This window comes from Xenopus laevis, chromosome 1L, assembly GCF_017654675.1.
Source record: "Xenopus laevis strain J_2021 chromosome 1L, Xenopus_laevis_v10.1, whole genome shotgun sequence".
NCBI lineage: Eukaryota > Metazoa > Chordata > Amphibia > Anura > Pipidae > Xenopus > Xenopus laevis.
Window position 1 is genome coordinate 181,491,743 of NC_054371.1, and position 288,358 is coordinate 181,780,100.

At 37.7% G+C, this 288,358-nt stretch overlaps 3 protein-coding genes across 8 annotated transcripts; all 3 read right to left on the bottom strand.

The window, feature by feature from the left end:
• Positions 1 to 613: 613 nt before the first annotated feature.
• Positions 614 to 119,600, bottom strand: adamts19.L (ADAM metallopeptidase with thrombospondin type 1 motif 19 L homeolog). The gene is made up of 23 exons (XM_018264121.2): positions 118,987 to 119,600; positions 111,822 to 112,453; positions 100,490 to 100,652; positions 93,843 to 94,015; positions 92,752 to 92,835; positions 92,413 to 92,570; positions 79,260 to 79,303; positions 60,321 to 60,426; positions 45,736 to 45,876; positions 44,031 to 44,181; positions 35,666 to 35,767; positions 29,523 to 29,653; positions 29,121 to 29,293; positions 20,092 to 20,219; positions 19,614 to 19,734; positions 18,167 to 18,247; positions 16,412 to 16,569; positions 14,942 to 15,095; positions 11,859 to 11,994; positions 11,554 to 11,758; positions 9,065 to 9,217; positions 3,743 to 3,920; positions 614 to 1,882 (listed from the first exon to the last, which is right to left on the bottom strand). The coding sequence occupies exons 1-23, from the start codon at positions 119,072 to 119,074 to the stop codon at positions 1,731 to 1,733; spliced, it is 3,612 nt and encodes a 1,203-aa protein (XP_018119610.1). The 5' UTR covers positions 119,075 to 119,600; the 3' UTR covers positions 614 to 1,730.
• A 79,924-nt stretch (positions 119,601 to 199,524) lies between these two features.
• On the bottom strand, positions 199,525 to 216,462 carry isoc1.L (isochorismatase domain containing 1 L homeolog). Of its 6 annotated transcripts, XM_041582221.1 has the most exons (7): positions 211,836 to 212,016; positions 210,797 to 211,141; positions 206,427 to 206,546; positions 206,141 to 206,344; positions 204,981 to 205,097; positions 203,128 to 203,289; positions 199,525 to 199,663 (listed from the first exon to the last, which is right to left on the bottom strand). In XM_041582221.1, the coding sequence occupies exons 1-6, from the start codon at positions 211,869 to 211,871 to the stop codon at positions 203,143 to 203,145; spliced, it is 969 nt and encodes a 322-aa protein (XP_041438155.1). In that variant the 5' UTR covers positions 211,872 to 212,016; the 3' UTR covers positions 199,525 to 199,663; positions 203,128 to 203,142.
• A 13,645-nt stretch (positions 216,463 to 230,107) lies between these two features.
• Positions 230,108 to 255,985, bottom strand: slc27a6.L (solute carrier family 27 member 6 L homeolog). Its single transcript, NM_001096974.1, is given in 10 exon segments — positions 230,108 to 231,191; positions 232,459 to 232,589; positions 237,646 to 237,743; positions 243,006 to 243,204; positions 243,336 to 243,426; positions 246,121 to 246,315; positions 246,574 to 246,698; positions 250,308 to 250,466; positions 252,247 to 252,456; positions 255,192 to 255,985. Coding segments are annotated over 10 exon segments (1,866 nt in total). The 5' UTR covers positions 255,673 to 255,985; the 3' UTR covers positions 230,108 to 231,014.
• Positions 255,986 to 288,358: the final 32,373 nt, after the last annotated feature.

Genomic DNA, 288,358 nt, shown 5'->3' on the forward strand with positions numbered 1-288,358 from the left:
GTGCAGAGCTTATACTCTGATATTTCAGCAAATAACTACTGTATATCATTTAGCCCTTTGGTATCATTAGTCTTATCTGCTGGGACAGCTCTGTTTAGACATATGACAAACCTAATTTACTGTGTAATGTTATATATTTCAATATGATTCCAATTTATTTCGCGATCTTAACAAATTAACCTTTGTTTGAAATACATAGAAATTTGGAGACCATAGTTGATACCATATGAGTTTCTCAATTTCCATGACATTGTTTGACTCAACCTGCCTTGTTAGGGCATTGTTTCTCAACACGGTCCTCAATATACATCTGTATAATTACTACTGATGAGTGAAATTTTTCGGCAGGCATGGGTTCATGTTTCGCCATCGGCCAAATTAATTTGTGAAACCCCAGCAACATTTTAATAACAGAAATAAACACCCAAGTAAAACGCTGCTCAAGAAAAGCAGCAAAAAAAAAAAAAAACTGTATATTGCACAAAAAATTGCACATTGGGGTTAATTTATAAACACTGGGCAAATTTGCTCCCAGGCAGTAACCCATGGCAACCAATCAGATAATTGCTTTTAGTGTTCAACCTGCAGCTGACTGAAAAAAGCTAATCACGGATTGGTTGCAGTTTATAAATGAGCCCCATTGACTTTAATTTGTTTTGCAAATTTTTCATCAATTTCGCAAATTGTTTGGTGAAGAGGGACAGATTCACTTATCAATGTTAATTACTCAAATTTGCTCTATAGCAATATATTTAATCTCAAGAAGACTTATAAGCACATCTGAAGCACTGCCTATGAAGTCTGGCATGCCAACCCTGTATTAGGGTTGAGCCATCCATCAAAATATATATATAGTAATGTATCAAGACTGATTTCTTATGGAACTAGACTTATCTCATAACTTGCCACAGTTGTTTAAATTAAGTAATTGTCTAGGAAACAACATTTGAAAACAACGTAAAAAAAAATGTCCTAATTATCTTGGCCTATCCTTTTTTTTACAACATTCCCAGTAGAATTCAACACAGATACCTATAATATGCATTTTGCATCTACAGTAATCATATTATTTAAAAAAAAAAGTTTCTTACTGAGCTGCTCAGTCTTACTTATAAAATGACACAGTATTGGCTTTTGAGTTCATAAAGGATCGTTTAAAACAGAATAGTGCATTTTTGGGGCACAAGTGCTTTTGAATCAAAACTAGCACAGTATTTCGAAAATGACTGTCATCTTCTTCAATTTCAGCTTTAAAATGAGTAAGATGAAAATAGAAAAGTTATTCCCTCTATTAATTTTTTATCACTATATAATATACTGAAACAATCAGTGAACAGCACCAAAAGCTTTGTGTCTTGTCAATGTCATCTGTTTAATTCACTATGAGCCAATAATTTACAAGTTCATTGTAACTTTTCTAGAGCCAAGTAAAAATCCAGCCTATAAGTGTACTGGCCAGTAGCATTTCAGCCTAAATAAATAGAGATGGCTGGATTACCAAGTAAACTTCTGTTACCAGTTTAAACAGAAACGTGCACTTTACTATACATAATGTGAGTGTTGTGTGCATAACTATTTTAATGCTGAGGACCCAAAATAAATAAATTTGATTAAATTATATGACATCTGAAAATATTTTGGTTGTCATAACTAGCATTTGTGTGTGTTTGTGAATTCATTTTTTTTAAATAAGTATATTGAACAACACTGAAAACATATTCAGATGAAGGTCAACTTCTCTGTTGCATCTTTTGAGCATAGAAGTCCCTGCATGTTTCACAACAGCGTTGGTACCATCTCATATCCTGACAGAGGTTTTTCTCACGAATAACTTTACAATATACTGGCCATTGGTCCTGAAGACATTTGAAGGTTAAAGCAGCTGTGAAATTACAAGAGAAAATGTGTGTTAATTTCAAGAAGAATCATACGAGAGGCAAAATGCTGATTAGAAACCTAAGGAGCAGATTTATCAAAACATGAGTTTAAAGTTTAATAAAAACTCACTCACGTTCTATTCATTCTTATGGGATTTTAAGAACCATATTTATCAAATGGTCACCTTTAACTTTCACCCATTGATAAATACAATTATAAAAATCACATTGAAATGAATAGAACAAGAGTGAGATTTTATTTATTAAGCTCAAAACTCACATTTTGATAAATCTGCCCCTAAGTGATTTTTTGGGAAACACAGAGGAGGTTATTTATCAAAGGTCGAATTTCAAAGTTAAATGAATTTTTTAAAAGGGAGTTTATTTATGAAAAAACTTGAAATCTAATATTCGATTGAATAGTCCTAACCGAAAATTCAAATAAGATTTGAATCAAATTCTGAAAAAAAAACTTGAATGTCAGGAAAGCAATTAACATATTCAAATAGTTCAACGGACCTCTGCTATTGAATTGTAAATTAACTTGGCAGGTTTTAGGTGGTGAATATTTGAATTAGAAGTGTTTCCAGGGTCGAATTTATATTTGAGTTGGAGACTTTTAAATTTGAATTTGTGAGCTTTGAATTTACCATTCGAACCTTAATAAATATGAACATGTACCATACTGTATTGTCTGGTATAGCCAATCACTACAAGAGATTTCATGCTCATACTATAGGAATAATTTTAACATCTCATAATTGCTATCATCTTGCTGTCCATGTGACCCTAGCCTTAAAACCTCATTAGAACTTAATCTTTAATTCCTACATAGTAAACAATCTTTAAATACTCAAAGGGATACTGTCATTGGAATTTTTTTTTTCTCAAAAAGCATCAGTTAATATTGCTGCTCCAGCAGAATTCTGCACTGAAAACAGTTTCTCAAAACAGCAAATAGATTTTTTATATTTAATGTTGAAATCTGGCATGGAGCTAGACATATTGTCAGTTTCTCAGGAGCCCGCAGTCATGTAAATTGTGCTTTGATAAACTTCAGTCACTCTTTACTGCTGTACTGCAAGTTGGAGTGATATCACCCTTCTCCCTTTCCCCGCCCAGCATCCTAACAACAGGACAATGGGAAGGTAACCAGATAGCAGCTCCCTAACACAAGATAACAGCTCCCTGATAGATCTAAGAACAACACTCAATAGAAAAATCTAGGTCCCACTGCAACACATTCAGTTACATTGAGTAGGATAAACAACAGCCTGCCAGAAAGCAGTTCCATCCTAAAGTGCTGGCTCTTTCTGAAAGCACATGACCAGGCAAAATGACCTGAGATGGCTGCCTACACACCAATATTACAACTTAACAGAAAATACACTTGCTGGTTCAGGAATTAAATTTTATATTGTAGAGTGAATTATTTGCAGTGTAACAGTGTAATTTAGAAATAAAAACTACATCATAAAAATCATGACAGAATCCCTTTAACATTTTCAATCACATGCTAGGTCTGACCCTTTTTTTCCCCTCAAATAGTCATTTGACTTTTGATGATACAGAGGTACATCTACTCATTGCCAACTACAATCACATGAACAAAAGGCACATGTTCTATGGGGTTTTCTTTGACATAACAAGTCATATTCTACTTTGAAATGTAGCAAATTCAGGCTGACGTTAAATATATGAACACTATAAACTGCTGTCTAAGGCAAGACAGTTTAAGCAACACGCAAATTTGCCACAATAGGTAATCAAGTAAAACTGATTGTAGAATATATATGTCGTTTTAGACATAAGACCGCAATTACAAAGATCAAAATTATACTTAATGTATATTTTAGAATACATACCAAGTCTAGGTGAGGTTATTGTATTTACATTTACTTTCTCATTGCAGGCATGTTGATGGCACGGTCTGTAAGCTGCTGGTTTCTCAGATGAGAAGCATTCATTTCCATGCCTTCCGGTGATTTTGTGCATACACTGAATTACTCTTGATTGCATTCCTTTCCCACATGTCACAGAACACTAAGTGCAATAATTAAATGCAAGTTAGATTTTCACTAAAACTTAACAAATAAAGTGCTTTAGTTAATACTGTGCTAATGCCCATCCAAAGATTTAAAATTGAAAGAATCACAACGTAGAATTGGTATACCTATCTAGAACAATATTGGCTGATGCTTTCTGTGTATATTTTAAATTAGTGGGATTATATGTTATATGTTGGTTGTTTTAATTTTTTCATTAAAATAAGAAAAAGAATGTTCCTAAAACCATCCTAAAATAAAAGGCAATTCTAATGCAAATGTTCTCTTATGGTCTAATTTGTTTTTTATACTCTGCTCTGTGAAATGGATTTGAACTACATAGTATCCCAGCATTTGTGAATAAAATGGATTATTCCAATATTAGTAAGGATTAAATAATGCTGGCACAGTCTACTGAACACAGCCCAATAAGCAAAGGACATTACCAGCACCTATACCTCTTAAGGTATTGTATCTCATTGGATATTTTGCATTGGTCATTTATTGATTAGATCAGGTTTAGTTACACACACAAAAAGAGTGCTATTACCCTGGTTTAGGATATGAGCAAGATATCTCATTATTCCCCTGTGCAATTTATCATGGATATTTTTTTTTAATATAAAATGCATGGACAGAATGCTGCAAGCCTTATTAAAACTTCAGTATATTCCTCTTATATAACAGCCTATTTGTCTTTCAGTTTGACTCTTATTACATTGACCCTGCATCTATTAAATCGTTTTAAAGATCTCTGGTCTGTTAAACCTTATTTTCAGGTTTAAGAAAAATTACAATTTCTATGCAGCAGTGAATTCCCTCCTGGAAAATTAATTAGGAGAGCATAGGGCTTATTTACTAACATAGAGGTCATATAGTAAAAGAGATAGCACATGTCTTGATCCAGTAAACCATTTTAGCCAATTAAAAAGCATTATTTATGTTCTTATATTAGTCTGTAAATAACAGCAGTATTTTACATTTCCATATTTCCAGCAGACCAAACCTAAACTTGGCATAAAGAATTATTACTCATAATATTCATTTCTTTTACTGCCAAACATATACACTGGAAGTAGCATATTATCTCAAGGCCAATAGCTGAGAAAGGTGTTACAGCTAATTCCAGCTGGCTAGGAAGAGAATAAGATATTCTTAAATGAAGAGAGGGATTGAAGATGCAAGATCTGTTTAAGCAAGTCTATATTTACAATATGTATTTGGCCAATGTATTTGATTAATAATCTATAGGAGATGGCCTTCCCATAATACAGACCTTGCTGGATAACTATTTTCAAATAACAGGTCTCATATCTGTACCACCTTCTACAATATAATCTAATGTGTTACAGTTAACAGATTTCTTTAGAGAGATTTTCTCCCTTGATGTTTACTGAGCTACAGTAAGGCCCAAAAATCTTTGGGCAGAAACAACTTTTTTCTAATTTTGGTTCTGTACATTACCACAATGAATTTTAAATGAAACAACTCAGATGCAGTTGAACTGCAGAATTTCAGCTTTAATTCAGTGGGTTGAACAAAAAGATTGTATAAAAATGTGAGGAACTAAAGCCTTTTTTCAACACAATCACTTCAGAGGCTCAAAGGTTATTGGACACATTAAAAAACTGAAAATAATATGTTAATTTCTAATAATTGGTTACCCACAGCATCCAACTCATAAATAGACCCACTCATATATATATATATATATATATATATATATATATATATATATATATATAAACACACACACATAGGGAAGTACATTCTATGTTTTTGAAATGTCTCTTTTCTTTCTCTTTCTTAGTGGATCAAGTGTGTTTATTTTTAAATTGTACCAGAGTAGATAACCATAGCAACTAATCAGATCAATGATTTTGTCATTTTCTAATGTTGTTGCTCATGGTAACTGTGCTGTGAAGTGTATGTGTATGTAGTAGCTATTTTACCACTTGGTAATTTATAGTAGTATAACATCACAGTACAACTGCAGTTAGCTCTTTAAATTAAACTCTTTTTTTTTTTTTTTGAAAAGACTATTGTTTATTGATACAGTGGTTTTATGGAGTAAAAAGGTCCTAGGTCATTCAAATGGCATTTAAATCAGGAGTTATTAAAACATGTCATTCTAACTTCCCTTTCCCTAAATTGATCAGTCAGACTTGAAAGGATATCAGCCCTTAAACGTCCTTTAGTTCCATTTAATGCAGCGCAAATAATGCTCTTGTGAGTGAAAGAGATGTGGAGCTCTAATGGAAAAAATAAACACAACATTCCAAGGTACTGATGTTCACTTGGCTGTGCATGGTCTGATGCAGTTAGTTCAAGAAAATCCAAGTACATGTATAATTTAAACACTGTGAGATGCCCTGATGGCTTTTACATGCTGCACTTTTTTAAGTTGTCAAAACACAAAAATAACTAGTGCCTGTGAACAGTTAGCTGGAGGTGGACACGTCAACACTTGCATGTTACCTAATTTTTGTGGCCTTATTAAATGGAACTCTACATACATTTTATAATAGCATGTCACAGTCAACACTTCATTTCAAGGCTTTACTAAATACATACATGACGTTACTTACTAAATTACGTAAGTGGGTATACAAAGGAAGATTAAATAGTTAGCATGACCCAACATGTCATCTCTTTACTGTAGTACACATTAAAGAATGAATTGTGCATAATATTTTATGGATTTCGGGCTAAGATGGTCCTGTCTTAAAGAAGTAGGGTTACATTCTCAACTAAAATTAAATTGAGATTTTAGGGCCTACCCTTTACAGTCCACCATATGGTCAGGGCCCTCTTTAACTTAACAAAAGAATAGCGAGATGTACAAATATCATTGTAGCAATCATATTTCACAATCATATTTCATATCTCCACAAATATTATGAACAGCAAATACTTCTCCTGACATTCTTACAGGCATGTAATTGTCTGCCACCTGCTCTGACCACTAGCTAGTTGTACAGACTTGCCATGTGTACCTTATGTAAAGCTAATTTGGGCTAAGCAGACCAAAAGTAGTTAATGTCCAGCTAGTAATAGGACTCAGCACTTCAGGTCAGGGCCTTCACTAAGTAGAAGATTCCAATAAGGGGGTAGCACAACTACAAGTCTCAGGCAACTGTGCATACAAATAGAAAATGATTGGACACCAGGAAGTTTTTATGGTGAAACAAAAGAAGGGTTGGTATAAGAACAATATGCCCAGGTTTACTCAGATATATAGGTATAGGTAGATGTAACATCACATTCTATATATCGCTAGAATAGGTTGGATGACACAGCTGAGGAATGTGACTCCCATAAGGCATTGTAGTCAAGCAGTACATCAATTCCTTCATGCAGATATACCTTGCAGTAGTCCTGATCCAACCCAGTGGAGTGCTCAGGGAGAAGGAGTCAAAGCCTGACGCCCTATCCACTGTGGTCTCTTCACTAAAGGCAATCTAGGAGCCTTGAGAAGCTACTCCCTGCTTCAGATCCTTGATGGAGCACAAAGCTGCTCTTGCTATCTAAGCTCTCTATCTTACTCTCCTAGAGAGTCTATAACAGATATAACCTATTCTAGCTTACCTCGTTCACGGGGTTCCCTGGTCCCCGACTTAAACACTAAAGGTGCTGTCCCTTTAGGGCAATGATGTACCCAGGCTCAATGGGAAGATACAGTAGGTAAGGACACCAGCAGCCAAAGAGGAAGATCCACCCCTTTCCACACACTATATTGAAGTGTGGTAGAAAGTGATCATTGCACCTCTTGGCCAATAACACTGATATTGCAAATATAACTATATACATGGGCTTTTGCCTAGCAACTAGGGAAAAAGAGGAAGGGTAGGGATTTAAAGCTATAGGGCATGTTAATCCTATAGGTCCCTACACTTATTTAAATTTTGTCATCATTTAGTTTATGTATTTAATCTTTTCATGTTTCTCAGTAATGTTTCTGGCTTGTATCTAGTCAATAATAGCTGTTATCAAGGTTACATGCGCCTTAAGCTCCTTCCAGGTTAATCTTGACATGTCTTTGAATGTACAGGTTATTGTGAATGGTTATAAGGTAGACAAATGTGTAATGAAGCTCTAAAACTCAATGGAAATCTTTCAGTCTTTGTTATATTATTACGCTGGAAAAAGTATGTGTAACTGCTTCTTCAGTTACCTATTACCAAAAAGGGGCAAATAATATAATAATACTAAAGTCAACCTGCTAAAATTTGGTTCACTGAAATATTTAATATAGTTATTGGAAATTTTAAGGGCTTGCCGAACCTGCAGCTTGAACAAACGAGGCTGCATTCAGATTTGTAAAACAGCTGTTCCCATTGCAAAGCAACTGTTTGGATGCTAAAATCATCATTTAGCAGGGTTAAAATGACCACTTTTGAATATTGCATTCTTTGTTATCCGTCATCAATCTAAAAAACAACTAGATTTCAAAGGGTTAAAATCTGAAAGTCCTTCTAGTAATATATATATATATATATATATATATATATATATATATATATATATATATATATATATATATATCTATCTATCTATCTATCTATCTATCTATCTATCTATCTATCTATCTATCTATCTATATATATATATATATATATATATATATATATTGGCTTGTATTTAACTGCCATAGGTACATGCATCAAAGTTGCAAAACAAGGGGCACTATTATTCTTCTGGAATTTTTTTAAATACTCTCAGTTTGCTTAACTATATTTTTGGAGTGTTTTCAAAATATTTTTGGAGAAATGTGTTTCACCTTCTGATTGATATGCCACCAGACCAGGGTAATGATCTTAGTAGCAGAATCCCTTCTTTATTTATTAAATTGTTTTTTTTATATAGGCACTAATTTAATTATTATTTCAATTTAATATTTTTAATGCTTTAAGAAGGTGCAAAGAGCTGTGTCTTTCTGGATGATCAAAACTCTTGGGTCATCAATTGCACTGTGGGAAAAAAACAAGTCTCTCTGCACCTGTTTTTTGCACTTTGCACATTTCCCATGATAAATGGCCCCTTTCATCTTTAAAGAACATTTTTTTTAAATGGAAGGGATAAAGAAAGAAGAGAGGAGATAGTTAACATATGTGCTTTTTTTTAATCTAATCATTGTTTCACCTTAGACCAGTCCCCTGTTCTCCATATGTAGCATCTGGAATAATCTTCACAATCTTCCATCTCCTTAGGTCTTGTCGATAAAAGGCACTTCTTTCGAGGATTGGTACATCTTATAGTTCGGTGTCGTACCCCTTTGCCACATTTCAGTGAGCACTGAAATGAAAAAACTGGCATCAAGGAATTTTTTTAAAAAGTATTTTCAAATAAACTGAAAAACTTTAATTATACGCTATATATATTATACATGTCATTATTATTATTTAGGGATGCACCGAATCCACTATTTTGGATTCGGCCGAACCCCCTAATCCTTCTTGAAAGATTCGGCCGAATGCCAAACTGAATCCGAATCCTAATTTCCATATGCAAATTAGGGGTGTGAAGGGGAAAATATGTTTTACTTCCTTGTTTTTTGCAAACTAGGATTCGGTTTCGGTTCAGCCTGGCAGAAGGATTCGGCCGAATCCGAATCCTGCTGAAAAAAGCCGAATCCTGGCCTAATCCCGAACCGAATCCTGGATTCGGTGCATCCCTATTATTATTATTTATTATTATTAACATGTATTTATATAGCGCCAACATATTGCTTAGCACTGTAAAGTAAATGTGATTATACAACTAAATCACATGAAATATATACATAGAAAATATGGAGTTACAAACATCACAATCAATACCGGTACAAAAGGCGAGGAAGGCCCTATGCAAAAGAGCATTCACTCTAAAGGGAAGGGAGTAATACACAAGGTGTGGGAGTGGGCAAGATCTAAGTGGGTGAGAAATGTGGTAATGTATGTGGTGTTGCATTTGTTAGTTAAGAAGAGTGAGGGTAGGCTTCTCGAAAGAAGTGCGTTTTAAGAGATTTCTTGAAAGCAGAAAAGTTGAGAGGACAGACCGTGGGAGAGAGTTCCAGAGGAGGGGTGCAGAGGAGGGGTGCAGCCCTTGCAAAGTCTTGAATGCGAGCATGTGAGGAGGTAATGAGAGAAGAGTTGAGTAGCAGGTCAGTAGAAGAGCATAGTAAGCAGTTGGGTGAGTATATAGAGATGAGTTCAGAGATGTAGGGTGGGGCAGAGTTATGAAGTGCTTTGAATGTCAGGGTCATTTTCCAAAATACAGGTATGGGACCTGCTATCCAAAATTCTCTGGACCTGGGGTGTTCTGGAAAATGGATCTTTCAGTAATTTGGATATTCATACCTTAAGTCTAATAAAAAAAAATCATGTAAACTTTAAAAACCCAATAGATTGTTTTTTGCTTACAATAAGGATTAATTATATCTTAGTTTGGAAAAAGTACAAGGTACTGTTTTATTACTACAGGGAAAAACAACATTTTTAAAAATTTGGATTGTTTGGATAAAATGAAAGTCTATGGGAGATGGCTTTTCCCTAATTCAGAGCTTTCTGGATAATGGGTTTCAAGATAACTGATCCCAAACCTGTACTACAGTGAGACAGCAGAAATTTAAATTTGCATACTCATCACTGACTCTTTTATAAAAAATGAAAGCATCAGACTGTCATTATAATAGAAATAACAGCTTACATTTCAAGGTATATTTCTGTACTGAATCCTATAGTTGGCAGGGCCAGGACGTTGAAATTAATTTACGCTATAATAGCTAAAATGTTTTATATTGGCTTTGTGTAAAGGAATTATACAATATCTGAGCTATGTGAGGAAAATGGTAATGAAATAAGCCAATTAACCTCCATAAAATGCAAAATGACAGTAAGGGGCCGATTCACTAAGCTCGAGTGTAGGATTCGAATGAAAAATACTTCGAATTTCGAAGTATTTTTTTGGTACTTCGACCATTGAATTGGTTAAATTCGTTCGAATTCGAACGAAATCGAACGAATCGAACGAAAAATCGTTCGACTATTCGACCATTCGATAGTCGAAGTACTTGCCCTTTAAAAAAAACTTCGACCCCCTACTTCGGCAGGTAAAACCTACCGAAGTCAATGTTAGCCTATGGGGAAGGTCCCCATAGGTTTGCTAATCTTTTTTTGATCGAAGGATTTTCCTTCGATCGTTGAATTAAAATCGTTCGAATCGTTCGATTCGAACGATTTAATCGTTCGATCGAACGAAAAATCCTTCGATCGATCGATCGCAGGATTAGCGCTAAATCCTTCGACTTCGATATTCGAAGTCGAAGGATTTCAATTCGAGGGTCGAATTTCGAAGTATTTTTAACTTCGAAATTCGACCCTTAGTGAATCTGCCCCTAAATATTCATTCACTCTTTTTTGCTTCCATTGGAATAATCAAGACACATACATGAAGATGTCGTGGCCCTTTAATTTACAGTAAAAATAGTAGTACAAACAAATGAAACACTGATTTCTAGGAGTTAGATAAGTCATGCTAAGAATAGTTAAGTGAATGAGTGCAATAATAAAGCCGTTGCTTATTCTAATCAAGCAAGACTAATAGGAAATGGAAACAAATCTACCACTACTACTGCATGTGTGCTACTATACCTCAGACCACACTCCGGCCTCCCATACTGTCATACAGTCCTGGCCTTCACAGCGCTGAGAAGAAGCAGGTTTAGGTCCAGCGCAATCCCTTTCCTGGACTGTAATTAGTGTTCCATTCCGAAGTTGCTTTGTGCATGTAGTCTGTCTGCTTTGAGTTCCTTTCCCACATGTCTTGGAACATTGAGTCCAATCTGTCATCATCCATCTGATAAAATAATATAAAATAATTAACTGTTTGGCAACAAAATAAATTCTAATTATACAGAAGGCAGACAAAATATGAAATATAAAATATTACGTTTTACCTTGTTTGGCAAGGCTGCTCATTGCACTTCCGTATCTGTGGGTCTGGTTTGGTCAAGTCTTTACAATATTTATTGTGCACGTTTGTTATATTTTTATTCATGATTTTTGTACAAGTTACAGTTGTTTTTCTTTCCCCTGTTCAGGAAAACAATTTTAAAAAACATGCAAATAATAATAATATTGATAGTGATAACATGAAGAGATTGTTTCAGATGAGTATATGTGGGCTCATTTAATAAGGCAGTGATCCCCAACCAGTAGCTCGTGAGCAACATTTTGCTCCCCAACCCCTTGGATGTTGCTCCCAGTGGCCTCAAAGCAGGTGCTTATTTTTGAAATCCAGGCTTGGCGGCAAGTTTTGGTTGCATAAAAATTAGGTGTTCTGTCAAACAGAGCCTCCTGTAGGCTGCCAGTCCACATAGCGGCTACCAAGTAGCCAATCACAGTCCTTATTTGGCACCACCCAGGAACATTTTTCGTGCTTGTGTTGCCCCCCAACTCTTTTTACATCTGAATGTGACGGGCAGTGATGGGCAAATTTATTCGCCAGGCGCGAATTCGCTGCGAATTTGCGTGTTTTGCCACCAGCGAATAAATTCGAGAAACGCCCGCGAAAATCCGCGTCAAAAATTTGCCGGCGTCAAATTTTTTTTTTAGAAAAAACGGACGCCGGCGTCAAAAACGGGCGCCGGCGTCAAAAACGAGACGCAGTTTCGCGAATTTTTCGCCGTTTCGCTTAGAATTCTGCTGGAGCAGCACTATTAACAGATTCATTTTGAAAAAACATTTTTTTCCCATGACAGTATCCCTTTAAGGACCCCTGTAATAAGATAATAATAAGGTAATTCTGAAAATGAAACATATCGATCCTGAAAAACACCATATTGACATATTCGCATTTTACACGATCACATAAATCTTCTTAAAATATTGTAATACGGTACTTCAGGACTGTTCATTATTTTGTCAACGTGCATTTATTGGATTTATCCCTGAATTTTAAATAATCGGTTAACTGTACACTCAGAGGTCACCATCAGTGAATCTTACAATGTTGGGTGAGTAGAGCAACCAGCCTACACATTCAAGATAGGACATGGCTTCCCATGTGTCCTGAAAAGCCTCAAAAGAAAAATATTTGTGTTTCTATAATCTGTATGACAGGTGGCAAAGGAATTTTTTCATGAGTCAACATGTTATATATACTTGTACTTCCTGGCCATTGGTATGAAGGAATAAAATAAGTGTCACAGAGAAGAAAATAATGTATACTCTGCCCTTTTGGTGCCCAGTTCAATTGATTATACATGTCTTTTTTTTTAATGATTCAGAGAGTTGTAGTCCAACAGCAAATGTAATTGTAAAAGTTGTATATTTATCAAACTGTACTAGGAACAATAATATTGTTTTATTGTTACAATTACATAATTTCTGCATAAAGGGGGAATATTAATAATCAGTAGGGCATGTGTCTGTCGACAAAAATCCGCTTAATTCCTTAAAAGCTAAAATTCTGCTAAATAAATGTGCTAGAGTGACTCTGTTTAAGAAGTAAAAACTTTAAAATGCATATAAATAGTTAATTAGACAGTAAACAAGAAACAGAACAATGTTCTAGGGCCACACTGTTTCCAGTTGATTGCTTAAATCAGAGGTGTCCAAACTTTTTGCAATGAGGGCCAGATTTGGTGACATGAAAATGTGTGGAGGCCAGCCATTCAGCCTGACATTCTTTGACCCATAACGAAAATGCAAATTAACTATTTTAGAACATTTTTATTGTAAATGGCATACTACTTGTCATTTCTTCACACAGAACAGAAGAAACCAAAATCCTGATTTGATCTTTAGAACATCCCACATCTAACTGGTAATGGTGTTTATAGATATTAGAAGACTCCCGGGTTGCTGGCCGGTGGATCATTTCCAGACTGAACAAATCTGGCTTAACCCCAAACGGTTTTGATTACCGTTCTTTGTAAACAAGAGATATGTGACCAAGGCTACCAAGCTTGTAGAAGTAGAAATGCTAGCAGCGATGGGAGAACCCAGATAAGGGTGCAAGGCTTATAGCCACATCTATTATAGAAAAAGGAAAGTGCACAATGTTTCAGGGTAGTAACCCTTCCTGAAAAAAGGTACAAGTGACTGTTTCCAACAAGCATTTGTATACATATACTTTCACAATCATGCCCATAATAGGTTCAGTTAAAAGATAATTATTCCCAAGTGTTCCATATACGGTAACTGCATAAATAAGAGCATGATAGCACAGTCCACCACAATTGTCCACATTGGCACCTGTATTGAGTGTTTCTAAAACAATGTTTATAAACCTGTAATCCATGTTTATAAACCTGTAATAATTACAGTGTTCAATCATTATAACAGCCTGAGTAGCAAAAGCCTAATTTTCATCTCTTACCATTACTTTATTCAGTCAATGGAAGATAAAAACCTAAACTCGCGGGCCGCATATCTTTGTGTAGTTTTTTACCCAGAAGGTGTCTGGGTTCTCAAGGCAAACAAATTGTATGTGGCACCATGTGTTCTACCCTGTGCAGTGTTGCTGCAAGAAAGGGGGTCAGCATTTTAGAATACAATATATTGTAGGCAAATCAGGCCACCCCACATACGTATATGTTTAGAAATAGACCAGAGGGGCTTTAGAGTGCAAAATGAGTTTCCTACTGTTGTGGTCTGCCTTAAATGATTACAACAGACTTTAGTCAACAACATGGTGCAAATAAGTAGCAACCATTGTCATATGAACATATGAACAGTGGCAGAACTACTGGGGGAGCAGAGGGTGCAATTGGGCCAGGGCCCGCACCTCCTTAGGGCCCCCAAGCAGCTCGCACACTGCTGATTTCCGGCCGCATCGGCCGATTTCGGGGCAGATAATCTGGTATGGAGGGGGGCGGTGGCCTGGCTGCATGTCCCGCACCAGGGCCCGCCCCCCTCCAGTTATATTACTGCATATGAACAGCTGAGCTGTGATGTTGTAAACTTCTAGAGCCAGGTTAATGAAGACATTTGGCCATCTTGAACAGATATCTTACAGTTAAAATGTACATTTTACCTCCTCCACAAACTGCATCACAGTCCTCCCAACCAGAATGTGTCCACATATACAGAGGTTCATTTGCTCTAGCAATGCGATTGTCTGGAACAGATTCTAGCGGTATTGTGTATTCATAATGAAGACCATAATTCTGGTCATGAAATAGCAGCACCTGTTAAATACAGAACACAGGAATCCAAATGCATTCAAAAAGCAGAGTTTAGATCAGGAAAGGAAGTGGAAAATTGGACCAAATTGCAACACACAGAATTCCAAAGCATGGAAAGTATGCTGGCAGTTGCGGAGGTCATTTTTCTTGCAGGGAAAATTTGAATACTACTGTGTGTATTTGTTGTGCATTTTATTTGGAAGCTGGATTTTTTTTATTAACTTGAAGTGTAATTTGGCTTTTAGAACCCTGTCATTTCTAGGAAAACATAATTTAATTTCTCAGTAAAGTTGCAAGTTAACAGGTGGCTGTTAAAAGAAGAATTCTAAAACACAGGCACTTAAACACAGAACATTTAAAAGTAGACTCAGTTTATAGGCAAACAGTATTTTACCATATGCACCACATATTTTGGATATTTAGCACAGTTCACCAAAGCCCAGGTATTTCTCAAATAAAAGTCTGCACACTGTACATTTTTTCTTTGTTATATGTCCCTTCTACAGTAAAGGACACAAAAAATATATGTACATTTAGGGTACAGTATCTCATGCCCTGCTCTTCCTGTAAAAAATTAATTATATGTTTGATTGCTACCTCTGAGAAATTCCTTATATGTTTGATTGCTACCTCTGAGAAATTCCTTAGCTGTTGATAGTGTACTGTATGTGTTATTTCTGAGGTAATCATGGAGTGGATGTGCCATAGAGCCATGCAGATTTGTCCTTTTAGCTTCATAGGGAGGCAGGCTTATGTTAGAAGTCTGCAAACATTTTCTGAACTTATAAAAGGGTATTCCCCATACTCCCCCATGTGGCAATGACCACAAGCTGTGATTCCCTCAAAGACAAAGTCATGAACCTTGATTCCTATTTTGTAACTCATGCACAGTGGTATAAATGGTTAATACAATAATAAGTGTAGTTCCAAAGTACTTCTCTCAGTTCTGGGGGTGGGGGTGGAGGCACTCTGTTGAAATAGCCATAACACTTTCATAGAGTCCTATTTCAACATATTATCCTTATTTCCTTTTTCTTTGCAATGACAGGACAGTACTTTTTGCTTGATGATCACTAAGCTAGCATACATTTATGTTGGTCTCAAAACAAGGCTGTTCTAATGTTTAAAGATTTTAAGTAGCCTTAATAATGGTGCTTCAAACTAGAAATGGACCTATATCCAGAAAATCCCAGGTCCCAAGCATTTCATATAATAGATCTTATGCTGTATAATGATTTTGGACAAGATGGAGGTTGCATATCTGTTTACAAATGCTGTCTTAGAAAATATATATATGAAGAGGTAACAAAAGGCACTACCAGTAGATGCAGGGGAGATGTTGTTGGTCCCTTTGCAGAGATCTTTTCCCAGAGACCTCTTCGAATGTAATGCACAGTAGTACCAGCCAAGTGGAATGTTCCTGGGTCCTCAATCTTCCAGTCATCATTGAACGAGTGTTTACTAGCATCCCTAAGTGCTGTACAAAAATACAATATCAGTTATTTCCAATACTGTATATAAACATTTCTACTATAATGACTTATCTTTCAGTTATTAATGCTGTTGAATGCTGGTTCAAGTTGATTGTTGGTAGTACATGTTCCTAGTTGTCAGTGATAGTAAGACTCTTTTATAATATACTCCAGGGGTATAAGACAGATCAGGTTTAGTGAGCAATGAAAGTGGCATGTTGCACATTAAATCCTGGAAGATTATAGCACACTGGTTAAAACAGTATAACAAAGAATTGACATCTGTCTTGGGAGTGTTATGATTTGTTTAGGGGTAAAGACTAAAGCCATGCTCTCCAAAAGACTGCATGAATGATGGGCTGCAGGAGAAGTCTAGTTTTGGAACCAGCAATAATTAAGCATAACAAGAGTTCATAAATGGTTACCTAATATGTATCCCTGAGAAGCTATCAGATTAAAGTACCGCATGTTTAATTAACAGGTTTCCCAGACTCTCCCCCTGCAAGAATTCCAAGGCCTACCCCATGATCAGCAAATTAGTGCCAGTATAATAACATAATAAGTTATAATAATCCTTAAAAGATGATGCCATGAAAGTGTGACATCAACTTGTTTTAGTGCAGAGAGGAGATTCAGGTTTAGCATGTTTAGATTTTAACAAGCACTTGACAATTTTCTAAATATGTGATTTAGGCCTCATTTGCAAAAATGTTTTTTTCCCACAATTAGGGTTGCCACCTTTTCTGGAAAATAATACCGGCCTTCCTATATATTTATATTTTTTCCCTATTAATAACATTGGGATCAACCAACCAAAATACCGGCCAGGTGGCAACCCCACCCACAATACAGTGTTTATTTCAGAATGACACCATAATCGAGACACCCACTAAGTAGCACCCTCTGCAATCACAATGCAGTGTGCCAATAAAAGTGCCTGCTTTTCATGTATTGTGCTCAAATTTGCAATAAACAGTTTCAGCGTTGGGATAGCATTTCTTCTGGCTCCGGAATGCACATGGTATCATTAAAGGAATTAAAACACTAAAAAATTAAAATGTTTGAAACTAATTCAAATTTAATGTACGGTTACATGTAACACAAGTTATATAGTAGAATGCAGTGGGTTTAGATTCACGTGTAAGAACTGATCCCATTGTATTCTACACAGCTATTATCGGATTTTTAACATGTGCCATTTAGTCCTACTTCAGCCACACAGCAGCTTAATTGTATAATATATAATATATAGCCGTGTTTCTGAAGCAAACACATTATATAATCATGTTTTGCCTAACTGCTAGTTACTATTCTTCTAATGACCTTGACTCAAACATCTAGAGGAACCCTGCAATTAATCAGGCACAGACTAGCGATAGTTCCAGGGTTCCCTATTGTACATGCTTGTAGCTGCTTGAAATTCACCACAATGGGCATTAATGGGCACGTTGGCATTCACAGTAAGTTTCTAAGAGCATGTACAGTATGGGTGCAAGCACATTTGAAAACATTGTCAATGCATGCTCAGTTCTGCATCTATTCTAACACTTTGCACTTTGTACTTGTATTTGTAAATGAGCCCCTTTAATTTGTTTTTCTTACCTAGATAACTATGAGCTGGCATTTCTTCTACAACTTTAATTCTTCGTGCTCCAGTAGGTATAACCAAAGCTTCCACATAACCTACAAAAACATATTATACATTTATGGTGTTCATATTATACATTTATGGTGTAAGTCCAAATGCAAAGTTGGCAAAACTACTGTATGAATTATACTGAAGTGCAAAACAAACAAAAAAAAGAAATAGTAGTAGTAGTTCAGTTTTAAAGGGTTATGTTTTTTTTTCTCCTTAGATTCATCTAATGGAAATTATAATGAATGAATGAAAAGTTTTCCTCCAGGCTTCTATGAATGTATTACTGGCTTGGTTTAATATTTTAGTCTTATTGAAGCTGCTATTGTCCTGTAGAATTGGTGAGTGCAAACTCCTTATTATCACCCTTAGATCTCTTATTGTGTAACAATCCTCTTACTAAATGCCAGCCCAAAGTTGTTTGGCATTTAGGGACATTGTCAGCTGTGTATGACTGAAAATGAAACATTCTCAATTGCCAAGAAAACACTAGGGGTAAGACTTATTCATGGCAAAAAACAAGGGAGTAAGTGGTGCAAAAAGCCTCAATTAATGAAAAGTGAGGGCACCATACCGAATATATTCATAAGTTTAATGAAAAGAAAGTAAAGATAAAGGGTGGATGGTGTTAGGTCTCTTTCATGTCCTAATAAATGATTTTCAAAGTTTTATCATTTTTGATCTCACACCCCATTTTCAATTTTTAGCTTTAAGACATGTTCAGTTATGATGTAAATGAAAACTGACTTTTTAATCATAGTATTCCAGAAAAAAAATAAAAGATATACTATTTCCTGTGGAAAAAATAAGTACGATCCTGGTTCTAATACCTGGTATTTTATTGATAATTGTGTTATATTATACAGCGTCAGCTTGTGACACAAAGCTGGGACTAAAAAGCTCTTTGCCTTTCTTAATATAGCTCCGGAATTAAGGGTAAATGCAACTGGTCTTAGTACTCAGTCATACTGTTTGCTGGGTGGACAAATGATTTTAAACGCACAACAGATTTAGAATTGTAAATCATCCAAGAAATCATCCAAACCCCTCTTAAAAGCATTAACAGAATCAGCCATCATAGAATCAAGTGTGATGCAAACACCTAATTCTTTGTAACAATTATTTATGGAGGCTGAAACTGCTTGCTGCCAATCAGTCTCCTTCTTCTGGATTTTAGTGAGCATATGGGATGATGTGAGTGTGTTAGTCTTTGAGCGCACAAGCCTGTGTCTGACCGCATGTATGAGTGTGGTCTGAACCATTTTCTTTGCAACCTATTTGCACAAACATTTGCAATTTTTATACTATATTATATTTATTGTTATACCTGCTCTGGTATTTCCTCCACAGTCCTATTTTCTGGACATGTCTAAGCTTGTACCAAGCAAAAAAAAAATGGAGCTGACATCTTACCTGCCCCTTTGGTGTGATTGAAATCACCCTTAATTACTTTGCATGATTTCCCATTCCCATTGCATACGCCACAGTGATCTTCTCTTGAAAGTGATCCTAATATTCCATCACAGCCAACTTTCTGTTTTAAAATAATGTGATATTAGATGAATATTCTTAAGTGTCAAAATACCTACATTGATGCACACAGGGAAATGAACCCCCCAAATGAGAAGTAAAAATTCAAAAATATATATAATTGAATGCTCATTGCGTCAATTCCACAACATTGCAGTCCACTCTTGAACTGCAATATTTTTCATTCATTATTTGCACCATTATCATAGTACCCACCCAAACAGTGCAGGAGATAGAGTTACTGTGACCCTGTATTACAGGAAGAAATTGTTGAAACTTAAAAAAACAGTTACATTTTGTTTACATTTTGTTGCAATATTGCTATGCAGAACATAAAAGTACATTGGTTCCCATACGGTACCTGACATCTCCCATTTGAGCAAATGTCCAAACCATTCTGACCACAAGAAGTTCCATCCAGTACTTTCTCTGCAACAAGTATAGGCTGGTCCTTTCCAAGAGCAGAACAGAAAAGAGCACAAGGCTTTTCTAGATAAAGGGAAGCGCAATACAAAATTAATCGAGTATCACGTTTTTTTTCTAGAGGAATTTCTATAGTCATGATACAAATTGACATGGAAAAAGAAAAACTATCATTGAAAATGAAATGTATGGTTTTTAAATCCTTTTGCAACTAATGCTTTCTGGATTCCATTGACTCTTTTATAACAATTTATGCATTACAAAATGACATATATGCAAATACTTGTTTATTAAAGAAAATGTAAAGCTAATTTCACAGGGGTTAGGCACTCACCAGTAAAATAAATTGATAAATATTTTCCCTGGGCCAGTGCTCCTGTTTGGAAAAAAATGTACTGGCCTGTGGAAAAAACAAAGCATTGCACTGGAATGTACCTGTGCAAGCAGGCACCATTTATTAAATGTATTATTTACCAAACCTTGCATTTTTCTTTTCAGGCTTTTTCTGGCAAAACTTGAATTTTTTGAGGAAAAAATTTTTTGGAAATACCGATACGATTAAATCTAGTTCATTTATTAATAAATAAGGCAAAACCGGGCATGGGAGTTTGGTCGAGCTTTATTTATTTGGACAATGAGATAAATTCGGATTTTAGTAAATAACCTGTAGGGGCCGATTCACTAACTTCGAGTGAAGGATTCGAAGGTAAAAAACTTTGAATTTCGAAGTTTTTTTGGGCTACTTCGACCATCGAATGGGCTACTTCGACCTTCGACTGCGACTTCGAATCGAAGGATTCGAAGTAAAAATCATTCGACTATTCGACCATTCGATAGTCAAAGTACTGTCTCTATAAAAAAACTTCAACCCCCTAGTTCGCCATCTAAAAGCTACCGAAGTCAATGTTAGCCTATGGGGAAGGTCCCCATAGGCTTGGCTAACTTTTTTTGATCGAAGGATATTCCTTCGATCGTTGGATTAAAATCCTTCAAATCGTTCGATTCTAAGGATTTTATCGTTCGATCGAAGGAATTATCCTTCGATCGAACTATCTGCGCTAAATCCTTCGACTTCGATATTCGAAGGATTTTAATTCCAAGTCGAATATCGAGGGTTAATTAACCCTCGATATTCGACCCTTAGTGAATCGGCCCCGTAATGTTAGGATGAAAAGCATTCAGTGTGCCTATTTACGCAGGAACACCACCTCAAAAAACATTACTTGGACCCAAAATTGTACTTTGCACATTGTACTTGCACTTAAAAATGAACCCTATAGCCAGTGATATAACTAAGACTGACGGGGCCCGGGTACAGGACGTGTAGCCAGGCCCCCCTGGTTCAGATGCAACTTTCGCACATGCATGAGGCTCTGGCAGGCCCCCCGGTTCCACAACTGTTACAGCCTCTATGTTATCTATACTAAAGAAAGTTTATTGGCAGGGCCAGAACTAGGGGTAGGCAGTAGAGACACATGCCTACGGCACAACTATGTGTGGGGGGCTGAGCACCCTCCTCTTCTGACTGCTAACCCTTAGTCCCTCTTCCCCCTCTTCTCCATTGCAGCTAGTTACCATGTGCTCTCACCACAACCCACCCCCAGCCATTTTATTAATGAAATTCACACAAAGCATAAGCCTGACACTTTGTAAGATTGTATCTTTAGATTTTGTAGGGAACAAGTTTGCATAGAATTCTATAACTTAAATAGTGGTCTGCCAATAAAAACATCGAGATAGACTAAAAATACAGATGATTTAACATACATGTGTTTATGGACTTTAAAGGTTCAAACAAAATGGGGAGAACCTTGTTCTGGCAGATCTGAAAAAGTACAATAACAGAGAGTTTTTGTTTATGTAGGCAATGACTCATGTAAAGAGATTTAAAGTCAGTGTATAAAGTAATCTGAGATAGTTACCATTACATCTACATGTTCATAAAATGAAGGGCACCAATGGCGACTGTTATCTTTATTCTACTATTGACAAATACATTTCAGAGGGGAAAAACCTATATGAAATATATATATATCATATGAATATGTGAAATAACCCAAATTACTATAATATTCTTGGCTGCCTATTTTCTTCTTACAGTATGTAACTAGTAGATATCATAACCCATACAAATTGTTATTATGCAAGTAACACAACATTAAAAAAAATTACAAATGAATTACATAATTAAAATCGGTATGTTTTATAAAACACCACTATTGCAAATTAACAACAACAATTTGGCTCACTTTTTCTTAAATAGTAGTGCAGCCCTCAAACAACTATGTGGTAGTCATTATAGCATATAACCGACTCCATTTATACATAAGGATAAGTAGGCATACAATTGGCTTCCTTTTTAAAGAGATGAAAAAAATCAGCAGTTATTCATACATATTAAATTGTGCTTCTTTATTAATAAATAAGGTCACATTGTGGATTCTAGTTTGGTAGGACCTTTTTATTTAAAAAATCAGAATAAATTGGATTTTGATAAATAAACCCCCTAGGTGTCATTTTTTTTTAACTCTTTATTTAACATAGAGTTTTCATTTTCATCTTTACAACATCCAGTCAATGACATTGTGCACATCGTGTCAACATATTGTTTCACTTTATACAGAAAAATAAGGGAGCATGGTATCTTTTATAAAAAAAGAGGTCATGTGCACCTATGGTTTACCTATCTCCAACAAAGGGGAGGCCCTTCTAAGTAGTCATCAACGTTATCAGCATTCTGTAGATGTATGTAGAGAGGAAAAGGAGAACAGAAAAAGTAGGTGGAGGAAAAGGGAGAGTAGAAGAAGAAAGAGAGGAGGAAAATAAAGGAACATAATAAAGACATTAGAACTGTCTGAGCTCTGGGGTATTTTGAAAAGAAAAGGGTTCCCTATCTGGGCCTAGGTGTCAATTTTGAGCCGCCATGGAGTGCAGTACTTGGAAAAGCACATACATGTAAGGGATACACTTGTCTCTACACACTTGTCTCTGTTCACCAAACCCTTGGATGTGGCTGCCAATGGCCTCAAAGCAGGTGCTTATTTTTAAATTCCTGGTTTTGGTCAAGTTTTGGTTGCATAAAAACACAGTGCACTGCCAAACAGAGCCTCCTGTAGGCCGCCAGTCCATATAGGGTCTACCAAATTGCCAACCACAGCCATAATCTGGCATCCCCAGGAACATTTTGAATGGTGCTCCGCAACTCTTTTTACATTTGAATGTGGCTCACAGGTAAAGAAAAGCTTTGGGACCCCCGGCCTAGAAGTTCACTGATCAGTAGGGATGAGAGAAATATTTCACCTCATTTTGCCATGAAAAAACAACCATAAACTCTTATGCATAGTAAAAAAAAAGTCACGCAGTGCTGTGCGAAAAAAATCCATAGACTTTAATGTGTTTTTTGTGACTTTTGCCGTTTCTGGTGAAGCGAAATGAGTCAGATTCACCCATCACTACTGATCATCCTCATCAGCATTTGAGGTTTAATTTTTCCTTTGGCAAATCCTTGTATCCCTGGACAAGTCTTTGTTTGCTGTAAAGTGCTTTGTGTCCCATGGGAGAAAAGTGCTAATAAATTATTGCTTTCTAACTGTGATTCCTGCAAAAGTAGCTGTAAATTGTTTTTTTCTGGAGAAATAAGCTTTCAGTTATTTAGGTAAGTTTTGTTGTTGCCTATACGTGTGCCAACTTTTTACCTTTAAGTACAATTCAAGTTTAGATTCTGCCTCTGAATGCCAGGTCATAGAATGTGTTCTTGTGAATGCAAGAAAAATTTCCAGAGGTGATACCCAGTACAGGCTTGGCATCTAGAATATGCCTGCTGGGCAACATAACTGTAGTTTTATTAATACCAGTTAAAATTCACACTCATTGCTGCTATTGCATTTTAAAAATAAGTTGCAAGGCTAATTGTGGTCATTGCCTTTTCTGTTGTAAATAGTAATGCTAACAGGCTGAGCTGCTAAAGCCAAATGAGGTAGTAATCACTTCCCAGCATCGCCATGAGTGTGGGAAAAGGATCTAAAGCTATTAATGTGTTTGAAACATATTTTACTGTATGTGTTTCAAGCCATTAAACAAAAACCTGAAAGTAACATTTTTTTTCCACATTTTCATATGTAAAGATGGAAAAATGAACCTTTGGAAATCTTTACATTTTATTACTGGCTGTACTATAACTTTTATAGCTTGTGTTTAAACGGCCATTTAAAATCTAAGAAGCAAAATCCATTTCATTTAGTGGGGTTTATTCCTTCCTCTTGTATTATTCCTAATATATGCTTATACAATAATTAAGAAAACAAAAAAAGTTCTATAAATTACAGGTATGAGATCCATTATCCAAATTGCGGATAGCCATCTCCCATAGACTTGTATCATTTTATCCAAATAATGCAACATTTTTAAATAATTTCCTTTTTCTCTGTAGTAATAAAACAGTACTTGGTCCAAATTAAGATACAATGAATCCTTATCAGAAGCAAAAGCAGACTATTTGGTTTATTTAATGCCAACATGATTTTCTAGTAGAGATAAAGTATGAAGATATAATTATAGAAAGATCTGTTATCTGAAACCCCCCACATCCCAAGCATTCTGGATAATAGGTCCCATACCTGTATCAGATATTTCCAGGAACATGTTGACATATGAATTCTCAGTGTTTGTCTCTCCATTTAAAGAGGTGGTTCACCTTTAAGTTAACTTTTAGTATGTTATATAATGGCTCTTTCTAAGCACCTTTTCAATTGGCTTTAATTTTTTTTATTGTTTTGTAGCTTTTGAATTATTTGCCTTCTTCTTCTCACTCAGTCCAGCTTTAAAAAGGGGGTCACTGACCCCATCTAAAACAAATACTCTGTAAGGCTACAAATTTATTATTGCAACTTTTTAATTACTCCTCCCTCTATTTTGGCCCTCTCTTATTCATATACCAGTCTGTTATTCAAATCAAAGCATGGTTGGTAGGGAATTTTGGACCATAGCAACTAGACTGCTAAAATTGCAAAATAAACGAGTAAATAACTAAAAACCTCACAAATAATATAAATTAAGAAAATTGTAAATTGTCTCATAATATCACTCTCTACATCATATTGAATGTTAATCTGAAAGTGAACAACCCCTTTAATTCCCCATGTTCACACAAAAGTGTGCCTAAGGGCAAGGTCACATTGGGTGTTTTTACATTGTGTTTTTAAAAATGCTTGTCGTGCGTAAATATACAAATAAAACAACACATGCATGGAAAAGTATGTTTTTCAGCCTGTAGTTTTCTTTTTCCAACATGCATTTCTTTATGGATGCGCAATCCATCTCGCAAGAGTTTGGCCTCCATATTGAAAATAAGCAGCGTATTTCAGCAAAGTGTATTTCCAAACCTGCAGATCCCATAGAGTTCAAACATATGGGGGCAAATTAACTAAGATTCGTAGTTGCGCCAGGCGCAACTTCGCTGCGCTTCGCCGCACTTTGCCAGGCGTAGTTTCGCCAGCGCTCCGCAAATTCCTAAAATCCGAAGTTGCGCACAGGGGTAGCCTAAGGTTGCGAAGTTGCGCAAGCGTTGATTCGCTAAGTGAAGCGAAGTTACGCTAGCGAAGGTTAATTTGCATACGGTGCCAAATTCAAATTTCAATGGAGGAATACGTACAATTACTACAAATGCCTGGGAAACCTTAAAAACATCAAATAAAATTTTTTTTTTGCCCTACACATGTGCCCACTGTATAGTTAAGTTGCCATGAGTTAAGAAATGTAGGGGGGAAGGAGGGGAGCCCCAAAAAAATTCTCGATCTTTTTCAGCCTATCACCCATAATATAGAAAACACGCCAGCGTTTTTTGGGACTTAGAAAAAATTTTAACTTTTTTGGAAGCAATCCCTATCTACTCTATTGCGCTTCGCCTGGTCTGAGGTGGCAAAGGAAGTCTAGCGTAAAAGGTAGCGTTCAGTACACTGCGCGCATTAGTGAATTTGCATAGTTACGTCCGTAGCGAAAATTCGCCAGGCGTAAGGGTGCAAAGTAACACTAGCGAATCTACGCCAGCGTTCGTTAGTGAATTTGCGAAGTAACGAAAATGCCCAACGCTAGCGAATTGACGCTAGCGTTCGGTGCTTCGGTGCTTAGTGAATTTGCCCCTTGGAGTTTCTTTGGCATATTGGTGAAAAACGCAGATACCAGCATTGCATGGCAGATGTTGGCTCACAAACCCCCCCCCCCCCGTGGGAATTGCTATAGTGCGTATTCCATTATTTTTAGTAGGGCTTCATTTTGTGTGTATTTATACTCAAATAAATGGTTTTAAAAATGCAACTTGAAAATTCCTGTGTGATCTCACCCTTACCATCTCTGTAAAAGTCTGTTATGGGGGCTGTCATGATACAGGCCTGTAAGATTTAATAATACAGGCCACGGTATCATGAAAAAACATTTCTGCTAATACCAAAATCAGATATGAAACAGGTCTCTCTTCACTAAGGTCTGGAATCAGCCATGTGTAAAGGGGTCACAGCCTGTGATGCCCTGCTCCAAACCCTGGCTGATAACAGCCATTCATTTGTGTGGGAGAGAAAGCTCGTGGAGAAGGACTTAGGGGAAAATTTACTAAGGGTGAAGTGGTCGAACCAGCGAAAATTTGCCAGAAATACCATCCGCAGGGACATCGCTAATTCACTACCAGGTGTAGAGGACAATTCACTACCGAAAGAGTACACCGCTAACAAAGTTTTGATATTTCAGTGGCATCATATCCTGTAAGTCAAAAAGTTATAACAATTAAAAAAAACTCTGGTGTTTTTATATTGTGGAATTGTGTTTAAAAGTTGTAACTGTTAAATATTTTTTTTTTAAACCATTTGAGGGACATTCCACATTTGTTTTAGGGTGTGCTCATGCCTAGGATTATAGAGGATCTCTTTTGTTTGAACATTTTTAATAACAATGTTAGCGAAAGTTCGATATGAAATGCTCTCACTGATGAATTTATGCTAGCGAAACTTCGCCAGCGTTCAGCTGACTAAACGTAACTCCGCATTTTCATGAATTATCATATGTAACTCAAACACATTTATCATAATAGAACCAATACCTTTTATACCAATGCTATAAAAAACTGGTTATGAGTGCAACATTAGCTTTCAATTGAGTCCAAATGTGATTAAGTTTGGCCCTTGGTTTATCAGATGGGAATATCTGGGCAAGGGCATGTAAGACACAAGGTATAGAAGACTTCCTCTTAAACAGTTGAAGTTCATTGCTTTGACTCCTTCATAACAGGTAGACAGTGGCACAATGTCTTCTGCTCACCTCTCCCTAACAAATACAGCTGCCCCTTCCTCTATCACTGCCAGAATGGCCACCGTATTTCCTGTTCCTGTTTGCATTATTCCTTTTCAGTACCAACAACTTTCACAGTTCAATTTAGGAAGCTCTGCCACCTAGTGGCCAAACTAATTATACATTAACTATTTAACAATTCACATTTTGCCTTCTTACAGGCAGGTCACACATTATTGATGTTTGGTATCTAGGAAATCAGTGTGGGAAGCTACAACCAATGAATATGATATCATTTCTCCACCGTGCTCCTGTTAGGAGTTATGGATATTATATTCTTGGTCCAGTTCCTACGCACAGGAGATCATAAAAAATGCAATCTGTGTCCTGCTAGTCTATGTTTTTTCCCTTTTCTTTTATAAATTGCTTGTATTTCGTAACATCTTTTTGGTAATTTGCACTATTACACCTTTTATAATATTAAATATATAATTTAACAAGTTTGTCTTTGATGCTCTAAAAGTGTATAACTTAGCTCTCTGCATGCTGAAAGGAAATCCTAGTGTGTGTGTGTGTGTGTGCGCACACTAGTTAACCCTTTAGTGGTTGTGGAATCATGTGTGTATGTTGTATAACAAATGAAGGTGCATCTCAGGTCCTGAGATTGGTGGCAGCAAGTGCTTTGTATGAGTTTTGTGGATGGTGGTTGGGGTTTGGGGTGCTTTTGTGTTAGTCTAACCAGTGTGCAAGGTGAGTGAGAGACTGAGTTAGTGACCCATATTAATTTAAAATGTACTTACGGTGAAACCTTAATTTTAAGTACCCCAATTTTAAGTTTCCCTGCATATTTATAATACATTTCAATGGGTGCATTTCCCTGATTTTAAGTAATGTTTTCCTGGATTTTGCATCAAAATTTTGTCCTGATGTTCCCAAAAACTGCTTTTTTTTCCTCTATGAATGTTATTATTTGTGAAATAAAGAGGTTTAAAATAGTAACGAGATGTATATTTTGCCATGTTTCTGCCTTTACATGGTCAATTCCAATTAGTTAACACAGTAAATATTGTATCACAAAGTAAAACAGACTCCTGTGCTTATATCCTTTCAGTACTTGAAGAAAAAGTTATTTTAACACAATTCCCTGATTTTAAATTTTCCTGGATATTAAATATTTTTTTCCTGGTCCCCTAAAAAACTTAAAATTGGGGTTCTACTGTATGTGTCATTTACCCAGGTCATGATATATCTAGCAGTGGAAAGTTTAAATCAACTGGACTTGCTGAGACATTTTCAATATGTTTCACCAGTGCCTACCTATCTAAACTCACCTGAGTGGTAGGGAATTCACTTAAGAGTAAAAGTAAAATCCCAAATATATATTTCTGTAAAGGACTGTAATATAGTTAATTTGGAATAGTGTCCATAGTACACTAACTAAATACTAATAATGGCTTTATTTCTTATTACCAAGTTGTCCTCAGGATCCATCTTTTTTTCCTTCCACTGAGCTAGGGGTTGCTATGGTTAAATGGTTAAACAAATTTGTGCAGTGTTGATTAAGGAGTGTTATTGGTAATGTATTGTTGTATTGTAATAAACTGAGCAAACAGTGCTTTGTGTTTCTGAACAAGAAATCCAGACCCTTGAGCACATCAAGAAACTGCCTGGAAAGGTCTTTAAAGTTCTTACCTTCATTTATTATTGATTGCCATTGGTGTTTATTCTTCTGATATGAAGATCTAAAGCTGAAAGTTTGACACTGCCAGTCCCTAAAATCAGGTGTATTACCAGGACATTCCGGATTTTCACAAATTCTGTGTTGTATCTTGGGATCATTGCATTGTCTTCCTTCATTGCCTTGACTAAAAAGCAAGATGGAAAATTGTTAAAAAATTGCTGAAAGAAGCACATTAATTGCTTATCAGAACAATGCCAAATGAATGTATTCATTAGGGTAGAAAAATAATTGATAAAGATGGAAAACGTAGGGGGTTTAGCATTAGGTTGAAAAGAAGGAGAAGGGTGTCAAGAAGGAAAACTAAAACACACTGTCGTTTTGTGATAATTATTGTAACCCTAAACCAGTGTTACCTTTGGCATTTTCGCTGTCTGCTGCTGATTCCTGTTCTACATGTTCTGCTGCAGGTTCCCCAGGAGCTCCATTCACCAGATAAGTGTTCGGCCGACGATGCTATACTGGTACATTCTCCAGCAGTACACCACTGTATAAAATAGAAACATGTCAGCATTTGTATAGAAGGGCTAATTAAAATGATTGTACAGCATGTCTGTCTATTACAGAAGCAATGTGTATTCTTAGGCTGGCCACAAAGGTTGTCCCCTTTGGATGTAAATGTTTCCCAGCTGTAACTAAAGGCTGCAAATAATTAATGAACCCTAAATCTCACCCACCCCATTTGGGTACATAAGGCAGCCAGGCTGGCAGAATTGTATTGTTTCCTGGTATTTATGTAGACATATTTACGCAATGCATTGCAGAGATACAATAATATATCATTCACTGCCCAAGTTGAGCTTACAAGCTATGGTCCCAATCACATTCATAAAAAGAAAGGTCAGTTTAACCAGGAGCCAGTTAACGTGCCTGTATGTTTTTGGAGTGTGAGAAGAAACCCACACAGACCCTGGGAGAACATACAAACTCCTTGTAAAAAATGCATAAGCTGGAACTGAACTCAGAACCTCAGCACTGCAAGGTAGAAGGGATTTTCCATGAGCCACCGTACTCCCGCACAATGTTATCATAACTTATAAAATATACAAAATATAAATTACATGTATGCTATATCCTTTTATGTTTAAGCAATTCTGTCTAGGGTCTCAAAGCTTAAGCCATACTTTTGTATCCTCATTACTAGCACTTTTTAGGGGGCAACTATCATAAATGTTTGTTTTCCACACCTGTGGTCCAACCTAACACAGACCACATTCTGGTAATGAACACTATACCCACTACACTGGGAGGGAACTCTTAGAGCTGGTGGCCAAGTTGGCACACATACTGTATGTGCATAATAAGCGAGTGCCCCCGCACACTCATTATTATGTATACATTGAATTTACGATTGTTAATCTATTCCCTGATTCAAAATGCATAATGAGCAAGCTGGGGCACTTACTTATTATGCCTCAACATGACCACCTGCACAGTTAACTTCCCTTTTTTAGAATGATTAAATAAAACAGACTAGAAAAAACAACCAATCAACACATATATTACATGAAATGTGTTGTTCATGTTTAAAGTAACTTTTAGTATGATAGAGAATGTTATTCTGAGACAGTTTGCAACTTGACTTCATTTATTATTATTTGTCTTTTTTTGTTCAGCAGCAATCTGGTTGCTAGGGTCCAAACTAACCTAAAACTTTGGTTTTAATGAGAGACTAGAATATCTAAAGGAGGAGAACTTCATAGAAAACTAATAAAAAGTGCCAGTAATATTAAAACTATTGCCTCAAGTCATTAGGCAATAGTTTGGCTACCAAGGACAGTGACCCCCATATGAAAGCTGGAAAGAGGCTGAAGAAGAAAGCAAATAATTAAAAATCAATACAAATTAAAATATGAAGAATAATTTTAAGGTTTCTAAGAACTGGCAATTCTATAACATACTAAAAATTACCTTAAAGGTGAACTACCCCTTTAACAAAATGATGAAATGAATGTAATTGTAACTTGTAGTATTAAGGTTTGCTTTCACTTAGAACTCAGGAACTAGTCCAAACCAAGAAAACAGTTCCAGACCTCTATTACTCTTCTACTTTTACAGACGGCATTAAACATTTAGTCAGGTTTAGTTCTCCTGTCATTTACCAAACTTAGATTCATCTGTCAGATTGCCAGATGGTGAAGCTCAATTAAACACTCCAGAGAATGAGTTTTTGTATGTGGCCTTTATACCACTCTAACTGATGACTGACACTGAACATTATGATGTTAGGCTTGAGTATAGCTGTCCACCCATAAAAACTCCATATTCCAGACATATCATTTTTGTGCTGACATTTGTGTCAGAGATTATTTGGAACTTGGAAATGATTATTCCATAATGAGGATATGCAGTTTTAGTAGTGTTTAGAAGTGTGTGGAAATTTCTGGCCATACAGTGTATTAGTTGTGACCACACTTAATTATTAAGATGACAGAGCATATACTACAGTGGTTAAAACAAAGGTTGTCAAAACTGAAGCTCAAGCTCAGCCCCCCATTAACTCATGAAATGAGTAAAGATATAGGAAAATATTGGTGGATCAGTAATTAAGTCATAGTTTCTACAGCATCTCGGATTTATTTGAACTTCAGGCATATAGATGGATCAAACAAAATAAAGCAAAAATGCTGCATAAACTTTCCACACCCAGGCAGAAACCATAGCTGGTCCCTTAAATTGTAGACAAGTCAGCTATGATTTACAAAGTATAATATTAAGATAGATGGGCTTTGTTTTCTGGCTCACAACAGCCAGTTAGCTTTTCTACATAAAGTTAACTACTTTTTTGTCGGACAGGGACAAAAAAATTGACTTATACAAATACAAAAGATTTACCAAGATCTTTCACTCAAGTGTAGCAAAACAGCATTTCTACAAGTAGGTAAAACACATAAGGGGTTATGTAATAAAATGTACAAAGTCTGCTACAAATCTATTGCCCTAAAACATCTGATCAGCAGACAGTATTTACTAGTCAACTGCTGAAAAGCAAACATCTTATTGGTTGGTATGGGTTACTGCACCTGGAAAAACTTTGGAATTATGGAATTACATAACACTGTGTATCTGCTTCCAAACGAGGATGCACGGAGACTTCTGAAAACTATAGTTTCATGTGATCAGATGTGGCTTGAAGTGCTTGTCTGCTTGTATGGAACAAAATACTTGGATGGTGAAGATTAAAGGGTCTATGTGGAGTAAATGGAACATTAGCGGAAAAGTTTCCATTTACTCAAATTTGAAGCAACTTCTTGGATGTGTGTCAATTACTGAAGAGAATCATGAAGAAACATGAAATAAAATGAGAACTGAAATATTTTAACTTTTTAATAATGCTCTTTTTTTAATGTACTCTTATATAGTTTTTATTCCTTCCTGCAGTGGTGCCTGCCAGTGGTCCAAAACCTTCCCAAATATATGTCCTTATTGTGACGGATCTGTGGGCAACTGTACTGAAATCCAGCTGATTTCTTTATGACCAGCTCTTCAAGAGGTCTTGGCCACACAGACCTCACTCAAGACAATAGGAGTCAGATAATTTATCGGGTCTGAGCACACCTACCTGGGAAAAATAGGTACTTGCTGGGAGGTGGGGCTAGCTGGGGAATGAATAGAGCAACAGAAAGATTTGGTGGAGGAGATTGTGAGAGAGAGACATGGACTCATGTACTTCAGTGGGACTCTGCCTGTGGGCATGCTACTATTTCTTACTTGTCACAGGACATTTGATACTCCTGAATTGTTTTGAGCTTTCAATGTATGATTTGTTGCTGGTGTATTATTGGTTTCCTGGCACACACGTTCCTTTCCTGGCATACACTGGTCACACCTTAATGGTCACACATATTACAACTATTCATTTCAGATGGTCACAGAGCATACCATTTCATTCCAAGGAACAGTATCTGCAGTATTTCAGCCCAATAAAAGTGGCATTGATGCTTCAAATGTACACACCACTCTATTACTCCTCCTCAGACTTGATGCCAGACTGCCAATGATGTGACGGCTTTTTGTAGCAGAAATAAATAGAATTGAAGTGATGCCTTTAGCCAATAACTGAATGGAGTAAAATGCAAGCTTTAGAGACACGTCCATTCTTTGGGTATGAAGACCCGAAGTGCAAGTAAAATGCATAATGGTGCATTCATATTTCTTCAAAATGTTTCATATCATTTATAAAATAATTTATGGGGTAATACAGGAATTTTCATTTACAACAAGGCTAAAGGCAATACACTGTTTTACAAAAAAAAAACTATTCTAACATAGCACAGTAACATATGTACAAACTGCATAAAAGTCATGTGCATGTTAAAAAAAAATGTAAAAAGCGGATGCGTGGATTTCCCTGGATAAACGTCTGTGTCCAGAACATCTGTTATTCTCATATCTATGCCAGTGTGCCTGCTTTAAACTTTCTTAGACTTGTACCTAGTAGTATATCTGTTATATTTAAATTTTCATCATTGTCATACATACAACGTTAACTTTAATTTTGGTGTTAATTTGCAAGCCTAAAAGTGTTTTTGAAGCAAAACATGTTGTCTTTGGTCAGCTTAATATAGGGTAAGTAGAAAATACCATTCATTGCTACAGATAAACCACCTATGTATAGAGACACTCCTGCACCTTAGTATTCTTGTTGGTAATTATTGTATATCTTAGTTGAGTGATAGGAATATTTAATATTAATTCATTGGTGACAACTTGATACCTGTAGACCTGGGTTATAAGTTGCGATAAAAGAACAGAAATACAGGAAAAGGAAAGAACAATTTGCATCAGCCTCATCAGCTAAGTTCAAGAATACACATATACTGTATGTTTACTGCAAAACAACCAATGCTGCGCAACAGCTGCATCATAATTTAGGTGCACACTACACTGCAATTTGGCATTAATAAAAATGTGCAATTATTTTACCATTACCTAGGAGAAAACTGATACACTTCTAGAAATTCATACACCTCAGCAAGTAAAAGCTTTAATATATTTCTAATCAATGAAGAGAGCTTAGCGTGTCCCCTGTGGATTAAACATGCTTTGACATAAATATAAAAATGTAAAATATATACAGATCACTGTATCTTTCTAAACAGTTATAGCACGCCCAATGTTGTAAGTTGTGGTAAAAACAAATTATTGGTATAACAGTATGAATTAACTCATATCCCTTTACTTGTACAATATTTTATATTTGCTGTCTTGATCTTGCCTGGACTTGAAAGTAGTCTTATGCTTGCCACAACAATATTTTGCATAGCTATCAATCAATGAAACATAATTTCACAACATATTTTGCAAATAATTAAAAAGCTCAAAGAGATATACAGTATGCAGAGTTTCCAAAATAAAGTCTATTTTATTCTATGGAAATATAGCCTATTATTATGTTATCATCAAGCAGTTGTAGAGCAAAGCAAAAAATATATATTAATTTATGCCCTGGGAATGCATTGGGTAACAGCATATTTAATTACATAAATGCATTTCTACAGAATGTAACAAAATGTTTTTTAAGAGATTTAAGTACCTATTGTAATTTTGTTTTGTTCTGCAGTGCTCATCTGTGAGAGACCAGTTTTGTCGTCAATAAGCATTAAACAACACCACAAATGTATGTGTCAGCAACAGCTTGTGCAATGATTTTTTTTTGCCTTCAAAAATGAAACTGCGTAATAAACAAAGAAATGCAAATGTGCATCTTGACTCTCCCACCTATGTGTCTCAGAATGACAAGGTAGGGGTGGGTAGGGGATGGGAGGATGCCCACTTGACTCCCCCCGTCTACCCCTCACTAAAACAGTGCTGTCTAATGCAGTAAAGGAAGCAGCATGCAAACTGCAAAAAATATCCTTGTTTTGCACTTTGCATGCTGCATTCAGGTTCACAAATGACCCTTTTATCTAAATAACAGTAAGGGGCACATTTAATAAGCTTGAGTGAAGGATTAGAATAAAAAATACTTTGAATTTCAAAGGGTTTTTTTGGCTACTTCGACCATCGAATTGGCTACTTCGACTACAACTTCGACTCGAACGATTCGAGCTAAAAATCTTTCGACTATTCGACCATTCGATAGTCGAATTACTGTCTCTGTAAAAAAAACTTCAACCACCTACTTCGCCACCTAAAACCTACCGAGGTATAATGTTAGCCTATGGGGAAGGTCCCCATAGGCTTTCCTTGCAATTTGGGATCGAAGTAAAATCGTTCGATCGATTAATTAAAATCCTTCGAATCGTTAGATTTGAAGGATTTATTAGTTCGATCAAACGATTTTTCCTTTGATTGTTCAATCGAACTACTCGCGGTAAATCCTTCGACTTCGATATTCGAAGTCGAAGGATTTAACTTCGATGGTCGAATATGGAGGGTTAATTAACCCTCCATATTCGACCCATAGTTAATGTGCCCCTAAAAGTGTATAGGAATAAAAGAATGCAAAAGATGATAATTAAGTGGATGAAGAAGTATAAGAAAAATATGAATTTACCTTTTCTAGTCCGCATCTTGTTCCATCCATTGGTGGATCCAAGTTTGTTTTACATTCTTTTTCACCATCCAGTTTACACCACAGCCCTGTACAAACAACATGCTAAAAAATATATTAAAAATAGAAGACTAATAAAAAAAATGTCTTACAGGTATGATACATTTATTCTGAGAATGCTTACAATCAGAAATACATAAAGCCAGCGCATCTCTATTTAATATTGACATGTAAATAGCGACAATATAGTAAAAAACAACTGAAGACGGCAACCATAGTAAATCCTGCTTTCATAACATGGATTTTGGTAAAGAAGAAACCAAGAAACCAAATATATATTCACCAAATATATATTCACCATTACACACCATTTGTTTAACTACAATTTGCACATAAATTAAATGAATACATAAACACATTTTGATTAACTGCTAGTTTTTTCCATTTTAAAATATATAATTGGGTAGATTCAAGACATGGTATTGCTAGCTATTTAAAAATTGACACTGCTTCCATGGGCCAAGAACCTGAACCACTAGAAAACCAGAAAACTGGGTGATGTGAAACTAGATTTATATCCTTATTATATCCTTTATTATTCATGCTGTACAAAATCACCAAAACCACTAGCCGCATAGCATCCAGATAGCAGTGTACATGTAAAACTATAAAAAATGTGGGTGGGTTTAGTTTTACTATGCAGAAACTTAGTTTTTTTAGTTCAAGGAATCAGAATGCACCAACAAAATATGGATTACAATTATTCTTAAATCAGGGAAAATTTATAAGGAAAAACATACTCTAACAGCTACAACAAATATGCCCCATGAGATGAATTAATCCAGACATTTCTTGCTCTAAATGCTACATCTTACTCTTCCAAGAACTTCTGAGGACTGGTACTTTTGCTTTCAGACATTGTAAGAATGCAATGAAGAGATGGCTCATAAAGACTAGCTAGCGGTACATATGCAAAGCAGACCAGCGCACACCATGTAGCACAGACCTTTTATACCATGTGCTTTTACACCACAGCTGCACATAAAAGAGAAATGTGGAACGAGAATGCCACCCAAGAGACACATACTGTATATACATTATCTAAGAAAAGGTAAAGCAATCCTTGCCAAATTGCACACACACACACACACATATATCATACACATATACAAACACATGATCAAAAATAATACTTTTTTGTTTCTCTATAACTCATTTTTACTTTGACAGCAAATATTCAGCTATTATTTGTTACTAAATGATTATTTGTTATTAATTATTAACAGCCCCCCTTCTCTGACATCTGTGAGTACCATGTTACCCAATATTAAATAATTCTTATTTTATAGGAAATCAAGCAGCCCAACTGGATAACTTGTAGACTAGAGCTAGTCAACCACTGTCTGGATACATATCACAGCAAAACACATTTAGGAACTTAGTCAAATTGAAAAGACAAGAGTATACAATAAAGATATCCAACCTACAGGCATCTAACAATGCTAAAGTACAAATCCCACAACAGTCTAACAATCAACGTTGTAGTTAAAATACAGCTGCTATTTGTTCATACAAAGGTGCTGATTGTAAAGTTACACAAAACTGAAGAAAATGAGAGAAAAAGTAGAAATTACTGTTGTAGAATTATAAGAAGTGCTAGGCAGTCATGGCTGATGCAAGACAAGAGCAGGAACAGTAGTTGTAACTTCTTGGCTGCCCTTTAACTAGCATATCATGTCCATTCAGATGTTATATGTTGGAATGATATGCACTGCAGATGGAGTCCTTTAGCTTGTTGGCCAGGAAAAAATATTTTAGGACAAAGTAACTTCTTGGCAAATGTGCAGCAAGAGAAAACGTTAACCATTTACCCAGAGTTTTAATTTGTATTATTTACTTACAAGACACAAACACACGCATAAATATGACCTCGAAGGTTGCCTTTCTTGCAACCTTAATGGTAAAGTAAAACAAAATACTTTGGTGTTTCCCCTTGTCACTGTATCAACACATGAGCGTTTCAATAGTCAAATGGTCAGAAATCCTGCAATGAGCAATTCCCATTGCTAAACATGTTTTTTTTGGTGAGGAACCACCCACTGGGGCTTATTGCACCGGCGAAGTAACCCATGGCAACAAATTAAAAAATCTTTAATTGTTCTGGCTGCATTGGGCTAATAAAACAAATCACTAATTGCAGGAAGTCAGAGAACTGCCAGGAGGGCCCTTACTTTGCAGCCCTGGTGGGCCTCCAATGCTCCAATCTGACCCTGGATTCTAAACAGTATTTTCAACAACTTGCAAAGCTAGCTAAGCAAACTTCTGTACATTAAAAACCCAGACAGTAATATTTGGCAAAATATTAGGGGGGCCTTCATCCTGCCTCCTGTTCCAAAGTTTTCCTAAAGTCCATCTATTAACATAGGGTAGCCTTTGAGCTACTGCCCCATCTAAGGTATCTCCAGGGTCCTTACAGCTGCATGCATCAATAGATGCAGCACATTTGTGCTTTAAGTGCATAACTGCATCAAGCATATCTCCTCCTAGCGAGCACAATTATGCTGGAATTATGGAGAAAATGCAGAAACTTGCACTCGAAATTGCACTTTGCACATTGCACTTGTGGTAGTAAAGACCCCTATTATGTTTTCATTAAAAACATAATTTTGAGAAACAAATCACACTTTGCAAATTAACTGTTTTTAAGGTAGAAAACAAAATAACCACATCAAGGTAAACACTATTGACATTTAGAAAACCATCAAGGATCAGTATCAGAATAAACCATAGGTAATGATTGCAATAGTCAAATTATTTGCATTTAAATATATTTTCGTTGATCTTAAACCATTTTATCACTGCTCCAGAATAACTATAGTCCTTTAATAACTGAGGGCTGCCAAAACCGATGCAATAGAATTTACAGTATCTAGAATAAGGCAATAAATCTTTTGCATAAAACAATAAACAAAGGGAATACATACAAAGATATCCAAGAAACTAAACACTGTTAAAAGCCAAATCCCACACTCAGCCAAATCTTTACTTTATTCCAAATGTTCAATCTGTGGGACAACGAGTTTGGATATTATTATTCTTATGTGGGATTATATTACATACTTTCAGCTGTATCCATGCCTGTTTAGTAAACAGTGTGGTAAAAATGTGATTTTCTTAATGAACTAGCGATTTAGTCCCATTAAACAAACGGAACAGCTAAAATTACATAGTCTATGTATCTAAATATTTAACCATCCCTTTTTAACATTTTAAAAAGTAGTATTTAGATTGTTGCTCTATCCAGAGTGAAATATCTTCATAATAAAAATATATAAAGTGGTTTGACTTTATGTAAAAGATCTGATCAGTGAAAAGTAAAAAATAATACTTTAGAACTTTAATAATATAATGGAAATTTAAAAAAGATCTAACTAGTTTGATGAATTTGAGTTCATTATTTTAAGGCCTGAGACAACAGCAATGATACCTGAAATTAGCAAAGCAGTTTTAGGGGTCCATTTATTAAACCTCAATTTTTTTCTGGTCAAGGTTTTTAAGGGGGAAAACTGAAATTTGTCGAGGAAAAAAAATAGAATTTTTAGAGATTAATTATACCCTAAAGCTGCTAAAAAACAAATCTGAAAATACACCATCTCAAACTTGTCGGGTTCATGTAGAAGTCAATGGCAGATGTCTCTGAAGTTGTTTCTTGAAATCATGATTTTAGCTGGATAATCTGAAAAAGTCAGGGATTTCATCCTATAATCCGAAAAAGTCATGTTTTTGTAGTGAAAATTCTATAAAATCGAGTTTTCATAGCATCGATCCTCTCTATTCTGTTACTCTCTATTTTGTTACAACGTTTTGTAGCTGCAATTTTCAAATCATGATTCAAATCATGGAAGGTCAACTTTTTTTTTTTCATGAAAACATTTGATAAATTTGAGTTTTATTAAATCAGCCCCTACATATGTAGAGCAGGAATTTGAGATGGAATATCCTTTAAAATGAGAATGAGAGGAAGCACTTGAACTGGAGAAAGCTTTAAGCTTATAAAGCCCAGGAAAAACAAGTATAATTAATTTCCTATTCATTGTTAGGGAGGAGGTTGGTGAATGAGAACTCATATTTAGTTTTGCTAAGGCCAAGCTACAAATGTCAGCATACTGGGATATGTGGAGGCCTATTTATTAAGGTCAAATTTTAGTGGTTTTAGAGGTTTATGAAACCACGACTAAAATCACTTTCTCTAAAACCACAAATGTCATGAACTGGAATCAAAAATCTGAAATGAAAAAGCATGAACAGGAAAAGTCGGAACTTTTTCGTATTATTGCATAAAAATGAAAGTCAAAAATAACTCTAAAACCACAAATCAAAGAAAAATCTTCCAGTTGTAAAAGGGACATCTGCCATTGACTTTTACATAATTTCGACAGGTATTAGCTATAGTATTTTTGCATTCGGAATTGTTGCAGTTTTGTCTCATAATAAGTCCCAAAAAAGTTGCTTTTTCAAAATTGTCTCAACTTTTTCGGGTCAGGCTTTTTGACGCCAAAAATCTGAAAAAGTTCTGGCTTAATAACTCGGCCCCATAGAGACAGATTGGTTGTCCTGGCATTTCTAATATGGCATTAGATACTTGCCTTTTTGCGTGTTAGCAATTATATTTCTAGTTTCAGTAACAGGTGTCCAATAAAAACATATATTGGTAAAACAATGGTGTATACTAGGATAGTAAAAGGAGTAGCCTCTTGCTGAGTGTATGCGCCATGTTTGCAACTAATAAGATTTCCGTTTTTAACTTTGTTACTGATAAAACCTTTATGTTAACGACTACGTTGAGATGGCATCCCTTTCACTATACTGAAAACTATGTTTACTAACCAGAACTTTAATTCATTCCTATCAAAAATTTATTTTTAGGTTGGTAAATGCCACCGTCATTGCAAACCTAGGTATTATACAAATCCCAAGTAAGGTTCTTATTTTTCTATATATAAACTGCACTTTTGGAAGACTTGACTTCTGTGTTTCTAGATTCCTTCCCTTATGAATTTCAGCATCCTCAATTTAAAGTCAGTCTGAAAACTGGGCAGTGCCAGAACTATAGAAAAGAATGCATTACATACACTAAAGTTAGGCATAACTAATTGCATGTTTTAAAACCCAGTTGATCAAAGCCATAACATGAAGCAATGGATGGCCTTCAACCTTGTGCTAGTGTAAATGCAAGCAGAAGGATTTCCTAATGAAACAGTACTATTGACCATACATAAATGTTTTGGTTTTTTTTAAAGTTGTTTTTAAACTCTGCAGATCTCATCTCAGATATCTATTTAAAAAAAGTTTCATGACAGTCAGGAAAGTGTTAACATAGACACATTTATAAAAACAAGCTAAGTGTGTCCGTTGCGCTGAGTGTTTTTAATTGCTTTATCAAACACGCTTTTAATGGTGATATAGAACTCAGCGGCAGCACTAAGCTCTAACACCCATCAATATCAATATCAACAATGTGTTTGCAATGCTTCCACATGGATAATAACTACAAATAGCATCTTTTAAGTATTATTACAGATTGTGAAAATTATACTTTATGAATCTGACCATCAATTTGTTACAACTAATATAGCCACAAAAGTAAACTGTAAACATAAATTAAGATATCAGAATTCAAGAATTTTGTATTTTTTGAGGGATGCTAACACTGTTTAAAACACCTTGGAATGTAATCCCCAGACCTAGATATTTTAACATGTTTTTTCTTCCAAAACGCAGGATTTTTAGCAGTATAGTACAATACAAACCTACAGGCCCTACACAATTAAACGCAATGGAAGTTGGGTTGCCCCAAACAAAAACAGACAGATGGCTAATGTCAAAAATGATGCATAATGGGAAAAAAGTGTAATGTATTACATGAAATGCAAATACATTTTTTAAATGGGTTAAATAGGATTCTACCTTCATCAAGGTTATAAAAAAAATCAGAAACTAGTCCTATTCAGACAAAACCAAATTTACATGCATTACCTAATACATAGGAGAAGTTTAATCGCATGGCCAGCTGATTTTCCCAGGGCTGATATTCGGGCAGAGAGAGCGTAAGGGTGTTAGACTATGAGGGAAAATGTCATAAGTGAAAGAGCAAAGTAATTACTTGGTATTACAATGCCCAGCAAATGTTTACCAGTACTTATGTCAGCCACTGGCTCTCAGTGGTATTCTGGGAGCTGCTCACTCTTACGTAAGTTAAATAATTTTATTTCTCAAGTTGTGGCTTCTACTTTTTAATTGACCAGAAGTATTATTTTCTATAACTGTAACCCCAAAGAATTAAAAAGAATTAGAATTTCTGAGCTTTGGATTTCTCCCCCCCCCTTCTTTAGTGTACTTTTCATCTACTATCATATTAAGTTCCAGCTGGTTCTGACAACATTTAAACTCATTTTCAAGTTGGAACCATAAACCTTTGTTGAAGAGCATCCAAATCTCAAGGCAGCACACATTTACAATACCATACCAGGATTTACTTTTGAGTTTCTCGATATTAGTCTCTTTTTTTATCTCTTCCAGCTGTCAGTTGTGTTCATAGAAAGCGTGATAGTCGGCTGCTTGTCCCTCACTGCTTATAAAAGTGCTGTTCTTTAAAGCATGCCAGACCACTGTCATCAGCATAGAATTAAGAAAACATTTTGTTTGGACTTGGTAGTGATTCAAATATAGAAACAACATTTTTAATGCTTTGTGACATTGAGACTGTGAAATTCTCCAGAACCCTAGCAGTGCGCATTGTATGTAAGCTAAAAGTTCAAAATTCTCTTTTGTGTAACCTTATGAACCCAGGACAACCAATTACTTTTACAAATGTGTGTAGGTTTGTACGTTACCATATGCTTTGTCAGAAATTCTGTATCTTGAAACTTGATGAATATGTTGTGCAGGTAAGGATATCATATAAGTCTATTGGGAGTTTTACTTATGTTGTTTCATAGTGTATATACTCTAGGGCTTTGGAAATTCATGGGGCTTTGTCAGATGGAAACATGTACTAATGCATATTAAAATATAGGCATGATTTAATGCTTGTAAGAATACATTTGTTAAAACCATGGGTGTAATTTATCAGGGTGGATGGCACCAAATTATTGCACAAGCAAACCACAGTTGTTTTTTCTTATATACTTGAGTGCTATTCTCTCTGTAGCCAGTGTAAGTAGAATATTTTACTGTCCCTTTTCATGCATAATAGTCAGACTGGGACTGACTGAACATGTTCAGTAATCCAGATCTACTTATCAAAAAATAGACAAAATAAGCGTTGCTAAAAGTTCAGTCAAAAACTCTTCTCTTATATGTAGTCATGGTAGTTATGGTAAGTGCCTCTTTAGATCCAATAAGATCACACTGCTTAAAACATTTTTCTCTCTTTTAATTTTCTTATGTAATTGTCATTCCCACAACCTTTATACAAATCGCTTTACATTGCACCCTTTAATTGTTTTCCAGCAAATTCTAAATCACTTGTGCTTTGGATGGGGCAAAAAGACTGTGAATAAGGTATCCCTGTATACTAGAGGAAGGGCGGTCCCTGATGGAATGGTTGAGTTGTGCTGTCAATCCCTTGCTAAAATAGGCTGCTATCTGCTTGTTTCCCTGTCTATATATCAGACAGTCCCAAGTTAAGGTAAAACAAACAGGGAATAATCACATAATGAAATTAAGCAAGTAGACAGTTTTCTGGTGAGGCCAAAATAGTTAGTAGTAGATTACGTGGTTGGATTCTTGTGTCTAGAATGGAATTTTTTCTTACCAGGGTTTGAACTGTTAATCTATATATTGTGCTGGCAGTTGAAAAGTTAACAAATTGCAAAACTAACCTGCCAGGGATTTAAAATGGTATAGCAAATATGGATAGTTGTAAGTATGTTTACTATGTGTTCATCTAACCACCCAGTTGCCATATGTAAATAAAAGAGTAGAATGATCACTCTATTGTTCCTTCTAAAACAAATATGAATATATTTGGGTCAGATATCTTGATAGACAACTGTTCACACTTATAGATGTACATGTTTTGCCTGTTTAAAGACATAATATGACAACATTCCATTGAAAGTTGCTACTGTACAGATACATCTGGCCCAGTATATTTAATTACTGTGTAAAACAACAAATATTGTTTACATGTAAACTATATTTTACAATATGTACTTAACCATTACTCTTTTAAACAAGCAAGACATATGCACGACATATAAACAGTACAAGCCAGTTATAAGAATAGTTTTACTAAACCATGTCTCAATGATTAGCAAGCATTCTTTAAGCAGCCTTAGAAGGAGTATTTTACTATGTACAGTACCTGCATTTCTTCACAAAATGAAGCTGCTGATCCAAAGAGAATCTGACATTGTTCGTCTGCTGTATACGTCATCCCTGGCACTTTGGAGGGAATAATCACAGAACTAAGGCTTTGGGGGTTTGTCTGCAGCAAGCAGTTACTGGCTTTTGACCTGGTAACAAACAGGGTTTTAAAACGTGGAGAAAGAAAAGTGGTTTTGAATAATTTCTTATAAACATGAATTTTACTGTAAACATAAAAAGAGATTAAAGATAATGAGATTTTAACTCAGTTTTTTTCCTTTGAGAGAAAATGGTCTGTTAGCAATTAAACCTTTGCAGTATAGCAAGGCCTCTATCTACTCTCTTTTTTTTTCAATATTTAGAATGTTAAAATTAGTATATATTTGTGTATTTCTGGGCACAGAAATAACATTTTTATTATCACCTATGCATGACACATGACAATTAGAATGCACATTATGAATAGTATGCACCATAAGCTAGATGTTAATCTTACTAATAGTACATGTAACAATGAGAAATGTAAAATGTGACAAAATGTTGGCCAGCAGGCATAGGTGGGGTGTCCAAGATTGGGCTAATGTTTATGAATCATAATCATTTAGGTGGTACCGCTGCTACACAGTAGGTAGATAATATTAATGGTCAGTAGGAATATTAATGGAAATATCTGTATGTGTGGTCACTTGAAGTGAAACATTCAGTAAACTATAAATATATAATTAGGATAATATATGGTCACCTAATACATTATCAGCTAGAAGAAACATTAAAATGTTCAGGATATACCAGTGTATGTCTCAGACAGCAGCATCTTTCATTATGCTTCATTGGTGTATAATCAAAAATATAAGCCTCTTCTATTGACCTTATTATTGGGTTCTCAAATCATATAGTAATAAATCAGATATTAAGTATAAAATACTCTGCTTTCTAGATGGAACTGAGCAATTCTTAAAATGCAGAAACATTTTGTGAATCGTTGTATTCATTTCAGCTCAGAAAGTGATATGTTTGGGCCTTTCAGCAACTATTTTGAATTGACCCTATTACTCAATTATTGTTTCTTGTGTTGTACCTACTGTCAACAGTTGTAAACCAGTCCTATTGGATTACAATAAGATGATCAGGACTAAACCTGATTGACCAATGAATTTCATAGGTGAGTGGGACACCTTCAACACACAGCACCCTAATTCCCTGGGAATTTCACCCAAGTGACATATGAGTAGTAAAACTGCATATAATCCTGTGTTTCAATCTATGGGCTACAGTAGATGAACAGATTTCAAAGGAAACTATTGATGCATGAATCATTTCAATAATAAATCTTTACAGTGCTCTTGCTGTTTATTCCTCTTTGTAAATAAAAAAAGCAAAGTAGAAAACTGTCCAGTTAGTTTGATACACCCATTTGTTTTACATGTAGTTTATTGGTCTCAGCAAAATATTTGTGTTACTAATATAAACAGTGATTATCTGTTAATTAACATCTGCTCTGTATAGTTAAATACAGTTACAAAAGCTTATTTGAGATATACAGGATGATATACATTAAACAATCTGGACTCAGTAATATGACTTAATGAAAATCAAGTGCTGTGAAATAAATACATTTGTCTTACATTGAATGTACTGCATCTGCTTTTGATATTTTTCCAGTCAATGAAACAGCATCATTAACAAACATTGTAGAAAAATACCTGAGGAACCTTTCAAGATCTTCTTTGCTACATCTGGACCACGAGACATCACCAAGATTTTGTCCTTTAATCCATTCACCAGACATAATATGTAGACCATCTGCACAAGATGGATGGTCGTTGTCATGATTGATTCCCATGCTGGTTTATGTACATGGAAGGAAAAAGGCAACCAAAAGAATAAATTAACAATGCTATTTTATTTCTTGTTTTTTATTTGAATTATGTAAAACTGTAGTTAATGGACTTATAGTTACTAAATGCTGTGATACTAATATCAACATCACACATCATCGTTAACATACTGCATTCTTCTTTAATATAACTGTATGTATGGTTTAAAAAATATAAATGTCTCTTGATTATTTGTTCTTATAAGAATTAACATTAGAATACGCTGAACGGGTTTTAATCATATTCATCCTGACAATTCCTTCCACATTGTTATATACAGTAACCAACGATTTAATTTCTGTAAACTTTTGGTAAACATCTGGCTTGGTGTGTACCTTTGCAGATTAGGGACCAGATGCTACCAAGAAGGTGTAGGATAAAAAACAACTAACCATTAGATCTAATGGAATGGATTTCTGCATTTTATAGGAAAATTGATACATACAGTATAATTGCAGCTTACAGGATGTTCTGTTTGACAGCATACTTGTTATTTATGCAACCAAAACTTGGCAATAAATCATAAAATCAAAAATAAGCACCTACTTTGAAGCCACTGTGAGCAACTTTGCCTATTGTGTAAAGTGTAACCTCTGCCCTAAGAGCAGAATCATTTCCTTTGGCCCAGGGGTCTTACAAGTATTCCTTTGTCTATAAAAGGGAAGTGTTAACATAGTTTCCCTACTTGGATCTCCCCCTAAAATCAGGGGGGTGGAGATTGTGGAGGCAAGAGGAGGAATCGGTAAAGGAGGAGAACAGTCTGGCTACTCTGCAGAACCAGTCAAGGCTAGTTTAAAAGTATAGTTCTGTGCTCCACCAAGAAGGGACAATATGGGGTTATTAATTCCTAGGCAACACATCTTTTTGGACTGAAGTGAAAAGGGACTCAGCTCTTTAACTTGTATGGTATACAATTTTAGAAATTATAATACATTTAAGTGAAGAAATTTAATTATGTTAATACATTCTAAAAGGTTCCTTTCAAAGATTTAATTTTATTTTTGATTAATCAATTTTTCTCACTTATTATCACAAGAGTTATTTTACCAAAGAAACGTTATATCACTCCTATTATTTAAGAGTGCTTGAGTTATCATGACATTCCTAACTCTAAACCAAAAAATTCAAGCAATAAATAATAAATTCCTGAGAATAAATAAATGCGAGAAACATTTCTCAAGCAAAAAATTAGCAAGTTAAAATTAAAAATAATTTTAAAATTTTTACTAAATTAAATGTAATGTTCTCCCACGTTCTGCACCATACCATTAACAGTCCACCACAGATTTCTGAGAATGAGTGTGATAAATTAAAAGCAATTCCCATAAATGAGCTACACATATCCTTACGAATGCCTGAACTGGAAAAATGTGAACTGGAAAAAGACCCTGATAGCAAAAGTAAATTGTAATCATGGAATCCATTGTCTGGGGAATAAAAATACACTGGTTTAGGGCAATAAAAGAGAATGGTTTAAAGTAAGGTGTGGGTAGGTGGTGCGGAAAAGAAGAAATACAGAGTGTTTTACTATTTATTTTGGCACTATAAACAGTTTTAAGATGATTAAAACATTTCCCTTGACAGGGAGTCAATCTGATGGGCCCCTCCCAACAACACCAAGCTCCAAGGCTACCCTGGTATCGTCAAAGCTGGAATTTGACATTTTGGGAATTACTAAATGGTGATTTCAGTTGACAACCAAATGGAGAAATAGTAAGTGTTAGTGTTACTGAATATTATCTTTAGAATCAAGCATATTTTTGACATGGGAGGACATAGCAAGAAACATGTACAGTCCTTTATTAAAAAAAAAAAAAAAAGAAAAAAAAGATTTTTTTTGTTCACTTAAGTTAATTAAATGTAAACCTAAAGCTTAGTGATATAAAACATGACTTAGTGGAATATATATTTACACTAGAAACATTGAAGGCAAATTAATCTCTAGCTCACTCTCCCTGAGGACATGAATATGATCCAGCAGGGAATTAGAAGGGTACTTCATTCCTTAATTAAAGTCTACCCACTTTCTCAATTCCCAGGGTTGGGACGGTCACATTTGGTAAATGCTTCTGAGGAAGTAGGCCAACATATTGTGCTCTAAAAATCCTCCTTCATGGAAGCCTTTGAATCATGGGACTTCAATTCCAAGAAGTCCCAGAATGTTGTTCTGTGAGCTGTAGTTCATAAAGTTTGTGCTGCTGTACATACCTGCATTTTAACCAGACTAAAAATGCTCTCTTTTAATTTTTTTTTTTTTACACAAGGGCGTTTCAAAATGACAAATGGGTCAGGGCCAGCTTGTGGAATATTGGAATGAACTCCTAATGTGCTTTAAGTCTTAGTTGTCTTTTTTATTTATTACTGCATGCATGTTCAAAGGGTGGGAACATAAGCTAGTTGTTAGAGATGTGTAAAATGTTCATAGACATTTGGCAACATTTACCAATATTCATATAAGCTTCGAAAACATAAAAACGAATAAAGAAATTTGGAAAATGACAGAATACAACTGGTCTTTTCATCCCATATCTGAACTGAAAAAGTATATTTGACTGAAACCTATATTTATAAGAGCGAAAGTAATTTTGAGACATAAAAAGGACAGGAACTACTGCATCCAACTCAGCTTCCTTTCATCGCCTTATAAGTATGCAAGAAAACCAACCAATCACATGTGGGTATTCTGATCCTGGGACATTATGGGGCAGATTTACATAGGGTCGAATATCGAGAGTTAATTAACCCTCGATATTCGACTGCCGAATGTAATTCCTTCGACTTCGAATATCGAAGTTGAAGGATTTAGCGCATTTCCTATGATCGAACGATCGAAGGAATAATCGTTCGATCGAACGATTCGAAGGATTTTAATCCATCGATCGAAGGATTTTCCTTCGATCAGAAAATTGTTAGGAAGCCTATGGGGACCTTCCCCATAGGCTAACATTAGCCTCGGTAGGTTTTAGGTGGCGAAGTAGGGGGTCGAAGTATTTTTTTAAAGAGACAGTACTTTGACTATCGAATGGTCGAATAGTCGAGCGATTTTTAGTTCGAAATCGTTCGATTTGAAGTTGTAGTCGAAGGTCGAAGTAGTCTATTCGATGATCGAAGTAGCCAAATTCGACCATTCATTTCTTCTATTCCTTCACTCAAGCTACGTAAATGGGCCCCTAAGAGTATGGCAGAATACCTTTCTCAGCTCAGCCCTGAGGAAGTGTTTTAGTAAGGGAAACTCTAAAATTTATGCAAAGACCGGACACAAGAGATTTTTTACCATATAGAACATTTATGGAATAATGCAGAGGCGTTTCATGAGTAAGACAATGGGTGTAGCAAAACCGAGGATAAGTGGTATAATATAGGTTACACAGTAAACAGTGGTTAAAACATCTACAAATGTTGGAGCTAGAATTTGTGAAGGATTAGTCTCACTACTCAGAAACACCCCCTTGTAACAGATCTCCTCCAATGGAAGCCTCTCAGGAATAACACTAGCCTGAGCCCCTTTCAAAACCAGAGTTACAGACCCAAAAACACTGATAAAACAAAAAGCAAGCAGAATTCCAAGGGGGGACCTTCTGTACCCCTAGTGGTTACATCAAAGGAGCTGCAACCAATACACCAATAAGGTGAAAGTTTGCTAAACATATCCCTGAACCTTCCTTTACTCTCATACAAGCATTCCTCAAGCCATAAACAATTTACTGAGTGAAGATCCCTGGAAGCCCCAAAAGACAGTGTTACAATATGTCAACCCTGAAGACACAAATAATGTCAGACTTGTGCCCACATATAGAGCACAAATCGGGTACAGATAACACATCCCCAAATGGAACACAATGTCCTGCCGCCATTAGAAATCACGGGGCCCCGTACAAACAAATGTTTAGGGTCTCCTTGGTTCCAGCCCAACCCAGCCCCCAAGCCCCACCCCAGATCCACACCATAGTTAAAAGACCCAGGCCCGGATGGGGATGTGCTGGAGATACAATCATTTTTTTAATTTCCTGTGCGACAATCCCCATTGCTCCTGTCCAGATGATGAAAATTTGTACGAATAAAGGGGAGGGGACAGGGGCGACAAACGGCAGTGGGCCTAGGGGCCCCCACTATGTAAATCTGGCCCTGAAAAGACCACACCAACATCATCGCTAAAAATGGTAAACCCACCACACACAAGTTATAAAAAGCCATTGATGGTCAGAGCTCCCCTATGAGTTAAAAAAAAAATTGGCGCCAGGGACCCCATAAAAGTTTTTTTTTAAACCCATTGGCGCGAGGGCCCCCATAAAAGTTTTTTAAAAATCATTGGTGGTCAGGGCCCCCCATAAGTTAAAAAAAAATGTAGCCACCAGTGCCCCCTTAGATGTTAGAAAAAATATTGGGGCCCCAGAGAATATTTAAAAAAAAACATTGGTGGCAGGGGTCTACAGAGTATTAAAATAATACCTTGGTGCCTAGGGGTTTAAAAAATTTTTTAAAAAAACACACATTGGTATTCAGTAGAGCCGAACTTGTGGCTTTGGGTCTTTTTGTGGCTTCAGGACTTCAAGTTCGGATCTTTTCGTGACTTCGGGTCTTTTCACCGCTTTGGCACTTCAACTTCGGCTCTTTTTGTGGCTTCAAGTCTTCATGTTCGGCTCTTTTCGTAACTTTGGGTCTTTTCGCAGCTTCAGGACTTCAAGTTAGGCTATTTTCGTGACTACGGGTGTTTTCACAAGCTTTGGGACTTCAGCAGCTCGGGACTTCTGCTCTTCAGGACTTTAGCGGTTCAGGACTTCAGAAGAGGCAGCACGCTTCGGCGCTGTCAAGGGGGGCCAGCACAGCCGGGCCCCCCTTTAGGCCCGGGCCCAGTACAGGAGTCCCCCGTGTCCCTCTGATGGTGGCCCTGTCTGCCACTCATTCAATGTGGCTTACCTAATTATGTGTCTGAAACAGTGATGGGCACAGATTTACATTGAACAGAAAAACAGAATGTAGGGGTGAATTTCAGCAGTGCCACAGTATTAATAACTTCAGGGTACCTACTGTATACTAATGGAGATCTTTAAATCAAAGAAGGACAGAAAAGTAGGTATACTGTAAATTCATGGAAAGTTTGACACACTACACAGTGAACTGTACAGGCTGCATATATGCAAGGTACTTCCCCCCTATAGACATTTCAAAGGGCCTCAATTGACCGCAGCACATATCCCTACTGAATGTTCAAACTGCACATTTGGTACCCAAGTGCTTAAATCAGGACAAGAGATCTTTATCTTAACCTTATTCAATTTTCTGTTATCTATGTTTTATTACAGATATCCATGTCAGACTCCATCCTTTGATGTAAACCACATCCTATGTTGCCTCTGTGTGTATATCTTCAGTCTCTGTTTAGAAGATTGTAACATCATGAATATGCCTTATGAAGAGATGCCATTTTTATTTTTTCTCTAAAGCTTCCATTCTTTTATATATGAGCTAGCCAACAAATGGTATCACAATACCACAAAAATATTCTTTTTTTATCCACACTACTACTACTTCTCAGTGGAGCCTAATGCAACTCCTATGAGGAGTGTGATGACAGAAACTGCTATCCACTATGTTCACTTTGTTCAGGCATCCCTGGTCCCCAACTTTTCTAAGGATGCTGATCTCCTTAGTGTCCCAAGCTTGATACAGCACATTCACCCCTTATTATATGTATATTGCATATGTTCTTAATTATTTAGACTGTCAGTGGACCACTGTGCTAGTCTGCTTATAATAATACATTTGTTAAGGCAGCTTATGTCTACTTCAAAGACCCTTGGAAAATACTGAGAAAAGTTTCTAATATTGCTGTTAATGTAGAGTAGTTAATATAGGAGCATTTTCAATATTTCCCACACATTTGTTGTAGACATCTGCATTAACTATTTAGCATTTTTAATTTCATATTTTTTATTTTGTTCTCTCACTTATACATGTTCTCATTGCAAGCAGGTATTCCAATATAATACTTTTTCCTCATTGTGGAAATCCTTAAAGTGTGCTGCTTTTCTGATAAAAAAAAATCAAACAAAATATACATATTTTTGTTTGCTTGTTTTCGCTGAGGGAAAAAAAACTGATTTACTCTTTTTTTTTACCAAATCTTTTCTTTTATAGCTAAAAATCATGTTTTTTTTCCGATTGCTCTAAACCATGAAAAATGTGTGATTTTTTTTCAAGGGCATATTTACTAGAACTTTTAATGAAAATAAAATTGACCAAACTCCCTTCCACAAAATGAACGTATTTATCAATAATTTTTCTGAAAAAAAATGGGAACAACAAAACACAACAAAATTGAGCATCAATTCGTAATATAAGATTGATATTCTGAAAACTCAATTTTATTGCATTTTCCCTGAGAAAACTCGACTTTTTCAGATTATCAGACGAAAACCCAGACTATTGGATTATCCAGAGCAGATCATTTTACCTGCAATCAGACTGAGCTTCTGATGAAGTGGCAGGACGCCACGAAATGCGTTAAGCGGGCAGCCAGGGTTCACTGCTGCTGTAATTTGTTTTTATATGTATACCAAATAAAATTAAATTTTTTAATACTTTTACTGGCCTCCAAGGTGCTCCGCTGTTTTTTCTTTTCCCTGCAATCAGACTGGTTGTTTTGTTTTTGATTGTGTGTTTATATGGCCCAATTTATTAAACTGCAACTTTTTGGGGGGCATTTTGACGCCAAAAATCGGAAAAAGTTGTGGTGAAAAAAAACATGACTTTTCTGGTATTTATTATGAGTAGGGATGGGCGAATTTTTTCGCCTCGTTTCGCCGAAAAAATGACGCCCATAGACTCGTATGGCAGCGTGCGTAAAAAAAAAGACGCGCGTCAAAACAGTTTCGCCGCGCGACAAATTTTTGGCGAAGCGAAACGGGTCAAATTCGCCCATCCCTGATTATGAGACAAAACTGCGGCAATTCCAAATCCGAAAATGCTCAGGCTAAAACCTGTCTAAATCATGTAGATGTAAATGGCAGATGTCCCTTTTACAACTGAAAGATCTTTATTTGATTCACTGGGTGTTTTTGATGCTGGCTTTGTGCGACAATATGAAAAAGTTGTAGTTATTGTACGACAAGTCAAAAAAGTCACGGGTTTTCAAGACTTTTCTACAACTTTTCCCATTCATGCTTTTTCAGTTCGGATCTTTTTATAAATTACTTACATAAGTGGAAATGACTTTATTTGTGATTTCAGAAGTTCTAAAATCATTAGAATTTGACCTTCAATAAATAGGTGTAACGCAAGGTTTTCCCAAACCCAGAACAAACCCCAAGTTCTGGTCTCGGCTCAATCTTCTGCCTGTAGCAGCCGCCTTTGGGTTCAGGAGCCTTCCGCTATTCAGATGACGGCAGGTTGTATTGTGGGAGAACCTAGAAGAGAGTTCTGAGCGAGCAAGGGAACCGAGTGTAGTAATGTAGAATGGAAAACAAGGAACGCAGTCAAAACCAGGCCGGTTGGTAACATATACGTCAATACGGTACAGATGCAGGAGACATAGGGATTGTTGGGGTCACAGGCCAGATCAAACACATAGAATCACAGTACAAAATCAGAATCGGAAAGAGTCAAAAACCAAGCAATAATCAGGACAGGCAGCAATCAAGACAGGCAGGATCAGTAATAGTAGAAACACACCCAGGAACTTTAAGAAAATACCTTTTACGTTGGGCAATGAAACTGCACAAAGAGCCCTTTAAATATTTGAATTTCGCACTGTTGATGATGTCACAGTCGGCACTTTCCAGAAAAAATCCGGAAATAGCCGAGCGCGCAACCTGGAAGTTGCACAATTCAAGGGTATTGTGTAACTAGTTTCTTAAAACATATAAACTGATTTCATGCCTAATATGAATGTAACATGTACATTTACATATTTGTTAATGTTACACCCCAGGGGTTTCTAGTTCTATGTTATCTCTGATTATCTCTGATTATGATTTTTCTGCTGATGTTAAACACTGGAAAAGTTTATGCTTTGATGCTAAACATACTCTTAGCTGTGAGCTAAAACAATCTTACTGCTTGAAATATTTTCAAGCTTTTTTTGTTTTCAGTTTTCACTGTGCTTGTTTTCTTCTAAGAAAGAGACTTGGTTTATCATTATGAGATGCCTAATTTTCAGGAGTCAGCTAAGATTAAGAAATAATGTCCGATTTCTGTCTGTCTGAGTTAGCTACTGTAAGTTGCTGTCATTTAGTTCTGAGAATGCTGCATGGGAAATAGATATATTCTCTGCTCTAAGCTTGCATATTGTTTTAATCAGAGAGAACTGATATTCATCCTCTCACACTGTAGGATATTTTAATATTTTACTTTTGGGCCCTATGACAGTGGCTGTTTTAAAACCTTTTCTGGGTGTTATTAAGGGATTCTGTCACGGGAAGACATGTTTTTTTTGTTTGTTTTTTTAAAGCATCATGGCTGCTCCAGCAGACTTCTGCACTGAAATCAGTTTTTCAAAAGAGCAAACAGATTTTCTTATATTTAATTTTGAAATCTGATATGGGACTAGACATGTTGTTAGTTTCCCAGGTGCCTCCAGTCATGTGACTTGTGCTCTGATAAACTTCAGCCACTCTGTACTGCTGCACTGCAAATTAGAGTATCTCCCTCCTCCCTTTACAGGTAGAGTGAATTATTTGCAGTGTAAACAGCGTAATTTAGAAATAAAAACTATGCCATAAAAATCATAACAGAATTCCATTAACTTTCTATGTCCATGATGGTCCTTTGTTCTTTTAAAGTATACTGTTTCTAATTCCTTGTGTTTCTTGTTTTGTTCTTCTATTACAATCATGGTCATGGGGCTGGAAATGTATGTTTTCCCCAATCTGTTTATGTGTTATTTCTTGAGTATGCTCCTGTTATACTAAATGGCTGTCAGGAACCTATCAGCTCCTAGCGGAGAAGTCCAGACCAAGGAGGAAGCCCAGGGGTTAAAGTTCAAGTTTGCGGTATCCAAAAGGGGTCAGGCATAAGCGTAGTCAAGTTCAGGCAAGTGTTCAACAAGGCAGGCAGTCAGAATCAGGGTCAAGCCAAGGATCACAAAGCCAGGAAAAATTAATTCAGGAATTTAGGAAACCCAGGAATAAGATTCAGAAATTCCTATAATCGGGCATCAAACCCATGACCTGGAAGTCCTTTTATTTTCAAAGTTTGCACTGGGCGCATGACATCATCACAAAGGTGTAAGCCCACGTGGGTCATGGGCACCGCCATTTTGGAGATGGCGCCGGAGATGGGAGTGCCATTGTGTGCTCCTGACAATGACTAAAAATATTCTGGCACATTTTAAGACAAAAATATTAGGACATCTAAAATGACATGTACTTAAATGAGCAGAGCAGAGGCTGTTTCAGCTGTAAAGGAAGGACCATCTTCATATTAATACTTTTAATTTGGGAATAAAATGTTGGACCGGTAAGTGCCCGGGCAAGTGGTTATATAGTTTACCTGCTGTTGATGCAAGTTTAGAAGCAATATTCCCAGATATATGCTACCAAACAGACCATTGTTCTGCTTTTTTCCTGTCTGGAAAATGTCTGTACGTGAGTTAAAATTCCAAGGCACTGTAGAACTTCTTACACAATCCATAATAGAGAAAAAAAAAACAAAGTTGCTACTGAAATCTTGCTACTGTTTCACTATTGATTTAACTCGCCTTTACTGGGGCTCTGCAAACATGTCATGACCTTTTATTCAGCACCCACCAAGACATTCAACATAACCGGCAATGGTTTGCCTGATCTCATTGATAAAACAGGTGAAGCTCAGGGAGCTAATGTTTCTGCTGGGGTTTCATAAAGACTGAGAAGGTTAATACTGCCACATAGTGCTGATAAGATAAAGTGTTAGGAGTTTGGTTTATTGCTCTTTTACACTTCCATTTATTGGCATATATTAGGGTTCATTCACTTATCTAGACGCACTGACGCAGTGAGCAAAGTGCAATTTTCCTCCACAATGTAGCATTTCTTCCCAGAATTCCAGCATCATTGAGGGCGCAAACATGTGGAATTCTCTTGATTAAATTTCACCTGCTACAAATGTGCAAGTGCAAGTTGCCCACTTCACTTGCAGATCTAATTGATTATTTTGATATGCAGAGTATGCAGTATTACATGGGCATAAAAGTAGATTAATAATAAAATTAATTAATTTACTTCCTTTGGTAGTAAATTGCACCAATGTAGGTACCCAAAGCAACCAATTCGATCTTTGTTTCCATTTTATAACTTGCAGCAGGTTGTTTAAATCTGAATTGCTGATTGGTTGCTATCAGTAACTGCTCTCATGTTAGAAAATGAACCCTAAAATGCAATAAACCAGATCACTGACAGTGCCTGCAAATACATGAACAATTAGTGAAGGGTTCTGTAACTGAGACCTCCTTTATGTATTATTTTTCTCATTAATTCCCAACTGCTATATGCACACTTCAACCTTGGTCATAAACTGAAAAACATTTATGAACAAAACTTTAGCACATGCTGCATGAGAATGTTATGTTTTAATGGTCCTTTTAAATTCATTCTGACAAAAGGCCGCAGGCAAATAAACTCCTCGCTAGTTCTGCACATGGTTGTCAAGTCAACTAATAATATTTTTATCTTATAAAACCTTTCTAGGAATGCTGCTGCCAGAAACGTCTGTGATCATCTTGCACAGAGATGGTGCCAATTGTAATGGATTTTTAAAGATGAACTCTTCACATTCTGCTTGTACATTTCTGCCAAAACAAGTTTCAGTGCACTGGTCCATGCAATTCAAGTTATGTGAATTATTTATCAGCGCATATCAGTAAACACAGCTATTAATAAGATGTATCAAACTTTTAATTTAGCTGTAAACTATAAATAAATACCAAGACAAGGCTTTGGGCCCAAGCTGAGATTGTTTCAGCATATTTTACTAGATTAAATATGAAATTATTTGGTTAAATAAGCAACCAAAGTTTATATATTTTAATACAGTTTTTGAGTTTTTATTCTCTGTTCACAAAAAGTAATTGTTACATTTAAATTGATCCATCATATGTTTATTTAAATATGATTTTTTTTTACCATATCAATATATAGCTAGTCTAGTTAAATGTATTTTAATACAAAAACATTTTCCGCGTAGACCCTATGTGCATTTATTTGATATCTTTATTGCACATGGGGGGTCTGCATAACACCTGGAGGTGCTTGACCGTTGCAAACCTTGGCAGGCTGTATGAGTCAGTTGTCACTGATAGTAATCTCCCTTCATCAGAACAGATGCACTAACATTGTAAGTGATGACTGTGAGCAGAAATCTACTTATCTATCAACTCAAATCTATTGAAGTCAATTGTTCTGCTGAAGATAAGCTGTGATAAGAGTTGACTCATCCAGAATACTTGGCTTTCAGGTGCTTTAAGGTAGGCATACATTAATTAACCCTTCAAGGTAACCAGTACTGTATGATTGGCCCTACACAGGGATGGCAAAATTATTTGATGTGTTCAGACCACAACTTGAGCCAAACTGTATTCCATTCACAGTCAAGCACAAATATCTGCACCTCTGTTATTGGACTTTTATTGCTTGTTTTTTTGCAATATATATATATATATATATATATATATATATATATATATATATATATATATATATATATATATATATATATATATATATATATAAAAATACAAAAAAAGCTGTGATATGAGTTGACTCCAGAATTCTTGGTGTTCAGGTGCCTTAGAGTGATACTGACACTAAAAAACGACTTTTTAAAATATGAAAGTATATTAAAGTTACCAATAGGTCATGTTGTTTTTTTTGCTTATTGGTTTGTTTTTATAAGTAATTGTTAGTTGTAAACCTGACTGTTTTGCCAACCTGACTGTCTCATCTCAGCCTGTCAGTTAAAGTTTCCAATACTAACGGACTCCTGCTGCACAAATATGGCAGCCCCCTCATACAGGAACATGGGGCATCAGACCGGTAATGTAAAAGCATTGTGCAAATACTTTGTTATAAATAGCTTTCAAAGGCAATATTATGATAGAAGTAAAAAAGAGTTTCATTTCTGGTGTCAGTATCTCTTTAAGGTAGACATACACTAATTAACCCTTCAAGGTAACCAGTACTGTATGATTGTGTTCAGACCACAACGTGAGCCAAACTGTATTCCATTCACAGTCAGGCACAAATATCTGCACTTCTGGAATGGGGTGTATTTATTAACATTGGAGTTGAGCATCACCAGTGATGTTGCCCATAACAACCAATCAGAAATTAGATTTGAACAGTCACATACAAGTTAGAAACCAAAAGCAAATAACTGATTGGTTGCTATGCGCAACATCACCGGTGATGTTTGTCTCCAATGTTAATAAATATACCCATAACGGTTTGATATGGGTTACTGCCAAGCACAAATTTCCCAACTGTTAATAAGGTCGTCCCATAGCCTACAGTTTACATTATGTTCCATATTGCATGATCTTCTGTAGATATATAATTGTCGGACAAAAGCCACTTGTGTATGCTTTCTGGGAGGCACAGAAATAATCATAAGTAAATGTAAGGGTTTAGAAAAGCGTATTTGTGACCATATCTTTGACCATGTACTATATCTGAAAATCCTGAGAATATAATTTTAAAAAATGTCTAGAAGCAGAGTGTGCACAAGTGAAGTTCTTGTAAGGAACCCAGAAAGAAATGACAGTTGAGGAGACAGTTGATCTGATTGTTGTTTCCTGTGTATAATGAACTGTAACTAAAGGAGCACAATTTGCAGCAGATCACAGACACGTTGAGAAGAGTACTGTTGCTGCTGCTGATCTCGAAAGGTAGAAGGGAATTTTGACATGACAATGTGACTAAAGATCAGAAGTCTTTACCCTGAATAACTTCCCCTCTATCTTTGTAATCTGGAGTATGTTTTGAACTGTTGCCAATTTTCAGATGTATGAAAGGTACACACTCTGGAATGAGTTCTAAATATAACGTTTCCAGCCTCACTTTTCCAAATTCTCCTCTAAAGTTCAAGCTGTCTCATAATTTACAAAGCAACATACCAACACATTTACAATAAAATAGCCTTTAAATCTGAGATCATTTCACTACTAGCTGCAGAGCAATATTCTCCTCTGAGCTTGGTAATGTTAAATTACAGTAGCAGCTTTTCTCCTCTTGCTTTACAAAAACAACCACGGATTTTTTGTAAAAAAAATCATGTGTAGACTACAGATAGATGCATAACAATCATAACATACATAACAATCTGAAAACCCACAGCCTTTGGATATTGTCAAATTTGACCAATAATATAGATGGCCAGACTGCACTGAACTTCACATTTGGCATTAGAAAACCAAATTTTCTATCCAGACAGGGTTTTTGTGATCTGATGGGTTATGGAAAAACCATTTACTTCTAAGATTTGGCTACAAAAACAATATGTTATTGAAGTGTTCTGTAATCTTCCACTGACAAACAACCATATTATACATACACTGTTGATAAATTAGGGTGATAGCTAATTAGCTGCTGCTAGCATGAGGAGAATAATTATTATCTGCTTCTGATGTACATGATATTAACATGAATCACATGTAAGTGCATTGCCAGGTAGTATTTGATATTTGGCATTATACTAATTGTATCAGGAACCTCAAAGTGTCCACAAGAGGGATATTAGGACAATTTTAGCGCCTAGCAAATTGTTAATGTCACAGAATATTCAGCATATAAGCAAAATAAATGTTTCTCTGAATAGTTTTCCCGAACACAACTAACTGAGAAATAAAATGTGAGCAATTTTTGCATATTCCCTGCATGAAATTAGTTTCCATGCAGAGAATAGCATTTGCTAGGGCCAGTGTTTAGCATATCAAAAATTCTATCACCACTTCCAACTACCAGTACTTTTGGTAATTGGTAAAATTGATTAAAAAACTGTAAAAATGCATGCAATCATGTTCATGGGTCTTATTCAAAACAAGTGGATCGTTAAAACAAGATTAAAATAATTCAGCTCATTAATAGTATAATGGCATACCAGCATTCTAACATTTTAAAATAGAAGTCAAATGTAATTGAGTTAAATAAGAGATGTGATTACTTTTCCCATAGGAGGGTACAGGTGGTAAAGGACATCTGAGACTAGAAGAAACGAAATCTCACCATTCACATTGCAAGGGTTTCTTGTATGCAAACAAGGGGCATGGTAATCATTGCTCCTCTGCAATGATTTTTTTGACATTCCTGTTCCAGTTAAGTCATTGTGTTCTCATCAGGTTAACTACTTTTGATGAAAGTTTTTAAAATACTGTTTGAGTTCAATAAAAATGAATGTACATCTACACCTTCCATTAATACAGTAATCTCCAGTTAACTTACTTGTGACCCATCTCATGCGCAATAGTAAATGCAAGATTTAAGCCATTGTCTTCAGCAATAATGCACTTCCGTTTATCACTGCACATTCCATTTAAATATGCAATACCTGCAAAGCAAAACAGTTGAAGTTATTTATCTTGTTTTAGGTTATAGTTGAGTGTTAATTCTGCTAAAAAAACATTTCAGGTATATGTATTTTATCCAGCAGAAACATGACATATGGTAGACATTTCAATAGCATACTTTAAGCCACACTATCATAATACACATTTGCCCAATTCATGATCTATTTATTTATATATCTTTGTAGGGGTCAAAGTGTATTATCCATTCTAAAACACAATTGCCCTGGGGCTCTCTGTTATCGTTAGCTGTAGGAGAGCCACTCTACACTGTATGGGTATAGGATCTGTTATCCGGAAACCAGAATGGCAATCTCCCATAGACTCCATTATAATCAAATAATTTACATTATTTTAAATGATTTTCTTTTTAAATGAAACACAAGTATTTTGTGTTTGATCCCAAATAAGATATAATGAATTATTTTGGAGGTAAAACCATCCTATTTGGTTTATATAATGTTTAAAATATTTTTTAGCAGACTTAAGGTATGAAGATCCAAATTACAGAAAGATCCCTTCTCCACAAAACCCCAGGTCCCAAGCAGTCTGGATAACAGGTCCCATACCTGTATATATGCATGTGCTTCCTGTTAATCATGTTCTTAGTTTACTGTGTATTAATACATAAAGACAAAGTACTACTAGCTTATAATAAATTCAGTGTTCATTTATCCCTTACATATAGTGATGGTGATAGGATGTGGAAATAAAAATCAATTACTTTTTAAGACTCAAAAGAAAAGTCCTAACAGACATCCAACATGCACTCTGGGCTCGCAAGTCGTGACAGATCTTTTGAGTCCTAGAAAGTCAATGGGGGTGATTTATCAACACTGGGTAAATTTGCCCATGGGCAGTAACCCATGGCAACCAATTAAATTGCTGCATTCATTGTTCTACTTGCAGCTGGCTTTAAAAAGCTAATCACTGATTGGTTGCTATAGGTAACTGCCCATGGGCAAATTTGCCCAGTATTGATAAATGAGCCCCAGTGACTGTTTATTATTTGTTCCATTGTTATTCTACTCCTTAACATATGTACAGTATGTGCTAAATATTTCCTTAAAAGGCCCCTTCTGAATAGCTGCAGGACCATTTCAGTTGGAGGATCACTAATATCCATCTCATATAAAAGCACGATAGGGGAAATCTATTAAAAATAAGTGCTGTACTAGGCATAAAAATAGCTGTAGAATTGCATCAATTAAAGCACCATACGCTACCGCACTCACTGTGCATGTTTTCACATCAAGGTGCTACAAGCAATGCCCTCAAGAAGAACCTGGATCAAAATGTACATTATTCCTTGAACAGAATAAATATTTGCCTCTCTGAAATCAGGCAGAACACTTTTGTGATGGATTGTGCCAAAAATAGTGCATTGGAGGTAAAAACATTGTGATTTGCAGCAATTTGGGTTCCTTTGAGAAAAGAATACTTCGATTTTTCATGGCCAGTTCATAATATATAAATATAGTAATGTCTCTTTATGAGGCTGAACAGAACCTCTCTGAGCAAGTTTTTGAGGAACTTAAATATTTTTTCTTTTATGGCTTTTACCTTCTGACCCCAGAGTCTACATCAAACAACAAACTGATTGCATTCTAAATCAGAACGTAACTGCATAATATATATATGAAGTCAGGCCTGTAATTAAATCAAACCCATAAATTATACTGTCTGCAACATCCACACATGTCCGATGTCACAGTATATTTTGAAGCAGATGAAGAAAAACTGAATTCCAGCAAAGGAAACAGTTGGATGGAAAGCTTTAAAAGTCAATTAAGCCTTAAGCCAATATAAGGGATCATTTAGAAAATCAGTGCTATACGCAAAGTGCAACATTCGGAGTAATGCCAGCATCATTGTAGGAGCTCCACTAAATACTTTAAAGTGAAAGCAGTTGCATAAGGATGCCCTTCCATCCTTCAGTGAGGCAGGCTATATACAGTCTGCATTTTCCATGGCTTTCAATCAACACTACCTAACATTCTATACACATCCTTCCTTTTAATGAGATGGCTAAAAGAAAAAGAAAATTACACAAATATAACTGGTCCAATTGCAAGCATTGAAGGTATATGAAATCACCACCTTTCAAATATAAAGAAACTACATAAAATCTCGAATTTGTATGTTTATTGTCTCTTTATTGCATTCTAAACTAAAACTGTACGTATTGACAAATACAGGTATGGGACCTGTTATCCAGAATGCTCGGGACCTGGGGTTTTCCGGATAACGGATCTTTCCGTAATTTGGGTCTTCATTCCTTAAGTTTACTAGAAACTCATTTAAACATGAAATAAACCCAATAGGCTGGTTTTGCTTCCAATAAGGAATAATTATATCTTAGTTGGGATCAAGTACAAGCTACTGTTTTATTATTATAGAGAAAAAGGAAATCATTTTTTAAAATTTGGATTATTTGGATAAATTGGAGTCTATGGGAGACAGCCATTCCGTAATCTGGAGCTTTCTGGATATTGGGTTTCCGGATAAGGGATCCTATACCTGTACTTTAAAAAGTTTTAGGATACTTTCTACTTGAAATAAAGTTTTTTGGAATAAAATTAAAACGGGTGTCGAAATCCTTTATCCAAAAACTCATTATCCAGAAAGCTCCAATTTTTGTTTTTTTGTTTTTAAATGATTTTTATCTGTAATAATAAAATAGTGCATTGTACTTGATCCTAACTAAGCAGCATGAATCCATATTAGTGGCAAAATCTTACTGAGTTTAATTGATTGTTTAAACGATTTAGCAGTTTTAAGGTATGGTGATCCAAATTATGGAAAACCCCAGGACCCAAACATTTTGAATGATAGATCCTATACCTTTAACTGGACTGTGATATAATGTGAGATCATGCCTTCTCAAACCTTTGGCCTTTTAAAAATATCAAAGAATTCCTCCTCTGTAAAACAGTAATAACAGTTAAAGCTGTTTCGCACTTAACATTCTAATCTGGTTTACAGTGCTTATCCTGAAGTAATGGCTATTTGAGTGAATTTGTTTTTTTCTTTATTGCACTGATAGACTCTATGTAAATATGCTATGATTTATTAACAAATATTAACATATCCATGCCTTATGTTTATTTCCTCTTTGTTTAAACTTAATTTCATATGTTATAATTTATTGCTAGCAGTAAAATGTACACATCAAATGAAACATTGCTTCTGTATAAAACATTATAAATTACTAATAGAAAGCAAGAGGAAAGACTCAGCTCAAGACCAGAGAATGCTTTTATGACCTTATCCAGCAGAGCTTTCCATCTAAGTTTAAGTTATATACTATGGTTATCAGAAGACAATTAGGGGCAGATTTATCAAGGGTCGAAGTTAATTTGAGGGAATTTTCGAAGTAAAAAAATTCAAAGTAATTTTTTGGATACTTCGACCATCGAATAGGATACTACGACTTCGAATTTACTTCGAATTCGATTTGAAGTAAAATCGTTCGAATATTCAATCATTCGATAATCAAAGTACTGTCGCTTTAAAAAAACTTCGACTTCAATACTTCGCCAAATTAAACCTGCCGAAGTGCTATGTTAGCCTATGGGGACCTTCTACAGCATTTTTCTAAGTTTTTTGAAGTCAAAGTAAAATCGTTCAATCGTACCATAAAATCTTTTGAATTATTTGATTCAAAGTATTTAATCGTTCGATTGATTTTACTTCGACAGCAGAATACACAAATTCGATGAAAAAAGTTTGAATTCGATATTCGAATTCGAAGTATTTTAATTCGATGGTCGAATTTCAAAGTATTTTTTACTTCGAAATTCGACCCTTGATAAATCTGCCCCTTAATCTGTCATTATATTTTCTTATTGTTGAATGACAACGAGAACATACAAACTCCATGCAGACAGTGCCAAAGTTAGACTAAAATTCCATACCACTGCTCTACGTCATCCATTTTGCCACTCTTCCACCAAATAACATCATATCTCAAAAGGGAAAAAACAACGTAACTGATGCACAACGTTGAAGATGTCTGTATATATACTAAGCCAGTATATGCTACACAGAATTTAAAAACAAAATTAATTTGAAAGCATGAAATACTAAATTCATGATTGGAGCATTAAACAGAGACCCACTGGTATATACTTTTTATAAGTATATACCAGAGGGTCTAATCACAGGATTGGCATGAGATCGCTTACAAATTATAGGAAAGCGATCTCCCATAAGGTTCATTTTAAGTAAATAATTCTCTTTTTAAATTACAGGTATGTTTGGGACCTGGGGTTTTCCGGAAAATGGATCTTTCCATAAGTTGGATCTTCATGCCCTAAGTCTACTAGGATATCATGTAAACATTAAGTAAATCCAATAGGTTGATTTTGCTTCCAATAAGGATTAATTATATCTTAACTTGGATCAAGTACAAGGTAATATCTTATTATCACAGAGAAAAAGGAAATCATTTTAAAAAATTTGGATAAAATTGAGTCTATGGGAGACAGCCTTTCCATAATTTGGAGCTTTCTGGATAACGGATTTTATATCTGTAATTCCCTTTTCTCTATAACAATAAAGCAGTACCATGTACTTGATCCTGTCTAAGTTGCATGAATCCATATTGGTGGCAAACAAATCCTGTTAGGTTTATTTAATATTTAAATGTTTTTTAGTAGCTATGTCATTAATTCTTGACCCAACAAGTGTATTCTTTTTAAGTTGTAATATTGGTGTATAGCAGCCATCTTAGGTCATTTTGCCTGGCCATATGCTTTCAGAAAGGGCCAGTGCTACCCTATGAAACTGCTTTTTGACAGACTATTGTTTCTCCTAATCAATGTAATTGAAGGAGTTGCAGTGGGACTTGAATTTTTACTATTGAGTGCTGTTCTTAGATCTACCAGGAAGCTGTTATCTTGTGTCAGGGAGCTGTTATCCTGTTACATTCACATTGTTCTGCTGATGGACTGCTGGGGAGGAAAGGGAGGTGGGTGACATCACTCCAACTTGCAGTGCAGCCGTAAAGAGTGACTGAAGTTTATCAGAGCACAAGTCACATGACTGGGGGCACCTGGGAAACTGACAATATGTCTAGCCCTATGTCAGATTTCTAAATTACATTTTTAAAAAAAAATCTGTTTGCTCTTTTGAAAAACTGATTTCAGTGCAGAAGTCTGCTGGAGCAGCACTGTTAACTGATGCATTTTGAAAAAATATGTTTTCCCATGATATTATCCTTTTGAGAATCTTAATAGGTAGAAACATAATATACTTCCAATGTAACAAAGGAATGAAGAATTATTTGAATAGATATATCAAGCAGTCATCTAAATTTTCTTAGTTAATGATACAACCTGGCTCCAATAAAGCAGATGTTCTTGCTTAGCCATTACGGATTTAGTTGAAATAAAGAATGCCTTTTAGTATATTACAAGCAACATCCTGTAGGTTTATTAAAGTGGGAAAGCCCTTAAGGTTAAAGCTTATGGAAGCAAAGTGGAACAATTCCTCTTTTGTTCTTCTCCTAAACATATGCCCAGCGCAATACAAATTACAGCTTATATTTGCATGTTTCTGACATTGGTTTGTTGTAGAAAAGGAGAATTCTATAACAGACATAACAGCTTTAAAAAGACAGCTGCATACCACTGCCACACAGAAAAAAAATAAAATGAAAAAATGAACACAAACATTTGGAAAATCAAGTATCACTCTTATTCTACTAAAACCATTCTAAAAATATATTTTTGCAAATGTACCATAATGTTTTTGGAGAATGAGTTGCAACTTAGCATTTTAAATATTATTTTGGTATGCAAATTCTTGAGAAAAAAGTAAGTGAATGGGGTCTTTTTGTTTATCAGATTAGACAAATTACTCCAAATGCCTCAGCAGAATATCCCCTCTTCACTTGCCAATAAACAATTTATAGGTACTTTTTATCTCAATTGCCTTTTCCAAACCTTTTCTAAACATGCTTTATCTTTCTTTGTATAAATATACTTATAATATGATCCACAACCCTCTATAAATTCTAATCTTCTCTTGTTTATATGTAAGCTTTTATCAACACTTTTCAGAGCGGGGAGTCTTTTCTGTGTATTTTCACTACAAACTGATCTCATAAAAAATAACTAGGATTTGACAAGATCATAACCGAAAAAAGTGCAAGAGTAAAGGTGGGCATAAACGGGCAGATTTTGTTGTGTGAAACGACTGATTTTAGCACCATCCGATAATATCTTATCGTTGCCACTGTTGTGGTGCAAGCGATTGTATAGTTCCAAATGGAAGATCATTCACAGAGCGCTGACTGAATCGTTGTGTATGGTCAGTTTAAGTTCTGCTGATGACAAATTTTTTCCTTGTACATCAAAGATAGAAGAGTTAACTACCCAGAGAAGTCTCTTCAGTAGAATGATGCTTGATACAGACACCGAGCTTGGATAACCAACAAGAAGGGGTGGGAAAATGTAATTTCAATGGGAACTATTTTGCACAGCAAAATAAATGAATAGAAAACTGTTTAGATTTCTCTTCTGACCAATTTTGTAATTAATTTTCAATTCTATGCCTTATTTGGCATTGAGTGAATGAATCAATACTAATGGAAAAACTCCAAGGTAGGGGTAGATTTATAAAAGATCAAATGGTGAATCCTGCACTTGATCATTGCTGTAATTTAACAACACATTTTTGTATCTGCATGACTGAACTGGAAGGCTTATACAGTTCAGTCATAATCATACTTTATCTTTGTCCAAAGCCTTATGGAATTCAGCATCCCCAAAAAGAATGATAATTAAAACCAATGAAGCCCTTAGTAGGCTATGGGCAATGTTTGGAATTTTATACTATTTATTCTATTCATCAATGGTTATTATATATTTATTATGATCAATATCAATAATGACCAATAATGGTCAATATCAAAAAGGAATTGGATTATTTAGGAAATAAATCATTCTGAATCGGATTCAATTAGATTGTTAAAAGGTTTGAAAAATATAAGGAGAATTAGTAAATATGATAAGTGGTAGAGTTATCAAAAAATCAAGAAATTTGCCAATAATTTGTGAAACGTAAAAAATTTGCCGAAATGCACTGATGACAGATGAGAAGATTAGTCAATCCACAATTAATCTACCCTAGTGCAAGCAATTAATCTCTTCTTAATGCTTCAACACTGACAATAAAGTGAATTGCTGGTGGGAAAACATACAAGTTGCTTCAGCTTTCCAAAGTCACCTGAAGTTTCCTCTCAAAGTACAGAGGAGATTAGTCGCACCCACTCTAGAGAAGATCAAATGCGGGGTGACTAATCTCCTTACCAGTGTAAATTGTCAATTCTGTGTCTCACTCTGTATTGCTAATGTTTCAATATCTTCAGTGTATTATTTGTTGCATTAATTATTCAAGCAGAAAACCTAGAAATTCAAGAAAGTTTTTCTCTGAAACCTTAAAGGGATACTGTCCCTGAAATCTGTTTTTAAAAGAGCAAACAGATTTGTTTTATATTTAATTTTAAAGTTTGGCATGGGGCTAGACATGCTTCAAGTTTCCCAACTGCCCCCAGCCATGTGTGCTTTGATAAACTCCAATCACTTTTTACTGCTTCACTCCTAGTTGGAGTGATATCACCCACCTCCCTTATCCCCCCCCCAGTAGCCTATAAACAGAACAAAGGGAAGGTAACCAGATAGCAGCTCACCAGTTCCCTGAAACCTCTGCTGAAGAACGCAGCTGCCTGAACTGTTAGGAGCTTCATGGTCTAATAGCACTGCTGGTACTGTCATGAATTTTAGCAAGTGGGTGAACAAGCGCAATACTGCCTCCCAATAATTTAGCATGGCTTTAGGCATTTCTCTGCCAGCTAAAACACACTGCGAAAAAACGGCCCCATATGACATTTGTCTTAATTAGTTTATACAGTAAAGGATATATAGATATATACACACAGTATGCACTTGTAAATAATGGTACATTAATGTCTATGAACAATAACTTCAGATAATAATTACATTATACAATGAGGAGAAGAAGTGGCACCCAAAATACATTAAATACAATCAGAAGCAGCGGGAACTATAGACCCATATACAGTAATTAGAGTGAGAGGAAGTGGGAACTTTAGCTCAAATACAATCAGACTCAATGATTTCGGACACCTCAGACCCCCTTACCCTTCCAAAAAGTAGGTTTCCTGATGGCTGGAAAAGATTCCAGCATTGTAGAGATCAAAACGATTTAGAAACTGTTGCATTGCTTAAAGTTTGCTATTACAAAGCAAGGTCTTATTGACATTGGGGTACATTGGGGTGCATTTGGGGTTTATTGACAGTACATTGAGAAGGAGAAACAATAGCTTATCTCAGTTCTATTGTATAGTGCTGGCTTCTTCTGAAAGCTCAAAATCAGGCACAATGCACTGAGAAGGCTGGCTACACACCAATATTACAGCTAAAATACATTTGTTGGTTCAAGAATAAAATTTTGAGTGGTATAGTGAAAAATTTGAAATATAGATAGTGTAATTTAAAAATAAAATGTAAACCATAAAAACTATGACAGAATTCAGTTATTTTCAACATTAGCTGAATGAGTAGAGCTTAGCTTTCACTGAAATAGCTAAGATTTCTGTAATTTCTCGCACTAAACAAGTATATGAAGACAGTTGTACTTCATGTCAATGTTGGAACCTACGAATGTTAAAGAAGCTGATAAAATGAATTACCAGTCCACTGAGAAGCCTTTATTGATGAGCTGCTCAAAGGCTGCTGCTTAAATAAGGGAGCAGTTTGCTTGTTTAAAGGTAGCTCCGAACAAGTGTTTTAAGTGTTTGTTGTCCCTTTAAGAATGCAAAGCAAAGCTCATGGGTTTAAATGAATCTCAGGACCTACATTTTTATGCTTCCAAAATATTTTGTCAGGAAAACACCAGTGAGAAGAAAATTTGATAAATGGCAAAAATCATGATCTGCAGGAGAGCTGCTTTTCCAATCAAGATTAAGCTAAGAAAAAAATCTCCATAAATGATAAATCTAACACTTAGTATTTTCAACATGATGCTGGAAATATTACTTATATGAATTAATGCAAATGGATACTCGTAAGTTCATAAAATGCTATGTCCTCATGCTTTTCTGCTGATTTAGGAAACCTAAAGATTAATCACACATACATATAATCTTATTGAGCTTTTAAGATAAGTCCTTTTGTCATCACAAAACATTAATTCAGAGCAATATAATTTAGTAAGCAAGTGAAGTCTCTGTTAGATGTAGAAAATGAAAGCAGATGGTGAATGTTTCCTAGAACAATCAGGTAAGAAGAGTAAAACTCCTATGTATGAATTATACATAGGAGTTTTACTCTTCTTACCTGATTGTTCTAGGAAACATTCACCATCTGCTTACATCTGCTTCAGGAAAGTACTAATTGGTAGTTGCGTCATAGTTAAGGCTTTCATGACATAACTAGCTGCCCAGACAGCTGATTGGACATAAGTTACTGGTCTTTGTCTTTCTATTGTTTACACTGAGTACAAACTGGGGGTTAAGGGTTGCTTCTGTGGTTCAATTGTGATTTGGAGTGAGTGATTGGGAACCTGGACAAGGCTCTGACCTTATTATGCGTTTTTTGTTAAATACATTATGAAGTGCAATAAATGTGTTTACATTGAAGGGAGTTGTATTTATCTGTGTGTTCATTTTTCCAAATGTAGATATTTTTGGAGATATTTATTATAATTTGAATTATAATGTGTGATTATAAGAACAGTGTCTGCAATCCATCTTAATACTGTGTCACATTAACAAGAACCAGAAAGCCTTAAACCATCAGTAGCACTGAAAACCTTGCACTTTCTCTAAAAAACAAAATTGTAATTACATAGTGAAGTACTGTGGCTGTATATGAATTAATGGAAATTATGTACATTGCTGAATATGTTACATTTAGTTGTGAAAGGATTTATCTATTATTTTATCATTAATAATAGATTTAGTTTGCATTATAGCATTAAGTTATTTCTACTATTTTAGGCTATCATTTTCTTAGAGGAAGCTTCACTAGAGGCATCATCTACCTTTTTGGTTAACAGTTCTTTAATTTATCTTTGATGGCGATCAACACATCAAGTCTGCCTTTAGGATATGACAGATTCATTTTAGTTTTCATATGGGAAGTCTACTCAAGGAGCCGAGATCTCACACATCAAGGTTGTAAGTAGCCATGGAGTGTTTAGTACTGCAAAATACTCAACTGTTCAGTGCAAAGATTGTAACTTGGTCTTTCCATCATTTATGAATGCAATGCAGTCTTTATTCAAGTACTCTGTGCTCCATATAAAGTGAATTTACTTAGCTTAATAAAAAAAAGAGAGCACACAAGGGAAAACCAATGCATTTCATGAAGCTCAACACTGCTACATCCGGGAATTGATTAAGTGGGGTGGAGCCAGGGTCAGACTGGGGCAGCGGAACACAGGGAAAAAACCTGGTAGGCCCTGCCCTCGTGGGCCCCAACTGGCCCAGACCTGCTCCCCGATCTGCCGGCCCCCCATAAAAAACAATGTGTACTGCCGCACGTCTGCTTTCGATCATGCACGCCGCACGGCAGCATTCGCACATGCAGGTGTAGGGTCTGGAAGTTTAGAACCCCAGTGCTCCAGTCCAACCCTGGGTGGAGCAATACGAAACACATTGGAAGCCAGGAACAGTCAGCGTCATCTCAAATGATACTTTTAACACTTGTTCTTTTATCCATTTTACGAGAAAACTGTTTTATCTATTTATACATCATTAAAAGCTTTAATGCACAATTGTATCTTTTACAGTTTTTTCCCAGGTTGAATGGGTTGCCATCACTGAAATGCTCAGAGATTAGATTGTCTTTAAAAAAGAGATCCTTAACTTTGTGTTTGTGAGTATATAGGTGGGAGGGTGAGCACTGTGATGCCTACCTGATACATTTCTTGCTGCTAACTAGTAACAGGATTTTGAAACCTTGTAATTATACCATTGGTGATACACTATGATAATTTTCCCTTGTGTGCTCTATTTCTTTTTTAAGCACTTCTGGGTTGGTGTGTATGAAGCCTAGGATTCTACACTACTGAGAACTGCCTTCTTTTGGATTGGAGTTCAGCGCAAAACCTGTATTTTTTTTATCAGTACTCAAAAGTTACTCTGCACTTTGGAGTCTCCAGACAAAAGCATCTCCTCTGGAGAGCAACCATATGGTGACCTGTTTTGTGGTGTGCAAATTACCCCAGAAAAATATTTTACATACTGATGTCCTGACGTTCAGCATAATCTGTTATACCACATCAAGGAAAAGAAGGGAACCACAGTTATAAAATATGCTACAGTATTTTATGATACAACGGGCAAACAGTGACATGACATACATCAGTATTATTTTGGCCATTATACAAACTCTTGGAAAAATTAAATCCTTAGAAGAATGATACAAGGCTTTGCCCCTTGTTTGCAGCTACTATATTTATTGTGTCTGTCCATTAGCAGAATGAGCCACATGAATTCTGTTGAAGAAAAAAAATATTTTGCCATGCAAATTATATGTAAGGAAATGTATTTTGTGCATTTTAACTAGTGTACACATGATTTGATAAACTGAAGCATTTTAGTCCAGTTGACTGCAGTACTTTGTGCTTTTTCTATTTATTTTTTATGTGCAGAGGCTGCTTTTCTATGAAGGAGTTCTCCTTCTATAAATGTTGAACTATGCCTAGGACACAATTATGGATATTTACTTAAAGGAGAAGTAAAGTCAAAAATCAAATAAAGCTCTAACTGCTGACCATGAAATAAAAGTATCCTTACCAGTAAGCATTCCCTCATTCGTTTTTCTACTAAGGTTTGTGCTGTCATCGTTTTTGAAAAAAGCTCAAAGCTGTATATGGAAGCATTCCCTGGCTGCAATCTAAAAACGAGTCCTATTAGGGCACACGCATGCGCAATCATTCACAGCAGTGCCCTGCACATGCGCATGAGTATATTGTGGCTTTCCTTTGAAGAGCTGACGTTGCAGGCACGTGATTTAGCCTTTCCTCATTCCTGACCTCTGCCCCCGCCTGCTTTCACTCAACCGCCAATCACGATGCTTCTTCCCTGTTGAAGCTTACATGCTCCTGCGCTCACTCCGGTTTTAATTTACAGCTTGGCAGTGAGCACAGGAGCTAAGCAACGGAGGTCAGCTAAATATTCCCAGCGTTTTGGTCTGTCTGACAGAGGTCTGTCTAAATACATGTCTAATAAAAGGAAAACAGCGCAAATTAAAAAGAAGCCTTTATTTTAACTTTGTTTTAATGCCTCCTTGTTTAGAGGCTGTCGGTCTGAAATGAGGCGCATGCGCAGTACAGTAGAGGCGGAAGTGAGGTGCCGAATGGAAAATGGCGGCGCCAAAGTTTGAACGGTGGAGAAACTAACGAACAAGGGTACACAAAGCCACTACTAAATAGACACTTTTTAATATGGCGTTTCAGGAGGGGGGCTGCTGGTAAACAGAAAGAAATAGGTATCGTTTTTTAACTTTACTTCTCCTTTAATGAAACCTGTAGCTGAATTAACTATGGAAGCATGACAGTTTAACATAAATCCACTTTATAAGTTCACTGTCTTACTGAACTCATAAGATGTACCATAATAACCTATATTATTATAGCACTTTTCTCCTTGTTGTATATCTGCCAATTTGCCTTAAACAGATGTGCAGCAACCATTACAAATTAATTTTGAGCAACGGCACTCTAATTACCGCAAGATAACACTTTGGAATAGCTTCTGTATTCCTGGGGGAACTGATTTATAATTACTGACAAGTTTGAATTTTTTTAGTCTCCATTTATGTATAAAATCCAAAATACTTGGATAAATACAGTTCAGAGTGAGCTTTGATCATTTAGCTTTGCTGCGTTATATGTTATATGTTTTTTTTACAAAGATGTCAAATATGTAGGAGTTTTGAATACTGTGGCTCCTGAAAATTAATATTCAAAAGCATGAGAAGTGACTGGTTTAAGGTCAAACACCATCTTCTCTTGTTTTTAAGTGTCACAGGGATATCTACATGTCAAGATTTCAGAAAACATCTTACTCTAAGAATCAAGGCTTTCAGTGTGCGCCCTTTGCTGTGCTAGAATATAATACAATGCCAATATCATTTTGACATTCTCTGTGTAAGTTAACAAATAATGTTATTAATACCATAGTGGTCCAGTGTTATCCAAAATATACCAGGACATATACCAGTTACTGTATGTGACCTATCTTCAATAAATTCATTGTGTTAATAAATAAATAATACCTCTAACTAAATAAACATTAATCCATGTATACATGCCTTTAAGATGTGACTAAAATCTGCATCTAGTGGGGCAATTTATGTTTTTGCACCGCAATTTGTGGAATCGATTTTTCAAAAGCACATTTCTTAATACTCATAACTTCACCTGAAGAAGATACTACTGTACTTAATTTTCAGTTTACCATTGTTTATAATGGGTATATAACATAGCACAGTAACAGTAATTTAGGAGAAAAAAAGGCACATTGATTTCAACCTTTTTGTGAAAGTGAAATCCGGCTAGCTGTTAGTTGATCCAGAGGAAGTGCCACGTATGGCAAACCCAACCCCCAGGGGAGTGACTGGATTCCTGTCTAGGTGTGCTCTTCTGCCTAGATCACCTTTGGCTTTGGGCCTGGCCCTCAGCTACTCAGTACCACCAGGATTACTACACGAGAATCCAGCAGTTCCCACAGGGGCAAACAAGGCCACCTAATGTATAATCAGGGAAGGAGCCGGTAAGGAAGGAGCTGGACGAAGTCAGGCAGTTTGTGTCACAACCAGGTAACAGGAGCAGAAACATGAGGCAAACTCAAGGTCAGGAACAAGCCAGAGTTAGAATCAGAAAATCACACAGTGGAGAGGAACAGGTATCAGGAGTCAAAGCTACACCAATTGCAGGGAACAGAGCACCTAGGACCAAGCACACTTGACCTATAACAGGCAGTGAGTCAGTGCAGAACAGGAGGCTTTATAAGCTAAACACCTGTAGCCAGATTAGTAACATCACCATGCCTACCATGGAATACAAGGAGACCTATAACAGTGAACCAGGACCTTAGCTGTTAGCTCATATAGAGCAGAGATAATGCAGACAGCATGAAAACACCGGGTTACTGGTTCAACTCCAGGCGGGATGTTACAGGAAGGCAAAAAAATCCATCCAAAGACTTATCAATTATTGTAAGAGGGGAAAAATCATCCTTGATTATCCAAAATGCTTGGGACCTGGGGTTTTCGGATACAATACCATTCTGTAATTTGCATCACCATACCACATACTAAAAAATATATAAACATTAAATAAACCCAACAGAATTGTTTTGTCAACAATGTAGTAATGCATTCTATGTGAGTGCAATTTGGAGGTTCTGGGTAATAAATCCTATACCTGTACTGGTAAGAAACAAAATAACGCCTTTCTAAAGACAATGAAAATACAGCGTATAAGCCAAACAAAGACATTGAAGTGCACTTTTTGTTTTATAGTGATCTCATCTAAAAAGAGCATAGATACTTTACAATTAAATGCTTAAAATGAAACAGATTTCATTCTCACTTAATTCAAGATTATGATACAGCTGGAAGAAGTTAATCAAACGACTGATTGGAAACAATCTCATAATTATTCACATAATTACACAGTGATGTCATATTACGATGCTTTATCATTGGGAATGACATCTCTCTTGGATCTGGGATTTTTATTACTGCATAACGTCTTATCTAACCCAACACAAGGACTGTACAGTAAATCATTAAATAAAGTTCAGTATAAAAGCTACAGAACCCCACTTTATTACCCCATGAAGAGAGTATTGTAAGCTTTACACATTAATCATCAGCATCTGCCCTAAGAGTTCTTATCATTCTAATCAACTATAAAATGTAGAAATGTAAAAAAAATGAAACGCAGGTAGTACTAAGCTATGTACAGTTAACTAATAAGTAATCTAATAATTTCTCCTGAGGAATTTTAAAAAGTCTTCTTGTACTCTTGCCACTCATAGGCCGTAATGTTTTATAGTGCAGAATAAAATCACATGGAGAACAGTGTAAAATGTTTATGTTCTTCAATGTAATATTTTCCCAAGCCAAGATTCTTTGTAACTGCTTCATCCTGCACATTTTTGTCTAAGATCCCACAGGTTTGGTATAATTTCCAAAAACCTGTATTATTTTTTGCTTCATTTTTTTTTTTTGGATTCTGTACTACATTAGGGTTCATTTACAAGTGCAGCCACACAAAAAAGGACCCAATCATGTGCACTGATGCCATTCATTAAAGGTGCTTGAGCTGGTATTTTTACGATTACTGAACTGAAGGAGCAGTTTGGAAGAATGTTAAAACATTTTCAAGAATACTCCAAGTCCAGTTGCTTTAGACTTATCTCCACTAGATACTCCCTTATCCCATCCCAGAAAAAAAGGTATAAACCACCCATTTGAGGGATTATCTCCATTAGATACTCCCTTATCCCATCCCAGAAAAAAAGGTATAAACCACCCATTTGAGGGCTTTTTCTCTGAAATTTGACCCTGTTTTCCTTTTTTTCTTGGATGTCTGTCTTAACATAACTACATGTTTGTGGGAGGGTGTTAATGATCCAAGTTTGATCAACTTTTGAGCCTGCTTACATAAAAAGAAATTGACATTCCCTAGGATTTTACGAGCTCAATTGTCAATAATATGTTCTTCAATAAAAAGCCAAGTATAACCTAATATATTGCTTTGTTTTGTAAATATTTTTTACACATAGAAGGTAAACAAAAAGAACTTTGTGATATGTGGTACATGGTAGAAACAGCACTGATAAAGGTTAGAAAAACAAAGCCATTTGGAAAGAGCCTTGTTTAATGATCATTAAGATCAGAACCAGAGGAAAGGGCAGCAAAGCATGGCACTTGATAAAGTTTGTAATGTTTATGCAGATTAGCTAAGTTCAAATATATATATTTATATATGTGGTACATTCATATATAGTACAGTATATATAATATACAGTATATATGGTGCATGGTAGTAACATAACAGAGATAGAATATTTAGGTTATTAGTATGAATATGTGTATCACCCCATATATAATAATCTGTGTATGTGTTATTTTGCAGAATATTCTCTAGAGGAAGAATATAAAATACTTAAGAATGGAATTTCTATTCATGTTGTGTTTTAGTGCATATTAAACTAATCTATGTGGTTGCTGTCTGCCATATGTTCGGTAAAGACATTCAATCTGAGCACAACATTTTAGTGAGGCACATATGTTCTGCACCTGTGTGCTCTCCGTGGAAGATGAAAAGACATGACTGTAACATTTTAGCAGCGTGTACTATAAATAATTAAAAGAAGTGCAGGTGCTTTCGGTGAAGATGGGATGTGATAAAGACAAAAGCAGACATAGCCTGAAGGTTACATTTTGAAATACAGGTACAGAAGCTATTATCCAGAATCCTGTTATCTAGAATGCTCTGAAATAGCAAAATTCCATGGACATATTAAAACAGTTTTATTGGGTTCTATAGTGTTCAAATGTGTTTGGTAACCGTTAGGTACAGTATTAGTTCTATGGATAGATAAACTCTATAGAAGACACCACACCTCAAGCATTCCAAATAATAACAACAAAGCTATTTTTTACTTAATTCAATTTGAACCACATTTTAGCATCCAAAATGCCAGAAGTTTCACTTCAGTTACTTTTATTCATTAATATAATTGTCGCTCAGTGATCCTCTCTATTTTCAGTCAAGAATCCCTGAGTTAGCAATTTCTTGAACAAGCAATTTCAGTCGACCATCTGATATTGTGTTTGCGGTACCATAAACCACGGGACGGCAAAATGTTTGGAATTGCCCCAGGTGCCATTCTTATTAGGGGTCAATATTCTCTACATTCATCAGTTTATTCAAATTAATCAATATGTATTCTGCTTTCTGTCTACTACATTCTGTTCTCGAAAGTACTAGTGATCCATTAGGAGAATTGTTTATCAGCGTTTCCCATTTATGATTAAAATTTGGTTTATGTTTAGGGTTTTGATGTGATTATTTATTAAACTGTATAACACTTAGGTATTCCCTTTTGTGTTCTTTATTTTTTTTTGGTGTACCACAGTTGATTCATGCCGAATCTCATATGATGGGTGTTGGGACCACTGTATTTTTAGGGCCTGCAGCCTTCCACATTGACAGCATTGGGCTTTTTGTTAAGTAGGATGAACAATGGTTTAAGAGTCAGACACAGAGAACAGATAGGGATAAATAATAATTGCTTTTAATTGCAACTTCGATTAGAAATAACTTGAGAACCAATGTAAATAATATTTAAATAAATAAATATATATATAAAGTTTTCTCAGCAATAGACACACTCCAGGACTTCATAATGCAATTAAAGTAACGAAAAATGTAGTGTCAATTTTGCTTTACTTTCACCAAATGATGGAGTCCTATGGAAACTTTACCTATGATGTATGAGACAGCACCCAGGCATGTGCTGATTGTATAATGGAGTGCACCATTACATTATAATTTAACATTTGCAAAACATTTTGCTGAGGCAGAAAAATATGCTTAGGGGATAGGGATGGGCGAATTTGACCCATTTTGTTTCGCCAAAAATTCGCCACCAGCGAAATGTTGCCAACGCCCATTAAAGTCTATGGGCATCGAAATTTTTTTGTCGCGCAGCAAAATAATTTTTGACACACGTCTTTTTTTTATTTGACGCACAACACCATACAAGTCAATGGGCGTCATCGCCCATCCGTAGGGGCATATTTATTATGTAACCAAATTTGCCAAAAAAAAATGGTGTAAAAAGCTGTGCAAAATAAATGACCATTTACACCATGCAAATGCATAATTTGCAGCCATTATTTTACATTGTTTCTGGCGGAAGTCACTCTAAGAAAAAACAAGTAATAGCGTTTTTTACACTGCGAAGATGTGTGGTGTATTATCCTGCTGTTGTTTACACAGCATAATAAATATGCCTCTAAGGACTTGGTGCAATGATAGGTGCACATTTGTTGTTAAGTAATTTCATAATTTAAGTAATTTTTGCTGCAGTTTCACGAATTTATTCGCCGGCAGCGAATCGCGGGAATTTGCCACAAATTCGCGCCTGGCGAATAAATTCGCCCATCACTAGTCACAAAGAGAGTTAACTGTATCTCTACTGGTTTATGAGAAAATATTGGGAATGAGAAACCTACTTTGTATGAAATTATTTTATTTGGTCGGGTAACAATCAAGCTACCGGTAATAGCTTTTCTTTTTAGTGTGTATGAGTCGACCCTGAGCAATGGTGGTGTCTTTTATCTTGTACTGCTCTTATTTGCACTTATGCTTGCATCTAGTGTGAAGTAAGGGGAGTATTAAACACATTAGACAAGGTCCTGGTGTTTTTAATCTTCCAAACACAAGTAAATGTAAAACTCCAGCCTGAGTTTGCTACCTAGTGTGCACAGCAAGTCTGCTTTATTGCATTAATAACAAAAACTACCAACATAAACTTGAAAAGCTATGTTTCAAAGGCGCCTGTTGCATCCAATAACATTCTGACACCCTCTTAACTATTAGCAGGTTGTCTCCAATTTCAGTAACGTATGCACCTTTATTACCGACTTTAAACTGCTTAAAACTCTGTATCATCCATTTAAAATATAATCAATTGCACTCAGCAAAAAATCATATTCCCTTTCGTATAGCAACATAAATATTTTTTCACAGTACTTACCCACAGTATCACATGGTTCATCTTTATGGACACAGAAATCCGTTCTAAAAGAAAAAAAAAGTTTGAAAAGCAACTTTTACCAGGCTTGTAATCATTACATGACCAATTTGCAATGATTTGACATGCTTGAGTAAGTAAATACAAGAATTCTTTATTTAAAATACTGTTACAGCAAAAGTGTGGATTAGTAGGTACAGAAAGCATTTCATTCATAGTAAAAGACTGGAATACAGGAATAAGCAATTCTTTTTCTCCTGATAAAGTCTTGTGGTAAAAAAAATGTGCAAATCGGCACTAGAATGTCATTGTGTGTTTTGTTTTGCCAGTAAAAAAATTTAATTTTTTTAGTACAGGAAAAAAAGCCATTTCATTCCAATGCATTTTGTGCAAGAAAAAAACACCTATTGACTCAAATGCATTTGGCACTAGAAGAACCACAAGGATTATGTCTATTGACACCAATGTATCCTGCAAGGAAAAAAAATGCATCAAAACACACCCACTGATTCAATGCATTTCATGAAATTTCAATAAAATTTCACCTTTGGCTAAGCAAAATGGATAAGTTTTGATCATCACTAGTAGAATGCGCACTAAACCTTTTCAGTAGTGATGGGTGAATAAATTCGGCTGGCGCAAATTTGCGGCACTCGAAAAATTTTGGACGTCAAAACCACTGCGTGTCAAGACTATTCGGACGCCCATTGACTTTGATGCGCCAACATCAAAATTGAGTTTCACAAATTTTTCGCCGGTTCGCAAATTTCGCAAATTTTTCGGGGAAGAGAAACGGGAGAGATTCGCCCCTCACTTTCAGTTAGGAGGACTAGTTTAGTATTTGGTTACAACATTTCTGGTTGTAATAATTTATCATTGATATTATGCTAGACTATTCAACTGTACATTCATACCTCTGGTCTGCCTCTATTATTAGGAATAGTAAATAAATTTTCTAAAATGTTAAGGTAAATATTAGTGGTATATAATGCATTGTGTCACTGTGATAGACACTTATCAAGGTGCATGTCAACAAAATGCAATGCAAAATGCTGTGGCTTATTGAACCTTTATATATCAGGCTGCTCCCGAAACCAGTTGACAGAATGGTTTCTTACACTGGTTGTGAATAGCTGATGTGCTGTGTAACTACATTCTGAGGCTTGACATGAATCATAGTTTAAGAAGGATTTAATAATGTTAACTGAACATCATGGATTTTACAAAAGTAAAGGATCAGACAGAAAACAAGTCCCAACTGGGCAGGCTGCAAGTAAACAGTCCATCCGTCCGGTCTGTAATACGAGCAAAAATCCAATAAAAGTAACGGAGTCAGGGACTCAAAAGCAGAGTAGAACAAGGATTGTCTTATTGGAGAGGAACAGGACAGGATAAAGCAGGAGGGCTAATAATCCAGCACAGGATGTTGGAGTAGACATGTTTAAATAAGCCATGAATTTAGGGGGAGGGACTGTCATGAGTCCTATAGCCTCTGGCCATTCCTTTAGCTTGGGTACTAACAACAGGCTCCCCTTGGGTACTCCTTCCTTCCCAGCAGTCCCTTGTGGCTCCCAGAATACACAAGCCAATAGCCCAGCCCAAGCTTGACGAGGCTTGAAGGGCTTCAGGGAATGGAAGTAAGGCCCTTTCAGACCATCTTCATATATTATTGCACTTTTGATGAACTGACTGTACTGATATTCTTCAAGCAGATAAATGTTTATATGTAAGCAGTTGGGTTGGGTCCTAGCCCTTTAAAAGCTGGTTAAACAAGGACACCCTTCTCAGTAAAAAATTAAATATAACAAAACATTAAACCACTGTAAATTACAGTTTAAAAATCCAATTGTGTAGGATCAGGTCCAGTTTGTATCCAGCTGCAAACTTCCTTTTCACTCCAATTCCCATGCAGCAGAGCAGGAATCTGGACCTGGCCTAATACTGTATAGCACAGCTGGACTGAGAGATCATAAAGTTACCAGTGTGACTATCTTAAGTCCAACAAAGGCATAACAACTCTTAGACAAAGTTTTGTTCAACATTCCAGGAACCAGAACCGATAGCAAAATCCATTCAGTTCCACTGTATGAACAAAACTTTTTTTTTACCCTGTCTTTGAAATGTGGTCTGAATGTGGTGAGAATGGACAACTTTAATCCACCAAAAAAGGGAAAGGACAATAAAAAGTGGAAGGAAGCAGCCCACTAAATTTGCCCTTTAGCTGAACTGAAAGAGCACATAAAAATAATGCTTTCCTCTGCTCTATGTAGAATTAATTATATAATGTTACATATTTTTCTCATACAATTGTTTTGTACCAATGTCAGGAGAACATTCATTTGATCATGGGAAAATAGACCACTAGTGCAGTAGCAATGTGAAATTGTGGCCTGATGCTACGTTGTTTGCCTGCAATGCAGGGTTTTCTCCATTAATTACAGATGGCAATGTGGCTGTTGAAATTGTGCTGGCTGGGTTTTAAAGATCTAGTGATCTGAGATGTGTTTTACCATCTTTTGGTACCATTTCTGGAGTTATAAAGTAAAACCTATGTAGAAATTAATCAACTAATGACGTTTGTTTCAAACATTTGGGGTTACAAATTACAATAGAAAAATAATGATTTTGCCAAAACTCTCCCTAAACTTTGCTCTTTTTATGATTCCTATCTTGGGCTACCACCTACTATTTTTGCAGTTTAAATGAAAGCAAAGCAGGTTATGGTGGTTTTACATGTCCCTAAATAACTTTTTTCATACTCCTGACACACACACACAAGTATTACAATGAGGAAGAAATATTGACACAAACTGAAAACGTGTGATGTGTCTCTGCCGAGCTTGCCAAATCACTCTGACAATTTTGACAAAAAGCAGATACCCAAGTTTTTCCGAAACCATAAACTAAAGAATCTCAAATAAATAAAAGCCATCTTAATTCATTCAGGCCTCTACATATTTTGTGTTTCTAATATTCTGTTTAGTTGTATCATATTTAATCTTAGTTTTGATACAGCTGAAATAATTACACACAGTGCTTTATACAGAAAGATCAAGACACTTTAAGGGTTATTTACTAAAACTGGAATGTATCTTATATTTTTATTAAACCAAGCTCAACCAAACTCCCAACCACACTTTTATCTCATTTATCTATAAAATAAAAAAAAAGTTGGGTAGAGCAAAAACAAAAAAAATACAAACTTTAAAAAGTCGGGTAGGGAAAAAACAAAAAAATACAGATTTTTCGGATTGGATGCCCGAATTTCTCAACTTCTTTGGGTTATTCTACATGACCTTGGCATGTTTAAGATGGCGGTTTTTTGGATTCTAACTTTTTGCAGCTTCGTGGTATAATGCTGTATATATCGAAAAAGTCATTTTTTTCCCTTCTAATTCAAGATTTAGTAAATAACCCCCTGTGTGTTCTAAATCTGAGTTTACTAGTTTGGTTTCTGAGGTAAAAGAAGATTGAGTGACTCTGAAAAAAATGTTCTTGAGTTGCAGAAAATGCAAAAAACACATAAGCATCATTATTATGCATTCCTTGCTTTCTACATCAGCCAATCAGATTGGAGCCCTCCCCGTCTATCAAAGGAGCTATCCAAGCACTGCGTTTGGGAGCAATTAGCAACATGGGAGCCTTCCACATTATTGAATGGCAAGGGCTTGCCCTGCAAACATCTGTCTCTATAGTAAGTTTACACTCATTAGCCACACTTTTAGTATAGCCAGACTATGTGTTCCTTGGAAGCTCCGTCCCTGGCCTCCTCTTGTAAATCACGGTTTTGTCAAAGTATGGGAATCACACGCTGTAGGCAGAATAACTGCATTTAGGATTTATTAAGTATCCACACAACATGTTTCGGGCACCAAGGCCCTTTCTCAAGTGTAACAAACAGTGTTAAAACAACAACTTTATAATACCAAAGAGTAGCACTGCCCACCAATTAAGTTAATTAACCCATTAAATCCTGGTTCCCTGCAAACAGAAGTCTTGTGTGCTGGTGAATTTCTCTCTCTTAGCCTTTTTTATGAACAGTTATAGCATAGTGAAGGCTGTGGCTTAAAGGAACTTCTCCAACAAGGTATTAATAACATGTATTTTTAGAGTGCCAACATATTGAGCAGAACTGTATAGGACAAAGTATATGCTATTGCAGAGCTAAAAATGCCTTAAAGGAGAAGGAAATGCTTGGTGCACTTGGGGTTGCCAAATGTTAGGCACCCCCAAGTGATTGTATTTACTTACCTGTAACCCCGGTGCTCCTATCAGCAGAAAGATGCACAGGCCCGGGGTTATACCGGTGAGCACCACGGAGCGATCATCTTCCGTCTTCCTCTTTCTTCACGCGGCTGAGCGTACGCAGTAGAATGAAAAGCCAAACTTTAACTAAAAAGTCGGCTATTACATTCAACTGAGCATGCATCTGCCCTGGGAAATTTAAAGAAAGAAGAACCCGGGAGAGGATCGCGCCGTGGTGCTCACTGGTATAACCCCGGGCCGTTGCAGTTTTCTGCTGATAGGAGCACTGGCCCGGGGTTTCAGGTAAGTAACTACAATCACTTGAGGGTGCCTAAAATTTGGCACGCCCAAGTGCAAGATGCCTTTCCTTCTCCTTTAACTACTATGCAGTTTTGCTCTCCCAATGCATTTGGCATAATTATTGAGAATTTTTTAGAATTCTCTTGCTGTTAGGCAAATTTTCAGTAAATTAGAACGCCGGGTTAAAAAGAAGCAGACATCCACAGTTGCGCCAGCCTTCAATTATATATCAGTGCAAGGGGGGAGGGGTGTCCGCCACATTTAAAGCAATTATCCTATATACAAAAGAGGACTTCGGCGCTGCTGGGCTCAAAGCGGTGTTTTTCCCTTGCGGATTGGATGCAGTTTTTATCCCGGGGATGATCTGACGGATATTTGTGAGCGTTCCACACCACGGACGATATCCACACAAGGGCAAGTATAGGAAACCTTTTGCTGGCATACTGAACTGGGGTTCTGCATATATAGCCTTTAGGCTACTACATTGGATACAGCGTTTGCTACAGCTAACTCCTTACTTACCCTGCATTTAACCTCGGCTCAAGGGGCTTCCCCTGAGGGACTTGCAAGGGGAGCCAGCCCCTACCCTGCTTGGGATATAGTTCTTATACAGAGAAGAAGGGACATTTTGGCACACATGCCCTTAATGTGGTTTCTGCCGGAGTTCACATCTAATACGCTTTACCAAACTATCTATACTGCTCCAACCACATTTTTTTACCTACGCAAGGTTTTTCAACCAGTATAAAAAATAGTGATCACTAATTAACATCAGGGTATTCCCCGTTTTTTGTTTCCAGCAGCGCTGTTGGTTTTTTTTTTTTTTTTTTTTTTTTTTTTTTAAATATGTTTTAATTTGTTTCACTAGCATGGTTATTAATAAATATTGCTTTTTACTGTAATACATTGTGTCTAATTTTCCACAGTGCAACGGGATAGGGGGATAAGTCCTCTTTTGTATATAGGAAAATTTTCAGTAAATCAAAACAGCCCAGTTATGATCTTCACTATTCATCACTAATGTGTTATCTGTTGCTAGCTAGAAGAACCTGCAAAGATCCATTTATTTTTTTCATTAATTGTGATGGTTGTAAACATCATTGTCATTTTTATACTTTTCCTCTGCATTCATTTTCTTTTTTTGTTTACAGGCATTCATAAAAATAATATTCCTTAAATTCACGAATACTATGAATGAAATAACTAATTTTCATGTTGGCTAACAAAGTACTTATCAAGTATAGCTTTTTAAAGACAAAAGTGTTACCACGGTAGCCATTTCATTAGGTCACATTTAACCTGTATATATGCATATACAGTATGTATATTTATATATGGGATCGGCGAGGTGACTAGATGCCAAGACACGCACACCACTTCTCACCATGAAAATGGCATTCAGCAATCCTCCAGGACCCTGACTTGTGTACACAGACATAAGAAGTATTTGGGGCAAATTGGGGCAAATTTACTTATGGTCGAATATCGAGGGTTAATTAACCCTAGATATTCAACTGCCGAATTGAAATCCTTCTACTTCGAATATCGAAGTCGAAGGATTTAGCGCAATCGATTTGAAGGATTTTAATCCATCAATCGAACGATTTTTCTTCGACCTAAAAAAGATAGCAAAGCCTATGGGGACCTTCCCCATAGGCTAACATTGACTTCGGTAGCTTTTAGGTGGCGAACTAGGGGGTCGAAGTTTTTTTTTAAAGAGACAGTACTTCGACTATCGAATGATCAAATAGTCGGACGACTTTTAGTTTGAATCGGTCGATTCAAAGTCGAAGTCGTAGTCAAAGGTCGAAGTAGCCCATTTGATGGTCGAAGTAGCCAAAAAAAACCTATTTTTTTATTCTATTCCTTCACTCGAACTAAGTAAATGGGCCCCTGAATATGTCATTGAAAATGTTCAAAATACTTAGATAAAATAACTACCAGATTTACAGATATATAATATATATATATATATCTTTAGTAGCAGTATTATATTAATAGGGATCTCTGGTACATAAAGGGTTAGTAAACCAAGGCTAAATATGAAATTCAAAACCCTTTGCTATACTGAACTTCCCCTTAAAAGTGTTCAAAATACCTTACTAAAATAACCAAATTTTCACATGAAAGATTTATACATATATACTTTTTCTGACAGAATAGAGGATAGAGGAATTTTAACATGACTAGGCAGATCTCACTGTCAGCAACACATTAAAGGAGCTTTAAATATGTATTTTAAGAAGCTATGATTATTTCAAACTTGGAAAGCTATACAAATAAAATATACTAAAAGTATATGGGTCACTTATAATGCATATTATGCTATTAAATCTTTAGTGGTGTCATATACTCAATAAGTCTGTGCCCTAAAGCTTTCTTAAATGTTATATTAAAACATTTTGATGTTGCAGCTTGATATGTTACCGCATTGTTAAATTGAAATATTCAATAATGACTTTGAAAGAATGTGTATTTATTATATTGCCAGTTTATCTTACTTGTCATTTGAAGAAGGAGCCTTCAGCTCTCACATTATGAGTCCAAACATTATTAAATTATTTTGCACCTCCAGCTATATATTTCAATAACTCAGCACAGGGTAAGTCAGAGGAATATGGCTGCAGGTTTTAATCAATTATCCAGTTAGCGTAACATACCATGACAAGCTTATGTTCAGCTTTCCCCTCATCACTTTGCAAGTCTGAACTTCAATTACATGCTCAGTCACTTATCTGCAATTAGTGTCCCTTAACAGATCAGCATTGACCACACTATCAGTGTTAACTTTTGTCCCCCTGCAGGTTATTCTGTTGTATCTCGTACTATATACTGTATACAGTACCAGCTTAGAAACTAACCTTTTAAATAGGGATGCACTATTTTGGATTCGGCCGAACCCCCGAATCCTTTTTGAAAGATTTGGCCGAATACCGAACCGAACCCTAATTTGCATTTGCATATGCAAATTAGGGGTAGGAAGGGGAAAAATTTTTACTTCCTTGTTTTGTGACAAAAAGTCATGCGATTTCCCTCCCCGCCCCCTAATTTGCATGTGCAAATTATGATTCGGATTCGGTTCGCCAGAGCAGAAGGATTCGGCCGAATCCAAATCCTGTTGAAAAAGTCCGAATCCCGAACAGAATCCTGGATTCGGTGCATCCCTTCTTTTAAGCACTGTTTACTGCCAGATCTAAGAAAAAGAAACATTTCTTTTATAATTGCTATGGGTCTAAAAAGCCTTATTTATCATTAGGAGTCCAAAACCTAACCTAGCTACCAATATTGCTGGCATTAATATCCTTACCCTACCAAACAGCATTTAGAGCCAATTTTGAAAAAGCCAGTCTTGAACCCTGTCTCTAGATTTAACTGCTGTGTTTCGCTGTTGCCCATTGGTGTGCACTACTATATTAGCTGCACTGCAAGTCATTATGTGGCCAGTGCTGCAGATATCAGCCAAAAGTGCTTGGGGTATACACATATCAGCCAAGTACAAGTATTTAATCAGTTATCTGGAACCCAATATTCAGAAAGCTCAGAATCACGAAATGGCCATCTTCCATAGAGATCATTTTAATAAATACATTTTTTTTTATAAATCATTTCCTTTTTCCTGTAATACTAAAACAGTACCTTGTACTTGATGCCAGCTAAAATATAATTAATCCTTGTTGAGCCTAATGGGTGTATTTAATGTTGAAATGATTTTTTAGTAGACGTAAGGCATGAAGAGCCAAATTACAGAAAGATCTCTTATCTGTGAAAAAGCAGATCCTGAGCATTCTGAATAACAGGTCCTATACATGTATCTCAATTTACACAGTTATTCATAGTAGAGCAAATATGGTAGCGTGCATCAGAGGGGAAACAATCCAGTGTATGCAGTCTGGGAAAGGCGTCAGTCCTGTGTCGCTTGTGCCAATGGAAGCTAGTGCTTCTTCAAACCAGACTGTAGGCAGGGCCAGCCAGTCACAGATACCCTTAAATAACACATGTGTAATATACAAAAGTGTGATTGAGTAAAGTCTTTTGAGGACAACCGTTTCTTAAAAGATATTGCTTACAGTGGTCCAGAAATTGTTATTTTGCCTTCTACTTGTTTTAAAATGTTAAATTAACCTATAAATAGGCAAAATAATGCAGAGAAAGTACAAACCAAATGAAAAGCAGTTATGTAACATCTGGGTTGTGTTGTGATAATGTAACATTAATTCTATTATTAAAGTTTTCAGAAGTGCAGACTGGCAACTAACTCCCAGTCAGATTTCACTGGGTGTCAATTTGCATGTACATGAATGTTTAGGCTGAACAGCCTGACTCACATGAATCTTACAAATTCAAATTCTGTGAAACAACACTTCACAAGGAAGCTTAGGAGAAGACAGCAAGAAAAAGTGAAAAAATGTTCCAAAAAATTTAGTGTAGTATATTTTTATATATATATATTCGCCACCTCTCTGTGTGAACACCCATCGAATTTGTGCCGGCATCAAAAAACGGACGCCAACGTCAAAAACGAGATGCCGGTGTCAAAAACGAGACACCGGCATCAAAAACAAGACTCCGGTGCTGTTTCACAAATGTTTTGCGAATTTCGTGGGAAATTCGCAAATTTTTCGGCGAAGTGAAACTCCCCAAATTCGCCCATCAGGTTCAATTGCGTATTTTTGGTGCGATGTGTTTGGAGTCCAATGGACCATGGTTAATAGGCTTGAGAAGCAGTTTGCAGTTTTACAGGATACAAGAAAACGCTTTACTGCTGTCACAAGGTAGTAGCATGCACAGTATATTCAGAGCTCCTCTCTGTCTCCCAGTTTACCATGAGCTGTATACTCAATTGAATCTGGAAGGGACTCATAACTGCCAATCTGCTTGGTTTTATGTGAGTGTAATTTTAAACTTATGTGATATTCATTAAAACGTTTTTACACTATATGAAGCGCATTTTCCCTAGCAAATCCGGACTGGGATCTGCATTAAGCATTGTGAGAATTATCAAAAAGGCATATAACCATTTAAAACGTTTGTAAGTACCCATCTTCCCTTGGTGGTGGATCACTTAAAATTAAGAGAACGTGTAATCATGGTCTGCTGAATGGAGTGGGTTTCACGTGAGACTGAATATTATAGGTGGTGAATATATATAGTGAATAAAGTACCCCCTCTTGTAAAATATAAGGATATTATAAGTTACCGAGGAGTTTCATGACCCTATAAAAACACGAGGCTGAAGGCCGAGTGTTTTTATACAGGTCATGGAACTCCGAGGTAACTTATAATATCCTCATATTTTACAACTGGGGGTACTTTATTTATTATAATACACAAATTTTAGTGAGTCATGTGACAGAAATGACATCACTACTCACCGTTTATAACTGATGACATCACTACTCACCGTTTATAAGGATATAATTTACAAGATATTCATGGCTTTTGTGTATTATATAAAAATAAACTACACTATATTTTGTAACATTTTTTTCACCTTTTCTTGCTGTCTTCTCCTGAGCTTCCTTGTGAAGCAATGTTTCGCAGAATTTGGATTTGTAAGATTTATACCGGTTGGATAACGGAATAGAAACGGCTACAGGACCAAACTTTCTCTTTTTTTCAGTCACGTGAATCTTAGTCATTTATAAACTAATATATTCTGTATAAATGGAATAAAAAATCTCAATGAAATGGGTCATTTGAGCTGCATCTCTTATGACAGCAGATGCAGTATATATTGTGAATCCGTTTTTATGCAATATATAATTTACTAGACATTAAGCCCGTTAAATTAACGGGCGCTAGAACATATTTAGAAAATTCGCCAGAGACGGTCCGTGGGGCACATGTGCAGTAGCGCCAGAGATGGTCCTTGGGGCACATGCGCAGTAGCGCAATCCCACGGACACAGGGACTGGACGCAGAGACACTTCAACTTTATTATATAGGATTATATAGGATATAGGATAGACATTAAGCCCGTTAAATTAACGGGCGCTAGAACATATGTAGAAAATTAGCCAGAGACAGTCCGTGGGGCACATGCACAGTAGCGCCAGAGATGGTCCGTGGGGCACATGCGCAGTAGTGCAATCCAACGGACACAGGGACTGGACGCAGAGACACTTCAACTTTATTATATAGGATAGGATATGTATGTAATATTCATGTAAAATTATACATGTGGGGGGGGTGTCTGAAAAACCTAGAAGGATTTTTAAAAAACACTTCATCTCTGTCTGCTTATAACCCAGCAACATACTGAGGCAACAACTGGTTCATCCAACAGACCCCTGCCCAGAGCACAAGAAGAAGCATTGTGTATGCAGTGCAGTGCGGAGTGTTCTGATTTGTATGTGGGAGAGACCAAACAACAGTTACACCAGCGTATAACGAATCTCAGAAGAGCCAGCTCCTCTGGTCAGGATTTAGTTGTGTACCTACATTTTTAGGAAAAGGGACTCACATTTGAAAATTGCCAAATCCAGATTCTAGACCGGGAGAACGACTGGTTCAAAAGAGGTGTTAAGGAAGCCATATATGTAAAAACTGAAGGCCCCTGGCTGCCACATCTATTGTCTGTCACATATAATGCTGTTTTGCCACCTCTCTCTGGAAGGGTTAATAACACCTCAAAGCTACAATCATGCTAATACAATCAACACCTAACTTCATGACATCCCGCCTGGGTATGATAAACAGATTATGCTGATTGGAGCAACATTCCAGGGTATTTATTCCAGAAAGATATTTTTACAAGTCATTCTGAATTGAGAAAGCCAGTCGAATGACTGGTGAACCGCCTTCAAGAAAAACACAGCAAGTCCAGTTGATTCGACTGCCGAATGTAAATCCTTCGACTTTGAATATCAAAGGCGAAGGATTTACCGCAATTAGTTCGATCGAACGATTAAATCTTTCAAATCGAACGATTTAAAAGATTTTAATCAATCGATGGAACGATTTTTCTACAACCAAAAAAACCTTAGAAAGCCTATGGGGACCTTCCCCATAAGCTAACATTGCACCTCGGTAGGTTTTAGGTGGCGAAGTAGGGGGTCGAAGTTTTTTTTAAAGAGACAGTACTTCGACTATCGAATGGTCGAATATTCGAACGATTTTTAGTTCGAATCATTCAATTCGAAGTCATAGTCGAAGGTCGAAGTAGCCAATTCGATGGTCGAAGTAGCGAAAAAAAACATTCGAAATTCAAAGTTTTTTTTATATCTATTCCTTCACTCGAGCTAATTAAATGGGCCCCTTACTGTATTTCTACAGATAATTCACATATTTCATCTCATCCACTGTATAACAGGCACAAAGTGATTCTCTTGCATTGTATTTCTGGCCTATGTGGTAGTTTTTATGAACAAATCCAATCTCTTGCATTGTATTTCAGGTATGTTTGGGAAGCATTTATTATATAGCTGCTGTACTATGCTGTTAAAGGGTAATAATGTACAGAACTCATTTTCTTCTGTACTCCCACTTGACCCTCATGAATGCAGAGCTGTAAGACACAGGATAACACTGTATTCATGGGCCAAATGAGGCACTTTCATTTGTGTAGAACAGGAGGCACAACGTTTTTTTTTTAATTGAGTATTGAGCCCATCTTTAGCACTTTGCACCCTGTCCTGCATGCAGTAAACTACCCCTATAGTTTCTGTAACACTTTGTTATATGTTTCTGAGAGTTTTGCATTTATACAGACAGTATATCACTCTTCTGAGATGTTCTAATTGTTCTCAAAATGAGTGCTGATTAAAGCCATAAGCAAATGTCTCACCACAGACTCACAGCAGAGTATCTGTCACATCTGATACAAATTTTCTGACAATTAAATCTGGGCTATTTAATTTTAGGTTAATATATATATATTAAACAGAACAGAATTGCCATGTTAAATCTGGGTAATATGATTTAAATTAGTTGATAGAATGATTTGTTCTTTTGGGAACAAACATCAGATGTCAAAGAGTCTTTAAAAATTGAACATGTTCCACATACTTGAAACTGCAGTACAAAAAAATTAAAAAAAAAAAGTACATCATGCAATATGAACTAGAGATGAACCCCTGAATCCTTCATGAAAGGTTCGGCCAAATACTGAATCCTAATTTGCATATGCAAATTTATTCTTATTCAGTTCGGCCAGACAAGAGAATTCATACAAATCCTACTAAAAAAGGCCAAATCCTGACCGAATCCCGAACCAAATCATGGATTCAGTGCATCCTTAAAATAAACCTAACAAGAATGTATGTATGTATGATCTTTGATTTGTCATAGCTAAATATTGTTGGTTTTAAATAATGAAAATATTTAGATGAATATATTTGAAAATATTTATTAAAATCCACAGAGAATATAGTGCTTTATTATGATAATTGAATTATTATTAACACAGGGCTTCATTTTCTCATGTGATAGTGTGAGGAGTGTTGTTTTTGAGGTTGGTGGAGTGGAATAAAGTCAAAGTGGTGTGGGATGTTTGTGGAGCAGTTTGCACTTTCATGATCAGAAAAAACAAATTATGTAAAATAATTGTCTGTTGAAAAAACAGAGAGCTAGCCATGTCACGTGTGACTCAAAGTTCTCTCACAATATCTACCTTGTTATTAGAATTGCAGCATCTACTGCCGAATATTCTTCTCCCCAGCTTGTTGACATTTCCATGTGTACATCATTCTTCTTTCCAAATTCCTCAAGCTGCCATTTGCAAAAGCTCTCCAACATTTTTTCCCCATGATGCCCAATGTACATGTCTACCTGTATATAAAAAATAACAATAATCAGATGATTTTTTTCAGCTGACCTAACTTCAAGGGGCTATACACATTTTTACTATTGAGCAGAAAACCAAAGAGAATGGTAGATCTGTGGAAGCTTTTGTATACATTACTGTTCTTTTAATGTTGAAAAACATAAAAATAAAATAGTCCTTACTCACTGGGGGTTCATGCAGCAGAACCAATTTTGTAACTCGAAGATTCATTTGGACCCCAAGACTTTTGTGTTGAAAAAGGTTGTATACCTAGGTTGGAATTTTTGACATATTAATAAAAAGATTGCATTTACTTTACATTTTTGGGACTCATATGAAAAGCATTTAGATTGAGGAGAAATTCTGTGTTCATCCATCTCAGTTTTTTACATGGTTATTTCCAGAGCGACATCTGCTGGAATCTACTTGCCCCTTGAATTTTTCCCCTTTGATTTTAATGGATTATGAGAGGTCTGAAGTGATGTAGAATAACAGCATCAAATCCAGTGTTCCAGCAGTGTAAAATAAAACACACAACTTGATAATTTTGCTATTTATTTTATACAGCTTTTTACAATTTTTTTGTGATAAGTAGGCCCCTCGGTGTCAATGGGAGGTCCAACAGGAGGAGACGCCAGGCTGGGTTCAGTTGTCTCATGAGCAACAACAGTTCTGAGCTGCTCACATAGTTATTAAATTATCCCAAAATGTTAGATATAAAATGGGTATCAGGCACAATGTGGAGGTTGCCAAAGCTTTTCTTGACCTTAATTATGCTAATTAATGTCCGCATGCAGTGTATGTGCAAAAATGAATAGTTTGGCGAAAAGGGTATTGCTACTGGCCTCCTCCACCGCCAGTTACAAGTATACTGAAGAAAAAATTGAATGGCAACACCTATATCAAAAGTGGGGTGTTCCCAGGTTTATTGAAGTGCTCAAGACACACAGGTTATGTTCAAACATTTTCGGAACAAAAGCTGCCTTTCCTCACGGGGGAAAAGACTATTAGCCTGATATGATTTTTTAAGATCTCACTTGTGAGTAGAATTTGAATGAATCCATTTTTAGTGTTTTTAAAATATTCACTGTTGGCACTCTCCATTTGTTCTTTTGTAAGCTGCATGAGTCCTGTAGCCTCCCCACTGAATACACTGCAGCCTCTGCTGTATTCAGGAGGGATAGAAGGGTGAAGTGACAACAGAAAAGCCTGCAAAACAGTTGTGCATCATCAAGAATAGAAATATTAAGGCTAGTTTGTTTAATACTGATAGTTACCATGTTTAGGATGGTGAGAATAAACTTTCTAGTGGCTTCTGGTCCGTGATAAGACACCATGGCAGGATCTGCAACCACCACAGTTTCTATGTTGTATTCTTGTGCTTGTTTGTATGAGTACCTCTTTCCTCTTCCTGTATCGGATGCTTTATTATTCCTTGTCCTCCTTCTATCTGCAAAGATAAAAAAAAAATTTGTATTTTAGTACCCTTGATAAATAACTCCCACAACTAAATCCTATATGTTGTAGTTTACTGTATCTGGTTGCTGGGGTTCCATTACCCTAACAATAAGGCAGTGGCTTGAATGACTGACTGAACATAAATAGGGAGGAACTGAAAAGTTCTACAAATATTTTACTACAAACAGAAACTAGCCCAAGGATTAATCTGCACCAGATATCATGTTAAGTTTCAAGCTTGGAAAGGCAGCATTATTTAAAAGCCACGAAAATTTTAGAACAATTGTGAGTTGTCTCTCAATATGGGGGCATATTTCTTCCTGTAGAACATACTGGTCCATTAATAATTATAGAAGGATGACAACTTAAAGAAGGTTAGCTTTAAACAACAAAAGTATGTGCTCCTTATTAACTGGCATTGTGGCAGGACAAAATCAGTAATTCCATAAAACACAATGTAGCAGAACATTAGGGGGGTTATTTACTAAAGGGTAGTTTCACTAAAAAACAATTTTTCAGAAAATAATTAGAATTTTTCACGATTTTGTAATGATTGGCTCGATAAATCCAGAACAGGTGCTAAGCTCCCTGGTCTGGGATCGGCTTCCACCTGTAACAGCTAGGGATGTAGCGAACCGCCGAGTATGTGTTCGCGAACGCCGTTCGCGAACACCGGCAAAAAATGCGAACAGTTCGCGAACTTCGAACATCCGAAAATCGTTCGATTCGAACGATCGAAGGATTTTTAATCGTTCGATCGAACGATTTTCGTTCGAATCGAACGAAAATCGTTCGATTTTAGCGATCGAATGGTCGAATGGTCGAACGATTTTGACGCGAACGCCTATTGGCGAACGTCGCGCGACGTTTGCGAACTTGTGGCGGACGCGAACAGCCGATGTTCGCGCGAACAAGTTCGCCGCAGAACAGTTCGCTACATCCCTAGTAACAGCCGCCTTTGGCCTCAGGAGGAGCCCTCAGCTACTCAGATGCCACCAGGTCTTAATAAGAGAGGAGCAAAGCAAGAGTTCTGGACAGGCAAAGGGGCAAGGTTGTTTACCAAGGATTTTAGGATGGAAGGCAACTCAACTCGGAAGGAACAAACGGAATATCGTGGTCAGACAGGCCAGGTCGGTACAGGCAGAGTTCAAGCAAGGTCAGACAGGCAAGGATCAGGATTGGAGAATTCAGAGGAGTCAGGAAGGCAAGGATCAGGAATGCAGAGTTCAAAATAGTCAGGCAGACAGGCAAGGGTCAAAACCAGTTTACACAATGGGATTCACGAAGAATAAACACCCAGGAACTAATCTAGTTAGACCTAACAATGGGCAATGAGTTTTAATCCAAAACCAAGGCACGATGATGTCAACACAGGAAGTGTGCGCCACGTGCGCCATAGAGGAACCCGGCACCAGAGGGAACAAAACCAGGTGGCAGAAATCCCTACCGACCACTAGACCTGCCAGGTTAAGCGATCGTTACAGATTTATTATGCCCTGAAGCTGCTGAAAGTCCAAATCCAAAAATACTCCAGCTAAAATCTATTCAATTCATGTAAAAGGCAATGGCAGAGGTCCCTTTTAACCATTTGAAGATGTTTTTTGTGCCTTCATGATTTTTGGGTGTTTTAAGCTGGTTTGTGCTCAATCCTTTAAACTCTACAAATTAGAGGTATTTAATTCATTCTACTAGGGATGCACCGAATCAAATATTTTGGATTCGGCCGAACCCCCGATTCCTTCGTGAAAGTTTCGGCCAAATACTGCACCAAATCCGAACCCTAATATGCATATGCAAATTAGGGATGGGAAGTGGAAAGCATTTTTTACTGACAAAAAGTCACAATTTCCCGCCCCTAATTTGCATTTGGCCGGGCAGAAGGATTCGGCCAAATGGAATCTGAATCCTGCTGAAAAAGGCCGAATCCTGGATTCGGTGCATCCCTATTTTTTACATTCAGATTTTTTCATAAATAAGCAAACATTCAAGTTTGATTAAATTGTATGGTTTAATTGAGGTACAAAAAATCCCACAAGCTCGACCTTTAATAAATAACCACCTAGATATGTAATTTCACTTTAACAAGGTTCTTCTATTTTTAAATGTATACACTAAAAAAATCAATCTTGGGTTGTCAAATTTATAGGTTACATGACTTTAAGAGAATATGAATTTGAATTAATCAGGATTTTGCTAGCTGCTTTATGATGTTTCATATAAAATTTTCTGTGCAACCAGATTGAATGGCTTTTCATTCTTTCCTTTGCATCTCTACACCTCTACACTTAATATTTCTTTACCTACAGCAATAGGCTCATCCTGTTGACTGAATCTGACCATATTGGCTATGATGGAATGTTAAAAGGGATTTTTAATCGTTCAGTGAAAAACAAAATTGTGTACTTTATTTCCACCATTAACACCATTGTATGGGTGTTCTGCCCAAGCATTAGTTAGTATTTCCTGCATGATCTCATGAATCTGTTTTGCATCCAAACATTAAATATAAATAAATAAAATAAATTCACATGATCTTGAAACAACAACAGAGTGACAAAAAAGTGATCTAACTTTTAGGTTACTCTGTGGAGCCAATTTCTGTAAGCGTCTGAACGCTATCCAGAATGATTCACCATGCCTGAAATTGCTCCAGTGATAAAAAGCTTTACAAACAGCTTAGTCATTTAGTTCTACAGTTTTCTATTATAACTAGAGATGTCGCGAACTGTTCGCCGGCGAACTTGTTCGCGCGAACATCGGGTGTTCGCGCTCGCCGGAAGTTCGCGAACGTCGCGCGACGTTCGCCATTTTGGGTTCGCCATTGTTGGCGCTTTTTTTTGCCCTCTCACCCCAGACCAGCAGGTACATGGCAGCCAATCAGGAAGCTCTCCCCTGGACCACTCCCCTTCCCTATAAAAACCGAAGCCCTGCAGCGTTTTTTCACTCTGCCTGTGTGTGCTGAAGAGATAGTGTAGGGAGAGAGCTGCTGCCTGTTAGTGATTTCAGGGACAGTTGAAAGTTTGCTGGCTAGTAATCGTTTTGATACTGCTCTGTTATTGGAGGGACAGAAGTCTGCAGGGGTTTGAGGGACATTTAAGCTTAGGTAGCTTTGCTGGCTAGTAATCTACCTTCTACTGCAGTGCTCTGTATGTAGCTGCAGTGGGCAGCTGTCCTGCTTCTGATCTCATCTGCTGACTGCTGCAATAACAGTAGTCCTTGTAAGGACTGCTTTTATTTATTTTTTTGTTGTTTTACTACTACTACTACTACTACTATAAGAGCCCAGTGCTATTAGTCTAGCAGTGTTGGGGAGTGGGACTGGTGTGCTAATCTGCTGCTCCTAGTAGTTCAGCAGCACCAACTTTAATTTTTTTTTTTTAATATTCATTTTTTTTTTTATTTTACTTTTTTTATTTTACTACCGCTGTAGTAGTGTATAAGTTGACCTTTTAGGCATTATTTGCCCTGTAGGCATTATTTGCACACTGTTTTCTTCAACCCGCCATCTAGCTGTGTGACCTTGTTCACATTCTGTCTAAATATCCATAATATTACCGTCTCCAGAAAAAACACCGGAGTGACTTTTTTCAAGCAGCCATAATATATTTTACGTAATCCGTATCCACCGCTGTAGTAGTGTATACGTTGACCTTGTAGGCATTATTTGCACAGTGTTTTCTTCAACCCGCCATCTAGCTGTGTGAGCTTGTTCACATTTTGTCTAAATATTGATAATATTATCGTCTCTAGAAAAACCACTTGAGTTACTTTTTTTCAAGCAGCATTCATATATTTTACGTAATCCGTATCCACCGCTGTAGTAGTGTATACGTTGACCTTGTAGGCATTATTTGCACACTGTTTTCTTCAACCCGCCATCTAGCTGTGTGACCTTGTTCACATTCTGTCTAAATATCCATAATATTACTGTCTCCAGAAAAAACACCGGAGTGACTTTTTTCAAGCAGCCATAATATATTTTACGTAATCCGTATCCACCGCTGTAGTAGTGTATACGTTGACCTTGTAGGCATTGTTTGCCCAGTTTTTTTGGCCGCAGCCACTGAAGCACAGAGGCCAGAAAAAATATGCCATATAAATGCTGAAAATAGTAATTTTTTGCCATACGTTGACTCAACGTATATGGCAAAAAATGACTATTTTCAGCATTTATATGGCATATTTTTTCTGGCAACTGTGCTTCAGTGGCTGCGACCAAAAAAACTGGGCAAACAATGCCTACAAGGTCAACGTATGGCAAAAAATGACTATTTTCAGCATTTATATGGCATATTTTTTCTGGCAACTGTGCTTCAGTGGCTGCAACCAAAAAAACTGGGCAAACAATGTCTACAAGGTCAACGTATGGCGAAAAATGACTATTTTCAGCATTTATATGGCATATTTTTTATGGCAACTGTGCTTCAGTGGCTGCGTCCAAAAAAACTGGGCAAACAATGCCTACAAGGTCAACGTATGGCAGTTGTTTAAAGAGAACAGTAGATTACTAGCCAGCAAAGCTACCTAAGCTAAAATGTCCCTCAAATCCCTGCAGACTTCTGTCCCTCCAATACAGAGCAGTATCAAGCAGATTACTAGCCAGCAAACTTACTATCATCTGTCCCTGAAATCACTAACAGCTCTCCCCCTACACTATCTCTTCCAAGCACACACAGGCAGAATTTTCAGATACATTTTTGCCCTTGATCCCCCTCTGGCATGCCACTGTCCAGGTCGTTGCACCCTTTAAACAACTTTAAAATCATTTTTCTGGCCAGAAATGTCTTTTCTAGATGTTAAAGTTCGCCTTCCCATTGAAGTCTATGGGGTTCGCGAACCGTTCGCGAACCGCTCGCGTTTTTGCGCAAGTTCGCGAATATGTTCGCAAACTTTTTTTCCGACGTTCGCTACATCCCTAATTATAACCCCTTTATGCTAATAAAGGTTTCCCTTATGCCTAAAAGGCGTCCCTTCTGCATATCTGTCTTTGCACCTCATGAATAAAATGCAGACTAACCCAACTAGGAAATAAATTAAGAACTCCAAACGATACTTGCCAACTGCATGTCACCATCTGTGCTAAAATCTGAGTACACAAAATAAAACAATAAAAATATGCAAAGGCCCTGATAAACCACCTAAAATGGAGTATATTGTATGTAAATTAATATGTACAGTAATGTTTGTGAAATTTGGATCTGCTGTACAAGAGATACCTATAACTCTACAGAACAAAAAAAATAGAGAAAGGAGAAGTAAAGAAGATTTAATTATAATTCTTTAGTAAATAATCATAATGGGTTAATGGGTGAAGAGAAGATATACTGTTCCTTTAAAGTAAAACATATGAAGGGAGGGGGTTTTCTGTATCTCTACATGACTAAATTAAAGAGGGCTTGCTTACAAACTTAGTGGTGTGTTTACTAACATTGGTTACTATTAGCATCTAAACTTGTGCAATCTAGCATCAATGTTCATAAATTGGCTCCAAAGTGTTAAATTGAACCATTTTTTTAAAATTCTGAAAACAAAAAAGCTGAATTTTCAGCCAGCCAATAATAATTCAAAGTGGCCAGATAGTTATACCTAATTGGATAATCTGTTGGTCTGGGGTTTTTGTGGCAGAAGAGCTTTTAACTGTACTTTTATGCTAAGAGTCATGAAAATGGCCACTGCTGTTGTGGCACTGTTGAAACAGAATAATAATGAAACAGAATAGGGGTGGTTCACCTTTAAATTAGCTTTTAGTATTTTACAGAATGGCCAATTTGAAGCAACTTTTCAGTTAGTCTTCATTATTTATCTTTTACAGTTTTTTGATTATTTGTCTTCTTCTTCTGACTTTTTCCTGCATTCATATGGGGGTCACTGAAAACAAATGCTCTGTAAGGCTACAAATGTATTGTTATTGCTACTTTATATTACTCATCATCAATTCAGACCCTCTCTTATTCATATTCCAGTTTCTTAGACCCTAACAACCATATTGCTGAAATTGCAAACTGGAGAGCTGCTGAATAAAAACCTAAATAACTCTGAAACGACAATAAAAAACGTTAACCAATTGCAAATTGTCTCAGAATATCACTCTCTACATCATACTAAAAGTTAACTCAAAGGTGAACCACCCCTTTAAAGTAGCCATTCAAATAAGGAAAAGGAACATGCTTGTAACACGTAAGTACCAGAAAGGCAAGCTTGTAAAAGTATAGCATGAGTTACAAGAAGAGGATGAAGTTTAATACCACTAATATTTACTAAATGTTGAGAAACAAAAAAAACTAAAATTAAGAATCAAGATAACTGCATTATTTTAATAAGACTGTTATATTGGGGGAAGCTGTCAGTAAAAAGAAGAAAACAATAATGCACATTAGAGGGATGAGAAGGGAAATATAATATGACATTATGTAAAGTGCTTGCTTGTAGGGGAAACCAGTCATGCAGAATGTTTAAAGATTAATACCTGTAACTCCACAGTATGGCTGATGAACGGACTTTTTTCCCCAGGACTTGCTTTCTGCTGCCCTCTTTCTCCTGTAAACACGATGCGCATGGCCAGCAACTGCCATGGTTTGATTTAGCGGCTCAATGTATATTAAATCTTCATTCATTTGTATGAATCCCATCTAAGGAATATAAAGAAAATACATTTGAGAATCCTGATTTATTATTTATATTTGCTAGGCTTGATTACTGCAAAATACAGATGGAAGAAAGCATTTAGCCATAAAAAATAATGTTGACAGATCATGTTTCATACAATAGCTTGCCACATGCATTCACACCATTGAGGGAATGAAATACAGTGAGAGGGAATGAAATATTGTGATTATTAACTGGAAAAAACACAGCTTATAAAAAAATATCCCAAACTCCATTTATAGCATACAATAACCACAAATACCATATATATATATACGGTATATAGGTAGAACATAATGTAGTAGATCACGTTCTGGTAAACACTTTTCCAGCATCAATGAACTATTAGAAATGAATAGAAATCAAGAACCAGGTAATATCATTTTATACAGTTGTGGCTTCAGCAGTAATCACTATACACTAAACACTATGAGAAAAAAATATACAAGGATGTAGAACCATACACCTATTAGTAACTTGTGCTTTGTTAGTTTGCATGTTTGATTCAACAAACAGACCTTTCTCTTGTATTTCTGTACAGGAATTATAGGATCCCCCACCTAAACACAATAACATCAGGAATCCTAAAAGTTTAAATGTTTTATTTCTAAGATTTCTGTTTTTTATGGAATACCCTATAGGCTGAAGATTAACAGATGGGTTGTAAAAAAACAGCCAGGACAACAATTCAGATCCCAAGTTAAGACTTGGACTTACTTTTGTGCAGGTTTTTCTGATTACTGATCTTTTGACATTAAACAATTTTGTAGCACTTGTGATTAATAAGGTAGTACGAGGAGTGCAACTTACTACACCGTAAAACACAAATGAGTAAATACTTATTGTTAGTGTTTAATAGGTTTATTTTAAACCAACAATCAGGCCTCCTGCCTATGCTTAGACTGGATCTACTTTAAGGACATTAAATAGCTTATAAAAGCTATAAGTTTCAGAGTATACAGTTGTTCTAGTCGTTTAAGTCCCCTTGGAGGTTTAACCATTGGCCAAGCAACCCCCTTAGTTCATAATTATATTACAGATACAGGAAAATATTGATGTATTAGTCATTCAGTCATTGTTCCAAGAATACTTATGTCAACAAATAAATGTTTATTTGTTTCACCCTAACTGACCTTTAAACTGGTCTTCCATGTGTATCTAGGAGAGCAAAACGACTTTCTCCACAAATCTCACCCAAGTAAGACTCCGCTCAAGCCCCCCAGCTACTCCTCCTGGTTTCCCCAGGGAGGGGGGGGAACTTTTGAAAACATTTATATGGCCCAACATCAGGGCACCTTTTGTAAAATGTTATTTCCGGTGCCATAAGGATTTGCACTTGCATTATTAAAAGCAAAACTGACGTTATATAGTTACCCACTTTAATTATAATACAATTTATTTTTACAGGATTGATTATTGTTCTGCAATTTAGGTTGAAATTATATTATAGGCCTAAAAATCCATATGACTGGCACCTTCTATGGGGCCTGGAAACTGTTGAAGAGTTAATTCTGAGATTTGGAGAGAATGTCTGTTTGCTCCCCTATATATTCCAGGAAACCCAGACTAAAAAGTGAGATTAGTTCTTGCCATTGGCATAAGTACCATAAAGCAGCTCTGTTGTATGCTAGTTTGCTCTCCCTAGCCCCTACTGAAGTTGAACCTTTGCCACCTGAATGCGTATCTGTTGTGAGGAGCAATCAATTGAGTGAATGGGGGGCTTGAACCTATGACTGAATGGCTGATTCAGCACAATTTTTTCCCTGACCATGTTATGAGGTAAACAAATTTTAAACCTCTTTGGGTTTGAAGCAGAAAATTTTGAAAATAAGTAGATGTTCCGTACATCTGTTTACTTTGCCTGCTTATCTCTTAGTATCTCTTAGAATGGCAGTGTACTGAGCTTTTCAGATAGTAGATATTTGATCCTTACAGACCTGTGGCACAGTGGCTCTGATACTGATAAGGGCTGATTTATCAAAAGTTGAATTTACGTTTTTTCACACTCAACTCATGACTTCTGTTAGGTAGGCATAGTAGGGATAAAAGAAAGAAAGTCCTAAATCCATATCATCCAAGCGTGTTGCAATGGAAGTAACCTTTATTATTGTTATTGAACAATACACAGAATATCCAGTTTTCTCACAGAGACTGGGTCACAACCTGCAGAGAAGCTTATTGTTCCACTGTGAGGCCTGTCTTTCTCTATCAAGATAGTTATCCTTTTTCTAGTCCAGTTAGACAAGAACCTTCGTCAGGAGACACTTATCTCAGGACATGCTATCACACAGGGAGGTGCCAAACTAGGAAAAATTTGACCAGAGTTAAATATTAAGGAACCACCAAATAGGGTTTACCTTGATGTGATATGGTGACTTGCCAATTTTATGATCATATCTTTGTTACTAAAAATCCCTGTTTTTAAAAAATACATGCACTTGTATAGATACTAAATTACTAGTGAAACAGGGGACCAGGGAATGTGCATTGATTCATGTTCTCTCTTTTATATGTTTGTATGGCCAGATCAGTTGCACTTCCTTTGTCTTTGTATCTTTTACTTAGCCCTGGAGTGCTCCCCCTGGAGTTCCAGAATGGCCAGACTTCGCTGTGGTTGCAAAACCCCCACACCTGTCCCAATAATGTTGGTCTTATGCCTTTCAAAATGCTTGTTGGTCTGGGCAATCACTCTCATTTAAAAGCAGTAAGAGGGTAAGAAAGGAGTAAACCTCTAGAAATGGTGTGGCATGGGGTTGGCTCAAGCCCAGTACTTTAGTGTTGGCCTGGGCAATCACTCCCTTTGATAAGTCATAAGTGGGGGAGGAAAGAGTAAGCCTGTGAAACAATGCTTTGGTCATGGCAACCTCTCCTCTATAAATGCAAATTAGGTGTAAACCTATGAAAATTGTGACCATAGGTAAATAGTTAGGGCTACCACATGGGGGTTACCTTTTTGTTTTATAGTGGCTTTCCACTTTTATGATCATGACTTTGTAACTAAAACCCCCATTTTTTTAAATACATGCAACTGCATAGATACTAAATTGATAATGAACCAGGGAAGTGCACTAATCAATTTTCTATTTTTTGTATGTTTGTAACTAACTTGGCCAGAGAAACAGAGTGCCTGAGCTTGAGAGAAAGCAAGTAATTATTAGTTGAAGTTTCTAAACCTGACTGTTTTGCCAACCTGACTGTCCCATTTCAGCCTGTCAGTTAAAGTTTCTAATACTAACGGACTCCTGCTGCACTAATATGGCAGCCCCCCTCATACAGGAACACGGGGCATCAGACAGGTAATGTAAAAGCATCCTGAAAATACTTTATGGTAAAGTTATAAGTTGCTTTCAATATTGCAATATTATGATAGATGTAAAAAAAAGCGTTTAATTTCTGGTGTCCGTATCTCTTTAAAGGGCAATTCCCATTGATTAGCAAAACAGTAATAACACATAAAAACCACAGAAATGTGTTCAAACGTATATAACCTGCCACATTTTGTAAAATGAACATGGTAATTAGGTGGTGTGGTTACAAAAATGGGTGTGGCCAAATCTTTTTGTCCCTCTTTCTATTTCGAAAATGTTGGGAGGTATGTTGCTGAATAATAATCCATTGTGAGTAGATTGGCATTACTCATTTTAGAAATGGCCTTTATTCACAATAGTTGATGTTTAGGAAAAGGCACTCAGTCAATTACCAGGAAAGCAAAAGAGAAACAAGGATAGGACAGGACAGTAGAACACAGAACCTGCTTGGGCAAGTGACATCACATCGGCATGAAGCTGTATCAGGTGCTCGGATACATGTCTGTGTCAGGACATGCGCCACCACCATGTTTGCTCATACCCGACAGTGATGAGTCGTTTTTCGGTTTACTGCACCATATTACATCTGTGCTTCCCTGTAGTGGGGTTACAGAAAAAAGGAAGCTAATACTGAATGATTTGTTACTCGACCCATTAATTATTTGGACCACAGAAAGTGCTGACTGCAATATGTGTAGCCCATTTACAAATAACATTTGCCTAGAATTACATTTTCTTTACACTCAGTTTTATCTGATTTATTAAGAAGTCCATTATACATTTTTCATAGGGGCTGAGTGTAGGACTGGCCAGTCCACAGATAAATATATGGGGATATACTGTATGGACAAAATATCCCTGCTTTGTTAAAAGAAAAGAGGGCATTTTTTAGTAGCTTAATGCACAAGTCGTGGGTTAAATTTATCAAATATGAGTTCAAAACGTAATAAATGACACTCACCCGCATTTTATTCATTCCTATGGGATTTTTAGAACCATATTTATCAAATGGTGAGTTATTTCACACATTGATAAATACAATTCTAAATATCCCATAGGAATGAATATAACTTGGGTGAGTTTTTATGTATTCAGCTCTAAACTCACATCTTGATAAATCTACCCCTTAATGTCCTATATAAAGTATATAGCTATATTGATTGGATGAGTGCAGGGACTTCAGGGTACATGTACATCCGCAAATACAGTGATCTAAGTGCAATTTCGAGGACATTAGCCATGTTTTTATTCCTATAATTCAGTGTTTTTCCCAGAATTCATGCATCATTGTGGTCGCAAAGGGATTTATGGGTTTCCAAAGTGAAGGCCCAATATAGAAAGAATTATTCTTCAATAGTTTATTGCATTCTTGCGCTAGGCCTTTTTTTTTTATAAAGAGGAATAACAATAAATGTATTGGGGATCACTATTTGTTTTTTTCACTCACCAGTATTTCATGATTTAACCTGAAGAGTAACACTGAAATAGAACTGGTTTGATACATGTCTGGTTTATTAACTTGTCTGAAACAATCATTAAAGCAGATGGAAAAGTTACAAAAATGTATCACTCTTCTTCTACATATATCTTTTTCATTTTACTGATAATTAGTGATTTTCTGACTGTGTGGCAAATTTTACAACATGCAGATTTTCTACCGACATATGACTCTTATAAAGAACAATTTACTTAACACAATTACCACATCGCTAGAGTAGGTTAAGAATCTGCTGGTATATAATCAAACATTTGTTCCAGAACTATTAATTTCTGTCATCACATGGATATTCTGAATATGGATACATCTGTTTCTCTACAATGAGCTTCTCACCGAAATATTAGCAGCAGATTTCATTTTGCTCAATCTGTTTCTGTTGTATACCAAATGCCAGCTGTGGATTAGTTGTATAGTTGCTCTTTCTCCCTAATGTCTTGTTTTTTCATATAATACTGTTTCATCAATGCGCAGTTTGCTTTATATGTTGCCTGGGTGCAAATGAAGCCCAAAAAGATAAGTATATACCAGAAGGAGGCTCACACTCACAGGTCTTACAAAGAAATAACGGTGTTCGGGTCTGATAATATTTTCTCTGTATCAAATTTGACTACAACCTGCTCTATGTATTTCTTGCATTTAAGTGTATATATATATATATATATATATATATATATATATATATACCAGAAGGAGGTTCGCACTCACAGGTCTTACAAAAAAATAACAGTGTTTATTAGTCAAAAATAAGAACTAACGTTTCGGCTAGCACGAAACAAAAGGCTAGAGTGCAAGCCGAAACGTTAGTTCTTATTTTTGACTAATAAACACCGTTATACATATACATAGAGCAGGTTGCAGTCAAATTTGATACAGAGAAAATATTATCAGACCAGCACACTCTATACATAAAAAAGTTTACTAGTATGCATACTGTATATATATAGAGATAGAGAGAGAGAGAGAGAGAGAGAGAGAGAGATAAACCTATCATCCCAAAATTTCACTTTTTTACTTTTAATTTCAGCGTTTAGTAATAGTTTTCTGCTGCGTAAGATTCTCATTTACCATACAGTTATTGATTTCACCTGCCCTGAGTGAAAGCCTTTCTAAGCTTTTTGATCACAATCACTGTGCTGTGCTAATACTGTCAAGGAATGGGATGCCCAGAGCCGGGCCAACCCCGCCAGGCGTCCTAGGCAACCAGGCGGGCACAGCACCGGCTCAGTGTGCGCGAAACTGCGCATGTGCGAAATTACGCTCCAGCACGCATGCGCAAAGCTTGGCTACAGCGCGCATTCGCGAAATGATCTTTGCGCATGCGCAGAGGCGCATTTTCATGAAAGTTACACTCGGCAATCTGAGAGAGACGGGACCGGACACGGGGTAGGCGACAGAGCAGGTACGTGCCTGGCTCCCCCCCAGCATTGCGCCCTAGGCACGTGCCTACTCTGCCTACCCCTAGTTCCGGCCCTGGGGATGCCTATAACACAATCATTCTACTCAGTACTGACAAAATTCTGAGGACTGATGCAGGGCACACCACTGCCACCAGTGGGAAGTAGTTCAATACTCTATGGGCTGCTGAAACCATTCCCTATATACAAAGTACAGAGAAGGAGAACAATGTCTTCCGATATTATTTTTTTATGTTAGTGTGCCTTTAATGGGCTGCACATTGAGAAGTGCATACTGCATTTCATACCATGCTAATTTTACATTCCATACTACAATTTGACAAGTATTTGATGTACGGTGGTTAAAAAATGCTAAAAATGTGTATCTCCCTATCTCATGCTAAATACAGTATGCATAAGAAAAAAAAATCCAGTATCAACAAAATTAAAGTTGTACTTTATGGTTTTATCAATAAGCCTATCAACATAACCTTTCCTATATCACAGAGCTTTAGGCTTATGGCACATGGAACATTTTGTCACCTGCGATAAATCTTGGCTAGTGCAGACGACAAAACTTTTCTTATTTCCTTCCCACTGGCATAAATGCAAAATGGCAGTGGGGAACATATGTTGCACAAAGTTGCCCAAAGTTTTCGCACAAGGAAACTTTGGGCTTCTATGGACAGTAGCAGTGTCGCTTATTTTTACCCACCACGATTTGCATTTTAGCTGGTGGAAACGAAATTAAAAATGTTTCATCTCCAGTAGTAGCCAACATTTAACGTGGGTAACAAAACATCCCATGTACCAACACCCTTAGCGAAACTGTGCACATTTGCACCAGTTCATTAAAAGAGAAGGAAAGGCTAAAATGAAGTAAGCTTTCAGACTTTCTGTTTTCAGCATAAACCTCCAGGGCTAGGGCTTGAGCATGCTCAGTTTGCTCCTATCTCCCTTTTCCCCTCTCCCTCCCTGCTGTGATCTGAGCTCAGAGCTATGAGTGAGCAGGGAGAGACTCTAGCAGGAAGTGATGTCACGCCAAGCTAAAATGGCAGATGCTATCCTAAACAACAGAGAGAGCTTTTAAAGTTGTTTACTCAGGTATTGTAAAGCATTCTGCAGAATAAACATAGTCTTATAGCTTTCACTATTGTGGCTAATCTATTGGCAATCCACTGCTTCATTAGCTTGGCAACCAACCAAATTTCTTTTCTTTGTTTTTGACTGGAAAAAAGGAGTCACCGGTAACTATGGGTTATTGCCCATACTGCATTTTCGCAGTGCCACCTACTTCTCACAGTATAATGATGCATACGTAAACATTAAGAAGACTGGCGCTTAAGTGACACATTTATTGATGTGTTTGATAATTCTGCAAGCTTTACAGGAAACTATTTCAGCAAAGAGATATTATAGGAAGGAACTAAAGGGGCACATTGTTCAGGACAGATACATGGCATAAACACAAGTGTTTGAAGAGAGAGAAAATGAAAAGAGACATAATTTAATTTACACATCTCTGCTAAACAGAAATCTAATAGCAACACATTACTTGCCAGTTCCAGTTAACAATGATGTGTGAATTAACCTGTCCCACATGTGCTCGGGATCATATAATACACGTGTGCTTTTTGGAGCTTCTTTCCATAATATGCCTGATGAAGGGACCTAATAGTTGAATTGAAACATTGCACAGCTATCAGGTCACATAAACTCCAATCTGCTCTCTGTATAATTCAGCATCACATCTGGAATTATGTGAGGGTGAGTGGCAAATGATAAATAATCAGGATCCGAATGATCAGGTAAATGATCAGGAGTATTTTAGTATAATAGAGTTTGTCAAATACATTTGAATGAATACTCTAGTCTATGGGGCAGTTGTATCAAGGGTCGAATATCGAGGGTTAATTAACCCTCGATATTCGACTGCCGAATTAAAATCCTTCGACTTTGAATATCGAAGTCGAAGGATTTTGCACAATTCGTTCGATCGAACGATCTAAGGAATAATCGTTCGATCGAATGGTTAAATCATTCGAATCGAACGATTCGAAGGATTTTAATCCATCCATCGAAGGATTATCCTTCGATCAGAAAATTGTTAGCAAGACTATGGGGGCCTTCCCCATAGACTAACATTGGCCTCGGTAGGTTTTAGGTGGCGAACTAGGGGGTCGAAGAAATTTTTAAAGAGACAGTACCTCGATTATCGAATGGTCGAATAGTCGAAGGTCGTAGTCGAAGGTCGTAGTCGAAGTAGCCAAAAAAAACATTCGAAAAATTTAACTATTTTTACTCTATTCCTTCACTCGAACTTAGTGAATGGACCCCTAATAGTTTGAATGGATGGGATACACAATAAGGCACTTTTTCCAGATGTTCTTCATTCAAGCCTTCTAATATCCTGTGAATCATCTGAATCCACTGGATGACTGACAGAACAACCAGTGAACCATAGCATTGAACTACATGTGCTAGAGTGGGTTATTTACACATTGATGAAGATTTGTAAACTTACCACATTAGGGTGATGATCCACTTTTCGAGACCTTATTTCACATTATCATTTAGAATGAATCAAAAATAAAAAAAAGAGATACTCATGCAACTAAAGATAAGAAGTTTTAACGTTAAAATACAACAGAAAGTCTAACGCGTTTCATGCTTACCCAGCACTTATAGGCAACCAATTAATTTAGAATGAAGACAATTTCAGTTCTAATTAATCTAGGATAGCTTCATATTATTTTTTTTATTTACACCATGCTTTAGAGATGCATCATATAGTGAGTATGATTTATGCTGTTCTGAATCGCTCTATATAATATAACTTAGCCAAGGGTCTGCATGTACATCAGCCCTATGACCACCCACTCCCAGAACATTATCTTTCTATCCCTCTGACACTCAATTATTTACCTCTAAAGGAGGACTTTGTTTATGTTTGTCATAGTGTTCAATTCATTGCACAGTGATGTGGAATATGTAAAAAAACAGAATAATAATTTTAATCATATACAACTGACGATCAATGTGGTCTGTGTAGACACTAGTAATATGGGTATCACAACTGACTGACACAAAGTATAAATTTGTACAGACCTCAGAGATTTATGGGCAACATAACTTAACTGATGTTTTATCCACTTTACTCAGTATTATAATCTGAAATGTAGCACGGTAAAGAGTTGAGTTTTCTATCTAAAGATAGTATTAAAGACAGCCCCAGCAATTCAGGAAATTCTGACCCTAGTATAATATACAGTATGACATATTGGGATCAGCATTTGATGACATATTGGGCACTTCATTCCATAACAAAATGACACTGTGAGCAATTTAAGACACAGAAGAAGCCAATTCAAGTCATTTCTTCATCATACATCGTGACCACTGCATTTCATTGAATGGCTCAGCATATATATGGCAATAAACTGGCACTCGAGGCAATTGAAATGCAGGGTTACCCCTTGCTATTTATTTTGTGCAAATGTGCAACGTTTCTATTTCTATACTATTGACCTTGACCTATTGTGCACCAAGAGTGTGCTCAGCTTTACCTTGTTCCAATTCAGCATATATGGCCACATAATTTTATGACACAGTATAACAGTGTCAGAGTGAAGCCAAAATTAAAAAAAACAACATTGACCCCCAGTTGTTTAATGACACAATAGTCTCAGCGTTTCATGGCACATTGACAGTACTGACAGATTATGGCCCTAAGATTGTAGTAGCCAATGTGGCCCTAGCCATATTGGCCCCATCATTTATGATACAGTGGCCAGAGCATTTCATGACACATTCTTCCGCTATATAAACACAATAATCCCCTGTACTGATACCAAGCTCCAGCAGTGATCATGTGCCGATTCCTTGCTGCCTGCCCTCTACAGGTTCACTGTGCGTGTGTAATGATCTGTGATCGAAAATATAATTTGCATTTCAGATCACTAGGGATGCACCGAATCCAGTATTCGGTTCGGGATTTGGCCTTTTTCAGCAGGATTCGGATTCGGCCGAATCCTTCTGCCCGGCCGAACCGAATCGGAATCTTAATTTGCATATGCAAATTAGGGGTGGGGAGGGAAATCACGTGACTTTTTGTCACAAAACAAGGAAGTAAAAATGTTTTCCCCTTCCCACCCCTAATTTGCATATGCAAATTAGAGTTCGGATTCGGTTCGGTATTCGGCTGAATCTTTCACAAAGGATTCGGGGGTTCGGCCGAATAAAAAATAGTGGATTTGGTGCATCCCTACAGATCACACTTTATCCTCTGTTCATTTGGCAGAGAGGGCACTGGGCGTAACAATAGTGCGCTGGGGGCCCCCTCCAGAAAAATTTTCAGAGGGCCCTGTGCACATAGTTGCTCCTGTTTGCGTCTCTTTGCAACCCCAACAGATGCATGAGCGTCAATGAAAAGAAATATAAAGTGGGAAAGTGGTGGGGACGGGGACTTGAATGCTACAGAGGAAACAGACCCTGCGGCTCGGACCCCCCTTTACTCCGGGGCCCCTGTGGGGTCTGCTTCCTCTATAGTTTCGCCACTGCTGAAAGCTCTGGGAGGCAATGAGATAAAATTGACTCTACTGTGTGTAAATTAATAGGAACCTTAGCTCCACTGGGCCACGGACTGATGGGTCGGACTACTTTCATCCAGATCAAGTGGCACATGATAACATTTACTATACTATGCGTAAATGCCAGGGACTGATGTGAATGATATATATCTGTAAAGCAATGTGTAAATGTTTTGAAGCTATATAAAAACCAGATAATAAATAATAATATATAGCATGACAATTTGAGATTGTTCACATTGTAGCTGTTAGGTGTTGGAATTTGAAATCTATAGGTTATTCATATAATATTTTGTAGTTTTCAGTGGTATTGTACCTTTCATGTTAATATGTTATTCAAACAATGTCAGTTTCTATAACTTACCAGTCCACCGCACGTGCTAAAAGAGGCAAAGGACCCAGGGTGCCGGAGAACAGTACCACTGTAATAACATTCTCTATCAGTATCCTCCACAGAAGAGCCTCTCCACTCCCGGTGCCTCTGTTCAACTACAAAGCCAGGGGCCAAAAAATGGTTATCCCTTTTCAACAACAAATAAAGTTCTAATCCAAAGACTGGAATTTTCAGTCTCATCTTTCCAGGATTCTCACTTTCTTTAAGTGAAGTAAAAGAAGTGCCAGAAGAGACAATTGATGGTATAGATGCATTGGAGGATGATGTGTTGGTTGATTTTTCCTTAGAAATCCATGAAAATTGTGACAAGTGATATAATTCTTGAGGCTCAAACCTTTCACTTTCCTGTTCCTCTTCTTGACTGAGGTGGTGATCATATGTAGAGGTAGTTGAAGGAGAGGACACAGACCGTACTTCCCGAGAACTAACAGCAGCCTGGTTATATGGTGAAGAACCATGATCGTTGCTATGATTTCTGTCAGTTGAAGGAGTTCCTAACAACACTGAAGCTTTCCTTTCTTCCTCTTTTGGATCTTGGGAACCCCAAAGAGCTGGATACACAACTTCCGATTCTTCATACCACTGTGTTGTGTTCATTAAACCTTTATATAAAAACAAATGTTTTTAGTTTATAAGTTCTGAAATTTTTGTCAATTGGATCACATAAGACAAGCATTATATTTTGTTGCTTCGGTTTTGAAATACTCTAATGGGGTGCCACACAGAGTTGCTATATATTTGCAGTATAAAGCCAGATTATCCCTTTAGCTCACAGCACTATTAAAGGGAGACTTTTTGGATAAACAGATCATCAAAGGTCGGATTTCGTATTCATGTGAATTTTTTTTACACTAATAAATTCGAATATACTCACAACTCGAATGGAAGGTTATATAAGAAAAAATGTGTCTAATATTTGTTTGAATAGGAAAGATCAAAAATTAGATACATATTCATTTCATATTAGGTTCGTATTAGATTCGTATTCGAGTCGTATTCAATTTGAGTTTTCCCTCCGAAAAAACCTCAAATGACAGGAAGACTAACATCTTCAAATGGCTCAACAGACCTCTGTCATTGACTTGCACATGAACTTGGTGAACACTCGATGGTCGAGGTGTGATAAATCTTACATTCGAATATACATTCGAATAAAAGGATTAAAAGCCGAATGTGTGAATTTTGACACCAAATTTTTTTTTGAAAATTCAAATTTACTATTCAACCCTTAATATATCTTCCCCTAAATGAACATCAAACTGGGCAGTCACACAGGTTGTGCAGATAAACTCTAGTACAGATTTATTTTCACACTCTGCTTCACACAGTCCATGAGATTATTTCAGTCCCAGTATGATGATGATGATGATTATAATTATTATTATTAATGCAAGATTTCACAGTGTATTTTGGCTTAACCTTCTGCCCATGTTCTTGACAATTTCCTTTACTCAGGGACCCTTACACGGGTGTGTAGCCCAGGAAGATGAACAAATGTCAATGGTACCACACTTAATTTGCATCAAGGACCTACCTAGCCATTTGCATCTACAGTAAATCTGTGTCCCTGACTTGCGAGTACTGCTTAGATGCTAATATTTTCTCCCTCCTCAGTGGAGCCTCAGTTGCTCAGTTACCTGGCCTTCTCCTACTCTCCTCCTCTCACCAACGAAGGTGAGCTCAACAGAAACTGCCCTAATACTACCTGGATGTTGGATAATAAAACTCTTACATTGTGCTGTTCTCTGACGTATTGGTCTTCAGGCCCTTGGAGTCATAATTTCCCCTTTTCAGTAGGCAAAGTGACTTGGGCCAACTATTCACATTCTTATATGATATAGTAAGGCAATTCCTTTCTTTGTTGATCGATACTGAGGGATCCCTACTTCTAGAACCTTTATTTTTTCAAAAAATAAAAAGCTTGCCACCTTAAAGCTGGCACTCTTTATAATTGAAAAAAAAACCATGTTCATGAAGAAAAAAATCCACCTCTTGGTTTGTTGGATGCTTTGTGTGTGCAGCCATAGCCATTTATTAGGATTTTCTGCAACGGCAGCCATGAATCACATTAACCTTGTTAAATCAACCACATTTCTACAAGCAGCAATCATTAATGAATGTTAATGGGTCTTTCAGATAAAGGTTACAGGGCACCTATCACTGAAAAATTTCCTTCACTAGAGGTGTGGGCTAATAGAGCCTACACTCCAATTGGGAAAACAATGCACCTCGCGAGTGCAATCCTGCTGCCTACTGGGAGGGAGCTGCCAGTGTGGTCAGTCATGTTTGCTGACATGCATGTGTATAATGAGCAAGTGTGATGTAGGAGAGAAAGAGTGGTGGACGTACTCCACCCCAAGCTTACTCACAACCCCCACCATGGCCACCCACACCAGGTGCTCCCTCTCAGTGCAGGTGGCTTAGCACTGGAAAGTGGCATTTCTAGTGAAACAAAAAAACCTATTGTTTACACCTACCTGAATGTGGGCTCTATTAGTCCACACCTATGGTGAGGGAAACAAGTTATAGGTGCTCTTTCACTGGCTAAGATACTGAGAGGATCTCTAGAATCCCTAACATAAAGCAAAACAGAACCGCTGGTGTTTAACCTGAAGGAAATAGAAAAAGCTCCAGGAGATTGACTCCACCATTAAAATATAAAAAGTGGCAATAACTTTCTCCAAAGTGAAGTAAAACTATTTTATGCAGAACTATTATTTTACACAATACTGCACACTGTTTTAGGGAAAAAGTAGGTACTTTAGATTTTAATAGCAATATGTCTTTGAGCACTCTATACAATGTCACAAGTCACAAGTCAAAAGAAATACTTTATAGGCATAAATAAATCAGAAGTAAAAAAATTAGCAGCAGCTTGTTACAGATTGTTATACTTATGCAACAAATTAAACATATTTCACATTAGATTAGGGACTGTGCAAAAATATATTCTATTCCCAACCAATCCAGTCATTTTTTTTCATTTCTTTTCTATTTTTATTTTGTGAAAATGACCTATTTTTTACTCCACATTTTGATTATAAAACTGAAATTAAACCAGAGCCCTTATTTAAATGTTACTCAAAGGAACTAAATAATTGATGTTTTAGATTTACTTCTCAGGTGGCTTTTATACACAGGTATGGAAACTGTAATCTAGAAGCCTCAGGGCTTGGGGTTTTCCAGGTAAGGCATTTTTCCTTAATTTGGATCTCCATACCTTAAGTCTACTTAAAAATTATTTAAACATTCATTAAACCCAATTAGGATTTATTATATTTTTGTCGGTTTCAAGTACAAGGCACCATTTCATTACTACAGAGAAAGAAATCATTTTAAACATTTGAATGATTATAATGGAGCCTGTGAGTAGGTCTTTCTGTAATTCAGAGCTTTCTGGATACCAGGTTTCTTGATAACAGATCCAATACCTGCATAAACTTCCTGGCAGGAGTTTATTTGCAACTTTTTTCCCAGACTATGAAAATGTTGTGAGGGAATTAAAAGCATTTAGGTGCAACCTGCACCTGCAATGTAAGGTACAAAATGACGGACATGGTTGTGCACTTACACAGTTTTCAGTTTTAATGCTGTAAGTGGGTTTCTAGGCTCAAACAGACTCCTGTACTGATCAAGGCAGGTGTTAAGTATATGGTACTTTAGAATGTTTTACCTCATGGATGCTTTACCTCATGAATAATACAAAGCACAACACAGACACACTGGTGCTAGATGCAAGTAAAATGTTAATATGGTGGCCTTGTTTGGATGCCTAATAGCTTAATTGTCTAAACAAAGTCCATGACTGGCAGCTATTCATGAGTACCTGTGGGAATTTTGGGCCTGTAGTATAACCCCTATGTGAGAAATGCCTAAAATAGTAATACTAGCTCAAAGAAACGAGCTATGAAATGTGACATTAGCAGACGAGAGATCGTATCATGGAAATGCAAGTAGTCACAGACCATAAAAAAATCTTTTTAAAAGCTGGGGGGGAGATTACAAAAAGAGACATGGCACAGTCAAGGAGGTGCTGCACTTGGTTCAGGGTCACTATGCTTCTGCCCAGATTAAAGTGCCAAGTCACTATGGGGACAGAATGTACACTATGCATTAGGCTTCTGACTGGTGAGGAAATTCATCATTGGACCATCAGCCGTGCATTATGTCTTGAACTGCTGCAAAAGCCTTAAAGGACATTTAAAGATTACATTTTCCTACCACGTATATAAGTTGGGCATATCTTCCCCACCCAAGCCACATCATTTGCACTGCATATACCCCCTCCATTTGCCAGTGCATCACATTTTCCTAAAACAAACAGCTTTCACCCGGCGGCCATTTTCCCTTTGACACATCATCAGTCACACTGACATCTGCAAATAGGACATGTATGCTGTAAAGTTCATGCAATGCAGAATGCAGGTTTACACAGGTACAACATACTTTGATAAAAAGTTCTGCTGGGGTTGAGCACTGTAATAGTTAAGCTGAGCTCAGGAGAGGTGGTTAAGAGAAAACAATAAGATCAGACAGCTAGAGTTTCTATGGGAACCAGCAATGCTATCTCTTCATTGACTGTTAGACTGGAGGGTGTGTTTAGTAAACTGAACTAAGAAGAACTCAGCATGGCCATGAGCCAACAGCCAAAGTAAATGCCTAAGGGAGGGGCAGAGTGGGTTAGAGGAGAAGAAGTAATTCTAAGTGATTAAGGGGATGCTGCAGCCTTACTGTTAACTTTTTAACAACCAGAGTGGCAGTTATCTAAAGATTTCATAGAGGCTGTTATTTTTTTGTAGGGAGGGTGGGATTACATTTCCTTTAAAATTTTTTAAAAAAAACTTCTTTGCCACAAAAATTGTACATTTAACCCTTTCTTATCGACAACAAAAGAAATATAGAATCTATGTTGCTGGCGCGCTGCATATTTCTTGCTAGTGACACAGACTCTATGTTTCTGCAATCTATTCTAACGAATGGGGAGGGACTTTCCTCTGTGTCACTAGTGTGTCTGTGGCTGCAATATTTAAACATTTAAATGAAATGCTAATTAGAGAAGCACTTCATGTATATCTTTAATATTTTGGGGCTTTAAGTTCATCTTTAAACAACATAAAAGAAGGTTTAATGCATCATGTTGAGAACAAATGGATTTCCTGGTCATTACGATACATTTAAAGACCAAGTGGGTCTCACAAAGTAGACCATTCCAGAATCAAAGCACTACACAGTCCTGCATTCACCTGCAACTTGTACTCTCACCACACACCTGAGCCACAAGCTTTTGCCTACTACTACCTGCTATCAATCTACAACCAGGAAGTGATGTCATAGGGCGTATGAGGAAAGGAAGTGGGGCTGGAAGAAGGGAACCAATGGAACTTTGTTAAAGGAAAACTATACCCCCCAACAATGAAGGTCTCTATAAAAAGATATGGCATAAAACAGCTCATTTGTAAAACTCTGCTTCATGTAAATAAACCATTTTCACAATAATATACTTTTCTAGCAGTATGTGCCATTGGGTAATCATTAATAGAAAATTACCATTATAAAAAATAAGGGCCGCCCCCTGGAATTGTTCAATTCACTATTGACCAACACAAAATGGTGGCTCAAGGCAAGAGATGTAAAAGGGAAAGATTTGCTTAAATATATAGACCAGTTTGGTAAGATTCTTTAATATGCCACTTAATATGATGAAAACTATCTGTTGCTTAAGTGTTCATTTTGGGGGTATAGTTTTCCTTAAAGAAAAAGGAAGATCTGCCAGACCTGCCTCCAACCTACAGGTAAATCCACTAACATTTACCCCACACTGAGCTGCCACAAATCAAGTACCACACTGCACTGCCTCTGTCAATGCTGTAGTATTTGAGAAGGGGATACCTCCAGTCTGCATTCTGTATCTCAGCTTTGAATGGAACTGTTTTATGTCAGCTTTCTAACATTACAGGCACAGGAAAAGGTTTGTCACAGGGAACTTGGTAGGAAATTGGTAAGAAGCAGTGCTTTAATGTTCAGAACTGGGGTCTTAATGACACAGCAATAAACTAAAGGAACTGTATATATCTGCTGCCAATTTAGCTCGTACAACATGAAGGATACTTTTCTTTCCCTCTGAACCTGTTCCAAATTATTTATGGGGACAGGCTTTTTAAACGGTGCAACAAAAATGTTACCATTTAGCAGGACAAACATTGCAATTGAGTGTTTTTTCCCCTCCAGCAACAAGTTCTGTCAGTAACATTATATGACTCCAGCAGCAGTCTAGAGTAGTTAGTGGTATGCAGAATGCTCTCTCTATATATGTAGCATTTAAATAGTTAAGGTGGAGTCAGTTTCTGTAGATTAAGAAATATTGTATTTTAAGGCTATGGCTTAATTATGAAGATTGATCACAGTTTATACAATGTGGGCATTAAGCTGCTGCATGCAGAGCCCTCGGTAAATTTTGTATGAGTTTGCAGCTGTATGTCATTGTTTATATTTCTCCCCTGTTGTGCAGCACCATGGAAAATGCTTGGCACTTTATAAATAGCAATAATAATTCAGGTTTAGGACCTGTTTCATTAGTGATGATGTTAGACCTGACCCAAATGAGAGTACCAGATATATTGCCTTACTTTAAAATTTATAGGTGTTCTTGTTTACTCGAAACTTTCTTGTCTCTCTGAAAATAAACCTCATTTTCTTTCTTTTTTCACAGTCGGTGAAAAAACACATATAACAGCATTTGGATATTGCCTGTGCCTTGCCTCCAGCATGATTACTGTGCAGTTTTAATGAATTACTGTACATGGCATGGAACAGAATCCCTATAAATCAAATTGCCAGCTTGGTGCTTTGCAGTAATATATGATCATTATATGGGTGATTTCTCTGCTTAAGGATAACACATTGCAGGTATGTAAGTTTGCTTGAGATGTATTTCTGCTTACATGCAAAATACATATATGACAAAAAGGTGCATGCAAAAATACTGAACTTTTAGAGCATCACATCAGCTTTCAATTATGAGTAAAAACGAGTAGAACAGAACTATACATGCTATTTTATTTTTTTCCTAATTTATGAAAAGTCATAAAATCTAGTGCACATAAGAAACACAAGAGAGCAGTAGCAGTAAACGTACCTGTGCTGCTCTTACTTGACATGATGCACAAGAGCAGATAGAGTAGGCAGCAGCTGAACTTCAGTCCCATCCCTTTTCCTTGCCCCATCCACTTAATGGTCTAAACACATGGAACAGACGCTGAAAAGGTCTTAAATCTGCCAATGTGTGTTTCTTTCTTTCCTGATTGCTCTCCCCAGATTTTTTCCAGCAAAGTAAATGAATCACTGCCCAGAGAACAACTTTGCCTTTTTTTTTTCCACCGACGTCTGTGAGGATTTATTAAGGGGGGCAGCAAAGGGAAAATATAATTTTGGGTTCAAGGATTTCTTCTGCAGTGAAAGAGTTTCCTTTTTAGTGTTATATAGGTGGAAATAAATTTCCTTATGAGTACAATCAAACAAGAGCCTCTCACTAAGGGGAACTAAATAGGCTGAATTGGGAGCCAGATGAAAGTAAAGATTTCCTGAGCAGGAAGAGAGAGAGAAATAAGAAAAGCAGCTGCAAAGCAGACAAAAGAGGGAGAGAGATCAGATCAGTCTTGCAGTCACACATGCACATGCTGTACTGAATACTGCACACATTATCTTTGCCTCACACAGCTATAAGAGCAGCAGGAGGGGAGGAGAAGTTAGGCGAATGCTGTAACTTACTAGGTGGCTACACAGGCTCAGACATTCACAAAAAGGGAGGGGTGCTTTCTGATGCCCTGCCACTGAATCTGATTGGCTGCAGGAAAGGGGTAATTTGAATAGACTGCACATGAGGTTGAAGCAGGTAGACCTGCAGAGATGTGTGTAAATGTATAAAGAGCCTTGAAGTATACAGTGTTAACAGATCTGCAGAAATACATTACAAGCTGAGATGAAATTTGGGCTGCATATCAGTGCAATAGTTTCCCATAACAAAATATTTGCATCTCTGTATCTGCTATTATCCCCTTTGCATTTAAATTGTATTTTAATGTTACTTCTGAATAGTAACTGCATCTCTTGCCCTCATTCACCTCTCAATAATAAAACGTGTAAGTGACGGTCACAAAGCATAAGACTGAAAAGTCTTCCCTTTTATATAGTGTGCATGGCTGTGCTGAAATATATGCAGTGTCACATGCTGGAGTGCTAATGGACCAAAAAGTACACTCCATAGTGATCCATACACTAAAATTCGACTAGGGAGTTATTCAAATTCGATTCGAGTTTTTTTAAAGAAATTCTAATTTGATTTGCGAGATTTATCTTACACTGGCCCTTTAAGAACTCGAATTTGACTATTCCCCGCCTAAAACCTGCCAAATTGCTGTTTAAGTCAATGGGATCAATTTTAAGTTGTTTGCATCCTTCCTGACAGTTTTTTTCTGAGAAAAAAACTCGAATTGAGTTTTCAAAATTAGAATCGAATTCGATTCAAATTCAATTCGAGTTTTTGGGACGATTCTATTCATCTGGGTTTTAAAGATTCAATTTCTTTGATAAATTTCGATTGGTCAAATTTATGGGAGTTAAGGGGAGTCAAATTATATAGACCTTTGATATATGTGCCTCTATATATGTATGCCTTGTATACAAGAAAATGTAAGCAATGCTCTATGCATTTTCTTTTTTAAGGAATCCTACATAAGGAGTAAAATGTGCCACACAAAGCACAAAGATGCGCATAAAGGCACAGTTCAGTTCCATGAAATATGTCTCTTCCAAACAGCTCATTCCCTTAGGCAACGCTACCTTCCCCTAAGAACCTCTCATTGTATAAAGCAATTTCTCCCATGTAGCAGGCATATGAACAAGTCCTGTCCTCACACTGGGCCCATATACTTATACATTTGCCAGTGGTTCACTCAATGGGGAGCTTGCACACTGGAATTCACAGACAGCTCTGCATCCCAAGCACTCTCCACAGTTTGGAAGGGAACACGATATATGCAAGATAGTATAGTGCTGCCCTAGTCATTGGACCTGCAAGTGCCCCTGCATGACGTCAGCAAAAGTAACATCATGGCACATTGCGCATTATGTCACATCTGCCTCATGCCGATTAATGGACCTCCCCAACATCTGCAGCCAGATTTGGTTAAGGAGCTTCTGGCAGCAGGGGAAGTATGTTTTTTTTCTTTTAAACCTGTAGCCCTAGGCACAGGACCTAGAGTGCCTATATAGTAAATATGCTCCAAAGGATAGGGTATCTGTACAGTTGCAGCTCTAGGCCTCTCTTTCTGGCTGAGCTCAGCAGAAAAATCTTTGCTTTCCTGGACAGTCTTTTCCTTTGTGGCTGGGAATTGCATCAGGGAAACCTTTATACCCTTCTCTTGGCACACCCTGTAGACTAGGTGCCAACAGCAGGCTTTCTATGGGCCCTACTTCTTTCCATGGTGTACCCTGGTGCTCCTAGCAAGCTGTAGGTCACTTGTCCAACCTCCCAGTCCATCAGATTTCTTCCCTGCCTGTAACCAGGCCAGATGATGTTAGAGGAAACTAATAGCAGATTAGTAGTCAGCACAACTTCAACTCCCTTCTTTGGCTGGGTGCATGTCCTCCAATGGCCACTTCCCACTGGCAATACTGGCAAAAGAATTAGTCCAGCACCCACTGTTTAAGATAAAACGGCCTTTATTGGACCAAAGGCATTACAGCAACGTTTCAGACCAACTGGTCTTTTATCAAGCTAACCAACATGTGATTCAATAGTGCTACTTATACTTTCACACACCATCTAGTGGTCATTTGTGCAAACTAATTCAGATAACATGGACCAATCATTAAATAATTATTTTTCATGTGACAACATATAGCTAGAACAATACACAACACCAGTGCACAATATCAATTTGAAGCCGACCAAATGTCTAATGTGAAATTATCTGTAAGACATAAAAAGATAATAGAATACATAAAATCAGTATAAAAACAAATCAGGGCAATATTAAAATCATCGGAAAATGGGACTCAAATCATACTCTTTATTTAGGCCCCCTGGTTCCAGGGTTTCAAGCTTTCTAATCCAATATGCCTCCTTATATAATAGCTCCTTTAGCCTGTCCCCTCCCCGACGCTTAGGCTCAATGGTCTCTATAATCTGAAATTTTAACTGATTGAGCATGCTCAATAAAGTGCCCGGCCACTGTTTGATCTTTTTTTCCTGTCTTAATCGCAGATTTATGCTCATGTATCCGTTCACGGACCGTTCTCTTGGTTTGCCCCACGTATGCTAGTCCACATGGACATTTGATGACGTACACTGCATACGTGGAACCACAAGAATAACGGCCTCTTATTTTTATGGGGTTACCCTTTCTGGGGTGAAAAACATTTTCCCCTACTTGTACATTAGAGCAACAATTGCAATTAAGACAAGGATAGGATCCTACTTTCCCTCTAATTTCCATATTCTTTTGTTTACTATTTCTTCCAATATCTGAATGCACTAGCATTGAACCAAGTGACCTCCCTTTCTTATATAACTGGGGGTCTGTCAAATGCCGTTACTTGGGGTAAATTATCCTTAACTAGTGGCCAGTGTCGTCTTAAAATGTTAGCAACCTGTTTACTCAGGGTGTTATATTGTGTTACAAATGTGACATGGTTTTCCCTATTCTTTTCATTCCCTTTTAGCATCTCTGATCTTTCCTGGCTTTTTATTTCCTCTAGTTGTCTATTTAGGAGATTGTCTGGATATTCCCTCTCACGAAATTTGTTACACATTTCCGTCAATCTCTTATCTGCAATCTCACTTGAAGCTACTATTCGCTTTACTCTACTTAATTGAGATTTGGATAATGCTCTCTTTAGTTGTGGCGGATGAAAGGATCGATAGTGTAGCAATAAATTTCGGTCCGTGGATTTTACATACAAATCCGTCATTAAGCATCCACCTTGCTTATAGACCCTGGTATCTAAAAACGGGATCTCCTCCAGATGGGCATTCAGGGAAAATTTTATGAAAGGTAGGGAATTATTTATTTCCTGTACAAACCTCTCGAGAGTCCAATATGGCCCCGCCCACAACGCAAACACGTCATCTATATAACGTAACCATTTTTTACAGTGTGTTTTAAACAATTCATTACCATATACAAACTTAGTTTCGAATTGGTTCATGAAAATTGCAATGGGGGAAAGGATTGAATCCACACAGGACACAATAGGTCTCCCTGGGGGATGTTCCAAATTTTTGTGTATCTTAGGGAGGACATAGAATACTGGAGTAAGAGGACTCTGTTGCTGCAAAAACGCTGCCATGCCATCTGTTGTTTTTATTTCCAATGCTTCACTAAGCAGTGACTTAATTTTTTGTTCTATTTCAGTTATTGGATTTTTATTTAATTTATAATAAGTTGTATCATCACTAAGTTGGCGTAGTATCTCAGCAACATAGTCCTCTCTGTCCAGCAATACCAATGCCCCTCCCTTGTCAGCTGCCTTGATGATGATCTCCGGTGAATCTACTAAATTTTGTAATGCCTGATACTCATCTTTGTTCAAATTATTAGGCAATAAATGAATGTCCCCCTTCCGGTACTTTTCTTCCAATTGTTTAACTTCCCTGGAAACATGCTTAATATACGTTTCTACAAAAATGTTATCACACTTTGGCATGAATGAACTAAGGGGTTTAAGGTCTAAAGAGTCACCGCAAAAGGTATTGACCGGATTCAATGTCTCCCCTCCTAATGCATAGGAGTTGGTCCGCCTGAAAGGAGAGCAGGCAGAAGTGGAGGAAGAACTCCTTTAATCTCTTACATACATTTAACCAAAAAAAAAATCAAGCTCAGTCTTATTAAGGTTAATAGATTCTCTTTGTAGCCCTTTTGTTTACAATGCTTAATTTACCGTGAACAATAGGCAGAGGCCTCAGTTTTTAGTACAGAATATTTTAGGCAAGATATCTTCCTAAAATCCAACTTTTTGAACTTGCTTTCTCTGGCAAAGCTTTTGGAACAAGAACTGTATAATGGAGATATAATTATTATAGTGATATTCTGAGACATCATTCAGATATTTACCTCTAGTCCGGATCTAGCCTATAAAGATTATATGTGGATACATACTGTGATTGCATTTACAGTACTCCTCAATTTGTTTTGGCTCAACTTTATGAGGTATTTGCTGACGATCCTTTCGTGGTTAATCCTAGATGAAGTGATTTTCCTTTTTATTATCACCTTACATGCATCCCAGTAGAAGGGGAGATATTTAAGCAAATCTTATTTTTTCATCATTTTAATCCCACCTGGATTTTAAGAAAAGAGTAAATTTGTTCTATCTGCCCAGTGGGAATCTTCAAGGCATTTAAGATTCAAACTTGGCAGAGGTAGATATGGATACATAAACTGGAGCATGGTTTGAGTATTTTATCTATGTATACTGGATGTTTTATTGGATAAAACAGGGTTAAATAGTATGCTCTTGATTTTAATTCCAGACTTGATATGCTTCTCAAACTTTTACTCATATCTTAAGGTCCTTGAGTTTCTCTTTAGAAGCCTCTTCCAAAGTGTGAATATAGTAGCTTAGATCTATTGCCCTGATAACTTGATATATGGGCTGTGGACTGATAACTGATGTGATATTTTTTGTGTACCACTAGTGGAAGTTGCAGTTCTACTTGTTGGTTTGGTTAATATGTGTTCATTTTTTTACTGAATATGTTTTTTTAGCTTGACCTATTACTTGCTCTCTATGGTTTTGTGTTTTTTATAGATAGCATAGGTTGAAGCTCTTATAAATGAGTTGTTAAGCTTAACTAGGGATTCCTGCTTGACTTCCCCAGCGAACTCAACACTTTTGCAGTGACAAAGATTAGAATTCTTATGCCAGGTGAGAGCAGTATAGGAAAAGTGCAGAGGTCTTTCTAGCAAAAGAAAATTCAGATTCACTGCAGAGGTGGCTTCCCTGGACACATGGTGGAAATTGATGTAAGTGATCCTTTTTCTTGTGACTTTTTTATACTTTATACAAGCGAATAATATAGATAACCCTCAACATAAAAGGGCAGTGTTGCTTCTTTAATCACACACTAAGGGACATATTTATGAAAGTGTGAGATCACAGTATACTACATAAAAACTCACTTTTAACTCACTTTTAATTTATTCCTATTGGATTTCTAAGGGTATTTATCAACTCTAGCTTTCACCCATTAATACACTTTTAAAAATGCCCTAGGAATGAATAGAAAGTGGATTTTCTATACTGAGCTCTAATATCACATTTTGATAAATCTGCCCCTAAATGGCTGATTTATTGTTATTTGAAGCAGTGGATTGGGTATATTGATAAACCATGGTTGTACCCTTTATCACTAGCCCCTTTCTGCACTTTTTTTTCCTTTCTGACATTTTCCAATTTTTGCCTGATTATTCTCTTAGTTAATTTGGGAGTTCCTTGCCAGGAGTCTCTACTTTGATGCCTTCCAGAGGTTGTTAGTGTCTGCCATGTCCAATCCAGCTTCTGACGATCAGATATCACACTATGGGGCTCATTTACTAAGTTCGAGTGAAGGAATAGAATAAAAAATACTTAGAATTTCGAAGTGTTTTTTTGGCTACTTTGACCATCGAATGGGCTACGATTCAAACTAAAAATCGTTCGACTATTTGACCATTCGATAGTCGAAGTACTGTCTCTTTAAGAAAAAACTTCGACCCCCTAGTTCGCCACCTAAAAGCTACTGAAGTCAATGTTAGCCTATGGGGAAGGTCCCCATTGGCTTTCCAAGTTTTTTCTGATCGAAGGATAATCCTTCGATCGATGGATTAAAATTTAATTATTCCCTCGATCGTTCGATCGAACGAATTGCGCAAAATCCTTCGACTTCGATATTCGAAGTTGAAGGATTTTAATTCGCCAGTCGAATATCGAGGGTTAATTAACCCTTGATATTCGACCCTTAATACATCTGCCTCTGTATGTATATTTAATCTGAAAATCTTAAATTCAGACTGTGATGGGCCAAACAAATACATGAAATGGAAAAGACTGTAAATATATATATATATTCTTTATTATCTACATTCGACATGATGAGTTGCCACTGCCCAGTTGATAAAACTGGAGATCCATTATCTCTGGACAGCTGGGGTGCTTTTTGGCAGTTTAGTATAAAATGTACCATCAATCTTATTTTTGTAGTGTACATGTAGGGGTTTATTTATTAAAGTCCGAATACAAAAATGAAAAAAATGATTACTATAAAATCCAAATTTTTTGTGGAAAAAGAACTAGATTTTTTTGTGATTTATTGTACTCTGAATCTGAAAATCCAGCATCTGAGACCTGCTGAGGTTGTATATAAGTCATTGGGAGAATTCCCGAAGATATCCTGATCTTCACTGGGTTTCGTGCAGAAATCAGAAGATTTAGTGGGTTTCAAGAGTTTTTTCACGAACTGGAATTTTTCGGGAAACTGTATGGATAAATAAGGGGAAATACATGAAAAACAAATCATCTGTTGTATTAAAAAAGATGCATGGACTCATGTAGTGCTTGTTTTGCAGTTTATACCTTGTTTCATCATCTTAAATGACCTAAGGTGCAGGTGCTAAGGATAAGGCTTTCTGCTGCATTTTGCACCTTATTCCAGATTATTAAATCCTGTGCAAGTTGCTGAACACAGTAAGACCTTGTATAAAAGTCCTTCTTGAATGAGTACTAAGGAGGCAACTTTGAATGCCATAGTTCTCTAGCACTGGAGTCTAGGGCCATCCCAAATGTTTGCACATCTTATCTCCATTCTCCAAATAGTAAACAGCAGCTTACATCATGTTCAGGTGTTCTTTGATTTCCCTTTTGTATTAAAAGGTTAATAATAGATTATAGCATGAATCATTTTTCAACCAGAAGGTGATAGACACTGTAAGAACAGGGGGCTTTGATGTTGAGAGCTTTGAAGTTTTTTATCTTCAAGAACAGTGGTGCAATAATGTTGTATTAATAAATCTTCCCCAAAATTGAAGGACCGGTAGGGGATTTACGTGTTACTTTTGTTCCAGAACTTTTTCATGTGGAGATGGACTACTCGTGTTGAATTCCTCTATGTAAACCATATGTAAATCATTTCATTATTCCATTCCATTCATTTTAGAAGAAAAGCTTCAGTAGAGAGTGCTCATACTTTCTCCAATTAATATGACCCTAGGCACAGAATAAAGCTGGGTTTCTCTTTGCCCTAATAAGACATGGGATATTTTTTCTTTTGTTTGCAACACAACATATTTTGCAGCAACTCTTTTTCATGATAATAGTGTGCTTTTGCTTACTAGCCACACCAAAATATCAGCCTGCATTCGGAAATTCTAACATGACATATCATTCTTTCATCATAAAATAGTATAAACAAATTCCTTAAAGGGGTTTTTGTATGGTGCAGAGAGTGGTATACTGAGATAAAAAGCAATTTGTTTTCATTTTGTATTATTTGTGGTTTTTGAGTTATTTAGCTTTTTTTTTTTTTTTTGCTTTACTGGGGTTTTTGTGTACTTAGCAAATGGAAGGCTGCAAGTATGGACTCTGGTGCTGTCAGAGAATACACCATGTAAACCATGAGCCTAAGTGCAAGGCTGATGACTGATGGCTGCAATGTCGTTGTTTTAATGATTCTAGCTATTCCTCTGCAAATTCCAAGTCATTGTTAACTTTAATTCTGCATTTTTCAATTTTCCACCAGCTATTTTATATTTATAATGGAGTAAAGTTCTAATTATATCCTGGAAGAGTTTAATCCAGTTTGTTCAGACCGTAGTAAAGCAACACCAATAATATTTTATATTCCTACCAGAATTATTATTCTATGTTTACAACCTTTCTCAATCCCTTCATAGCAATACGCTCTCTTTGATTATATAAACTCCCTAGCTTTATTTAAAAGTGACATGTCATGTAAAGGCTGGATCTCATTTCAGTAAAACTAGACTTTATCTTAAATTTTTTATTTAGCGTTTCTAGTACAATTTCTTGAAATCTCTTCCTTAATGCTGATTAATTCATTTCCCATTCAGCAAATTTAAGTTTCCATTTTCAATAAAGTGCAATTTGGTTTATTTTCAATTACATTCCACAAGTGCACCATTAAGTTATCTGACAGAATAAAATATCTGCCCTGCATTTAGTTACTCTGTGGATTATATATTAATTTAAGAGGTGATTACTGTTTTTTGGTTCAGGCAGAAATGCCTATCCCTTATATAAGTCAAACACCCGTCTTGGGATAATTCATTTTTTTGTGGAGTTGTAGCTAAGATATACAAGACCAGTAAAAAATCTCTACTATCTCTAAAATTTCAGATACTTTGAAAAATTAAATGAAACAAAACATTACTGAATAGTTGTTTATTAATGAAAGTGATAAATTGAAATGACCATTGCACATATTATTAAATTACAGTTCTAAGTTCTTTTATGTTTTGTGAACTAAAAAAATGAATTCTATCTTCAAAACGTTTTTAAAACAGTAAACTCATAAAAACACAAAACTTGCATTTTCATCGCTACTGCTGTAGACACTTGGCTAGTTTACACTTTTTGGAAAATGGTAAACTTCCCAAAAACGGTTTGACACTTATCTAAGTGTCAAAGGTGTTGCTTATTCCTGCATCACTTCTACCGCTTTTTTTTGTTACTGCTGCTTTGCAATGTGGAGAGACTCTCTCAGTACTGTACCACTTCTCCAGCCTTATCTTGCAGTTGTTGTGTCTCCTGGCAGTTCTTCTATGTTTCTACCATTCCTAATAAGACCATGTACTTTACACTTTTTTGCATTGGCTACTGGGGTCCTGGTGCGCTATGCGAGAACATACTTTAGTGGGAAGCTGGGTGATTCCTGTTGTAGATATTTTTCCTTTTTCAGCTTATTTGTTGCTTTTTTTCATAAGAAGGTAGCTTCTTGTTGGCTGGTTCAGTTGGAAGAATTATTGACTTAAGCTTTATGTATAGTACGCTTATCTAGTTGATTTCCATAATTTTTTTTTTTTGATCCTTGCTTGAAATGTTTTTAACCCATTTGAATTTTCAATAACTGTACATAAATATGACCTTAAATGTTTTTTACTCAAGTCCTAAAACTAAATAATAAGAACCCAATAAAACAAATGAGCCAAATACAATGTACTAATATGATCCAAAATTACATATTTGTGTGTGGGAAAAGTGTACAAGCCTCTAGGATTCTTAGTTCATTTGAAGGGCAAATAGAGTCAAGTGTAATCAATAGAATGGTAATCAGGTGTAAGTATGGGATGCCATGACTTATTTCAAGAACAGAAATTTGTCTTCACTCTCACTGTCCAAATCAGTTTTTACTCTTCACTGTCCAAGTCAGATCTTAACACTACAGATTTGTGGAAGTGTCCACCAGGCTGGAAAAGGTTACACTATTTCTATAAATTTCTAAAGAATCTGGACTCCACCAGTTCACTGTCAAATAGGTCATGTATAAATAGAAGCAATTGCACTCTACTGTTACCCTCCCAAGGAGTGGTCCACCAACAAATATCAAACCGAGAGTAATGGCAGACACAGATTCGGAGAGATCAGCTGCCCAGCAACAAATCTCCTCTTCTTCGGGGCGACTAATCCCCCCCTGAACTGCCTTCCCGACGACTAGAATGTAAATCGCCAGTGGGATGGCACTCATAGTGATTTGTTTTCCGAAGTTGCCGGAATAATCTCCCGAATCTGACCTTGTGTCTCTGCCCTAAGAGATTTGAAAGAAACCCTGGCTAACATCTAAGGAACATCTAAGGAACTAGCCACTACTATTCAAAAACAATATTGCTGTCCATCTACAGTTTGCTAAAGACCAGACAATGTTCTGTAGACGGATGAGACCAAAATAGAAATTTTTGGCTTGAATGTTTTGTTTGGTGAAAGGCAAACACTGCATTCCACTTAAGAACTTCATTCCATCTATGAAACATGTTGGTGAAAGTATATGTTTCGGCCCTGCTTTGCTTGCCATCATTGATGGAACTATACATTCTGAATTGTACAAGCAAATACTTCAGTAAAATATCCGTTTATCTATCCGTGAACTGAAGCTCAAGAGAAAGTGGGCCATGAAACAAGCCAACGACCTTAAACACACAACTGAATCCACCAAAGAATGGTTAAAGTAAAAGAAAATTAAAGTTTTGGAATGGAGTAGATTCCTGACCTTAAAGGGGATGTAAAGGAGAAAAACTAAAATCCTATTTTTACTTTCTTTAATGAAAAAGAAAACTATCTCCAATATATTTGAATTAAAAAATGTGTACCGTTTTCATAAGAAACCTGACTGTATGTAGTGAAATTCTCCCTTCATTTACTTGCTCTGACTGCTAAAGATAGAAAACTACTGGTCCCTAGACGGTCCCTAACTGCTCTACAGGGAAACTGATCATACTTTTTAAACGGCAGGGGGGATGGATTTCCCAGAATTGAGCAGCTTTGTTTGTTTCCCTGTAGAACAGCCGATGACCACATAGAAATTCATATCTGCAGCAGTCAGAGCAAGTAAATGAAGGGGAATTTCACTGCCTACAGTCAGGTTTCCTTTAAAAAGTCTATTGGGGATAGGTTTCTCTTTCAGTTAATAAAGTAAAAATGTGATATTTTTTTTACCTTTACATCCCCTTTAAAGGAGAATTCAACCTGTGGGGAAAAACCCTGTACCCCCCACCCCAGGTAGAAATCCCTCCCTCCTCCCCCCATGCTAACTACCCCCCGGGAAATGCCCCATACTTCCAGCAGAGTTGCATGCATCCATCTTCCGCGTCTTCTGTAAGCTGACTGAGAGATCGGCAATTTCCGTGTAATTCCGCGCATGCGCAGTTGTTGCAAACCAGCAAACTGTTAATGCGCAGAAACTGCGTATGCGCAGAAATACCAATCTCTCAGTCAGTTTACAGAGGACGCGGAAGATGAATGCGTGCAACTCCGCTGGAAGAATCTGTGGCAAGGGGTAAGTATGGAGTATGGGGCATTTTCTACAGGGGGGTAGTGAGCCTGGGGGGGGAGAGAGGGGGGGTCTAGCTGGGGTGGGGGGTACGGGGTTTTTTCCCCACTGGTTGAATTCTCCTTTAATGTTTCCAACTCCAGCTGCAGGGACAAAGATCATGGAGACAGATTTAAACAGATAAACTGTGATTCTATTTTATTAAGCTTCTTGTGCAGTAAGTTTATGTTTATGTTTAGCATACAAAATACAGCATTTCTAGCATTATTCTATTTTAGACTTTAGTTTTCCTTTAATCCTATAGAAACATTGTGGAAAGACCTGAAGCAGGCAGTTAATTCAAGGAAACCAAACAACAGTTGAAGCTGTTCTGTAACGAGGAATGGGATGAAATTCTTCCAAGCTGATCAACAGTTCCTGTAAACATTTAGTATTGCTGCCCAAGGTGAGCACACCATTTACTGAGAGCAAGGATTCACATGCTTTTGCCACACACAAATATTTAATTTTGGCTCATTTTTCTCAATAAAAAATGAACAAGCATTCTATTGTTAACTCATTTGTGCAGTTCGTTTCTCATTATTTAGTTTTAGGACTTCAAAAGGGTTCAGAACATTTTAAACATCACTGTATTTATTTTATACACAATGATCATGGGTATAATTTTCCCAAATAGTTTTGAGTTGTTTCCACTTTTGGTCAATTGCCAATATGGTGACGATTGTTGTTAAGCATTGTTATACCTCTAACATGCGTAGGAAGCATGTTTATATTTAACTTTAGTAGTGCCCTCTCTGGAGATGGAGTAATGGCTTTTCCTGCTAAACTATACATGTTTTAAAGGAGTGTTGTCTTTCCTTTAAAATATGGGGAGGCACAATTATCAAGGGTCGAATTTTGAATTCATTTGAACTCCCATAAATGCGGAATTTATTATTAATATCGAATTTTTTGGACGAATTGAAACGACCCGAAAACTCGAATCTAACTCTTTGAGTTTTTCTCCGAAGGCTGCAAACATCTCCAAATTGATCCCTGGAGCTCTCCCATTGACTTAAACAGCCATTCGGTAGGGTTTAGGTGGCGAATAGTCAAATTTGAATTCTTAAAGGGCCACAGTCTGTTAAATTGCAAAAATGGAATTCAAATATTTTTAAAAAAACTCGAATCGAATTTGGATAACTCCCTAGTCGATTGTGAAAAAAAATAGGAAATTCAGGTTCAAATTTTCAATTCAACCCTGGATAAATCTGCCCCTAGGTGTATCTGCAGATCTTTTTTGCTTCTGCAGGTAACGAGTTGGTGTTTTGCATATTTTCTTTGTTTAGTTGCATTCACTGGTGCAATATAACTGTTACATGAGTTTTTTTTAACTCTGCACACTAGTATTACTCCAGCTGCCACCCATGATATAGTGAATAAAGTACCCCTCTTGTAAAATATAAGGATTTTACAAGATATAAGGATATTATAAGTTACCGAGGAGTTTCATGACCATATAAATAAATGACCATTTTTATACAGGTCATGGAACTCTGAGGTACAGATGCAGCCACTTTGGTTTGTCTGTTTGACACAGAATAACTAAACACAGATATCCCATTTATCTCATTTAACACAGAAAACTGTGACACAACATCCCATCTAATTAAAGCATTCACCATTGTGAACAATGGTGCTTTGGTATGCTAATGAAAAGGTTAAATGCATTAAATGAGTTAAGATAACTTTAGATAACACAGTTTCTTCAATTAACTCTGAGTCATGACGCATTTAACTCACAAATCCAAGTGGCTTCATCTGTAACTTCTAATATACTCATACTTTGCAACTGGGGGTACTTTATTTATTATAATACACACGTTTCAGGGAGTCATGTGACAGAAATGACATCACGACTCACCATTTATAACTGATGACATCAGAACTCACCGTTTATAAGGATATAATTTACAAGATATTCATAGCTTTTGTGTATTATAAAGAAATTAATAAATAGATTAACCTAACATAATTAAAAAAACAAAACAAAAAGAGTTGTAATAGATAATTCTTTCTACAGCTCAGGAAAACTAAAGGACAAAAGTGTTTCTTTTCAGGGAATATGTTCTCTTTGATCAAAGAGGAAGTGTATAAAGAGACACGGGAAGGGAGATAAAGTTTCATCTTTCCAGTCTGAGAGTTTGAGCATCTGTTGGCAGATTATGATTCAGAAAATACCTTTTTTGGGAAAATGTCTATGGTCTTGTCGTTTGATGATCCTTTTATGAAGTGTGACATTAGAAAAAAAAACAAAAAAGCACAGTAGACTGCATTCTTCATCTCATACACAGAGGTTACAGACCTTGCCAAACCAATGTCAAAGGTTAAAAGCAGGAACAACTTCCTCTAAACTTAGTAAGATGTACATTTACTTCCTACTGGCTATTCATATATCTTTTTTGAAGGTAATTGTGCACATGAAGCATGTGTGGTAAATCCAAATGTCAGGCTTTGGCAGCACATGGTAACTTAATTTCTGGCTTCTCCGCAAAGTATGATATCTCAAGTTCTCTTCACACCTCTCTAAAAATATATTCATCTGAACATCTAAAACCTTATGCTGAAACAAGAAATCAGATGTTCTGGAGTTTTCAAACACTTTGTAAAATCAGCAAGTCGCCACTTTATTGACTCCTAGAGACCTACAGTATTTTAGTACAGTGTGTTGTTTCCTGTCTGTAAAACGCTAGAGAATGGTGACCTTAGAAATCCATATGTTAGAATATGAAAGTGAGTGCCATTACTAAAAGCATTTCTAGTTCCTTATCTTTGCAGATGTTAAGAATACTAAAGCTGACAACACTGTACAATAGTTAGCAAGATAATTACAGACTTTGGGGGGTAATTTAATAAAAACAAATACAAACTTTGCACCTTTTATTACCCTGTTTATCTACATAGAGAAATCATACAATATATGACAGGGATGTGCTGTACAGGTATGGGATCCATTATCCAGAAACCCATTATCCAGAAAACTTCAAATTATAGAAAGGCTATCTCCTATACAGTTTATTCAAATAATCCAAATTTTTAAAAAGTGTTTCCTTTTTCTCTGTAGTAATAAAACATTACCTTATACTTGATCCAACCTAAGATATAATAAATCCTTATTGGAAGCAAAACCAGCCTATTGGGTTTATTTGGGGGCACATTTACTTAGCTCGAGTGAAGGAATAGAATAAAAAATACTTCGAATTTCAAAGTATTTTTTTGGCTACTTCGACCATCGAATTGGCTACTTCGACCTTTGACTACGACTTTGAATCAAACAATTCAAACTAAAAATCGTTTGACTACAAAATCTCGGAGAAATGGCTTGATGATTTTCCTTTGTATTGTGGAGGGTAACTCACCCAAACATTGTTATTTCCATGTTGTATCATTATGAATCTGTAAAGTTCTTGTGTTGATACTCGGACTCTATGATGTATGTTGATTTTATGCTTTTCAATGGCTTGTCAAATGTGCAATAAAAACTTTAAAAAAAAAAAAAATCATTTGACTACTAGTCAGTAGTACTGTCTCTTTAAAAAAAACTTCGACCACCTACTTCGCCACCTAAAACCTACCGAGCACCAATGTTAATCGATGGATTAAAATCCTTTGAATCGTTCGAACGATTTTTCCTTTGATCGTTCGATCGCAGGAAATGTGGTAAATCCTTCGACTTCGATGTTCGAAGTCGAAGGATTTTACTTCGACGGTCGAATATCGAGGGTTAATTAACCCTCGATATTCGACCCTTAGTAAATGTGCCCCTTAATGTTTACGTGATTTTCTAGTAGACAAAGTATGAAGATCCAAATTACAGAAAGATCCATTATCCAGAAAACCTCAGGTCCTGAGCATTCTGGTTAATAGGTCCCATACCTAGAGTGGTGACATTTGTTCTACACAAGTTACATTTGAAATTGCAGACTATCTACAGTACAACCCTACATTTTATTTACCCTAATGGATAATAATAGTTACTACTGATGTTAAAAATGAGCCCTGTCTACATTTCTTATTAGAACCTCAGAGAAATCTATCTGTCATTGAACATTATATTTTAATGTACTATTACTTTATTATTATTATTATTATGGACCTATTTGCCTGTATTTTGGCAAAATCTAATTATACTTGCAGTGTAAATATAATTCCAAAATGTACAGTGTTTGTCAATAGTTGGTTTCTCATAATTCTCTGGCATGTCAAAATAACATTGTTCAGGACCAGATGTTGAGTTTACAAGAGCTACACTCTCCTTTCCTTGCAGATCGTTGTCCATTTATCAGTTTTAACTCTAATATCATATTTTAATAACAGCTTCTATGCATATGAGACTTTATACATCCCTGTGCCCCTAAAGTAAATGCTGTACTTCCAGACAGATTTTCACCCTTTTACACCAAGCGTGCCTTGTATAACAGAGAGGCAACTTGGCAACCTAATTGTTCCAGTCACTTTTGTAAACAAAGCCACAACATGGTATTGCTTGGACTCTCTGTTTATATGACTCTTTATGCATGGGACTTTTGTTTATACGATTTACATTAAGATAAACATCAGAAGTTATGTTCTTTAAATACAACTTCTTTTATTGTATTCCCATGGGAGATCAGTGAAATCCTGCTTCCTTCATCTGACTTGTGTTAAACATTACAAACAGCAGTCAGGGCAAGCAGGGGTAGGCTCTTTTCAACGTTATAGTAAACCACAAATAAACATAATAGAAAAACACAAATAAAAAATAAATATCCTGAGACCTAAAAGGACACATGTAATGTAAGGCTATGCTTGTATTTTCTCACAATATGTACATGATTGTATACATATTGAAAACTGGATTCTTACAAAACAATGGGAAATATCATACAGATGCCTGTTTTAAAATGAATCTTCACCTTTAAATTAACTTTTAGAATAGCGTAGAGTGATCTGAGAAGATTTGCAATTGGTTTTCATTTTCCATTATTTGTGGTCTCTAAGTTTTTTATTCAGCAGCTCTCCAGTTTAAACATGACATTTAAGAAATTGGGTTGCTAAGGTCCAAAGCAACCATGCATTGATTTTAAAAGAGACTGGAATATCAATAGGAAAGGGTCTGACTTGAAAGATGAGTAATAAGCATCAATAACAAATTTATAGCCTTACAGAGCATTTGTTTTTGAGATGGGGTCACTAACCCCCCAATTATGGAGGCCAATTGAAAAGTTACTTAGAATTAGTCATTCTAAACATACTAAAAGTTGATTTAAAGATGAACCACTCCTTTAACTTTACTTTCCAGTGCCTTGAGTAATGGAGGTATCCTTCAGATCTAAACACACATCATCACTTTTATCAAGAGCTTTGTTTTATTGTTTATTAAACTTATCCAAATCGTTTATGTAAATAAACAACATCTTTATCCATAACAATTTTTTTTTTTTTTTTGCTTTACTGGGGTTTTTGCATAAACTTAACAAATGGCAGACTGCAAGTATGGACACTTGGACTGTCAGAGAATACACCAAATTTCTGCCTATTCACTATACCAGGTTTGTCCATCTGGAGGCTCAATATGGCCCTCTAAGTGATGTACAATATTACATGTAGAAAGTGCAAACAGGGAACATAACATTACAATAAATGGTAAATACATATAATACATAATTAAATAATTTCATACATCCCACTGGTCCAGTTTTCAATGGGAAACATCCTGAATCATGGACTGCACAAAGGTTGGAGCATGATATTATATGGGTGGAGTTTTAATTGATTTGGGGGCTGGGTTGTAATTGGTATGGTCAAAAGTGTGGCCAAATGTGTCCCAGTTTTAGAAATACAAATGTTGGGTGATATATTGTTTAAAAAAACATGTGACAATGTTGTACAGCTAGAAAATAAAAATGTAAATCTTTAGCTATAAACTGGCTGCAAACAATTACTCTACAGAGATACATATAGCATCAGGACATGGACATACATTGTGTGTATTTGATTAACTTACAGTATCCACTAGAGGGCAATACATACTTTTCAAGGCTTTAGGGCAGGGGTCCCCAACCTTTTTCACCCGTGAGCAACATTCAGATGTAAAAAGTGTTGGGGAGCAACATAAGCATGAAAGATTTTCCTGGGTGGTGCCAAATAAGGGCTGTGATTGGCTATTGGTAGCCCCTATGTGGACTGGCAGCCTACAGGAGGTTCTGGTTAGCTGTACATCTGGTTTTCATGCAACCAAAACTTGCTTCCAAGCCAGGAATTAAAAAATAAGCACCTGCTTTGAGGCCACTGAGAGCAACATCCAAGGGGTTGGGGAGCAACATGTTGCTCGCGAGCTACTGGTTGGGGATCACTGCTTTAGGGGATGCTTTATTTTTTTTTCTTACCAGATTCTGCTATAGGAGGACAGTGTTTCTGGGTTTTGTTCTGGGGCTTCAGAAAGCCAGTTCTATTATGCTAGGGGACGTGACTGATTCATTCAATAAGCAAGCAAATCCTGATAAGACTACGGGGTTTATTTACTAAACTCTGAATGCAAAACTCACGAAAAATTTGTGATTTTTTTGTTATAAAATCAGACTTTTATTAAACCCTGAGTATGGAAAAGTCTGAATCTGAAAATCCGGCATCTCAGACCTGTCGAGGTTGCATATAAGTCAATGGGAGAAGTCCCAATGATTTTTTGATGTGTGCTGGGTTTCGTGCAATACCTCAGTTTTCTGAGTTTTCGGGTGAAAATTCTGAAAAAATCATGAAATTCATGAAAATCAAATGAGAATATACAAAAAAATTGTGAAAATCTGATTTTGACCCGCCAAGCAAATTTTCGGGGAAAATGTAATAATAAATAAGAGTAAAAAAACCTAAGCGGATTTGATCGGAGTTAGTAGCAGAAAATATTGAGATACATTTGGACTTTGATATAAAAAAAACCTTACAAGTATGACATTCATTTATTTGGTTCATCCCTTTGATTCAACTCCAATCAATATAAATGATGCAGGTCAATTGATGCAATGGAGCAATGTGATAGATTTTTATTATGTATTTCTATTTTCCTTTAAATCACATTTAGGGTTTTATTTTGAGTTATCTTAATCTCAAACAATGCGGTATGGGTTTTATAATGTATTAATGGCGATAGTGAGCTGTGTATAAACAAACTCCTTTGTTCTTAAGCTGCAGCCTTTGTAAGGAACTGTCTGTGGACTAGCAAATTAACTTATCTTTTACAAATGGTGACTCTGCATACCCAGGAAATGAGAGAGGAACTGAAAGTGGATTCATTTTCTTTTTAATGAAAAAATAAAACATGCCCCAAATCATATATCTTTCATAATAGAAACCAGCTGAAGCCTATAATTCTGCATCAAGTTGCAGCTGTAGTGTACAAATCTTTTAAGAAGCACAAGCAGTAGGAAACTATGTGACATTCAATCATCTTTCACATTACATGTAATATCTCCCAAGTCTCATTGCTACAGGTGTAATGTACAATAAATGGGTTGAAAAATCAAATGAGAAAAAGCAATAATGTTTAATGTTGTTTCTTTAGGGGATGGGTTGAATTGTTGATTAAACAGGAGTAGATGTGGACTGTCTACCTAGTTACAGGCAGCCTAGATGTTTAAATTGATTTCAAATTCAACTTTTCTTGGTTGATATTTATTTTGGCAATTAGAGAAAAAAATATGTTCTCCCAACCATTTAGAAATGCACATCCATGATGGGGTATGTAACAGTGCAAGAGAAACCACTGGATATACTTTATGCTATAGCTTCATTCTTCTTAATATTTTAATGGTTGAAAACTGAGAGGCAGAGACTAGAGCATTAGTCGAACAGTAACACCAAAAACGTGTTTTAAAGTAATGAAAATATCATGTAATGTTTCCCTGCACTGGTAAAACTGATGTGTTTGCTTCAGAAACACTACTATAGTTCATATAAACAAGCTGCTGTGTAGCAATGGTGGAATTTGAAAAAGGGCTATATGGCACAGGTTAAATAGTGGATAACAGATAACACCATTATGTTCTACAGAGCTTATCTGCTATCTGCTGTGTAACCTGAGCCTTTTCTCTTTCTGAATGGATGCCCCCATTACTGTTCCTTTAACATTTTTAAGTGCCTCAGGAAGTAGTATGGAATACAGATTTTTTTTTTCCTGCCAGTAAGGAAGTGTTGGTAAATGGAAAAAAAAGATTGAACTGCTGGAAATACTGTATTCCCCAGTACACTCCTTCATAATTCATATTTTCAGTATGAGGTTTCATTATCATAATGTTTTTAAATCATTATACATAAAAAGAATTAAACACTAACCCCCATATGTAATAAAATACACTAAGGGGCAGATGTATGAAGGGTCGAATATCGAGGGTTAATTAACCCTCGATATTCGACTAGGAACTAAAATCCTTCGACTTCGAACGATTAAATCCTTCGGATCGAACGATTCGAAGGATTTTAATCCAACGATCGAAGGAATATCCTTCGATCAAAAAAACTCAGGCAAGCCTATGGGGACCTTCCCATAGGATAACATTGACTTCGGTAGCTTTTAGCTGCCGAAGTAGGGGGTCGAAGTTTTTTTTAAAGAGGCAGTACTTCGACTATCGAATGGTCGAATAGTCGAACGATTTTTAGTTCGAATCCTTCGATTCGTAGTCGTAGTCGAAGGTCGAAGTAGCCCATTCGATGGTCGAAGTAGCCCAAAAAACACTTCGAAATTCGAAGTTTTTTTACTTCGAATCCTTCACTCGAGCTTCATGAATCGGCCCCTAAGTTTGCCCATGAGCAGTAACCCATAGCACCTTGCTTTTAAACAGGTGCTGATGGTTGCTGTGGGTTACTGCTCCTGTGCAAAAGTAGTGCGTTTTATTACATAACCCCCTAAAACTGCAGTGAGCCAAAAGGTGTCATTTACAAGCCTGGAGGGGTGCAAGTGCAAGAGCACCCCCTAAGTGCTCATTTGCTAGCATTTGCTACCCCTTGGGTTGTGTGATTTAAAAAACATTGCTCCATGCAGAGAGCAGTGTCCAGAGATGCAGGTCAGCCCTGTCTTTAATGAAAAGGCCTCAATGTGGAAAATAATGCACACATTAGGCATGGGGGGCGCCTTTGTGCCCCCCCCCTGCACATTCCACATATATCTGCATAGAGGCATGCGGATATTTGCACATACCTGAACACAGTTTGTAGAGTTCAAAAAATGGCTGATTTTTGCACTTTGCACACTAATGGGGTTATCGAACCTCGAATAATTAGTAGTTTTTGGACCAAAAAAAACCCTAAATTTTTTGCGAGATTTATTAAAGTCCAAAAAAAACTCAGAAAACTGCAAATTCAACCTAATTTGTTTTCATTAGTAGGAAGGACTTGTAGGTGATATTAGCAAGAATATTAGTTGCTAAAATACACCCGTATTCTTTTGAACAAATAGGCTAAATTACTGACAGAAAAGAATGATAAATAAATAAATAAACAGATAAATAAATAGATAAATAAATGAATGAACAATAAAATACATTATTTAATTCAGTTTTGTCTACTATCTACTGTTATTTATATATGGCAAGTCTGTGACATATGCATTGAGGTTTGTTGTACCAGACAGTTCTGCAAATACATGTCTTGATTGGGAAATAACCCACTTCCTGGACAACCAGTCATTTTAATCAGTCAGTCTGCTTTTCTTGGATTCACAGTCCCAGTGTTACTAAGGATAAAGGATGATAGAGAAAGGGGCTGTGTACAAAGGGAGCTTCACTATGAAAACCAACATACAGGCCATTATAAAGTTCTTGTCTTGTGAGTCTGCTGTTAATTTAGTGAAAATAATAAATTGAACCATATTTCAGTGCTGCTGACCTATATTACTTTAACTTACTCGTGAAGCCCAGGTATGTCTCGAGTGAGGAAAGTTCCCTTTAAGATGCTAATACAGAAATGCACCATAACATGATGTTCTAGGATTGACCAGGAAATCATCCGATAAGTAAATTTATCTAATGTGCATATTTATGGCAGTTGTTGTGTTGCAAAGTCGCTGCACCTAGAGAAGGATAGACAGTGGTCTTGTTGGTGGAATGGGGAGGAGTGAAATTGGGGAGTTTGTTATGGTTGGTTTTTATTGCTGACTCCTGGGGGAAAAAGACACTTTGAAAAAAAAAATCTGTTTGGAAGCAAGCAAAAGCAATCAATTGTAGAAAACTCCAGTGAGTTCAGGATTTTTTTTCCACATTTTCTGCAGTTGTCTGACACAAGCCCAAGGTTTGATTTATAAATCCGACCCTAACTACAAACATGAGATGAGACTGCATTCACTCAGGGGCACATTTACTAAGCTCGAGTGAAGGATTTGAATATAAAAAACGTCAAATTTCGAAGTATTTTTTTGGGTACTTCGACCATCGAATAGGCTGCTACGACCTAAGACTCGAACGATTCGAATAAAAAATCGACCATTCGATAGTTGAAGCACTGTCTCTTTAAAAAAAACTTTGACTACCTACTTTGGTAGTTTAAACCTACCGAGGTACAATGTTAGCCTATGGGCACCTTCCCCATCACTTTCCTAAGCTTTTTTTGATCGAAGAAAAATCCTTCGAAACGTTCGATTTTTTACTTCGATTGATCGTTCGAAGTATTTGCGCTAGATTTAACTTTGAGGGTCGAATTTGAGGGTTAATTAACCCTCGATATTTGACCCTTGATAAATGTGCCCCCCACGAGTAAGCCTTTATTATAACATTATTATACAATATAACAGGAGACAGATGCCTTGTATATTGTGGCAATTTACTTTAATGTATATGAATAATAAAGAACTAGTCTATACTGTGGTGGACTGGTCAGGCTGGGCATGTAAAAGTTACCGAACTGGTCACCGAGATTAAAAGGGGAGAAAGAGAAAGTAGCAATATTTGTGCTGGAGGAGTTGAACCAAAAAGTACTAACACCCAAAGCATCTTTAGTTATGGCCACGTGGCCAGGAGACCTGAACAAGGTCCCCCCCCCCACAGACCAGGAAAAGGATATATAAAAAATTCATGGTGCAGGTATAGGTGAGATGGAGACTGGAGGAGTAGACTCAAGGTCCTGAGCTGGAGTGGTTGCAGGAGGAACAGACTTTTTACAGTGGGATGCGTGGATCCAGGTGTTTTTTCCGTCCAATTTCACAGAGGTGGCTGTAGTCAGTAGGACTTGGAACGGACCGTCAAATCGGGGCTCGAGTGAGGATTTACGCAGAAATTTCTTGACAAGAACCCAATCACCTGGAACTAATGAATGCGAACCTTCCACAGAAGTAGGATCTGGAATAGAGGAGAACACCTGACCATGCACTTTAGATAATTCAGTTGACAATTGACATACATATTCATTAAGAACATCAAACTGTAACTGTAAAGACTGAGGGAAATAACATCCTAGCCTAGGGGCAGATCCAAACAGGATTTCAAAAGGAGAAAGATTGGTATCCCCCCTCGGAGTGTACCTAACACTGAAAAGGGCAATAGGCAGGCTGTCAGGCCACAACATACCCGAGTCCTGAGACATTTTTAACATTTTTGTTTTGAGAGTACCATTCATACGTTCGACCTTGCCACTACTTTGGGGGTGATAAGGGGTGTGGAAATGAAGGGTGACTCCTAGTGCTGTCCATATGTCTTTAGTGACAGATGCCGTGAACGCTGGACCCTGATCGCTCTCGATCACTTCAGGAACTCCATATCGGCAAACAATCTCAGAGAGTAATTTTTTAGCGGTGGTTTTTGCAGTCATATTAGCCACGGGGAAAGCTTCTGGCCACCCTGAGAACATATCGACGACGACTAAGACATAATCAAATCTCCCGCATCTGGGCATCTGTATATGGTCTATTTGTATGCGTTGAAAAGGGTATAGGGGCTTAGCTAAATGTAAGACCGGTGGTTTCTCCATGCGTCCAGGGTTACACTTGGCGCAGATGGTGCAGGCCGCGGTGTAATTCCGGGTGAGGGTGGTGATTCCTGGAGCGAAATAAAGTTTTGAGATCAGGTTGTTCATCAGGTTCTTTGAAATGTGTGTTGGTCCATGAGCCCATTGAACTAGAGATGGATAAAGGTTCCTGGGAATACATGGCTTTTTATTGCAGGAATATAGGCCGTCTTTGCAAGTGGCGCCTTTGCTGAGCCACCCATTAATTTCATCGGGGCTGGCAGAGGCTTGACAGCCTTTTAGTTTGTCAACGCTGTCCAAGAAAGTAACTTGGAGCAAGGGTGTGGGCGAAGCAGTATCTGGTGGATCGGGCAAAGGAGTAACAGCAATGTCCTTAGCAGTGGTATCAGCTAGATGGTTACCAATAGCCTCGGGTGAAGTGAGTCTGCCATGAGCTTTTACTTTTAACACGGCAACTTTTAAAGGCAGAGTCAGCACTTCCATAAGATCGGCAACGGACGTGCCATTTTTAATAGGTGATCCGGTGGCAGTCAAATACCCTCTAGTCTTCCAAATTGTCCCAAAGTCTAAAGCCACTCCCAGAGCATATCTGGAGTCAGAGAAAATGTTTGCTCTCTTCCCTGCGGCCAATGTACATGCTGCAGTTAGGGCTTTGAGTTCCGCTTCCTGGGCTGAACACGAGGGTGGAAGAGGTCGTGCTTCAAGGACAGAGTCAGTGGTTGTGACGGCATATCCAGTATGAAATTTCCCAGAGTCATCTGAGAACCGTGATCCGTCCACAAATAACGTGATGTCCGGGTCTTCCAAGGCGGTGTCACTGACGGTAGGGAGGTGAGCTGTTTCTTGTTGCATAAGTTCGAAACAGTCGTGGGAGTCCGTGATATGGTCCTCAACCCCCCCTTGTTCAGGGATTGGTAACAGTGTTGATGGATTCAGAATGGTGCACCGCTGTAGAGTAACATTGTCAGGTAGAAGTATAGCACATTGTAGCCGCAGATGCCTGGCAGCAGACATGTGTTTTGGTTGGGTTTGCTGCAATATAGCAGAGATGTCGTGAGGTGCTAGAAGGGTACAGTCATGTCCCAAAATTAGATCAGCAGTCTTGTCCAGTAAAAGTTGAGCTGCGTATACTGCACGCATGCATGAAGGGCTGCCCTTTGCCACATTGTCGAGTTGTCCGGAGAAATATCCAATAGGCCGGACACGTTGACCGTATGATTGGGCCAGTACTCCGAGGGCATGCCCTTGACGTTCGGAGACAAACAGTTTAAAAGGTTTTTCATAGTCTGGGAGGCCCAGAGCAGGAGCCGTAGATAGAACAGACTTGAGCGTATGGAAACTTTCTTCCGCCGCTTTAGACAACGTGAAAGGGTCTGAGTTTAATGCATCGTACAGAGGCTGCATCAGGAGAGAAGCTTCAGGAATCCATGACCGACAGTAGGAGATGAGACCAAGAAAGGCATGTAATGGCTTGTGTCCCTGTGGTAGAGGGATGTCCTGAAGCGTTTTAATGCGGCCGTCTGTGATGTGTCTTGTGCCTTGGGAGATACATTGTCCCAAAAAGACCACAGTGGTTTGACACCATTGCAGTTTCTCTTTAGATGCCTTACACCCTTGGTCGGCCAGAAAGCAGAGTAGGTCGGCAGACGATTCTTCGCAAGTTGATAGGTCAGGGGCACAGAGTAGTAGGTCGTCCACATACTGCAGGAGTGTGACCTCGGGATGTGCAGATATCCAGGAGTCTAGAATGGAAGTAAGTGCAAGTGAGAAATGAGTAGGAGAGTTCTGTGCTCCCTGGGGAAGGACAGTCCAAACATACTGTTGGCGTTCATGGGTGAATGCAAAGAGGTATTGGCAGTCCTCACGCAATGGTATACTATAAAATGCATTCGTTAAATCTATCGCTGTGAAATGGGTGGCCGCCGGAGGAATGCCGGATAATATGGTGTGTGGGTTTGACACCAAAGGGGTCTCCATGACCGTGGCTTCATTGACAGCACGTAGATCTTGCACCAAGCGATACTTATCTGGTTCTCCTGCCTTGCCTTTCTTCTTGACAGGGAAGAGAGGAGTATTGCAAGGGGACGATTGCCGTTTGATAGCCCCATTATCAAGAAGTTTTTGGAGCTGTTTGGTGATGGCTTCGGACTGGGCCGGTTTGAGAGGATATTGTGGTTACTGTATATATGTTTTTATTTACTTATATACTTGATTCCTCATAACGAGAGGAAATTGTGATAGCCTTCCTGACTTGCAGTGACCATTTCCCCACCCCATTTAGAGTGATAGCCTTCAACCGCTCCCTCACCTTGTTCCATGTTTAATTGTGGATTATGGTACAGGTATGGGACCTGTTATCTAGAATGCTCTGTACCTGGGATTTTCTGGATAATGGATCTTTCCATAATTCAGATCTTCAAACCTTAAGGGACAGATTTATCAAGGTTTGAATAGTAAATTCAAATGTCAAAATTCACACATTAGAATTTTAATCCCCCTATTTAAATGTAAATTAGAATGTGAGACAGTCCTAATTCAAATATTCGCCACCTAAAACATGCCGAGTTCATGTACAAGTCATTGGCAGAGGTCCGTTGAACCATTTGAACATGTTAATAGCCTTCCTCGCTTTTTTCGGGGGAAAAAATTGATTCATACAAATCAAATATAAATCAAATATGATTCAAATTATCAGGTTGGAAACATTTGATTGAATATTAGACATTCAGTTTTTTTCCCAGTCGAATTGGGAGTATATATGAGTTTAAAAAAATTCACATGAATTCAAAATTCGACCTTTGATAAATGGGCCTCTAAGTCTAGCAGAAAATCATGTAAACATGAAATAAACCCAATAGGCTGGTGTTGCTTTCTATAAGTATTTATTGTATTTTAGTTTGGATCAAATACAAGGTACTGTTTCATTATTACAGAGAAAAAAAGGAAATTATTTTTAATAATTTGGATTATTAAGATAAAATTGAGTCTATTGGAGATGGGCTTTACGTGATTTGGAGCTTTCTGGATAGCTGGATAATGGGTCTCATGCCTGTGATTAAAGTCTCTATGCTTACCAGAAAACCTGGAACTCCCACCGTGGAAAGGTTTGTTTTAAAATAAGAGTGGCATCAAACAGTGCCCATTACTAATTTGCATTGGAACACCAACTTTTCTTATCTAGTGTACAACATTTTTATAACAGAAATACTTATTCCAGCTGCTACTGCCTTTTACTATCATGAAGAGACTAATCATAAGGACAGGGCAGAAGCCAGAGGGACACAAACCAAAAAGAATGAGACTCTAATTATTGTCATTTAATTATGCAAAAAAATAAAAATAAAAGAAATCTAAAATACTAGCAAACTGTAAAGCTCTTTTTTTACACGAAACACTAATGAAGTGTGTTCCTTTTCCTTGACAGCATAGATAAAGCAGTTTTCTTAAGCTGTCACTGGTTTAACAATATCTGACGAAGTCCATCTGCCTAAAAGGAATGGGACTGGTAGTATGGTTTGCCAGGTGGCTGAAATCTCGTAAGTATTACATCATTCTGGTTTAATGAGGCTTTGCTTCATTTACATGGATGGGGGTCAAAAATTACAGAAAATGTCAATTTTGGGGAAAAAAGAAATAATATAAAAAAATGACCCGTTAAAGGATATAACATGATGCTTTTTTAAACAGTTTTTCTAAAAGTAACCATTTCTGTGTTGTGTGACATTGATTCAGTAGCTAAAACATACAACAATAGGAAAGGGGTTCTTCCCCTTCCAAACATTTCAAGTTCATTTGGGGGAATGTAATATCTTTCGCTAGAGAAAAAAATCTGATCAAAGATACTTGCAAATGTTAGCGACTATGTTTGCTCCTAGTGATGGGCGAATTTGTCCCGTTTCGCCGAAAAATTAGTGAATTTCCAGCGGAATTCGCAAAACGATGAAAAATTTGTGAAACTAGAATTTTGACACCCGCGTCAATTTTGACGCCATCTGTAAAGTCAATGGTCATCCGAATAATGTTGATGTTTGACGGTTTTGACGCGAGCGAAATTCACCCGCAAATTCACGTCTGGCAAATTTATTTGCCCGTTACTATTTGCGTCCCTTTTTACACACCTCAACAGCTTCATTACAAAGTTTGTAACCAAATGACATTCGCAGTGTAAGTAATAAAATGTCACAATCGCAAAGTGTTTTTTTGTGGCAACGTATCTAACGAAACTCCAGAGCAGGTGTTAACACTAAACCTTTGCTTAGCAATAATGCACAATGTAATATTCGCCAGCAAATGATTTTACATTGCGAGCAGTACTATTTTAAATAATGCTTGTGACTTTTAATTACATTTTAATAGTTCACCAGAAACTTTTTCAATGCTTTTTATTTTATTTTTTTAAAAAAAGATGTGATCTATTTGGATTTTGCCAAAGCGTTTGATACTGTGCCCCACAAACGACTGCTTTCTAAACTAAGGTCTGTTGGGCTTAATGAAGTCATTTGCACATGGATAGGAAACTGGCTACAGGATAGGGTACAGAGGGTGGTTGTTAATGGGACATTCTCTACTTGGAGTGAGGTTCTTAGTGGGGTCCCCCAGGGCTCAGTATTGGGTCCACTTTTATTTAACTTGTTCATTAATGACTTAGGGGAGGGTGTTGTAAGTAATGTATCAGTGTTTGCAGATGACACAAAATTATCCAGCCCAATTAATTCCATCCAGGATGTGGCATCCTTGCAACATGATCTTGACAAACTGGCAATCTGGGCAGCTAAGTGGCAAATGAGATTCAATGTTGATAAATGTAAAGTCATGCACCTGGGATGTAAAAATATCCAAGCCACTTATACCCTTAATGGGACTGCACTAGGCAAATCCATTATGGAAAAGGACCTTGGAGTCATTGTAGATGATAAACTTGGCTGTAGCAAGCAATGCCAGTCCGCAGCATCAAGGGTAAATAAGGTCTTAATCTGTATTAAAAGTGGCATAGAGTCACGGGAGGAGGGGGTCATTCTTCCACTGTATAGAGCACTTGTAAGGCTCCATCTAGAATATGCCGTACAGTTTTGGTCTCCATCACTCAGACAGGACATTATTGTATTAGAGAGGGTACAGAGAAGGGCAACTAAGCTGGTAAAAGTTATGGAAAATCTTAGCTATGAGGAAAGACTGGCCAAATTGGGGATGTTCACGCTGGAGAAGAGGCGCTTAAGGGGTGATATGATAACTATGTATAAATATATAAGGGGATCATATAATAATCTTTCTTATGCTTTATTTACCAGTAGGTCTTTCCAGCTGACACAAGGTCACCCATTCCGATTAGAAGAAAAGAGGTTCCGCCTAAATATTCGGAAGGTGTTTTTTTTACAGTGAGAGCTGTGAAGATGTGGAGAATCCTCAACGTTTTTATCTGCCATGAATGTTATGGTTCAATTGATCCTGATCTATCCTTAACGATTTTGGAATTTCCCATTTCTGACAATAAATGGATTGACTAGGAAAGCATGTATGCATTTTTATTTGATCAACTGACTGGAAAATGTAACATTGCTCTAATTCTTCTGGGATTCATTATCTCAGTCATCTTTCATTCCTTTGGAGGTCTGGGATATGAAATCCTTGGAAGACTTATACTATATCGGTTTTAATCAATTGGATCAAGCCACATAATCCAGTTGGAAAGAATCATGAAAATGTAATCAAATGGCTGAAGATTTTGTTAAATCTTTTGATAAATTTGCCCCTGAATGTTCCAACTATATGATTTATGATGCAGTTCCTAGAAAGTAAGGGCAATCTAATGAAAGCTAGCAGAAAGCAAGCCTGTTTTGCAACAATAATGAGCATAGGGACTTGCCAGTGATATATATATTACAGGTATGGTACCTGTTATCCAGAATGCTCAGACCTGGGTTTTTATGCATAACAGATCTTTCCATAATTTGGATCTTCATACCTTGCGTCTACTACAAAATTATGTAAATTAAATTAAGCCAAAAGGCTGGTTTTGCTTCCAATAAGGATTACTTATATCTTACTTGGGATCGAGTACAAGCTACTCTTTTATTATTACAGAGAAAAAGGAAATAATTTTTATAAACATGGATAATTTGGATAAAATGGAGACTATGGGAGACAACCATTCTGTAATGTAACTGGAACGTTCTGCATAACTGGTTTCCAGATAACAGATCACATACCTGCAATAAAATGTGTTCTAAGAAAAAAAAAGTGATATTTAAAATAAAAATACAGATTTCCAAATTATCTCATCATCACTATTAAGGAATTTACTAAATGCTTGAATGGAAACCAAATGTTAGGTGCTCTGGGAGACCAGTGCATTCTTACCTTAAAGCGCGCTGGGCCCCGGTCTTCCTTGCGCATCGCATCCGACACACGCAAAATTAATTGCCAGCGGTGCGCCTGAATCCGCGCATACGCAATAGAAACACGACTTGGCACCCGCAACCATGCTGACGTCATAGTGGCCTTGAGAAAGGTCCCTGCGTGGACCGAAATGTCACATCGGCCTTACATGTGATTTTTTTTTTTTAAAGTCATCACAATTAGTTTAATGAAGTGCACAGAATAGCGTTCAATCATGTCAATAAAATAAAACAATTACTATTTTTTGTTTGTTTTGTTTTTTTTTTTTTACATCAAGTATGCTTTACGTCCTCCACAGGTATTGTGTTAAATAAAGCACCATATATACTGCCAGGCCACAGCTAGAGAGGATTCTTTACAGCATAAAATTTCTTGTGGTTTGAGTACAAGTAAACTTAATTTTGATTATAAGAAACAGAGATCGGAGGCAAACCTGCCTCTATTATAAGGTACAAAACTGGCACAGAGGACACCATATTAAACACGGTAAAAAGTTTAAATTACATGTTGGGCAAAGGGGAGTGTGGGGGGGATAGAGACTTCTTTTTGGACACATACACAAGCAATGTATCTATAATCACAGCATAACAGAAAATTAATTTTTAATAGGACCCACAACTAGAAGCTATAAGACCAGGTGGCATTAACATGTGCATGTCTAAATATTTCATTTAAATTCAAGGCTGTACATCAGCTGAGTATATTTATTGGGGGCTTCACTGAATCTTTGAGGTCATTTGCACCACAACCTTTCTGCAAAACCCAAGTGCCTAAGACATCAGTCTATTACTTACCTCCACTAAAACCTAGTAGAAAGTATTACTTACCTCCAGTTTATCCTAGTAGAAAACTCTTGTGAAGATGCCGTGCCACATTAGCATTCTGAGTTCTGTATATTCCTGGAGTTTAAATGTCTTCCCTGCTTGTACAATAGTTTCCTTACACATTCCAGTCAATTGCATGTTGATTATATTTACTGGATGGATTTATGCGTGTGTAACACAGGAAACATAGATTATGGGCAGGTAGTGATGTATATAAACAATTTCTGTAAAATGCCTCTTAACATGCCTGCACCATTATCTGTCCCAGACTATGATTTTCTGTTATCCACTCACTACTTTGCTGCAATATTCGCCATCTCAGTGCCGGTCCATTAAAATTCTTGGAGGTGGCAAATCAGCAGACTATTAATATTATTAAAAGGAAATGCCACAGCCCTTTTTATAAATCAGTGAAGTCTGCCAGATTTTTTGCATTTTTTGGCCAGTTCTTACAGTAAGCATAAAATATTCAGGAAAAAAAAAATCTTCACAGGTTGACAAATAGGTGAGGAGCTTTATTTCAGTGAATACAAGGTTGAATTGGCAATGTGCCTTTAATAAAACGTACACTTTAAGCAAAGTTTAAAAAAATCAGACTCTACTCCAGTTCTCAGTTTTATTGACTTTTATTATTTGCATATTTTATTCCTTCTATGAACACAAAGTGGAGAAATGTCGAATTAATTGAAAGTTTAGTGGCAAAAAAGTCATGATAACCCAGCTGTCATGTGTTGGAATTTGACCAGTGTAAGATCTATTGATGGATTGCAGCAAGCAGGAAATAGCTCACATGCTCACCACTCTTGTTGCTGTTGTTGTTTCCAAATCCAAAGGACATGCTTTAGAACACTTTGATGTGTTTGGAACATGTATTTATTCCCAAAAAGGGCTAGCATTTTAGTGTTAACATCTAATTATCATTTTTCTCAAGTATGTTGGACTGACTAATAATGTCACTGATGATAAAAACAAGTTTATTTATATGGTATTTCTGCTAGAAACAACTGAAAGGCATGTACAGTATACAATAAGCAATAGGTCTCATTCATTCTTCAGGTTTTTATGCAACATTGACAGATCAGATCACATACAGTCCTACAAGTCAAATGCAAAAAAAATACTTTTCTCACGATGATATCCACTTGCCGTCAGACTTTGGCTTGCACTCGTTAGAATCTGATCTGAGCAAGTTAATGGAAGTCTGCAAGGTGAATGAGCCTTTACAGTCCAATTGTATAGACTAAAACAAGCCTTACAATATGTAGTGATGGATTACATGTAATTGAATATGCCTTGCAATGTCTTGGAATGATTAGAGATTGTAAGTAATAGAGGTAGTTTCTTAAATGGACCAATAAAACAGTGGAGCTCACTTAACTGTAATAGTCTTTAATACACTGAGCTCAATAAGTAAGCACATTATAATGAATGAACGAATGATGCAGGTTGAGAGTGTTGCTCCGTTAAATAATGGTACCAGTATGGTTGTAACAGATACAGAAAAGGCAAATGTGCTAAATCATTTCTTTTCTTCAGTGTATACAATAGAAGCGTCTGAGTTCCCAGGCTCACTTCATAGCTGCACTGATGGCTCAGCTCAATCTAGTCAGTGGCTGACTCAGGATATGATCCATAAAGCTTTAATAAAAATGAATGTAAACAAGGCTCCAGGGTCTGATGGCATACACCCCCGGGGTCTGAGAAAGCTTGGTTCAGTTTTAGACCAGCCCCTATTTCTGATTTTCTCAGATTCGCTTTCATCTGGTATGGTACCTATGGATTGGAGAAAAGCTGATATCATTCCAATATTTAAAAAGGGATTACGATCTCAGCCTGGCAATTATAGGCCAGTAAATTTGACATCTGTGGTGGGCAAATTATTTGAAGGTTTGTTAAGGGATCACATTCAAAATGTTGTCCTAGTGAATGGCATTATGAGCAGCAATCAGCATGGCTTTATGAAGGATTTCATGTCAGACAAATTTGATTGCTTTTTATGATGAGGTAAGTAAGATTCTGGACAGTGGGGGGGCAGTAGATGTGATCTATTTGGATTTTGCCAAAGCGTTTGATACCATGCCCCACAAATAACTGCTTTCTAAACTAAGGTCTGTTGGACTTAATGAAGTCATTTGCACATGGATAGGAAACTGGATACAGGATCGGGTACAGAGGGTGGTTGTTAATGGTACATTCTCTACTTGGAGTAAGGTTCTTAGTGGGGTCCCTCCGGGATCGGTATTGGGTCCACTTTTATTTAACTTGTTCATTAATGACTTAAGGGGAGGGTATTGTAAGGAATGCATCAGTATTTGCAGATAACACAAAACTATCCAGGCAAATAAATTCCATCCAGGATGTGGCATCCTTGCAACAGGATCTTGACAAACTGGCAATCTGGGAAGCTAAGTGGCAAATAAGATTCAATATTGATAAATGTAAAGTATTGCACCTGGGATAAAAAATATCCAAGCCACTTATACCCTTAATGGGACTGCACTAGGCAAATCCATTATGGAAAAGGACCTTGGAGTCATTGTAGATGATAAACTTGGCTGTAGCAAGCAATGCCAGTCAGTAGCATCAAGGGCAAATAAGGTATGGAGCTGTATTAAAAGGGGCATTGATTTACGGCAGGAAGCGGTCATTCTTTCACTTTATAGAGCACTGGTAAGGCCCCATCTAGAATATGCCATACAGTTTTGGTCTCCATCACTCAAACAGGACATTATTGTATTAGAGGGGGTACAGAGAAGGGCAACTAAGCTGGTAAAGGTATGGAAAATCTTATCTATGAGGAAAGAATGGCCAAATTGGGGATGTTCATGCTGGAGAAGAGGCACTTAAGGGGTGATATGATAACTATGTATAAATACATAAGGGGATCATATAATAATCTCTCTAATGCTTTATTCACCAGTAGGTCTTTCCAGCTGAAACAAGGTCACCCATTCCGCTTAGAAGAAAAGAGGTTCCGCCTAAATATTCGAAAGGGGTTTTTTACAGTGAGAGCTGTGAAGATGTGGAATTCTCTCCCTGAATCAGTAGTACTGGCTGATACATTAGATAGCTTTAAGAAGGGGTTGGATGGCTTTTTAGCAATTGAGGTGTAGGGGACTGGTAAATTAGTTCCCCAGTATTATTTAGCAGGCAGTCCCCTAGTGTTATAGACACTTAACTGGGTCCTAAAATACAGTCAGGAGGGGGAACTGTTTCCTATTCCTGCATTAAGCTATGCCCCTTGTTGTTTCTCATAGTGACCAGTAGATGGCACTGTAGCAAAGTATAAAACCCTTTGAAGCCATGTTTTCAGTGTCCATCTTGTGCTGGCTCTAGCATGAGCAGGCAGGCAAAGCTCGAGTGGAACCTAGACAGGTCAGGTCTAGCAAGGATAGGCTACTCACCTTTATAGGTCACTCTAGGAGTGACAGATAGAAAGGATATTTAGCTCAGCAGCTTGAGGCTCCTCATCCGAGGATTGTGAGGTGCTGTGAGTATTGCCTATCCAATGTTGATGTATGATCCTGCATGTTCTCTTTTATGTACACTCCACTGAGGATTGTATATGTCCAATAAATCTGTTCAATGGTTAAGTTATAAGAACCACTGGTGCCCAATTATTTGCACCCCTGAATACAGTTACAGTTTCACTACACCCTGCTTCGACATCGATGCGAGGGCTTACCCCCTAAGATTTTAAGGTCTCATCCGGAGCACATATATAGGGAGTGGAGCTCATAGTTGAGTAAGGTGCACTAAATTTACTATAGCGCTACAGAGGGAATACAGCGTTATAGAAGATAGCTCAGAGTACAAGTTGATCCAGGGACTAGTCCGATTGACATTTTGGAGTCATGAAGGAATTTTTCCTCCCTCAAAGCAAATTGGAGAGGCTTCAGATGGTTTTTTTTGTCTTCCTCTGGATCAACTGGCAGGTTAAAAAAAATAAGTTGAAAGGTTGAACTTGATGGACGTGTGTCTTTTTTCAACCTAACTTGTTACTATGAAAGACTGAAAAGGATTGTTTGAATCAAGAATAAATTAGGTACAGCTTATTCTACTTTGAAAAATATCTAATGGCAGTAACTGCCATAAATGTGTTTCCTCATGAATGCAATATAATCAGAGTCAAAATTCCTACTTTTAAGCTCAGCACTGAGTGAAATTAAGGGGGGTAGTAGAAAGTTTCTATAACAGTTATGTCTTGGGATCGAAGGGTGTGAAAATTGCAAAAAAGATAGCTGAGCCTTGTAGAGCTGATAGCAAACACAATGCAATGAAAACAATGGCTTCTACTTTAAAGAAAACTTATTAACATACAGTATCTAGGAGAGAGATAAATAGTATATCAATTCAAGTGAATTATTTTCATTATTAGGTGTTACTGATCCTCCAAGTTATTGGTATTATAAGCTATATCTGATCTGTATCTGTACATTCTAGAAAAAGTTGAATAAAGAGTATGATGTCTTTCAAGTTTTCACTGGCTTCTGATCAGAGAAAAATGCTCAGGAAATAAAGGACTTTTACAGATTGCAATTATACAGAGACATTAAACAAACCAAAAAGCATCTGAAAAGGTCACAGCAAATTTTAATAATCAAAACGTGCAATAAAATGTATTTTAAATACTAAAGGGTAGGGTCTGGGACATTTTTGTGGGCATATAGACAGAGACAGACTTTTTTTCATCACAGCATCTATGAACCGTTGTTTCATATCCTCAGGAGGATGGGATTCACTACTTCTATTGGAAAAATGATAAATGTAGACATACAGAAGTCAGATTTACCACGGAAGAGTTCATAAGAACATCGGGAAGAAACATTTATGATCTGGGTAAACAGAAAAATATTTCAGATTTACTCTGAACTGTTTGCCTGGAAAGCATTAAGCAATGGTAAAGCAATTAATCACTGGGACTCTGATTTAACATAAGGCTGATGTTACATTATGAGAAGTAAAGATACAGATGAATGTAGGTTTATGTACATTCTGTGGCAGGATTCCTGTAAAAGCCCATGCCAAGATAATGCAGAAAATTACAAAACTGGTACATGCACATTTATTTCCATAGCTGACATCTTTCTCCACATGCAAATGTTTCTGTAACCCCATGAGACTTTGTACTGTAGATGTGGTATATATTAAAATCCCTGGAATATTTACTGACAATTTGCTATAATGTTTTTATACTTTGTGACCAAACTAAGGCCTCCAGTATGCCACAGCTAAGTGAAACACTAATTTCAAAATGGACTTTCAAAGTTAAAACTGCAGTTTATGATAGATTATTAGGTATAGGTAAATATGATTAATACCTGAGCAATTCTGACTACTTTAAAACTGAATGAGTTTTTAAAACTGTTAAAGATAATTTCATACATTATGGGGGGGTTATTTATTAAACCTCAAATTTTTCTGGTCGGGCTTTTTCGGGCAAAACGAGGGGAAAAAAACTAAAATTTTACTAGATTTATTATACCCCAATGCTGCAAAAAGCCCAAATCCAAAAATCCCCCATCTCAGACCTGCTGAGGTCCTGTATAAGTCATGGCACCCATCACAAATTGAAGTTATTGTGGTCTTCAGGCCCGGATTTGTGGAAAGGCCACCTAGGCCCGGGCCTAGGGCGGCAGGATTTTAGGGGGGCGGCATGCTGCCCAACCACACCCACATTGGTTTAAAAACACTGGGGATGTGCTGGAGATACAATAATTTTTTACATTTCCCATGTGCCAATCCCCATTGCTCCTGTCCCCCTGGAGGGGAGAGGGGCGACGAATGGCAGTGGGCCTAGGGGCGACCAATATGTAAATCCGGCCCTGGTGGTCTTCGGAGGGTTTAGCCCAAAAATCTGACTTTTTCTGGGTTTTCGGGGAAAAAAACTGAACGATTTGGAAAAAAAAGACCAAAAATTAGAGTGATTTGGGGTTTCACTTGATTTTATCGAATTTTTCCCCAATCCGATTAATTTGGGTTATCTTTTTAATAAATAAGATCAAATTGAGCATGGGAGTTTGGTCTTGGTTTTATTTTCTTTATAAAATATGAGATAAAATCAGATTTTACTAAATAACCCCCAATATATTTGAGGAACCAACCAGGTATTGAATTAGTTGCCATTGATTTTAATATCAAATGATGAAGGAAGATGGAGAAAACTGATGCACTGTATATTCTTGTCTTGGGTTTTACCCGAGTGTGAGAGAGAGGGGGCAGAGAGGGAAAGAGAGGGGGGATAGTGAGAGAAGATAAGAGAGAGAGATGGTGAGAAATGATTATACAAATAATGTGTAAAAAAAACTTGACATGGTTAACAGGGAAAGAAGTAGGGCAGTGTATACTAGCTTGTTCACAAAGTTGGTGCAGTAGACCAGTGGCTTACACAATGCAACTCTTTTAATAAGTGAGCCCCCTGGATATATTATTGAGCTGAAGCAAAGCTTGCGTAAATATGTCAAGGGAGAAATGTATGGTGCACAAAATGACACAAAATCTTGATGACAAATTTATTTTCTCTGTGGTTGTTCACACATCTACAATGCCCAAAAAACTGCCTGAAAGCACCATATTTTTGTTGTAGCATCAAGCACTGTCAGGCCCAATTCTTTTTCCTTCATATAAGTGGAGTAAATAAGGAGGGCTTATGTGCTTCATCATTTATGCACATTTATGTGTACATCATTTACGTCATGTAGAAGCACCTGCAGGTGTCTGTGGAACCCTGTACTATATACCTGCTGAAATGCATATCCCTTGTGCAAAGTATGGTGTATGCCACTGTTCAGGGTGCAATTTTTCCCTTTAGTAATCCATATCTGATGAACCCTGTGTGCTATCTGATATAATTACTTCAGAAATTGCATGAAAAAAACATATTTATCCAACTAAATAAGCCTAACTAAAAAAAAACAGTGTGAATTGGTCTAATGGTAGATGAGATACAAGATAAATATTAGGCTATGCACTTAAATTAGAGTAAAAAACATGCTTCTTATAAATTAAATGAAATTCCTTTAGGCAAACCGGAAATGGAAACAGTTTCTAAAAATTGTAGCTAGCAGGCAACAAACAGCTGTGGGAAGGTCTAATGATATCTTAGCAAGAAGTTGAATCACATAGTGGCAGGAGTCACAATCACAATTCTCTATCTGTATCTCTATAACTATAGTTTTATGCATCTTCTCAAAGACATGGTTTTAATTGGCACCATGTAATTGCTTACAATTTAGATGCTTTTCAACTTTTATTATATCATTGTGGCTAAGTTGAAAGAGAGGGAGCATCTCAGAGGGGCCCTGAAGACATGTGGGTATTCAGATTGGGCTTTTGTGAAAACCGGTAGAAAAAGAAGCAATAACACCAAGACTACTGGTGAAGGTGGAAAACAGGACAGGAGAAAGAACTTGGTCCTCCCATATGTAGGTTAATAAACTCCACATCCCTATCTGCTTTAAACCCAGCAACACACTGAGGCAGCAACTAGTTCACCCAAAAGACCCCACCCGAAGCACAAGAAGAGTAATGAAAGATATAAAGTGAAGCAAGATAAGTTATTCTGAATTGAGAAAGCCAGTTGGATGACTGGTGAAACGTCTTCAAGAAAAAACATAGCGAGTCCAGTTGATTTGACTTATTTCTATAGATATTGTGGATGTTGAATTTTATGAAATATTTTTATAGCTTTTTATGGAACAGTAATAGTGAGGGCGGATTTATTCACCAGGCGCAAATTTGCGGTGAATTCCCGTGAATCACTGCCGGTGAATCAATTTGCGAAACCGACGCAAAAATTCGCCAGCGTCAAAAAAGAAATGGCATTTTTGCCGGCGTCCAAAAAACAGACGCCGGCGTCAAAAACGAGTCGCCGTTTCGTGGATTTTTTGCCATTTTGCAGGAAATTTCCAAATTATTTGGCGAAACGCCCCAAATTCGCCCATCACTAAACAGTAACATTTTTATAATCTGTGCGAATATCATGACATAGTTATCAAGTTTATGGATTTAACATAAGTAAAAAGTAACATTTCTAGTGTACCCCATCTCCCTACCTTACATATAACCCCCTATATGTAATAAAAGGAGCTGAGCTTGCCCAGTAGCAGTAATCCATGGCAACCAATAAGATGCCAATAAGTGACCAGTAAATGCTACTTGCTGCTTGGTTGCTATGGTTTACTGCTCCTGGGCAAACTTATTGCCTTTTATTACATAACTCCTACAATATTATATATCTCTTTTGCCCAAGCATCTTGTTTCTCTTTTGCCAGGTCATTTATTTCTTTGCTAACCAATACCAATGTCAATTTATAGCTTATTTTAAAAGTCTACTCCTGACCTAACAGACGCAAGGGCCCCTCACAATCGTACAGCATACTTATTGACAGACTATACTGCTAAACACTGCAAAATATAGCAAAGAATGTATCTGTAGTTTTAAAAAAAAAGTCAAAGTGCCTTTGGCTGGTCTTAATAGAATTCCATATACAAAAAAAATCCCTTGAAGCCTATACTTTAAACCATATTGATCTTTTTTTACGAGATTTTGAAAAATGACATGGCATCTAAAACTGTAGACCTGTAATACCTTGACAAGTTGGGAATGTTTTATATTACAGCACAATAACAGCTGCTGAAAACATATCTACTCGCGGTAATGTTATTTTTCCCTGATTACCTATACACATATGGAAAACATTTACCATAAGATGATGGATATTATGGGAGATAATTTATTTCAACAAATGCTAATGTTATTTTTGCTTAGTATCCAGTCGCTAATGCACATGGATGTATGCTTCGTGGAAAAAGTCACCTAATTTAATGTCAAAGTGATAATAACATGTAGCGCGTGTTTATACATTCTGAATGTTAAGGTGAAGACACAATTCATATAGTTAAAAAAAATGAGAGGTAAGCCTCAAGATATACTATGGGTTGTCATGTGTGTGTTCCCTGCCCTTTAAAGGTGAAGTAATCTTAAATACAGATTAAACAGTCACAAATGTACATGCAAAAAATTCTGTAGAGAATTAAATATATCTGAATCTGAGACCTTGACCCTTTAGTCTATTTGCATCATGCTTCCTGTCACCAAGGACTAAAGAATTTCGATTGGTATTACTGATTAGTGACATGTACTGTATTTCTGTGTTCTCACTACAGTGAATGGAAAGTGAGCCCTGTCAATTTGTATTGTTTTGATGACTGCTAATTACTTTTGCCAATCAAAAAACATCTTATATCGACTGAAACTGCAGGCTCCTTCTTTGCCTGAATAAAGATTACAGTGAGGGAGCTAACAAAACTATATCAATTGCAAAGCAATTGCATTTCTATAGAGTTTGAGCAGTTCAAAGAAAGACAACAAACTATATGTTGTTTGTAATTCACAGCTAATGCCCTAGATATGCAATTGTTAACTATACAACAAATTAGCAGTGTTACACACAAAAAATATTTATTGGTTACGAATATTTTAAACTGAAAATTTTATAAAAAGTCCTTCCTTCCTCCACATTTTGCACCATTGGCCAAGGAGGTCTTCTCTATTTATATAAAGTTTGGGAGCATTTCTAGATGCTATAGCTTTATGTTATGTATGCATATTTTTATTTATAATCATATTATCATATTTTGAAAAATCGGAGAGAACCATTTCACATCATCTAGCTCCTACCTACCTCATATTAGGAGGGTTCAGGTTATCAAATGTAGCAGATTTAAATACTTCATCTCCAGGATTTACATGGAGGTCTCTTAGGTTCCCTTTCCTGCTGTTCTCTGTTACTTTCTAATCATATGGGTCAGAAGGGAAAGTTATTTGAAAGGTCAATTGAAGGAAAACTATGCCCCCGAACAATGTAGGTTTTTATAAAAACATATTACATAAAACAGCTTATGTAAAACCCTGCTTTGTGTAAATAAACCATTTTCATAAAAATTTACTTTTTCAGTTGTATGTGCCATTGGTTAATCCAGCTCTTCCGTCTGGCAGGAGGTACTTGTTTGAGGTGGGTATGTCAGTACCAAGGACCAGTTTCTTGGCTTCTTTCTTGATTTTCCCACTACTCTCCAGTCTTCCTCTCTTAATCCTTGTACTGGGGAAACTCCCTCCTGCCTCCCTGAACTTCCTGCTTCACTTTCTCAATCTGTCCCTCCACTCTCCCTTCTGCTGCTCCCACAACATTCCCTTCCGTCCTCCCCTCCTCTGGTGCCTCCATCCTCCCTTCCTGTTCACTTCTTCTTGCCCAAAGAGCTCCCTCTCCAACCCGGAACAAGCTTTGACAATATTGTGCCAAGCATCTGGGCACTGGCTGTGTGTGGCCCAAGGATGAACACAAGTTACAGCAAATCTTATTGCACTTTTTACTGACATGGCCCCGGGCCCCACACGGTGCACACACCTTGTTGTCACAGTTACTGGCCAGATGGCGCCTTGACCCACACCTGAAACACTGCCGCGGCTGCTCCAGGTAGAAACATGAGCCTCTCTCTTTGCATATAAAGAAGGAGTTGGGAAGATGTTTAGGGACATTGCTTTTGGGTAGAGGGACCTTCCAACAAGTAGAACAGGGCCCCATTGAATGTGCACTCTTAACCCTGCCCATGATGCAACCAAACCCCACCCACTCCCCCACAACCCACAAAACACACTGTTATTTTTGGAGGCACCTTGGCCATGGGACCCCTGGCTGCAGTACCTCTTGTACCCCCCCCCCCCGACACCAGTCCTGGGTGTATAGAAAAAATTGCCTTCTGTGGCCTTGAATTATATCATCCACTGCCTTAGGAACCTATTAGCTATTGTTGTGGCATAACTATAGTAGGGAGTTAGGTAGCATAATATTCTACTATGTACTATGAAGTTATACCATGTCTATGAAAATTTAATGACCTCAATGTAGTATATATCTGGGCAGTTTTTGTATTAATTAAAAAAAGTAATAGATCCAGGCTAAATATTTCTGTGTGTCTACTATGGCCACTACCAACATCACAATAAAAATGGCACTGCCCATAATGAGGAAGAGCTCACCTTTTTAAAGCTTTTTAAAGTGACATTGCTCTAAAACTTGATTCAGCTACTTTTGAGTTAAATAAATATTTAGATAAAGTATAACATTTTGCTGGATAAAAGTTAGTCATATATACAGTTCCGGTCCTGACTTATCTATTGGTATTTTTATATTATTAATAAAACCCCATTCACGTCTTCATAGTTTTCATGTGGTTTCTTTTTTTCCCACAATCAGCTGAAATAACATAATAGAATAATTACTCCAACAGTCTTCTTTCTTCATATAGCTATCATATATACTGATTTCAAGTCTTCATTTTACTTTAATCCAGAACTAATGATACTGGAGGTAGTGACCTGCTTGTTGAACAGAGAAAGATTTTTTTTTCCATTTGTTTTTGCTTCTGCTGTTGCCTTTTAGTTCCCCTCTCCTTTCTTTTCTGTTGCAATATTCCATTCTATTTTCTATTCTCCACTTTTCATCAATGACTCAATTCTCTTATGTTTTTTTAAAGGTTGGCCATTCACATAGAGATCCGCTCATTTGGCAATTTCGCCATACTAGCGGTTCATTCCGGATATTCCCACCTTGAGGTGGGCGATATCGGGCTGATTCAATCTTGGGCCCTAGGATCATAAAGGGTGGTTGGATCGCGGGGCCCCATCAACGAACAGAGGAGATTTTTACCCCTGCCAATAGAGATCTGCCCGACTTTCAGCCAGATATTGATTGGGGAAGCCCATCGGAGGGCCCCACACTCTGGCCAATAAGCCAGCGGTTTGTCAACAGCTTTTATTGGCCTGTGTATGGCCACCTTAAAGGAGAAGGAAAGCCCCAGGGCGCAAAACCCCTCCCCCCCTCCCCTGTGTTGCCCCCCCTCCCTCCTCCCCCCTGGCCTACCTGTCCCCCTGGGCAAATGCCCCTTACTTGTTGCTCACCCCTCTGCGCAGGTTCTGTCCACGGAGTTCACAGTCGCCATCTTCTCCCACGCGCGTCTTCTTCCTGCTCTGACCGGCGTCTTCTGGCGCATGCGCAGTAGGAACAGGTACCGGTACAGCTCTACTGCGCATGCGCCGAATGTCACGAAGTTTTCCGATTTCACTTCGTGACATTCGGCGCATGCGCAATAGAGCTGTACCGGTACCTGTTCCTACTGCGCATGCGACAGAAGACGCCGGTCAGAGCAGGAAGAAGACGCGCGTGGGAGAAGATGGCGACTGTGAACTCCGTGGACAGGACCTGCGCAGAGGGGTGAGTAACAAGTTAGGGGCATTTGCCCAGGGGGACAGGTAGGCCAGGGGGGAGGAGGGAGGGGGGCAACACAGGGGAGGGGGGGAGGGGTTTTGCGCCCTGGGGCTTTCCTTCTCCTTTAAGGCTCTCCAATTTCATTGTTCCTGGCTAAGGAGCCTCAGTTATTCATCTGGTCTTTCCCTAGGGCAGTTTGCTGGAAGCTACAGATAGTATCACTAGGACAAGAGCCTTTACTAGCCCACTTAGCACTCATTGTCTAGTGGTAGCTTGCTGCAAGTAGTCAGAAGTGGGTGGTTGGGGGGGCACTCATAGGAGACAGTTCTTGTGGCTCTGGGTTTCGAGTTTTTTATTACATATATAATTTTTTTTTAAATCATAACAATGTCTGAGAAATGTCAAGTGAGACTACTGAGACTAAAAGGGAATCCATGACTCTAGGTTTAGGTAAGATAATGAGTGCTTCAGGCAATAGGTAGTTGGGTTGTAATGAGCAGGAACATTTTAGAAAAAGAAAACAGTCTGGAATAGGATAGAGCAGGCAAAGATCTGGACAAACATAAACATAACAGGGCTGGGCAGGACTGAGTGCACATAAAGCAGAACTAGGGTACATAATGCTAGATTGTTAGAAATCTAACGTACAGTACAATGTAACTTAAAGATTATAAAGGTTAAATGTGAAGGAGGACACAAATTTCAACATCTTAATCAAATCAACAGATGGGCTATGCATTCTAGGTAACATGAAGAGCCCATATACTGTATTCTATAAACCAGATGCCCACACCACAAAACACATCTTGCACAGGCAACTAAGGGAAGGACGCCAAACTCCATAAAGACTTAAATTAAATAGACGTTTATTTAATGATCTGAAGGGGCTGGTTCACCTTAAAGGAAAACTATACCCCCCAAACAATGTCGGTCTCTATTAAAAGATACTGAGTAAAACAGCTCACGAGTAAAACCCTGCTTCATGGAAATGAACCATTATCAAATAATATACTTTTTTAGTAGTATGTGCCATTGGGTAATCATAAATAGAAAATTGCCATTTTAAAAAATAAGGGCCGCCCCCTGAGATCGTACGATTCACTGTGCACATATACAAACCACATGTAAGGTCACATGAGCCAATTAACAGACAGAGTTCTGCCTTTTGCTTCCTCACTTCTTCCTGTTACAGTTAGTGTTGTAGTATTTCTGGTCAGGTGATCTCTGAGGCAGCACAGATAGAGTCACGAAATGGTGGTTCAAGGCAAGAGATGTAAAAGGGCAATATTTATGTAAATATATATACTAGTTTGGTAAGATTCTTTAATATGTCATTCAATTTGATATAAACTATCTGTTGCTTAAGTATTCATTTTGGGGGTATAGTTTTCCTTTAAAGTTAACTTTTAGTATGTTATAGATTTGCCAATTCTAAGCCACTTTTAAATATTTATTTTTGAATGATTTGCCATCTTCTTCTGACTCTTTCCATCTTTCAAATGGGAGTCACTGACCCCATCTAAAAAAGCAAATGCTCTGTAATTCTATAAATGTATTGTTATTGCTACTTTTCATTAATTATTTTTCTACTCATGGTATCCATCGCTTAGTCTCTTACTCAAATCAATGCATGGTTACTGCGGTAATTTGGACCTATGCAACCAGATGGCTGCAAAGTGGATAATTGCAGAATAAAATGCTAAATAACTCAAAAAACACAAATAATAAAAAATAAAACCAAATGCAAATTGTCTCAAGATATCACTTTCTACATCATACTAGAAGTTAATAATCTGGCCATTGACATCAAACCTAAATGATCATGACAATACTGACTTATGTGTGGCTTGTTTGCTAGGTATTGATTTGTAGCTCACAGAGATGCAGTTTCTTTTATTGATACACCTTGATTTAATATGTAAAATATATACTATAGAAATGTATACATGGCCAGCTGCTCAGTCAGAAGTTCATCGTGAATTATAGATTTAGATAGTGATTTTAAACAAATTAATCAAAATAATGATCAAGCGCAATTATGATATTGAAACTACTCTGTCGAGGAAAAGGTTGAACAGCTGCGCTAACTTATGACATGCTTGTAATGACAGATTTTCACAGAAACATGTTTTTAAATCATGAATCTAAATTTTCCCATTCTGAAAGGAAAAAAAATCAAAAGATGAATTATATTTGCAGAAAAACTGCCAAGAATTAGCATGAGCCAATGTGTGAGCCAGAAGTTATGAGTATTTCAACTGAAGGGTCAGTCATGTTCTGCTCCGCCTATGATTATTTCTTCACGAAAAAGCTGACATAATACTCACAGATGTGAGCGTTGCTGTCGACCTCATTTGTTTCATATGAGATTTGTGTTTTTAAGCCAGCTTCTGGTTTTTTTTTTTACATGGAAAGCATACGTTTCCCATCTTTGCATCTGTAAACGCTGCATTAACTATATACGTGTATAGAAAACACTGTCTCTTTAATGGAAAAATATAAAAGTACAGTTTAAATAAGTCATGTGACATTGATGGCATCAGTTATAACCAATGTCATCACTAAGCACTGTATCTAACAGCTTCAAACTGGGGGCCTCCAGCACAGCCGAAAATCCAATCGCCACGGGCCCCGGCACTACCGCAAATCCTAATGGGGCCCCCTGCCACAACTCCAAATCACCCTCTGTTCCCCTTACCCCGCCAAAATGTACCTGCACATCATTTCTTTGTATCTACCCAATTTTTAAGGGGTGCCCACTGATGTTGGAATGTCACTCCTAAAAGGTACTTGTGTTGGAATGCCCTTCCAATAAAGAGGTCAAAATTGAGGGATCATAAACATAGCCATATATAAGCAAGGCCAAAGGAAGGTGATTTTCTGTAGGACACCACTTTAGATCATAGAAAAATATTGTGTTATATTGCATTTACCTGTTTTAATGTAAAAGTCTTGTTCTGTATAGAATTCATTGAAATCTTTCCCCAGGCACTGATTTGACATAAAAAAATACAGCAACAAAATGGCCAATGACTACAATGTATTTTGTGCAAAAAAAGTTGCTGCGTTTACGTCGACGAAGTCCATAAATATGAAGGTAGGATAAGCAGAGTTTTTCTAACTAAAAGAAAAAATGTGACTACAGAAACTATGGTGAAAATGAAATATAAAGTTAGCTTCATGTCATAGAATTAAAAAACTCTTTAAATATAATCAATTGCAAATTCTGTACCGTTTCTAAAATAAATGTTACCTTTTTACAGTTTTCCCTCTTTTATAATTGTTCTCTCTTCATGTCAATATATTGATTTAGGTTAAATACATTGGTGTGTGTGTTCTCTTTGCCTAGGCAATGTTTTACAACTAAGTAGAAGCTCCATTTTAAGTTTTTCAGGGGACCAAAATAAAATTGTGTAAAATCCAGGAAAATGTAAAATCAGGGAAATGTATTATGTATAATATATAGGTGGGACCACAAAACAACAATGTAAAATGAGGGGAAATGTAAAATCAGGGGATGTAAAATTGAGGATTCATTGTAACTATTTTTTAAGAATAACTGACTCTGACACAAAGCTAAAGTAGAAAGACAGGGTTTGAGAGGAGGAGAGTATAAAGAAACTTTATTATTCAGAAAAAGAATTGTTAACTGATTATATTTTAAGAGTTTTTCTCTCACTCTTCAACATCAAAAGTGGACCAGAGGTCTGCTTAGTTGGAAAGTAATGGTGTGGAAGGCTTGTTAACTAATACAATTTCCAGATCTTAAAGTAGTTCCAATGCAGGAAAGGTTTTTGAAAATAAAAATTATTCTAACTGTCTCACCATAGAAGTGGTGTATCAAATGACTTACCAGTGTGGTTTTCAATATTTAGGGAAGACCAGCAGTAGGTGTTTGTTTCTAAAATATTTCAGCTAATGGCAGAAAGGATAATCGTTCAGGAGGCGAAATGTGAGCCAGACCCATAAAAGTAACAAAAGTCTCTGGGGTATATTTATCAAAGAGTGAAGTTAATAGTGAAGTTCCGCCACTAGAGTGAAATTCCGCCACTTCCCATTCATTTCTATGGGGTTTTTAAAGGCGTATTTATCAAAGGGTGAAATTTCACTTCACCCATTGATATATACGCCTTTCAAAATCCCATAGAAATGAATGGAGATCTGCGGAATTTCACTCTAGTGGCGGAACTTCACTCTTTGATAAATTTACCCCTCTGTGTCAATGTGAAATAGTGGCAAAAACCGTAGGACTTGTAAGGTATGGTGGGTTTGTACCAAACAGAATTGCTATTAATGGGAAGTATACATGGCTTTTCAAAACAGGATAAAGCCTTTAGAATCAAGGGGCAAACTCAAAATAACAAAAAATACAAAGAAATTTTTCATAAAAATAGAAAAAAATGTATTGATAGGTACTGCCTATGAATATGTCCCAGAGGTAATGAAATGCATAAGGCGGAGTACCATGTTTATATGTATGAAATTTTGAATTAATGTTTTCTATTTTTATGATAAATTTCTTACGCACAGGATGTCTTTCAATATTTTTTTCAAAAATGATTTTTATGTGAGCATTAATTGTACAAGGTCAAGCCATCTCCATAATAAAAAAAAATTACACATTTTCATTGTTACAGACAGTCTTGGTACATAAAGACAGTGAAGGCAATATGGCATAAAATATTTAGTCCATATGTCATGTAAATTGTGATACCATTATTGCACAATCTTCTCTAAGTAGTCCAGGAGATGTTTAATACAATCAGTTACAACAATATGCGGTTTTTATTATTTATATAACCCTTAACCATACAAAAAAAGAAAAGAACATTGAACACTCTCTGTCTTTACGCAATTTCCAATATCATCAGCAAGATCGATCTATTTTTTTGCATAATTAGCGGACAGGGATCTCACCAGGCTCATCTTTTCCATGTCTCCATGGTGCGTAATTTGAATCACTGAAAGTGTATATGTTCAAAAAATAGACAACAACCAAGGAATTAGGGTCTCAAAATAACAGTAAGAAGTTCATGATTATTGATGGGACTTATACCTACTCAGTCTAGCAAGAAATATAAATCACCCTCTTTTCTCTCTCTGAAGACACCCCACATCTATTATAATAAGCTAATAAAATTTGAGTATACTGTAAATTTTAGTCTCTCTTCCCCTATGCTACCCACTAAGCAAGCGGGAACACATTACTACCAGACCTCACACCACATTTTTAAGTAGGTCTCAGCAGAGAGGATACACGGATACACACACAACTACCTGCTGATCCTCTACCTACTATAGTGTGAGAAATGGTACACCATTCTGCCGATATACATCTGTTCCCAATATCCTTCAAGGTGCACAATCTCGGTTGCAACTAGGGATGCACTGAATCCACGATTTGGTTTATCTTAAACCAGGATTCAGCCCTGTTTCAGCAGGATTTGGCTGAATCCTCATGCTTGGCTAAAATGAATAGGAATCCTAATTTGCATTATTATTGACAGGAAGGGAAATCAAGTAATTTTTTGTCACAAAACAAGGAAGAACATTTTTTTTGCCACTTTTTCCCTGTGCCTAATTTGCATATGCTAATTAGGATTCAGATTCGGTTCAGTATTCAGACAAATCTTTCATGAAGGATTCAGAATTCAGCCGAATCCCAAATAGTGGATTCAGTGCATCCCTGACTTACGTATGACTCAATATCGTTAATTGACCCTTTATTTTAATAAACACAATACAACATTTTGGATGAAAAAGGCCACAGCTTGTTTTTATTAAACTCACCAAGCTTAAGAAAAATTATCCACCCACAAACCCACATTATTATTATAACAAATGCATAACATGAATAAGCTGTGACATTGTAAAACAATAGCCGCTTAAGGCTGCATAACATTCAACAGTAGCTTATAATGAATTCACATTACTCTTCATAACCAACCTGTTCTCCAGCCTAAGCTCCAGCCTCCACCTTAACACTCCAGCCCCCTTTTTGGCTACCCATTAGGGGAGCCCCACGCCGCCAAATCTGCGACAACCTACACCTTATCCTCCTTAAAGGGCAGGCGGGCGGGAAACACTGCTTCCCTTGCTTCCAACAGGTAAGACTAAGTTCTCCCGCACTTTCTCCCCCTCTTATAGTCTCCCTTGCCCCTCCTTTGCTCCACCTCGCCTACAATCCCCACAATGCACCACCAAACCCTTCCTCAATTCCTATTCGTCCCTAAGTCATGCCTTATTCCGTTCCACCTGTCCCAGGGTTCCTCCATAGGCCTCTTTCTTGCAACCATGTATTTTAAAGACAGCACTTGAGTTCTCCAGGATTTCTACACTGTCCTTGACTGAAACACTTGGAGGCCCATTTATTGAAGGTTGAATTTTAGTGGTATTAGAGCTTTTTTAACCACAAATAAACTCTACAAATGTCAATCATTTATCAAATGAACTGAAAAAGCATGATGGGAAAAAGTTGAAGAAAAGTCACATAAACGTCAACTTTTTTGATTTATCGTATGATAACTATAAATTTTCATATTGTTGCACAAAAGCCAGCATCAAAAACACCTGGAAACCTCGAAAATTGCAAAGCAAAAAAAAGATCTTCCAGTTGTAAAAGGGACTTCTGCATGATTTCTACAGGTTTTAGCCAAAGTATTTTCTGATTAGGAATTGTAGCAATTTTGTCTCATAGTTAATCCTGGAAAAGTCTTTTTCTACAACTTTTTGGTGTATTTGGTGACAAAAAGCCTGACACAAAAAAGTTATTGTTTAGTAAATTGGACTCTTGATCGCATTAGGCATATAATTATCAAAATGATCTAGGTTCAGACACTCCCTCACCAGCAAGTCTTCTATTTTATTGACAGTTGCACAAAAAGCTGACTAAGCAAGATGACGGGACTTATGATAATGGACCCCAGTGTATATACACCAACAAAATGTATTGTAATTGCAAGCATTCTATAAATTCAGCTTTTGGATTCACTTCACATTTGAGTCCTGCAGCGGATCAGCTACCTGCGGGTTACCCGCAAAAAAGCAGGCACCCTACGCAACGAGGGGAGGATTTCAGGTGCCGGTATAGCCCTGGGTCACGGGTCTGTGGGTCGCAGGTCGGGTTGCGGGTCTCATCTAAATTTTTTATCTTATGTAATATTGTCTATATTTTACTCAATTTAAAGTTTTACAAAACTTGTTTCTGTCCCCGCCCACTTTTGATGGCATCACTTCCAGTTTGCAGCACCATCACTTCCTGTTTGATGGCAGTTGGCAGGTTGCAGGTCGGGATGCGGATAAGGCAGTGGAGGGTCTGGGTCGGGTAGCGTATCAAAGTGGGAAAATATGCGGGTTGCGGTTCGGGTCGCAGGCTGCAGGTTGCGGGAACGGCCGGGTCCGGGTCTTAGAAATTAGTTCCGTGCAGGACTCACTCACATTTGTCAAGGACATGTGCACTATGGACTTTGTATGAAATGGCTAAATGCAGATGCATATGGTTTGGACTATTCAAATTTTCACAATTTTCAATTGATTAATGGGGGGTTCAGTTCTGACAAAGTAACATACATTTTAGATTAATAGCTGTGATTTGTACTGTCTGGGATTACTTTTTTCAGAAGATTATATAGAGTATTAATATGCAGCTCAGCATTATACTGTCCAGCATTGCAAAGGAACAGCTTTCTTAATTCATTGATGTCTATGCAGCATACAAAAAGAATATTAAGGCATGCACACACTACTAGAGCAACTTGTTAACTGCGTTAGCAATTGAACTTACAATGCAGATCTGCACATATTAAAGTCTCTTGATAGAGATTACATTCATCCGGTTAATGATATTAATAAGTTACGATATGAAAGCAATATCATTGGCTTACAGTTTTAAATAATGCAGTTGCCAAAGTAATCACTTTGTGCAAAAACTATTATTTCCACTCGTAGAATGAACAGAGTTGTATTTTAACACAACCGGTTTAATAAGTTTTCCCTCTTTATTTTAAGAGGATCTGAGTTCATTGGTAGTTGCACCACCCTATGATATTTCCCTTCGCAAACATAATAAATGTGTAATATTTTCCATTTTCTTTACAGTTTTGAATGGGTTCACAGTTCAGAAGCCCTCAAAGGGTCCATTATAAAACATATCTGCCAACAGTGTGGGAATGTTCATTCTCTAAAATAGAAACCATGAGAAACAAACAATGGTTGCTTTATGTGTACAGTGGTTGATAAATGTGAAGAAGAAAAAACCCAAGGTTCTCCGCTGATCTTGAGCAGCAATATTGCTAGCAGGAATATGCCACCGGCACTCCAGATGTTGCAGAACTGTAAATTCCAGCATCTAATTTCTACATGTAGCTGTAGTTCATCTTATCATACTCACCAATGAAATAGAAGAGCTTGCATTACATGGTCCTTAGACCAAACAACTTCAACCATGGCATACTACTTAAGTTAATTATATAAAAAAGGAGAAGAAAAGAAAAGAACCTTGTTTTGTAACTGTATACAGTTACAAAACAAGGTTCTTTTCTTTTCTTCTCCTTTTTTATATAATTAACTTATACCTTGTGTGGCTGTAGAGTTTGAGCATTTAATTACTCATTGTAAGAGTTAACCTTTTCCTTCTAATAAAATACTACTTAAGTTAAGCCATTGTTCTCCAAAGGTGGTTCACTTTTACTTAGCACTAGTACAGATTCCTTCTAGAAACAGATCTTCATAGTGCAAAATACACTCAAGTTCATATAATATTTTCCTAGATAGCTTATTTAACCTATTTTAATGAAAATAATTCTGCTCAAGTTTTGAGAAACAAGCTAACTTGACCTTCAATGGAAAATGAGTAAGCACAGAGCAAAGTATAAATGCTCCAGCATTTATACATTACATTTTTGGCTAACTAACTATATTCGAAAAAAAAAAAAAAAAATTATTTTGCACAACCTATTTACCCAGTTTTTATTTTTACACTGAACAATTCCTTTAACTTATCTCAAACTAGACATCTCAATTCAGGTCTCATCTTGTTTGCTATTTTTCTAATGCTGTCCCTCACTACCTTACATTGAGACAAAGACAGTTCTCTTTCCTCTGTTGAACAACCAAAATATCCCAGAAATATCTATTACAGTTAACAACTTCATGATCAACCTTTCTCACTTGGGTTGGTAATTTGCCCCACCATACATATTAGTATTGGTCAATCAAGTATCAATTGACCAAACAATCATTTCTAGAATACCTCCTTTATTACCTCTTCAAGTACTTGCATTCAAGACCTGTCTAGAGCTGCAGCCCTCTCCTAATTATTGATTCATTAGATATTCTAAGTCTTGCAATCTGTACAGTACACACATTGATATTTGTCACTACTGTTCTGACTTCTGATATTTGCTCAATCATTGTGTACCTAATGCTCTCCTGTTACAAAGTAATCTTTACATTTTTATATATGCACTCTTCTTCTATTGAACAATGCTGCGGTAAATGTTGGCCCTTTACAGATAGTTAATAATAAAACTCTCATATGGATGTAAAACAATAAATCTAGAGGCCCAGTAGATATAAGTAGATACAAGAATGTGTGATGAGTTATTTCCCAAAAGTGTGAAGAATTAATCTAATATAGGGAAAGTACCTTGCTATATACTGAAAGTTCAAGCCACAACTAAGGCAGCAAGCAATCACGTATGGCCTACATATAATTACACGAAAAGACATTGCATGCCAATGGAAATATCAAAAGTGATAAAATGAAAGGGAAAATGGGGGGGGGCTGTCTGAATGTAGCTGGAAAGGGAGGCAGCTACACCATATATTTGGCCACTACTTCTTTATTAACCCAAAAACCCTTCCCAGCTACAGCCAGGTGGTCCCAGTGGTGGCCAATATAAGGGAATTTTTTGGGAGTTCAAAAGCAAGTAAGTTGTAGGTAAAACTTAGTCCCTGTGTAACATGTATAACGAATCAGTAGAATTCTTAATTAATCAGATAAAAGAGAGTGAAAGTGAGTGCAGGAGTGACCAGAATGACTTTGACGTAGTTGGCCATCTTAAATATATTGCAATATATGGACAAACAATCCCTGTTTTTTTAGTAGCTTAAGCCACAAAATGTCCCGATGCCCTTAATATATTGATAATGGGTTAAGTGCAGAGGACTCTGGTCTTTGTCCATATGAATCTTGTGGTCACAGCCTCATTGCACCCTCCATCTAATGTTTTGAAATTTAGTGGTGAGCACAACTTTCATCCTTTTAATGGCTCAATCCATATGAAAGTGTAAAAATATGTCTAGAAGCAGCAGCACCTAAAATCTGGTTCAATTAATTTAATAAAAGTGATTATGTAACTACTCCCATTATGGCAATCTGCACGTCCTCCATTAGTTACATTTTGCACATTTTGAAAGTCAAATGAGCTGCAACTATAAGTAGGAAAACCACAACAGCAAAACAGTGAGATGAGATAACACAACCATTGTTTCACATTGTAGCAACTAGAATGGCAAAACACATAGGTATAAACAGTAGACTTGACTATCATTACTATACAAGACTCATTCAGTGCATATTTTTCCATGAATTCTGTGTTCTGTTTAATGAAGTTAAAAAACAAATTTCCAACCTTCATATAACAAAGCCTAAACCATGGACATAGTGAGATTTATGTTAATTGGTAAAGCAAGTCTGACATTTGCAGATATATTCTGTAATGCCCCATAATAACCATATTCAGGCACAAGCAATTCAGCTATTTCCGTCATTCATTTAACAGCACGTTTCAGTTATATCTAAGCTTAAGATTAGTGTTTTTAAATTAACCAAAGTGGAGTCTTTGGGTGCAATTACAGGGAAGTGAGTTCTCAGACTGATTTGTATAGTTATACAAATGAGAATACGCAGCTTAGAAGAGAAATCAACAAAACAGAATCAAACATCTCCATCTGGACAACATAAAAAATGAACTGCTTTTCCAAATGGACATAATCTGCAAGCAGCTGTGCTCTGGTGTTGGGAAACAAGCACTTGGTAATACCTGAGCCAGATATTTAGATGTTAAAAATGTCTTTTTTTTTGTCTACTTCCCATCAAAGTCACGTTCTAAGATAACCTGCTTTATATACTGCTCATTGCTGGGTAATTTATACTGCTTAATATGTTTGTCCCTTTACTACCACCAGAGTTTCTCCTATTATTTTTATTATATTTATTTTTATATAGCATTACCAATTCTGCACGGGGTTGTATGATAATTACTGTGTTCCTCCCACCACAGAGTTCCAGTTAATACATTTATAGCACCATTGCCCAGGCCCAGGTCAGAAACAGACTTGTTGGGCTCTTAAAGAACCTGGAAAAGTAAAATCGCTTCACCATTTTTTAAACCCCCCTAAACAGTAATTATAATCTCTAAGTAGAGACCCCGGGCCAGTACTCCACTTCGTTAAATAATGCATCAGGCTGGGGTTTATTCTGCAGTCCCCCTTGGACATTGAACTTGTTTGAAGCTGTGTACATGCATAGTACAGGTATGGGACCTGTTATCCAGAATGCTCGGGACCTGGGGTTTTCCGGATAACGGATCTTTCTGTAATTTGGGTCTTCATGTCTTAAGTCTACTAGAAATTCATTTAAACATTAAGGGGCCGATTCACTAAGGGTCGAATATCGAAGGTTAATTAACCCTCGATATTCGACTAGGAATTAAAATCCTTCGACTCCGAATATCGAAGTCGAAGGATTTAGCGCAGATAGTTCAATCCAACGATCGAAGGATAATTCCTTCGATCGAACGATTAAATCCAACGATCGAAGGATTTAAATCCAACGATCGAAGGAATATCCTTCGATCAAAAAAAGTTAGCCAAGCCTATGGGGACCTTCCCCATAGGCTAACATTGACTTCGGTAGCTGTTAGATGGCGAACTAGGGGGTCGAAGTTTTTTTTTAAAGAGACAGTACTTCGACTATCGAATGGTCGAATAGTCGAACGATTTTTACTTCGAATCCTTCGATTCGAAGTCGTAGTCATAGTCGAAGGTCGAAGTAGCCCATTCGATGGTCGAAGTAGCCCAAAAAAACTTAGAAATTCGAAGTTTTTTAACTTCGAATCCTTCACTCGAAGTTAGTGAATCGGCCCCTAAATAAACCCAATAGGCTTGTTTCGCTTCCAATAAGGATTAATTATATCTTAGTTGGGATCAAGTTCAAGATACTGTTTTATTATTACAGAGAAAAAGGAAATCATTTTTAAAAATTTGGATTATTTGGATAAAATGGAGTCTATGGGAGACAGCCATTCCGTAATTTGGAGCTTTCTGGATATCGGGTTTCCAGATAAGGGATCCTATACCTGTACAGTGATTTTACCTTTTTACCAAATGTTCTATCATCCTTGATTCTCATTGGGGCCCCTCTATGTAAAGAAGTAGCTATCAGTACTGCCAATAACAGTATGGATGACAGTTTTGTTTTAAAGAAAGATCTGGCTACAATTTGCATCTGCCAGCTGTATTATATGATTACAGGTATGAGATCCATCATCCGAAAACTCATTATCCATAAAGCTCCAAACTATGGGAAGACCATCTCCCATAGACTCCATTTAATTAAATAAAATAAATCATTTTAATCTGTAATAATAAAAAAGTACCTTTTACTTGATCCCAAATAAGATATACATAAATAATCCTTTTTAAAGACAACAATTATGTTGGGTTTATTTAGTTAAAGGAGAAGGAAAGGCTAAAATTAAGTAATCTTTATCAGAAAGGTCTATATAAATACACCAGTAACCCCTCAAAGTAATGCTGCTCCGAGTCCTCTGTCAAAAGAAACACAGCATTTCTTTCCTTTTATTGTATACACATGGGCTTCTGTATCAGACTTCCTGTTTTCAGCATAAACCTCCAGAGCATGCTCAGTTTGCTCCTCTCCCCCTCCCCCTCCCATCCCTGCTGTAATCTGAGCTCAGAGCTGTGAGTGAGCAGGGAGAGATTCAGGCAGGAAGTGATGTCACACCAAGCTTACATGGCAGCTTCTATCCTAAACAAACAGAGACAGTGTCTAGAGCTGTTTACTCAGGTATAGTAAAGCATTCTGCAGAATAAATATAGCGTTTTAGATCAAACTTTTGTGGCTAATCTGTTGGCAATAAACTGTCTTGGAGCTTTCCTTCTCCTTTAAGGTTTGGAGATACAAATAATGAATAGATCCCTAAGGTTAGGACTCCACGGGTGATTTCCGCGCGATCTGATGCAACTGCGCAAAACCGCAGGCGGCGTGACAGTCGCATGTGACAGAAATAAGGTAAGTAATAACATTGTCGGATGAAGTCGCAGCATTGATCAGACGCGACACGACTGTCAGATGCAGACACATCTGCATCCATCAGTCGCATCACGTCGGATCAGCGCTGCGACACCATAAGACAATGTTGTTACTTACCTTATTTCTGTCGCATTCCAACGTGATGCCTATGTTTTTGCGCAGCGTGTCAGATCTTGCGTAAATCGCCCGTGGAGTCCTACCCTTATCCAAAAACAACAACCCCAAGGATCTGAGCATTCTAGATAACAAGTTCCATACCTACAGGCTGTACTACCAAAATGAACCTTTGTCTGTTCTGTACACTGAAGAAGAAAATTAAGAAAGAAATGCTGCATGCCATCAGTCAGTAGACAGAGATATTTCACATGTTTCAAGATGCAAACGACAAATCAGTGACATCAATGGTCTGTTGTTGGTAAATTGGAATTGTAAACTGCTAATGCAATTGAAGTAGAGATACAATGGGATAAAATCGTCATACTGTAACTACTGGCTGGCTTGCACTTTATATGTTTAGTTTTCCCTTTGCATAGCCTTTATTACTTGAATTTATAATAAATTACAATTACTGCACATTAATAATTCTTCCAGCTAGTGGTTAATATCAGAAGTACATTACACCCACTGACTGGGCTGAAAATGGAAACTTATATTTACATTGAATGGCCATAAATAGGACTGCTGATGGTCCTTGGCCAACCCTGAAGATTCCAGGTGATAAACAGGTGATAATGCTTTTGTTTTTTTCAGTAAGTCCAAGCTTACAGCTGGTGTATTCCATACCTTGTGCAGACATCTGTACTTACCATTTAAATGCAATGCAAAAGGTACAATTTCCACTGAAGTAGAAAGTATAAACTTTTCACTTCAGGAACATAAATATGATATTAACACCTTGAAATATATGTATAAAGTAAGCTGACCCCTTCCATCCAGCCAATAAATTCTATGTTTTCTAGTGAGACGAAAACAGTCAATTACATACCGGTAAAAAGGCAATTACATTTATATGGGCTACATTATAAAGAGGGAGGGGCATAGAACAAGTGCATAGACTTGTCCTGTACAGGGGCCGACTCAAGCTCTATTGGGGGAATGTAATATGTTTCATTAATGCTAAAAGCATTCGCAAATACTGTTGCAAATGTTAGCGACCATGCTTGCGTCCTTTTTAACAGATTACAAACCTCAACGACTTCCTCACAAAGTTTGCGACCAAATGGCTTTTGAGAACATTCGGAGTGTTTTTAATAAAATTTCTCAAATGCAAAGTGGATTTTGTGATTAAATATTTCACGAAACTCCAGAGCATATGTTAACCTTAACCTTTGCTTAGCGATGCAATATTTGTCAGCAAATGATTTTACATTGCGAGCAGTGTTAAACATTCTCAAAATTTTCATTTTAAACATCGCTTGAGATTTTTAATTACATTCCCCCTTAGGCTCAGGGCACACAGGAAGATTCGGGGAGATTAGTTGCCCGGCGACAAATCTCCGTTTCTTCGGGGTGACTAATCTCCCTAAACTGCCAACCGTCGGTTAGAATCTAAATCGCCAGCAGGATGGCACTTTGGAGCGCTTCGTTTTCCAAAGTCACCCGAAGTTTCCTCGTGGTGCAACTTCAGGCGACTTCGGAAAATGAATCGCTCCAATTGCCATCCGCCGGCAATTTACATTTCAGCCGGCGGGAAGTCAGGGGAGGCAGTTTGGGGAGTTTAGTCGCCCCGAATCTGCCTGTGTGCCCTGACCCTTATATGTATTGTTGATTAATAGCAGTTTTCCCCCTTCAGACGCATTCCTTCATTGTATTGTGGATTAATGGCAGCAGTTTTCCCCCCATTCACTTGCATTCCAGCATTAATTAATGATCTCTTTACTGAGCTGGGGCATCCTTGTAATTTGTGATTTCTTTTATGCAAATATTGATTGTAAATGTGAATGCTTTATATGTGTTTGAGTGCTATCATTGAGAGGATTACATTAATATCAAGATAAACGAATCCTTCTTCTTCTTATACTTCCATTTTATTACGTCCCCATAAAAAAAACCAAAGTAATAAGTCATTGCTGTTAGTGTATTCCAAAGTTCCAAAGGAAATGCACTAAAACTGGTTTAATGATATCAACTTTCCTAGAGCAAATACTGTGTAGTGTAATTGCATTAACAGTGTGAAACACGATCGGCAACAAGAGAAGTCATTCTTCTTATAGCAGATATGATTTGGCAAGCTCCATTGCATTGTTTTGATGCAGCCAAAGATGTAAATTGCCTCTCACAATAACTGTTCATCCATTTTCCAAACACTGAGTTAAGTGCAGGGGAAGGTAATTCAGCAAGATCTACTAATATGAAGAAATGTGATCAGATTTTTGTGCATATTGCTCAGGTTTTCTTTTCAGCGTTACAAGCTTTGTCTTTCTTAATCACTTTCTATTTCCTTTGCAAATGGATCCTGGGGGCATTGTTTGTGTCATTAGATCCATTGCTAAAGCTGGCCATAGATGTTGAGATTTTTAAAAGATCAGATCCTGATCGTGAGACCACGATCTTCTCAGAACGATCGTACGATCGTACGAATCTACCATCAACTAAAAAGACCAATTTACCAGGAAAACAAAGGGGAGCTGCCTGCTTGGCCCTGCAAACATAGATAGATTGCACTGGGACCGACAAAGATTTTTTGACCTGGCCGATCAATTTCCCGACAGATGTCGGCCGAAAAATCGTAAGGTGTACGATCGTTCGAATACCACTAACCGCACGATAATTTTGAAGGATTGGTCAGGCTTCCCTAAAATCGGTCGTTCGGCAAGAAGAATCGTCGCGTCTATGGGGAAATGTTAAGATGTTCGTCTAATGTTAAGATGTTCTTAACAATAAAATCCTATGTGTTCTAAATACTTATTGTTACTTACTTTCTTACTAATTCTATAAACTCAGAAAGAAATCGACAGCAATTGGTCTAACTCACTCTGTGGCGTTGACCAGCTGCCATAGACACCATTGTCCCATCGCTCTGTCTAACCCCCATTCTGGAGTTGACCAGCTGCAGAAGACGATAAAAAGCCAATATTTGTACACAAAGAGAAAGAGAAAGTTTGCCAGCGCTTGGTTTGCCTTTAAAAAATAATTACAAAAAATGAGGTGTTAGTACACAACTTGGCCAAAATGGTCAAGGCCTACACTGTTTGTGAGCATTATAAGTTTGTAGTGCAATTAAAATCAAGTCCCCCAGCAACCAATGTGACTGAGTAGTAAGATCATGCTGCACTAACTCAGGGGCTATAGTGAAATAACAAAGAGCTTTTAAGTCCCAGCCAATTAACATACATCTATAAGTGATTCACTATTTTAAAGGCTAAATGGCAGCCAAAGGCAATATTTGGCTACAATTTGTACACGAAACACAAAAAGAAATTGTCAGCGATCGGTCTAACTCACCCTGTGCCGTTGACCAGCTGCCGTAGACACTGTTGTATGTTTGTTGACTGGGGCTTAAAAGCTCCCAGCTTTCTCACTAGAGCTCCTGAACTAAGGGTAAGTGCACAATGGTCTTAATACTCAGTCACACTGGTTGCTGGGGGACTTGATTTTAAATGCACTACAAACTTATAATGCTCACAAACAGTGTAGGACTCACATACAATGAGGGGCCTTGACGTGGCACGTGATCTTACATATTTTGCCCAAAGCTTGATACTAACACCTCATTTTTTGTAATTATTTTTTAAAAGCAAACCGAGCACTGGCAAATGTTCTTTCTCAAATTCTATAAACTGCCGTAGCCACTAAGCGGTACAATCTATTTACAGTAACTGCCAGGTGATACAATCAGATATCCGGAGCTAAGTCTTGAGGGCAATATCATATGGGTTTTGCAATCAATGTTCCCACAAGTAGAACATCTGTATTACCTTCATATGAAGTGCAGAGGAGATCACAAAGAATGCTAAGCGACTTTCATTCAAACAGCCAACTACATTGTACAATAGATTTGTACAATTGTACAAATCTACAATTCGGCAGTTATTTTTCAAAGGTAAAATTTTAGAGTTTTCTATACCTCGAATGAACTTAACGCAAATGGTTTCTAATTAAAACAAAACTTAAATAGAAAAAACTCAAATCAGCGAGTTTGTGGTTAACAACCGAGAACTCGAATTGATCGAGTTTTCGGTGGGAAAAAAAATTGAATCACTCGAACTGTTCGAGTTTTCGGCCAAAACCCTCCGAAAAAAACTTGAACATCATGAAGGCTATTAACATCTGCAAGAGACCTTTGCCATTGACTTCTACTTGACCTTGACAGGTATCTGATTCAAGCTATTTCCAGGGTCTGGGTATTATAAATCTCAAAAAAATCAAGTTTTTTTTTTTCAACCAGAAAACTAGAATTTTGACCAAAAAAATAAACTGGAAAACTCAAATTTTTGTGAAAAACACAGACTCAATCCTTAATAAATAACCCCCTTAATATAGATATTGATTTATATATATAGTTTCAGGGGCACATTTATCAAGGGTCGAATATCGAGGGTTAATAAACCCTCAAATTCGACCCTCGAATTTAAATCCTTCGAATTCGAAAATCGAATTCGAAGTATTTAGCGCAAATCCTTCAATCGATCGATCAAAGTAAAAATCGTTACATCGAACGATAAAATCCTTCGAATATACTGATTTTAAGCGATCGATCGAAGGATTTTTCTACGATCAAAAAAAGGTTAGAAAAGTGGGGAAGGTCGCCATAGGCTAACATTGTACCTCGGTAGGTTTAAACTGGCGAAATATTTAGTCGAAGTATTTTTTAAAGAGACAGTACTTTGACTATCGAATGGTCGAATAGTCGAACGATTTATAGTTCGAATCGAAGTCGAAGGTCGTAGTAGCCTATTCAATGGTCGAAGTACCCAAAAAAATACTTCAAAATTCAGAGTTTTTTTCATTCAAATCCTTCAATCGAGCTAAGTAAATGTGCCCCTTTACCGTGAAATTTTCAAAACTTCGAAAAATTGTACGCATTGAAGTCAATGGGTGTCAAAGTAATTTTGACAAGCGTCAATTCTAAAACAATCGAATATTTATATATGAGCGACTATTTGGTCCAAATGCATTAAAGTCAATAGGCGTTCGAATAATTTTGACGTGTGACAACTTTTATGCTCACGCCTATTTTGTTGCACGCCAATTTTTTTTGGCATGGCAGATTTTTCGCTGACGAATTGTCGTGGCAGTTGCGCAAATTAATTCGCCCATCACTATACATGCCGTGTTTTGGCCCAATAAATAAACCAGCCACCAGAGAAACATCAGAGTTTTTATCGCTGATACTGATGGTAATGATAGTCCATGTATTACTTTTAGACCTTAGTATTTTATAGGATCTATTTTGTTATGTTTGGATCTTTTGGATTGTCCTGCACAGAGCCTTGTATCCAAAGTCTGTCAAACTATTTTCCATTATGATATTTTATATATATATATATATATATACACACAATATAGAAACAGGCATGTATTGCACCAAGGTGATGATTCATGACAAGTTAACAAATGCATTTCAAAGAGTATATTTGCTATGATGTTTAAACAAATAGGTAAATTATTATTTCCAATGGCCATTGTAAATATTGCAAGAAAGGAGGGTCATCAAAGTTATGGGGTGGTTGAGGTTATATAAAATAAATGTTTTAGTAATTTATGGAGCTACTAAGAAATTACAAGGAAGGATTTGGGCAAATGATCTACGTTACAGTTTAAAAAAAGTTTTTCACTTTACATGTGTGCACATGAATGTTAGTCTTATTACCTCAACAACTGTACTCGTGCCAGCTCTGATTAAAATAACTGTATACAGAGTTTGACACTAATCAGACATTACAAAAAAGAACAGCACACACTATCTAGCTGTCCAACGGCCACTGTAATAGCAGAGTAAACGATGAGATAATATCCTTCTAGTCCCATAGGATTCACAGCATAGACAAGAGAAGATGAGAAGATGGAAAGCGCCGAGAAATACAAGCAAAATATACTATGGTTACAAACGATCACTCGTTTTTTATGGAGCTGCCTTCAGCAATGGGGCCCAACTGTTAAACTCAAGGGGTTGTACATTATCCTTCTGGCTTCTTTCATCTAAGAACGCAGCAGCTGTTTCTGTCGATTGGCATCAGAAGTTTTACCCATCCCTGTTCTAAATCCATAGGTGCCTACTGCATAGTTAGAAGAAGGCAAATGTTAATCTGAAGCAGGCTCTGCTAGGAAAGCTGGCTGGCTGTTATCTAGGTCAGGATATAAATGTCTAGTTGCTGCAGAGGGGCCACATATAAAGCTCTAGAAGGCCACTTGTCTACCCCTAGAGATAAGCAAACAAATCAATTTCATGCGGCTGTGCTTACTGCCATATTACTTATTCATTTGCAAAAGGCCACTAATCTGTTCCACTCCAGGTTGTTGCCTGAAATAAATACATAGTAGCTGGAGTGTGAAGTTAAAACCAAGTCAATGTTCAATCAAAATAATAATGGCATATACAGCTCTCTTCTGTCACTTTGTCGTTTTAGTTAGTTTATCTGTGATATTAAAATCTGGACTCTGTCAATTGTTTTGTGGTCTACAGCTGCTATAGATTTACACCTACTTAGCTGGCTTCGCTATTCAAATTCGACTGCTTTTAATCTCTAAAAATGCTCAACCCTATTGCGTCAGCTAACAGGGAAAGCACTGTATAACGTGGAGGAAGGTGTTTATTGCACAGCAAGGAATGCTAGCAAGTGATCATCAGATTTAATAATGGAGGGAATTTAAGGACAACTGCATTACACCCTCAGTCTTTCTTTTCACAATTTCACTCTGAAACAACTCTTTTTTTTGCTTTATAGTCAAACATTTGTCTCCTGTAGAACTGTTGACACAAAATGTGACTCTGTCTTTAGTTTTCTGATCTAAAAATGAACCCTATGTGAGTGTGATAGATACATAAGGGTAACATTTTGAAAGTAAGGTACTTATCAATAGCCCTAAACTCTTACACCTTATACCCTTTGCCTTTTATGAGGAGGTGAGCAGGAACCTCAACTCTGGGATGGCAGTGGATTTAATCTACTACTTTGTTAAAGCATTTGATTCAGTACAACACAGAAGGTTAATGGTTAAATTAAGGAATGTTGGCCTGGAACATAGTATTTGTACCTGGATAGAGACTGGCTGAAATAAAGACTACAAAGAGTGGTGGTAAATGGAACATTTTCTAATTGGACCAGTGTTGTTAGTGGAGTACCACAGGGCTCTGTACTAGGTCCTTTGCTTTTCAACTTGTTTATTAATGACCTGGAGGTGGGCATTGAAAGTACTGTTTCTATTTTTGCAGATGATACTAAATTGTGCAGAACTATAGGTTCCATGCAGGATGCTACCACTTTGCAGAGTGATTTGTCTAAGTTGGGAAACTGGGCAGCAAACTGGAAAATGAGGTTCAATGTTGATAAATGCAGGTTATGCGCTTTGGCAAAAATAATATAAATGCAAGTTATACACTAAATGGTAAGGGGAAACCTGCGAGGGAACATGATTACACTTTACAAGTACATTAGAGGACATTATAGACATATAGCAGGGGAACTTTTTACCTATTAAGTGGATCACCGTACCATTAGACTAGAAGAAAAGAACTTTCATTTGAAGCAACGTAGGGGGTTCTTCACAGTCAGGACAGTGAGGTTGTGGAATGCACTGCCGAGTGATGTTGTGATGGCTGATTCAGTTAATGCCTTTAAAAGGGGCTTGGATGATTTCTTGGACAGACATTATATCATAGGCTATCGTGATACTAAAATTAGTATACATATATATTATATAGTTTGTGAGTGTATGAAGGGGTTGGTGTGAGTGTGTCTGTATGTGTGCTGGGTTTCATTAACCTAACTATGTAAAAATATACAGTTTGCAGTTGTGGCAGGTGTTTAAGGTTTTATTTTTTAAAGGGGAACTCCACAAAAACATAACTTAAGCTTTCTGAAAAGTAAACATAATTTCAAGCAACTTTGCAATATACATCAATTAAAAAATCTGAAAAAAAAAAGAAAAAGCTGATCTGTCTGACTACTTTGCTGAGCTGGCTGACTACTGTTACTTTGTATTAACAGCCAGCTGTTAAAAGTGCAATGCATTGTGTGTTTTGTAGTTCCTGCATGCTGTCTGTAAGCTTTGGAGAAGTTGTTACAATTTGTAACATCAGTGTTTAGTTCCTCCTTCCCTGCCTGGATTTCAAATGATGCAGAAAGAGAAGAACTGTTAAACAGCTGGATTTCAGCATAGAACATACCATTTATTCATACTTTTTGAAGAAACAGGTAACTGTGATGGGTATAATAGAGGTCTCTGAGTTATGTGGTTCTCTTTATCAAATTTTGGTTTGGAAGCCGGAGTTCCCCTTTAACCTTAACTTTATAGCCATGTCAGAGTCAACTTGCTCAGAATGCATTTATCTTTTACTTTCCCAGCATCAAGGAAAAGCTGATGTGTTGTAATGCAACTAATATCAAACAACCAATAGTTAGCCTTGAGAGGTCGATTACAGATACGATAATGAAAGGAAAAATGTGAATGACTAGTTTTACTTTATAAAAAAACTGGTGACCTGTGTCAATTTTGCACTTTAACCATATATTACACTAGTACATGAACCCTTAGAAGTGGTTGACCACATTGTTGTGGCTCTATAACACCCTTGCAACCTTTACACATTTCTTAAGTCACAACCTCTTGGTTGTTTTGTTATCTGTGGGTGACATTCTAAGTTTTTTCTAATTCTCTTGTAGAACATTGTGTCCAGAAGAAAAAGGTCATTATTGAAAGTTAAATTAGAGAAATGTAAATTTGAAAAGGACCCAATTGAATTCTTAAGATTTATACTTTCTCCTAAAGGCATTCTAAGTTCAACGGGAAGTCTGTACAACACTTTGCCAACTTCTATAGAAAATTCATTAAAGACTTGTCCTGGAACATCTTACCTAGTTTTCTTGGACCTTACAAGCTTAGACTGCTGTTGAGATTTTTAAGAACTCCTTACCACTGCTCCAATTCTGTCATCCTAATCCCACCCAGCTGTTTATTATGGAAATTGAAGCGTTGGAAACTGTTGTGGGAGCTGTTTTTGCACCTACTTACTTGAGCTAAATATGTGCTGCTTTTATAGCACTGAATAAAGTATTGCTTGTTTAACTATTAATATTCCTGGAGGCATCTGGATTTCCTATCTGGCTTGTATTTTTGTCTTAATTAACTTCCGAGGTGGAGGATGTGGTAGGATCATAAGGCCCAGCCCGGAATGTGGAACCACACTAGACAACAAGAAGTTTGTGGGATGAGTGGGATGACCTATTTTGGAAATAAAGCAACTGCTTAATTGAAAACCTTAAAAGAAGCTTTTTATTTTTCATTTGGCCAGTTTCTTCAAAAACATTTCACTCCTAAAAATGTTATTTCTTTTTGAAAGGATGGATTTGTTTTACGTACAGTATGTCTTGAAGTATTAAGTACTGTTCACAACTCTACACTGCCAGCCACCCACGCACTAGGAAAACTGTATTAGCTAATTTTGTTGGACTACACTCTATGTTAAAAGACTGTTCAAATTACATGAGCCCTTTTGCTAGATCTAAAGATTCCCACTCTTACTAAGACTATGGGTTTGCTTTTGTCTCTTTTGACTCATTCCCGTTGGGGATCTGTCTCTTTAGACTTCATTTCCAAATCACATCCTTACCAGGCTTATACTACCATTCTAGATTTTGCAGACCATCTTGCAAAAATGGCCAGTTTTTCTCCTCTCCTAGACTTCCAGCTGCTGCATCCACTGTGATTACTTTTGTTAAATTACAGTTTCAAGCACTCAGTAACAAACACAATGTGAAGTGCAACATTTGAAAGCAGATCACTATGTTTTGTTTTGTTTAAACCAAAAATATGCTTTAGTGCATATTTAGTGTTAAGTTTCCATTTTCTGGTTATCAATGTGGCTGCTGCTGTAAATATGTGAAATAATAATTTCCTCTGTTGGGAATTGACGTTTGGTGTGGGAACATTGAGAAGAGCAATCTCTGGTTTAAAGGGCATAATCCAATCCATCTTTGAATTTATAAATTCAAAAACTGAGCTCCACAATTGGTGTAACTGTGGGCATGAGTGCCTGTGGAATTACATCTTCTCCAGCAATTTTTATCGTAAACTGGGTTGATGTGGTGGATTTTGTCAGGTGTCAAGTGGCAACGGAAAAGTATCTTTCTGTTAAGTTCAATATGGTTGATCTAGTTGCTCCTTTGGGTGCTCTAAATACTGAGTCCCACTGTTGTGGTGTGAGGTTTATTTGTAGATCTTGTTCCCATCTGAGTTGGTAAAGGAGTTTTTGGAGATCACCATGTCTTTTAAAACACAATGCAGTATTTTCACCAGAATTCAATGTAATTGTGGGTGCCTATACAGTTGCATTCACAGCAGCTTGCACATTACACAGCATTTTTGTTCAAATAGCATCACATGTCTGGTGTTAATGCTATTGCCATCCTATTGACACAGATGAGTTGTCGCTATCAACCCAAACCATTAAGGGAACCCTGGAATTATGCCCATGTCCTGGCTGATGGCAATTCCAGTGTTACAATACATCAATACATGCAACTGAGCGTAATTCATCAGAGCAGGCTGAAGGGGTGCATTGGTGTTCGTTGCTGGAGCATGCATAAATGTACCGCGTTTTCTGAAAAGCTTTTATATGCAATTAATGAATAGGTGCAACTAGGGTTGCCACCCGGCCGTTATTTTACCGGCATAGCCGGTAAAACACCTGCCAGGGCCGGGGCCAGTATTACAAATTTACCGGCAATGTAGCTGCCGGTTATTTGTAATACCATTTACAAAATCCTCTGCCCGCCGATGACATTTTCGTCGGCTTTGGGCGGCGGCCCCGCCCTTTGTGACGCTACTCAACGTGGCCCCGCCCCTTTGTGGTGCTGCTCCCCATGGCCGCCCCTTTTGTGGCGCCCCTCATCGACTCCGCCCCTTTTTGTGTCACGCCCCTTTCTTTTCCGCCCCCCACCATGGCCGGTAATTTTTTTTTTTTTAAAGGTGGCAACCCTAGGTGCAATTAATCTATATCCATAATACTGAGTTGCTACCTTTAATTTTTATAGCAGAGGTCATCCATTGTCTAACATAATAATGCTTCATAGTGCTGTATGTGGATGGTAGAGAACAGTGCTTATGTGAATCATTTGTACATAGTACCTCTAATATATGTGTACCATTTAGAATCTAATGCCAAATGGTGCTTGGTGTGTACTGTTTTAATTACTCTCTCTAGTATAGAAAAACCTTGTTATATATAGAAATGGTAGAATTATTTTTTTATTTCATAACAAAGAGTAGCCAACAAAACAAAACATCTTGATACTTACCTATTGTTCAACTAACAGGCTGACCAGAAAAGTCTCTGTTTACATTACACCAGCTGGTAGGAGAGAGGGTTACTGACATCACTCCAACCTGCAGTGCAGCAGGACTGAAGTTTATTAAAGGACAAGTCACATGACTGAGGGCACCTAGGAAACGGACAACATACAGTATCTAGTCCTATATCAAATTTTTAAATTAAATATTAAAATATTAAAAAAAAATCTGCTCTTTTGAAAAACAGATTTCATGCAGGATTCTGCTGGAGCAGCACTATTAACTGAAAAACATCTTTTCCCACGGCTGAATCAATTTAAAGACCATTTTTAGAAATGACTAATATATCAACAAATATGTTTTTCCGATTTAGGTTCAGAAAAAGGTGCATGGGATAGTATAATGCAAAATACCCTTCGTTCAAAGAAGCCTGAAGCATATCACAGTCATTTTTTCAAAATAAGCAAATTCTCTCTATCTTAAAATGTAAAGAAGGGGAAGAAGGATGGAACACAATTATTTAGCATATCTGTCATTGGAGATTAATTAAATAGGCCAAATATCCAACACGTATTAAAGGCATTGTTATATTTGAAAGCAGAGTTTCTAAGTAGATACAGTATATATGCATGTTATAATAGCATTCACAGAAGAAAGAGCTCAGCTGGGTTTCAAATTAAAAATAGTTCTCATGTAAAACCAAGTGTAGACAGCAAGGCCCTCATATTTTTTATTACCATTATTGCAATATCCTGCAGATAGGGATTTACTCCATAAGTGGGATGCAGGTGTGCACGTTATACGTTTTTGCCATTCATATTATGGTTTCTGTCTTTGTCCTGAAGAATTGTATATGTTGGTCATGCCATTATTAATCACTATCTAAAACAATTTCATAGAATAGGTAACAGGTGTGGATCCAAAATGCTTTGGCATCAGCAATAAATTATTTCAAACAATGTAGAGGACTTGAAATAGTCAACATGGAACCCAGACAGAGAGGGAGTGATAACATTTAACGCTAGTTGTTGGTACAACACACAGGACTGTGTATAAACAAGTATGGATCCAGCTCACAGTAGCAAGAATACACATTTAGGGAGTGAATCTACTTTATTGTGAAAATTGTAAAACCTGGAGATGTTTTAAGTGCCGTACCTTACATCTACATTTTTTACATTTATATGATCTACTTTAAATTAACATATTTTAAGTCTTAAAGGAACAGTTCAGTGTAAAAATAAAAACTGGATAAATAGATAGGCCAAAAACGTAATGTATAAAGACGGGAGAGACGGGAGTGACTGGATGTCTAACATAACAGAACAGAACACTACTTCCTGCTTTTCAGCTCTCTAACTCTAAGTCAGCGACTTTAAGGGGGGCCACATGGGACATAACTGTTCAGTGAGTTTGCAATTGATCCTCAGCATTCAGCTCAGATTCAAAAGCAAACAGTTATGACCCATTTGGCGCCCCCCCCCTCAAGTCACTGATTGGTTACTGCCTGGTAACCAATCAGTGGAAAGCAAGAGAGCTGAAAAGCAGGAAGTAGTGTTCTGTTATGTTATGTTAGACATCCAGTCACTCCAGCCTTTATACGTTACATTTGAGACTAACTAACTATATTAGAAAATTTTTTTTATTTTAAACATATTTTATTTTTATACTAAACAATTCCTTTCACCAATTTAGGGGTCATTTACAACCCCAGGAGGCACAAATGCTGTTTAATGAGCAGTAAATGGAGCAAGAGTGCGAGAGGTGCCTGCTTCCACTCACTAACTTGCATGTGCAAATGTTGTACAAGTTAGGAGTGAGTAGGTTGAAGGTAAGGGGGCGCCTAAGTGGCACCCCCCTTTTGAATCAAGCAGAGCTTAAAACACAGACTGCACTTGATTTAAAGCATAGTTCAACTGCATCTTTTTTTTGCACACTCTGTGGGGACACATGTGTAAGGTTGGAGCAAGATCTACAGCTAAGGACTTGGTTTCCATTAGTGGCTTAGCAATCTAGTATACAGAAACATATAAGCAAACAGTGGATGACACATCTACAGTGTATGTTATTGAAATTACAGCTTTAACCACAATTTAATGACAGCATCTTTATGTAAAAAATTATATACTGTAGATCACAGACTTTATAGAACCATTTCTTTCGTAAGGATATTCATATTTGAATTGCTGCAGCTGAACACAATTTGCAGGCCAGACTTCTTTTTTTATTTGTATGGCTTTGCTGCCACCTACTGGCTTCAGTAAATCATAACTATTGTATATGGAAAACTGTTACATCAATTCTCAACATCTTTTTCCTATTTACTGTAAATAGAGAATAACTGAGATGTGTTTAGGAGGTGGCAAGAAGCTGCCCATAGTGGGGGGCTCATTGCTAATCTCATTTTTGCAACAGGCCTGGTATCTGTTATTTGTGTTCCAGAGGTGAATGGTTTGTAATTAATCAAACAAATGTGCACAGTAGCTCACTTCAGACATTTATTAGTGCAAAAATCAAAGAAATACATTGCAATTGTGAAAACAAACATATCATACCACAAGGCAGCCACTCCCTACTGACGCGTTTTGCACCATTGGAAGCTTCATCGGAGGAGGACTCACTACTATTGTGCAGCTCCCAGTGCCAGACCCATGATGATCTTATGGACTGATGCCTCAACAGCATAACAGCATAATATTTGACTCTCTTTTATAACTTAAGAGCATATTGGTGTACAGTATCGTGTAATGATAAGTCAAAAGCAACTGGACTTTCACTATGAATCCTGACTCAACTGAAGCAGGCAGGGCTGGATTTGACAAAGCGGGAGATGAAGTGCTTTAATAAAAATGTCCCCAAAACATTGATAACAGCAGCCGGCCATTATGTTTCCTGCTGGAGGCTGTGCAGGAGAGGCAGTGGCTCTCAGCTCTTTGCTATAGGATGCCAGCCAATCAGCAGCTTGATGGATGTCCCCTCGCTGCCTAAAACACGGCTTTAATTTAAACTCTGAGATTGTTATCATTTAATTCTGGACTGTATTAGGCTCACAGCAGCTGGCTGTGGGACAGGTTTTTCTTGGAAAAGAACATGGCTGAATTGCCAACAAGTTTAGCACAAAAAAAGGATAGACAGACACAGTACTAGAGAGAAATAGATGACATTTAACAGATCTAAATGTTAACAGCACCATCTAGTGATCTCACAATAATAGTTAATACATCCACAGCTTCCTCCTTGGTCACCACTAAGGCTAATGCCACATGTGGCTCATTCTCAGCTTTCATTTATCTGAGAACCACTTGCTCCTGCTCCACCAACAGAGCCCATGCAGATCTGGAATACCACCAGAATGTTTAACAACAGTTTCTTTTGGTCTGTACGGTCTTAGAAAGGTATATTTAATGTTAACCAGTCCACAAAAGATAGATAATCCCCCAAATCCTAATCATAGGGATTCACATATAACTTTCTTGACATTATGTTTACTAACGTCATAGTTTTTTCTTTTCCCCTAATCTAACTTTTTAGCACAAAAAATCATGTATTTAACTAGTCACTCTAAACCACAAAAAAATTCATATTTACTAAGGGGCATTCAGTATTTATCAAGGGTCGAATTTCGAGTTTACGGGCATTTATAAAAACTCCTATAAACTCGAAATTTGAAGAAAAAAAAAAGACCAATTTAAATATATTTTAAAAAATTTATTTTTTAAATTCGAGTGAATAGGATCGACCCGCAAACTCGAATTCAAATTGAATTCGATCCAATTAGTTTAAAAAATAAATTCAAAACTTTTTTCAAAAGTCCACCAAACTTTTCCAAATTGATACTAGAAGTTCCCCTATAGGCTGAAACACCAATTCGCCAGGTTTTAGATGGGGAATAATCGAATTTGAATTCTAAAAAGGGACAGTACATGATACATTTCGAAATTCGAATTTCAAAATTTACACTAAAATAAACTAGAATTAGAATTTAAAAATTCAGATTTTCAATTCCACCCTTGATAAAGACCACGAAAAAAGTTAAATACAAAAACTTCTCCATCTAAAAGCTTCTGAGGTCATATAGAAGACAATGGGAGCTGCAAATTGTAAAATCAATCATCCGTAATTGTTCCCCTCAAAGCCCCCCACAAAGCCACCTCCAGCCCCCACAAACCTGCATTCACCCGACCCTCCGACACTGCTAAAAGACCTTCTGAGCCGTTTCAGTGACGCCGGGGGAGGTGCGATCCTTCCATAGGCTGATTATGAATGAAAACAGGAATTCAGCCTATGGAAGGATCGCTCCGCCGCCAGCCCAGCGTCACTGAAGCAACCCGGAAGATCTGTTAGTAGTGTCAGCGGGGGGCTTTTCGGGGAACAATTACCGGTGCAGCATGCTTCTCTTGCTTTAAGAAGACGTAACTTTATTAACACTTCTGCATTAACAGACAAAGATCATGTCACATAACACTGTATCAGTATGAGATCACACACATTTACAAACTACTTAACAACTAGGATCATAGACTTGGGGTGGGCGGTGAGGTCATGAGGCAGGGACGATGATGTCACAGGGCAGTGCAGCACCTTCAAGGGGTGTGACTATGATAATTCCTAATTAGGAAAACCAGGCATGCAGTACGATATGGTTGCCAACTGTTCTGTTTGATCCGGACAGCCCTGGCTGGACCCCAAGGACTGTCTGGGTCAAAACCAGACAGGTGGGAACAGTAGTATGAGGCCACAGCTCTTTAATATAACAAAGGCTTGTCCAGTACCAGCAGAAGTGTGTACATTAGATATGTAGGTGGGCAATAAGGATGTAAATGACTTTAAATACTGTAGATTCTTATTAGCAAACCTACCGTGATCCTATATATGTTATTGACAGTACAACATAGAACTATAAATATGACCATCATTTCACTTCATTATATTACATTTATATTTAGGACACAGTGGCACAGCCTTCAAATAAATAAGAGTGCTACTGTTTTAAAGTATGCAGTGTTTAGTGTCAGTGACAGGTGAGAACAAATTAGAGAAGCGTTCTTGTCCTACTTTTTAAAGCATGGCCAGTGCCAGGGATATCTGTTATTTCAGGTTATTGTACTTTATCAATTTAAAGCAATGGCTGATTAAGGGAGAGATCTGCTAATGTTTGTATGAAATAAAAGGTCCCCTATGCAGCTGGTTTACATGGCTGAAGGAGTCTTTGTAAAGCCAATTCCTATATCATCTTTGAGATCTATGCAAGATCTTTAATAATTGTGTATTTTGTGAATGTCTATTAAATTTACCCAAAAAGTAAATCTAAACTATTTCACTAGGAAGTAAACTTATATCTCTTAATTAATTTTATAGCGTGGAATTGACTAATTCTTTTAAAGATGAAACTGCATAAAGTTGGTATTTCTGCTGTGTCCTCATTGAGTCATATGTTTCTGAGGATCCTTCAGTGATGTACTGTATGTATTTTCAACCAAAATATTATCTGGGGATGTTGTTGAATAACTAAAGGGCTGCTTGTCCCATTTCCAGATATCTATAGACTTGCATATCATTTTGTTTGTGAAGCATCCTAGGGTACACAGCATGACACTACCACTGTATGTCTGTCAAATGTTTAAGTACAAAACATCTGCAGTAACAGATTTTCAGTATAAAAAACAAATAGCCAGACTAAAATGGTAATTTAAAAAAATCTTCATGTTCCATATTGCCCCCATACATCAGCCTTAAAGGAGAAGGAAAGCTACGGAGGCATTTTTTAGCATAAAACTCAAGTATGATTTACCATACTTGAGTAAAAATCTCTAGAAGTTCTCAGTTTGTTTAGGATAGCAGCTGCAGTATTAGCTTGATGTGATGTCACTTCCTTCCTGAGCCTCTCCCTGCTCACTTATAGCTCTGGGCTCAGATTACAGCAGAGATGGTGGGGGAGGAGCAAACTGAGCGTGCTCATGCCCGGGGCAAGGAGGTTTAAGCTGAAGGCAGGTAGTCTGATACAGAAGCCCATGTGTACACAATAGAATGAAAGAAATGCAGTGTTTCTTTTGACAGAGGACTCAGAGCAGCATTACTTTGAGGGTTTACTGGAATATTTAGGTGGACCTTTCTGATAAGGCTTACTTAGTTTTAACCTTTCATTCTCCTTTAAAGGACCTTAAAGGAACAGTAACTCCAAAGAATTAAAGTGTTTTAAACAAATTAAAATATAATGTAGTGTTGCCCTGCACTGGTACATCTGGTGTGTTTGCTTCAGAAAAACTACTATAGTTTATTTAAACAAGCTGCTGTATAGTCATGGGGACAGCCATTCTATAACAGAGCTTATCTGTTGTCTGCTAAATAGCCTGTGCCTTTTCTCCATTTTCAGCTTTAATGGCTGCACAATAGCTGATTAAAACCAGTTATATCATTTTAGCAAGAGCTACAAGCTAAACGTTGAATATTTATCAAGTGTGCATCCCACATGACTGCCCATTGTATGAATGGCCTAGACCTAAGGGCTTTAACTATATACACATAATTTGCTTCATGTTTTTGGAGTTGCCCTGTGGTATTGCACATGCCTTACTACTAATTGCTGGGAGTGTATTGTGGAGGAATTGCAGGGTACTATACAGTACATAAAGTGGGTGTATACACTGGTAAAAGCTCAGACAGGGAAAGTGGCTGAAAAAACACACTTTAAAACTCCCTGAACCTAAGGGGGAGTGAGATGGTAAGCCTGTAATGGTAGACATACGTTTCCCAAACTGTTGTTTTTCACAATCTAACATTTAAAAACACCTTTTGGAATAAAAATGAATGCAGCAGTACACATTCTGAACAGAGGAAACAGTACTATAATGTTAGTTTCTATGTGTTACTTTATATCAAACTAGCTGATTTACTGCACTGATGTATAACCCAGCCAACAGGAGTTGTACAGTTCCCAGTATCCCTGCGGCACTATGTAATATTGCACTTTGTATTATAGAAAATGTTACTTCTGAAGCACAAAAGAAAACAGTACAGGGTACAGATACGGCACAACAGCTCATAAATTACACAATTGTACCATTGTTTTGCAGAGAGTGCCCTCATTGTTGAGTTACCATGCACTCCATCTGTTTGTTTACTTTTGTTTGGCACCAATATGTTTTCAGGCTACTGGAAGAACATGTTAGAAAATGAAACACAAATGCACTGGCAAATTTAGCACCCATAGTCTAAAATCAACCTCTTACTGAAATGGGTGCACTGAAATAGTAATACAGGTATGGGATACATTATCCAGAAACCCGTTATCCAGAAAGCTCAGAATTACAGGAAGGCCATCTCCATTTTATCCAAATAATCAAAATTTGAAAAAATTATTTCCCTTTTCTCTGTAATAATCAAAACAGAACCTTATACTTCATCCAAACGAAGATATAATTGGGTTTATTTAGGGAGCCCATTTACTTAGCTCGAGTGAAGGAATAGAATAAAAAAACCTACGATTTTCTAATGATTTTTTTGGCTACTTCGACCATCGAATTGGCTACTTTCGAGTACAACTTCGAATCGAACTAAAAATCGTTTGACTATTCGACCATTCGATAATCGACATACTGTCTCTTTAAAAAAAACTTCGACCCCCCTACTTCGCCACCTAAAACCTACTGAGGTGCCATGTAAGACTATGGGGAAGGTCCCCATAGGCTTTCTATCAATTTTTAGGTCGAAGAAAAATCGTTCAATCGATGGATTAAAATCCTTCGAATTGAACGATTCGAAGAATTTAATCATTCGATCGAACGATTTACATTCGGCAGTCGAATATCGAGGGTTAATTAATTTCATTCCATCATTTGGATCTTCAAGCCTTAAGTGTACAAAAAAAAAAATCATTTAAACATTAAATAAACCCAACAGGATTGTTTTGCTTCCAGTAAGGATTAGTTATATCTTAGTTGGGATTCAAGGGCTTCCGCCATGATTTTTATGGTGTCGTATTTATTTCTAAATTACACTGCAAATAATTCACTCTACCATGTAAAATTTCATTTCTAACCACACAAGTGTATTTTCTTTTAGTTGTGAAATTGTTGTGTAGACAGCTATCTCAGGTCATTTTGCCTGGTCATGTGCTCTCAGAAAGAGCCAGTGCTGCACTATGGAAATGCTTTCTGGCAGGCTGTTCTTTCTCCTACTCAATGTAAATGAATGAGTCCCAGTGGGACATCGATTTTTACTATTGAGTGTTGTTCTTATATCTACCAGGAAGCTGGTATTTTGTGTCAGGGAGCAGTTATGATTACCTTCCTATTGTTCTACTAAAGGGCTGCTGGGGGGAGGGTGATATCACTTTAACTTGCAGTACAGCAGTAAAAAGTGACTGATGTTTATCAATCAGAGCACAAGTCACATGACTGGGTGCACCTAAGAAACCGACAATATGACTAGCTCCATGTACGATTTCAAAATTGAATATAAAAAAATCTGTTTGCTCTTTTGAAATATGGATTTCAGTGAAGATGATTGCTGGAGCAGCACTATTAACTGATGTGTTAAGTACAAGGAACTGTTTTATTATTACAGAGAACAAGGAAATCATTTTTACAAATTTGGATTATTTGAATAAAATGGAGTCTATGGGAGATGGGCTTTCTGTAATCCAGGCATAAAATGTGCCTCATGGTTGTTACCTCTCATTGTTATCATTTCTGTTACACACTGACCAGGTTTATTCCAAAAATCAACATTAGAAACAAAATTGTGCTTACAGCAACAGCTCATGGAGTGATTTCCGTGCAGTGTTTGCTGTGCTTTTTAGTTTCCAACTTTTGTCTTATTCATACGTAACAGATGGTGCCAAGGGGAGGGGCTAGGATTTTTAGGTGCAGGGTGGTGATGGTTATGGGTGGGACTGTGACATCAGGGGGTGGGATAATGACAGGATGGGTGAAGATTGGCCCAATAACTTGACTATTGTGGCAGTGTCTGGTTTCAGAACACTCATACAGCTGGAAATCCTACAAGGAGGCAATTATTACTTCATAAATGTTATTAGCTTAGGGCTGTATATTTGGCTGTATAATGCATTCCCACGCAAACTGTCAAGTCTACTAATATATCCATTATCTGGTTATTGTGACCTTTAAAGCTATAATAAATTCTGCCCATGTTAAAAACGGACGAACAAGGCATAGGAACACTACTTCATGAAAATGCAAAATGAAATTAAGGTCAGCAGATAAAAGAAGCACTCCCTACAAATGCAAGATAAATCTGCATACGGCCACAGAGAATTAAATATAAATTGTTACAATCATTTGACAGATTACTGTTCTCTAATAACAATGCCAGGTTTCCATTTATTTGATTGCTCAAGCCTTTCCCTGCGTTTGGCAGATTAAAACATAACTCGAATCCAATAGCATTTGTGCTTATCAATTACTAAAACAATATATTTACAAAAAAAAAAATAATAAATGATTTCTAAAATTTTGATTTGCCAGACCCTGGGACAGTGTTACACTTTGCCTCAGTTAATGTTAAATGAGCTTGGACCCAGAGAAGGCCGCAGTGTTTCTGGATCATGTTTACACAGGTATGGGCAAGTATGGGATCCGTTATCCGGAAACCCATTATCCATAAAGCTCCAAATTATGGAAAGTCCATCTCCCATAGACTCCATTTTATCCAAATAATTAAAAACAGTTGCCTTTTTCTCTGTGATAATAAAACAGTACCTTGTACTTGATCCAAACTAAGATATAATTAATCCTTATTGGAAGCAAAACCAGCTTATTGGGTTTATTTAATGTTTAAATGATTGTCTAGTGGACTTAAGGTATGAAGATCCAAATTACAGAAAGATCTGTTATCTGGAAAACCCCAGGTCCCGAGCATTCTGGATAACCGGTCCATACCATACCTGTACTAGAATACTTGGGATCAGGGGTTTTCCGGATAAGGGGGTCTTTCTATACTTTGGCTCCCCATACCTTAAGTCTACTAGAAAATAATTTAAACATTAAATAAACCTAATAGGCAGGTTTTGCTTCCAATAAGGATTAATTACGGTATATCTTAGTTGGGATCAAGTACAAGCTACTGTTTTATTATTACAGAGAAAAAGGAAATCAATTTTAATTATATAATTAAAATGGAATCTGTTTGAGACAAACTTCCTGTAATTCAGTGCTTTCTGGATAACGGGTTATGGATTATGGAAACTAATGGATTTATACTTGGATTATGAAGCTATACAGATACTGTTCCGCATATACCGCTTCTCTCTCAAAGTAGAAGTAAAACTTAATTAAAGAAGTAGCTAGAAATGTTGTACATTATGTTTTGGGCTTCTGTATCAGCCCAAGGCAACCACAGCCCTTTAGCGGTAAAGATCTGTGTCTCCAAAGATGCCCCAGTAGCTCCCCATCTTCTTTTCTGCTGATTCATTGCACATGCTCTGTGCTGCTGTCACTTACTGAGCTTAGGGACCGACTCCCAATATACAGTACACATAGAATAGAAATGTCACAATATAAGGCTGATTAGTAATTAATACAGATAATTACTACATGGCAGCACAGAAATCAGTGCAACTAGCAGAATTTAATAATCAGCCCTGTAGCATCAGCTTGTATAACAGGCCAACCTCATTTTCTGCTTAACAATTTGCGTCGACCCCCAAGCTTAGCTTCTCAACAGCTGCTCAGAGCCCACTGAGCATGTGAGTGTCGCAGACACTTTCCAAGATGGTGACCCCCCTGTGACAAGTTTGAAGTCCTGGATCATTGCTGCTACTGACAAGCTGAAACTTTAGGCTGGTGCAATGAGTTCAGTATATAAAATATGGCATTTTTAGCCACATTCATTTTTAGGGTTTAGTTCTCCTTTAAGTGGTATTTGCTTCTTTTATCTCACGTAGTCTCTGCAAGTACTTTATCCAATATATTTAATACAGTAGAAATGTGTTAATGTAACTTTTTCTTCAAGTACTGAAAGAATATAACCACAGGAGTCTGTTTTACTTTGAGATGCAATGTTTACTGTATTAATAACAAGTATTGCAGAGTTAATGTTACACTATGGGGGGCAAGTGCAAGGCCTCTCTGTCAGTCACATACACAAGCTAAAGCAATAAGTGATTGGTGCAGGACTGTATAAGGGGCAGACTAATTGGAATTGACCATTTAAAGGCAGAACCATGGCTAAATAAACATCTGGTTAGTATTTTAAACCTCTTTATTTCACAAACAACAACATTCATATAGGAAAAAAAGCAGTTTTTGGGTACATCAGGACAAAATTTTATTGTAAAATTCAGAAAAACATTACTTTAAATCAGGGAAATGCACCCACTGAAAACGCATTATAAATTGGTAATAAAAAATGTAAAATGCGGGAAAACTCAGGGTACTTAAAATTGAGGTTTCACTGTATCTGTTTTGGGCACACTGAAACAACTTTGTAATTGGTTGTTGGGGAAACATGCCTATGATCTGAGAATATAAATATTGTCAGAGATTTTGTTCTCGCTATCTGTGAAATGTTAAATGTGTATGTCATGGTCTTCTCGAACATATGTGTTAGCTACCTGTTTATTTCAATCAAATGTTTCCTGCAACTGCTCAGCTACTATTATTCAACCATTGTATGTAGGGATGCACCGAATCCAGAATTCGGTTCAGGATTTGGCCTTTTTCAGGAGGATTTGAATTTGGCCGAATTATTCTGCCCGGCCGAACCGGATTCTAATTTGCATATGCAAATTAGAGGCGGGGAGTGTGTGACTTTTTGTCACAAAACAAGGAAGTAAAAAATGTTTTCCCCTTCCCACCCCTAATTTGGATATGCAAATTAGGGTTCGTATTCAGGCCGAATCTTTCGCGGAGGATTCGGGGGTTCGGCCGAATCCAAAATAGTGGATTCAGTGCATCCCTAATTGTATTTATTTTTTACATTAAGGGGCAGATTTACCTAGGGTCGAGTATCGAGGGTTAATTAACCCTCGATAATCGACTGCCAAATTGAAATCCTTCGACTTCGATATTCGAATTCGAAGGATTTAGCGATATTCCTACGATCAAACGAACAAAGGAATAATCGTTCGATTGATTAAATCCTTCGAAACGAACGATATTCCTTCGATCAGAAAATTGTTAGGAAGCCTATGGGGACCTTCCCCATAGGCTAACATTGGCCTCGGTAGGTTTTAATTGGCGAACTAGGGGGTCGAAGAATTTTTTAAAGAGACAGTACTTTGACTATCGAATGGTCAAATAGTCGAACGATTTTTAGTTCGAATCGTTCAATTCAAAGTCGTAGTAGTAGTCGAAGGTCGAAGTAGCCAAATCGATGGTCGAAGTAGACATATTCGACCATTCGAAAATTCAAAGTATTTTTTCTTCTATTTCTTCACTCGAGCTAAGTAAATGGGCCCCTAAGTCAGTGTCGCTATCCAAACCCCCCCCCCCACCACCACCTTTCCCCAGCAAAACAGGTGTTTTAACATTTACACTGCGGTGCTCTTCATTTGTTCCTTCTTTCTTTCACTAGCGAAACAAAAGGAGCATAATCAAAATTCAGATGATAACAGGCAGATAAATAAATATTCTAGCAGAGGCATTACAGGTACAAACTTTTTATTAAGATATACTTTATTTTTACATAAATATGAAACACATGAAAAAGAAAGTCACATTGTTGTAGCAAAGACTGGGCAATAATGGAAACATAATGTATAGAAATATAGGAGATATTTGACAAAAGACCTATGAATTTGGCAGTATTGCATTAACTCTTAAGTGACCAACCACATGTAACTAATAATAGTGCTCAGGTCACATTTCAGGCATTTTTGTCAGCTATATTTTCCAGCATGCTGTCTCCCTCTGCGTTAATGGTGAAATGTCTGAAATTAATATCAGTACTGGATTTGCTCAGTGCTTTTTGGCCTCATGAAAACCCAGCACTTCTATGTGAAAGGAGCCAGAGCTGGCACTTTTAGGCATTTCCCTTTTAAATTAACTGAAACCAGCATGAGGTTGGGGGGGGGGGGGGTCAGCATTCAGTGTTTCTTTGCTGGCTTAAAGGGGTTGTTCACCTTTGAGTTAACCTTTATTACAATGTAGAAACTGATATTCTGAGACAATTTGTAATTGGGTTTCATTTTTTATTATTTGTGGTTTTTGGTTTATTTAGCTTTTTATTCAGCAGCTCTCCAGTTTGCAATTTCAGGGCAATCTGCTTGCTAGGCTCCAGATTTATCTAGCAACCATGCTTTGATTTGAATAAAAGACTGGACTATGATTGCAAGGAGTAGTAAAAAGTAGCAATAACAAGAATTGTTGCCTTATAGAGTCAGAAGAAAAATGCACATAATTCAAATCTATAAAAAATCTATAAAAAAAATAAAAATAATGAAGACCAGTTGAAAAGTTGTTTAGAATTGGCCATTCTGTAACATACTAAAAGTTAACTGAAAGGTGAACAACCCCTTTAATACTTTTCTGAAAATCTTCTTTCAGTGGGTATAAGTGTTGTTAAATAGTAAAGTCTGGCAACTGAAGCCCTGACAAGGAAGTTAATATTCATGGGGAGGGACATGGTGAGCCAATTGGCTAGGCACACCCCAATTAATATAACCGGTAACTTGGGCCTGAACTCTCACTGGCCCAGGATACTGTCTATAAGACTACCATGCCACTTTCTTTGATCATCAAAGACAGAATAGAACGTCATAAAAGGTTCCCCTGGCCAGTGCTTTTATTATAATCACTGGGGGGAGGGGATGCCTTCCAGTGAATATACTATTCCTTGTCATTTTGCCTGGGGCACAAAGCTATACTATACTTTACGAGGCAGATTTATCAAGGGTCGAATTTCGAATTTGAATAACTTCAAAATTTAAATTCAAAAAGACCAACCGAAATTAAATTGAAGGGTTTTTTTTTGGCCAAATAGGTCCGTTGCGATGGAATAGGTCCATTTTCAATTGAATTCTAATCTTAGATTTTTCAAAGTCCACCAATTGACTCCAAATGGGTTCAAGGAGGTCCCCCATAGGCTAAAACAGCAATTCAGCAGGTTTTAGATGGCGAATGGTCCAAGTCGAGACAGTACATGATACATTTCAATTGGAATTTTCTAATGTTTTTCAAATTTGAACAATTCCCTTCGAAGTACACAAAGATTAGCTCGAAATTCGAATTTTTTAAATTCAAATTTTCATTTCAACCATTGATAAATCTGCCCCTAATGATCTACATTTCACTGGGATTTCAAATTAAGTCTGATAATCAGCTTTCACAAGCCAAAAGACGGTTGGGAACCTCATTTCAATGCTATATGTTGAAAGAATGGCATATAACTTGGTGGGCAGAAGGATGGGGACCTATTATCAGGACCCCTGATTTAACTATTACACCAGCTGTAGGCAAAGCAAACAGTGAATCCCTGATGCTGCTCCCAGACTGATACATGTATGTATGTATGTATGTATGTATGCATGTATGTATGTATGCATGTACACCTTTGTGTTGCAATTTCAGCTCTATTATAAGAAAAACTTGTGTACAGCCAGATGTCTACATATTTTTACATAGGTGTATCAAACACTGATCCTCCGTTTATGACTATGAAGATTTTCATTCATCCAGGTCATGGTATATCCAAGTAATTCTAAAACAACTGGACTTGCTGAGTAATCATTGAAGATGTTTCAGAATCACACCTCTGTGAGTTTCAGACGTCACCTCTCTGAAATGTTACAATGTGCCATTGTGATTGGATTAGTGGAAGAGTTTATATGCCCGAGAACTTCCCACATCAATTGAACTGAAGAAGCTGCTCGGATGAGTAGTGAAACGTCTTCAATGATTACTCAGCAAGTCCAGTTGTTTTAGAATTACTTATGCAAGAGATCCTCAGTTTAATTACCCTGTATCATTTTCTTAGTTTATAATCCACGTTGGCATTTAACTCATACAAGGCAAATCTGTGTCATTTAACATAACTGCAAGTTTAGGTTTTCAAATGTTTATCAATGAAGGAAGGCAAGAATCATAAAGGGCAGTTGCCCAATATGACAACAGTACTTGCTCATTATTTTTCTGTTTGAAATTTAAAAGAATAAATGTCTTATACCACATTGGAAGGGTGGCTTAAGGTCGGCTGGGAACTGGATGGCAGACACTTTGGGAATGTACAAACATTTAGTAGCTGCTGAAAAGCTGCCAGTGTGACTGGATCATTGAAGGTGAAATCTGTGAGTATAATTAAAGGCTGGCTTCAAAAGAACTGTGCGTTTCTCTTTAAATTGTATTCAAAATTAACTGAATTGAACATATTTACAAAACAGAAGTCCTCAGACTTCACATGATATATTGTCAACTAAATGTCAAACCACGCTGTGCTTGCATATAGACATGTTTATTGCAGATGCATATTTAGGATTATTGGTACATTTGCTTCTTTTGTAACTTGCAAAGAAGGAGAAGCAGACCCTGCTCTATCACTCTCACTAGAGACAATGGGGCTCATTTATAAACACTGGGAAAATTTGCACTTGTGCAGTAACCCATAGCAACCAATCCGTTATTTGCTTTTATCAGCCAGCTGCAGGTTGAACAGTAAAAGCAATCATTTGATTGGTTGCCATGTGTAACTGCCCAGTTGCAAATTTGCCCAGTGTTTATAAATGAGCTTTCAGCGACATCAAGTAAATCTTATTGAGGAGCAGGCCACTCATGAACCAATGGAATTAAGAAGAAGCTGCTTCACTATACCCAATGGGCAATGCAATTGAAAACATTCTGGAAGCTAGTGACGTGCATATGCACCCTTTCTCAAGTCAAGTCCAACTTTGCAACCTAACACAAAAGCAGCTACTTACAATGTCAACATTAGATCTTACAACTTGAGGAAAACAGGACCCTTTACCATAATGACATATCCATACAATAAAATATTTTTGGAAATAATCTTGCATCTGAGCTAAGAACACAAAGTTGTTTACCGTTAATTCTTTTCCTTACACCTTAGAAAGAAGCCCTGACTCTGGAGCACTTGCTTTGATAAGATTTTGGATTTCCTTGAATTTTGGATGGTCCTTGTCAGCTACCAACTGTAGGAGTATCGCTTCGCTTGTTGTAATTATTATTCCATTACGTGCTAAGCGCTGGAAAGAGAAGAGAATTGCCATTATTTGTTAGAAAAGTTATAAATCAGAAAACACACTTGCATAATCAAAGGTAATAAAAACAAAATCAAAATCGTATTTTTAATTGATCCACAGAACATTGCCTCCCTCTACCTTAGCATAGAAACATATGGGAGTTTCATACAGCTTTGCAGAAATACACAAGGAGCATTTACAAATGCCAAGTTCAAGTGCACTGCCCCATTAGCATGAAGTAAAGACAGGGGTCTAAGCATCATGCACCCACAAACTATAGAGTGTGTGAGTGTGTGTGAGTGTGTGTGAGTGTGTGTGTGTGAGTGTGTGTGTGTGAGTGTGTGTGTGTGTAAGTTACTGAATGCATGGTCTACATGGTCTGTAAAACTGTACTTCTGAATAATATGACTCTCAAGTGATCTTGTAGTTCTTTTGTTACAATATACCAGATGTTTGTGTCATTTGCCTGCAGTCCTGTTATTTTCTGTGCTGCAAATGTTAGCACAATGTCATTCATTCTATGAAAGAATTTAATTTGCCTTTATGCCACAATCGGTTAATGGCTTAGCTCAAATGTTTGCCAGGGGCATGGAACAACAGGTCTAATTGCAATCTAGTCCAGTTATTCAGTGCTTAAGTAAGTCTGCACACATTCAATCTTTTTACATCTAAGTTACAACAGACTAGACTGCGTTCTATGTCAGACAGTTCATCACTGCAAACATATAAAAGAAAAGTTTTTTAAACACAAGGATTTAGACAGAGACCAACTAAAAGTCATCTGGTGCCAGCTAAACAGCACTGGAAAATAACACTCCACTCATATCCCTTGGGAATCTTTGACTCTGTTAAGAAGCTAAATGACAGCTTTTCCCAATAAAGGGCAAAAAAAAATTAAGTCAAACAAATTTCATATTATTATGGCTGGGTTCTTAAATAAATCCATTAAAATCCTTATAAACAGGCTAAATAAACATATACATACATACATATAAATCTATGGCTACATAAAAAATACTGAAAGTATCTATTTGGATAATTCAGTAGCTGTGAAACTGGTCATCATGCACATTAGTCTATGCTTCAATGAAGCTTACAATCCCTTCCATATATCTAACCGCAAAAGATTCTGCCTAATCTTGAACACAAACCACATCCTAATTTGCATATTTGAAATTAAGCTTGGTTGTTAGGTTTCCGCTGATCTTTTGTGTCTATGAAACACTCATCCATGAAGTCATTAAAGTGTATTTTCTGAGCATTAAATATAAATGAAGAGTCATAATATTTTCACTAATAAGCAAAAGGCAAGTAATTAGTGAGCTAAATGGTTCCAAAGTCTCTAGGAGGGAGTGTTGCTCTGTTTAGAGGCAACAATCACAGATACAACATCTTTCAGTTAATGGACTGAAATTTTTCAAAGTGTATCCATTATCTCAATGGGGCTTTCTGGTGTCCTCTATTTTACATATTAGGTATTGTCAAATTCTAAATAAAAGTAAGACAACAAATGCAAACTTATTTTAGAAGTATCTCAGTCAATGCCAATGCTCAATCACTGTGACACTTCAGCTAGACCTAATTTATGTGCCTTTACAGTCACAGATATCAGTGGGTGGACATAATGAGTGGTCCATCTGTGGGTCTTTGTAACACTGACCAATCACTTTGCTGCAATGATGTTTTATTCTCACCTCCAAAGCAAACATTCTATCCATCATACTTCTTGAAGAGGTTGCATCAGCCACAATGTGGACTTCTACCCCTCGGCCAATCAAATCCAATGCCGTTTGCTGAATGCATACATGTGTCTGGAAGAAACATAGTTCTGAGAAATTAAATACATTAAAATCCAACAGCAGTTTATTATTATTCAAAATGCTTAGAAAGCCAGCAATGCCAATCCCCATGTCATATTCCTTCCTGAAGTGCTGGCTCCTTCTCACAGCTCAGAATTAGGTACAATGAACTGAGATGACTGTCTTCACACCAATATTACAGCTAAAAAAATACATTTGTTGGTTCAAGAATAACATTTTAAATAGTAGAGTGAATTATTTGCAATATAAACAGTGTAACTTAAAAATAGAAAGTAAACCATAAAAATCATGACAGTATCCCTTTAACCTTGCTACATGCTGTCCTTATTTACTGCTCTCTGCCATTTGCTACTGTTCTGCATTCTGTAGCCTTCTTGGCTAAACCATCCATGATCTATGCAAGGAGCAGCAAACACCCACGCTCAACATCAATTCAAAAAACAGGGCTTGTGCTGAACATACTTTTTAAACATTATCTGAATCACAAAAATATCTACAGTTTTTGTTAGTTCTTGAGCTATAGAGGGCAACAATGAGAACTGAAGCTACTGCATGTCTGGGCCTTGTGTTGTAGACAAATAGATTACCAGAGCACAGATAATCCTCCTGTATAATGGACTTCTACCTTGCACTGGTAATTACATGATCCACCACTCAGGGAGGTATCTACTTTGCTAGTGTATGAGCAAGTACACAATTGTGGTATGCTGTATCGAAGGCAAAAGGGGGCAAACCACTTTTTGCATATGGTATATAAATGAATACCGCTCACCGATGTTCCTCTGTAAACTGCAGGCGGGTGCTGGATTACCCTTGGCGTCCCACGCCACACAAGATAGGAGGAAGAAGAATCGGATTTCGATTCTTCTTCCTCCTACTTTTTGCATATGGACAGTCCCTTGATAAGATCCCCCACTGAAAAGCTTTAAATGAAATAATTCTTATTTTGCATACCACAATATTTATAGTTTAAGTATTTATTAAATGGTGATGTATATCAAAGGATCAATATTAAAAAAAAAAGGCATACATACTTCTACTCCAAAAAGCACAACACTGCGTACTCCTGGGAGTTCTGCTAATGCGGCCTCAACTTCAGGTAAAACCATAGAGAACTTGGTCTTTGGGAGGACAAGCTTCACTCCGGTAAGGTCAAGTTCCTGGACGGTACCTCCAAGACCTTTGGGATACTGTTCTGTGACAATAACTGGTATTCCTAAAATCCGTGCTCCTTGGAGCTAGAAGTAAAAAGCAAGTTTCATTAAAACAATAATTTACTCCAATTTCTCTTAGAATAATAATTTTGTCACTCAAACTTACCAGTCTTTGTCCTACACTGATTATGTCTCCAAAATACTTAATTGCAGGCCGAAATCGCTCTTGCATGTCACAGCAGAAAAACACCGTACTTGCTGGTGTAAGGTTCCCAAGGGTGGTGAGCTAAATAAATGTAAATTAGAAAGTGAAAATATAAAGAAATTCCCATATAAAATACAAATCCTAAGTGTGATTTATAAAATAAATGTTATATTAAGGTTTAAAGTTGGCCATAGACACAAAGATACAGTTGTATGAATCTTTGATTCGTACGATTTCCAGATCATGTGTGGAGTGTCCCGACATTTTTCGTGCCAAGGCGATCAGTTGTTTAGTCGATCGGACAGGTTAGAAGATTTCTGAGTGTATTGCTTATCTGGTATCAATGGCTGATTGTCACTACTATTTGTCAGACATAACTTTCGTAAGATTGCGGTCAGTGACAGAAGTTCACCCGATTTGTTCTTTTGCTACTTTATTTGATCTGAATGGTTAGCGGTAGGTCGGGAGGCTGCACTGCACAAGCGTTCGTCCAATATTAAGGCTATATCTGCACGCCTATGGCCATCTTTACTATACAGGCATACGATCCATTATCTGGAAACCTGTTTTTAGCAGCCGCAAGGTATGGTGATACACATTACTGAAAGACCCCTTATCTGGAAAGCCCCATGTTCTGAGCATCTTGATAACAGGTCCCCTGCCTTTTATTCTTGCATGATCATCCTTAGCTTCTGTTATGTTGCTGTTGGCTCAGCTGGCAGGGTAAGTTGTCTGGCCACACCTTTCATTTTGAATTCCCAGAACATTCTGGAATGGTCAGAATCCCGAACAATAAGATATAAATGGATAGATTCTCTGAAGATATAACTAGCCAATATCACCCCCAAATGGGTGCAGCTCATAGTAACAATTAAAAAGTCTCAGTTTTTGGTCTGTGACAAGTTCAGCAAATCTAGGAGAGTAAGTAGTCTTTTAAAAATTCTATCCCGCCACCCCCCAGTTTTCTATATTACAGAGCAATAACCACATGTTAGGAGGATATCTCCTGAATAAACTGAAGAAGCTGCTCGGATGAGTGGTAAAACGTCTTCAATAATTACCCTGTAAGTCCAGTTGTTTTTTTTGTTTTTTTAATTACTTATATTAGATATACCATGACCTGGATGAATGAAAATCTTCATAGTCAAGATATTTCCTGTGTTTTACAGTCGTGCTCCAAAATCAGGAGCAGTTACATATATCCTTTGGTCTCCCAGGAAACTTGTCTGACAGTTAGATTCCTAGGGGGTTTCAATTAAAATGCCAGAGCTCAACAGAGCTTCCAGGCTTTGAATTTTGATTTATACTATTTTACACTGGCCTCAAAGAAATGCATAGACCATAAAAATTTTATATAAAAAAACAGAAAGAGGAAATCAGCAGCACATGTCCATAGTTTAATAAACAAGTCCCTAATAGTCTTCTCATTTTAATACAAATCTGCATTTTATTAGTAGGAGTAAACTGCCGCATGCCTTATGGAAAGGATTAACAGGAACATCTGTAGTAACCATCTCTGTACTTAACTGTCTATCCCTTGATTGTATACAAACTGGTATTTGTATAGTATGCCTTTGTTATTGAATTTATTATTCTAAACATGATAACACAGGGGCTGAATTGTACCAGTGCAGTTATCTATAGAATCCAATCAGCTGATGGTTGGCTGATCAGCCTCCTACATATTACAAGCAATTCAAGCAAATATCTGATTGCTATGGGCAAGCATTAACCTGCGTCTAAAAATATGGCACTTTGCATCTGATTAAATGATGGGGCTTACCATTCCTTCAAAAGTCTTAATTGCTACATGGCTAGTTTCACTTTTTGCAGCTTCACTTTTCCACCTAATCCATTGTTTTCAATTTGGCGACAATATTTTCTAAGTTGGAATGATTAGTGGGGAAATACACAGACACATATATGAATCAAAAGTTTGACACCTTGTTTCTTAGCATTTCTGATGCTAACCAATATACCCTTCAAGTTCATGAAATGTAGGAATATGTATAGGTCAACTGAGAAATGTTTGTGACTTTTATTTTATTCAAAACAGTCTCGATTTATATAGAAATTGACAAAAATTTTAAGTGGCTTATACTGGTATGGCATCTGTTATCCAGAATGCTGGAGACCTGTGGTTTTCTGGATAATGCATTGTTCCATAATTTGGATCTGCATACTTAAGTCTCCTAGAAAACCATGTAAACATTAAATAAACCAAATAGGCTGGTTTTGCCTCCAATAAGGATTAATTATATCTTAGTTTGGATCAAGTACAAGGTAGTGTTTTATTATTACAGAGAAAAAGGTAATCAAGTCACGGGGGAAGGAGAGTTAACATAAGAAAACATGGCCACATCAACAGAAGATTTTAAGCAGGGCTGAAGGGTCATGAACAGGGTTAAGAGGCTTACTTGTGTTAAGAAACACAAAAACTGAACGTCTGCGGAATGGAAAAAGAGTATTTTATACTGATGAATTCAAGTCTGAAATTTTCAGATCACCACAAATGTTTTTTGTAGAGCTTTGACTGGGTAGAGAACTCACAGTTTAAAAGCATCAGTTAAGCATGGAAGAGGCATGGGAGAGCGTTATGGTTTGGGGTATATTTTCCTGGCTCTAAAGTTGGAGACCTGGATAAAGTGACTAGACTGGATCAAAGCAGCAACCACAGTATTCTTAGGTGCCTTGCCACACCCTCTGGTACAAGGCTGCTAAGCATACTTCAGAACTATTTAAGGAAAAGTTAGAAGATGAAGGAAAGAAATGAACCTCACCTTAGTTGGTCAGGGCCCTTATTAATCATATGCCTATTCCGTAACTGCAATGTCTGCATCTCAAATTTAAACCATACTTTTCCTGTATTCTGGGTATTTAAGTCCCCCAGCACTTGAATGAGATAATTACTGCTAATGACTGACACTTAGCTGTTTTAGGACTGGTAAAGGCAAGATAATGGGTAAATATGGTTGACAATGCAAATGTCCTTGCCAGCATATGTAACTGAATGATAATAAAAAGCACCCTTAATTTAGGCAAATCTTATACAGTATAACTTAAAACATCAAAAGTAAAAATATGTTTTCTTCTATGCACTAGTTATCTAGCAGCAATGCTACAAATGACCAAGTGAGCAAGAATCAGAAAAACACACAATTCCATCATTTCAGAAAGATGCCTTTAATTTTTATTTGAGTCTAGCATAACATCTGCAGCAAATCACATACTAAGGGGACATAAGAATACAATGGCCTATGCTGAAGCTCGGAAGTTTAAAATTGACTACTCTATTGTATTGTATCCATATAGAGCTTAACAGTTTGCTTCTCCAGAGGATACAGGTATATTTACAGTATGTAACATCAGATGTGTCATAGTATTCCTCTGAGCTTTCCTCCCAGCATGTTTCTAGTGCTGTCTAAACCAGCTGCTGTCTAATGATCTTGGATACAACTCTGTAAATTATATAGGGCAAACGGGAAAAGGATTGCAGCTGAAGTGATATCTATAAAATGGCAAAAGATTATTTCTTATAGTACACACACACACACACACCCATCTAGCTGTAAGGAGCCACTGAATCGATTGAAAACTTTATGCTGCTTTTTCTGAGTGAAAGTATCAATAGCATTTGTTACTGAAACCCATGAACTAGAAATATTAACAGACATCTTAAGGTTGAAAGGCTATATAATAGCACTGCCTCAAAACGAAATGAAAATTGTTGGTGTTAGATAAAAAGGTACAAAAAGGACAAGAAAACTGAACGTATAATTTTAACTGGACAAGATCCTGTCCATTATGGGGCACATGTCTATATGAATGTAGAAAGTGGGACCAGTAGCCTCTGAGCAGGTGGGTTTATATTAAGCCAGACACTATATTTGTAAAAGACAAATACAAGAGTCCTCTGCACATTTTGTGCATACTGCTACTGAAAAATGCCTTACCCTTTAAACAAAACAGGGATCCATATATTGCAATATATTGTAAAAGGTCACTTATCTACTAAGCAAGGCCAATCCACTAATACTTTCTAAAATGAACTTAACAGTTATAACATCATTTTTCTGAGGAATATGGGATTTTGACAGAGCTATCCATCTGGAGGGCAAAGATATATATATATATATATATATATATATATATATATATATATATGTTACATATATATATGTATATATATATATATATATATATATATATATATATATATATATATATATATATATATATATATATATATATATACTGTATGTAACATTTGAGTTTAAGCTAGACATTTACAGATCCTAACCTGTTGGAACAATTCAAAAATGACCACTTACCTGGATCTGCAGGGGCACCAGTCTGATCTTGCATCTTTCGCTGATTATAAAACCCTTGGGCAGGTCGATGTACTGACCCCATTCTTCAGCGAAGAGCTGCACAACAAACTTGCGATGCATGTCTATCTGATCCCCATACAGACTGAGGAACTTCTGTATCAGAACCTCATAGCCTGAGCCGTGCGGTACAGAGGATGGTCTGGCAAATACTGAGAAGCAGAAGAGAACTGGAACACTATTGCTGTTGTTGCTTCCCACAATACTGATGCAGCTGTTGCTCTGACTGACACAACTGACGTTCACCTGAGCGGTGCACACTGGCTTCTCTGCCATATTCACCAAGTGCTAGGAAACAAAAGAAAGGGAAAAAATGGGTGTTTCTAGGTTTCAGTAATTATTACAATCTCTGTTTAGAGAGCCTGGCTTGAAAATGCTGCTCCGCCTACTATCACCCGAGCGAGAGGTGGAGAGACAGAGAAATCAGAAGAGAGTGGCAAGCTAGGTGACAGCCCTTCCCCAAGCCACCTTCTCTCATTCTCTCTTCCTCCTCCTCCTCCTCCTCACTCCCTCCTGCTGCAGATTGGATAAGGAAGAAAGTGTGTGATTAGTAAGTGAGAAGCCTGTTGCCATTGGTTTGCTGCCTCAGTCATTGCTTTCTCATGTGTTGCTTCAAGGGATGAAAGGAGACAATTTGATCTTTTCACTGCCAGACCTAGTGTTTCCCACCACAAATGTGGGGTCTGCTTAGTGAGCTTAGTTTTGAATGTATCTCTATCAACCTGTAAAAATCCAATGTTTGTCTGGAAGTACATTTTATAGAATAGTTTATATGTTATATAGAACCTTTAATATGTTATAAGTAAATGTCATTTTTTTGTAATTATTTCCATTCCCGAAATGCATTTCTCTAACCTGAAATTCAGAATGATCTCAGACTATAATTTTTAACTAACCCCCCCCCCCCATTCTAATGGTAATACTGCATGATTGCTCTGATTAAGGACATTAAAAACCACATAACAACAGTTTAACCACTAACCTGCTGTGTATCATGAACTCTAAAGTGCTGCCTCATAGGGACCTGACTGACAAGATGCAAGGTTGTCTGGCAAATACGTGGGCTGGGAAATGATGAAAGAGCCCCAGCAGTCAAGGGAATAACAAGGGGTTAAACAGCAAATTGGAGCTGTGCAGGACAAAAATGTAAATAATTCAAGACAAGAAAAATATTTAAAAAAAAAATAAAGGACCAACTGCTACTTATCTTAGAATATTATTTATATAAAGATTTGGGATCCATTATCTAGAAAGCTCTAAATTATGGAAATGCCGTCTCCCATAGACTCCTTTTTATCCAAATAATCCAACTTTTTAAAAATGATTTCCTTTTTCTCTGTAATAATAAAACAGTACCTTGTACTTGATACAAACTAAAATACAAACTAAGATATAATTAATCCTTATTGGAAGCAAACCCAGCCAATTGGGTTGGTTTAATGTTTAAATGATTTTCAAGTCGACTTAAGAGACCTTAGATCATAAACTCCAAAGGGCATGCACTTGTCCCCTGTTCACCTTACCATTAAACAGTTTCCTAGATGCCTGAACTGCCTTCTAGCAACATAAATTAAATAGCCACGTGCAACCTGTTACGTATATATATCTTTGCAAAAAATGCTTAAATGGGAACTAAAGTCTAAAATAGAAGAATGTTAGAAATGCTGTATTTTCTATACTAAACATAAACTTACTGCACCAGAAGCCTAATTAAACAAATGATTTATGCTTTCAAAGTTGGCAGCAGGGGGCTGTCATCTTGTATCTTAGTTAAACATCTTTGCAAGACCAAGACCATGCACATGCTCAGTGTGGTCTGGGCTTCAGTTGGGAGGCTAAGCTTAGGGATCGTCATAAATTATCAAAATAGCACAAGTCAAATCATTTCTGCCATAGAAGCTGATACAGAAAAACTGATTAATAATCAGGATATGCAGACTAGTGATGTGCGGGTCAGGGTTACCCTGACCCGCACCCGACCCTAACCCGCCCTGCACCGACCCGCGCCGGCTGCCGGGGGTCCTTTTATAGACCTGCACCGACCCACCCCATATGACGTCATAAAAGGGGCGGGGCGAGCAGACGCGAGAGTATAAAACAGGAACCCAGAAGTCGGATGCCGGCATTTGAAGGTGGCGGGAGCGGGGAGAGCAGGCTCAACGCCCCCGCCACCCGAGTGGAGCACTGCGAGGTCGACCCACGGGTATCGGCCCGCACATTACTAATGCAGACCTGAGTCTATGTATACAAATCTCTACACAGTCGCCAGCTGCTTTACAGGGAAACAAACAAAGCTGCTTAAGGTCAGGAAAGTCCCCTGCTGTTTGAAAGTATGATTGATTCCCTGCAGAGCAGTTATGGACTATCTAAAGTTTCCTGCAATATCCAACAGACCGCAGCACACTGACACGTTGTTTCTGTGAACTTTCTTTGTGATTTATTGGCTCATTATCAGTAGACAAAATAATGCGACGTTTCGAGTCACACAGGACTCTTTATCAAGCTTGATAAAGAGTCCTGTGTGACTCGAAACGAACGAAAGTTCACAGAAACAACGTGTCAGTGTGCTGCAGTCAGTTGGATATTGCATATGATTTGAAACCCATGGCAGAGTGGGAAATTGGCTGCCAAGCACCTGGTCCCAAAAGGGAAAAGAAACGGAGGTGAGCGCTTCATTCTTGTGTGGAATATCTAAAGTTTCCTATCTGCAGCTGTCAGAGCAGGTAAATAAAGGTGGAATTTCACTGTTTATTATAAAAACGTAACACATTTTTTAAATTAAAGTATATTGGAGATTGATTTATTTTTTCATTAAAGAAAGTAAAAATGGGATTTTATTTTTTTTTCCCTTTACATCCCCTTTAAGTTTGTCAATAGTGGCATGATTTGTTGGAATGTGCCTATTAGCGTATAAGAAATAATAAAGATATTAGATGTACAGGTTTGGGACTGGTTATTTAGAATGCTAAGGGCCTGGGGTTTTCCTAATAAGGGGTATTTCTGTAATTTGGAGCTCCCTAATTTGTCTACTATAAAAGCATTAAAACATTAAATAAACCCAATAGGCTGGTTTTGCCTCCTATAAGGATTAATTATATCTTAGTTTGGATCAAGTATAAGGTACTGTATTACTATTAGAGAGAAAAAGGAAAATATTTGCATAAAACAGTCTATGGGAGATGACCTTTCCTTAATTCAGGACTTTCTGGATGATGGGTTTCCAGATAACAGATCCTATAACTGTACTGGAGAGTTCCTTTACCTGTATTAGAATAATAAAAGCAAAAAAACAGCAGGTGCCAAAAAATCAATGTGGGCACTACCTAAGTAAATAGAGTTATAGTGAAGCAAAACATTAACAAAGATGGAGGATATACTCACGGTTCATATCCATAGAAAAACAACAATAGTTGTGAGTCCCTCCAAAAAATCAGTCAAAGGTAGTAAAAAAGTACAAAAAGTTTAAAAGGACATAGTGAACAAAGGCCTAACGCGTTCCGTGCCTATTGGGGGCACTTACTCATAGGCCTTAATAAACTTTTTTACTACCTTTGACTGTATAAGAATGAACCAAGTCTGTGGCCTTGTGCCTTTATGTTGCTCATGGAACACTTTCTCAAATATCCACTTCCAACAAAATTGGAATGTGGCAGGGTTGCCAGATTTACATTTGAAAACCAGACAAAGTAGCCTAAAGCCATTTTAAAAGTAGCCCAAATATAGCCCTATTTGTACACTGAACAGTCAATATGACAACAGCATATATATATATATATAATTCTATTTGTATGGCACATGTGATTATCATATACCAGATTCAGCGGCTGTAGGGCAGACAGGTTGGGACTGATAGGCTAGAACTGCAGCAAATAGAAAAGCTAGTTGCTTTCTACACCTTTCTACTCTTATTGCATTCTGGGTATTGTAGTTTCAGATTAACCTTGGCTGTAGGCCAACATGCACTGGGATGGCATTGGCACTAGTGATGTGCGGGCCCACCCGAAGCCCGCAGGACCCGCAGGTTTACCCGCGGGTCGGGCGGGTTCGGGCCGACCCCTAGACGAAATGCGCGGGGTCGCGGGCAGGTCAAGCTCTTCTCCTGCACTCTCCGCCAGCAACCTAGTACTGCCGGCTTCCGGAATTTATAGACTTCCGCCTGCTCCGCCCCTTTTGTGACATCACAGCAGGGCGGGGCGGGTGCAGGTCTATAAATAAAGGGGAGCAGAGGGCCCGGGTTGGATGCGGGTAGGGAGCGGGCGGGTTAGGGTTGAGAAATTCTCGACCCGCACATCACTAATTGGCACACTAGGGGGCTCCAAATCCATACTTTGGCTAGTTTGTACTTTGGAAAACCACCTGGGCTTGAAATTAGTAGCCCAATTTGGCGGGAAAAAAACACCAACCTGGCAACCCTTGCGGGGCGGCGTGCCACCCCTGAAATCTTGCCACAAATCTGGGCCCGATGGCACGCAGGGAGATTTTTTGTTTCATATACAAACAAATATGATGTACTTGGGACACACTGTTGTTTAAACAGCCCGCACACCTAATCCCCAGTGCTCCGAAGGAAGCCTGCATATGATTTTGCACGCTCGCAAGGGGGCAGGCGGGTGACCCTCTGGCCTAGGGGTGGCCCAAAAAGAAATCTGGCCCAGAGTGCCATCGCCCCTAGTTATTCAACAAGTAAAGGAGCTGTTATGATACTTGGGTTTAAAGGAGAAGCCCTTAATGAACCCCCCGTGTTGATGCAGTCCTGCACTATTGTAATTTGACCGTTCGGATTCGTCACATGTAGCCCAGCCGTTAGTGGGCATATGGGGTTAAGATCTGCTCATTTGGTGACCTTGCCACAGGAGTGGATCTTATAGTGTATGGCCACCTTTAGGGACATTTGCCCGGGGAGGGGGCGCTTTATATAGAGTAGGAGTTGTTTTTATTATGGGTTTGTTTCTCCTTTAAAGGAACAAGTTCTATCATCCAACACGTGCTTTTGCTCTTTAAAGGGGTTGTAATCCCAGCAGTAACGACAGCGCCCATGGGTTGCAAGGATTGGCGCAAAACCCTGTCAATCTATTTCTCGCAACAGGTATTGGTTGCACTTGCAGCAGCAGGAAGTGAGCGCCCCCCACAGGCCACAGTTATACTAAACCCATATAACAAGGTTCCAAAACACCAATCATTATCTTCTTTCTAGAAGGAGCGCATTATTACCCCCTCGTAGCGCCGCTCAGCAACAGATTATGTAGCAGCGCCTCCTAATAACAAAAAGTGCAGTAATGTTGAAGGAGATAAAAACGCTGAGTTCTGAGTTGTGTCACGAGTAACAAGGAGGAGCTCACTCACACAATCACACACTGACTTCCTTCCACACAGGCTCGCGCGTGTTGCTATGGATCAGACAGGGGCTCCTTCCACTGGCTGCGCATCCGAACTAAGGTCTAGATTTTTCCACGGCCCCTTACATGCCTGTCTGCTCCCGCCTCCTCCCCGTCCATTTGGACAATCGTTTTCGTGTTTGTAACTTGTACCCTCCCCTCCGCTCACTTAGCCAATAGAGTTTGTGCTCGCAGCCCAGCTGTCCCCTCACTGGCTCCGTCCTGCCCTGCTGTCTTGCTGTAAGCTCGCTCCCGTTCCCTCCAACTTCCGTCTTCCTCTGTGCGTGACCGAAGCGCGTGGGAGATAGAGTTGTGTGAAACATTTGTATTGTACGATAGAGAGGGAACTCCACACAAACATTACTTAATCTTTTTGAAAAGTAAACACAATTTCAAGCAACTTTGCAATATACATCAATTAAAAAATATTTTTTTTGGTTTGGAACAGTTCCCAAAGCCTAGCCCCCTGCTCTCCTGCTGATCTGTCTGACTACTTTGCTGAGCTGGCTGACTGTTACTTTGGATCAACAGCCGTCTGTCCTTAGCCTGCATCCTCCAAACCCCACAATTCCCTGCACATGTGATTTCAATAAGGAATGGACCATCACAGTGCAATGCATTGTGGGTTATGTAGTTCCTGCATGCTGTCTGTAAGCTGGCCATAGATGCAAAGATCCGATCCTTCGAATCCTCTGACCAGGTCCGGACTGAGAATTAAAATAGGCCCTGGCATTTCAGGTACACAGAGGCCCAAACCGCCTTCACCAGCCCACTAAATACTGACTTTCTATGGGAATTTATAGCAGCCCCTGGCAACCCACAGATTGCCAGTCCGGGCCTGCCTCTGACTTCCCCATCTCCCGACCTGCCACTAACCATTCAGATCAAAGTCTTACCATTCCGACCAAATAAAGTACAAAAGAACAGTTCAGCCGATGTTCTGCCCCTGACAGCAATCGTACGAAAGTTATGTCTGACAAAAGCTACTGACCGTCTCCCTCTGAAAATCGTACGACCGGCAATACACGCAGAGATATTATCAGCAGCCAACAGAAATCTTTTAACCTGTCCGATCGACCAAACGACCGATCGGTGGATAAAAAAATGTCAGGACCCTCCACACACTATCCGAAAATCGTACAAATCCTCGGTCCTCGGACCTTTGCGTATATGGCCAGCTTTAGCTGTGGAGAAGTTGTTACAATTTGTAACATCCGTGTTTAGTCCCTCCTTCCCTGCCAGGATTTCAAATGATGCAGAAAGAGAAGAACTGTTAAAAGGGTGGTTCACCTTTTAGGTAACTTTTATTATGTTATAGAACTGTCAGTTCTAAGCAACTTTTCAATTGGTTTTCATTATTTATTTTTTATAGTTATTTGCCTTTTTCTTCTGACTCTTTGCAGCTTTCATATGGGCGTCGCTGACTCCCTTCTAAAAAACAAATGCTCTGTAAGGCTACAAAAGTTATTACTTTTTATTACTCGTCTTTCTATTCAGGCCTCTCCTACTGAATCTACAGCGAAATTGAACAGTGCAGAAAGAGAGGTGCTGAACAAACCAAATAAAGTGGATGAGGAGGAAACAGAAAAAGGGAAATGGGAAAGAGAAGTAAAAAGAGGAGTTCTTTTAGTATGTAGAGAGTGATATTCTGAGACAATTTTAGGGATGCACCGAATCCAGGATTCGGTTCGGGATTCGGCCTTTTTCAGCAGGATTCGGATTTGGCCGAATCCTTCTTCCTGGCCAAACTGAATCCAAATCTTAATTTGCATATGCAAATACATATGTATATGTATAAAGGATGGAGTAACTGGATGTGTAACATAATAGCCAGAACACTACTTCCTGCTTTTCAGCTCTCTAACTCTCAGTTAGACTTGAAGGGGGGCCACATGGTACATTTCTGTTCAGTGAGTTTGCAATTGATCCTCAGCATTCAGCTCAGATTCTAAAGCAACAGATATGACCCATGTGCCTCCCTCAAGTCACTGATTGGTTACTGCCTGGTAACCAATCAGTGTAAAGCAAGAGAGCTGCAAAGCAGGAAGTAATGTTCTGGCTGTTATGTTAGACATCCAGTCACTCCAGCGTTTATACATTACATTTCTGCCTAACTAACTATATTAGAAACGTTTAGCCTATCTATTTACCCAGTTTTAATTTTTATTTTGAACAATTCCTTTAAGGGGGGGCCACGTGGGACAACTGGTCAGTGAGTTTGCAATTGATCCTCAGCATTCAGCTCAGATTCAAAAGCCACACTTATGACCCATATGCCTGCTCCTTAAGTCACTGATTGGTTACTGCCTGTGTATTTACAGCCCCATTGAAAAGAATTCAGTACGTCTACTCCTGCGCTCCCCTGCGGCTGAACGCATGAAACTGGAACGCAGGGGAGCGCAGCTAAAAACGCTTGTCTGTAAGAGCCCTAAAAAATGTCTTATTCCTTATGTCAGAGCTCACTGCCTGGCCTCCAAGCACTTTTAACTCCTTCAGCACCATGATGATCTTTTCATACTCCATTGTAGTTACACCAGCAGCCAAATCAATGTTTCCATCAGAAAAGTTTTACCAGCAGCCTGCCCTCCAGCAGTGAACACAGTCCCTCCAGCCTCCTTCCCAGCATTACACACAGGCTTACTTACGAATATGCGTTTGGCTTTTTTTTTTTTTATGGTTCGATGTCTGTCTCAAATAGCTTTTGAAAATATTAAATAGTTTGAAGCTAAATCAGTTAAGTGAGTTGCAATTAGGGATGCACCAAATCCAGGATTTGGTTCAGGATTCATAAGTTTTTAATGGTCTTAAGTTTCTGCCACATCCAAGTGTCTGGCTGAACTAAATACAAATCCTTAAATCACCTTTTGTCATACAAACAAGTAAGTTGAACATGTTATACAGCACACTGTGCATATGGTTCTTTCCCCCTTCCTTATACAAATTTGCATATGCCAATCAGGGTTCAGATTCAGTTCAAATCTTAATACATTACATTTTCGCCTAACTAACTATATTAGAAACATTTAGCCTATCTTTTTACCCAGTTTTTATTTTTATACTGAACAATTCCTTTAAGGGGGGGCCACGTGGGACATAACTGTTCAGTGAGTTTGCAATTGATCCTCAGCATTCAGCTCAGATTCAAAAGCAAACAGTTATGACCCATGTGCCTGCCCCTCAAGTCACTGATTGGTTACTGCCTGGTAACCAATCAGTGGAAACCAAGAGAGCTGCAAAGCAGGAAGTAGTGTTCTGGTTATTATGTTAGACATCCAGTCACTCCAGCCTTTATAGATTACATTTTTGGCTAACTAACTATATTAAAAACATTTTTTATTTTGCACAGCCTATCTATTTACCCAGTTTTTTATACTGAACAATTCCTTTAATGTTTGCATGATTTTCTAATAGGCCTAAGGTATGAAGATCAAAATTACAGAAAGATCCATTATCTGGAAAACCCCAGGTCTCAACCATTCTGGATAACCGGTTTAATACCTGTATTTAAAGAGGTAGCCTTTGAGTTTATTTCTGAAGAGACTAAGGGAAGATAAGGGAATATTATATTCATGGGTCGTAACATTTACTACTGGTTCCATAAATACCAAACAAAACGAATTAACTTGCCCCGCCTATATATTATATGCAATAAATCAATTTGGTAAGAGCTTATGTTTGGGCTTATTTTGTAGCTGATACTATATTATACCTGTAACCAGATGATTATACTGTTGGTATAACCAGTGGTGTAAATAGACTTATATTACTGGGCCCCACAGCAAATTATTTTTCAGGCCCCCAAAATGTCTAGAGATTTACCTGTTTTACCAATATTTATTGAAATTGTATATGAATATGAACCCGCAGGCTATGGCCCATCGTGCACATCACTAGTGTTAATCTTTTTTTTTTTTTTATAGCTTTTTTTTATTTTTATTATGCTTTTTCTTCTGACTCTTTCCAGCTTTCAAATGGGAGTTAAACACATGCTCTGCAAGGCTACACAATTATTGTTTTGCTACTTTCTAATCAAGCCTTCTCCTATTCATAGTCCAGTCTTTTATTTAAATTAGTGCATGGTTGCTAGGGTAATTTGGAACCTAGCAACCACATTGCTGAAACTGCAAATTGAAGAGCTGCTAAATAATTCCAAAACCACAAATAATAAAAATATGAAAACCAATTGCAAATTATCACTCTCTACATAATACTAAAAGTTAACTCAAAGGTGACCAACCCCTTTAAGTATGTTTTAGAACTTCTTAACTGGCCTTAATTTTTTTTTTCTTTTTTGAATGATTTGCCACCTTCTGACTCTTTCAGCTTTCAAATGGGGTCACTGACTCCATCTAAAAAACAAATGCTCGGTAAGTCTACAATGTAATTTGTTATTGCTAATTTGTACTAGGTGTCGTTCTATTCAGGCCTTCTCCTATTTATATTCCAGTCTCTTCAAAACAATGCATGGTTGCTAGGGTAATTTGGTCCCTAGCAACCAGATTGCTGACATTGCAAACTGGAGAGCTGCTGATTAAGCTAAATTTCTCAAAAGCCACAAATAATAATAAATGAAAACCAGCTGCAAATAATAGTCTCAGAATATCACTCTCTATAGCATACTAAACGTTTATTTAAATGTGAACAACCCCTTTAATATATAGGCTCATATTTTTCTATAGGCTTAAAGAGGAACAAACATGCAAAATAGTGACCAGATGAATCAAATATGCTGTTATGTCTATCAGACCAGATGTGTCAAGAATGCACTCTATTTACCTACATTTTGATTTTCTAAATGACAAAAATGTTCAGACTGAGACATTATTGATTCTTCCATGTCCAGTTTTTGTTACATTTTTCTATGCTTATATGTTTTGTTCTTACTAAGGCACATGCTGTTCATTGAAGGCTTGTTGTATGTCTGAATCCTTAAGGGCTCTTACTGACGAGTGGTTGTAGCTGTGCTCCCCTGCGTTCTGTTTTTCTGCGTTCAGCCACAGGGGAGCGCAGGAATAGACGCATTATGTTTTTTCTAATGGGGCTGTAGGCGTGTAGGTGCCGAACACAGGTTGAGACGCAACATGCTGCATTTTTCCTGTGTTCAGCGCCTACCCACGCCAGTGTGAGTACAGCCCCATTGGGCAAAAACGTAATGCGTCTATTCCTGCGCTCCCCTGAGGCTGAACGCAGAAAAATGGAACGCAGGGGAGCACAGCTACAACTGCTCGTCAGTAAGAGCCCTTAATTGCCTCTGTTGTAGCCATATGGGATTTCATTTTGTTTCCTATTAAATTAGCCGCCCACAGTGACTTTGTTTTCCTTTACTTTATACAGTAAAGTCACTTGAGTGGTAGTTACATTAAAATAATTCTAGGTTTGGAGGTGGTGGACCAACCACTTGGCTAAAAACCATCCGATTATATTCTGCTGTTTTCCTGCATCCTTAAATATCCTTGGAAGTTAATTCCTCAGGCTGCTGATCCACAGGAAACACATGGACAGCTCTTGTTTCAGTTATCTTAACAATTGGGGATTACATCTGTTTCTTCCAAAAATCATCATGCCTGCATAGATTAGGTTTTAACTTCATCTTCAATCTGCTATTCACAAGTCACTCATCTGTTGCACCATGTTTATGCTTTGTAGAGAAATTCATTTCTTTTGGATAAACTGTACAGAAAAACAGTAATTACATTCTATTTGCAGGATAAAATCCTACCCTTTCCTAATAAGCACATATTAGTCTGCATACTATTTTCTCACCATAATTTGCCTAATCTATTTATACGAATAGTATATCCTTAGTACATCCATTTATTTTGCTTTTCCACATTCTTAATTCAATGCCTAAATAAGAACATGATAAAGCCGTCCCAAAATTGCTACAAGAGGAAACTTCAAGCGATTTTGGGAGACTGGAGCGACACATGGGTTTTACAACCAGCGATTCATATTATTGCCTATGGGAAAGCTTTTTACTGGAGAGTGCAGGAGATTAGTTGCCCAGAAAAGCAGCGATTTATCTCTAGCAATTAATCATCTGGTTTGTCACTGCCCTTAGGGCTCTTACACATGAGCGTTCTGACCTGCGCTCCCCTACGTTCCGTTTTTTGGCGTTCAGCCGCAGGGGAGCGCAGGAATAGACGCAAGTCATTATTTGAAATGGGGCTGTACTCACTCAGGCGCGTGTAGGCGCCGAACGCAGGAAAAATGCAGCATGTTGCGTCTGAACCTGCGTTCGGCGCCTACACGCGCCTGAGTGAGTACAGCCCCATTTCAAATAATGACTTGCGTCTATTCCTGCGCTCCCCTGCGGCTGAACGCCAAAAAATGGAACGCAGGGGAGCGCAGGTCAGAACGCTCATGTGTAAGAGCCCTTAGTATGACCAAGAGAGTGATATTTGCAAATGGCTTTCATTTTTTATTTGTGGTTTTTGAGTGATTTTAGCTTTTTATTCAGCAGTATGAAGCAAAACATAACAATAACAATATATTTGTAGCCTTACACAGCATTCGTTTTTGGGAGTCTGCTACCCATGTTTGGAAGCTGGAAAGAGTCAGAAGAAATAATTAAACTAAATGAAAAATAATGAAGACTAATTGAAAAGTTGCTTAGAATTAGTCATTCTATAACATTAACTTAAAGGTGAACCACCCCTTTAAAAGTAATTGTACCGTGTAGGTATTTCGATCGTAGCACAAGCATACATTTTCTATTTCTGACCTACAGGATAACTTGATGCTCAAATATCTGATGCATATTAATATATCTGTACCTCCATCACTGCGTTCTAGTCTGGCCAATTGCTTGTCACTTATTTCAGGGATAGTCAACATCTCATGAATGAATCCACCAGCATTTATGGTTTAGTAAGGGCAAAATATACCAAACTCCTCATCTGCTGGTACCCTAAGCAGCTCTGCAGTTTGGGATTTCAGTAGTTATCTGGTTGCTTCTGGCGAGTTCACCCTAGCAACAGTGGTTTGAATGAGCCTCGAATATGAATACAAGAAAAGATATAAAAGGTAGAAAAAAAAGTGCAGCCTCAGAGTAATCGTTTTTTGCCCTGTTTGAATGCTGGAAGGATACAGAAGTTAAAGGAAATAATGCAAAAGCTATAACAATCAAGACCACTTAAAAACTAGCTAAGAATAGCACAATTTAGAACATGCCTTTAAACTTTACACAAATTAATGTGAGATAAAAGTGTTAAGAGTTTAGCTTCTGTATTACGTATGTTTATTGTATATGGGTGCATCCATGACAGATTATATTATGACAGCCCCCCTCAAGATTGCTGTATTCTGGGCTGCTCTTTGCATCTTCCTTCTGAAAGAAAATCTAGCAAGTTGTGCCTCCGTGTGAACATATATACAGAATACACTTTGGCTTGGAAAATAGCTAAGTGATTCATGATAGTACGGCCTTAATAATGCCTATAGAACAGTTTTAGTTGGTTGAGCTATTGATTTTGAATCCAGGTAAGAGGGTTCAGAATATTTACACTGCTTTTAATAACAATGAATTAATCTGGGGCAATGTTTACTGTTTGTTAAGATTTTGTTACAGTTTGACACAAACCCTCTATAAAGATGTCTACTGCCTTTTCTTCTAGACCTTAATCAGAAAACAGTACCATCATGGTCAGTGCAGTTCTAACAGACCTGTATCTCACTGATTTCAATGCAGCCTTCAATGTGTTCTAGTGGTTTAGGGCTTCCCTTTGTGTTAAGTTTTTTTTTTTAGTATTATGGCTGGAAATATGAGGATTGGTACTCTGTAAGCATGGATGTAAGGGGAGACTCCCTGTGTGCCTTCCTCCATCCACAGCTCATGAATATAGCCACCTGTACATATAGAGTTAGCCGTGGCGTTTCAAAAGCAGAGACCTGCAGCAATTTGGCAAAGAAGGAAGGCCTTGTGTGCAAAATAATGGCAGATTCTACCCCTTAATTAAATGCGCCCTAGACTCTTGGGGCAGATTTATTAAATGGTGAAGTGGCCGTCACTAGTGAAAATTCGCCAGAAATCCCATCTGCAGGGACATCGGCAATTTACTAACGTAGAGGACAATTTACTAGGCGTAGAGGACAATTCTCTAGTGAGACGCTAGCACTAGCTACCAAAGTGGGCAACATCTAATAACGACGTCTATATGACCTATATGTACCCGTTCTATTCATATTGACCTAGGCATAAGAGTACTAATGAAGTTTCGCTAGGCAGAAACAAGCGTTGGCGAAAGCTCACTATGAAATGCTCACGCTGAAGGAAGTTTACTTTGTGACATCTCTTCAACAATCAAAGATTCAGCTAATAAATAATCAACTTGTTCAAGAATCTGTAATGCCCAGATTTTTTGTGCAACAATGTTTGAATACTTCATCCACTGTTAAGCAAGGGCCCAGCCATGTAACAGTTCAGTGTAACCTGTGCTGTCATTCTCTTTTTAGCTGGAAATCATGTTGCAGTTTAACAGAGCACTACAGTGTGATTAATTCACATGGTCACAGAAACTTCCTCTTGCAAAATTGCATCGAAGTACAGAGCTAATATCTTTACCAAATCCCTTAAGCTTCTTTAAACATCAGATTTGTAATCTTACCATATGGCAGCTACTCCAAGCTGTTTGTTATTCTCTTTTCTAGGTCTGCAGGACTTGTAACCATTAAATCAGGTATCTGAAACCTATTTAATATTATCAGTATTAAATAATGGGCACAAATGCACGACTTTAGCGTAAAGCAACATAGAAAGCACATGTACCTTGTTGCTGAGCAGCAGATACATAAAGGCCAAGCAGCTTGTCCTTTTACTACAAATACTTCCCAAGGTTTGAGATGAATTGGCATATGTTTCTGTGAATGTAGGGGATCCTCTTGCAGTTCACTCTAATCTGTGATTTGTAATCGAGAACTATTGCCCTGCTGCTGTTTCCAACTAGCCAGCACATTAGCATTTTATGTAAAGGTTAAACTGGTTCACTGGGTGATAGTATAGTCACTGAAAACTAGTTACAGGTGATACAAACGTAGTCAATTGTTCCCTTGGGCGTCTCTCAAAGTCATTAATACTGTATATAACAATTTTCTTTTAGACGCTAACCAAATTAGTTGGGTGGTTGGGGTGCATTTGCCCCAAACCCTCCCGCTTATTTGATCTTATTTGCAGTTTCACAATCAGATGCTTTATTTTACATAGAGTAACACACGTAATCATAAGTATGCAACCTATGATTACGTGTGAATAGTATACACACCCAGGAATGGGGAGCATATCACCTCTCTCACACAATCACCTCCGTGCTGCACGTAATTTCCGTCCCCCTTCGGATCAAATCCACAGACACAAAAGCAAGTTACGGAGCACCTGGAGTGGTGTATTAAAAATGTATAAACTTTAATAATCCATGTTAAAAAGTAGTTTCAGCATGTCCGCATACATATCATAGGATCCTGCGCTTAACGCGTTTCATGGCTTCTCGCCACTTCAGAAGTGATTGTTTGTGAAGAAGTGGCGAGAAGCCACGAAACGCGTTAAGCGCATGATCCGATGATATGTATGCGGACATGCTGAAACTACTTTTTAACATGGATTATTAAAGTTTATACATTTTTAATACACCACTCCAGGTGCTCCATAAGTTGCTTTTGTGTCTAAGTTGCGTTTACACAAAACGCGTTGGGTGTCTGTTACTAATGTGAAGTACATCGTTGATTTTTACCGCCTCTGAGAAGTCTGTGAAGTGCGCGTCCATAGTGGAATATTGGTGAATAGTGGTCACTATCTTGTAGTCGCTTCTTCATGGAAAGTACATTGGCATGCCAGCTAATAGAACAAAGCACACACATTGAGCCAAAGTTCTGGTATTAGTAGGTTAGAACTGCTAATCGTTTAGACATCAATAACAATAGAAAATGTATTTTAATTGAAAAAGTGCTCAGAGTAAGTTTTTTTACCTTTTGGGTTTAGATTCCTGATAAAACTTCTTTACATGATAAAATAGTTTATTGAAGAGTGACTTAAGGCTAACAATCCTTTCTATAACAAATCACTGTACTGGATTATATCTGCTTGATGACCTGCTCACCAGCAATAACCATGGAGCCCCTTCAGCTGACTCACTAGCCATCAAACCATGCTACTCAAAACCGGCTGTGCTTGCTCAACAGTCACAGGGATGGAAAGAAGGCAGCAGAGAGCTGTGACCAAGGTCTTGGGCTGCCAGCTTCCCTAGGCACATGCCCTGCCCCTAGTTCCTCTCCTGGTAATATTTGACTCCATATATCTAAAATATAAAATCTTTGCCTTACTTATGTTATGGAGGATTTCGTGTTGTGAAGGTCACTACACTTTTAAAGGGAAAGTAAAGCTTAACCAAAGAAGTAGCTGGAAATGTACATTATGTTTTGGGCTTCTGTACCAGCCCAAGGCAACCACAGCCCTTTAGCAGTAAAGATCTGTGTCTCCAAAGATGCCCCAGTAGCTCTCCATCTTTTCTGCTGATTCACTGCACATGCTCTGCTTTCACTTACTGAGCTTAGGGACCCACTCACAATATACAGTACACATAATATAAATGTCACAATATATGGCTGATTAGTAATTAATACAGACAATTACTACATGGCAGCACAGAATCCAGTTCAATTATCATCAGAATAATAATCAGCCCTGTATCAGCAGCTTGTATAACAGGCCAACCTCATTTTCTGATGGATAATTAGTGACGACCCCTAAGCTTAGCTTCTCAACAGCTGCTCAGAGCCCACTGAGCATGTGAGTGTTGCAGACACTTTTCAAGATGGTGACCCCCTGTGACAAGTTTGAAGTCCTGGATGATTGCAGCTATTGAGAAGCTGAAACTTTAGGCTGGTGCAATAAGTCCAGTATATAAAATATGGCATTGTTGGCCATATTAATTTTTAGGATTTAGTTCTCCTTTAAGACTGATGTTGCACTGACTCGTTTCATCGTTACTGTATTTCCAATGTTGCGTGCACTTCCACAGACGAGTAGACAGTGGTGATTAAAAAGAAAACTTTATTTTACTAACACTCCTCCTAACGCATTACGTCGTTACTGTTCTGTTATTCACAGCAAGAGCTGCCACTAGCACCTAGCATGGTTGCTTGAGTCTCCTTGAAATGATTTTCTGTTTGCTATTTTTAGTTATCCTGTGTTATACATGCAAAGGAAAAGGTTGTCAGAGTATGTTATGATACATTAGTTCAGAATAATATGTAACAATTGAAGTGTAAAGCCTTGCCAAGTAATTATGTGCAAACTGGAGAACAAGTACATTGATGAGATGAGAAATTAATCTTTAGGATTAGCTTTCAACCAATTTTGTAGTTATTGCTTTTTAATTCTGTGTAACAGTGAAGTTTGGATTTAGAAAATAAAGAATAAAAATGCAACAATATTGGTAAAGGTGCCAATACACAAGCGGGTATTTCTACGTAAAAAAATAAACTGGTTCTAACATGTTTTTTGGTAACTGGCACAGTCATCATGACATTGATCAGAGTAGAAACCAGTGAGGAACTGCTATGAAAATTCTTAGTGCCTACAGTAGCTTATAGCAATGAAGCGTAACATTAATTTTGGTGGTCTACCAGCTGCAGATTTATAAATATGATTTTTTTTTTTACACTGCATTGTGTACTTCAATAATTGTAAAATTGTAATGATTCAGCAGCAGGTAAAAAACATCCCTGTACCCCTTTGGATGTAAGCTCTGCATAAATGTTTGTATGTGCTCATAAATCTCTTTAAAATATCCATTGAAATCAAAACGTCCTAGTTGGTAAAGCTCCTTGAGCTACACAAGTTCCTTATACATGATTACAGATTATACCAGCTACCCCCCAACTCTTCAATGCTTGATAACATGTGCGACTTCTACAGGATAAACTGCAGTATTAAAAGTGGAGCATGAAGGGTTCTTGTGCTGCTTTCAGGGTAGGACTGCTGGGCTGGTGGGGCACCGGGAAAAACCCCTGTCTACTTCTTCCCTGGCTGTTAACTGCCAGCACAGATTGCAGTGCTAATCCCCCTCCCCCCCCGCGCATGTACAGTTAGGTTCATAAATCTTTGGACAGAGACAACTTTTTTTTCTAATTTTGGTTCAGCACATTACCACAATGAATTTTAAATGAAACAGCTCAGATGCAGTTGAACTGCAGACTTCCAGCAATAATTCAGTTGGTTCAACAAAAAGATTGCATAAAAATGTGAGGAAATAAAAGCCTTTTTTTAAACACAATCACTTCATTTCAGGGGCTCAAAAGTAGTTAAATTAAAAAAACTGAAAATAAAATGTTAATTTCTAATACTTTGCTGGCAATGACAGCCTGAAGTCTTGAACTCATGGACATCACCAGATTCTGGATTCCCTCCTTTTTAATGCTCTGCCAGGCCTTTACTGCAGCGGCTTTCAGTTGCTGTTTGTTTGTTTGTGGGCCTTTCTGTCCGAAATTTAGTCTTCAACAAGTGAAATGCAGCTCAATTGGGTTCAGATCAGATGACTGACTTGGCCATTCAAGAATATTCCACTTCTTTGCTTTAATAAACTCCTGGGTTGCTTTGGCTGTATGTTTTGGGTCATTGTCCATCTGTATTATAAAATGCCTGGCAGCCATGCACGCCCAAGCCATCACTCTGCCTCCGCCATGTTTTATAGATGATGTGGTATGCTTTGGATCATGAGCTGTTCCACGCCTTCTCCATACTTCTTTCTTGCCATAATTCTGGTAGAGGTTTAAATGGTTTCATCTGTCCAAAGAATGTTTTTCCAGAACTGTGCTGGCTTTTTTAGTTTTTTTTTTTAGCAAAGTCCAATCTAGCCTTTCTATTCTTGATGCTTATGAGTGGCTTGTACCTTGCAGTGCACCCTCTGTATTTACTTTCATGCGGTCTTCTCTTTATGGTAGACTTGGATATAGATACACCTGCCTCCTGGAGAGTGTTGTTCACTTGTTTGGCTGTTGTGAAGGGGTTTCTCTTCACCATGGAAATGATGCTGCGATCATCTACCACTGTTGTCTTCTATGGACATCCAGGTCTTTTTGCGTTCCTGAGTTCACCAGTGATTTCTTTCTTTCTCCGGATGTACCAAACTGTAGATTTTGCCACTCCTAATATTGTAGCAATTTCTCAGATGGTTTTTTTTCTGTTTTTGCAGCTTAAGGACGGCTTGTTTCACCTGCATGGAGAGCTCCTTTGACCGCATGTTGTCTGTTCACAGCAAAATCTTCCACATACAAGCACCTCCCCCTCAAATCAACTCCAGGGATTTTATCTGCTTCATTGATGGACATAAATAAATTGCCCAAACCTGCCCATGAAATAGCATTTGAGTCAATTGTCCAATTACTTGTGAGCCAATGAAATTAAGTGATTGTTTAAAAAAAAAAAAAAAAAGGCTTTAGTTCCTCACATTTTTATGCAATCTTTTTGTTCAACCCACTGAATTAAAGCTGAAAGTCTGCAGTTCAACTGCATCTGAGTTGTTTCATTTAAAATTCATTGTGGTAATGTACAGAACCAAAATTAGAAAAAAGTTGTCTCCGTCCAAAGATTTATGAACCTAACTATGTTACGTATGGGGGATGTTTTATAGCGCTCACGTCTGGGACACCACCAGTCCAACATTGGCTGCTTTTATACCTCTTAACCACAAGGGGATGATTTATCAACGTTCAAATTTTTACGGATATTCAAATTTGTTTGCATTTAAACTCATGCAACTCAAATTATGGTTCAATAACAAGCTAAAAAAAATGGGAATGCAAAATGTAGGCATAGAAAAGCTAACTAGTCAATGGAATTGTTGTTTATTTGTAGACCATGAATAGAATATGAATTATGCATTTGTTTTTTTCATAGTTTTATAGGCTTTATTAATAAGCAAACATTTTGAGTTTTGTAAATTTTTGTTTAGAAAAAAAACTTCACAAATTGGAATTTCAATCAAAAGGCCTCTAAATGTGGCTGAACTACTACAAGATGCACAGATGACAGATATCACAATGGTTAAAAAAAATTAATACACGTATTAATGTACTTTATATGGACGACTTTTCAACCACATTAATGGTGTTTTTTTTTTTGACTGCCTTTCTAGGCATTTCTGAGGAATGAGTATTAGATAAAAGTAGGATTCACAGATGCTGTAGCTTTAAGCTGTTAACCATGGCTATTGAAAAACCATACATTCATGAAGTTGTAGAGAAAAATGGAATAAACACGTGCCAATCACTCCTGCCTAAAAACCAGCTGTAATCTGCACAGTAGAATGTTTCTCAGTTGTGAGATATTGTTATGAGTAAAGCTGGCCATAGATGTAAAGATCTTTAAAAGATCTTTTTGTTATCATGAGACCACGATTATCTCGAAACGATCATATAAATGTACGATTTGTCCATCAACTAAAAAGACCATTTCAGGCGATATTGCCAGGAAAACTGAGGGTAGCTGCTGTCTTGGCCCTACAAACATAGATAGATTGCACTGGGAATGATTCCCACTAATTTCCCGATAATTTGACGGATTGGTCGGATTTTGCTAAAATCGGTCATTCAGCAAAGAAAAATCTTTGCGTCTATGGGGACCTTAAGGCTTTAGCTTTAAACTGGAGATAATCTATCGTCCCCAGCAAGTACATCCATCTATTCATTGTACTGGGATAGCTGCTGTTAAAGGTCACATTAAAATGGATGGAACTACTGTTAGAACTCGCACTATTGCTAAATGTCCCAGAAATCCACATGAACTTGGATAACTAGAGTTTTATCTGCCCGCTCAGGATTTTTTCATAAATGTCTTTGGTCAATGGGACATAGGATTTTTCAGAATCATCTAAGAAATAAAGTGGATCGGGCACTACTGATGGATTAAATCCTTGTTCCACAAGACGGAATTTTTGCTGTTTGAATGTTCCAGTCATCTCCATATTGTCCTACAAAAATAAATAAAAAAATATAAATAAAAGTTTCACTCATTTACCCATAAATATAATACCTTTAGTAAATGTATTTTTTAACCTGGGGGCAAATAAAGTATTGTTTCATTTCCCTCATTGCATGTCTGCTCAAACAAAATAGTTTTTATTTTATAGGTGCAATGGTATTTAAAGTGACACTGATATCTTGTGGGAAATAAGATGATCTACTACTTTAATTTGCTCCTCCTTTACTACATGTGCTGGTCCACTAGCACTGAACAAATCTGCCATCTCAACTCCAGATTGAGCCATCCTGGGAAACAAAGTAATTGTTCATATAAGGCAGGGGTCCCCAACCTTTTGAACCCGTGAGCAACATTTAGAAGTAAAAGGAGTTGGGGAGCAACACTAGCATGACAAATGTTTTGGAGTGCCATATAAGGGCTGTGATTGGCCATTTGGTAGCCTCTATTTGGACTGGCAGCCTACAGGAGACTCTGTTTGGCAGTACTTCTGGTTTTTATACAACAAAAACTTGCCTCCAAGCCTGGAATTAAAAAATAATCACCTGCTTTGAGGACACTGAGAGCAACATCCAAGGGGTTGGAGAGCAACACGTTGCTCACGCGCTACTGGTTGGGGATCACCGATATAAGGCAATGATCACATTGGGCTGTTTCTCAAACCACTCTGCTTAGTCTTCTTTGTTGTCTGCATTAAAAGGCATTGCAGGAACATGGAGTGGATTTTGGCATCACAATGGCTGTTAATGCAGACATCAGAGCAGTTTGAGGTAAGCCGTTCAGCTTTTTCTCAGCCTGCTTTGAACAGCCTACTGTGGCTTTAGCCTAATATCCAACGATATTGTATAATTAGAATATTTCTGCCAATATACAGCTAAATGAAAAAGCCAAGGAGACATGACCAAAGAAACTGTGGCCATTAGTGATGGGCTAATAAATTCACCAAGAATGGATCCGCGGTGAATTTCTGCGTTTCGCCACTGGCCAATGTGTTTGCGAGTGCATAAAAATTGCTGCGCGTCAATTATTTGCACGCCAGTTGACTAATGCATTTGGAACAAATAGTTGCGCGTATAAATAGTCACTCGAGTCAATTATTTCGACACCCATTGACCAACACATTTTGCTAATTTTTCGCTGCAGGTACAGATTCGCCCATCACTAGCGACCATATGATCGATACATATAAGCCAATGTGGACAACATATTCCTCTGGATCAAAAGGTCAAACAAGCACAACAATCTTGATAATATGGTACCTGTAGTCTTAGAAATCGAGGACGAGCATAGCCAGGTAGGTATGTCACAATTTGCTCATAAATGCCCTTAACATCTAATGTTTCCTCCGGTTTTAATATGATGGATGCCATCCCCACTTTTCCTTCATGTTCTGGAAAAAAAGTGTAAAGTAAAATATAATTAATAACAACATAAAGGAGGACATGTATAAGAGAGAGCCCTTGTTTCTTTAAACTGGCACACTGCAGTACTTATTTGTATAAATAAAGCATTTGAGTCATCAATCATTTATTTATATAGCGCTGTCAAGATACGCAGTGCTTTACTGCAGTTATAGCAAACAGGGAATAAATGGTGGATAACAGACAAGGATTACAGAGTACAATAGGGTTTACAAACTAAAAGGTTAGGGTACAATTGAGACATTAGGATTATATAAACACTTTGTCATTTTTGATACAGCAATGATTAGTTAAGGTACATCGAATAGGCCTCTTTAAACAGATGGGTCTTTAAGGAGCGCTTGAAAGTTTGGAAGGAAGGAGAAAGTCTGACAGCTTGTGGAAGAGAGTTCCAGAAAAAAGCAGAAGCCCGAGAGAAGTCTTGTAGACGAGAATGGGCAGAAGTGACCAGAGGAGAAGTGAGGCGAAGATCAGAAGCAGAGCGTAGGTTTTCGTGAAGGAGTGTATTTGGAGATTAGAGATGAAATATAGGGAGGGGTTTCATTATTAAGGGCCTTGAATGTGAGTGTAAGTAATTTGAATTTGATTCTAGAAGAGATTGGGAGCCAGTGAAGGGACATTCATATGGGAGCAGCTGATGTTGAGCGGCGAGCTAGATGAATGAGTCTAGCGGCCGCATTTAGAACAGATTGGAGTTGTGAAAGGTGACTTGTTGGAATACCTGCGAGGAGTAAGTTGCAGTAATCAAGGCGGGAGATGATGAGAGACTGAATCAGTGTTTTAGTTAATTCTGAACTGAGATAGGGTCGTTTCGAGCAATGTTGCACAGTTGAATACGGCAAGATTTTGCAAGTGTTTGAATGTGTGGTGAAAAAGACAGATGAGAGTCTAAGATGACTCCTAGGCAGCGTGCCTGTGTGGTGGAATGAAAGGTGGTGTTGTTTACGGTGAGTGATATCTGAGGGACAGGGGAAGATCTTGGAGGAAATATGATGAGTTCTGTTTTAGAAAGGTTCAGTTTCAGGTGGCGCTGTGACATCCAGGAGGAGACAGCAGAGAGACAGTCTGTGACTTGGGAAAGGACAGAATTAGAAAGATCAGGAGTAGACAAGTAGAGCTGGGTGTCATCAGCATAAAGGTGATACTGAAGTCCAAATGACTGAATGAGTTTTCCTAGTGAAGTTGTATAGAGCGAGAACAGCAGGGGGCCAAGAACAGAGCCTTGAGGAACTCCAACAGAGAGTGGGAAAGTAGTAGAAGTAGAGTTAGAGAAGGAAACTTTAAAGGAACGGTCAGACAGATAAGATGTAAACCATGAAAGAGCAGTGTCCCGAATGCCAGATGAGTGTAGAATGTCAAGGAGGAGTGTGTGGTCAACTGTGTCAAAGGCTGCAGAGAGATCTAGAAGGATTAGAATGGAATAATGACCTTTAGACTTTGCCAATAGAAGATCATTGGTTACTTTGGTGAGGGCAGTTTCAGTCGAGTGTGATGGGCGGAAGCCAGATTGCAAGGGGTCGAGGAGGGAGTTGTGAGTGAGATGCTGGATCAGGCGTTTATAAACAAGCCTTTCTAGTAATTTGGAGGCGAATGGAAGAAGGGAGACCGGTCGATAGTTAGTGGGAGAGCTGGGATCAAGGGAAGGTTTTTTGAGGATAGGAGTGATTAGTGCTTGTTTGTATAATGATGGAAAGGTACCAGTAGAGAGTGAAAGATTGAATAGGTGGGTAAGTGCAGGAGAGAGTGTATCAGAGATTCGGTGGAGAAGGCGAGAGGATATGGGGTCAAGGGAGCAGGTGGTGGGTTTTGAGCTGGCTAGAAGTTTGCTGACTTCATCTAGAGTTGCAGGGGTGAAGGTAGATGTGAGTGGACTGCACGTTGGTCTGAGATTGTTGTCGGACGGTATGCTCAGCCTAATGAGATCGATTTTTTCATTAAAGAAATTAGCAAGGTCTTGGGCAGTAACATTAATAGGTGGAGGAGGTGGAGGGGGGCATAGGAGTGAGTTAAATGTGGCAAACAGCTGCTGTGGTTTGGAGGACATAGTAGATATTAGATAAAAGAAGTATTGTTCTTTGGCTAATGATAGAGCTCGGTTATAGCAGGAGAGCATGAATTTGAAGTGGATGAAATCAGGATCAGTTCGTGACTTTCTCCACCGTCGCTCAGCTGATCTACTACATCTTCTGAGGTACCATGTTACACTAGTGTGCCAGGGTTGAGGTTTAGCTGGCCGGCTGTGACGGGTGATAGAAGGTGCAAGGGAGTCAAGTGCTGTTGAAAGGGCATCGTTGTAGAGAGAAGCTGCCATATTGGGACAGGAGAGAGTATTAATATGAGATATGGATTGTGCTGATACTGTTGATAATTGTTGTGGTTCAAAGGCATTAAGGTTTCTGTACGTGTGGGTAGAGAGAGATGGTTGTGAAGGTGCAGGTGAAAGCAGTATCTGAAAGGAGAGTAGATGATGGTCAGACAGAGGGTAGGGAGAGTTTATTAAGTTGGATGGGCAGCATGAGTGCCAGAATATAAGGTCAAGAGCATGACCCTCGATGTGGGTAGGTGAGTCGGTCCACTGAGAGAGACCAAATGAAGCTGTTAGAGAGAGAAGTTTAGAGGTGGCAGCAGAAGCAGAGTTGTCAATGGGGATGTTGAAGTCCCCTAAAATGAGAGCAGGTGTCTCACTGGAGAGAAAGTATGGAAGCCAGGTAGCAAAGTGATCCAAGAAGGTGGAGTAGGGACCTGGGGGGTATATATGACAGCAACACGCAGAGAGATTGGAGAAAACAAACGTATGCTGTGGACTTCAAAAGAAGTGAAGGAGAGAGAAGACGGTGTAGTTAGATTTTGAAACCTGCATTTGGGAGAGAGAAGAAATCCCACCCCACCGCCATGACGGCCATCCGGTCTAGGAGTGTGAGTAAGTGAGAAGCCTCCATAGCAGAGGGCAGCAGGTGAAGCAGTGTCTGAGGGTGAGAGCCATGTTTCAGTGATTGCAAGAAGGTGAAGGGATTTAGCTATAAAGAGGTCATAGACTGCTGTTAGTTTATTGCAGATTGACCGTGCATTCCAGAGGGCACATGAGAAAGGCAGGGAGGGTTTATGTGAATTAGGTTTGCAATATTAGAAGTACGTAAAGTCTGAGAGACTGGAAAAGACCTTGTTGAATGCCTGAGAGTAGGAATAAGTGAGGGTACAAATGAGTGAGTTGGACCAGGGTTTGGGGAGACGTCCCCAGCTGCAAGTAACAGTAATAATGAGAGTGAGACAAGGTGTGACCTAGATTTGACAGTGCGAGCAGTGTATTGTTTGATGGAATGAGAGGGGATAATAGATTTAACAATACAAGATAGTGTGCTTAGATTGAGAGAGGGTGATGGGAGCAGTGAAGAGGAGATTTCAATTTCAGGATAGTTTGATGGATGTTGGAGTGCAGAGGATATATGCAGAAGTATAGAGGAGAGAGAGAAAAAGAAGGCAATCAAATTAAACATAGTTAGACAGTATAATCCGGCTTATCTTGTTGATAGAAGAATTGTTGAGCAGTGATGTCCAGTGTTTGCTTCGAGATTCCAGTACAACTCCGATCCAACTGCTGTTCAACTCTGTCTAACTCTATATATTGTACTTAAACTTTCTGTACTTTAACTTGATGGACTTAAGTTTTTAAATCTGTCATGGCTCTCCTGCCATGCTCACCCCTGCTATGCTTCCCCTAGAATGAATGTCCTGATATACAGCAAGAGGGTCACATGGGTGAGGGCCAGCAATTGATTAATTAAGACAAGTTAAAGACAGAAGAATCTCTGAGTCTGGTCATCTAACAGACACCAATAGCATTAAAATGGACATACCAAACTATTCACTAAAGCAAGCAACAAATTGCTAGATAAATGTAAATTGATGCATTTTAACACCTACCCCTCAATTGAAAAATTGGCAATGGTAATACAAAGATTTGCAGCAGAGTTGGATGGTGAGATGCAGAAAGCTAGGAGCAGTAAGTTCAATTAGCAGGAATTAGACATACCCCACAATTGAATAATTGGCAATGGTAATACAAAGATTTGCAGCAGAGTTGGATGGCGAGATGCAGAAAGCTAGGAGCAGTAAGTTCAATTAGCAGGAATTAGACATACCCCACAATTGAATAATTGGCAATGGTAATACAAAGATTTGCAGCAGAGTCTATCTTCCTGGTTGACACTGACAATGTAATCCTATATTATATTTATTACTTAAGCTGGTCATATTAGCACTGATAAAGGACTTGTGCTGAACATACTTCTTGCATGTCGATAAGCTGATAATGGTTATAGAAAGTCTGTTATGAGGAAAGGTTAGTCAAGTGAGGAACGTTTTCACTGGAAAAGAGGTGCTTTAACCAAAACAAGGAACTACTATAAACTTACTTGGTGCTCCTCTGAGCACTCTTTAAATTTCTATTTTTAGTGGTTTGAGATATTAACAGTTTTATACTGCTGTGCAGGCTTCAGCTCAGCAGCTCTCTTCGAAGGCCTCCCTACCTGGATTCATTTAACTGTAGGGATGCCGACTCTGTTAAGCCAAAAGCCTGGTATTAGCAGTCAAATCTCTCAGATACTACTATGTAGAAAATTATTGTAAATTTAACCAGTGAAAAGATTCGAGGAGCAGTTTGCGGCTACCATTTTGCTTCTGTCTACATTATAATAATTGTCACCAGCTTTGCTTGCCCTTGACACTCTTCTCATTCTTTCTTGCAGCTCAGAAGGACTTGCATGCATGCACAAGTTTGGAGCATCCCTTCTGTGTCTGCATTTAAGTCTGAGTCTTTAAAACAGAGAGTTTGAGGACACTACAAGAACAACTTGTAGAAATCAGTTTGTTTCTTAGCAAGATGTTGGGAAATTTGTGAACAAGATTTGGGAGAGCTTAAGCTTTATTTTTAATGAGCCCTTTCAGGTGAAATCATTAATTTATGGAGTTTCCCTTGTCCTTTAATGTAGAAAGCTAAAGATATTCCTGAACAGATCGGTTCCTTACCTGGAATGGCCACCCCGTATATATTGGCTTCTTGGATGAAGTTCAGCATTCCAATAATGTCGGCTACTTCGGTAGTAGCAACATTTTCTCCTTTCCACCTAAAGAGATATGGAAGTTGTTGGTCTTGTTAAATGTTTTATAGAAAAAAGATGACTTCTTACATCAGTATGTTCCCCAAGAACGAGTTTTTTTAATTTCCAGGCTTCACTAAACAAAAGGCAAACGTTGGTAACTGACTGCACAAAAGCTATTTTCTTATAAACTGTATCAATCACTGGTTTTAATTAAATATTTCAGAGGCAGCTTCTGCTAGTGAAGAGCACACAATGAAAGAGGACAATCTGTTCTGCACGCTTGTTTGGTTAAAAAATGTTATATTTAAAAATATTTCAAAATTTAAATATTTAAAGGGAATCTATACATCTGAACATTGCAGGCCTCTAGAAAAAATATATTGCTTTAAACAGCCCATATGTAAAACACTGCTTTATCTAGTTAAGCCATTTTCATTACAGTACACTTTTCTATGTGTTGTATATGCCATTATATAATCTTAAATAGAAAAACCATTTTATTGAGTTCTAAGGGCCATCCCCTGACTCATACTATTTACCTGTGCTCATACTCATGCCAAGGCAACACATATATGCTAGGCTACATCAGCCAATGAATGGAAAGTGCTCTATTTTTCTACAACACTTTTTGTTTCACTTTGAGCCTTCAAATATTTCCTGTCAGAGCCCTGCATTCTTCTGCTTCTCGCTATATATCTGCATACAATACACAAGAGCCATGAATATTCTATAAAATTATATACTTATGAACTGTGCTTAGTGACATCATCGACTATAATTGGAGCTTAGTAATGTAATTTCTGTCACGACTCACTGAAACTTGCGTATTATAATAAATGAAGTACCCCCTGTTGCTGATATTAGAAGTGACCTCAGAGTTCCAGAGTTCCTTCGGCCTCACGCTTTTATATGGTCATGGAACTCCCCAGTAACTTATAATATCCTTATATTTTACAATAGGTGGCACTTTTATTCACTTTATGTCTCTCCCTACACTCCCTCCCGAGCCTTGTGCTTAGCTCAGAACAATCTTTTTACCATTCAGTTCACAAAAACAGAGTCTCGCATAAAAACTTTCTTCATGATTGCACTCTGGGTCTGGATTACTCTACCTCCTTGCATCAGGTGATGTCCCACACTAATACATTTCTCAAAACTCCTTAAATTACTTTCTAGAAAACTGATCCCCCAACCAGTGGCTCATGGACATGTTGCTCACCAACCCCTTGCATGTTTGTCAGTAGCCTCAATGCTTTTTGAATTCCAGGCTTGGAGGCAAGTTTTGACTTCATAAAATCAGATGTACTGACAAACAGCGCCTCCTGTAGATTGCCATCCACATAGCCAATCACAGCCCTTATTTGGTATCCCCCAGGAACTTTGTTCATGCTTGTGTTGCTCCCCAACTCTATTCTACATTTGAATGTGGCTCATGGATAAAAAAAGTTTGGAGCGCTAGCTAGCCTCCTCTGCAGCAATACACCCTTGACCTGTCCCCCACTTTGTCCGTCTCTTCTTGGGCAACAGTACTTTTGAAGTGTTGGCATCTCTTTAAAGGAATTGTTCAGTATAAAAACTGTCTAAATAGGCTGTGCAAAATAAAAAATGTTTCTAATATAGTTAGTTAGGCAAAAATGTAATGTATAAAGGCTGGAGTGACTGTGTGTGTAACATAATAGCCAGAACCTGCTTTTCAGCTCTTTTGGTTTACACTGACTGGTTACCCTGGTTACCAGGCAGTAACCAATCAGAGACTTCAGGGGGGGCACATGGGTCATATCTGTTGCTTTTGAATCAGAGCTGAATGCTTAGGATCAATTGCAAACTCACTGAACAGAAATGTACCATGCAGGCCCCCTTCAAGTCGCTGACTAGCTCAGAGTTATAGAGCTGAAAAGCAGGAAGTCGTTTCCAGGCTATGTTAGACATCCAGTCACTCCAGCCTTTAAACATTACATTTTTGGCTAACTAACTATTTTAGAAACATTTTTTATTTTGCACAGCCTTTCTATTTACCCAGTTTTTATTTTCACACTGAACTGTTCCATTAAGCAGTTCCACTCCACAAACGCCTGATGTTCCAGGTACTGAACTAGAATGCTATGGTTAGGTAATTTGAATAGCCTACCATTACTCAATGCATGGCCCTTTCTGGCCGTAGCAGTTTTGATGGGCTAAATAACTAGGGACAAACCAAATCCACTCTCTCCTCCACAAAGGGGTCTGCTAAATTTGGATATAGGAATTTTTAAAAGCTTAGAAAAAAGAGGCACTCGGATTAAGCCAAATACAAATCCTGAAAAAATGTTTCTGATTTAGTGCATCCTATCAATATCAAACTAAAAAATTTTAAAAAAATAAAAACATGATATAAACATGCACTCAATTGTAGTCAAAGCTTCATGATAATTGTTCACTTATTTTATAAATACATTTTTTTTTTTTTTAAATGCTTCAACCTAGCACACTTTTCCTACTGTAATTCCAACCATGCTGTGTGTGTGTTAGCAAGCTTGAAAAAAAATGTCAGCTTGGAGGACTCGCAAATCATCCAATACATTCAAAACGAAGAATAAAAATGTGAAACAGTTTTGCTAAACATCTACTATATGTTGGTAAACTTTTTTTTTTTTAAAAAAAATAAATTATAGTAACTGTTTCACGCAGTATTAAGCACGTTCAATTTCTGCAGAAGACAGCAACTTAAAAACTGCAAATATGTTAAAAGGTTAGTTCATTTTTGCAGTTATAAATGGACCTATTCAGTGCTGAATTTGGTTTTTATCAGAAGCGGCAGATACCAATCTTAAATGTGATGCGAACCTAACAATGGGTTACAGGCAAAGTCTCTTCAATGTATTGAGGAATATGCCAGTGCTATTTCAAAGCAAATGAAAGGTTGAGTCAATTTAAGGTTAAGGTCACACTGGGAGATTTAGTCGCCTTTGACTAATCGCCTCTTCTTTGGGGCGACCAATCTCCCCAAACTGCTCCTCCCTGTCTTCTGTCTGCTAGAATTCACTCTAGTAGGCGGAAGACAGGGGGAAGCAGTTCGAGGAAATTAGTCGCCCCAAAGAAGAGGAGACTAAATCCCCCAGTGTGACCTTACCCTAACAGGGGGGTCAGTTAATATAATATGCAAGCTACCAATCAACAGCTTCTCGATTTGGCCTCCCTTTGTCTCACAGTGGTCTGTCCTGGATAAATGGCAACAGCATTAATGAAACTGAATCAGAATTGCAGGTTAGGTCAATATGAGTGTTTACAATTTTTAAAACTGTCCAAATATGTTTATTTTTAGTATTGGGTAAAAATCAGGAAATGGTTTGGTTAGTAAACTGATTAGCATTGTAAGTCCATTAAAGTAATTGATTTTTATGGGGCAGGATATCATGCTTGCTTTTTATGAATGCATACTCTGTGTAATAAATCCATGCTAAAATGAGTCACAATTAAAAGTAATGTAAGCCTGCTGCCAATGACTAGTTCTTTGGCAAAATGATAAATAATGACATTCTGCTTTTGTTCCAGAACTGTGCCCAGAGAACGCCCAGCATGTTTATTAGGTATTGCCATAATGACTTTGATTATTAACGAAGATGGTTTGCGTTTATAGAATTAGCTTTTTCAGGACTAAAACACCATAAACATTGGTCAATGTAATTTGAACTACTGTATTAATGATATATTCTGTATTCTATTAATTGTATAACTTACCAAAAAAATAAATTTGCAGTAATGCCCACCCGCACGTCCAACCCCCCCCCCCCCCAAATAATGTCCCTATCCCAACAAGCACATAGTGACACAGTGTGGGAATTTAAGGGTAATCCTTCCCATCACAAAATAAAAGGGCACAGGTATGGGACCTGCTATCCAGGGACCAGGGGCGTAACTACAGAGGAAGAAGATTTCCTAATGAAGCATTTTGCTATTTAAGTTATATGTACATTCACAAACTTCAATATGTAATAAAATACACTAAATTTAAATTTGAAAACCATAGTAGCCAGTAGGATATTTGTTTTTAAATAGATGACCAGTAAATGCTAATTGACGATTGGCTGCTAGGGGTTACTACACCTCAGTGAATTACTTCCTTTCATTACATAACCCCATCAATAGAAAACACATACAGCAATTGTTGCAGTGCAGGCCTATTAAAAGACCAATAACATAAAAAAAAAAAAAAAAAAAAATGTTACCACACAACGAAAAAAAAAACAAAACACCAAGACACATTTAACTGTAAATTCACAAAGTCTTCATTAAGAAATAACTTACTGAATCTCCACTTTCGCTCCTCTTCAAAAACAGCGACGGTCCATGGTGCGGCGCTCAATTTCTCCTCCCTGCCTTTTATAGGAGATAGCCAGGGAGGAGCGCCGCGCGATGGATCGCCGCCCTGTTGCCGTTTCTGAAGAGGAGCGCAAGTGGAGAATCGGTAAGTAACTTCTTAATAAAGACTTTGCGAATTTAAAGTTACGTGTCATGGTGTTTTTTTCTATTTGGTAAGTACAAACAATTTTTTTTTTAAAACAAATGCTGTTACTGGTCCTTTTAAGGTTCGTGGCACATGGAGTGTTTTGACCTACTGCAGAGAACAGTGCACCAGCTGATGCACATGTAGCAAGGCACAACTTACACGTATATGAAGATGTTCCATTGAACCATTCTGAATAGATTGATGATTGTATAACTCCCAGCTCTATTAGTAATGTGCCACTATCCCTTTAATAACCTATACATTATGAATCTTTATTTTGAAAATGGTGTCCCTTACAGAGACCTGTGTTGTTTATTGAGACAACTCCTTTCTCAATGTTTCAGTAGTTGATGTAGGACATGGATGTTCCACAGGACTGATAGGCGGAGAAAAATACCTAAACAACATCAGTGTGTATCAGAACTTTGCCCCCCCCCCATGCCCAATGCTGGAAGGCAAGGACGTACAATTTAAAAGAAATTTGAGTGCTGCATAGCTTGTTAAAGCTATACATTTCTTATTGAAAGTGCCATTACCTCCACTGTACCTGAAACCTTTTTTCCCTATTTCAGCAGTTTCATGTCTATCCTTTGTGTAGCCACCACAGAAAGCCACCATTCTACAGAGTAACAATGAGTCACAAAGGAAATGTGCAGATCAAGCTCAGGGGTACATAATTGACAAATATACTGAATAACTTCAAAAACATAATCTATACATCAGGGTGGCATTTTTATTGGATAGATCTGACTAACATTTACTATATAAAATATACCAACACTGTCCTCTCATAGCATTACCTGAAGGTGTCGCCAATCCTGTCCCGAAAATAAAGAAAATTTTCATGATCCTGGACCATCAAATCACCGGTGTTAAAATAAACATCCCCTTTTCTGAAGACGTTGCATAACAGCTTTTTTGTTGTGTGGTTTTTATTTCCCGCATAGCCGAAGAAAGGGTTGTTTTGGTTTACCTTTGATATTAAAAGCCCGGTTTCCCCTGTAAAGTTTAAAACAAGAGCAAATGTAAAAACAATATACAAACACGGAGTTTAAAAATTAAATCGGTAAAAAAAACAAAAAAAAAAAAAAAAAACCACCACTAGAGAAAATGTAAATATTAAAGTTTACCTTTTTTAACACGTTCACACCAGCCGTGCTTATTAATAATTGGCTCATCTTTTTGAATGTCGTATTTTATCAATTCAAATGGAAACAGCAGCTGGGATAATACATAAACAACATATCATAGGTTAACCACCTATTTTTAAAATTACAAAGTAGCAAAAAAAAGCAAACAAACTAAAGTTAATTATTTTGTATTACGGTATATGCATTCATATTAACAAAAGGGAATTGTCGAATCGTGAATTTGAATTTTCCAGTTTCAAAATTCACACAATTAAATTTTAATCCACCTATTCGAATGTAAATACGAATGTGATATTTATCACACCTCAACCATGAAAACAGAATATTTGCCACCTAAAACCTGCCCAGTTCATGTACAAGTCAATGGCAGAGGTCCGTTGAACCATTTGGAGATGTTAATAGCCTTCCTGACATTCAAGGTTTTTTGTTTTTTTCTGAGAAAAACTCGATTCGTACAAATCGAATGATTCAAATTTACGCGTCAGAACCATTCGATCGAATATTAGACATTCAAATTTTTTCTTAAATAACCTCCCAGTCAATTGTGAGTATATTCACATGAATTCGAAATTCGACCTTTGATAAATGGGCCTCTGTGTTACAAGTGACTGAAATATAGCACCAATAGCAGTCATAGCAAATGGTTCTGCTCTAGGTGCTCATCTCTATTCCAATTTAGAGATGTTTAACTGTGAATATGTAAGGAAAAAAATAATTTCTACTTTATATGTAGGCAAGTAAAAAGCAATGCTCATAAGAGCATTAAAATGTCACAATCGGTATGATCTCCAAAATATATTTGCCTGCTTTAATAAATCAATGTTGCCAAGTTTTTTGCTTTGTGGTGAATTTGTTGCACTGCTTGTACCTAATTCTATTCTGTTTATATGAATCCATGTGATAAACACCTTAACAGTTGCACTGAAGGGATCAGTGGGGTATCTGTTCATTTAACCTCCATCTAGTGAAATTAGGGTTTAGTCTTCACAGCACTAAAGATTTGGGGTGCACAGCTCTAAAGCCACTGGGGCTCCCCTGCACCTTGTGTACATCAACTTTGGTCACTTTGCATTTGTTTTCATTGGTACACAATATAGACTAAAAGGGCCGTTTATCAAGGGTTGAATTTTCGAATGCATGTGTTTGTTTGTTTTTTTAAACTCACAAACTCCCATAAATTCGAAACTCATTAATAAAATGAAATTTCTCCAACTCGGACGAATTGAAACGATCCGAAAACTTGAATCGAATTTGATGAAAATTGATTCAGGTTTTTTTTGGTGAATGTCAGGAAGGCTGCAAACCTCTCCAAATTGATCCCTGGACGTCTCCCATTGAACAGGCAATTTGGTAGGTTTTAGGTGGCAAATAGTCACATTCGAATTCTTAAAGGGCCAGTGTATGATGAATCTTGAAAATAGATTGAATTTTTAAAAAAAAACTCTAATCGAATTTGGATAACCCCCTAGTCGAATTTGACAGTTTTGATCATAACATTTTTTTTTAGAATTTTCAATTTGATCTTAATAAATCTGCCCCTAAATGTGGTTGTTGCAAATATAAAATGTGTTACTTGGCAACAGCCCATGGTGCACTTTTTTTTTTTTTTTTTTTAATGTTCAATTAAGCCGTATTTCTTTCAGCAGGGTAGTGTCAGTTAGTACAGACACAAGGCAGCATTGGGTCAGATTGGTAATTTTTTTTTGTCAGTGTTCAGTGTCCAGTCTCTTGGGAGACACAGAAGATTAACTTGGGGTAATAGGGTAAAAAAAAAAAAAAAAAAAATCAGTTTTGTAAAGCGTCCAGACATTGTTTAGTGTGTTGATTCTTACTGGATATTTATCCTTCATTAAAAACATTCTCTGTTATTTTTGATTCTCAGGTTGCCAAATTAATGGTGATACAGTTTTGATAAACTGAATGTTAAAGGCTTTATGATAAAAGGCAGGACATAGACTTCAATTTCATGTACCCTGGGGCATGATCGGCAGAGATATGCTCCCAAGAGACTGAAAAGGATTTAATGTTCATTAGAAAAAAAAAAAAATCACTGAAAAGCCATCTCCCATTGACTCCGTTATAATCCAATAATTCTAATTTTTAAAAATTATATCCCTTTTTCACTGTAATAATAAAACTGCACCTTGTACTGGATCCAAACTCAGATATAATTAATCCTTATTGGAAGCAAAACCATCTTATTGGGTTTATTTAATATTTGAATTATTTTAGGAGACTAAGGGGCAGATTTATTAAAATGTGAGAGAGCTCCCCACAGACCCAAATTCACCCACGTTCTATTCATTCCTATGCCATTTTTAGAACTGTATTTACCAATAGGGGAAAGTAAGAGTTCACCATTTGATCCCATAGGACTGAACAGAAAATGGGTGAATTTTTCTGTTGTGAGTGCTAAGGGGCAGATTTATCAAAATGTGAGATTAAAGTACAGAGGTCCAAATTGGCATTTTGGATAACAGGTCCCATACTTGTATTGATAACGGAGCAAAATGAGATCCTACAATTGCTAAGTTATTATTAATGCCAACAGTATGAAAAAAATGTATACGATATGTGGAATGTATAGAAGGGAGTCCAGTGTCTCATATTCAGTATATTTATAGTGTGTTTTTAGAACTTCTGACTTGAAAAGAATCTGGACTTTTCTTGAACATCATATGAATTATGTCAAAACACTTTGTACGATTCCTCATTAACCCTTAAAAGTTCTGGTGCCTGGTATTCTAATTGTGGCATGTACTACCTTGTAAAAAATATTTGATCGCCCAACAGATCCAATTTTTCCGGTGTGATTCATAAAACAAATGTTTCCTTCAGTAGCACCATAGAGCTCACACATCTTTATATCCCCAAATCTTCTGATGAATTCTTTCCATACGTCACTACGTACACCATTTCCGACTGCCATACGGACTTTGTGATTCTTTTCCTCTTCTTTCTAAAATAAAAAAAGTTTATTGTAAAAAGCTTATTTTCAATAAAATCTGCAGCAACAAACAATTCTGCACTTAAGGAAGGTCAGTCCACATAATGATCATCTGATTATTTAAATGTTTTGTTTCGTTATGGCACAAACGGTAAAGATGGACTAGTTTAAGCAAACCGTGAAAAAAGTTGGATATTCCATTTAAAAACACTTAAAAAAACATGATAAAATATAAAGAATTTAAAGGAATATATGACCGCTTATACTCACCAAAGGCTGGTTACACAAATAACGACATAGTTCTCCAATATACTGAAAAACTGTAACATTATGTTTTTTACAGTCAATCCAAAACTGGCTTGCTGAAAATTTTTTTTTTAGGACACAAGTAGCACCTGCAAGAAACAATAAATGCTTGTTTAACCCAAGAATGCAGAATTACCTGTACATACTGCAACGCAACTTTTGTGGGAAAGCATAACTTTAAACAAAATAATGCTAAATTAGACCTGTATCTGTGTGGCACCTCTACAACATATTGCATCTCCCAGAGGATCCAGAAGCAGACTTTGATCACCCTGGTACTGCAGACCAGACCATCCAGGAAAGCCTCCACTACAAAAAAAAACTAAAAAAAACTCCAGAACAAAAAAAACTATGCATTACTCTGCAGGGGAAATTGTGGATGTAAAGTTGGGCTGATCAGTTGACCCAATTTCTAAGAAAAAGGAAAACAACGAAAACCGATTCCTGGGTCCTCTTCATTATTGGGGATAGCTAAATCATACCTTTCAAGCACAGACCTCCTCTGGGCCTGGTTCATACCATTTTCAATAGCAAGGAACTAGAGCAAGAAATATATGCTTTACCAACACATATTTTCAGGGCTTATATTCCAACTTATTCATTGTGAAGAAGCAGGAATGATCTTTTTAACAGGTGCTCGATGCCAAACCATTGAAACCCCTGGTAAAAAAAAGCTAAGTTTTATCAATTCATTCAGTTCTAGTGACTCTAGAGCTAGGAGCTGTCTTCACATTGGTGGACCTACAAGATGCCTACTTGCACATCCCCATACATCCCTGCCATTCAGCCTATGCACAGCCCTATGCCTATCAACCCAAGTTCTGGTTCCTCTCATGGTCTCACGGACCTAAGTATCATCATAATTATCCTGTACCCAGACGATTTACTGTTCAGAGTAGTCACTGTCCCCACAGCCACAAAGCACATGGAGACAGAGTACTTCCAAGCACTTGCAGCAAGGGGGCATTACAAGATGAATCCAAAAGACTACCAACTCTTTCAGCAATCTACATCAGGAGGGAATTAACTAAGAAGCAGAATAAATTCAGCAGGCAGATGATGAACCATGGGGAGTGGTCTCTTCATCAATGGGTGCTACAACAAATCATTCAACAATGGGGTCTGTCAGAGATAGACAAGCTAGCTTCACACAAGAACCACAAGAAGCCAACTTAACATTGAGCATTTCAGGTGTAAGCAATCCCTTTCTTGTCAATATTACCAAGGATTGTAGTACAGACAGCATGGACAGACAGCAGTAAGCACAGACTCACTCCATATTGATAGTATCAGCATGGCCAAAATAAATATTATGCAAATATCTTCACTATGTCAATATGCAAACCGTGGAAGCTTTCAGAAAAAAACTCATCTACTTGCACAAGACCCACTAAATCACAAGAAACTTTAATTGTTACATTTGACATCCTAGAACGTATAGCAGCTACACACGGCGCATAGGACAGGCAGAGTGTGGCGCACACAGGGATCATAGGGCAGGCACCCGCTCCTGCCCTCTTTTTATAGACCCGCGCCCACTGGCACTGACGTCACAAAAGGGATGGGGCGGGCCAGGCGGAAGTCTATAAATTCCGGCGCCGGAAGCCAGCAGTACTAAGTCTCAGGCAGGGAAAGCAGGAGAAGAGCTCGACCCGCACCGAAGATTTTGTGCAGTAGTCGGCCCGAACCCGCAGGTAAACCTCTAAATCACTACATTATAAAGCCAACACAAGGTAAGCAGGCAGACTTTCAAATGGGGGGCCACACAAAGGGGGTTACGGGCTGCCAGTTGGACACCACTCTCCTAGAGTAACACTTGAAATTAGGCATAAGTCCTATAAAGGTTTTACCTCAGATGATAATCATAGCAAGCTTTCACAACCTTCCTATTCTTTTTCTACCTGGTGATTTGATTATGATGTTCTTGGGCTTCTAAATTACAAAGTTCAGCATTTGTGTCTAGTGGCATGCACAAGGATATTTATTTTATAAATTGGTACAGAAGATCCTGGTCTTAGTTTACTTAAAGGACATGTAAAGCCTACATTTTCCTACCATGTATATAAGTTGGGCACATTCCACCAAACAAAATGGCATTATTTTTACTGCATACATGTCCTCCATTAGCCAGCGCCATCACATTTTTCTAAAACAAACAGCAGATTTCACCCGGGGGCCATTTTCCCACTGACACATCATCAGTGCATTTATATCTGCCAACAGCACATATGTGATGGAAAGTGCATGCAACTGAAGAATGCAGGCTAACACAGGCAGAATTTACTATGATGATAAGTCCTGCTTGTATTGAGCACTGTAACGGTTAAGCCAAGCTCCGGATAGAGGGTTAGGATTTAAAAATAGGAGCAGACAGCTAGAGCAGAGTTTCTATGGGAACCAGCAATGCCATCTCTTCATTGGCTGCTAGACTGGAGGGTGTGTTTAGTAATATGAGTTGAGAAGAACTCAGCATGCTCATGAGCCAACAGCCAAAGGAAATTCCCAAGGGAGGGGGCGGAGTGGGTTAGAGGAGTAGAAGGAATCCTAGGTGATTAAAGGAGAAGGAAAGCCCCAGGGCGCAAAACCCCTCCCTCCCGTGTATTGCCCCCCTCCCTCCTCCCCCCTGGCCTACCCCTCCAGCTGGGCAAATGCCCCTAACTTGTTACTCACCCCTCTGCGCAGGTCCTGTCCACGGAGTTCACAGTCGCCATCTTCTCCCACGCGCGTCTTCTTCCTTCTCTGACCGGCGTCTTCTGGCGCATGCGCAGTAGGAACAGGTACGGTACAGCTCTATTGCGCATGCGCCGAATGTCACGAAGTTTTCCGATTTCACTTCGTGACATTCGGCGCATGCGCAATAGAGCTGTACCGGTACCTGTTCCTACTGCGCATGCGCCAGAAGACGCCGGTCAGAGAAGGAAGAAGACGCGCGTGGGAGAAGATGGCGACTGTGAACTCCGTGGACAGGACCTGCGCAGAGGGGTGAGTAACAAGTTAGGGGCATTTGCCCAGCGGGAGGGGTAGGCCAGGGGGGAGGAGGGAGGGGGGGCAATACACGGGAGGGGGGGAGGGGTTTTGCGCCCTGGGGCTTTCCTTCTCCTTTAAGGGAATGCTTTAGCCTTACTGTTAACCTTTGAACAGCAGGTATTTAGAGATTTCAAAGAGGCACTTCATTGATTACATTTTTGTGTGGGGGTTTACATGTCCTTTAAAAATACCTAACGTCATGAAACCCAGGCCCACACGATATCCTTTCTCTAGAGAATGAAATATTTTCACATTAGAATTCCAAAGCTTTTTTTGTTGCTTTCTGTTTTAAGTGTTACCCAGTATATTTTTATTGCCTAACTCTACTTTTACCTGGATAATAATGAAACGGTTATGCACTTGATATATTGAGAGCAGAAAGAGGTGGGGGGGAGTTCCGGTCAGCTAGTCCATACTAAAATTGACTGTTTTCTAAACATACTGCCCAACAAACGCTATTGACAAAACTAAACTCTATAACAATATGGTAGAAAAGGAAATTGGTGCCTTGAGGAATTAAACTATTCAATCCACTCTAGCATTTAACTGGAATGTTCTGAAAGCTTGATATGACTATCATATACAACAAAATGAAGATAATGTGTTTGATCTAAACAGCAAAAATATTCAATCTGCTATGAACATAATGTTAGAAAAAGAACAGACTTTACCCAGATAAATGCATCCACCTATTCCAATGAGAGAGGCTGCACTATGGTAAAGTGGAAGGGTTATATAAACAATGTCATCTTCTCTGCCACCAAACGCCCAGATGCCAGCTGCACCTTTTAGTGTTTGTAATTGGCTAATAAGGGCAGCCTTGGGAAGACCTGCAAGTAAATAAAAAAAACTTACATGAAATACACTAGACAACATATACAGTCATACAAGATGAATTAATAATTTTTTTATCATTATCACTGAGTTAATGTGGTCAAATAGCTAGTTCACAGGTAATGGAAAGTCAGAAATTGAAATATTCTTATGGAAATCCACAGCAAACTCAACCCTAGAGACCCTGTAATGAAAAAAACCCTAACCCAAGGGAGCATATATCCTGAAAATAATGATGCCTGCCTTGTTATATGCTGGAAAAATAACCATATTTTTGAAATTAACTCATTTAGGTGGGCTTATGGAAAACAGGTACATAAACACTATCTGACCAGGCAAAAGAATATATATATATCCAATGAGTATCCGCACTCCAAGGCACACTAATGAAGCTTATCCAGCTGGGGTGCACTGTTAAAATATATGTATTTAAATTTTCAGAAGAACCAGCACTCCCATATATAAAAAATATCTGTTTTCATTTCTGTTGCATTCCAACGTTTCGGTCCCTGTTGGAACCTGTCTCAAGGAAACGTTGGAATGCAACAGAAATAAAAACAAATATTTTTGTCATGTGTGTCTGGGTGAAAAAAAAAATATATTTTTTTTGTCACTGCACCTTTCTTCACCTTCCACAAGGGACCTAAAAAGGAAGGAGGTTTGTATTTTCACCTTTAAGTAAATTGGTACATTATTGTACACTCATTGATTTTTGAATATAACAACAACCTTTTCACTTTTGTTTACTGTTTTGCTGCTTCTCCTCTTCTCTATGTTGACTTCAACATTAGCAAATAAAGGTTTGTTTTACTACTATTCAAACACATGTACAATGGTAGCTGTCAAACCTACCCTAGCAATCAAATAAAAACTGGCCACTTGCCCTTTGGACTGTGAAGTCATTACTGGCCTATGGGTGCAGTGCTTGTCAGACAACTTTTACAGCATTCCTTGAATTAGTTCAGAGCTCCAGGATTGTTTCCAAAACAGAAAAACTAGTCCTGTTCCTGCAAATGCTAAACTTGAATACTGACATGTAGTTTGAGGGACAAATGAAGATTAGGTGTTCAAGACCATGTTTTAGTTCATATCAAATAAACTATTTTTTTAAAAGATGAACTAAATGCTGGATGGTTTTCGCAAACATGCATGTTTTTAGTTATGTTGGTGACTTTCCTTATGAGAAATTTGTAGAGCAGGCACTCAAAAAGTGCTTATCTGACATAATTAATACATTTTACTTATCCAATTGCCTTGTAATAGATTGCCTTTTTTGAGTGCCTGCTCTACAAATTTCTGTTTGGACCGCTCCCCTTACTGAAAGCTCAGGGCGGTGCACCTGGAGAGTTACTTTAACTTCGTTGGACTGCTAGCTTTGGTTATTTTGACTTTAGTATGAGCAAAGAAACTATATACATCTACAGTTACACATAAAATAAAATAACCCTCAGAAAGGCAGTTCAAAATCCTTTATAATCCTCATAATATGAATGCAAGCTCTTTTACCTATCACTGTTTTAGCTTTATAGCATCTGATGCCATGTTTTTTGCCTATTGATAATTAGCAATGCACCGAATCCACTATTTCCATGCGAATCATAGGGAAGGATTAAAAGAATCACGCACACTTTGTTTGTGTGTCTCCGTGGGATTCAGTAATAATCGGAAATTTGATTTCCATCACTCATTTGTGTAAATTACTTTTTGTCCAGTGTACTCTAAACTATTACAATATTACTTTCATGTTTCACCTTTAAAGAACTATAAAAATACTACCTGTAGTCCCAGAAGTGAAAATATAAAGAGTTGCAGCTCTGATGCTGGTTACATGACGCAAGTGCTTCGGTACTGGCTCATCTGTTACAAGTTCCAGTTTGTCCATAATAGTATTTACATCTGGGATTGAAACTTCTTTCGCCATTACCCACACACTGATGTTATCTTCCTTTAAATTCGGGAGGATTTCCTCTAGTGTTTCTAGCATATCTGCAAAGATAGATAGTTAGGATATACTCTCACACGATTACACTGCAAGAGAGCTCAAGGTTGATTTAAAGGCACTGTAACATGAATTTTTTTTATATAAAAAATTAGTTTGCCCTTAACGAAAAAAACAAAAAACACCAGCACACATTTAACTTTACATTTGCAAAGACTTTATTAAGAAATATCTTACCGATACTCCGCTTGCGGCGCTCGATTTTTCCTCCCTGCCTTCTATAGGAGATAGCCAGGGAGGAGAAATCTAGTACCGACAGATGGATCGTCGCCATGTTGCCTTTTCAGAAAGAGCGCAAGCGGAGTATCGGTAAGATATTTCTTAATAAAGTCTTTGCGAATGTAAAAAAATTTCATGTTACTGTTCCTTTAAAAATAAAACCATGCATCTGCCATCCATAAACCACGGTTTGTATAGGAAAAGAGGTCCTCTCATGAGAATATACTGTATCAGAATAAACATGTTTTGCTAGAAACAGGATTTAAATGTCATTATTTTATGGGTTATGAAATATAATTTTGAAATAATTAACTGTTCCCTCTAATCCAAGAAAAAGGAGTAACCAAACAAATAAATTGCAATATAATTAGATACCAAAATATTTTTAGCCTCTTTGCATCCAAAAAACTACCAAAAAATAAAATATACATTTTTTAAAAAGGTTAGTTATCCTTCAGTCCTTAATGATGTCACTTGGGTCACACAACTTATTGAAACTTGTGAATAATCGAATTGTACTCACTGCTATAAAATATAGATATATTAATGGTGTGGTTCACGTTTAAGTTAACTTTTAGTATGTTATAGAATGACTCATTCTAAGCAACTTTTCAATTGGCCTTCATTTTTTATAGTTTTTGAATTATTTGCCTTCTTCTGAGACTTTGTAGCTTTCAAATGGGGGTCAGCTCTGTAAGGCTACAAATTTATACTTATTGCTACTTATTTTTTATTTATTCTACTTTATTACTCATCTTTCTAATCAAGCCCTCACCTAGTCATATCCCAGTGCCTTATTCAAATAGATGTCTGGTTGCTAGGGTAATTTGGACCCTAGCAACCAGATACTGAAATTGGAAAATGGAGAGTTGCTAATTAACAAAAACTACAAAAAAGAAAGAAACACACAGCAAGCAGCTGCGCTGCAAGTTTCTCTTCCCCATCAACCACTCCACCAGATGTGTGAGGGCAACATCAATATCTACACCTGTATATGGGATATACTGTTCAACAGTCACTTTTTTTTCCCTCTTCTTTTCCTACCTGTCATCACTTGGCCAGTACTAGAGAAATCAATGAAGGATGAATGTATGCAAAACAATTACATTAATAGTTACACAATTCACAAACTGATGCCTTGTGATGCTTATTAACACATGATTAGATTCCTGTTTCATATCCGTGTGAACTTAAGCACAAAAAATTTAACTGTAATAAGGGTTTTCCAGTTTTTTATACCCCATAACAGATTAGTATCTGGTGATCAACCATTTAAAAAAATATATATATTTGCTTGCTATGGGTTACAGCTTTTATTACATTACAACACAATGGTCGGTAGTACCCCAAGACTTCTCAGGGACGTGTTAATAACTGTTAGTTGAAGTACCAATGCTATAGTTCACCCACGTTGCAAACTTTAGAAAGGTCTCTGTAGAGATATTTTGGTTTAATAAATGACCTGTGAGTGCAGTGTTTATGATAAATTTGTTCACCAGGTTCCTGGTGGTATTGTTGCCCAGAATAAGCCTACAGGCTTTAGGGTTTGATAGTTCAACCTAGGTTTCCCTCCAAGAGGCATTCTAAGTGAGGGGAAGAGAACCATTGAGTGTACTAATTGGTTTCTCTTCCCATGATCTATAGAGGTGTATGCTCTGCTCACAGTGCACTGTTCATGAGGTTATAAGAATCTCTAAAATCAATAAGTAAAACACTGCAGTTTAACAGTACTCTGCCTCCAATTAAAGTGGACATGTCATTCAGACATAAAAATCTGTATAATAAAAGTCATTTTCAAATTAAACATGAAATCCAATTTTTTTTTTATTAAAGCATTCATAGCTGTTGTAAGCTCATTTAAAAATCTCAGCTGTCGATCTAATATTGCCTGCCCCTCCTCTATGCCTTAGGCATAGAGGTGGAGCAAGTAATTACTTTCACTTTCCATTCAGCACTTCCTAGATGTCACTGCTCTCACATTCCCCCATTTAATTGTGTAGCCAGGGCATGGGGATGGACATCAGGTCCCCCATTCTGGTGCACAAACAAGATTCTGAGATGATGCAAGGTTTGTCTTAATAACACTGTCCACAAAATGGCTCCTGCCTGCTTGCTGTAATGAGGACTTCCCAGACTGATGGAAACAAGATTCAAATAATTTATACAGTGTAATTAAAGTTACTTATGCGTGACTAACATGATAAAATAGGATTTGGAATATTTTTTTTGGGTGACGGGTCCCCTTTTAAGCGAGGGCTCACTCTTCATTAAAGAGAACTCAGCTGGAGCAAACATAAGGTAATGCTCATAGTTCTGAGAAAGGTACAACTCTAATTTACTATAGCTTTACAAATATATATCTATAGGTAACTGCTATGGATCATTTGACCTAGTGGTGATGTCATTATACATGAATCGCCTCCAGTCCATTGAAACAGAGCTACAGTGTACAGTTATCTAACAGCACATCTGAGGATTACAGGAGACTCTCTGCATACTTTACCTGCTCCCACAACCAGCATCTTCGCTCCACAACTGTGGAAGCAATGCAACAGCGACCTGGAGCGAACGTTGTAGTTCAGAAATGCAACCCGAAAGCCAAGCTTGGCCAAGCCAAACCATACATTCACAAAGTCTGGCTCGTTGCTCATAAGCATAGCTACCGTATCCTCCTTTTTCAGTGGTGAATACTTCATGAACACCTGAGCCACCTGATTGCTCCTTTTATCCACATCTCGGTATGTATGCACCTGTTCCTGAAATATTAGGAAGGGTTTGTTTGGCACCCGTTTGGCTTGCTGTATAAAGTTTTCGACCACGGTCACGACGCTGCCTGTCCTTTTGTACGTCTCGATCCGAAGTCCATATCGCACTACTTTCAGGAAGTATATGAGGTCAGCCCAAAAATAAGGGAAAAATCTCCTTTGTAGAAAATGCAGGGCTAACAAGCCAGCCAGAAATGCTGTGATCCAAGGGAGAGCCATGGGGAAAACAGCTGAGAAGAGTCAAGCTCAGAAGTATTAAGAGTCACACTTGAGTATTGAGAGCAGAGATGAGAAGGTGCATCACTAATCCTGTGCTCATGGGTGGAACCATGATGTTACAACACATAGGGACAAATAAGTTGATGGAACTAGGGAAACCACGAGGGCTAGCACCTGTGATACTTGTTTGTGGATGAAGAAGAAGCTGCAGTAACGGTGCCTTTGATTCCCAGCAGTCAGTGTGGGGTCGTCCTGTGTTGTACAATGCGGTGTCTCTCACTGCCCGCGGGTCTGCCACTCTGCCTGGGAAGCGCCCTGTTCCTTTTAGAAAGGGGGATGGGCAGCTTAGTGGGGAGATGGAGCGCAAGTTATACAAGAATCCAGCCCCTCCCTCCCCCCCAAAGCGCCACCTCTTTGTTTACAAGTAGAGCTTATAGAATGCGCCCGGGTCAAGCCGAGAACAAATGAAAATGTGGCCTTTAGTTGGAGAGGAAAGGTGCGTCACTAAACTCGTGCGCTCTAGGGACGGTGTAAGGCTACGCTGCATCGCTGCTGCTAATTACGACAGTGACAGGAAAATAAACGAGCTGATGCAACTGTGGGACAAATCTCCGTGTAGAGAAGTAGCGGACTCCCGCGTAAAACCGAGCGTTCTCGCCTGGTGGGCTTCCCGCCCCCTACCCAGGCGCGCGTCACCGGAAAGCTTTCTGTCATACAACGTTATAAGCCGTAACAGGGAAACCCCTCGTTTAGCCTCCCTCATGTTCCCCATCCTGACAGTGACGCAGCACGCAATCCCACTTACGGCCGCCTATCTGAATACATTCAGCATGTGAGCGTATATATGCTACAATTCAATTTGCGCGGTATAAAGGCGCCTTCACTCTGATGCCGGTCACATGTCTGCGCGTGACAGTTTCCAGTCATATTATAAAGTCACTTGTAAATGTCACAACATGTTGTTTTGCTCTCCCGCTGGTCAGGCGTCAGTCTGAAAGACTGAAAAGACAACACATAACTTCAATTATCACGTTAAATATGAAATAACAACATGAGTAAGGGGATTGGGAATTAGTATATGATATACATTTTAATGCAGATATTTGTGTATGTACCAGGCTGCCCATATTCCAGGCCTCTCATAGTTGTGGTATTTTAACACACTTGGAAAGGGGATAATGGAAAGAGCCAGAGGGCTTATCAGCATCCTACAGAACACTGGCTCAATGGGTTCTGGATGCAAAGTCCAGAACTAGGGAGTGCAAACCTTTTTAGGAGTCACTGAGGGGTAATTTAAACCAAGCACCCACATTTTACCTTTGTGTTAGTGATGTGCGGACCGACCTGATACCAGTGGGACCCATGGGTCGAGCGGTTTCAGGCCGACCTCGTGCTCGTCTTCGCGGGCGGGTGTGGGTTGAGCTCTTCTCCATCTCTCCCCGCCCGCCACCAACCAATGTCGGCTTCCGACTTTCGGGTTCGTCTTTATTAGATGCTGCGCCTGCTCGCCCTGCCCCTTTTGTGACATCTTTCGCGGCGCGGGTCTATAAAAGCTACCCGGAAGTAGGATTGCCACTCGGCCGTTTTTTTACCGTCAAGTACCTGTCAAGTACGGGCCAGTATTACAAATTTACCGGCTATGTAGGTGCCGGTAAATTTGTAATACACCTAACAAAAGCCCTTTGCCTGCCCCCAAATTCACCTTTTTTCCGGCTTCTTGTCAATTGCAGCGCCGAGGCTCTGCCCTCTTTGATGTCACGATCCGTCCTAGCGAATCATGCACCGTGGCTCCGCTCCTTTTGACGTCACGACCAACCCCCTTTGACATCACAACCCGCCCTTTTGTTCCTGCCCCCTCCACTGGCCGGTGGAACTTTTATTAAAAGGTGGCAACCCTAACCAGAAGTCGGATACCGTAGGGCGGGTTAGGGTCGGGGCGGGAAAATCCGACCCGCACATCACTACTTTGTGTCTTCAAAATAAACTTAAAGGAGAACGCAAAAATTAAAATGTAATACAAGCTTCATCATACTGAAATAAGAAACTTTCTAAATACATTTAATTAAATATTCTTTATCATTTCTGAAGTAATCAAGTTTATGTTCACTATCCCTCTCTCAGCGTCTATTTCTCTTCATTCTGTCTTCATGCAGCAGTTGGGTGTCAGATGAATGATCCAATATATCTTATAGGGGGGCTCCTTTCCTAGCAGATGTATTAGAGCTCATTTAAATAACTGATTCCAGAACAAACAAAATCTAATAAAATAACTGCCTTTTGCACAAATCCTGCATGTAGAGAGACATGATGTCTGGGTATTGTAATAGAGTGAGCTGTTTTAGACGTATATGTTGCAGCAAATACATTAAATTACACAAGTCCAGGGAACCTTAATAAAGAAAATAGAGTTGTTATAATGCCCTACACATGAGCCCACTGTATAGTTTGTGTTCCATATGTTAGAAAAAGGGGGAAACCCGGTTACCCAAAAACATTTTTTAGGACTTTTGCAGGCTATCACTCTGAAAAAAGGAAAAGATGCCAGTGTTTTTTGGGAGTTAGAAAAATTTGCCACTGAAAATTGACGAAGTCCTATGCACTCCATTGCACTTCGCCTGGTCTGAGCTGGCGAAGGCAAGTCTGGCGAAATAGGTAATGTCCAGTAGTATCCACATCTTAGTGAATTTGCAGAGTTACGTCCATTTGCCAGAGCGAAAATTCGCCTGACGTTAGAGTGCGAAGCAACGCTAGCGTCTATCTCCTTCGCTAGTGAAGTGAGGCCTGCACCCGTAAATTGGCGAAGTAACAAAATTACGTCACACTGGAATTCAATATGATCTTTTAGTCCATATCCAGACATGTTGGTATTTCTGACATGATTGCTTCTCTTAGGAAAATATACATAAGCTGTCATCATGTTTGTCATTTCTATTGCTTCTTTATGGTGAACTCCCTTTGCTGGCTATTTCATGTATTTATCCAGAGCTTCCATATGGCCATTCATAATATAACATTTGAACCTATTCTATGGCCACACCCCCTAATTACCATGTCCATTTTGCAAAATTTGACAGGTTATGAAAGTTTGAACACATTTCTGGGAGTTTTAGTGCAATGTTTTATATGTTATAACAGTTTTGTTAATGAAAGTGAATCGCCCTTTAAGATGCTAGTCTTAAGGTGGCCATACACTATAAGATCCGCTCGCTTGGCAAGGTCGCCAAACGAGCGGATCTTATCCCGAACGTTCGGCCCGGGGCCGAACGTTCGGATTACAATACTACAAATGGGCCCAATGGGTCACAGGATCGCATTAACTAGCATATGTGCTCCTGGATCGTACGAAAAATCATACTTGACCGATCGATATCGCGCCACATCTTCACAGCTCTCACTGTAAAAGAAACCCTTCCCCTTTAGGCACAACCTCCTTTCTTAGAATTCGAATGGGTGGCCTGCGGGACTGTCCCACAGAGAACGGGACAGTTGGGAGGTATGTTATCTTCTCCTCTTATAGTAGCATTGCTGATAAGCTAATGGACTTAAATCTGCACTAAACCATCACTAAAGTTTCCAACAGCTCAGAGATATTGCTTTAAGCATATTTTTGCTGTTTATCTGCAATATCATTCTTTGTATTCATCAAACACCTCTTCCTACTAGTCCATTAAAATCTACAGACTTCACTCAGAGTCTTTATATTGGAGTGTGGGGAGGTTTAGCTGCATGTCAAACTACATACCACCTCAGGGTAATATTTAGTTAGGACAGAACATATGCCGACTATTTTCTGGACTAGATGTACTAGTGCATCTGCAGCATCTGCAAGCAAGTTTATGGGGTTTTTTTAACCAATTTTTTACACCAGTTGTGATTTTTCTCCACCATCAAGTTTTTTCCCCTGACATGATTGCTTCTCTTAGGAAAACATACACCAATCCGAGGAAAACTGTCAAGATGAGGCACAATTTTGTTATCTTTCCCAGGTATCACTGGATAGACTAAGGGGAAGATTTATTGGTATCTGGATATAGCAAAAATGTGATCCTTTAACTGGAAACTCTTTATCTATAAAGCTCCAAATTACAGGAAAGCCATCTCTTATAGACGTGATTTTACTCAAATAATTTATATTTTAAAAATGATTTCCTTTACCCTTGTAATAGTAATGCATTGTACTTGTTCCTAACTAAGATATAATTAATCCTTATTGGAGACAAATTATTTTTAGTAGAGTTAAAGAAAAACTAAACCAATAAAAACACCTAACCCCTACCTTATATAGTCCTCCCTCCCTTCTCCCACCCACACAGGCAGGGGGGGGACTATGGAGGGTATGGATTTTTTTTAGCAAGGGGGTTTAGTTCTGTTGAGGCATTCTGAATAATAGGTCCTATACCTGTACATGAATATTGCTATATCTGCCCTTAGTCTTCCAAGGGATGCCAGGGAAAGGAAACAAAGGTGGCAGCACTTTTCTACTTTTTTACTTTTCTACTTTTTTCTAAAAGAACCATTGGCCCAGGCAAAAAACATAGCAATAGACTTTATTGTGGGGTCAGATGGTAAAAGGTTAAAAAAGCTTACATTTTATTTTCCATAAATGAGGAACCAAGGCCTGACACGTTTGGTGTCTACCAGGGACACTTAGTCATAAGCATAAGAACCAAGGCCTTACACGTTTCGTGTCTACCAGGGACACTTAGTCATAGGCGTCAGGCCTTGGTTCTTAATTTAATGGAAAATAAAATGTAGGCTTTTTTAACCTTTTACCATCTGACTCCGGCTTTACTACTTTGTGGGTCCAGGCTTGTGCCAGCCTCTTTTGAAGTTTTCTGGTATTTACTCCGCTTGCTGAAGGTCTGGGGCATGTGCATCCGGGCCCACTATGTATAGCAGTAAGCTCACTCAACGTATCTAAACACAGCATATACTGGTTATATATTTTTATTGTTTTTATTGTGGGGTGCCGAACTGATCCCTTTCCATTACCTTTTATAGTTATACTGCTGACCTTTCCTCAGCTACTTTTTAGGTACTAAAACCTATTGGTTTCAGTTACATTTATCATTGTGTTAAAGGTTTTTCTCTGGAAGGGATTGACTGCTTGGAACACATGTACACAGGAACATAGCAGAAAAAGTTGAAAAAGTCCATCATGGTCAACCTTAGTTTCCTAATGATCCCCATTCAAAGAATATGCTCTGTGGCTGTATGCCAGAGCAATAAATTATCTGTTTATGAGAACTTTGGGCCATGGAGTTACAGGGCTGCAGAGAGAAGGGGAGAGTAAAAGAGAATGTAAAGCATTTTGAGCTACATTTACATGTGGTGTATGATAAGATACAGCATTTTTACATTTCTTGTTAGCAAGCTTGGTTACTACAACTTAGGGTAAAACTACACAGGAGATTTAATTCAGATTTTGTGGGTCAGATCTTATCTGATCTTGCCATCCAATACCACACAACAGCATGAGCTTTGTAGGATCATATGAAATCTGACCCCCCGTAAATAGAATGTAAAGTTGGATGGTCTAGTTTGTTCGTGCAACTACATTCAAAATGGGGAGGCCCATTTATCAAAGGTCGAATCTCGAATTCATGTGAAGTTTTTTCAACTCTTAATACATTCGAATATACTCAGAATTCGACTGGGAGGTTACTTATGAAAAAATTTGAATGTCTAATATTCGATCGAGTAGTAAGTCCAACCTTACGAATTGAGTTTTCCCCTGAAAAAAAAACTACAATGTCAGGAAGGCTATTACCATTTGCAAATGGCGAAACAGATCTCTGCCATTGACTTGTACATGATCTTGGAAAATTTTAGGTGGTAGGACTGTTTCCATGGTCAAGATGTGATAAATCTCACATTCGAATTTACATTTGAATAGGGGGATTAAAATTTTAATGTGCGAATTTTGACACCAAAAAAATAAATCAATAATTCTAATTTACTATTCGACCCTTCAAAATCTGCCCCTCTGTGTATTTCAATGAAAATAAAAAGTCGGTCAGACACCATTAGATTTTATCTCGTCAGAGGAAGATGCAGCATGCAGCTTTCACATCCAACAGTCGTTTAGTGTTGAATGGAAAAATATCCATGTGGTTTACACATCCAATTTTGTATCAGTCCCATTATATTTTGACCCATGCAACTACATCTGACTTTTAGGATTCGTTTTGTCAATCCGACACATCCTTCAAAATTTCCTATGAAATTTAACCCTTAAAGGAAAACTATACCTCCAGAATGAATACTTATCCAAATGAAAGTTTATATCATATTAAGTGGCCTAATAAAGTATTTTACCAAACTGGAATATATATATATATATATATATATATATATATATATATATATATATATATATATATATATATATATATATATATATAAATATATTTTTATATTTGTAGACTTCTGCCCGCCCACCCCTTTTGTGACGTCACTGCAGGCAGGCGCGGGTCTATAAATAGAGGGCAGCAGTGGGTCCAGGCTGGGTGCGGCATGGGAAGGGCGAGTTAGGGTCGGGTACGGGTAGGGAAATTCTCGACCCGCATATCACTATTTGGAACTGCTGTCATGTTACAATTAAAGCTATCAGTGATTTGTTAAATGGACTAATCACTTGATAACTAGTACCTTTATAAATAACCCGGGTCTTCAGTTTGTGGTTCACCATCTGCAACTAAACTGCAACTGACAGGGATTGCATGAAACCCAGGAGACCGTAAATATAAAGAGAAAGGATCTCCAGGTAATATCACAGCAGGGACAAGTCTCTGTCAGTGGTGTTTATTCGTTATGGTATAGTAGATTAGTCCTACATTACATAGTAGTTAGAGATGTTCCGAGTCTTGTGCAAACACAGCTGGAAGTAGCAGTTCCATGTTGTCTATGAGCATTTTCAGCTTAGATGCCAAAACCATACTCACTTCCAGATGAGGTCTGGGGTTGGCTGCAGTGGCTTTAGCTTCTACAAATTCACCCCTGTAATTGTATACACAGATACTGTATGTAGTCCCAGGCCTGGGTGTAGTCTGGGAAAACCAACAAGTAACATGTGCTTGCATCACACCATATACTTTGTAGTCCTTTAAAAATGTAAAACGCTGCACCACCCTTATTATTGTGTATTGTGAACAGCACTAACATGTTAGAAGAACCACACACATATACAAATCCATATTCATTGCCATTCATTTAATTTAATATGCCACTTTTTTTCTTGTTTCTATCTTGTATTTGACAAATCTTTCCTTTATATTGCATTGTTTGTTTCTAGTTCTGCTGTGTTCAGCAATATTTTTGCTATTTTGTAAAATAGCCCCACTGTATGGCCCATTATAAAGTACAGACTCGTGAACTGGCCCATAAAGCTCCTAAACATAAATCTACAGGCATTTTTAACAGAAAAAAAACTGATGCCAATTTTAGTACAGACTATATTAATTCTATGTCTAAAGACATGTAGGCCTTTTAATTTTCTGAGGTTTCTTTTTGGAAACACGTCTGTATATGCTATTTTGTTCACTGATTTCTGGCCAGGAATAGTAAATTAATATTTTTGACTTGCTGTTTCAAATGCGCATGCAGACTGTTTGACTCCAGATGCATCACATCTGAGCTGCCTAAGGAAGCAAAATTCTCTATAGTTGTAGAGTCTATTTCAAGTATCACATCCCCAGCAGTACTGTGCATCTATGATGTGGTATCACACACTGTCCTGTTTTGTCAGCCTTGGGCACTACCCGGGGTAGTAGCTAGGCTGGGGGGGGGAGGGGGGGTCTATGTGGGGTATGGGCTCTTATAATAAGGGGTTTGTTTCTCCTTTAATAGGATAAGGTTAGGGGCTTCATTCATCTTCTCACCCTTAATATATAAAGACTCCCTTAATACAGTATGTAATGTTGTTCCATCCATTCCTGTAAGAATGTTAAATGATCGTTTTAAAATGCTTTAGTAGGTTAACACTGGGTGGATCAATCAGGTGTAGGTAAAAGACTCTCTTTTTGGCCTCACTGTGTCAGGTTCCTCAAACAGAGCATAGGAGCCGCCACTTCTCCTTGTCTTCATAAATCCAAATCAACCACTCTGGAGAACCAGTATCATCAAACAAGTGATCATTTATTTGGTAGCACTACATGTTTTGGATCTATCTGATCCTTTCTCATGTGAAGGATCAGATAGATCCGAACACTGGCACCTGAGGAAGGATCAGATAGATCCGAAACATGTAGTGCTACCAAATAAATGATCACTTGTTTGATAACACTGGATGGAGCAATAAGAAATGTTATGGACACAGGAAGAGGAAGTGAAGGGGGAGGGGCAGAGAGTGTGGAGAGAACAGCCAGGAATAAAGTGTACTTGTTCCCAATTAAACTGATTCTGTCATGATTGTTATGGTGCAGCTTTTATTTCTAAATTACATTGTTTACACTGGAAATAATTCACTCTTCCATTTAAAATCGTATTCCTGAATCAAGTGTATTTTTTTAGTCATAATATTTGTGTGCAGGCAGCCATCTCAGGTCATTTTGCCTGGTCACGTGCTTTCAAAAAGAGCCAGTGCTGCACTATGAAACTACTTTCTAACAGACTATTGTTTCTCTTACTCAATGTAACTCAAGGAGTCACAGTGGGACTTGGATGTAACATGACTGAGGGCACCTGGGAAACTGACAATGTCTAGCCCCATGTCATATTTCAAAATTAAATATAAATAAAATCTGCTCTTTTGAAAGCAAAAGATTTTAATGTTCTTTTCAAATGTCATTGTTACTAAAAGCATTATCTGTCTGACATTGTCTATTCTCTGCATGGATTCTCCTAAAACGAGCATCATAAGTCACCTCTCCTTCAGCCAAAAATTAATTCTTAATATACAAGGTATTGTGAATACTGGAGTCTGGGGTAGAGAAAAGATGGATTATACTACATTATTATAAGAGTCAATAGCTGTAGAATGGGATAGACACTATGTTCACTAGCAATATATTTACAAATAACTTTTTACAAACCATTTGAAATTCTAAAAATGTACAGTGTACCTTAATTAAATTTTTGTTAATATTTGAGAGGTGTTCACCCAAGTGCAAAGCCAAAGGCATTTGCCCCCCATGTTTTCATCTTAGTCAGAATATGAGAACAGGGTTTCTATTATCTTTGGCAATCAAAATCAAATTAACCCACAGGAATCAGGCATGTCAGATTATATATTCCCCGTTTACTCTGCTCATCTTTAAAAATCAAATTGATTCTTCTTATCAGAACTAGTAAGAAATAAATATTCCATTTGGCACAGTTTTGGAATTATGCTACAGGCACTTAATCAAGAGTTAGCGGAAATTCTATGTGATATCTGGTTTGAAATAACTATACTGGCTTGAGAAGCTGGTTAAACATTTTGAATTTGAAAATGTATATTTATCACTATGTGCTTCAACTATAGTTTTTAATAATAATATTATTATGTACTTAATTATGTACTTAATTGTATTATGTAATTAATTTGCAAATAAAGCAGGCTGGGAAAGTCAGCAGGAAGTGGAACAGATTTATTTTCAATAAATCAGCCCAAAACACAACTTTTTAAACCACATTCCTTCTATATTTAAAAGAGTATAATGCACAGGCACATTCTTGTTTTTCACACAATATATTTCCTTTAATGTTTTATTTTACTATAGTGTAAGAGGGGTGTTGCCATTTGTTTAAGGGAGTTACATTCCTGTACCCCTGCACACAACACTTTAATGAAGCCTGAAGTGGATGTTGTTTCAAACACAAAAACATGTCTTCATTCAGCCAAATCACAAAAACAAAACATTTTAACACTGTCAGCCAAAAAAAAATTCATGAGATGAGAAGATTAAACAGCCCAGCTTTGCAGATCACAGGACACTATCTTTGGCAAATTTTTAACTCCAGCAGAGATAAAATTGACCTCATCATCACTGGTACTGCCCTTGTACAGTAGTGGCCTTTACAAAGTACGTGACAAACGCAAATAACTGAAGAAAAGTGCCTTGTTTTTTGCAATTTTCCTACCATGTTCCACATTTTTCTCTTAGGTGGGGAGTTTTGTGCAGAATGAACAACAACCTGCACTTCCCCCATGAATATAGCACAGACTGTATTTGGCAGTGGTGTATTCATAAGGGACGGGAGGGGGAGGCATATAGGCGTCCCCTACCCCTCCAATCTGCACATCATTCAGACCACTGGTGAGGGCAAGGTAAAGTAGAGCCCTGTACTTACCACATAAAATAAGGTCAGGGCTGCCAAGCTCCTGCCAACACTGCGCTCTGCACCTTGTGCAGTTTGATTGATCCAGTAAAAGATGCAGAGAACAACTATGCCTTGAACCCAAACGCTGGTGGAGGAATGCAATGCAGCAGGGTAGTGGAGGGGGCACAGCAGTGCAGGGACATTGAAGGTACAGCGCAGATCGATTCTGGAGCACATAAATGTGGAAGATTGATTTGTGATGTCTCTTCTTAGAAAAAAAAATTCAGGGTCTTCAAAATAGAAGATTACCGCAAAGTTTACAATATCTGCCTTCTCTCTTCTAGTTCCTGGGGTCTGATCCTAATTCAGGCAACCTCTTTTGTACAGGCTACAAGTACACGTAGGAGAGCTTGTAACACTACCATGTGCTATTACTGCCATTGTGTACCTGATCATATCCCCAATATCAACTATATCATGCCCCTTCTTCTTCCAGGCCATATTTATTGCTTCAAGGTTTTGACACAAGATTCATATAGAATGGTTTGGGAATAGATGAGAATTATCTGGCAAAATGTTTCAGCAGAGTTAATGAAGCAGTGGAAAGTTGTGTTATAGAAATAGAATTATAACGTTTTCCTCTTAACATTTCTATTAGAGAATGGAAAGAAAAAATGAGAAAGCTTTTTCTATAAGAGAAACACTGCATGCTGACATATGATATAGACAGCTCTCACTGTGGGCGCTTTCACTAAGACCTTAGAAATTGGATTACTGGCAAATGGCCAATAACCAGTTTCTTTGCCAACAATAGACAAAGATCCACTGTCCATTCAGTGTTTGTAAGAAAGCTTCAATGCATTCAGTATGGGCAGAGCTATGCATGTTAAATAGCTGCTTTATGAAAGGAGGTTAAAATGTTGTGTTATAGTGGGTCTTTTTCTTAAATGTTGTAAAACCAGAGGAATACAATTTGTTTGGTGAAACAGGCTGAAGAATCAGAGGTGTATTAATAGTTTATGAAAGGTGTTAACGTGGAAAGGTTTGTATGTAAGAGTTTCAATATTCAAACTTCAAATGATTAATTCTTTTATAGCTGGTTAGGGATTCTGTAGGGACAGACTACACAATGGCACAAAAGCTGTTCCAAATAAATTAAAACTTTATTGATACACTATTAAAATATAAAGTTACAGTGTGACTGTGCCAGAAGGTTTGTCTCTGAATGAGTAGCGCTGATGTAGGGTGTTGTTTTCTCTGGAAAAAAGGCGCTTGTGAGGGTATATGATTTTGCAAGTACATTAGAAGACATTGTAGACAAATAGCAGGGGACCTTTTCACCCATAAAGTGGATCACCGTACCAGAGGCCACCTCTTCAGACTAGAAGAAAAGAACTTTCATTTGAAGCAACTTAGGTGGTTCTTCACAGTGAGGTTGTGGAATGCACTGCCGGATGATGTTGTGATGGCTGATTTAGTTAATGCCTTTAAGAATGGCTTGGATGATTTCTTGGACAGACATAATATCAAAGGCTATTGTGATACTAAACTCTATAGTTAGTATAGATATGGTTATATATAATTTATGTGAAAGTATGGAGGGGTGTGTGTATGGATGCTGGGTTTTCATTTAGAGGGATTGAACTTGATGGACTTTGTCTTTTTTCAACCCGGTTTAACTATGTAACTATGATGTGACAAATACACAGGTGAACCCCCCTTATATGTTCTCTTTATTCAGAGAATCCCTGTTTATGTTTTGTTTATTGCTTCAGACATTTAAAAATGGAAATTTAATTGTTATGTGTAATATTTCCTTGGTAAATTGCCCCAAAAATACAAATGAAGAGCACAAAGGATTGTTAACACACAAGAGCTACAGGGAAGATTGAAATAGCTGACAGACTTAACCACGTGGCTCTGGTAAGCAAGTAATGCCTAGTACAAAGTAATGGGAGGAAAGGGTGATTGTTCCCCTTTACAAAGCACTGGTAAGGCTCCATCTAGTATATGCTGGGCAGTTATGGCTTCCAGTCTTCAAACAGAATATTACTGAATTGGAATGGCTAATGTTTGGAAAATTGATAGTGCTTTATTCCGAGCTGTCCTAGATTGCAAGAAATCAGTTGCCCTAGATTGCTTCTTACCTGACAATAAGTAATAGCTTTACACCATAGCCAGCAATATCAACATACATTGTTTCTTAATATAACATTCAAAAATAAGAAATTAAATATGTGTACCTTAGGGGTCAGTAAATTGTAGACACAGAGCCATTCTACCAACAAAGCCTGTGTAGGGGACTGGTAAATTTGCCACCCGTTATTATTTAACAGGCAGTCCCCCAGTGTTATAGACTACTATAACTATAACAGATAGGCTATTTAGCTGAGCAGCCTCAAGCTCCACCGCAGAGTGTAAATGGGATTAAGATTCCTAGTACCAATTGCCCAGAAGTAGGGACTAAGTTTACAAATTTAGGGATGATAGTAGTTCCCCTGGGTATCACTTAGGATAAAGGCTGAAAGCTGGGTGTACCTTCGCAATTGCTGCTTATGCTCTCTTTCCTGCGGAGATTTATGCTGACCATTGGTACGTGAGTACATGCCTATCCACTGTTGTTCCATGTTCCTGCTCATCTTTATGTAAACTCCTTTGTGGATTATGCTCTCTAATAAATACGTTATCTGTTTAAATTATAAGAACCACTGGTGCCCAATTATTATGCACAGCATTCAATTACAGTTGTACAACACCCTGCCTCCACACTGTTGTGCAGCTAAACCCCTGAGAATTAAGGTCTCATCATTATTGGGGTTAAGCTCATAGTTAGAGAAATGGTGCCACTCAGCTTACTATAGCGTTACACCTGAACTGCACATAAAATAAAGAGAATAAGGGACTTGACTGAAGCAAAGAAATGTCCTGGTCCCCTACCAAAGCACAAGTTACACAGAGCCTTTTTGCTTATGGGACAGTGGTGTAACTAGACACTAGTGGGCCTGGGTGCAGGATAAATGTGCCTCCAAGTTAGAAATTTAAAATTGAGCACCTGCTTTGAGGCCATTATGAGCAACAGCCAAGGGGGTGGTGAGCAACATGTTGGGTTGGGGATCACTGCCCTAGAGTAAGTGTATGTTAGAGAGGAATCAATGTATTTTACTATTTCTTGTGATGCATAGTGCATGCCTACTTGTTTTGAGTTAACTTAGCACAGAATGAAATATGAAGCTGCATTGATATGGTTCCATTTTTAGAAAAGCACAAACAAGCACACAAGAAAGTACTGGTAGGGAAAGCAGTAACATAAATTGGACCAGTTAAACATATAGTACCTGTCCCACTGCCTTTGTTCCAAAAGAAGCTAATACAGGTATGTGATATGTTATCCAGAATACCCATTATCCAGAAAGCTCCACATTACGGAAAAAGGCCATCTCCCATAAACATAAAATCATCCAAAAAATAATTTCCTTTTATTTCTGTAGGAGGCAAAACTAGCCTATTTGGTTTATTTACATGATTTTCTAGTAGACTTAACGTATGAAGAGCCACATTATGGAAAGATCTGTTATCCAAGCATTCTGGATAACAAGTTTCCTACCTGTATATTGAAAGTAGTGAAGGCTGTGGATACAGGCAGGGGAGTAACTACAGAGGAAGCAGACCCAGCGGTTGTAGGGGGGCCCAAGCGTGTAGCAGGGCTAGTGAGGCCCTAATTAATGAGCACATTTAATATATCTTGATATAATAGGCCAATTTATCAATATTTTGTTGCCCTAAATTGAATTTGCTATAGGGCCCAGTAACATGTAGTTACTCTACAGGATACAGGCAAAGCACTAACCTAATGGATTCCTGCATTCAGTGTAGGGCTGGGATAAAGATCCTATCATGTATGTGGAGACCATAGGTGCGATCTTATTGCTTATAATTATGTATTTTATTTGCTACTTCATTGTTTTCTTTTATGGGGTAAATGGAATGACCAAGGTACAGGTATAGCATTTATTATTCAGAATGCTTGGGACCTGGGTTTTTTTCCAAGGAAAGCCATACCTAAAAGGGATGGTTCACCTTTAGGTTAACCTTCAATATGTTATACTAGGAACTATTCACAGCAACTTTGAAACTGGTTCTCATTATTTATTTTTTTATAGCTGTTTTTATTATTTGCTTTTTCCCAGCTTTTAAATGTGGGTCACTGACACCAGTAGCCAAGAATTATTGCTATCTGAGGCTACACTTTTCTACAATTTTATTGATGCGTGTTATTACTTATCTTTCTATTCAGGCGCTCTCTTATTCACATTCCCAACTCTCGCCTTAATCATTGCCTTGTTGCTAGGGTAAATAAGACCCCACTAGATAAGGACAACGATACTAAGCAAATCATGTAATTTAGTGCAGCTACTCATTGTAATGTTTTCAGAAGGGAACAACAATCATAGAAATAATATACTCACTCCCATGTAGCTTAAAGAGGTAAAATACATCAAAAATCAACTGGGCTATATGCATATGCATTGGAGTAGGGATATCTATTCTAGGCCAGTATTGCCTGGGGGGATTCTAACCCCACTGATTCTCCTAAATTGGGGCACAGAGCTCCCCATGCTCACTAACCCTGCATGCCTTATACCCCTAGGGTTTGCTATAACAGGGCTGAATATCAATAACTATTCTTCATTCAAGCTAAGCACATTGAGATCTCAATTCTTTGAAAAAATAAAACAGAGACCTCCTGGTAAGTTACTAAACTGACAAGAAAATACTTTACCCCAGTCTAAGGAAACGGGTTCTCTTTCCAACCATAAATTAGGACCACACGTAGCTGAATAAAACTTTAGGGGACTGCCTGAAATAAAGGGTAACCAAACCTTCCATTGTATGCAAATGTTTTCTAAAATTATTTTATCAATAGAAAAAGTCACACAAAAAATGGTAATGTCATGTTTGGGGAAGATTTTTATTGGGCCTTTCTGTGCCATGGATTATTAAATTGCTATTGACAAAATGTTGCCACCTAATGGTAAAAGAAGTGTACTCCATTTTAATAAGAGCTGCACCATGCTTGCATTTCTACATAATACTGCAGAAAACATTTTTATTTGCATACAACTTTTATAAGCAAGTAATATGCTGGCATCCCCAGGGCCAACAGGGGTTCAATGTGGTTTAGAAAGAAATCTCTTTAGCTATCATTGATGCATGGATGCTAGGGTCCATTTAACCTTGGCAACTAGCCTGTAGTTTTAATGCAATACTAGCCATTAAAAGGTACTTGAATGTCGCTCATGGACTGGTCTCTCTGACGAATATCTGGCTAAAAATGTGGCAGATATCTATGAAGTCCTCATTCAATGGTCTGTTTTGGTCCAGTGTGTAAGTGGCCAAAACAGAACAAGATCTGCTTATATGGCAACCTTTGCAAAGGAGATGTAGAATCGGTTGGATAGTAAACATGGTCGGCCCTTGCATGGCTGCCTTTAGAGTTCAATTCAACAAAACAGGAGTGCACCTATCCCAGGCCGCCTCCACCCCACCAAAAAATCTTCAGAGATGCCTGGTGCACATAGCAATAGCAACCCATCCCCCGTAACCTACATCTTACCCGCTCATGTCCTAACTTTTAGGTAGAAGAGAAGCTGGGGAGTGGAGTCACAAGTGGGACAGGAGGCCGCTACTATAGGTTTTACAGTTATAGAGGAAGCAGACCCCACGGTCCAGGCCCCCCGCAAACACTTGGTCTGTTTCCTCTATAGTTAGGCCACTGTAACAAAGGTTGGAAAAAACTTTAATTTTTTATTACTATTAAAAAATGTCTTACCATACAAGTCCATAGAAAATCCCTCCAACTTTTTCACAAAGATTGCACAACGATATTTATCTATATTTATATAGATTGTTATACCTCAGTAAGGATCGCTCTCTCAACCTTCAAGAAAAAAAACTCAGATTGTACCCGTTAGAACACTAGAATATTTGTGTTGCCCTCCACTTTGTGTCTATCTGTTATCCACCTGCTGAGACTGTAAGCTCTACAGGGCAGGACCTCCATCCTACTGTCTCTCTTACACAAATGGCACTTGAGCTCTGGATAGTTGTACATATTTATTGTATGAATTATGTTACTTGTCCTCCCTGTGTGTGCTTTTATATATTGTATGATTGTACAGAGCTGCTTATCCTTACATTGCTTTAATACATACCTAGTTTTAAATGCTCTGGTTTAGTATTGTTATCTCTAGGCCCCAGTGTCATTGTGGGACATCACAGTGAAATGTCTGCCATCTATACAATATATACATTTTTTATAACAGGTGGTCATTTTTTTTACCATGATTGTAGAAAGCGGTTGTTCGCCTTCCAACATTTTTTCAGTTCAGGTGGTTTCAGATTGTTCACCAGAAATAAAGACTTTTTCTCAGTTACTTTCTATTTGTGACTGTTCCGCTACTAATGAAGTGTAAAGCAAGGTCACATGTTGCATTTTTAAAAACATACAGCCAAGTGTAAATACGCACAAAATGAAGCTCTATTGAAAATAATATAATACGCACTATAGCAATTCCCACAGGGCACTTGCAAGCCAGCATCCACCACAAGACCACCACAAGGCAGAAAAGCCAATACGCCAAGGAAATGCCATATTATTGAACTCTATAGGAGTATAGGATCTGCAGGTTTAGAAATACACTTTGCTGAAATACGCTGCATATTTTTAACATGCCGACCAAACTCTCGCAAGCTGGATTTCATATATATGTATTTACAGCATTGTATGCTGGTGACATAATTACTTTGCGTATTGATGAGCAGTATGGCTACATTCTGCATGTAAATTATTTTCCACTTGGCTTTTGGGCATGTTGGAAAAAGACAACTACAGGCTGAAAAATGCATATTACCATGTGTGTGTGGTTTCATTGGCGTATTTATGTTTTTAAAAACGCAACATAAAAACACCACATGTGACCTTGCCCTAAAATGTTGTTCTTCACTGTCTTACATTTTGCTAAAGCAACTCTGAAAGGTGGGTTCACCTACTCTGTAACTATTTTAAATTGATTATCTTTGTCCCTGTTGAGTTGAGATTCATTAAAGGGCACCTGTTGTGTAAAAATGTTATCCCCAACCAAAGGTGCGGGCTCATGAATACAAGAAGGGAGGTGGAATTGATCCCCAAGGATGAAGCCCTAATTAGAAAACCAAAAGGTAAGCCTAAATCCCAAAGAATGCCCTTTATAAATCAGTTTGACACAAATTCTAGGACTTTCAGAAACATCATTCTAAAACACTGGAAATTTTTAATTACAGCTCCCAAACATTGGCATTTGTTTGGGGCACCTCCTTTATTCTCCTATAGAAGCAGTAGAAATATAGGTGAACTCATAAAGAAAAAACCTATTGCACAGAAAGGAGTTTGTACGAGTAGTGGCACTTTCCGCTGTAGAAATTGTGGCCACTGCAGTGCCATTATCCCTGGGTCTTTTATGAGCATAAATCTATAATCCGCACCTACCATCCATTTCATATGAGTTCACAGAATTATGGCATGAAAGTGGAGGGAAAAACTTTATTGGCTAAACATTTTTATTCCCATAACCATCAGCTCTCACAACATCATGCACTTCTCAGTAATCCGTGGCACTGATGGCGGAGCCCACTCCGGCGCGGCGTCTCAATGCTGGTCGCAAGATCTCACGAGATTTCGGCAACTCGCCTGAAGTTTCTATCAGGAAAGACAATGGACTCACGTTCTGAGCGCTGACTGAATGATTTCAAAGGACGCCTTATGTATTATGAAAGCGGCTTTATTACAGCATCCAGTGCTTTACATGCAGTGGGTGTGCAGATGAATCCTACGCGTTTCGTGCCTCTATACCAGGCACTTCCTCAGGGTACAAGGTGCATCATGTGTGAGGGAATTTAAATAGTCTTGCAAATCCATTCAATCAATCAACCATTTAAAGGTAGTGCATGTGAAAAGTGAATATTCAAAGAATTTTAAAAATGTTACATACAAAATAATTAACTACAGTGTACTAACAATACAATTCGTATATAGAATACAGTCCATAAAGTGCAAGTGCTATATAATATACTATTATGTCATATTATTTTTATATTGTTACCAATTGCTTTTAAAAAAAGGACCATTTAAAATAAAATAACTATAAATTACATATACTCGAGGATTGTGTATATACACATGCACTTTACCTTTAAATGGTTGATTGATTGAATGGATTTGCAAGACTATTTAAATTCCCTCACACATGATGCACCTTGTACACTGAGGAAGTGCCTGGTATAGAGGCACGAAACGCGTAGGATTCGCCTTCACACCCACTGTATGTAAAGCACTGGACGCTGTAATAAAGCCGCATTCATAATATATAAGGCGTCCTTTGAAATCATTCAGTCAGCGCTCAGAACGTGAGTACATTGTCTTTCCTCACATCATGGCAGATATTAGAAAAAGTTTTTCCCAAACCTGGCATGGATAAAAAGAAAACACTACTGCAGAGAGAGTGTTATTGGATATGGTTTTTACAATCCCGTCACCCGAAAGTGTTAAATGAAGAATTTAATATGACTTGTTTTTTGTAATTTTTATCCTTAACTAATTCGTAACCACTTCTTTCTTTTAGATAAGCAGCTTGCCGTGATATGCTTCAGGGAAAGATTACCTTCTCCATGCGTGTAGGGTAAGATAGAAGTTCAATTCATTTGTGAGTTTAAAATACTGTTTTGTAGCAATTTGCATTGTTATTAATGTATCTTTTGAACTTTGATACTTTGAAATCTATTTAGTTGTCTGCAAAGTTTACTTGATGATACATTTTGATACATTCTGTAATAGAAATGGAAATGTTTTATTTTCACTATACAATCAATTTTTGCAATTGATTTATACAATCTATTTTTTATAATCAAATATGATTAAGTGTTATCACGCCCACTTATTATGCTTAATTGTTATACCTTTAAATTTCATGTGCACTGATATCTGGTATGCTTGACAAAGGGGTTACGTCCCGAAACGTTGCATCCCGCAATAAACTAGCAAGGGTTTTCCCTGCCAGCATTACCCAAGTTGTGCCGGTGAATAACTTCTCTTCTATGCGGGCTAATAGAGCCTGCATTCCGGTTGGGGATAACAGTAGTTTTTAAAAAAAAAATTATAATAATATTCCACAGATGCTGCTGATAAATGTGGCAACTAATGTAACAAATTGTAACAGTTCAGAATTTACAACCTGGATCACTGAGCTGCCAAAGACAGGAACATTACATTTTAAACTTTCATTTTGGAAAAACGGTAAAAAAATAAAGATGGAAAGCAACTGAAAAAACCCCTTTAAAAAAGCTGTGAATATATAAGGAGGTCATTTTACAGGTATAGAATCTAATGCTGGTTGGGTTTTCTGGATAAGGGATCCTTCCATACTTTAGATCTCCATATATGTCTGCCTAAGATCATTTAAACATTAAATAAACCCAATAGGATTGTTGTGCCACCAATATGGATTCATGCCGCTTAGTTTTCATCAAGTACAAGGTACTGTTTTATTATTACAGAGAAAAAAGGAAACATTTGGAATCTGGATAAAGGGTTTCCAAATAATGGATCCCATACCTGTATTATATTTCATAATCCAGCCTCAATCAGTCTCTAGTTATAGGTCTGTTTAATTTCTTACTTGGTATTTTATATGAAGTATTTTGTGTATATGGTACTTTCAGAATAAATATGTTCACCAACTGTGCTCCTCTCACAGAATACAGTGGAGATACTTCACAGCTGAGGTACATATTCACAGCCTCTAGTTTAACATAATATGCAGGGTCATATTTGTGTAATATGATTTCATTTAAAAACAGATAATCTGTCACACTCTGCACCCGTTTCCATTTTAGCTGTAGACTAGTTGGCGCCTTTTGTCAATCTTTCCTTATTTCAAGTAAAGTGTTAAAAACACATCTGTCTTTTATGGAACAATCTAGCTTTCTGTAAAATGTGTCATTTGTGGAAGAAAATGTATTAAATATCAATCAAATTAGGATTTCCCCAATTATTCCACAAATTCTTGACAGTCAAGAAAGCGTTTTAATGAATTGCCACATACCAGTATCTGTTCATCTTTCTGTTCATCTAAATGTGCTTTAAGCTGCTCTAATAGGGTGTTAAAGCTCAGTAGCAGCATCTTCCATCTGAATCATTAATCCCCTCTGCAAATTACAAATGGAGTTTGAAGTTTCAAACATTTTTCAGGGCTGGAATGTATTGTACAACCACAGAAAATAAATTCTTAAATTGGAAATGCTCAGTATTTTTTTTAATACTGTTACTTTGCAATAAAAAAACATAAGATGATCAAATTTTAAATGGCCCACTTAGTATAGCTAAAAGATCTATTATCTGAAATGCTTGGGACTTGGGGTTTTCCAGATATGGGGTATTTCTGTAACCATATCTTAAAGGAGAACTAAACCCCCCCGCAGTGTTAAGTCCCTACTGGCCCCCTCCGTTGCCATCACGGGGGGCTCAGTTCTCCTTTAAGTCTAATGAAACATTCAAACAAAACATATCAATGATGTTTTGCCAATCATACAAGGTAGTGTTTTATTATTACAGAGAAAAGGGACTTTTTAGAAATTAAAACATTGGAATTATTTGTTTACAATGTTGATGGTCTGAACTCAGGCAGCCTATATAAGAGAGTGGAACTTCCTTTTTGGACTGGTAACCTTTAAAAGGCAGGACAAACTTTAGAAGCCAGCCCAGGTGAATACTGCACCTTGATAGGAACTAGGTAAGAGACAGGAGGCATCTTAAGGGTCTGTCTAAGAGGTGCGAGACAGTTAAGGTAGTTAGCAAGGGTAGAGGTGATGTATGATTGTTAGGGAACAATAGTGTTCATATGTAGGTTTGTAGAAACCTGCAGATACTGCAAGTGAGGCAGTGTGAGAAGTGTGTGCACTAAAATTAGGGTTGCAACCTGGCTCATATTTCAGTGGCCTAGCCATAAAATACCAGCCAAGGCCAGGGCCGATATTACAAATATACTGGCAATGTACTTACTGGTAAAACTCTAATAAATAGCGATCCACCAAACTAAGCCTCTGATCTGCTCTGGACCCCCTCTGCCAGCTCCTCTCTAACCCACAGACACCTGCCATACTCACCAAAGTCCTCTGTGATCTGGCTGGTAATGGCATAACGCCATTATGTTATGTTATGACTTCACCTCTTATACCTTTCACCTCTAACCCTTGATCTACCAATAATAGTAGGCTCAAAGGAAAATTAGCATCTAAGGAGATACCCTGGTTCCTAATATTTTCAAATAACTGCACTCAATAACAGAAAATGTCCTCTGACATCTACCTGCCTGTACAACTACCGAATATTTCTCCCGCACCCCCAGAGATCAGTTCATCAAGTTCTCAACACTTGCCTGACCACAACTAAAAGGTGTGTGTTTGTGCCTGTTATTAATGGTAGATCTGGGGTTGGAGGTCAGAATTTTGGGGACGGCATGCCTTCCAACCACACCCGCATTGGTTCAGATGCAGTGTGGATTTGCAGGAGATACAATTGTTTTTAATATTTTCTGTTCACCAATCCCCAGTACTCAGGACTCGATGCTGAAATTTTGCACATGTCCACAAAGGAAGAGAGGAGACACGAGGTATGCAGATGGGGGGGGGGACACTGGCATGCGGTTTATTATGCAAGAACATATGTATACTGATGTAATTGTTTGCTGAGATATTGTGGGGAATTTGCACAATTAAAATGTTTGATGTGAGGTTCTGTGCATGTATTTTTCTTTTTTAAGTGGACCCATGCATGTAATTTATAGCAATAACCCATACAAACAATTGATTTGTGAATAAATGTTCTCAAAGTGAAAAATGTTGTCTTTGGGAACACTTTGGCCCTCGTGTGATAGTAAGATAGCGATTGCAAATTGTATAGTTTGCGCAGTGTATATAATAAAATTTCGCAATCGCAAAACATTTTTTGCGACAAAATATTTAACGAAACGCCATTGCAGGTTTCGAAGGATTCGCAATGCAATAAAAGCCTAACGAAGAATACTACATTGCGACATGTAAATTTTTATTCGAAAGTTTTGCAAATTCTATTAAATTTCATACTTAGACTTATACCTTCCTGAACGGGTTTTTAATTTCACTTTGTTTTTGGTGACAAACATTTTTTAACTATAATAATAAAAGTTATGTTTTATTTTGGAACTGAGTGGATAGTGCAGTATACCGGTAACTCTTTCCTTCTGAACAATGGGATATATTGCCACTTTATAGAGAGTCTCCCCTTTATAACAGTAACCCACACCATGTTTGAGTGTAGAGGTAATTCTGGCACCTGAGCTATTACCTATGTAGTAAGGTGGGCTAGTACTTATGGTAAAATATACAACTTTTTTTTTTTTTTGCTTTAAACCCACCCTCACTTTTTTGCATATTTTACTGTTCATGCCAAAATCTTTGTCTGCCTCTCTTTGTGTTATCAAGTCTTCTACATGTGCATTTATGGCCCCAACTATGCTATTAAACTAGCAGTTCTGCTGTTATGGGAGGATGTAATTTGGATGGCTCCACCCACATACCCCCAAATGTGTGTTCTCTCAGGAACTTCAGGTTTGTCTTGTTGCTCTACAAGTGTATGTAAGTGGTTCCCATTTTAACACATTTGTGATGATTCTACTGACTGCTCCAGTTGGGTTTGCAATAGGCCATAGGTAATAGCTCAATGATCTCACAAGGAGGAACCCATCTGGAGGGCCATATTCTGAATCATTTCATAGAAATAGTAATTTCTGCTAAAGACATAATAACCAACCTAATCATCTTAAGGAGTGCAGCTATCCCACTGAAGACTACCACATGAAAACTTCACCCTTCGATTAATATGTTCCCAAAAGTACCCAAAAGTACCCAAAGGGAGCGTAACGCCAGAAGCCTAGGAATTTGCAGGACTCCTTGACTTGTTGACTGTGCTACATGCAGATTACATTTTAGGCTGCTAGGAGCGGGCTTAACAATAATATCCAATGGGAAGAATGTTCTTACATTTTGCAGAAGTTGATGAAAAATAAAAATATTGGTTTCTTTTTCGAATTATTTTTGTTCTTTACCAAAAAGGAATTCTTTATGTGGCAGTATTATAGGAAGCTGGGACAAAAACATTTTTATTTTAAAAATATTTGTATGTTTGTAAAAAGCCTCCATAGTAGGGTTTACTTAGTTGTTGTGTTTAGTATATAATCATCTCTATAAAATTAGCAGCCACAAGGGAGCAGCATTGAATCACACATTATACAACTGAGCCACTATATTCCATAACATTTTTTTATAGTGCATAGCTGATGAGCTGCAATTGACAAAGGACACTGCTAATACTTGCTATGGTCTCCAAAATAAACATTTTTAAACAAAAAGAATATTCAACAAAAATAACCAAAAACTTATTATTAGTGCTAGTGCTAACTAAACTCTATAAGGACTCTCTCTAATTTTGTGTAAATAATTTTTAGATTATGAAAAATATTAAGCAGGACCAACTTTACCTCTTTAATTGGTCATCAGTTGTATTTTGTATGTAATCTATACAGTCGATATATGTGCTCTTCTATTGTACAGCAATACTGTGTGTTGCCACTTTAGGCTGTGGGCACACGGGCTGGATGCTTCACTGCTCTCAGCCTGTGTATTTTTGCAGGCCGAGAGAAGTGGATCTGCCTTATGGGACAACTTCATTGATTTGAATTGCTTCTGCTTGTACACGTTCACATGCAGCGGAGGCCAGATGTTTTCTGCCAGACCTCTGCACCTCTAAGCTGCGCGTGAGTCGATCTGCTTCTCTCAGCCTGCAAAAATACACAGGCTGAGAGCAGCAGCATCTTCAGCCTGTGTGCCCACAGCCTAATAAATATATGATGTTAATGGCAACAATAGACAATGCTTGGCATTAGAGACATTTTAATACACTGGCCCCAGCGTAAAGATCCCATTGGTGGGCTCTCACAGGCACTTGTCAGCAAATCTGTTGTAGAACTGACCCTACCCTACTTAATAAACACATTTCTATAGCTAAAACACAATATATATATATACATATATATATATATATATATATATATATATATATATATATATATATACTCGTATTCCAAGGAATGATGCACTCCAGGACTTCATAATGAGATCAAGCAAAGTGAAGTTTTATTTGTCAACGTTTCGGTCCAGTCTGGACCTTTCTCAAGTCCAGACTGGACCGAAACGTTGACAAATAAAACGTCACTTTGCTTGATCTCATTATGAAGTCTTGGAGTGCGTCATTCCTTGGAATACGAGTATCTACACTATATATGACAGCACCCAGGCAGTAAAACTCTGCTGGATTGGAGTGCACCATATATATATATATATATATATATATATATATATATATATATATATATATATATATATATATATATATATATATATATATATATATATATATATATATATATATATATATATTAGGCTTGTCTGCTATAAAGGTGTGATAAAGAATAACTTGACCGAATAGATCATTATTATTGACATTTGTTATTATTACATATTATATATTTATATTTATTATATATTTATATATCATGTTATTATATTTATGCAACAGCTATGTGTTATACAACACTTTACATACTGTAGATTATTCATCATTCACATTAGTCCATGCCCCTGTGATGCTTACATTACACAACATAAACACAGAGGAGTCAATTAATCTACAAGTATGTTCTGAAGTGTGGGGACAAAATACAAACTCATTGACTACCTTAAAGGAATTGTTCAGTGTAAAAATAAAAACTGGGTAAATAGATAGGCTGTGCAAAATAAAAAAACGTTTCTAATATAGTTAGTTAGCCAAAAATGTAATGTATAAAGGCTGGAGTGATTTGATGCATAACATGTCAATCAGATCACTACTTCCTGCTTTTCAGCTCTCTTGGTTTACACTGACTGGTTACCCTGGCTACCAGGCAGTAACCAATCAGAGACTTGAGGGGGGGCCACATGGGTCATATCTGTTGCTTTTGAATCTGAGCTGAATGCTGAGGATCAATTGCAAACTCACTGAACAGAAATGTACCATGTGGCCCCCCTTCAAGTCGCTGACTAGCTCAGAGTTATAGAGCTGAAAAGCAGGAAGTTGGATTCTGGCTGTTTTATTAGACATCTGTTCCCTCCAGCCTTTATACATTACATTTTTGGCTAACTAACTATATTAGAAACATTTTTTATTTTGCACAGCCTATCTATTTACCCAGTTTTTATTTTCACACTGAACTGTTCCTTTAAGACTACCTGCAGGGACCACATTCAGCTGTCTCTGAATTACTGTCCTAGTCTTCTGGTTACCTGTTCTGCATATGCCTCTTTGGACTGTAAGTAACCCTGCGGATCATTTGTCTCTGACAACTAAACTTTTCGTGTTCTGTTTTACTGCAAGAACCTCCTGGCATCCTTTATGTATCATTACTCTGGCTGTGGGAGACAAAGACCATGGGGTATAGCAACCACCACTAGGAGGCAGGTATCTGGACATTAACCCTGTCGGTCTGATATAGCCCACTCTTAATGCAGCCCCTCTAGATAAAGTTAAACAACAGTTTCAAAGGGACATCCCTTATTTAGAAGTTACATGGGAAAAGAAGCTTTCTGGCAAGTCCGAGACTTGACTATTTCTATGAGAGATCATTTTATACACGTTAAATTCCTGAACACAGTGTACCTCACTCCATGCTGGCTGGCAAATCTATACACCTTAACCTCAGACTCTTGTCCCAAATGTGAGTCTGAAGTGGGATCCTTCTTTCATGTATTCTAGGACTGCATATATGTATATATATACACAAAAGTTAACGGGAGAGGTGTTGAAAACCATGGCTGAAAGCAACCCCTTCCTACCATCCGCTCCTCATTTTCTGTCTTCTTGTTATAGTCAAGATACAATTACAGGTCAGAGCCACAGGCTATGGAAAAGACAAATAACAGAACCCAGTGCAATATTAATATTCAGTGCATTCACCAAAATGTTACAGCACTAATCTGCGTGTGTCTTAAATCATAGAAAGTCTATGCAGAGATATTTCCTGTGTTCTAAAGTGCTACAGTGATTTCTACAAAGTGCTATCTCCAAAATAAAATTAGAATTAAATCAAACAAGGTGCTTGTAGTGCTTGCTTCAAAAGGTAAAATGAGTTAAAATGAGGCGCAATGGTGTTTTCTTCAATCACTTAAACTCAGTTTCTCCACTCTAGTGGGATTGGCAATTTACAAGATTCCTGATTTCAAAACAGCATATCAATATCAACTGCAACTGGAAATCCACTGCTTTCCCTGCTATACATTTATGGAACCGCCGATTAATGACTCCTTGACTAGTGAGAAATTAACCTGTATAGCAAGAGGAGGCCCTAAACATATTGATGCCGTTTGGGGTACTTGAATGACAACACAGATAATAATTCTGTCATTACTGTATTAATGTACTCTGTGATATGCATTGAGACACCCCTATCTAAGACTCTGTATAGAGGAGAATTACTTAAACAGGGGATGTTACTACTGTGAATATTCACAGTAGCGAGACCCCCTGTTTAAGTAATTCTCCACTATACGGAATTGATGAGATTAAAGATACCCTAAATGTCATATTCAGTAGCTTACCCTATGGAATGAATAAATGAAATCAAGCACTTCCTTTAGACATGTACTGTATATGTTTTCTACATCTCTCTCTGTTGGACCACTTTTACTTTCTTGTGCAAACTACCCCAGTTCTCAAAGATTGGAAGGATGCCCTCTGTCTACTACAGTTTTCAGTGGTCAGTGGAGTTTTTGATCTGGACTTTTACTGAGTTGACAATGGATGGAATTGCAACTGTAGCTGAAGGTCTGCTGCAATTTGACTGGGAACTGATCAAGGTTCTTTCACGCTAACTCAAACAATCCTTTGCTTCAAACTTTCTCTCTTGTGTTCATGTCTACATGTCTACAGAGATTTGCCTTTGTGCTATGGGCTTTCTTAAAATTTCTGTTTTGCTTTTCTTTCTTTTGTCCATGTTCATTGTATTGCACAGTGAACACCAACAATTCAAACTGGATGAATGTGTATTTGTTTTATTGCAGGCACCTGAAACCTATCACAGGTAAGCTTACTTACATATTTAAGGATAATTTGTTTCTTACAACTTGTCCAGTCCAATTTGGATTACCATGGCATTATTATTTAAAAAAATGTTCTAGCAGAACTGGTGCATGGCCCCATGGATAAACAGAATATTGGGAAGGCAGATAAAATGCAGACATGTAAACTCTCCCTAATGTTTTGGTAGTCTCCCGGTTTTGGCCTTTACTGACCTCCTGGAAGGAAAATATGGGGCACTGAAATATTTGTATTGCTAAAGTGAGCAGTTGGGTAATTTACTAAGAAAGATTTTTATTGTAAAACCTCTAAACATGCCCATGCCCAATGTTTTGCATACTGTGCTCCCAGTGTCACAAATCTCCCTGATTTTTTTTCTCTAGGACATCTCTGAAATTTTCAGGCACCCATTCTTATCAGCACTATGACATATGGGTTGTGCTTTCAATTCCATATCAAACACACATTGTATTACAGGGGGTTTAAACGTGTCTTGGATTTGAAACACTGAGGTGCATTCAGCTTTCCTAGAACAGCAATTAAATAAAATGAGTCAAATAAAAACCCTGTTTATAGTATGGATTTCCACATAATAGTTTAAATGTGGGTATTTTGAAGAATTTACTAGACATTACATAGAACTACAGATGTTCTAGTAGTGACATGTACAGTATATGCCTATTTTTCTTTTGTGACTTGTAGATGTACAGAGATTATATCAATCAATTCAAAGGAATTCTGTCATGATTGTTATATTTAGATTTTTATTTGCACCGTTTACATTGCAAATAATTCACTCTACCATCTAAAATTCTTGAACCAACAAATGTATTTTCTTTTGCTGTAATATTGGTGTGGTGACAGCCATCTCAGTGCATTGTGCCCGATTGTGAGCTTTTGAGAAGAAGCCAGCACTTCAGGATGGAACTGATTTGAGATTCTCCCCTTCTCATTATACTTCAATATGAGCCAAGTTGTGCTCCTAGTGATAGAAGCAGAGTTGTTTCTGCTTGGGCGCTATTCTCATGAGTACCACACAGTCATGAGACATTACACATTTAGCAATGCAAATTAATCCTACAGCAGAGGTGTCAAGTAGCTGCTATCATGTTGTTCTGTTGATAGGCTGCTCAAGTGCTGCTTGGCAGGGGGGGAGGCAGTGGGTGATATCACATTATTTGCAGTGCAGCAGTAAAGAGTGACTGAAGTTTATCAGAACACAAGTCACATGGTTAGGTGCACCTGGGAAATGATAAAATCATGTCTAGCCCCATGCCAAATTTCAAAATTAAATATAAAAAATATTTTGAAAATCAGTTTGCTCTTTTTCAGTGCAGAATTCTGCTGGAGCAGCACTATTATCTGAAGCGTTTTGGGAAAAAAAACGTGTTTTCCTGAAACAGATTTGCAGATTCTTCTGTTTATATATAGTCACACAATTTTTGGGATATAGTACTACGGGCAACCCAATGCAATGGTGAAGCGAAATTCAACCATCAGTACCCAGATCAATTATTTTTTTATAACTTCAGTTTTATTTGCAATATTTGAAAAGAGAGATGGTCATGCAATGACATTTATGACAGCATAGTGAAATGTTTTCTCACACGCAGGTGACATCACAAAATGAATAATACAATTGCAGATAAAATCAACCACAAATAGATAAACAAGTCAGCTATCAGTACAAGTATAGAAAATAAATGAGAAAGGAAAAGAAAAAGAATACACAATGTGTTAGCAAAAAACTCGAGATGCTATCAAGATTGGTTATAGGTGTCCATGAACGTGTACCATTCTCCCCAAATATCATAATGCGACTCCAAAGAATTATCTCTCTCTGCCGCCCCCCTTTCCATGCTACCCCTGGTGTTGATTTGATTCAAGCATTCCTGTAGAGTTGGTGTTGTAGCAGTCTTCCAGTATTTAGCTATGAGGGTGGTAGCGGTATTGAAAACATGAAACAGCACTTTTTTAGTGGTTTTGGCAACGCGCATAGGATAAATTTGCAGCAGGGCCACTTCAGGAGCCATAGGGAGTTGTTGTTGGAGTAGTTGAGAAATCACCTGAAAGATACGTCGCCAAAAGGTGGAGATTATGCGGCAGTCCCACCACATGTGGAGCAAAGTTCCCTCCTGCCCGCACCCTCTCCAGCAGTGCTTGGGGTAAGTAGGTATAATCCTAGCCAGCTTAACCGGGGATAGATGCCACCTATAGAGCAGCTTGATGTGGGCCTCTCTATGATTGGTACATTTAGTTGCACCTTGGGGGGCAGCGAGTACATTCCACCATTGCTGTATAGTATAAGTTTTCTGAAGATCCTGCTCCCATTTAATCATATATGGCAACTTACTGTTCAGGTCTTGGGCCACCACTTGTTTATAACACATTGAGATAAGTCGTCTCCCATTCCATGCCTTCTGGCAGAGATATTCCATATTAGTTTTGAGTCTACTTGTTTTATACTCCCTGGATAAGGAAAGGAGCCAGTGAGTGATCTGAAGGTAAGTATAGTTGTCTCGAGGGTGCAGAGAGTATCTCTCAGAAAGTCTCTGAAATGTCTCCAAGGAGTTCACAAAATAAAGGTCCTGAAGATGTACGATGCCTGCTTCAACCCAAGACGTAATCCGGATCTGCGGAATAACTGCAGGGAGAGCTGAGATTGGGAACAGCGGAGAGGGAAAAGACCCAAAGTTAAGCTTGGAAGCCAGCCGGTGCCACGTTTGCATAGTGAACCTGGTGGTAGGCAGGAGTAGGGTAGTGGAGGGCCGGGAAGGTTTGTTTAGCCAGAAGTACTGCGTAAGTTGACGGTTGGCGGCATAACCAAGTTCGAGATCTACCCATTTTCTGTGCCCGAAAGGGGCATGCATTCGGATGGCCGATTCCAGTATCGTAGCGGTGTGGTAGGCCTTAATATTAGGAACACCAAGACCTCCAGAGGTTCTAGAGTATTGGGTGATTTGGAATTTGATCCTGGGTTGCTTACCCTGCCAAATAAACTTATTAATTGAGCGTTGCAAGGCTTGGAGGTAAGTGGGGGGCAGAGAGATTTGTAAAGTTCTGAACAGATATAAAACTTGGGGAAGAATATCCATTTTGGTTGCCACTATACGGCCCAACCATGAAATATGTTCGTTGCGCCACTTGGCACAGTCATGGATCACCTTATGCAACAAAGGCTGGTAATTCAGTCTATAGATAGCATCAGGGTTTTTTGGCAACTTAACCCCTAAATAGGTAACATATGAATCACGCCATTCAAAGTTAAAGGAGTGTGTAAGAGCATCCAGGGCTGGTTGCGGTATGTTTATGGGTAGTGCCTGTGTCTTAGAGGTATTTATTTTGTACCAGGAAACCTGTTGGAATCGTTGAAGGCATTGCAAGACATTTGGTATGGTAACTGTGGGGTTGGTCAATGCCAATAAAATATCATCAGCAAAGAGTCCAATTTTCTGAACCCCTGCCTGGGTGGCTAGACCAGTGATATTAGGGTTAGATCTAATCATATGTGCCAGTGGTTCAACCATAAGGGCAAATATGAGAGGTGAAAGCGGGCACCCCTGACGTGTGCCATTGGTGATACGGAAGGCGTCCGAGAGGGTCCCTGAGATGTTAACCTTGGCAGATGGAGTAGAATAGAGGGGTTGTATTGCCTGGATGAATTCCGGACTTAAAGCAAAGTGGTTCAAAGTCTCCCTCATATACAACCAGTGGACCCGGTCGAACGCCTTCTCGGCATCTAAAGAAAGAAGGACTGTGGGTTGTTTGGTTTGTTTAGTTATGTGGAGCAAGTTGTGAAAACGTCTCGTGCTGTCTGAGCCCTGCCTCCCCAGAATAAAACCCACCTGATCATTATCAATTAGGGTTGGAAGGACAGTAGCGAGGCGGGACGCTAGAATCTTGGCATATAGTTTCAAGTCGGTGTTCAATAGTGCAATAGGGCGATAGTTTTGACATAAATCGGGGGACTTGCCCGGCTTCGGGATTGTCACTATGTGTGCCAAAAGAAATTCGGGCTTAATATAGCCAGTGTCCTTGATATTATTGAACAACTTGGTTAAGTGGGGCATCAAAACCTGCCTGAATTGCTTATAATATATGTTGGAGTAGCCATCTTCCCCCGGGGACTTAGCAGCCTTAAGGTCTAAAATGGTCTGTTCAACCTCCTCTTGGGTAATAGCTTGGTTCAGGGATTCCAATTGCAGGGGAGTGGGACGTGGAAGCCGGATGTCCGCGAGAAACTGGCGGATAGTTTCTTGCGTGGGCCGGGGTTCGGAGGGGTCTTGATGCAAATTATAAAGTTTAGAATAATATGAGGCAAATTGGTCTGCTATATTCTTAGGGTCAGTTAATTTGGCCTGGGGGGTCGTAATAGAGGCTATCCGTGTCTTGGCTTGTCTATGCTTTAATTGTGAGACTAGAAGTTTATTGGCCTTATTTCCTGTAGTGTAGTAGTACCGTTTCAGTAACTTCAATCTATGTTGTGTTTTGGCGAAAGAGAGATCATTAAGCTTAGTTCTGGTCTCGGACAGTTGTTGTTGGACTTGGGGGGTAGGCTGAGTCAGAAATTGACATTCCAACTGCTGGAGCTGTTGCTCCAAGTGGAGTTGTTGGTTAGTTCCCTGGGATTTATAGGCTTTGGCTAAGGAGATCAATTCACCTCGAATGACGGCTTTATGTGCCAGCCAGAGGTTTTGGGGGTCCATATCGGGGCTAGTGTTGTCCTGGAAGTACTGTTTAATTTTATCTTCTATTTTTTGTTTAAATTCCGCCTTATGCAGCAGGGACTCGTTAAGCCTCCAGGAACTCATGCATCGTTTATTACCGGACGGCCAGAGCTCCACACACACGGGGGCATGATCAGACCAGGTTCTGAGGCCTATCCATGATTTAGAAATTTGTGCAGTGGTTTGGGGATCTGCTAGTATAAGATCTATTCGGGTATGAGTGGTATGCCTAGGGGAAAAGTAGGTAAATTCCCTGTCTCGCGGATTCTTTGCTCTCCAAACATCAATAAGGGCATGATAGTGCAGGGTTTCCCTAAACCTCCTCGCCTGGGCATCAGAAGACAGGGGAGTCGAAAGTGTGGCTGGTCTAAGAACATCCATGGTGGGGTCTGGGGTTGCATTGAAATCACCTGCTACTATACACCTGCCCTTTTTGTGGCATGCCAATTTCGTTAGAGTAGTGGATAAGAACTGGTTTTGG

What these genes read in the sequence shown, in the direction of transcription:
- adamts19.L (XM_018264121.2), bottom strand. Translation starts at nt 119,074, where the DNA reads ATGGGGCAAGGAAAAGGGATGGGACTGAAGTTCAGCTGCTGCCTACTC. An exon ending in GAGCAGCCTTGCCAAACAAG is followed by an intron (nt 11,759 to 11,858) that starts GTAAAACGTAAT and finishes TTATTTTATCAG; the next exon opens with ATGGATGATGACAGATTGGA. An exon ending in AATAACCTCACCTAGACTTG is followed by an intron (nt 1,883 to 3,742) that starts GTATGTATTCTA and finishes GTAATTTCACAG; the next exon opens with CTGCTTTAACCTTCAAATGT.
- isoc1.L (XM_041582221.1), bottom strand. Translation starts at nt 211,871, where the DNA reads ATGAGGCAGCACTTTAGAGTTCATGATACACAGCAG. An exon ending in GAGTTCATGATACACAGCAG is followed by an intron (nt 211,142 to 211,835) that starts GTTAGTGGTTAA and finishes TTTGTTTCCTAG; the next exon opens with CACTTGGTGAATATGGCAGA. An exon ending in TCAGTGTAGGACAAAGACTG is followed by an intron (nt 206,345 to 206,426) that starts GTAAGTTTGAGT and finishes TTTTACTTCTAG; the next exon opens with CTCCAAGGAGCACGGATTTT.